This window comes from Arvicola amphibius, chromosome 5 (assembly GCF_903992535.2).
Source record: "Arvicola amphibius chromosome 5, mArvAmp1.2, whole genome shotgun sequence".
Taxonomy (NCBI): domain Eukaryota; kingdom Metazoa; phylum Chordata; class Mammalia; order Rodentia; family Cricetidae; genus Arvicola; species Arvicola amphibius.
The window spans coordinates 80,714,627-81,002,984 of NC_052051.1; the positions used below are offsets into that span (position 1 = coordinate 80,714,627).

General features: G+C 43.6%; 2 protein-coding genes and 1 long non-coding RNA gene across 3 annotated transcripts; all 3 read left to right on the top strand.

Annotated features, from left to right (window-relative positions):
* Window positions 1-59,541: 59,541 nt before the first annotated feature.
* On the top strand, window positions 59,542-77,478 carry Api5 (apoptosis inhibitor 5). Its single transcript, XM_038331029.1, has 12 exons — window positions 59,542-59,755; window positions 67,337-67,498; window positions 69,118-69,211; window positions 69,672-69,737; window positions 70,206-70,357; window positions 71,207-71,413; window positions 72,141-72,245; window positions 73,348-73,437; window positions 74,375-74,556; window positions 75,368-75,461; window positions 75,814-75,870; window positions 77,418-77,478. The coding sequence occupies exons 1-12, from the start codon at window positions 59,687-59,689 to the stop codon at window positions 77,445-77,447; spliced, it is 1,308 nt and encodes a 435-aa protein (XP_038186957.1). The 5' UTR covers window positions 59,542-59,686; the 3' UTR covers window positions 77,448-77,478.
* Window positions 77,479-77,482: 4 nt separating this feature from the next.
* Window positions 77,483-83,201, top strand: LOC119814931. Its single transcript, XR_005285478.2, has 3 exons — window positions 77,483-77,494; window positions 77,932-78,067; window positions 81,122-83,201. It is a non-coding gene; the product is annotated as an uncharacterized LOC119814931 (long non-coding RNA).
* Window positions 83,202-87,913: 4,712 nt separating this feature from the next.
* Window positions 87,914-205,467, top strand: Ttc17 (tetratricopeptide repeat domain 17). The gene is given in 29 exon segments (XM_038329916.2): window positions 87,914-88,030; window positions 88,032-88,073; window positions 106,201-106,290; window positions 112,622-112,791; window positions 113,374-113,485; window positions 113,880-114,011; window positions 115,948-116,057; window positions 116,874-117,018; window positions 117,428-117,567; window positions 121,799-121,959; window positions 124,273-124,385; window positions 127,141-127,287; window positions 132,035-132,150; window positions 132,307-132,472; window positions 134,207-134,284; window positions 134,421-134,645; window positions 136,981-137,167; window positions 159,645-159,815; window positions 169,668-169,688; window positions 169,691-169,926; window positions 172,033-172,059; window positions 172,061-172,126; window positions 172,128-172,188; window positions 175,485-175,605; window positions 177,953-178,112; window positions 178,705-178,788; window positions 199,722-199,841; window positions 201,620-201,763; window positions 204,391-205,467. Coding segments are annotated over 29 exon segments (3,594 nt in total). The 3' UTR covers window positions 204,523-205,467.
* Window positions 205,468-288,358: the final 82,891 nt, after the last annotated feature.

A 288,358-nucleotide genomic window follows, 5' to 3' on the forward strand; every position in this document is an offset into this window, starting at 1 on the left:
CCTCTTGGTGTTTGAAGCAGTATGATTGTTTTTACTTTACAGGGAAGCAGTCTGGGCTAAGAGACATGAAGCAACCTTGATTGTACATCAAGAGGAGTTTGGATGGTGGCCTCTGCTGGGGATGTGCAGGGGTGGTTTCCATAATATCTGTTTTGTTAATAGCCCAACATGAATATCTTCGCAGCTGGTTGAACCAGTCAGACAGGTGTGCATCTTCCTGCCCAGAGGGCCAATTGAAAGCCTTCACCAAGGTGCTCCATACCAACCTGGGTTCCAGACTCCATCACATTGTTTTATAATTATTATTTTTCATGGTCTTTTTCTTCCCTAGTAGATAAGCTCATAAAATCTGAGACTTTTTTCTACTTGGCTCATTTTATATCTGATAGCACCTGATACATAATAGATACTAAATAAGCATGGAATGAATAATTTGTTGAAACTAACTTCCCTGCCTGGAAGGAGTTTCATTGTTGCATATGATTGATCTCTAAATGAGTCAGCATGCAGCAAGCACAATAGGGGTTCAGGTGAAGCTCCAGGCAGTGGATTGGGGATGGGGAAGGTGCCAGAAGAAGGGCTTTGAATTTTACTCCTTATTCGGGGCTCTGAACTCAATTTCCAAAAGTCCTGACCATCCCATTTGATCTCGGGATCTCGTAGCTTTTGGAAAAGTCAGCACCATCTGGGTGAATTTTTTTTAAGTTGGCACCCACACACAGCTGCTAATTTGGACTCCTAAACCACTTTAAAAATTAATGGCTTTATAAAAGGTCTGCAACTCCCTCTTAAGAGTTTAATATCATATTTATAAACTCAGTCGTGTTGAGTTCCAGCATATTGCAAATAATTTACAGTGTTGTCCTGCTCAGAGCATAACTAATGCAGCTCCACAGCTGGGAAGATAACTTTTCCTATCAACAGATGATAAACCATAAGTGGCTCTGTGTGGATGTGGGGAAATGGTCCAGATTTTTAAAACTGAGAAGGAAATTTGACAGCAATGGCTTCCCTTACCTGGAAGTCATTTCACGGGTGATGAATGCAGTCTACCTCTTCTTCTCTGCTCACTCACACCTAGGAAGAAGGGCTGCTCGTGGAGTCTACGACCCTTCCACCTGCTTGCTTCAACACTGTTCCAACCAGCTCCTGGGTAGTTGGAAAGTGGGCCAGCCAGCTTGGAAGCTCTGAAATCAAAAGGAACACAATGGACTAGCTGAACAGCATACTCAGGCCTTAGATTCGAATCACCTGGTCCCTAAGAATAAACTGCAGTTAAGGGTACTACTGCGCTTTTCTATACCATACCTCTTCAGTGATCCCTGGAAAGCAGCTCCTCTCCCCCCCCCTTCATCTCTCTCTTTCCCTCTCTCCCTCCCTTCCCTTTTCCTCTCTCTTTCTCTCTCTCTCTCTTTCCCTCCCTCTCTCCCTCTCTCTTCCCCTTCTTCCCTCCTCCTCCCCCTCTCCCATTTCAACAAACCAGGTATGAAGTTCTACCTCTAAAGCTGTGGTCCCTGCACAAGACTACAGGATTCAAGCTATTTCTGCATCAAAAGCTCTTGTTCCCTTGACTCCATTGATGTCTTTGGGGGAAAAGACAAAAAGGAAGTTTGTGATTAAACTAGAAATGGCCATGAAAAATTTACCCAGCATTCTGCTTGGCCATGGCACTGTTAAATCTTGTTTTCACTATGATCTTTAAATTAATTTTTTTTATTTCTATTGTATGTGTATATAGCTGTGGTATGTGCATATGTATATGCCAGTGTATGTGTAAACTTATGCATGTGGGTGTGTGCACGCATATGTACATAGGCATAAAGAGGTCAGAGGTCAACATGGGATGTCTCCCTCAATTGATCGCCACCTGTTTCTTTGATGCATTCTCTCACTGAACCAAGAACTTCCAGGTTTGAGAAAGTAGCTGGTCATGGAGCTCCAGCACCTCGCTCCTATGAGTCCAGGCACACAGTGCTGCAGCCAGCTTTTTATGTGAGTGCTGGGGAGGCCCACATGCCTTCACAAGGGACACTTTACTGACAGAGGCCCCTCCTTCATTCACATTTTCAAGCACGAATTAATAAATACGAATCTCTCTCTCTCTCTCTCTCTCTCTCTCTCTCTCTGTGTGTGTGTGTGTGTGTGTGTGTGTGTGTGTGTGTGTGTGTGAACTAAAAATAAAAATCTTTTTAAACAAATTTTTTAACCTAGGATCCCCTCCCCACTGGTACTTTGGCATATCCAGGACAAACACAATCATTAATTTTTATTATAAAAGTATGTCCTTTGGGGCCCTCATTTCTTTAAGTGCCCCCAGAAATCCACAGGAAGCAGACTAAAAAAACTAGGGTGGTTTGTTGCAAGTTTCAACTCAGGCAGCTGCAGTTCTCCTGTCTCATGTGTGGAATCTCTGATTAGGTTATTCAGAAGCCGGTACTCATTCCTGTCCTTCATCCACCTCCATGGGAGAACATTTCCACACACGATGCAAGCTTAGCCGTTGTTTTCCTTTGGTAGTGGAATGTGCACAGATGTGACAAAATTCCATTTTTGACTTTTGACTCTAAAGAGACAATGCTATTTCTACTATTCCTTCTGGGAGCTTCTGAACACAGTCATGAGAAGGATAGGTCATTGCTGATCCTCCAACCTGATCCCCAGAGTGGGTTCCATTGGGCACAGCCAGACACATGCTAAGAAGCACTTGCTGTATCACATGGAAATGCTTGATCCTGTGGAAAGTATACCCATTGGTTGATATGACTTACAGCCAGGGCTCATTTAGAGTGAGATTTTCTCACTCAGTCATTCATAAAACAGCACCTATAATCTCAGCACTTAGAAGCTGAGGCAGGAGGATTGTGATGAGTTTGAGGTCAGCTTGGGCTACAAAGACTTTGTCCCACAACAAGCCAACTATCCACTCAACCAGCCAACAAATCAAATAGTTATCTGCCCTACTGGATAGGGAGAAAGACAGAGTCTTAGACCTTATGCTCTTGACATCTGCTTCTATTGCCCAGACTGGCCCTGAGCTCATAATAGTCCTTCTGCCTCAACCTTCTCAGTTTTCAAATTATAGGTATAAGCCACCATGCCCAGTTATATTTGTTGTAAAGATATTTGTCTTCTTTTACAATATACAGTCTTGTTCTCATGCCTTCTCTTGGGCTCCTTCCCTTTTGCTTGTCTCATTATATTTTATTTTGTTACATTTTATTATTATGTCTTGCAAGCTTGTTTGTTTCCTAATGAGACACAGAAAAGAAGTGGATTCAAATGGGAGGGGAAGGGAGAAGGAGCTGGGAGTAGTCGAAGAGAAAACTGTAATCAGGATATATTGTATAAAAATAGTTTTAATGAAAGAGAAACTTTCTTATGGAAAAGAAGTTAAGATATACAATGCACAAAGGAAAAAATGTACTAAAACATCAATTTGAGCAGTGATGAAGAATTCAGAGTAAATAGCAGATTAATAAGAGTATAAGCAAAGCATATATGCATGGAATTACTTGAAACTCATTTGCAGACAAGATGTCTCAGGATCAGAGGGCTGGATTTCAAGATTTGGGGAAGCCCTGGGAGACTTGGGACAAAGGCAGGCTGTTATGACAAAGCCAGGCTTTCCTTTTTCCTGCATGGCTAGCACCTATTTTTCAGACCTGGGGAAGGTGCCAGGGCTGATCAGAATGTTTTTTAAATGAATCTTCTTAACGAGCTGTCAAGTTCAGTGGAATTGCCAGACGTGGCTTTAAAAACTTCCTGGGTTTTAGTACCTGAGCCTATAAAGATGATATACAAGGCACAGTGGATACGGAGTGGTCAGGGATGGGTAAAAATTCAGAGAGGGGGAAGTTGGGCATGCAATGGAATTGGTGGAACAGGTGAAGCCTTCCATCTGGGTCTCTTGGCTACACACCTGTCATTGCAACTAGAACAAAGGGATGGAGTGGAGAGAGGCAACGCCATGAGGAAAGAAGCTAGGAGCACAGAGCCCCAGCCTTCTACTTTTATAAACCTAGATCCTGCCTCTCTTGCCTTCATCTTAACCTTCCCCCGCCTCTTCTGCATATCTGGTTCCCTTTTCTCAAGAGTCACTGCTCTCCCAATTGCCTTTTAAGTCAGTGTTTTAGGACTCTGTGGAGTCATAAACAGTGCTGAGGCAGCAGCGTTATTTCATGAGAATCTGAGACCTAAAGCAGAACTGACTTCAATATATTGCCCTGCTGGTCAGTGGCAGACCCGACTGAGTGTCGCAACTTCAAATGACATGCTTCCCAGCTCAGGAGGAAATTAATGCTTGCCAAAAGTTTAAAATACCATCATCACCTTGATTATTGAAAAGCAAAACATAATAGATTCCAAATAACATAGATCAACACAACCCAATAAAAATATAATTTGAGCCATATGTGTGACTTAAAGTTTTCTAAGAGTCACATTAGCAATGGCAAAAGCAGACAGGTGAAATTAAATTAATTTTAATAAAACCTTTACTGCAACCTAATATACTCAAGATGTTATGATATTAAATTTAGTTTTTCACTAATTTTAGTAGGAAATTGAAATAGAAATTAAATTAAAAGTAATGCCTCTAGAATATCTGGATATCTGCTTTGTAATTGATGCCAATTCATTCTTACTTCCCTCATCTCTGCAATTTATCTGTAAGCTCTACTTTTTAAGGCATCATTTTCTTTGACCTCCCTAGTTCCAATCTTAGAACACAGATGGCTTTTTTTGTCACCAAATATCTTTCTCTTATAACTTCATGAGAATCACTGAACACAGAGTAGAGATGGTATCCTGCGGATGGAGAGGGTAATAAGCAATTAATCTCATCCACTTACTGTCCTGGACAGCGCAGTAGCCTCATGACCCATGAGTCGGAATTTCCTGAGTGGCCTTCAGACTGATTCCACTTTATATCTAGTAATATTCAGCATCTATTGAGCATATTTCTCAAGCGAGTCAGCCCCCAGATTTCAATACATTCCTTAATCCCTTCAAAGTGAAGAAAATCAGGATTTCACTGAATGTTTACATGTAGTTCCTTTTCTTGACCAAAATGTTCTCATCCCTAAAGAGACGAGTTTCAGTATTGCTAATGTATCCTAAAGAAACCATCAAGACATAAAAAAACAATTTCGGCACAGTTCACCTTCAACTGTAAACCCAGCTCTTCCAGGGCTTTGTGATGGAGGATTCTCATTGGCTAATAAACAAACTGCCTTGGCTCTTTGATAGGGCAGGATTTAGATAGGTGGGGTAGACAGAACAGGAAAAAGGAAGTGAGGTAGACAATTGCCCTGCCTCTCCTCTCTAGGACAGATCACCATGCCTCTCCTCAGGGGGAGAGTCGCCATGAAGCCAGCCACCAGGTCAGATGTGCTGAATCTTTCCCGGTAAGACACCACTCGTGGTGTTACACAGATTATTAGATATGGGTTAATCAAGATGTGTGTAAGAGGCTGAAACTAATGGGCCAGGCAGTGTTTAAAAGAATACAATTTGTGTGTTGTTATTTCGAGGGCATAAGCTAGCCGGGTGGCAGGAAGCAGGGCGGTTGGAACGTGGCCTGCAGCTCATCACTACAGCTTTGGGTTGACTTTTCTCCACTGAAAGGAGAAGAATCACCTGGTTTGTTTATAGAAACCAAGGCTTAATGTTAGAGGATGAGCCAGTTGAGCTTAATAGTTTCTTTGACCCTGGTAAAATTCAGAATTGAATCAATGTACAGATAAGTATACATTACTTCTTAGATATAATATTGAGGGCAATGTAGAAAGTCCTAAAGATAGAAAAAATATTCTTTTAATTTTGAATTGATCCGCCTATTTTGTGTGTGTGTGTGCGTGTGTGTGTGTGTATGTGTGTGTGCACATATCACAATAACATGTGTGGCAGTCAGAAGACAGTTTGTAGGAATCTGTTCTCTCTGCTATGTTGATTCCAGGGACCCAACTCAAGTAATCAGACTTGGAGTAAGTGCTTTTACTTTCCAAGCCATCTCGTTAACCCAAAAATATGGAATAAATACAAATCAGAGTGTCAACTAGTACACTGAACAGGACAGTTAGATATTGACCAGATGCTGTGTTCCATGTCTACTTGTTTATTTAAAATCTTGAAAATACCCAGAATGCATTTGATATCATCTTCAAATTTACTAACAACTCTGTATTTCAGGCAAGTCTCCTTCCTAAGATACATGGGTTTTTTAAGGACTCTGTAGGATCTCTCCTACCTTTGAAGGATCTCTGGTTATCAACAGATTAAGTCTTTTAGAAATGGCCATTCATTCTTCTTGTTGGCTGGTCACCAGGCAAGGGGCTGCTGCAGATGAAACAAAGTTACCTTTCTTTTAGAAACTACCTTTGATACCAGTACTCTTGTGATAAAAGGTCTTTATTGAGTCAGAGGAAGATGGTTGCTCAGCAAAGACGTCTATCCAGCATAGCTCCTGGGATCACACATCACACTCTTACACCTTAGCAGAACATTGCTTTCAGTGGTGGGAATGAAAGGAGGGCACATTGAATGGTCCAATACCCGATTAAGTACTGCAGACCACCCCAAATGCACAGTGCTCCTGCTCTTCCCTCCAAGCCAGCATCGTGCCCCCAACAGAACACACACACACAAGCACACGCACACGCACACACACACACACACTTTTCCAATTTAATGCATAGCTGTGAATACCTGGCATCATTAGCACCTGAAGAAAATGCCTCAGTGTTAAAGCAAGCAAACAATAAAATATTAAGACTTACTTACATCCCTGGAGGAACATCTTTCTTTCTTTTTACTTTTTGACTTTTAAAATGTGTTGCTGTGATGCTAACACAGCTTTCTGAATTCTTTTTTTTTTATTAAAAATTTCCACCTTCTCCCTTCCTCCCATTTCCCTCCCAGTCCCTGCACTCCCCCTCCCCTCTCCCGCTACAGTCCTAAGAGAAGTCAGGGTACCCTGCCCTGTGGGAAGTCCAAGACCCTCCCCCCTCCATCCAGGTCTAGGAAGGTGTGCATCCAAACATACTAGGCTTCCAAAAAGCCAGTACATGTAGTAGAATCAAATCCCAGTGCCATATCATTGGCTTCTCAGTCAGACCCCATTGTCAGCCACATTCAGAGAGTCCGGTTTGATCACATGCTCATTCAGTCACAGTCCAGCTGGCCTTGGTGAGCTCTCATTAGATCAGTCTCACCATCTTAGTGGGTAAATGCACCCCTCTCGGTCCTGACTTTCTTGCTCATCTTCTCCCTCCTTCTGCTCTTCCTTGTGGTGGCGCACACCGGTAGGATTTGCTGAAGGAGGCAGAGGCAGGAGGATCATGAGTTCGAGGCCAGCCTGGGCTACACATTTTTGAGGGTAAGGGTGGGGGAAGGGGAGAAGGGGAGAGAGAAGGGAGAAGGGGAGGATTGCGGAGAGCTTGGCGGAGTGGGACGGTTGAAATGGAGGAAGGGTGGATATGGGAGCAGGGAAGAAGATATCTTAATTAAGGGAGCCATTTTAAGGTTGGCAAGAGACTTGGCTCTAGAGGGGTTCCCAGGTGTCCAAGGGGATGTCCCCACCTAGGACCCTGGGCAGTGGAAGAGAGGGTGCCTGATCTGGCCTTCTCCCATAGCCACACTGATGAATATCTTGAATATCACCGTAGAACCTTCATCCAGCGACGGATGGAGATAGAGACAGAGACCCACGTTGGAGCACAGGGAGAATGAGCAGCTGTGGAAGAATGGGTGGTCCTCCCTTGGATGGGCCCTTGTTTGCCCCTTTCATGGAGCTGAAAGTGAAGCTTGTACAGTGTTATTACTCACAAATGGAGAAAATGATAAAATGCAGATTAAAATGTGATCTTCTGATTTTACAGTCACCCTATTTCCAGTGGACTAGGGCAAATGGCTCTTAGGTCTGTCCTTCACTAATGAATGCACATTTGTGCGCAAAAAAAGAGAAAAGGAGGCCATTTTAATTTAACCTGAAATGCAGGGTATAAATGACACGGGATACTCACGCAGGAAGAAGTCAGAGTGCTCTCCCGGCTTCCTATTGTTCTCCTTTCCTCACGTGACTGCCAGGCCCAGAGCCCAGACCATGGTTGAATTTGGAAGAGTAGGGGGATGCAAACCAGATGATCAAGGCAGAGATGGTTTCCAGCTCCATCAGAGCTCACCTAAAAGCACATTACAACCTTCGACAGAATCGAGGATCAAGTGAAAGGCAGTTGTCAGGCCCTTTGCTTGTTTCTTGAAAGCCAGTGTCCCATGAGGGAAGGAATGCGGGTGCTTCTTTTACAATTACAGATGCTGCTGAGGAAGATTCCTGAGCTACAATCTGTGACCACAGATGTCTCCTTCTAAACACTTTGTCTGGGGTCTGGAGAGATGGCTCAGTTAAGAGAGTGCCTGTGGCACAAGAATAAGAACTGGCGTTGAGATCCCTAGCCTGTTGACTGGTTTTATGTGTCAACTTGACACACTAAAGTCCTCAGAGAGGAAGGAGCCTCAGTTGAGGAAATGCCTCCATGGAATCCAGCTGTAAGGCATTTTCTTAATTAGTCATCAATGGGGGAGGTGGTGCCTATGGGGGAGTGCCACCCCTGGTCTGCTGGTCCTGGATTCTAAGGAAGCAGGCTGAGCAAGCCATGGGAAGCATTCCAGTAATTAACACCCTCCAAGGCCTCTGAATGAGCTCTGTCTCCAGTTTCCTGCCCAACTTGAATTCCTGCCCTGACTTTCTTTGATGATGAACACCAATGTGGAAGTGTATCCTGAATAAACCCTCTATTCCCCAGCTTACTTTTTGGCCACATGGTATTTTTGCTGCAGCAATAGAAACCATAAGACACACCAACTGTTGTGGTATTTGGGAGGGAAACAAGAAGATCCTGGGGCTCACTGATCAGTCAGTCTAGCTGATCCATGAACTCTGGATTCAGTGGAAAAAACCCTGTCTCAAAAAGCAAAGTGGAGAGCAATAGAGGAAGCCCATCTACACATACACACACACACACACACACACACACACACACACTAAACTTTGGAAGCTGCCAAATACATTCTTTCCTTCCATCTCAATTCAAATTTAGCTGTGGGATTAAATGATCACTTAATTTAATAAACAATAATTATCTCAGGAAAGAACTTCAAAAGTTAATTTGAGACCTGACAATCATCCCGATGGCTCCTACAGGAGTGACTGATAGATATTTAATCATCCATTTGTTGTCTTGTTTTTTAATGGTCAAACCTGTGCCCTTGGCAATGAGGTACTAGGTCAGTGTCTCCAAAAAGTTGTTACTCTACCTCTGTGACAGCTGAGGGTTTGACCGATGTACTACCTAAGTCTGGGGGTTGACTGTACCGATCATATACAAATTTTCCCTGTTACTATTTCCTAAACAACACAACCAGCTACATAACATTTACATTGTATTGGGTACAACCAATAAGAGTTGGGTCAGGTATGAAGGGAGGGAGCATACAAGCCATATGTGAACACTGGATTGTCATGAAGTGGCACTGAGAGTTTTGGGGTTTGGGTATGGTGTTGGTATCATGGGACAAGAAGCAAGGCCCTGTGCGTGCTACTTCAGTCTCTGTGCGTTATAGCAGCATTGCTTAGATGACTTACAGAGTGAGGGCCTTGTTTTCTTGGTGTCCTCCTTTCCTATGGCTCTTACACTCTTCCTGCCTCCTCTTCTTCCTCCCGCACTCTGAAAGGAGGGAATTTGATGGAGACATCCGATTTAGGGCTGAGTGTCCCAAGATCTTTTACTCTCTACATAGTGCCTGGCTATGGGTCTTTATATTTGCTCCCATCTGCTGTAAGAGGAAGCTTCTCTGATGGTAGCTGAACAAGGCACTGACCAATGAGTATAGCAAAATATCATTAGAGGCCATTTTATCACTACTTTAATTTTCCTTTTTGGGTTTCATTTTTTTCTGCTTTGGTTTTGGTTTTGGTTTGGTTTTATCTGACAGTTTCTTTGCATATATGTTATATCTGCCATTTTTGTGTTTTGGGAAATCCTGGGTGTGCCAACAAGTGGATCTCTGCATCTGTATCTGATTCTTGTGCCTTTTCCTGGACTCTTTTCTTCTGTTGGTTTGTTTGTTTGGTTTAGTCCTATTCCGATGTGTTTGTTTTTGTTTTATCTTATTATATTATTATCCTTTAGAAATCTCTTTATTTTCTAATGAGCAACAGAAAGAGGGTGAATCTAGATGAGAGGGGAGATACGAAGAAACTGGGAGAGTAGAGGGAGGGGAACTATGATAAGGAATATTATATGGGAAAATCTATTGTCTATAAAAGAAAATAATAGAGATGAGATTAAGCTATATCAAAAACTTCTAAGATGGATTGTGAAGGGCCACTGTCAAGGACAGGCCTTGCCAAAAATACCTCTAGTTGGAGTAGGGGCATAGAAATTCAGAAATATTAGTAAAGAATATGAAGACACATGAAAAATGACAGAACAGAACTCTGTCTAGCTGGAGGAAGAAGAATACTAAGGAAGTAGTTTGAAGGGTGCTTTGTATTTGTTTTTCTGGGTTTTGTTTGTTTGTTCTCACCAGACAGGGTCCAATCAGTCCTTCCTACAGGGGTATTGACTTCCTACAGGGGTATATCTTGTGCAGGTAACCACAGTTTCCGTGAGTTCAGAAGTACTGTGATCATGTCCAGAAGACAGCATTTCCCAGCACGCCTCCATATCCTCTGGCTCACTCTCCCTTTCTACCCCTCTTCTGTGACATTCCCTGAGTGTTGGCATGGGGTAGGGGTTAATACAAATGTCCCATTTAGGTCTGAGCACTCAGCGGCCACTTATTCTAAGCACTTCAACCAGTTCCGAGTCCCTATATTGGCTGACACTCACTGCAGGAAGAAGCCTCTCTGAGCAAGGCTGAGAGCAGCACTAATCTACGGCTGTGAACGACATTTTGAAAGCTGTTTGACAGCATAACATCCCGCTGCTAGGGCCTATGACCTATTGAATCATGGGCTTCTGAGTGAGTTTATGATACCAGGCATGAACTCCCACCTCACAGTCAATCGGTAGGACTCAAATCCAATCAGAAAGCAATTTATTACCCTCATAACCTCCATGCCAATATTGCACCATGTCTTCTGGGAGAGAAACTGACTTATGTCTAAACTCTTAAAGTCTGTCTTTACTTCCTGTCTCCTTTCTGCTTTCTGGCCACTATGACATAAGCAACTTTTCTCCCACACACCCCAGTGTTCCACTGTGATAATCTGACTTACCACAACCCAGAAATGATGGTTCTGGTTCTCCATAAACTAAAACCATGAGCCAAAAGTAACCTTGCCTCCTCCTAAATTGTTTCTCTAGATTAATAACAAAAAACATAAGATGAAATCTTTATCTCATTACCTCAATATAATGACCTTTTATCTTTGTACCATTTTCTTTAAATTTTCTTTCTAGATTTTATATGTGCATGTGTGTATTAAATATATATTTAACGACATATATATATATATTTAACAACTTTGTTGAATCTTTGGGACTTTCATATCATGCACCCATTTCTGTCCACCTCCCAAGTCCCCCATATTCCCCCTCATCCCTGATCTGCACACCCTCAAAAGAAAGCAAAATGAAGTAAGCAAGGAAGCAAACAAAAGCAAGAACAATAACAAAAAACAAAACACTCGGGAGGCAGAGGCAGGTGGATCTCTGTGAGTTCGAGGCCAACCTGGGCTACAAGAGCTAGTTCCGGGACAGTCTCCAAAAGCTACAGAAGAAACCCTGTCTCAAAAAAACAAACAAAAAAAAAAAAACAATAAACCAAGACAGAACAAAAACCACACCAGGATCAGAAAATTCTCTGATATCTTTATTTTAATTAAAATATAAGTATTCTTTTACCCTTCCCTTTCTGTCTTCCAGGCCTTCCCAAATTCACAAATCAACTGAGATATTCCTTTGATCTCAACTGAACATAATGGAGTGTGGGCATTTATGAAAGGGTCCACATCTCTATGAATCTTTGCTTGGTATTCTCCTGGGTTTGGGAGTCAACCAGCTATCAACCCTGGTCTAGGTTGACCTCAGTTTGAACAACTAGACAGTTTTCCACTGATCTATCACCTTCTAGATCCTGACTTGGGTCTAAGATGGTACACAAATCCTATTAAGGCCTAGATGGGCACATTGCCACATCTACCAGATAGTATTGATTATTCAAAAGAAGAACCAAACCTGAATTCAAGGGAAGGAAAGCAGACTCCAATTCCTGCTCTAAGGAGCCTCAGCATCACATTTTAAGTGTGGACACATGGAGATATGAAGAACTGTGATCTTTGTGCAACTGACACTGGATCTAGAAAATTCTAGCCTTCCATTGAAACCCATTCTCTCTTCTTCCTCAGTGGCACAACTGCAACCACTCATATTGATTATAGTTCAGTCTATTTTGCAACAAGTGTGATCACGAGTAAGAAAGTCACCACCATGGATTGAGTTTTCCTCGGTGAAGTCAGGGCAGAAGTGATATGTGCCAACTGAGATCTCTAGAAATGTCTTAGGTGAAGCTCTATTCTGCCCTCTCACTAACCAGGATCTCAGTGGCGCAAACACACGGGGTTTATTAGGAAGCAGATGGTGATATCCAGAGGGCTTGAGGCATAGGAAATTGCAAGGAATTCCGATTGTCCAGTATGAAAGAGTAGAATTTTCTCTTTGATCTGAAATGTTCCCATAAAGAATATTGCATGAAAAAGAGTTTTCATTTCTTCAACTGCTCTGTTGGGTTCCAATTGTCTACCTTCACCTAACCCATATCCTAAAGCAAACAAAGATAGAGTCCCCATTCATTGAGAAAACTAGGTCAATAGGTACCACACTTTGGTGATTTGAGGCCATAAGACCTCTCCCCCAACACACTTCAAATCTCATTGGGCAGGGGGAAATAAAGCAATGATCCGGGTACTATTTGTTAAGTGGATTTGGGTTAGAAAGGTGAGGGGGGATTTTCACTCCCCAGCAACACTTTCAAATAGGTTCATTCATGTGGAAACTGTTCCATTTTTTTCCTGTCAGATGAATCTGTCAGAAATTCTTGACCTTTTCCTAAAGTACTTCTGATTATGTTTCTATGGCTTCATAGCTTAGGAACACTGAAGCTCTGGCACTGCAAGTCACTAGGGAAGATGGGCCGCAAGCTTCATGTCCCTCCCAGGGGAGACCTCTGTGGGCTCTGAGACACAGTGGAAGCTGGCTTAAAGAATAATCAAACTGAACTTCTGAGGCCCACAAATAAACTTTACAGGATCCTGGCAACTAAAGCACAGGATTGTGTCATGCCACTGTTGTAAATCTTCAGAGAATTCCTTGTGGATTTTTTTTTTTTTTGGTGGGAGGGCGGGGTTGAGACAGTGCTTCTCTGTAGCTTTGAAAACTGTCCTGGAACTAGCTCTTGTAGAGCAGGCTAGCCTTGAACTCACAGAGATCCACCTGGCTCTGTCTCCTGAACACTGGAATTAAAGTTGTGTGCCACCATCGCCTGGCCTTTGTGGATTTTTAAATCAAATCTAAAACCTTGAACAAGGTCTACCAGATGGCCTCTGATGCTTCTATTCTTTCCTCTTTCCTCATAGTTACTCTTCAGTATTTTTTTGTAGCTAGTACTGCTTCCTTACAGCTCCCTCCCCCCCTCTCTCCCTCTTTCCCTTCCTCCCTACCTCCCTCCCTCTCTAACCAGTTTTCTCCAAATTCTTTGCTTCCCTCTATTTATGTTTCTGATTAAAGCTACACTGTCAGTAACACCAGGAAGCTATTATTGAACCTCCGCAACTAGAATAGAACCCTTGTTTGCTCTCTCAGGAGACCCTTGGTGGCACTACAACAATTAGAATTAAATGTGTGGTTCCTGTCCCACAGTAGCAGCAGTAGTGAATGCTCACTTACTGCTCTATACCAGCACCTGACAAGGTGTAGCATATTCTCAGTGAAAATGCAATGAATACAAACATGGGTAAATGAATGAGGAGTGTTAGGGAAAATGGGGAGGAAACATAAGCAAACACAGAAAGGGTAAGGGCAGAGAGGACCAGCTTGCTACCTGACAGTATAATTCACAGGTCAGTGACATGCTAAAGGCACACTGTCCACTCCTGATCCCAGAAGACCTATGCATCTCTTTTTTTATTTCTATCTAGTTATTTCAGAGTTAACCAACTCCTTCTATTCTCTACCGAAAACAGAACTGCCTGTACTTTACCCCACAATCCCTGATGATAGCAAACACTACAAATTGAATCAACAGCCTGGGCTTAGGGACAAATTGCATTTGGAAATTGTATTTATGTATCAAAAACCTAATTACTACAAAGTTCCACCTCAGTAGTGCTTGATGATTTCATTATTGGATCTAATTGCACTTCTATTCAGGATAAGGGTTTACTGTCTTTTAATTGATCATGGAAATTGAAGATACATAGGTGTGAACTATAAGGGGCATCTTTTTTTAGCTGATTTCCGGCCTCATGGAAAACAAAATAACCTTTTGCCACTTTCAGACCAAAATAGAAATACTTGCTTTTGTTTACCCGAGTTGAGTGAGTCTCTGGGGGTGTGTTGGACACAAAAGAGTGGACATGCTAGATTGTAGCCACTTTTAGTGGCATACATGAGCGACATGAGCTTCTGAGTAAGGTTCTCACTCTCACGCAACCTGCAAGCGTGAACCGTTCTTTATCTAAAGAAGAGAAGGGCACATGAAAGGGAGAACATCGACTCAGGACCCCAGACTGCCTCTGGATAGAGAGGAGATAGACATGTCATATAGGAAAATGGCAGTTTATAAAGGTACAAGGGGAAAACCCTGTGTTAGGATGAAGTGTTTAATTTTAATTGGGCGTGTTAATTAGATGAGCCAAAGGGGACTTTGACTGCTAAACTTTAATATTTTGATAGCTGGACCTTAGTAGTCAGCCTCAGGAGGAAGAAATAGCCAAATAAGGAAACAGACCTTGAGGGCTAGCTTTAGGAACGTATTCTAACTGTTTTTAGCAAGTCAGAGGGAATTGGGGAGAAGGGCAAGGCCTGCTCAAGCCACAAGCTCAAGTGGGCTAGTGTCCCTTCAGGAGGGCAGTCAGTGCCATGGCTAAAGCAGAAAGAAAAAACAAAAACTGAACCCTGAGGGTCTAGAAGAAAGAACCCAACCACACCCTGAAAGACAGTATATCGGTCTGCCTTAATAATAACTTTTAGTTAAAAAAAAAAAATAGAACGTCTCAGAGAAAAGAAATGTCACCAAGGGCTTCAGGGCATTTTCAAAGTGATGGCCTTCCTGACATCTCCATAAAGGAAGAAAGGTTTTCTGGCTGACTGACATCTTGTGTGCTTCCCCTCTTATGATCAAACCCATGGCTCCCTGGCTTCTCACATCTTTGCCTCCTTTGAGCATCTCTATTTGGCTGTGTCTCTGCGGTCCAGGTCTATGCAGCCAGTCAGCTGGAGAGAGTATGTAACCAAGATGTGCTGAGATCTGAAAGCCAACATGTTCCTTTTTAGGAGAGGATGCTTTGGAAAGATCCACCCTTGAGTTAGACTTCTGTCTTAGTTAGGGTTTCCATGGCTGTGAAAAGACACCATAACCCCAGCAACTCTTATAAAGGGAAACATTTAATTAGGACTAGCTTATAGTTTCCAAGGTTGAGTCCATTATTATCATGGCAGGTGGCAATCAAGCAGACATGGTGCTGGAGAAGGAGCTGAGGGTTCTACATTTTGATCTGCAAGCAGCAGAAGAAACCACATCCCACACTAAACAAAGTTTGAGCATAGGAGACCTCAAAGCCCACCCCCACAATGATACCCTTCCCCAACAAGGCCATACCTACTCCAACAAGACCACACCTCCTAATAGTGCCACACCCCTTGGGGGCCACTTTCTTTCAGATTACCACAGTTTCTTAACAGGCTTTATTTCCTGGCTACATCCCAGCTTTCTTTCATCAGAGTTGCTGAGGTGGACACCGACTCTCTGAGTCTTTTTGTCCCACTCTTGGTAGTTTTTCTCTTCCTGATCATTCTTCTCCTCTTACTCCTCCTCCTTTCTTCTTTCCTTCTCCTTCCCCTCTTTCTCCTCCTCTTCCTTCTCTTCTCTCTCCTCTTCTGTCTTCCCCTCCTTTTCTCTCTGTATCTCATTCTTCCTGTCCTCCCTACTCCTCTCTTTCCCTCTTCACCTTTCTCTCTCTTTCTGTATCTACCTCCTGTAACATGTGGGCCTGCTTGTTGGGGTTTCTGTTCTGCCCAGTTCCCACAGACAGTAAATCCCAAAGAAAATCACACAGAGGTCTATATAAGTTATAAACTGATTGGCCCATTAGCTCAGGCTTCTTATTAACTCTTATAACTTACATTAGCCCATTATTCTAGTATATGTTAGTCACATGGCTCGGTACCTTTTTCAGTAGGGTAGGTCACATCTTCCTTCTTCAGTGTCTGGACAGGACTGTGAAGGAATGGGCTTCCTCCTTCCCAGAATTCTCCTGTTCTCATTGTCCCACCTCTACTTCCTGTCTGGTTGTTCCACCTATATTTCCTGCCTGATTTCTGGCCAATCAGCATTTTATTTAAAACATAATTGACAGAATACAGAATTGTCCCACACCAACCTCCCTTTCTCTCTTTTCATCTATGGATCTTTCATCTGTCTTTCTTCCCCTTCTGTCCCTTTTATGTGTCTATGTAACTGTCTTTGCCTCTCCCACTTCTCTTTCTTATTGTAAAAGCAAAGCTCAAACCTTGCTTCCTGTTTTGGCTAATCACCTTTCCACCAACCCATAATACCCCATAAGCTCTGGATCCCACTTTTCCCTTTCCCAGACCTGGATCCTGTCTTTCTTCCTGGTACTGACATCAACTCTATTCCATGCCTTTGTTCCTGTTCCAAAGCTAGAATGGTGCCTGGCTTGGTCCTTCAGTCTTGATCTGTGCTGAGAGTTTACAAGGGACCATTATGTTCAGCCCCCCCCCCCACTTCTAGCATTTACAGTCTTTTCTACTCAGCCCCTCCCCCAAGATGGTCCCTAAGCCTTGGGGCAGGAATGCTATAAATTCCCATTTGTGACTGAGCTCTCCACTGACAATCCTTCTCTGTGGTTTGATCAGTTGTGAGTTTCTTCCGCTGCACAGACCCTTCTCTGATGAGGTCTGAAAGCTTCATTAATCAACGGACCTGGATATATAGATTTCGAGGATGGTTTAACAGTAGGTTCATTTAGCCAAATAAGTTAATACTACATTCACCCTATGGCATTAAGTCAGCAAGCCATGTCCACAGAAGCGTGTATCTGGGACTCCTCAGGTAACATCTTGGCAGAACTGAGAACATGAAGTGGACAGGAAGTGAGGCTAGACTGTGCCATCTCCAGTCAGAACCCCAGTGATACACTTCCTCCAACGAGGTTCCCTCTCCTAAAGAATCAACAACCTTCTGAAAACTGTGCCACCAGCAGGGGACCAAGGATTCAAATACATGAGCCTATTGGAAGACATTCCAGGAAGACATTTCACTGGGGAACCACACTGAGCCCTTTATCAGCAATCATTCTGTCTCCTACATGTTAGGTATGTGCATCACGTGTGTGCCTGGCGTCTATAGAGGTCAGAGAGGGGACTGAATCCCCGAAAACTGGAATTAACAGGCAGTTGTGAACTGAACCTGGGTCCTCCTAAGCACTGAGACTTTCCTCCTCCTGGGCTGGTATCACAGGCCTGGCCCACCAGACCCAGTCCAGAACTGTGACAGAATGTGTAGCACTGAGAAGGCTGAATTTCTTTGTCACACCTGTTTCCTCACCAGCAAGAAAGGGGACTGAACTCGCTGGGCCATGGCTTAATCTCAGGTTGTCAGGACTGGCGGCAAGCTCCCTTATCCACTGAGCTGTGTGACATCCTCACACTTTTTTTTAAACTAATGAGTCGTCCCAGGGTCTGTAGCCTTCTTGAGAATGTTCTCACTGATGATGCTTTCATACGCTGGAGTTTCCCGAAATGTCTCACCCTCGACCTCTCCCCAGGGAAAACTTTACTGAGTTCCTCACTCCTTGAAATAGCTTGAGGGTTTTTCCAAGTCATGCATCTCCTCTAGATTAGAGTTAAGAAGCCTGGGTGCAAGTTAACTTACTATTGCCGGAAACGAACAGAGAAGTCTGACTTTGCCAACTCCGCAGAGATCAATAAAAGCCTCTCAGAGCAAGGCTGGGGAGATGGTTCAGGTGTAGCCTTTGCCCCACAAGCACAAAGGGTCAAGATGCCATGTGACAAGGCAAGAATGCTACCTACCATTGTGATCTCAGCTCTAGAGAGTGAAGAGAGGCAAATTCGGGGTGCATGATGGCCAGCAAGCCTAGTTGGATCAGCAAGCCCCAGGCTCATGGGAGCTGCCTCAAAAATAAGGTGAATGGCACCTGAGGAATGATTCCTGAAGTTGTCCTGTGACCTCCACATTTACATGTACACACACACACACACACACACACACACACACACACAGCCTCCAAAAAGAGACTTAATATGAGTAGTGAAAACTCATTTGGAAAGGTAAGGCCAATCAGTCCTGCCAAAGCCATGAATCCCCCAGCTCATTAATGGTGTCTGTTTCCACCAAGGGTGAGCTAAATTCCACTAGCCAGGGCTTCGAGGTAGAGGTCTGTACTGATGTCTTCAGACATGATTCTTTTCTGTTCCTCATCTATTCCGCTCTAGTTTCTCCATCACATAAATGAGATGCATTTAGGTTACAAGGATATCAGTCAGGAAAGACACATGCACACTGTATGTCTATAAGATACAATGAAATAATCAGAGCTATTATAACCTTACAAATCCATCAGGGTCTCCAAACCACTTGGGAAAAGCATTTTGTATGTGAATATAAATCAGCCATCTGCTGCTCTCTCTTCATTTTTAAATCAGATTACTACCAGAGTCAGAAAGCAAAGATACAACCATTTTCAGCTTTACTGTAACTTTGGGTGTCTTCACCTCACAGCTGCTCAGTTGATAACCCTCAAACACACTTCGTAGGGACAGGAGTAGCTCAGGAGCTCTAAGTATTTGTTGCTTTGCAGAGGATCCAAGTTCGGTTCCCAGAACTCACACTGGTCATTCACAACTGCCTCTAATTCCAACTTCAAGGGATCTAATGACTTCCTATGACTTACACACACGCACGCACACATGCACGCACACACACACACACACACACATCTTAAACTCAGATACATTTCAAAATTGACTGACTTAAAAACCCTCTCTCTCTCTCTCTCTCTCTCTCTCTCTCTCTCTCTCTCTCTTTCCTCACATGCTAAAATTGTCTGAAAATAACATTTGGATTCTCTAGCAGGAAAGTAGGTAAATGTATAGAAATTTAGTTCTGAAGAAACTGGTGAAATTAGCAAGAAAATAAAGGGCTGTCCTTTTGCATAAATATGGGTAGCCATCTCTCTCACCCTTTCTTAGGCTGGTACTGGAAGGCAATGGGAGGCAGTAGAAAGAGGAACTGTAAAGCATAGTGCCCATCTTTGCTACTGTCAAGCTCTATGCCTGCAGGCCAGTGGTTCGTCTCTCTGATCCTTAGCTTCTCATCTGGTAAATGAGATCGTGTCACTTTAGAGAAATGTTCTCCACGATCAATGAAAACATCTGAAAAGTACCTATCCCGGTCTCTGTCATGTGGGTGCACAGGATACGCGTCAGCTCTTCTCACTCTGCCCATGTGTGACAGTGAGAGGAGAAATGGACAGCCTGTCCTCACAGGGCTCCTCACCTGGCAGAGATAGTTCCCTCTCAAGTTTGCTTTAAGGAGCGAGAGCAGGGATATCAGTGCCTTATCTGCTTCCAGATGACAGACACAGCTGAACTGCACAGAACAGAGGATCCGAGGGCTGCCGAGGAAGACGAGGCCAGCCCTGAAACGCAAAATAGCATTACACCAATTATCCCTGCTCCGAGCTGAGGTGCCCGGGTGCAGTGGTAATTAGCGGCTGCCCCAGTCTCCGCACTGACATGACTAGCGCTGTTTAATGTAATTACATTACAGCCAAATGCTGACTTGTCTCCTGATTGGTAGTTACAGCGTAATTATGACTACACAGAATATTAACACCCTAATTGCTGGAACCTTCCAAAAGCGTCAACTAAGGAAATAGTTCCCTTGTCTCTGGTCAGCAGAATGACAAAACCTCTCACCTCTGCCCGTCTTTCAAAGGTTCCACTTTAACTGGAGGACTACCTCTTGTACTTTCCACCTTCTTTTCCTGTTAAAATGTGCTCAGCAAGACAGAAAACATATATTATCATTTCATTTGCAGGTGTTCTAGAGAGGCCTTGCTCTGAGGGAGACGGGCCGAAGCTGAAGTCAGGTTTGCCCCTCCATTTCTAGGTGACTCTGTGAGCTCCTTTTCTATTGCTGTGATAAAGCACCATGAGCAAAGGCAACTAAGAGGAGGAGGAGCTTGTCCGGACCCAGGGTTCCAGAGGGAGAAGAGTCCATCATAGCAGGAAGGCAGGAAAGCCGGCAGGCGTGGTGGCTTAAAGTGGACCGCATCTCTCAACCATGAGCGTGAAGTGTGCACCCCTCAGTGTCACCCATTGGGAACCACATGTCCAAATACCTGAGCCTATGTGAGAGGCTTCTCATCCCAACCCTCCCAGTGACCTTGACCAAGCCGCTGACCTCATCAAAGCTTAGTCTTTTCATCTTTACAGTGATGATTATAGCAGCCACTCCTTGCGTTAATATGCTGCCTAGCATGGCCACGGAAGTAGTGTTAGTTACATTCTAGGAAGAACAAAATTAGGTATCGTCCCCAGGATGATTTTTATTTTTACTGTGCAGATGGAAATTTTGAATTAAGCCAACCAAGGTTATCATTCACCAGGAGGTCAAGTGTTTGAGAAAGAAGGGGCTTATGCAAATACGCTGTCATATTGAAATCCTTGGCTGCTTAGGAGCCAAGGTCTGATGCATCTCATTGGTCACTGGCGCTGTGATAAAGCATCACAAGAGAAAGTGGTGGATGGAGGAATCTGGCTTACAGTTCCAAACGGAGAGTCCATAATGACAGGAGAGGGACGGCAGCTGGCAGCTGGAACAGGAAACTGAAAAGTCACATCTTAACCCAAGCAGGAAGCAGAGAGGGAACTGGAAGGGGATGGAGCTGTAAATCCTCAAAGCCCACCTCAGGTGATACACTTCTTCCAGCAAGGGTGCAACAAGCTCTCCAAACAGTGCCACCAACAGGGGCCAACTGTTCAAGTGCCCAAGCATGTATGGGACATTTATCAGCCAAACCATCACATGTGTACACAGCAAACTCAGACAATCCAGATCCAAATTCCAATTCGGACACTTTCTAGTCACATGACCTCAGGCAAGCAAATGTACTTGTGTGTGTTATGTTCTCCATCTATAAAATGGAATCACAATAAACTGTACTTAAGCTAAATCCTATTAATACAACAGTGGAAGGTGTGTTGAAAGCACCCAGTAAGTGTTGGTGTTATCACAACTATTGTTTCTATCTTCTACTAATCTGTCTTCACAAAAGAAACAGAGGACAAAATCACTGGGTGGAGGTCCATCCCATTGCTTCTGAAAAGCCACAACTGCAAACCTGTAGAAAAAAAATGGAAGGTTTGCCACCTTAGGGAGACAATTTCTAAAAATCATTATGAAAAGAAAAAAAGAATCGCATTCCAAAATCTCAGCAGTGGTATAAAAGTGTTAATAATGTCTGTTTGGGGCCTTGGTAGGATGGACCATTTCCGGTGATGGAAAACCAGGACATAAGCCATAAAGAAGCTCAGCAGGAAGAAAGACGAAACAGTTTTGAAACTCGAGGACTGGAAAAGTAGTTAAACTACGGGGCAGGCTCCTTTGCAGATGGACCAATCCAGCGAAATGCTCCCAACTAGCCTGTGCTGCCTTACGTTTAGGTAAATGGCTAAAACTGGAAAGCCACGTTTCCCTCTTAAGTGGTCTCAGATGTGAGAAGTATCAAGATGAGACAAAATGTGTTCGATGAGAAGGGGCTGGGTCCTCGCAATGTTCCATCATTTTCTTCATCCAGACGCCATTTTTTTGATGAGCATACTACTCCCCCTCCTTCTCTCCACACACGAAGTCCAACCATGGGGTCTATGTGAAGGGAGTTAAGCTTTTGTGCTTACCTCTGGTGATTGACTGGTCCTAGACTGGGTTCCAGAATCAAATAATGCCAATGATAGTATCCCATCCTCCAGACTAAAATGATTGCCTCAGCGGAGGCCGCCTGACTCCTCCCATCATATCTAGGCAACCAGAAAATGCCCAGGGATTGAGGACATGGAGTGATCACAGGACCAAGTCTAACCTGGGATATGTAGCAAGATCCTGTCTCAAACAAAATGGAAAAGGAATGAGGTAGGGAAAAAGAAGAGAAGGGGAAAGGAAGGAAGGGGCTATGGACATTCCAGTAATTGTTCTAGTCCCGATTTGTATGATCCAGTTAGCCAACTTTCCTGAAATCATACAATCAGAAATTCTTCCTAACAAACTGTACTTTTGATTCCTGTAAGCAAAAGAATTATGATTGAGATTTCCCTAAATCCTGAGGATGCCGATATCTTTAAAAGCTGTATGAAGCTGATGTTGGAACAATGGCTCAGTAGTGAAGAACACTGGCTGCTCTTGGAGAGGATTCAGATTGTGTTGCCAGCACCAAAATGGCAGCTCAAAATCAGTAACTCCATTTCCAGGAAATCTGACACCCTCTTCTGGCCTCCACAGGCACAACGTACAGGTGATACACACATGCACACACAGACAAAACACTCCTACACAAAACAAAATTTTTGGTCTTTTTTATTTGTACATACATAAGCACTGATACCACCATCAAAACCCTTCTTGGGGAGGTGACATGATTAAGTCAATAAAGATGCTTGCCTACAAGTCTGATGACCATGAGACCTGCTTGGTAAAAAGGAAAGAGCTGACTCCCACAAAATGTCCTTTGATTTTCACACATTCACCATAGCATACTCATTAAACGTACACACGCACACACACACACACACACACACACACACACCCCAAAATAAATAAATAAATAAATAGAATGTAATTTAAATGTCAGAACTTTTTAACTGCTTTTGCAAGAGAAGAAAGGATTAACTATGCCTGCAGTAAAGCCACTAGGAACCAGAAGAGTCCCGGACTTTCTCTACAGTCCCTGGTTAGTTACTAGAGCAGCCCCTTCAGTCTCTTTAACTCAAACTCTGCCCATTTATAAAAGGATTGGACGACAGTGCTTCAGAGACCTATTCAAACCAGAAAATCCTGCTTTTAAGTTCTGCTTTCACAAAGTCAATTGCTTCTGAGCTTTCGAGATTCACTGGTATTTGTCTGGCGAGAATTGTTTTCCAAACTCCTCTCTTCTAGTCTCTTTCATTTAAGACTGGAAGCTGACAGACACTGCACTGGCTGCGGAGTCTGGGCTGCTCTCAACCTTTCTTCAATTAAACCAGCACTTCCTGGAAACTGGCCTAGGAGGCAAAGAGAGGATTAGCAAGTGTTGCTCAAGGCCTTGAGAAGACTAATGAAGGAACAGTAGGCACAGGTGGCTTCTCTAGTAGAGAGGAGTTTAATGCGGGGGGGGGGGGGGGGGAGTAAGATATTCACCAAGATGGCTGGACGTGATGCCTATGGGAAGGGGTGCAGAAACTAGCCTGGGGTTCACACTCACTGACAGAGAGTCTTTGGTAAAGGCACTTGGAATGTGCTCATACCAATCTGTGGGGAGCAGATGTCACCAGGAGCTTGGAGCTGGGATATGATCCAAGGTTGAAGAAAGAGTCAGGAAAAACCTTAGTGACAAATCATTGGAGCCAGCAGCCCTGTCAGCGCTAAGACGGCATGCCTGAATCCTGCCTTTGCAGCCAGCTTTGCCATGTTTGAAACGAGTTGGAAGGGAGGAGAAAGGTTGAAGGTGCCAAGCGAGGACACGGCGGCTGGCCCACTGTGGTGGAGGGAAGTGCCTAATAAAGTCACTGCTCTACTGACTGAATTCTTGATTTCCTGGTCCCAGGTTTGTCAATGTGCCTCCCTGAGTCCCCTGTTTACTGAAGCCGCACAGTGGAGACTGACTACCCAAGGTGAATGGGCTGTGGTTATATGAACCCCAGGCTAGAGAGAGCATTCATACATTAAAAGAAAAAAAGTCAGGCGGTGGTGGCACACGCCTTAATCCCAGCACTCAGGAGGCATAGGCATAGTTCGAGGCCAGCCTGGTCTACAAGAGCTAGTTCCAAGACAGGCTCCAAAGCTACAGAAAAACCTTGTCTCGAAAAACCAAAACCAGCAACAAAAACGACAAAACAATGGTGACCACACAAGAGTGAAGAAGATGAGAGCTGTCTAGAGCAGGAAAGAAAGTAGCAACAGGTGGATGAAGCCACTCGTGTCCCAACCCACAGCCTATGTCACCCCACATTCAATGTCACACCCCATCCTGGTCCTTCTTACCTTCAGACCCACTCCCATCACAAATCACAAACATAAAGTTACACTTCGTAGGTTCACCCTGTGGTGCAGCTACAGTCATGGGGTCCCAGAATGCCTTGCTTCCTGTCACTCACAGAGGTCAGGGAGACCAGGTGGGAACTGAAAATGGTTTATTCCAAGGGCTGGCAATCTGAGCAAACACTGGATTAAGAGCCTGAAAAATCTGTCTTCCATCTCATCTACAGCTGACAGACTATATAGGGAGTGAGATTAGAGAGGGACAAGGCAGTCACTCATTCCAGAGCTGCCACCCCCGTGTTCTGGTGGTCAGCCATCAATTTGAGACATCTGTGCCTCTCTGGCTATCATCCATCGTGCTTCCCCTTCGCTCTGTGGACGTCTGGACTTGGGCACAGAGTCAACCTTGTCCTCCTCCAGGGGCGTCTGGGCTGGGAGGGGGAAACGCAGAACAAACAGACCACCAGCAGTGTATGCACTGAGCTAGTGTGACTTATGTACAAAAGTGTGTCTTTACGAGCACGCCCATCAATACTGTGATCAAATATGTTAGAGAAATGTGCTGTTTGGTTTTCTTTTTCCAGAAGTGTTTTTGAAGAACAGATAGTCCCTAGGCAGACAAGCTGGCCTGTGTACTCAGAGTCATGGTTCCACCCCACTTCCAGAAGCTTCAGCTGCTGCCATCGGCGGCATCTGAGTCAGTTGGAGAATTACGGGCTTCAGGCAGTGAGGGAGCCTCTGCTGCCAAATTACAGAGCTAGGAGTGCTTTAGGGCGGAGGGAGTGGGGAGCGAGGAGAAAGCTAACTAATAGCTCACGAGTGCGCCTTCAAAAGAGTATGTTAACCAAACAAGCTGCCGCCTCCTAAGCCCTCCCACTCCTGCCTGAATGTACACTAATTGAAAATTAAGTTTTCAATTTGAAACCATTTTCTAATTCTGTCTCATTCAGGAGCAGTTAGAGCCCCGGTGTTCTGTTGAATTCCCAACATGCTTTTCCTGAACTCCCTCAGGAAACCAAGAAAAGAGACTTGTCAACACCTAACTGAGAGTAGCAGTAGCGGGTGGGGTGGCAAGAGTCATGGGTGAAAGCCACAGACAAGAGGCCTGACCCTCCTCAGGGTTTCGCTGACCTGGACTGAACAAGGATGTGCTTCCCTGTCCTCAATCCACCCAGCTCACCAGAGTTGCAATACAGGAAATGGAATTCTCCCACCACCACCCTGTGTCCCATAAGCTCAGACAGCCCCAGGGCAATAAGAAGAATTTCCTTGTGGGCAGATTAATGATGGAGCCCTGACCTCTAAGGCTCACTAGCTCTGGTGAATGACCTAGTTAAAAACAAAAGTAAAATATCTTAATGGGCAATAGGAAGTAAGCTTTTTTTGGATTTTGATATTTAAAACGGTGGGGGGGATTTCTGAGTTATTTTTGTCATTGCTATGACCAGATGCTTCATTCAAGGCACCTCCATGGAGGAAAAGTGTGCTTTGGTTTACAGTTCCAGAAAGGCTATGGTCCATCATGGCAGGGAAGCCACAGTAGCAAGAGCCTGCGATGACATTACAGCTAAAGTCGGAGAGCAGAAACAGAGCTTATTTGGGAACCTGGGCTAAGTAGAAGACTTTAAGGCTCCACAGTGGCCCCATTACTCCAGTGAAGCTCCGCCTCCAAAGGGTTTACTGACCACCAGGGTAGTAAGGAGGCCACTTGTTGGCTCATCCATTCTGTCCATTACAAGGCAATGCATCAGGACTGTGGCAATGGCAGAGGCTACTCAGTCTATTGAGTAGGGAAGAAAGAGGAAGAAAAGCAGGAGGGCCTGGGACAGCACCCATCCCTCTCCCCAGGTAAGACCCCCAGTGGAAAGGTCTGTGACAAAGCACATCCCTCCCCCAGGCAAGCCCCCCAGGGACCCCCATCAAGGCCTCATCTCCTAAAATGTTCAGAGCCTCATCTCCTAAAACATTGCTATCATATTCCACACACAACTGTGGGAATCCCACCCCAAAACCACAGCAAAACCTCAGCCCACATCTTTCTCAGTGAGAGTAAACAAGAGATTTATTTCAGGTGCTATTTAAGGGTTCTTTGGTGTCCCCAAAGGCCTCCCTCCAGCATCTGATAGTTGCATCATTATCTCAGGCCTCCGCCTCCTCGTCTACCCCTCCAGTTCCCAGTTGCTTTCTCAAGGACCCACAGTCCTCCAACATCCACTGACTTTAATCCTACTCCCCTTTGGTCTTTCCTGTTTCTCTTTGCCTTGAGTTTGCCTTGCATGGTTAGATTGTTCACTCCTCGTGAGCTTTCCAAAGCCTGGTACTTACACACAAGGTCACTGGACACAGGACTGACATCAGAACTGTTGAAAGTGACAAGTGGGTGTTTCCATTTGCAAAGCTTTTCATACAAAATGTCATAGCTCCCCCCGCCCCCAAATTTGTTCTTATTAATTCCAGTATCGACCACAGGTTGCTAGCAAGTGGTGATTTCCAAATACTCAATTCTAATCAGTGGGCGGGCTACTGGGAAGGGGAAGGAAGGAGGCTGTTTGGGCAGCTTAATTAATGAAGTCTTCCCAAGCATCACTGTAAATAAGCTGTGATAAATAACACAACCACCCCTTTCTCAGTATCTGGGACAAACAAGAATCGTGCATGCCTTAATTTAAATGTAGGCCTGAAGATGCAAATTTTGTAATGAATCAGAACTTGAGTGGCAGAAACTTGAATGAAACTGGAGAAGCTGCCATCACTGTGTCAGAAGGAAATGATGAATCCTTCCTGTGAGCCCGCCTGGGGCTTGAAGAGTTGGAGGAGGAGCAGAGGCACAGAAATTAAGTAAAGCCCACTTCAGGTGGCAGGTAGAAGGGAAAAGATCTGAGGAAATCTTAGGCCTTGTGGGACAGGACAGACTCAAGAGGTCAGTTCATCTTGCTGGGAAAAGCCAAGGATGCCTGCTAGGAATGGCATTATTTACCAGTGGAAATCAATGTTCCTTGGTTTGAGTGCTTAGACAGAATTCAGTTGCACACAAAACATGGCTGGTTACTTTTGGTCACCTTCTTCCTCCAGATAACTCTAGTTCCTTTAGTTCAATTCGGCCTCAACTACTGCATGACCACAGTAAGGGACCTTGTTTCTCTGACCTCTTGATCTTTATTAACAACAACAACAAAAGTCCCTCTCTATCTCTTGAGTTTTGGCATTTTGAGGTTTGCACTAAGTATTATGTTAATATATATACTGTTAGTACCTGGCACCTAGTAGTCAATTGTTAATTGGCAGTGGATGGAGGAAGAAAAAGGGAGTATGAATGAGGCTAAGGTAGAACTCAACAGAGCTGGAATCAGACAGGGTGGGAATGTCAGCTGATTTAACAGTAATTCCTCGGCCCAGATCCTGCTACTAAACAGGTTCCTATACAAAAAACTGTGAGGGGTTCACTAAGAAGCCAGATGTCTAAAGAAGCAGGTGAAGAAGGGCAGCATGGTCAGGAGAGGGCTACTCCAGCTCTCATCACACCTATCAGAGGTGGCCAGCTTCCTATGGCAGAGCCTAGCTGACCTTGCCCAGAGACCATTGATGTGTATGGAGAAACCTTTACAGTTATTGACGTTAGAGGGCACATAAAGGAACGCTGAAACGTAACGCAAACGGCGGTAACGCAAGTTTGGAGGCAGAGGGTTAGAGAGGCAAACCACCAGACAACTGAGAATGTCAACAATCCGAACCATCACCTGGGGCCTTCTCTCAGGTCAGGTCCCCTGGAAGCAGGACCACAGGCCAGAACTCAGACATACGCTGCTTATTGATGCTGGGCTTCCAGGAGAGTGCTCTAAGGAAAAGAGATGAGGAGACAGTGCTCAGCAAGAACTTGGTCTTGGATCAAGCTGGACAATGGTCTCTACACTGGGAAGGGGAAATCCTGTTTCTTTTACAGGTAACTCGCCTTGGCCAAGGTGACAGCCATTGTGAGCTGTCAGCCATGTGGTGAGCCAGAAGGTCAGGGGGTCAGGGAACAAGCAGCTTCTACTACAAAACTCCTTTGGGTGTTCTATGCACATCAAAACAATCCACCCAGGTATAGCATGAGAAGCGGAGGCAGGGAGATCACAAGTACAAGGCCAGCAGGGCCCACATCAGTGTGGTAATGTGAGCTTCAGGTCAGCAGGGGTGCAGCAAAATCTTGGGTCCCTTGCCCTGAGTCACTAGATGGCAGAGCCAGGGCTCCAACCCTGGCATATGGGCTCTCTCACCATGTATTTAGCCTATGTACTGCCTTTTGATTGATAGGATAATGGATGCCCCCCCACAGCCACACACACACACACACACACACACACACACACAGAGAGAGAGAGAGAGAGATACATGCACACACATAAGAAAAACATATAGTGGAGTCCTAAACCCCCACTATGAGACTGTGATGGTGTGTAAAAATCACTCATAATTAGCAAAGTTAGAGGGGTCATAGTGAGGTATGAACCCTTAATCAATGCAACTGGTAACAGTACTGAGAAAATGGGACACAAGAGAAAACCCCATATGAAGACAGAAGCTGAGTCTGGGAACTGCTGCTCTGAGGCGAGGACATGAAAGATGGCCAGCATCCCCAGGATCCAGAAGGAGGCTGGAGAAGATGTAGATACCTACTTATGTCTGTTTGCCATGACTCTGCTGTTTTCTGCAACCCAGTCCATGGCAATCCGTTATAGCTATTCAGGAAATTAGACACGTACTCGGAGAAGGGACTAAGTGTTGAGCATCACTATTAACTTAATGCTGAAAATACTTACTCAAAAGTAAAAAAAAAAAAAAAAAAAGTAAAAAAAGTAAAAGTATGTTCCAAAACGCATGTGTGAGGAGTTGACCTGACCTTTCAGGGTTAACATGGGTCATAATTCTAGGTCAGTCCATGTGGCCCTGACCAAGCAACCTGATGTCTCTATCCTTCCATTTCTTCACTTTTTAGGTTTGTTTATTTTATACGTATGAATGTTCTGCTTGCACATATGTGTGTGCATCATGTGTGTCTGGGGGTGTCAGATCCTCTTGAAATGGAGTTACAGATGGCTGTGAGCCACCATGTGGATGCTAGGGAATGAGCCACCAGTTCCCAGCAAGGAAAGCAAGGCCCTTTAAACCACAGAGTCTCTCTCCAGCTCCAGTTTTCTCATTTTTGAGAACAATGATGCTCCATCCTCCAAAAGAATTAGATAAAATACAATATAGTCCATGACTTCTAGAGCTCCTGACATGAGTGGCTGTTGACGTGACACACGGTACACACTGAGTGACTGTTGACCTGACACACGGTACACACTGAGTGGCTGTTGACCTGGTACACTGTAAGCACTGAGTGGCTGTTGACCTGACACACAGTCAGCACTGAGTGGCTGTTGGCCTGACACACAGTCAGCACTGAGTGGCTGTTGGCCTGACACACAGTCAGCACTGAGTGGCTGTTGGCCTGACACACAGTCAGCACTGAGTGACAGTTGGCCTGACACAGAGTCAGCACTGAGTGGCTGTTGGCCGTTGCTCACATGACTGCCTTGAAGTCTGATCTCCGTGGCCCCAAAAACCTGAGCTCACTTTTCAGCTCTGCCCTTGGACACTTGTGTCCCTGTGAGTCCCACTTCTTCAGCTGCACACGGCTGTATGCTAAAGGGCTGTCGGAAGGGTAACCAACAAATCAGGCGATAGAGTAAGAATACCCATGACACGCGACGTCAAACCTAGCGTAACCGCCACTGACTTGGAGAATTAAAAGCAGCTTGGAGGGAAGCATAGACCTCCTTGATTCCAAAGACCAACGTTATCAAATTTTGATGAGAGCGGCGGTCACCTGTGGAGACAGCTGGCAGTGCAGGTTCTTCCTCATCTGGTCCAGGAGAGGCCCTGACTGTCTGTTTCTAAGGGCTCACGGGTGAGGCTCACACAGTGGATTCAGTGTTTATAGAGGCATACAGCAAGCACCATGAGGTACCCACCATAGTGAGGCTCACTTCCTAGTCATTAGGGCTCTGCCCCCTTTGGGGGATTTAGAAATGATGTATCCTTGTTTGGGGAACAAAAAATGAAGGTTTTTATTATAAATGTAAATTCTGAGTTGTGCATCACAGACAGCACCGCTGGTAGGACCGGAGGATATCCCTCGTGGGTGCTAATGGATGACTATTTGTGCCCTGGGGGGATTCTTAGTGCTCTCCCAAAGAGTCCCCTCAGTCTGAATAGCTTAAATGGCTCCCAGTGGTCCAGTCACAACACTGCTAGCGCTAGAGCTGAAGAGTAATGACTGATAAACAGTAATGGTGGAGAGTTGTCGCCACCTAGTGGAATAAGAAAGAAACGCATAGGGATGCCTGCAATAAAAAACAGCCCTCTTAAATCTCAGAGGGCCAGAGAGATGGGTTGTGGAACTATAAAGGACGCAGGAGGACAATATACTCCATTCTCTGGACCCACAGTTCACCTCTGAAGCATAAATCATCTAATTCGTCTCCTGATTTACTGTCTTTGGCAGAAGTCATAATACAGTATTGGTTAAGGTATACAAGGGTATTTATTTCTATAATGCCATTAGATTTTTACAAACTTCAAGTTAAAACTGTCTTTGTGGGAAACTAAGGCCTACAGAATTTAAAGAATTTAAGTTTGTCCAGGTAGTAGATTGAGACTTGAATAGAAACCTGGATCTATTGCTCCCAAGGCCTGGACTTACTTTGTTGAAGGGCCCCTCTCTGTCATGTGCACGAGGGTGTGCATGGTTCATTTGTGTATGCACCATGTAAAGAGGCCAGATACCAAAGCCAGGTAACTTCCTCATGAATACTCTCCGCGGTGTTTGGTCTCTCGCCCAAGCTAAAACACCAATTGCCTACAATGGCTAGACTCCACCCCACTTCTGGTACTGGGAATACAGAAACACCCCCACTGTGCTAAGAATCCCAGCTCAGGTCCTCAGGCTCCAATGGCAAGTACTTTTCCACTGAGTCATCTCCCCAGCCCTCTTGGGTTTTGTTTTGTTTGTTGTTTCTTGTTTTTGAGACAACTCACTATGTAGCCCAGGCTGGTCTTGAATTCGAGTCAATCTCCTTAAGCAGTATCCTAGAGGCAAGTATGGCATGACGTGCTCATTCCCCGCAAACTGACGGGGGCCGTTGGATGGGGGAGGAAATATTTCCTAAAGTGGGGAGTCAGCCCTCTCTTCCCCTTGTTCATCCACCATCATTATGGAACAGCATCCGTCTTGATTTGGGGAGCAATTCCAGTGTTAACTGTGCTAAGCAAGACTAGGAGGCAGTCGTTCTCCTTATTCCCACCCGCTATGGATGCTACTGCCTTCGGGTCAGGGCTGCTATGAACAAGGCAGCATAAAACCGGAAATTACCGTCTCTCAGCTCTGGGGCGGGGCTTAGGCTAAAAGTCGGAGCCAGACTTGATGAGATTCTAATCCTGTCTTCATTGCCTGCTGGTCTGTGGTTACAGGTGGGTTACTGCACCTCTCCAGGTAGTACATACACTTTTGATAAGTAGAAATGCAGTGACCTACTGGTGGGAAGATTATGACGTTTAAGAGTTAGCGCAACCGTTGGTAGGTAATAAATGCTTTTAAAATGTTGCCGAAGATCATCTGCCTCCAAGCTCTTGGGAGGAATTAAATGATGTAATCCTTTCATTCCCTTTGCCTTACCACGAGCTCAATCAATCAAATGTTTATTATCATTATACTACAAGTGCATTTTTATACCAGGCTCGTGGCGGGTTGGGGTGGAAAGAGCCAGTGTTCTTCAAAGAAGCATCTGAAGTCACACCTAGTAACCTAAGTGGGGAGCTCCAGACCGAGCCACCTAGGGCAACATGCATATTCTCCTTCCTCACTCAGAAGCCTATGGACCCCGCATCTTGCTGACACCCATTCAGTCCCCAGAGTCTGTCCCCAGAGGTCTCTGTGTCCCCCAGAATCTGTCCCCGGAGGTCTCTCTGACCCCCAGAATCTGTCCCCAGAGGTCTCTGTGTCCCCCAGAGTCTGTCCCCAGAGGTCTCTCTGTTCCCCAGAATCTGTCCGCGGAGGTCTCTGTGTCCCCCAGAATCTGTCCCCGGAGGTCTCTGTGTCCCCCAGAATCTGTCCCCGGAGGTCTCTCTGACCCCCAGAGTCTGTCCCCAGAGGTCTCTCTGTCCCCCAGAGTCTGTCCCCAGAGGTCTCTCTGTCCCCCAGAGTCTGTCCCCAGAGTCGGCCCTGGGAGGTTTCTCCATACCCCGAGACTCTACTTTGAGGAAGTTGACTATCTCCGCAGAGCCCCTTCCTTTCAGACCCTCCTCTTGAAGACTTGAAACTGATCGCTGTGAGGAATATAAAACATGGGCGAGTGAGACGGTTCCACAGAGAAAAGCATTTGTCTCCAAGTCAGGTGATTTGAGTTCAATCCCTGGGTCATACATGGTAGCAACTCCTGAGAGTCATCCCTTGACCTCCCCTTGTGTTCTCTGGCAGGCACACACACAAGCAAACAACAGATAACCGGGGGAGGTGGCTGGTGTGACTTAGGTACTAGCACTTATCCTAGGCTCATTTGTGGTCTGTTGTTTGGGTTCCCTGCTTCTGGGATGCCCAAAAGTGTAATGTGGTCCTTCCTCTTTTTCTCTCTGAAACGCTGTGTGCTGACTGAGTCTGGCTGCCCCAAACCACGAGCCTCCCTCCAAGCACACACAGCTTCCTGCATAGGCATTGAACAGAAGACACACATGAGTAACTGACATCTGCTCATTCAGCCTAGAGAGTGAAAAAATGTCAGGACTGAGAGACGGGGAGGGAAAGGCTGTCTCTCACATGCTGTTCCCTGCCTGGTATCTGGACTTACAGCAACAGGACAAGATTAAAAGCACAGACATGCCAGACTCTGAGGCTGAAGCCTTGCTGTCCCTGAGCTGTGCCATGGGAGCAGACAGCCACTACATTTGAATTTATAGGACCTAAAATCAAATGAAAGCTAAATGTAGTTCCTTGGTTACACTGGCCATATTTCAAGTACTTGACACCTACATGTGAGTCTTGGCCACCACACTGGACAAGACAGATAAAAAGCCCTTCTAGCCTGGCAGAAAGTTCTGTGGTGGGCATAGGCGTAGACACAGACAGAGGTGCCGGCAAGGCTGCAAACGCGCTGATTAGCTGCTTCCCCCAGCACCTCTGAAAGGATGCTGCCAATCTTCAGAGTCCTCTGACCCACTCCGCCAAAGTCTTGCCAGCCTCGAGTTACAGCTGTGAACTTGAGAGAAGGGACAGGAATGTAGTTTCTCAAGGGCTGCTCCCTGCCCGGACCCTGAACTTATACCAACACTTATATGCAACACCATTCTCTGTATTCCTCCAGCCAAGGGAGCAGATGCCCAGAGAAGCCAAGCTGGAGAGAGGCTTAGCTGAAGTTACACTGAGCCAATACGAGTGGAGCCAAATTTGAGTCTGGAGCTGCCCCAAAACCTGGGCTTTCTCCAACAGGCTAAGCTCACTGAGAGCTCTCAAACACAAAGCAGAAGGCACTCACAGAGGATCTTAGAGTGGATCCAGAACCTTCGGGCCCCACCAAGGCTAAGTGGACCAATACTCGTCCTTTTGGTCCTCTCTCGGGAGCTAGGCTATGAAAGTACATAGCTATTATTGGCTTGATGGTGATTTCATCCCTCAGTGCTCTCATTTTTAAAATGGGCAAGAATACTTACCTCGCAGGGTCTTAGAAGTGCTAAATGAAGAATTTATAAACCCTTCACACCAGGCCTACTATGTAACAAGTGGCCAACTGTCTTCTCCATGAAATTGTCTCACTCAGCTTTCTGTTACTATAACCCAACACCACAGACTGGACAGTTTATAAAGAAGGATGGTGCCATGGTTCATGGTTAATTTTCATTGTTGATTTGATGGGTTTTAGAATCACCATGGAAACATATCTCTGGGGATGTCCATAAGTGTGTTTCTAGAGCAGAGAAGACCCACCCTGGTAATGGAAGGTACCATCCCACAGGCTAAGCGAGGTCCTGCACTACACTAAAAGAAAAACCTAGCTCATTTTCTCCCCACCCCCTTCATGGCTGTGCATACAATGTGACCAGCTGGCCACCTCATGTTCCTACCGCAATCCTCCCTCACTGTGATGGACAGTACCTTCCGTCTTGCTTACATTCCTTTTGCTCTGACAAAAACCATTGAAGAGGGAATGGTTTCACTGGGGTTCACAGTCTCAGATACAGTTCATCATGGCAGGCAGAGAAGTCCTGGCAGCAGGTGCTTGAGGCAGCTGGTTGCATTACACCCACAGTTTGGAAGGAAAGGGTGATGGGCATCCATGCTCAGTTCCCTTTCCCCCTTTTATTCTGTCTGATGCCCAGGAGCAAGACCCAAGTTTAAGATGGATCCCACCTGAGTTAGCCCAGTCAGGATCATTCCTCACTGGTGATATTAACCATCACACCCCTCCAACTGTCAGCCAAAGCATGCCCCCTCCCCCACTCCTTCCCCCTTCCCTCCTCCACTTATTCCTCCTTCCATTCCCACTCCTTCCCCCCTCCCTCCCCCCTCCCTCCCCCACTCCTTCCCCTTCTATTCCCACTCCTTTCCCCCTCCCTCCCCCACTCCTTCTGGAATCTGCTTGGTCACATATTTGTGACAGGAGTGAGGAAAGTCATTAGAGCAAGCAAGCAGTTTATTTCTCTTGTGCGTCTGGAAGCTGGGAGGTCCAAGAGAGCCTGGTGCTGGCATCCGCTAAGGGCTTTCTTTCTGGATCAAGAAAGTGCTGACCAAACACGGAGCCTATTTTTGTAGCAAAACCCTCCCAGGACAATCCATTGATCCCTTAGCCCATTCAGATAAATGGAATGGCCCATTCGAAGAGAGGCCTCATAACCCAATCACCAACAGAAGGTCTCACCCCCAATGCTGCCTATCGGTTGGCTTTCTGGGGCTAAGTTTCAGAATATGAAAGTTTGAAGACACATTCAAGCCATAGAAATAACAGCAAAGGAAGAGGTCAAAGGCAGACATCAAAAACCCAAAGTCAGGGACTAGAGAGATGGCTCAGAAGTTAAGAGCACTTTCTGCTCGTCCAGAGGATCTGAGTTCAGTTCCCAGCACCCACACGGTGGCTCACAACTATCTGTAACTCCAGTTCCAGGAGATCTGATGCCCCTTCTGACTTTCACCAGTACCAGACACACAGTGATACACAGACATACTTGCAGGTAAAAACATCTACAAACATTTTTTAAAAATCTAAAATAAAATACTTGGAAGGAAGGAAGGAAGAAAGGAAGGAAGGAAGGAAGGAAGGAAGGAAGGAAGGAAGGAAGGAAGGAAGAAACCAAACAACCAGGCTGGAATCCTGATGCATTTCAGCTAATTTAGCTTTGTTAATTCAGGGAATTTACTTAACCTCCTTGTAAATGAAGGAAACAAGAACCTACCTTAAAAGACTGTGGCAAGGATTAAATGAGATAATTTATGTAAAGTGCTTAACGTAGTAATTTACTAAGCAAACAATGACTTCTCAATAACTACTGTATTCGCTATTAATAATATTATTACAGAGCAGAAAGCACCAACAGGACACTCAAGAGTAGATGGTGAGCGCCATCTAGTGTCCGCCAAGAACAGCACATGGCACAGCCCAAGGAACCAGATTTTATTTTTAGATTTTAATATTCCCAAGAAGACTACAGTCATGGCCCCCACAGCCGTTAGAGTTGATCCAAGAGCAAACAAAATTGAAAGGATGGAAAAAAGCAAAACAGAAAAGCAGCTTTCTAAAGACCTTGCTGCATCCTTAGTGAAACGCGAAAGTCGGACAGGCGGCTGCTGTGGGGGATGTGTCTTAAAGCCCCAAAATGCTTCAGGGCCAGAATAACCAAGCTCAGAGACGGTAAGCTCCTACTAAGCTGGCTTCTGCTGGCTCGCCACATCATGGCCTTTCTCGTCTCTCCCGATGTACAGTTTTCCTCATTTCTGCAAAGTAGCATGCTACCTAAGAAGGACTTGCGTTCAAGCCCCCAGCTCTGTCTCCTAGACTTCACCATCAGCCAAGTTCCTTGTTTACAGTCTCACACTCACTGCCCTCCCAGCCCCCTCACTCCCCCACCTCCCACCCTTGGACCCCTGGCGAGGTGGGGAGCAGGAGCTCTGTTGTCCGGATCAGGTCCCAAGGGCTAACTTAGCTTTCTAATCTTCTAGTTTCTCTCAGAAGCCTGCAGAGAGCTTTGTCACCCATCTTCCCTTTGGACCGACATCAGTGTCCATGATGCTTGTTAGTAAAAATAAATTGGTGTGAATAAATAAGACAGAAATATGAGGACAGTTTAGAAAACTAGGAACTGTCATGTACAGGAGGCTGGGACAGGAGCAGCACAAGTTCAAGAACAGCCTAGGCTACCTAGCAAATTTATGGCCATGAGTGAGTTTCAGAGTGGCCCTGTATGGAGGAACCATTTTAACTAATATATTAGGCAACTCTATTGAAATGACTGACAAGGAGTTTATAATTACGATCACCACAATTTAGTGAATATTTGATGTATTTGATCCTGCAATAAATACATGGATATTGTTTGTCACCAAAACACAAACATAAATACCACAAGCATTACTGTTTTATAAAAGCAAAAGCTTAGCCTTGGAGTAGGAAATGATTTGTCTAAGGCCACAGGGTCCCTCAAGGACTTTGGTTAAGGATGCTTGAATCAGGGATAAACACTGTTTACCTAGCCACTACACCAGCAGCTTCCGGCAGCCAAGGTTGGGGCTCCCTCTTCCTGGCCGCCGATTACCTAGTTGCTGTGCACTGGTTCTGTTTTTGTTTTTGTTTTTTAATTTACTCCTGAGAATTCTGAGAGTCTTAGCAGGAAATGTGAGCTATTCGGCAATGAGTGAGCTGGTGGGGTTAGCCACAATTTCACAGGGACAGTTAACGACTTCCAACGATAGAATGGGGCCGGGAAACTTAGTCTTCTGTGTCCTACAGACTCTCTTGGCTCTGGGGCAGGAAAGGAGAGCCTCTACCACAATTTGGAACTTGGGAACTGTTCTATTGCTATGATGAGGCACCAAGAAAACCTTTAACTGAGTGCTTGTTTACAGTTTCAGAAACATGGGCTTTTGAACCACAAAGCCCACCCCCAATGACAGGACACACCTCCTCCAACAAGGCCACACCTCTGCATCCTTTCCAAATGGTGCAATTCAAACATAGGAGCCTATGAGGGCCATTCTCATTCAAACCACCACAAGGACTGGCACCCTCCACTACTGGGAAAGGAGCATAACTTTTTTTTTCCCCTCTAGGAACCTTCTGACAGGCTGGCTAAAAACATCCACTGCTGACTTTTAATTTTCCTGAGGCCAGGCTTGAGAAATGAGGGCATTCCACACCAGGGAGTCATCAGGAATGAAGTCATATCTGTGGAGTGTCCTCTGGATGAGGACACCTTGAATAAATGACGAGGAGAGACGGCAGGTTGTTTCGGTTATCTGTTGGGCAAAGCAAATGTTCCCACATGCTAGTGGCTAAAACAGAGCTGTTCAACCACAGTCTGTGAGCCGAGTTAGGGTTGCCACCTATTTTATGAAAATAAGTTTTCAAAAAAAAGACTGCCACATTTACCTATTTTTATAGCATTCTGCGTGTGTGTTTGCGCACGCACGCATGTGTGTGTGTGTGTTTGTGTGCGCGGCGCGCGTGCACGCGCGTGCTTTCATACAGATATAATAAAGGGAATTGTCTGTGTAGGGGTTGTGTATGTGTGTGCACGTATATGTGTGTATATTCATGCAGCTGTGATAGAGGGGGCTGTCTGTGTAGGGGTGTGTGTACACATGTGTGTGTATGTATATGTGTATTCATGCAGACGTGATAGAGGGGCTTTCTGTGTAGGGGTATGTGTGAACATGTGTGTACGTGTGTGTGTGTGTGTGTGTTCATGCAGTTGTGATAGAGGGGGTGCACATTGCATGCAGGCAGAAGCCAGAGATCAATATCTCCTGTCTTTCTTGATCATTTCTCCACCTTATTTTTTGAGGCAAGGTGGCCAGCAAGCCCCAGGGAACGCACTGTCCCTGCCTCCCTAGCACTGGATTATGAATATGCTCAAGTGTATAGATATACACTTGTTGCTGGTCCCCTGGCCAAAGCCACTCATACGAGAACAGACCCGGGATTCACAGTGGACAGTCATTCACAGACTGTGACTACCAAGAGATATAAGAGACGGGGATCCACCAACAGCAGAATTCAAATTTGTGTTGTGTAAACATGTGACTGGAGCTGACTGGAGAACATTGTCTCCTGTCTCATCCAACAAATATTTAACAAGCTCCAACCATGGGTAAGAACTGATTCCATGTACTCAAATTTTTGTCTACAAAATCGGTAATCTGTTTTTCACAAGAGCCAAAGTTGTGTTGATTCATTTCCCAGGGGATATATTGAACTTTGTGTTTTACATATGTAAGTATTTAATGCTTGTTAAGAATTTTCAGCTCAATGGAGTTGAAACTCTTCTGAAAAGATAAACCTGATATGATTGTGCCTTTACTGTATTCAATTTATTAAATGAAGCCACTCTTGTGTGACCAGAGAGAAATCGTTGACCCTCACTATCATGAGACATACTCTGGGCCCGTGTTGATGTGCCCTTGCTTCATACCTCGGAGTCTTTGCAAGTGTCCGGTTGGTAAACCCTGTGTGTTAGGAGGTTTTCTGTTACTGAGTTAATCAGCTGATAGACAGAAATGTCTACCTGGACCACCTGTCCAGGGCTGACATCACCCACAGTGGGATGAGCCTTTCCACATCAGTCATTAATCAAAAAGATGTCCCCACAGACAGACCTCAGGCCAGTCTGACAAAGGCAATTTCTCAACTGTGTTTCCTCTCCCTAAGTGACTGTAGTTTGTTGATAAAAACTTGATAAAATAAAAAACTAACCAGTGCAGATAAAGACAAAAGTAGTTGGAGAGTCCAGAGATGAAAACAAAACATTTGTTCTAAGAATTAAATGACAGAAAAGGAACCATTTACCTCCCGATGTCTCTGTTTCCTTATCTGTTAAAACAAGATAACAAGAGACCTTACACTGAAGGCAGTCACGTGAGGATTAAAGGGAAAGAGATGGCCAAGGCCATTGGTTGGCACTAGTAACTACTTCACAAGTGGGTCTAGTGGTGGTCAGCAATGTTCTTAATCATCTTTTGACTCCACAACTTCCTCTGCCTCCAGTTCCTGTGACTAGCAGCATGAGCTCCCTCTCTCCTGCACCTCCTCCCCCCTCCCCCTTCCTCCCACCCACATCAGAGCATGCCATTAAACTCCACCCCTTCACTGGCTTCTACCCAATTTAAAAACAAAACCTTTAAGCAAACAAATGAACAATAAACACAAGCGTATTAATAAATGACAGAACAATTATCTTCTTACTAGGTATTCATAAATGTTTCAGGTCTACGCTTCTGGGGACTCACAAGATGGTAATGAGGGATTATATTAGCATACAGACAACCATAGTCTTACTCATTTCCATTTTGCTTTCTTTTCTTGATCTCCCTGTCTGGAGCAATTTGGTTTTTCTCATTTTATACATAAATATATTTAGGTTCCATTTGGTTGGTCAAGCATGTTAGAGAGTCTTGTTCATTGCACCAGAGAGATGCTAGACCTATGCTGGCTTTCCTCACAACATCTCCTAAGGCTTGGAGACTTAAAGCAAGGAAGCTTGGTTTCCTACATGCACAAATGCTCTGGTGGCTGGGAGTGACTTTTGAGGGCAGCCACCCTTCAGATGACAGCTCAGTGTAGTTCTCCTTATTATGTGTCCAGATCATCTCAATAGCTGAGCGACACGGGGAACTAGCAGCAGCCACTACTACTTCCAACAGAAGTGACCAGTCACTTTCTCTCATAATTCACTGGCTAATGCCAGGGCTGAAGAAGAAATGTCCCTGCCCCCGAAGGCATGTGTTTGGAGGGCTTGTTTCTTGGTATTCAGAGGTGCAGTTTGGAGAGGTGATTGGATCATGAGGATGCTGACCTCAGTAGTGGACTAATCCATTGTTGGAGTCATAAGCTGGTGACATCATCGGGAGATGGGATATAGCTGGAGGAAGTCATCACTGAGTATGCCCTTGAAGGGTATGACTTGCCCTGGTTCTTTTTGTCTCTTCATCCCATTCACTATGATGTCCAGCTTTGCCTCAGCCCCAAAGAAATGGCGCCAGCAGAACCTAAACTAAAACCTGCTGTGGGACAATGGTTTTACCCTGTAAAGATCTGTTTCTTGTACTTGTTTAATAAAATGTTGATTGACCAGTAGCCAGGCAGGAAGTAGAGGTGGGGCAACCAGGTAGGAAGTAGAGGAGGGACAATGAATATAGGAAGATTCTGGGAAGAGGAAAGATTCAGCCTGCAGTTGTCACCCAGATGCAGAGGAGTTAAGATGAGAATGCCTCTCTGAAAAAGGTACCAAGCTACATGGCTAACACAGACAAGAATTATTGGATAATATAAGTTATAAGAGTTAATAAGAAGCCTGAGCTAATTAGGCCAATCAGTTTATGATTAATGTAGACCTCTGTGTGTTTCTTTGGGACTGAATGGCTGTGGGACTGGATGGGACAGAAACCTCGGTCAACAAAAACCTCAGAGCCATGAGCCTAAATCCTCCTCTTAATTGTCTCTTTCTGGTATTTTATCACATGTTGAGGAACAAAAAACAGCAAAGGAAGTGATGTGGTGTTGGGGTTGGGGTCTGGAATGTCACCCTGTGTCCCGTGTGTTAAAATCTTGGTGCTGTTTGGAAGTGCTAAGACTTTTAAGAGATGGTGTTGAATGGTGGTAGGTCATCTGATCACTGGGGCACATAACCCTTGAGTGGAACAATGGGGCCCAGTTCCTTTCTCTTCTTCTTTTTCACAGGAGAATGGGATTGGCCCACCATGTGCTTCAGAAATGTTATGCCACCAAAGGCTGATCCACTATGGATGGAGACTTCGAGATCTGTAAAATGTGGATCTTGTACCTGTGTCTTGGCAAGAGAGACTGGGGAAATACAGAGCTAGTATTAACAAAGCTCCTCTTTGTAAAGAAATGGTCCCTGCACCCAGCCAACAGAACATGTAGGAGATGCCTCAGATAAAAATTTAGGCTGTCATTTTTGCTATGGTGGTCTTGCTGGACCAGGTGCTTCTCATATAAATGGTGAAGCAGCAATAAGTTTTATTTAAAGAGGTAGCATACAACCTACAGTATATGGCAGCAGTAGGATACCTGGTTGTTGTTGGGGACTCTCTTTTATGCAGTCTAGGAAGGGTTGGTTGCTGGTGCATATAGCATAGGTAGTTCTCTGACTTGGCAGGCTTGTGCTATATAAGCCTTTCTCTTCACACATGTACTTTCCCGTTGTGAAAGAAAACCCCTGAAGAGAAGCTGTGTCTTCTTAGAATTTTAGTACTGTGGATAAGTTGGGATGTTGCAGGTCCAGGGTCTAGTTACCTTAGCTCTGGCTAGTTCCATGCCCTTCTCTATGTTGGAACTAACATCTTGTGACTTAATCAATAGAAACCTTTACGGAATCTATTAATTTATGAGACCATTTGCTTCTGCCAACCCAAAAGCTAAGAATGTCATCAGATAGCATCTCCAGCCCACACAAAAATCTTCCACCATCTTACTGAGCCACATCTCTGGTGTACCCATATGTAGTAGGAGGCTGATTGTTCTTTTCCCAACAGCCCTGACTTGAAATACTCATTCAGAAACTATATTACTATTTGGCCAATAGCTTAAGTGTTGCTAGCTAGCTCTTACTTCTAGAATTAACCCATTTCCATTATCTTATATGTTACCACAAAATACGTGGCCTACCAGCAAGGTTCCACCTGACTGCTAGCATCTTTCCCCTCTGGTGGCTACATGGCGTCTCATTGACTCCGCCTACTCTCTCTATATATCTTTTTCAGTCTGGCTTTACTCTGTTAAGCCATTGGCTGAAAGAAGCTTCTTTATTCATTAACCAATAAAAGCAACACATACACAGAAGGACCTCCCACATCACCATCAATGTATTTTAAACTTGCTTTGATTTATGACCTTCTTTCTATAAAACTATAAAACTTCATGAAACTACTTCCACATTAGAACATGGGACTTGGGGTAACCTAAATCTGTATTTCAAGGCCATGGTCACACAAAATGGTTCTAGAATAAACTCTCTTGTTCCCTTTAAGATGGGAGCTGTGGTTTTTGTACTGATATGATGGTACATCTGATTTTGTCATATGCATGCCAATCATGTTTCCACTAAAAGTTCAGAAGACACAGTTTGCCTTACTGTGCACACACCCTAAACTGGTTTGGGATTTGGCCCCTTCCTCTGGTTCCCTGATCCTTTCCAGGACATTTTAAAATGGAAACTAACCACAAAGGGGAGTTAACAAAGGGATGCTAAAGAATAATAACACCCCCATGTTTTAAAGTGGGGTACATGTGCAGTTTGACTCAGGAGAGGGATCCCAGGTTGCTGGGTGCATTGTTAGGAAGCGAGGGTCTGGCCCAAGGGAGCAAAGTCCCAACTTGCTAGGATTCCCTACCCTTATCTGTCCAGACTTTGTAGCTGCTCCAGAAACAGTGAACAGATACATAGAGTAGTTACCCCACAACACTGACTAGATGTGTCAGTCATAACTCTGGGAGAAAAGAACCCTTACCTCAGATAAGAAGGTCCTCTTGAAGTCCACGCTGGCAAGAATGTGGAGTAACTGGAATATTCCTCCACTGCTGGTGCAAGTGCAAGCTTGTAAAACCACTTTGGAAATCTATATGGCAGTTTCTCAGAAAATTGGGAATTTATCTCCCTCAAGACCTAGCTATACCACTCCTGGGCATATACCCAAAGGATACTCCATCCTGTCACATGGACACTTGCTCAACTATGTTCACAGCATTTTGTTTATAAAAACCAGAAATTGGAAACAACTTAGATGTCTCTCAACAGAGGAATGGATAAAGAAAATGTGGTACATTTACATGACAGAGTGTTACTCAGCTGTTAAAAACTATGACATCATAAAACTTGCAGACAAATAGATGGAACTAGAAAAAAATCACCCCGAGTGAAGCAACCCAGACCTAGAAAGACAAACATGTTTGCCCTACCTGCAGAGTGTTCTGGGACTAGAACCTAACAGAATCTTCATCAGAGAGACTTCATCCCATAGCTGATGGGAGCAGGTACAGAGTCCACAGCTGTTAAACTAATGTTTAGCAGAGTTCAGTGAGTCCTGGGGTGGAGGGGGAAGAAGGGGAAGAGGGGGAGGAGGAATTTGAGGAACCAGAGAGGTCAGGGACAGACACCAGGAGAACACAGCTCACAGAATCAATTGACCAGGACTCGTGGGGACTTGCAGAGATCAGAGACCCTATAGGAGTCTGACCAAGTCATATATATGTGTGTGTGTGTGTGTGTGTGTGTGTGTGTGTGTGTGTGTGTGTGTGTGTGTTGTGTGTGTGTGTGAGAGAGAGAGAGAGAGACAGAGACAGAGACAGAGAGACAGAGAGACAGACAGAGAGAAAGAGAGAGATGACTGGGTTGCTTGGTGTTCTTGTGGGATTCCTAACAATGCGAGCGGTAGCTGTTGCTGACTCTTTTGCCTGCTTGTATGACCCTCCTCCTACTACTACTGGGTTATCTTTTCCAGCCTCATCTTATTGCAGCATGTTACACCACATTTGGTTGATGTCCCTGGGAGGCCTGCTCTTTTCTGAGGGGAGACAGGGGTGGGGGGGGAAGTGGATCTAGAGGAAGTGGGAGATTGAGGGAGAGACTGGGGAGGAGAAGGAGAAATTTTGGTAAGGATGTAGTATATGAGAAAAGAATAAAATTAAAAGAGGGAAGGTCTCTTTCGAGTACTCTTTCAGCATCACCAGGAAGTATTTCTCTTTTGCAAGGTTCCCTGTCTAGAGGTTATCACCAACTTAGTCAATGTATTTTACACACTCCTAATGAATGCTTAGGAGCATAGGCTGGGTTCCTGAGTTTTATAAATTAGAAGTCTCTGCATTAATGTTTCCAGAATTGGGTGCTGACCTCTGTACCAGCTGATTTTCTGTATCATTTGACTGGGCCACATGGAGTTGCCCAAATATGTGATAGAATACTATTGTAGTTACTAGTCATGTTTAGACTACTATAACAAGTATCTGAGTGTTGTGGGGGTTTTGTTTGTTTGCTTGCTTTCTCCTTTTGTTGTTTTGGTCTTTGAGATGGGGTTTTTCTGTAGTTATGGAACTCACTTTGTAGTGGTGTGGGAGGTCCTTCTGTCTATGTGTTGCTTTTTATTGGTTAATGAGTAGAGAACCTGCCTTGGCCTGTTGATAGGGCAGAACTTAGGCAGGAAAGACAGAACTGAATGCTGGGAAAAAGAAGGGCAGAGTCAGGGGAATGCCATGGATCCAAAGATAGACATGTTGAAACTTTGCTGGTAGGCCATGATCTCGTGATGATACACAGATTAAAGGAGATAGGTTAAATTAATATGTAAGAGTTAGCCAATAAGAAGATAGAGCTAATGGGCCAAGCAATGATTTAACAAATACAGTTTCCTGCAACCAGAAAAGAGGTAGGATGCATGCTCTACACTGGCATAAATAGTATGAGGCCACACCCCAGTGGGCAGGTAACCACTGGCTGTAAGACTTCTCATAGCACCTCCCCCTTTTGCTTAAGTAAGAGAGTTCTAAGCCTAATACAAAATTATATACAATAAGAACAAATATATTCAATAATTATCCTATCCTAACTAGTTTAAGTCTTATATAATAATAACTTGGCTAAGTCATGAGAGGAAAGTAACTGCAACTATCTAGTTTTCAATCCCATTGAAGACCAGAGAAGGGAAATAATATTACTTGAGTAAGCAGGAAGTGCAAACAAGAAACTTCCAAAATGTGCAACAAATGACAGAGACAACTGGCTACCTAGGTAATCACCCAAAGTCTCTTTGCAATGTTGAAGCAACCAACTTTGGCTAAGGCCTAGAATAACTGACAGACAATTTTCAGAGGTAGGAAACTTTTCAAAACTGTCTTACCCTGTCTTGGCAATATTTAACAGTCTTCCTTATCCATTTCAAGATACCATGTACTGTTGATGGAGTGGCGGGGCTGCATCCCACCACCCGGCTAGCTTTCCACCAGAAATAATTACACAGAAACTGTATTCATCTAAACACTGCCTGGCCCATTAGTTTAAGCCTCTTATTGGCTAACTTCTTACATCTTGCTTTAACCCATATTTAGTAATCTATATAGCACCACGAGGTGGTCGCTTACCAGGAGAGATCTTAACCTGCATCTGTCTTGGAGAGGAGAAACATGGCGACTCACTATGGCGACTGCCTGAAGGGTCTGCCTCACTTCCCTTCTTCCCAGCATTCTGTTCTGTCTACTCCACCCACCTAAGGGCTGGCCTATTAAATGGGCCAAGGCAGTTTCTTTATTACGAATTAATGAATCAACACAAACAGAAGACTCTCCCACATCAATGTACCTTGTCAGTGGTTGAAGCATGGGCAGTTCTTGCCCAAAGGCCAGTTTGCCAAGAAGAAAACAAGCTCCAAATGAAGTGTTCTCAATGCTCAACATTCTCTCAGGAATAGATCAGTGCTGCCAGAAGCAATTGTGTCTCTATTCAACAGAACCCTAAGTTACTTAAGTGCCATATTCTACAACCTCTTTGAAGTGGTTGAAGATTACCTATCTATGCAGAATATAATCTCTATGTACTTAAAGAACCTGATTCTAACTATAAGTAGGACAAACATAGATGACTATTGATCTATAATTCTTAATACCTATATAACTTAAAGACTAAGACTTCATATTAGAATATTATACAATAAACTGTGAAAGAAATGAGAAAAATGACCTCAAAATATAAATAATATATAAGTATCTTGATCAGAGGTAGAAATATACATTGGAATATGATAAATATATATCTGTTGTAGGAGGGGGGTCCCTTTGTTTTGTCCCACGCGCCCAGCTAGCTTATACCCAAAATAATCACACAGAAATTGTATTAATTAAATTACTGCCTGGCCCATTATATCTAGCCTCTTCTTGGCCAATTCTCACAACCTGATCTAATCCATTTTCATTCACCAATCTGTGTATCACCACGAGGTTGTGGTTTACCAGGAAAGATTCTAACCAGCGTCAGTCTCAGGCAGGAGATTCATGGTGTCTGCCACTCTGCCCTTCTCCCCAGCATTCAGTTCTGTCTACTCTGCCTACCTAAGTGCTGCCCTATAAAAAGGCCAAGGCAGTTTCTTTATGCAACCAATGAAAGCAACACATAGACAGAAGAAACCTCTACACCATTTCCCCTTTTTCTGTTTAAAAACAAAAGGAAGACTTTAACTTTAACATGGTAAAATTAGAATATAACAAAACAGTTATCAAACAAGAATTATAATTACAATATTTATATCTATTTTATCTTTTATCATAACAAAGGAAAACTATAACTATCTATCTATTCTTCAACTCTATCAAAGACTCCAGAAGGATATAATATTACCTAAGTAAACAGGAAATATATTGTAAGCATCTTCCAAAACTCTAGAAATTACAGAGACATCTCGCTTCCTGGACAGTCACCCAAAGTTTTTCTGTACATTTGGGGCATCCATCTTCAGCCTACAGGCCCATAGTATCCAGCAGACATTTCCATAAAGCAGAAAAATTTAAAGACAGTTCAGTCACTTTTATCTGTGTCCTGTAGAATGTCTCACAGACTCTTTCATGAAACAGGAACCCCAAAAGACCATCTCACATTTAGGCAAGTTCAGCAGTCCTCTCTCTGAGGGTTCTTCATGTCCTGGTTATGCAACAGTCCAGGCAAGAGCAGTTTCTTGCCCAAATGTCTAACCAACTCCATAAGGAGCCTCTTTGCTGCCCATCTTTCTCAGGAAGTAGATTGGTGCTACTAGGAGCAGATGTGTCTCATTGTCATGAAAAATCCTAAGTTATTAAAGCATCTTAAATGCCATATTCTGTAGTCTTTGAAAGATATGAAGAATGCTTTCTGAATATATCTATGCACATCTAGAAATCTAACTAACATGGCTACAAACTTGACTATTATAGATGATTATCCATTAACAACCTACACTTTCTAATTTATATTATATATAATTATATATTACATTTTTAAATGAAATACACAATCACAATACCTTAATTAAATCATAAATATGCATATAACAAAATTGACCTTAAATTAGTATCAATAAAACCAAGATTCATATCAATGCAAATTATTCATATCTATATCATATCCCCCTTAAAATGTAAAAGAAAATTTATAAACAATATTGGGAATATGGGCATAGTTTTTGTCTCCAATGCTATATGGGAGCACTGTTAATCAGGTCTTTAATGGTGTATTCTGTATTCTAGTTCATCTCAGTCAGCAGTTGAGGCAAAGTAAGTTTTTGAGGGTGTTTACGGCACCTTTCAGGAAGGTGTGGGTCTATCATATCATATTGGACTAGAAGCAATCCACAGAGTCTCATCCTCTGTGAAAACAAAAGAGGAAACATCTTTTCCAAAGCATCATATCCTTAGACCCCAAATTCTGAAGTCTAATACCTTTATAATATCCATGCTGGTTAGCTTAGCAGTCCCATACAATGAACATCTTCTCTGTACTTAGCTCTTTCAAAAGTCAAAAATTTAAAGAAAACACGATAATACACAAAATCCAGACTCTCTGGATTTTCCATTTTTACGGTGGCTTATTTTTTTGTTTTTTTATCTGTGACTATCTGTACTAACTCTGTCTCTTTAATACTTTAACCTTTTTTAAAGCAATAACTTGTTTTATGACTTGATGTACTCTTTTTCTTTCTCTCTCTTCCAAGCCTACAACTTTAGTCTAACACTATGACCCATTTAGAGGTCTTTTATGTCTGAATCTGTCCTATTGTATTGTCTTTAATTTTCTACTGTCTTGAAAGAGCTTTTAAAATGCTAAGCAGCTTGGTTGCAGCTGTTCTGGATATTGGCTCCACCTCTCTCCAATTTCAAAATGGTGGATGTATCATTATAGTATCTCTGGGGGCCACCAGGCAGGAGCCATGCTCAGCAGTCAAACCCGGAGAGAGCCTGCAGCACATAAACGCTTTCATCTGAGTTACAGCCCAATCTACCATGCAGAGCACTGCGCAGCCTGGAAACATCTCTGTGTATGGCGGCAGGAGTCCGCCATGCTCTCCTGCCTGTGCACACCTAGTAGAACTGTTCCCGCCACCTGCACAGGCAGGGAGCGTCGAGCCACAGGCATGGTCTCAGGTACTTTGTTCCCATCCCCGAGTGGGCACACAAACATCTGGTCCCACAAAAGCCATTGAAATGTTTCATAGCCAGAATTCACACTGGTGGCACAGCCCAGGAAGCCACATTTTAAAACTGTGCAAGCTTTTTTGTATGGCTACTGAGTCAGGAAATTCTCTCTGTGGCATGCCACCAGCAACAGCAAAAAGCTGTGTTAAACTCTCTCTCTCTCTCTCCTCTCTCTCTCTCTCGCTCTCTCATCTCTCTCCTCCGTCTCTCTCTCCTCTCCCGCATCTCTCTCTCTCTCTCTCCTCTCTCTCTTCCTTCCCTCGCTCTCTCCTTTCTAAAGCCCTCTCAGGTTTTTTAAGTGGATTTAGTCCATCATGTTGGGCACCAATCTGTTGTGTGAGGGCCTGCTTTTGGTCCTAGCCACCCTGCCAGCTTACAACCTGAAATAACCACACAGAAACTGTATTCATTTAAACACTGCCTGGCTTATTATCTCTAGCCTCTTATTGACAAACTCTCACATATTAGTTTAAAACCCATCTCCATTAATGTGTATTGGCACTTGACTGTGGCTTACCAGCATGAGTCTAACTAGCATCCATCTCTGGCAGGAGAGAACCATGGTGTTTGTCACTCTGCCCTTCTTCCCAGCATTCAGTTCTGTCTACTCCACCTACTTAAGTGCTGCCCTATCAAAAAGGCCAAGGCAGTTTCTTTATTCAACCAATGAAAGCATATATTGAAATACATAGACAGAAGAACCTCCTACATCATATATCAATATATAAAAATGTTTTAAAGCAGGGGTAGAAGCAGTCATGTATACAATATTCGATGTAATTGTAACTTTGTATCAATATACAAGAATCTATACCAAGTGTAATTGTCTATAAATAATAACTCACAAGTATTCACTATATTACTCACTATTGTTATTAGTGTGAGTAAACTCACAGTAATCTATTATCCCCATCCAATATTCCCCCGTTTTTTTTTTCAAAGTAGATCCCTGAGCCTATAAAATTTTTCCCCAACCCCCAACCCTATACCAATTATAATCACCCCTAATGATGTCCCTAACCTTGAGGACAAACTTTGTTGGGAGAGGGGACATCATCTCTCGAATTACTTCCAGATGCCATGGGGACAATGTTCTTTCTGTGAAAGTAAAATGATGGTTAAGTTCTCAAGAGTTACTATCTGGTATTACTGTGAATAGTCTCTGAGTATTTGGTAGGTGTTTTTCTGAGGTTTCTATTTGTAAGTGTCTGACCAGAACATTGTAAAAATGTATACCATTTCAGCCTAACCAAGTTGGAACCATCTTGAGCAGTTGTACCCCCAAAACAGGTCTTATAGTAGTGCTATCAACATCATGACGTCATATTAACCAGATGTATGTTGTTGTTGTGGGACCCCCATCTTTTTTCCTGGAAACTTCAAAATATTACTGCAGGAAAATTCATTGTTCATTGTGGAAACTTAAACATTATTTATATAGACATATACAACATATATATCATGAAAGGTACAATAGAGATAAAAATGATATGAAGAAAAGTGAAATTTTTCTTTTTCTTTCTGTCCCATATCATGGCTTCTAATATGAGACAGAAACTCTGAAATTTTATTTTAACAACATGCTTGGATTTAGAGAGGGACAGAGCCAGTGTCCAACTCCAAAGCCATCTCTACATATTCATATATATAGTATATAATATATATATATATCTATAAAGATGTAGATATATAGATATAGATATGAATATGTTTTAAAATGTGTGTGTATCAATTACCTGAACAATCAAAAATTGTGATCCCTTTTCTTTCTCAATGATTCTTAGTGGATAGTTTATTTTCCATCTATCAGCATTCAAACATCCAAGGTCTCTTGAATTTTTGAAAGATGAAGTATTTTCCTTGCCATTGCAAATATAAACAGAACCTTACGCCAACCCTTATGAGGTTTCCTTACCATCTACAATGGTTTCGTAACCATTATGGATGAGCTGTCCTTTCTCTTTTTTCAAGAGTTTTCTCCTTTTCAAACTGAATCTTTACCTACTTTGGAGATGGTAATCCATAGTTTCTTTCCTCTCCTGTGGAAACAAGAAAACAAAACCTCTTCCCAATGCAAGCACATCTCCTAGCTTTCATTGTGAGGTAGCACATTCTTGAAATAAACTGGTTGGTTGGTTTATTTCAAGAAGACTTTCTATTATCCATTGTCTCTCTGCTGCTGGTTGTCCCTTTGTCAGTAGCATTAAGAAATTCAAGAATTAATAAAGCATTATGTAATGTATTTCTCTGGGGGCATTTCCACCCCTTTCTGTTTGTTTAACATATCCCTTATAGTTCAATTTAAGGATCTTTTTATAGCTGTCTGACCTGTAGAATTGTGTGGTATACCTGTAATATGCTTAATATTATAATAAGCAAAAAACTGTTTTATTTTCTGAGAGGCATATAATGGACCATTGTCTGTCTTATTTGTGCAGGGATACCAATGATGGTCATAACTTCTAATAATGTGTGATTACTAAATCAGCCTTTTCTGAGCTTAAAGCAGTTGCCCACTGTAAACCTGAATAAGTGTCAATGGTGTGGTGTACATATTTTAATTTTCCAAATTCTCCAAAGTGGAACACATCCATCTGCCAGATTTCATTCCTTTGAGTACTCTTTGGGTTAGTTCCTGCAGGTAGCGGTGTTTGGTTATAGAAAAAAGCAAGTAGGGCATCTCCTTAGCTTGTTGACATGTAATAGAAAACTCTTTAAAACCTTTGCTATTGACATGATGTTTTTATGAAATTCTGAGGCTTGCAACATGCTTCCATTCAATAATTGATCAATTTCTGCATTACCTTATGCTAGAGGACCTGGTAGACCTGTATGGGATCGGATGTGTGTTATGTATATAGGACAAAGCCTATTCCTGATTATGTCTTGCACTTGGATAAATAATGAAGTCAATTCTGTATCATCTGGTATAAATTCAGCGGTTTCAATATGCAAGACAACTCTTTTCTGCATATTGTGAATGCAGTAACTATATGTAAGAGGTTCTTTAAAATCCCTTAGCACCAGGCAGGGCAGTGGTGGCGCACTCCTTTAATAATCCCAGCACTCGGATGGAGAGGCAGGGCGGATCTCTGAGTTCGAGGCCAGCCTGGTTTACAAGAGCTAGTTCCAGGACAGGGTTCTAGAAACTACAGGGAAACCCTGTCTCGAAAAACCAAAAAAAAAAAATCTTTTAGCACCACATGAGAATAGCATATAATTATAATTCTACCTTCTGGCGAGAATTATAAGGGTTTTGTTTCTCCTTATTTAATTCTTCTGATTTGTATCCTGCCTTCCCTAATTTATTTGTACCAGTATAAAAGATATGGGCTCCAGTTATTGGAGGCATCACAGTACAGTTTGGGGAAGAAATCCAAGAAGTTCTCTTTATAAGTTAAGTCTATCACTTTTGGGATAATTGCTATTAATTTCTCCAAAAAAAATTAGCACAAAGCTCTTTGCTATAGTTCATTGTCTTCTCATAACTTTTTTTATTTCATCAGTAGTGAAGGCACTATAATCTCTGCTGGGTCTATACCTGCTAATTGATGAAGTCTCATTTACCCTTTTATAATTAAGAGACTTTTTACACATAAGTTTTTAATTTTTTACTTGGTTTATGTAGTAAAAATATCCATTCTAATACAATATCATCCTTCTGCATTAAAGTTCTTGTAGGAGAAATCCTTGAAGGCAATATGACTAGAATACAATTGAGATTTAGACTCACCCTATCCACAGAGCCACTTTTGGCTTGGGGACCTGCAAGAAGCCCCTCAAGGATTTCCTGGTGGTATCAGGTTGTCTTGTCTGTCTTTTGTTGATCTGTATTCATTGGTCCAATGTTGGCCGTTGCCATAACCTTCTGCATATACCTGAAGGCTGAGTCCTCCTATTCTTGCCATTCCCAGAGGAGATATTATCCTTATGAATTCCTTGTCTGCAGTCCCTTCTCAGATGTCTTATTCTACCCACAATTAAACATTTTGGCATTTTGATGTCTTCTCATTCCTTTTGAAATTGCTTCTCCTACCCAGATTCAGTACTATAGTCAAATGTCCTCAACTTCATTGTATGCAGGATCCATTTAGCCATAGGTGCTGATTTAACCTTAAAGGCCCAGTATCTTTTTGCATTCTAAGTTGGTATTTTTAAAAAGCCAGAGTTCAATAAGTACTCATCTAGCATCTGGGTCTGTTACTCCTATTTGTATTCAGCCGTAGTTAATCTTTGTAAAAGTCAGTATATGGTTCTCTCTGGCCCTGTTAAATAAAACCCTAGTATATGATTCAATTTGTTTTCCTAGTTCTTGAATCCTGTCCCAAGCATTTAAAAGCTGCTTTGTGGCATAAGGACAAGATTTGTTCATTGTAAAGAGCTTGAACCCGTGGGTCAGCATAGAGGGCCATCACTAAAAGTTGATCTTGGGAGGTCTCAAGGCCTTTGCTTTCCCTATTGTTCCAAAATTTTTGCCTCTTCTCTGGAATAAATGCTAAACATTAATTGAGGCCCATCATGCAGGACTGCTGAAACTAACTGAAGCCAATCTTGTGGCATTTGCTTTCATGCTAGAAGACCATGTCTTTATCATCTCCCTAACAAAATGCAGAATGCAAATCATAAGTTATAACAGCTTGCTTAATTTCTTTTAGATCATTTATTTCTATAGGTATCCATCTATCTTCTTTGGATCCTTTGGGGCATTTAGAACTTGATGCTTTGTCAGAGTAGATTACAGGGTAGGAAGCTAAAACCTTGGGTAAGTCATCTCTGAGCTACTGGCGATGTTGAATCTTGTTCTTATGTCTTCTTTCTCTGTTCATTGGCTCCAATAATTTTCTCAATTATTCCACATCTTTTTACTATTGTGTTTTGTAAAGCTTGAATCGCCTGACCTCTATATATTTCTAGTGATTTCATTGAGGCACCTAGCCTCTGTTCCTCATTCTGCACATGTGATTCCAAGGTCTGAAGTTTCTCCTTTAAAGATAACATCTCATCCTTGGACATTACTTGAATAGTGTGCAGGTTGCCAATCTAGAGAGATACTTTATCTGCTAACTTATCATAAGTTGTTAACAAATTTTGATTTTCAAATTCAACAGTATTAATTCTTTCAAATAACTTTTTAGTACCCTTAGATATAGATTCAATTTTGTCTGTCAAACTAATGTTATTCTTTTTAATAGTATTACTTTTTCAGGTAACTTTTGATTTTCGATGGTATTAATCCTGTCGACTAGCTGTTTGTTATTAGTCTGTAAAGATGGTATCCTTCCTAAAAGTGCCATATTGTTTCTTAATGATAGAATATGGAAAAGAAACTGAGTCCCAATAGCCAATAAATTGAAGTATCACCATAACCATGTAAGCCTCACATGATACAATCCATAGTATTAGCAAAAAAGTTACTAAAAGTTGAAATATTATTGTAGTCTTCCATATTGATTCATTAATTACCTGTTATGTGATCTGGTAAAACTATAATCTCTATTGTTCAGCAGATTCATGGTTGCAGAGTTGTGACTAGAAGCAATGCAAATGGTGGTAACAGGAATGTCCTGGGCTGCTTTAGTTTCCAAGCTGCTTTAGTTTTCTGCCTGGGTACTGGTTAAACACTGAGAAATATGCTTGCTTGACAAATTAAAAAGCAATTAAATCAATTCCATAGATGGAGCAAACAGCCCAGAACTCACAGACAGGGAGCAGAAAACCGGAAGCTGCACAAGTCGCCACACGGTAAGGAGCCACGCCAGGGAATGCAGCTGTCATGTGTGTGCTTGGGAAATTTCCAAGTTGCCACAGCCAGTAAGCTCCTCTGTGGCAGGGGTTCTACAAACAACTGCTTTGGTAAAGCAAGCCAAGCAGGCAGGGTTGGGAGACTGCCTGGGCCATGGACCAGTTAGGCCGTTAGGCCATCCACCCAGTAGGCATGGAGTCCCAATGCGCATGGGGCACTAGATGAAGATGAAGGATGCTTAAAAGAATCCACACTAGCTTAGAATTGAGAAAAATAGAGAGTTATTTATTTAGTGGTAGACTCACAAATCAGGATCATCTGCTGGAACAGTGAACAGAAACCGAATCCTGCCAGCTGGAAAAGAGGCTGGACACATGCTCTACATCAGCATAAATAGTATCAGAGGCCATGCCCCAGTGGTGGGGTAACCACTGGCTGTAAGACTTCCTACAGCATCCTCATAGTCAAAAGCATGAATAAAATAAAACTGGAACCTCCTCTGAGTCATAAAACCTCCTCCAGAAGACTGCCTCGGGTTCCACCTACAACACTGGCTCTCCTTGGTCAAACAATCTAGCTTTCATTGTCTGGGATATAAACTCGCCTTCAGAAACCAACTTGCAATGATCAAGGATCATATATTCATGATATTTAAATTATCTCAGAATGGTAAAAGAAAGACAGCAGACACTTACTGAGTATTGGTGCGAACTGTCTGTCCTGGACACTTCTTACAATTCTACTTAATGTACAATAACTAATTCTATAAGGAGACACCATGAACGTATGTGTGAAGTTCCCCTAACAGGGCCCAGATAAGATTAGGAGGTTGGTAGTGCTTTGATAGGAACTGAAGGACTCTAGCCTGATTTTATCAGAAATAAGCTCACTAACCAAGAGGCAGGAGTTAGGGTTGCCACCACCAGAGTCTGTGTAGACAGAAGTTTCTGTCGCACCTGGTCCCATAGTCATTCAGTCCCCAAAAGAAACACACGAGGCTTGTATAAACTATAAACTGTTTGGCCCTATTAGTTCAAGCTTATTATTAACTAGGTCTTACGACTTAAATTATCCCATAATTCTTATCTATGTTTAGTCATGTAGCTTGGTACCTTTTCTCAGTAAGGCATTCTCATCTTGCTTCCTTTGCATCTGGCTTGCAACTGCATTTCTGCCTTTTCTCTTCCCAGAATTCTCCTAGTCTGGTTGCCCCGCCTATACCTCCTGCCTGACTACTGGTCAACCAAAGATATAAGAGCTAGTTAGTAATACACTTAAGTGATTGGCCAAGCAGTGATTTAAATAATATAGTTTCTGAGTGATTATTTCAGGTCTGAGCATCTGGGAATGAACTATCAGCCTCCTACAACACAAGGCAACTTTTATAAAGGAAAAACATTTAATTGAGGGTGGCTTGCATTTCAGAGGTTCAGTCCATTATCATCATGACATGGTGATGTGCAGGCAGATATGGTGGCTGAAGCAGGAGCTGAGAGTCCCTACATCCCAATCAGAAGGAACCAGGGAGGAAACTGAAATACTGGGCATGGCATGTATGAGACCTCAAAGCCCACCTCCCCGCATGACCACTTCTTCCAATAAGGCCCAACACCTACTCCAACAAAGCCACATCTCCCAGTAATGCAACTCCCTTTGGGGCCACTTTCTTTCAAAATGGCCGCACAGCCCAACCCAGAGGAATGCCCATCACGGACTCAGGCCTTTAGTGCACAGTCCCCAGCTGGTAGAGTCCATTTTAAGAGGAGGAGGGGTGCCTGTGAAGGTTTTACAATGGCTCCCAGTCCCTTCCTCACTCTTTGCTTCCTGGTTGCCCTGAGGTGGAAAAGCTCTCTGCCTCACATTCCCACTGCCACACAACGCTCTGCCGAAAAGCACGGAGCCAGACAAACATGGACTGGAGCCTCTGAAACAGAGACAAACTCTTCCCTCTGTCTAGCTGCTTTATCTGGCATTTTGTCACAGTGGCACTTGGGTGAATAACACAAAGAGCAGGAGACTGTGTGATTCTTGCTGACAGAGGCCAGGGGTCAGTGCAGAACTGTACACAGCAAGAGGCGGGACCTGCATATGTGTGTGTAGATGTTCTCGCTCTCTCTCTCTCTCATCCTCTCTCTCTCTCCTCTCTCTCTCTCTCTCTCTCTCTCTCTCTCTCTCTCTCTCTCTTTCTTCTGCCTATGAAGTCACCAGGTAAAATCTATACCTGGATGGCCTTTGCAAGCCCCAGCCACTCCCAAAAGCCCTACTTCTAAGCAGTCTAACCAACCCAGCTTCCCACTTGTAACTCCTCACAATCGGGTTTCCATCTCAACATAGGAACCTTTCAGAGGACACGCAAGCATCTGTAGTAACCTCTGCACTCCCAGATCCAAAGACAAGGGAAAGAGTCACTGCAAACACACAGAAGCTGCTGAAGAACGTTCAGACTATACTATATTTTTTCTAAATGCAAAAGTTAGAGTTTATGACAATGGAAAATAGCCTAAAAGGAAAGGGATCGACTATAGTGCCTCACCACAGGGCGGTGCAGTCCTGAAAAGGTCTACAGAAAACATCGCCAAGTGAAGGGCAAATCACAGGACACAATGTGCTGCTATTTGTGTATTTTTTGAAACTATATCTCTGTGTAAGGCCTATGAGGTTTATAACCCACACTGCTTGACATACTGGGGAAGGGAGATGTGGGTGAGAAACCTTGCCTTCCGAAAGGCATTGTATTCTTTTTTTTTCATTTATTTTTATTTTTGTATATGTGTACAACATGCATGCCTAGGGCCTGAGGATGTTGGATGCCTGGCACTGGAGCTGCAGTTTGGTTGTGAGCTGCCCCGTGGGTGCTGGAAACCAAGTTCACATCCTCTGCCAGAGCAACAAGTACTCTTTAGCTATTAAAGCCATCTCTTTCAGCACCACGTGTGTCTTTTATTTTTTTCCTCTTTTGAGAATTTCACGTGTTTGCAATGAAAATGGGTTCTATCTACTCCCCTATTTCTCTCCATCTCCCTCATACTCTAACACTTCCCACTCCCAGTGTGCACTGCCCACGTTTGAATGGCTGTGGTGCTATCCACTGCTACCGCATGGGAATCCGCAGTGGCCACATTTGCAAAGCAAGAATGATTCTCCCAACCCCAGCAACTGTCAACGGGCAAGGGCTCCTCCATAAGGGGGCGTGGCCTGGAGCCCGTCCACCCCCATCTATGTATGCTAGGATTGTGGCTGGCTTGACCAAGTGCAAGGTACCACAGCTGCTGGGAGCGCACGGTTGTGATCACCTGGTTGCGTCCAGAAGCCAGCATTGTGCCCTTGAGCTAACTTACTAAAATGAAACAGCTCAAGGCTGTTCAAAAGATACTTGATAAGAAGTAAACTGAGAACCTGGGGTGAGGGAGGTCGGTTCAGTGGCACAGTGTTAACCTAGAATATACAAGGTCCAGGTTTCAATCTCCAAGCAAATACAGAAAAGTCAAGTCTGAGTAAACTAGAAATGGGAGTTTGTGACCATTATATTATTAGTCAGGACTCTCGAGAGCCACAGCGTGCTCTCTCTCTCTCTCTCTCTTTCTCTCTCCCTCCCTCTCTCTCTCTCTCTCTCTCTCTCTCTCTCTCTCTCTCTCTCTCTCTCTCTCTCTCTCTCTCGTAAAGTCCAATATACATATAAATAAATTCAAATAAATCTATATAAAATTTATTGGAACGACTTGCAGACTGCAGTCCAACTACTCCAACAGTGGCTACATATGAATGGAAAGACCAATCTAGTAGTTGTTCAGTCTCTCGAGGCTGGGTACCTCACTCAGCTGGTCTTCTGTATATGCTGGAATCCCCAAAACGTGTGTTCTAATTCCAGTGAAGGAGTGGGTGTGCTGGCAAGGCAAGGGCAGGCAGGCAAAGAGCAAAAGCTTCCTTCTTTTACGTCCCTACGTGGGCTTCCAGCAGAAGGTGTGGCTAAGATTAGAGGTGGATCTTTCTGCCTCAAGGTCTGAATTAAAGGCTTGTGTTTTCCTGCCTCAACGTCTGGATTAAAGGCACGTGTTTTCCTGCTTAAAGGCCTGGATTAAAGGTGTGTCTTTGCCTCAAGATTCGCATCAGAGATGTGTCTTATCCTCCTCCTCCCCCACGCCCCCCAGATCCGAATTACAGGCCAGTGTTTTCCGGTCTCAAGATCCGGATCAATTTCAGTTGGTTCTCTTTTTCCACTGCAGGTTCCAGGGACTGAACTCAGGTTGTCAGGCTTACATGGCAAGCACATTTACCCTGGGAACTATGGCCTCATGACCTTAGTTTTTGAGGTAGGTCTCTTAAAGAATTTGGAATTGCCTGATTTGAGCTAGGCTGGCTCTCCAGCCAGTTCCAACAATCCATCAGTCTGCACCTTGCAGGTGCTGAGATCTCAGACCCACGCGCTGCCCCATGCATCCCATGGGCTCTGGGGATCTAACTCAGGTCCTCTCACAAGCTGAGCCATCTCCCCAGAACCCCTCTCTCTTTTTAATCGCATTTGAATGTTTTCCCTTATTACGGCCCTCCTGGATGAAAAGGAAATGGAGCGTGTGAATTCTCAAACATCGTGTGTTTTCAACTTCGCTCTGTATCTTCCTATTTCTGGTAAAACTTTGCGGAGCAGAAAAGCAATTCCCTCCAACGGGCTCCTTTAGTCCGTGTTTCTTTTCGCACCGCCGAGCGGTAGGGGGCAGTAGATCCCGGGACGAGACTCGGCTTCCGCCGTGGGCCGCTCCCGACGCGTCAGTGTCTGCGTAGACGTTGGGGGCGGGGCCGTGCTGTGCGCGGTGACTGGTGGCGGCCCCGGCGGCAGCTACCGGCGTAATAGTGCGGTCGACGGCTTAGATAAGTTCCGTGGAGGCGCCGGTGGCGCCGACTACGTATTGGGCGGCGGGAGCGGGCCCGGAACTTGGCGCTCAGCATGCCGACGGTGGAGGAGCTGTACCGTAACTACGGCATCCTCGCCGATGCCACGGAGCAAGTGGGCCAGGTAGGTCCGCGGCCTGGAGGGCCCGCCGCTCGGGGAGTTGGGCTCCCGCCGCACTGGGCCGCGTCGCGGGGCGCGCACTCGGACGGGAACGCGGCCTCGGCTTGCTCGGGAGCGCGCGGTCCCGCAGTCCGGCCTTCCCCACGGTCTCCCGGGACCCCGCGACTAGCCGCGCCGCCTTTCGCATTTTCCCGGACTGTGATGAGATGGAAAGTTTTCCTCAAGAGATCAAAATTGTCGGTTCTGGAGGCAGTAGTTGTGAGTGATATAGAAAGAGTAGGATACAGGGCTTGTGCAACGCGTCGGCGGGGCCCTGCCGCCCGGACTTGGATAGGAACTCGCGGTAGCGGCAGCGTTCGTTCCCTGCGCTTTCGGGCGCCTGGCGGGGACCCAGCTGTGGCGGGCGTTGGAGGCGCGGTGGCAGCTTCGTGCTCCCCCGGCGACTAGTGATGCGCGAGGAAAGGACAAGCGTTTTGTGTTGTTTCTCACTGGAAGAATTTTGTGAAGAAAGTCGCAGGGCTGTGGAGAGGGAGGCGATCAAGCCCCAAATAGAATGTTCTAAGAAGTGCTCTCCGCTCATTTTCCCCCAGGCATAGTTTTCAGGACCCTGCTAAATTCCCCGTCTAAGCCTTGAAGCTTTGTTTTGAACTTGAGTTGTTAAGGTTAAGTGCTTGTCCTCTGGGAAAAAGAAGCCAGGCTGGCAAGAGGTTTTAGAAATCCACGTTTTCAGTGCGTAGACGCTTTAGTGATTTCTCAGCGTCCTCAGCCCGTACCATAGAAAGCGAAACGTCCTTGAGCTGAGCGGTGGAGGAGTCCTTCCTGTCCCGTGGCCTGTCTGCAGTTCTAGTAGAACCTTTCAAAGTTTGCGGGGAAGGGGAGCGTGTTAGAACTTAACTCAGTATTGCGAATGTACCAATTTCAAGTGGTTTTGTTATGCCCAAATCCGCGAAGTCCCCACAAAAGCCAACAAAGGAGACCGAGTCCCATGTGTAAAAGCAAAGAGCCTTTATTTTAATCAAGTTTGCAAACTCTCTCTCCGCACGTCCAACGTAATTGGAATATCCGGAGAGCCCCGGGCTCAATTAGAATAGGGTTTTATAGTAGTAGAGGTGGGGGTGAGGGGTTTCTGAGGTTTAGGGCCCCTGATTGGCTGACATTAGTCTAGGGGTGTCCTGTTGAGGTACGCTGGCAGGTGTCTCTATCTACAGCTCTTTGGGTGACCTGCCCAGGCTTAGTTTATCATGGCTGGCCCCCACAGTTTTCCTTCCCTACTTCCATGTCTGTGGGGGCTTTATTGTCAGAATGTGAAGGTTCGCCCTGACAGATGTGTATACGCTGTTAGGCCCCTTGTAAAGCAGGCTTTTTCTGCCTCCTACCATAAGATGGAAAACACAATGGTCAGTCATAGAGGAATTCGTTCCTAGGAAAAGTGACATGGCAGCCTTGGCCAGCGTGCTTTTGTTGGTGTTTGTAACTGAGTTGGGGAGGAGTGTAGTGATACTTCATTTGTATTTTAATAAATAAAGCTTGTATGAAGACCAGAGAGTAAAGCAGCCCCACTGGTCAGCCTCACAGACCAGGCAGTGGTGACACACATCTTTAATCCCAGTAGCCACACTAGTTTGCCATGGAAACTGGTGGGCAGTGCCTTTAATCCCAGCACTAGAAAAGAATATCAAGACGGAGGAGACAGCTCTCAGTCTCATTCTGAGGATTCCTGGAGTCAGGATCTCCATTTTCCGACTGAGGTAGAGGTAAGAACCAGTGGCTGGCTTTTTTGCTTTTCTGACTTTAAGATTGAACCCCAATATCTGTCTCTGAATTTTTATTAATCATGCTACAGAGGCATGTAGCTTGACTGTTCTACCAAAAGTTAAATTTGTCGCACATCAGCAAGAGGGGCCAGGGATGGAGCCTAGAATGGGGATTCGTTTCTGATTCTAGAATGGTGCTCTCCTTTTTTAGGTTTTCAGGGGTTTTGTTGTTGTTGTTGTTTGTCTGTTTTTGGTTTGTTGTTTAGTTGTTCGAGACAGGGTTTATTTCTGTAGTCTTGGTTGTGCTGGAACTTGCTCAGTAGAACAGGCTGGTCTCGAACTCAAAGTGATCCGCCTGCTTCTGCCTCTGTGCTGGGATTAAAGGTGTGTACCACCACTGCTGCGTCCAAGGATGGTACTCTCCTAAAGAGATAAATTGGGAATTTTCCAGGGGAAACTTAGAGACTGTGTACTTGCTGCTGTCTCATTCCCCACTGATTTTTGCTGAAGTAGGGAAAGTATGTTTTGACAACCACCTATTAGAGTACATTAGGGCAGATGGAAGCCACGTTCAATTTGTGTGGAGAGGGGAGGTATCCTTTTCTGAAATGCCTGAAAGCACACATGTGTAAGTTGTTCTTTAACTTTCCATTTGACTTTGGAATACTGTAGACAGTATAGGTTGGTGAAGTGCCAGTTCCCACTGTGACCTGGGTTTGAGAAATGAGAGTTGCATAGATCTCTGTTATCATTTAATTTTTTAATTTCATTTTTGCTGAATGTGTGTGTGTGTAGATATTTGTGTGTTTATAGCTGTGCACACACAATGTGGCAGCCAAGGTTGAGATCAGGTGTGTTCTCCTTATTTACCATCCACCCTATTTTTTGTGACAGATTCTGACTGAATCTGGAGTTTACCCCTTCTGCTAGTCTAGCTATCTAACAAGCCCAGAAACCCTCTTGTTTCTGCCACCCTAGTGCTGGGATTACAGATGCACAGTGGGAGCCAAACTTTTATGTAGGTTCTGGGGTTTGAACTCAGGTCCTCATCATATCGTAAGCATTTTACCTGCTGAGTCACCTCCCCAGCACCCCTGTTTTCTTTATGATTTAAAAAAAAATGTTGAATTGATAACTCACCTCAGGAGAGCAAAAATGGCTTTCTCGAGGCAAAACTACTGCTTGGGAAGAGTGCTTAAGAACCAGAAAGTGAAAAGGAAGAGTTTTTCTGGCTCAGGTGAGTGCTGGCGATTTCAAGGATGCTGTATCGTTTTTGAGCATCTGCCAGGTGCTAAGCGCTGGGCCTTGGGACCCATGAGGGCTTGTAGATGGTGGGTAGTCAGCTCTTCACGACACTGTAGTGACCATAGTTAAGACACTGGCTGCCGCGTAACCAATACAGTGGGTCCTGTCTGTGTGGTATTTATTCCCTTTTAGAGAAGATGCCTGGAAAGGCTCTCCAAAAAACATACTGGGCTTAGGATGTTACTGCAGTTTTAACTAACAAAAGGCAAGTGCTAGCTGAAACACATAAACCATTGCAGAAAGAGAAAATACCTTTGTGTTTAGTAAAATAAAGTTTCATGTTACATTCTCTGCTATGTGGACCGTTCTGAAACCGACTTTGACAGTTTTTGATCTATTGTCTTTAATTTGATTTTTTTCATTTCTGCTACTGCAAACCACTCTTTCCCTCTCTAGGTCTCTCAGGGCAGAACCCCCAAATACAAGGAAACACACAAGTCCTCTCAGGCCTAGAAGGGCACAGTGGGTACATATGTGTGTACATGCATATAGAGGCTAGAGGTCATTTCTGTATTCCTCAGGAGCTGTCCACCTTGTTTGATGAACTAGTCTCGCTGGGATCTGGAGCAGCAAGCTCCAGGGATCCTCCTGTCTCCACTTCCATTGGGATTACAAGCAGTACCATCATGCCTAGCTTCCCCAGACATCCTGGGTTTTGCACTAGAAAGTGGCAGTCACGTTCTAGACAGCAGTCTCCCCCAGATCTTATTAGCTAGTTCCCCTCAAGCAGCAGATCCCCCTCTCCCCCCCCCCTAAGTTTTTTTTCCATGAAATTTTTCTTATTTTGTGCGAGTTTCTCCAGAAGAAGGTATCAGATTCCCTGGAACTGGAACTATAAACAGTTATGAACCGCCACGTGGATGCTAGGAATCCAATCTCCCCTCTGGAAGAGCGGCCGGTGTCTTAACCACTGAGCCAGCTCTCCAGGCCAGATCCTTTCTCACTCTTTCTTCATTTATTAATAGTACTTCATGTTTGCATTTTAGTTCAGGTATAGATTTTTCTTATTCCTTTACTAAATTATAAAGTTGTGGGGATAAGTGTTAAATCCTTGCACTGTATCTTCTAGGAAATAATTTCTTAAGGTTAAATAGATACAAGAAAGGAAAAAAATTTACAAGGTTTGTCTGATAAATGAAGAGAGCTTTACTTTATAGACAGCTGAGAATCTGCATTTCTAATAAGCAGATTGCAGGTGATAAATTCTAAATAACTGTTATTGTCTCAGAATCTATCATTCTCCTGTCACTACCCCTGTCACTACACATGCCTCCCCCATTCCAACTCTACTCCTTCAGGTTCCTCTGGCTCTCCTCACTGCATTCTGGCGCCAGTCTCCAAGTAGCCATGATAGAGCAATGTGTAACCCACCTTTATTTCACATTTTAACTGAATTTTAAAGTGTAAATACTTGTCTAGTGGAAACCTCCATATTCCCAGCACTCTAGAGGGAGAGGGAGAAGGAGGAGCGCTAAGCCAGCCTAGACCGTATAACAAGTTTTGGGCTAGCCTGAACTATGTGTGGTATTCTACCCTATAAAAACTTATTATCTAGCCTGGAGAGATGGCCCATTGGGTAAGTCACCTGCCATCAAGCCTGATGACCCAGAGTATAGTTTCTAATACCTACATGGAAGAAAGAACCAAATACCTCAGGTTTTCTTTTGACCTTCCTAAGCTGCCTTGCCACTTGTCAAGACAGCTGTTAGAGACTGGCAGCAGGCTGATCTGAGGTGTTGTATAATCCCAAAGCTCTGATTTGTGTATTGCCTCTTGGGGTGGAAGAGGCTTGACTTGCTGACTTGTGATTCATGAAATACCACTCTTTTATTAGCTTTATTCTGTATGATTAAACTACAGTCAAGGACCAAGTTCAAATTCTGAAAAGTATATGAAAATACTAGCAACGTAAGTAGTATAAATGTAAACACTCTTGAGTCAAGGAAGAAAGCAGTAATAGGGCTGGGGAGATGGCTCAGAGGTTAAGAGCACTGCCTGCTCTTCCAAAGGTCCTGAGTTCAATTCCTGGCAACTACATGATGGCTCACAACCATCTGTAATGAGGTCTGGTGCCCTCTTCTGGCCTGCAGACAGACTATTGTATACATAATAAATAAATAAATATTTTAAAAAATTTAAAAAAATAAAAGAAAGCAGTAATATAGTTTAGCTGAAACCCTTTTTTTCTCTCAGTGTTCAGTTGTGTTTGAGGTTATTTTGCACTGCTAGGCATGGAACCCAGTGCTTACTGTGTGCTAGGCAAGGGTGGCACCGCTGAGCTGCTTCCCAGCCCCTTCATCCTTTTCTTTACTCAAAAAATATATTTATGTGAAAGTCCCATCCTTCACCTAGTCTCTGACCAGTTAATGCATACTGCCTATGTTTTGAACATCGCTGCTGCAGCTAATTTTGTTTTATTGGTATATTTTACATAGTGGTTTCATTCTATTTTTATATATGTACATAATGTATTTTTATCATACCCTGTTCACTCTCTCTACTGACCCTTCCTTTTTCCAGACAGTCCTACTTTCATGTTTTAATTTTGTTGTTTATGACCCAGGGAGTTTGATCCAGATTACACAGGAGCGTAGATGAGGGGTTATTTACAGAGCATGGGCACTTTGCTAGTGCCTCCACCACTGAAGAAAATGTCTTTCCCTCCCCTGGCAACTAGTAAATACTTAGAGCGGAGTGGGTACGGGGAGGGGTGTGGTCTCATGAGTTCCTCCCACTCTGCCAGGACGTTGGCTGCCCAGTCTTGGGCAGGTATCACAGCTGCTGTAAATTGAGGATGCCGCAACACTGCTCTCCGTCCTCGGGATCTGCTGTTCTTCTGCCTTCCCTTCTGGGTGTTCCCTGAGTTTGGAGGGGATGGCCTATGTCCCACTTTGGCTGTGATTGCAACAGTCACTTATTCTCAGTACTTCGACCTCTTAAGAGTCTCTGCCATTCCTTTCTCCACTGCAGACAAGTTTCTCTGAGCAGTGCTGGCAGCAGCACTAACCTATGAGATAAAGTGTAATTATTTAGTTGGTAGTTTGATGAGCACATGTCCATTTTAGCAAAATAACAGCTGTAGTTTCCCCACTTGCCCTATGACCTTCCTGGCCACAGGCCTTGTGACCAGTTTACAGTTCCAGTTGTGAATTCCTTCATATGGATTGAGCCTCAGTTCCAGTCAGAACGCAGTTGCCTCCTTTCATAACAGAATCACCACTGTTTCTCCATATCTTGCCTCACATGTCAGAGTGCACAGCTGAGTAAGACTGTTGCTGACAAGGCTCCCCTGCAGCCTGCAGAGTACCTCAGACATTCTGGCCATCGGGAATGAAGCTTCCAGCTTATTTTCAGCCTGATTTCTTAAATTAGCTTATCAATGGCCAGGCTTCCTTATGCTTCCCATAAATGTATTCTACGCCCCCCCCCGCCAATGCACACAATTATTTCAGTAGAATACATTGATGAAAATGATTCAAATTGTACCTTATATTTTTCTTGAAGGAACACCTTTAGAGTTCTATTTTATTATTGTTGAAAACATACCAAAACATGATTTTAGAAAAGCATCAAAAATATTTACAGTTGGGCTGGTGAGGTGCCTCCATGACTAAAAGCTCTTGTTGCTCTTGCCAAGTGAGGACCCAGGTTCAATTCCCAACATCCACATGATGGCTCACAACTGTCTTGTTGCTGTAGTTCAGAAGATCTCCTCTTCTGGCCACTGTGGGCACTGAATATACAAAGTACTTACAGTTAATGCTTCTGTTGTTTTGAGACAGTGTCTCTCCGTGGAACTGTCTGGCCTGGAACTCGCCTTGTAGACACCAAGCTGGCCTCGAACTCACGTGAAACCCACAACCATGCTGGGAGAGAGGTGGATAGAACTGTGCACTGTTTGAAATATTTTGTGCTGCTGGCAGTCCAAAGCACCACTAAATAATAAGTCACTGATTCCTGGAGATGCTGTTTTATTTTTTTTCAGAAATATATTTCTTTCAACTTCCTCAAGATGCTAATTAGACTTGGTCCATGTAGGTGGGAGGCAGGGTAAGACAAGGTCTTGCTGTGTAACTTAGGCTGTCTTCAAACGTACCACCTTCTTTCTTCAACCTCCCGAATGCTAGTTAGCATTACTCTATGCCTGGCCATAGGCATCTTTTAGTAAATGTAACACAGCTATGAGACTTCTGTAATATCTTCCTTCATTTTTAAAAGCATGACAGTGTCAAAAGGCCTGGTGATACCTAAATAATGGGATGTTGAGCTATTGAGCAACTTACTTGCTTTTTTTCTACTTAAAATTAGGGTCGTATTTCCCTCTTTCCTAATTGACAAATAAAACAGACTCAGCAGTAGGGAATAGGGAAATAGAGTAAAAAAGGTCATGTCCAATTTAAGCACTAGTTTTGGAACTAGTGTAAAACTCTAGTGTTTCTAAATATTGGAAGCATCTGTGCATGTGTGGTAAATCTTCCTGTAGCTTCTAGTTCTTCAGTGTTGTTTCTTTTTGTCTTTCTTCCAGCATAAAGATGCCTACCAAGTGATCCTGGATGGTGTGAAAGGCGGCACCAAGGAAAAGCGATTAGCAGCTCAGTTTATTCCAAAATTCTTTAAGCATTTCCCAGAACTGGCTGATTCTGCGATCAATGCACAGTTAGACCTCTGTGAGGATGAAGATGTGTCAGTAAGTTTATGATTGACACCAGTAAGCTTTCTGGTATTTGTTTATGTAAAAGTAACATCAAAGTAGTGATCAGTCCATAATCTGCTATCATAATATGGTCACATTATACCAGACCCCCCACAATACTAAGTTTATTATCTTGTATTTATAAAAAATGCATGCAATAACAATTTTTGTTTTGCTTTTTCATTATCCACTGATAAAAATGGAATGTAGCTCACATCTTAAATTGTTACTCATATTTTGTATGATATTAGACTGTTAATGCAATTTTTGTACTGATAGGTATAGTATATGTGTCACAAAACAATAGTTGGTCATTGTAATACTTGTAACTGATTACCAGATTAAGCATTGACCCTCTTCTCGTGGTTCAGAATTTACCATTAGCATTTCTAGTTACTGGTATAGGCTTCTAAAATTTTTTCAGCTATTATTAGCTCTTAACTTTCTAAATGAAATCAATCAATCACTAGCATTTCATGCAGCGAATGACATATAAACTCTGCATCATTTTTGATGGAAGAGCTAGTAAATTGGAATTTTTTTAATTCACATTAAGTAGTCATTATAGAAGGCCCTAAAATAATTCTTGGTGAGGACTCCGTCATGGTTGCTGTTTTAAAGGAACAGTATATTAACATACCTAAAAGTCACAACCCAACAGTTGTATATACAAGTTCCATACAATCATGTTTGTTACCAATGAACTCTCTGCTGCAGTCCAGTATTTAATATCCCTTCCAGCTGCATTTGTCTTATTTATTCTGTGAAACCTGAATAGTAAACTGAGCCAGTGCATGTATCTTAGTCCCAGCTACTCAGGAGGCTGAGACAGGAGGATCCCTTAAGCCAAACAAGAAGTTTATGGCCAGTCTTGGCAACATAGCAGTATCATGTCTCAAAAGCAAACGGGGCAAATTGTTTTTCAAACTAGAAACAGGAAGATGGATCAGCAATTAAGAACACCTGTTGCCCTTCTAAATAACCTATCGCAACACCCGCTGGTGCTCACAATGGCCTCTAACTTCAGTTCCATGGGATCCAGTGTCCTCTTCTGTCATTCTGTCCTTTCTGGGTACTAGCACGCGCGCGCGCACACACACAGAAGTGGGGGGAGATAAAAGTAAAAATCTCCCCCCGCCCCACCAAAAATTTTTTAGCCTGGCAGTGGCAGGCGGATCTCCTTTCGAGGCCAGTCTGGTCTACAGAGTGAGTTCCAGGACAGGCCCCAAAGTTACAGAGAAACCCTGTTTTGAAAAAAAGAAAGGAAGGAAGGTAAAAATCTTTAAATAAAAAAATCATCTTTATGACTGGTGAGCTGGCTGAGCAGGTGAAGATGCTTTATACATAAGCCTAACCTAAGTTCAGGCCTCAGATCAGGACCCATGTAAAGATGGAAAGAATGAACCAACTTCACAAAGTTGTCTTCTGACCTCCATGTGTGCATTTGGACCATGTGTACACAGTAATTAAAGTGTTTTAAGAAAAAGCGTCTTGCATTTTATGATTCATGTGCTTCTTAATATGGTTTCAGTTGTCTTAAAAGATGAGTTTGTCGTTGCTTTTTTATGATGAAGCCATTTTAATTTTTTTCATTTGTTTGAAATCATGCTCAGATACGACGCCAGGCCATTAAAGAGCTGCCTCAGTTTGCCACAGGAGAGAATCTTCCAAGAGTAGCAGATATACTGACCCAGCTTCTGCAGACAGGTGAGAGGTTCCTTTGTCACCTTTGCATCTCAATATCCTCTCTGGAATACTTGCTGTTCTTGACTCTGCTATGCATGGGCAATGAGCACAGAGGCCCTGCCTCAGCCAGATGATATTGAACTTCTTTTTTCATTCAGTGTTATGAAACTCACTGACTTTTGAGTCTGTGACTTGTTTTGTTTAAAATTCTGTTTATAAAGGCATAATAGTAGGCTTCTCTTCAGACTTGTAACACATTATCATTTCACCTGTTTCCTGTGGTGCTGTCACAGGCATGCCCCGTAATGTTCTCTGCCGCTGTAAAGGACTGATGTATCCCTGATCCTCTGAAAGAGTTGCTTATTGGCCATAGGTTGCTTGTTCCATCACCTGTGTGAAACTTAGTTGAATCTTAACTTTGAAAATGAAGGTGTTATTTTAAGTTTATCCTTTATTCATCATGCTACTGTTCTCTTCCCAGATGACTCTGCAGAATTTAACTTGGTGAACAATGCGCTATTAAGTATATTTAAGATGGATGCAAAAGGTAAAGCCAGTTCTATTTCTGAATCATGCTTGGAGTCTTAGGAAACCAGGAGGCCTGGACTTTACTCGGGTCTTTTTCATAAAAGTGATGACTGTTCTGAAAAGGGGCCTCCCAGCTTAGATAATTGGTACTAATTACTAAGTACTACCTACAATTACTAAGAAGTAATTGCAAAAAAAAATAAAACAGTTCAAGTTTCCCCTCAAAATGTGTTGGAAAAGTTCCTTTGGCAACTTTAAAGAATTTTCCTAAAATACTCGGACTTTATGGATATAGTTGGAACGAAATGCCAGTCCTACTCAAGCTGATGCCCTGGGAGCCAAGCATGTGGCCTTCTGGTTTGAGCTGTAAAAACTGCCGACTGACTGTGGCCAGCATTGATAGTATCGGAGTGTTTATTCCTCGTTTGAACAATGATGAGATAAACGTAAACACTTCACACTCTACAGTTGCTCTTTTGCTTTACAGGAACGTTAGGTGGCTTATTTAGCCAGATTCTTCAAGGAGAAGACATTGTTAGAGAAAGAGCTATTAAATTCCTGTCCACAAAACTTAAGACGCTCCCAGATGAAGTGCTAACTAAGGAAGTGGAAGAGCTCATACTTACTGAATCAAAAAAGGTCTGTTGCAGCCCCCTTGAGAGTCACTGGTAATTGTCAGTGTCACTGCAGAAGTGCTCTGTGCCTGCTTTTACCAAGACTCCTTCTCACACTTTCATGACTCAGACTAATCTAAAGGGTGTAATCATGTTGAAATCCTCGGTGGTGCTATACTAATGGCTCCTTATTCTTCTTTCCCATCTTGAGATGGTAAGAGTATTCTGGAGCATTTTTAAATGAAATAGCATAGTGAAATAATGGAAACAAAATTTTTCCTTGCTGCCTGTAAACTCTTTCTAAAGTATAAAAGCATTTGTATGAGCTGCTTAACTTGTTGCTGTGGCAGTAAACAGACTTCTACCATGTTGGACTGTGTGAAGCAAGTAGGCAGTACCTTATATACCCTAGTGCTGTTGTAGCTTAAGTTTCTAAGATTGCTTAGCATTTTAATGAGCACTCCTGGACAGTAAAGACTTACAAATACACAATAGGACAGATTTCTTAATCATTTCTATCACTCACCACCCTCACCAGGAACATTTTTATGTATTTTTCTTACTCATTTTGGAAATTTTAATCTGAGTTTTACTGTAAATCTGTGAAGTTCTATGTGTTGGTGGTGCTTTATATGTCAAAAAAGAAATTTTTTCTTTAGGATAATTTTGGTCCTCTTAGAGAATACAGCTTTCCCTTCCTCTGAACTTAAAACTTATCCTTTTGTCATACAGAAGCATTAAGATGTAACTGAAATAATGCCACTCTTGCTATTAAGCGTGCTCGCTTTCCCTCCCTCTCTCCATTCCTTCTTCCTTCTCCCTCTGCCCCTCCTACTAATAAAAATGCTGTTCTTCTGAATTACTTTTTTTTCAGGTCCTGGAAGATGTGACTGGTGAAGAATTTGTTCTGTTCATGAAGATACTGTCTGGATTAAAAAGCTTACAGACAGTGAGTGGAAGACAGCAGCTGGTAGAGCTGGTAGCAGAACAGGCTGACCTGGAGCAGACCTTCAGCCCCTCAGATCCTGACTGTGTGGACAGGCTCCTGCAGTGCACCCGGCAGGCCGTGCCTCTCTTCTCTGTGAGCTTTGTTCCACATAGCTGATACTTGGGTTACTCTTTTTTTTTTTTTTTTTTTTCGGTTTTTCGAGACAGGGTTTCCCTGTAGTTTCTAGTGCCTGTCCTGGAACTAGCTCTTGTAGACCAGGCTGGCCTCGAACTCAGAGATCCGCCTGCCTCTGCCTCCCGAGTGCTGGGATTAAAGGCGTGCGCCACCACCGCCCGGCACTTGGGTTACTCTTAACTCTGTCCATATTTACTTGAACATTCCTCAGACTTTCCCACGAAAGCATTCTTAGTGTAGTGGAGCACATAGAAGCAAAGTGACACTGTAGGAACCCAGAGCAGCAAGAAGTAGCTCTGAGGGGTTGCTTAGAAACTTTGAAAGGTGTGAGAACTTACATTATGTCTCCAGCTTTGTTTCCCTTGGATGAGTTTTCTGAGATGTGTATGTCTTATTTTGAAAGCCATAAAGGATCTGTCCTTATTGAGAGACAATAAGGACAGTATGTAATACTGTGCAGTGAGTAAATCCAGCACTAAAGCACTTAAGTGCCACTAAACTAGAGAGTGAAAAGGGAGATCCAAGATGTATCCACGTCCCTGTGTTCCAGGTGACCTTGCAAGGAAGGTCACATAATGGTAGGATATTTAGTTCACACTTTTAAATGGCAGTCTACTTACTATTGTAATCTTTGAAAAAGAGACTTTTTGTTTTGTGACATTTGTTTTTTGCATTGTTTTTACAGAAAAATGTCCATTCTACAAGGTTTGTGACATATTTCTGTGAGCAAGTTCTCCCTAATCTCAGTACCCTGACTACCCCAGTGGAGGGTCTTGATATACAGTTGGAGGTAAGAGAATATTCCTGCTTTCAGCACCAAAAAGCTGTTCCCATATTTCAGTAGAAATGTGAATCACTGGCTTAGCTCTAATTTCCAAGGGGGTAATTGAAATGTCTGGCAGTGGCTAGCCAGTAATCTCCTAGGTCAGAATTAATTGCATAGGAGTGATTTATAGATCCCATTATAGCTGCTGCGGTGGGACAGCACTGAACGGAGTTTATGCCTTTGAAGCCTAAATATTTTTAAATAAGGTACTTAATTCATGACAGTTTGCCAGACAGTTAACTTAGATTGGGCCAATGGGATGGTTCAAGCAGGTAAAGGTTTTTGCCACCAAGCCTGTCCTCCAGTGGAGCGAGCACCCTCCTGCTTTGGATCTCAGTTGTACAGACACAGTTCTGTGGCATCTGTTGTGTTTCGTGTGTTTACTGTGTCACTCCTCCAGCATTTCTTTGTACTCCTGTGTCACACCATGTGGCACAGAGCCAGACTCTGAACAGCCGTAATGGTGGTGAATTGACTGAAACCTGGGAATGCACGCCATTTCCTTCAACATCCCCTAGAACAGGGAATATGGGTATATATTGCTTCAGATGTCCTAGGCTAAGCTGGTCAATCTGAGATTGGAGGGAACAGGATGAGCTTCTAGATACTGGCAGTTACTAGCATTTTCAGATAGTACTAGAGTCTAACTTCAGTAGTTAGTAAGAACCTACCTTAATTAAATTTGAGAGACTGGCTGCTGCTACACATTCTAAGTGATGCTTGGTGGTTTAATGTATTTATCAATTTTCAGTATACTTAACACTGTCACTATGAGCCTATAGTAGAAAGGGTCATGGGTATCCCTCTCCTTGATTCCCACAGATGTATCGGGAATTAGGAGACCTGGGTTTGCTCAGAAACGGACCTCATGACTGTACTAAAGGCCTTCATTTTCTTGAATGTTTAATTGTAACATTTCATCTCTAGGGAATTTTCCAGTTCTAACATGATTCTGAAAAGCATAATTGAAAATAAGCACAATCTTTTAAAGGTGTATAGAATTACTCTCATTTTATAGCCCTTGCTCATTTACAAATAGTTCTAATGGTAAATTTGTATGTTTTAGGTATTAAAATTGTTAGCCGAGATGAGTTCGTTTTGTGGTGACATGGAAAAACTAGAAACAAATTTAAGAAAACTATTTGATAAGTTACTGGTAAGAGCTTTCTTCTTTCCTTGTGGGGTGGTCCGTTTATAACCGTAAAGACTTCATTTACTGTTCATTTCGACATGGTGAGAACTTGCTTTTGAAATGTACCTTGAACACTAATTCTAGTGAGTGCTCAGGCCTCATGTTTCCTCCTGTAAGGAAGTCTCTTTGGATCTTGGCATTTCCTGATGCTGATGCTTTGCGTAAAGATCACCCATGATTTAGAAACTAGATCATCCCCTTGCTCCCAAATCAAAGTGATATGTCCATGAAAAAGAGTCACTGATTCTTCTGATTGTGCTAAATAGTCTACAAACTGTAGCTGGCATGGGAAGGTCATTTGTTCCAGGCCACCAACTTGGTGGCTGCCTTAGGCCAAGCAGCTTTAGCAACCAGGAAATAGTCTGTCAGTTAAGTTGTAATTGTGGAGAAAATAGGCCATCTGATAAAAATCATTGTCAGCATCATTGAGTGACTCTTGTATTTGATGTGGGTAGTTACATAAATGACCAGAGGTAAGCCTTAGGCCCTTGGCATATATGGAGACATTGAACATTTGCTGTTTCCAGAATTTGCGGGGTAGACCGGTTGCTGCAAGGCTGATAGGAATGTCTGTGTCACACTCTCAGTGTAAAGAGTATGGACTTCAGGATTTTTTTAATTTATTAAGATTATAAAGTCTTGGTGTACGTTGAATCTTATCTCTGAACTTTGGTGCCTAGTGCCTAAAGTTAACTATTTCCACTTTTGTTATTAATAGTAGCAGCTGTAACATAGGTTAATAATGATAGCTAATGTGCCAGAGCATTGGTCCAATAGGTCCTAGCTCATTTCTAGTCTGTTTTAGTGCTCCGTGTCTTACATCCATGCCTTAGGATTACATGGGTATTGATAACAAGAGGCTTTAGAACATACTGCAAACATCTGGTCTCTCCTGTCTTAGGAGTATATGCCTCTTCCTCCAGAAGAAGCAGAAAATGGAGAGAATGCTGGCAATGAAGAACCCAAGCTGCAGTTCAGTTATGTGGAATGTTTATTATACAGTTTTCACCAGTTGGGCCGAAAACTTCCAGATTTCTTAACAGCCAAACTGAATGCAGAAAAGCTCAAAGATTTCAAAATCAGGTAATATATGATAGAAGTGGTTTAGTCCTTGACAAAGATGAAAAAATCTTCAAGCTCCTTTAGTTTTGATTGTGTTTTATAATATCTGATTCTCCCCATTCTTCTTTATAAAGTGGAATAGGATGAGAGTCCAGAAGACACATGTTTTGTAGCATTAACAGATGTGACATCTATCAGATGTCTGGTTGGAAGGGAACTTTCAAACAAATGAACTCTGATTCTTCTCACTTGCCCCCATTACCTTGGGCAACCACTCTGCTCCTTAGATTTTTCTCATCTGTTATATTTGAATGACTGTAGCGATATGAGTAAGCAAGGAGGTATTGGATACCTGTATCTCAGTCGATGATGGTCAGCAGTGGTGTAGCAGCAGTGCTGGGAAAGTCAATGACTGATTTTCATAGGATACTTTCAATAGACTCATGCATTAACAAACCTACATCTTACATTTTACAGTACTTGCGCCTCACTGTCACCTGCTAACTAGCCTCTGATTTTCCACTGGGAGTGATTTACTATGATCATACAGGCATCATGGCTCACAGACTCTATAGTCAAGAAGCTAAGGTTCAATAATCACCTGGGCATAGTAGAGGCCAGCCTGGGCAGCATAGCAAGTATCCATCTCAGCATCAAATGCTTGATGAGATACTTGACCAGAAACAAACTACTTAAGAGAGTGCCTTTTTTGTTTGTTTGTTTCATGTAGCCTTTTTTTTTTTTTTTTGCACTATGGATTGTTCTGCCACAGTAGATTATTTAAGAACAAAATTGAAGTTATGAATTACTGATTAAATACTTTGTCATTTAGGTTGCAATACTTTGCTCGGGGCCTTCAGGTTTATATCAGACAACTTCGATTGGCTCTCCAGGGTAAAACAGGCGAGGCCTTAAAAACCGAGGAGGTAAGAATGCTGGCTGATGACACAAAAGTTGTCAGTCATAGGACAGACTTTGTGGGTCCTTTCTGGGATTTGGGTCTCCCTGATCTTCATAATAAAAGCCAGCTTCATTGCACTCCTAATGACACTTTCCAGTTTTCATTAAACTTCCTATAGTTTATACTGGTTTCCTTTAAGATGATTCTTAGAAAACTATATGCCCTGTGTGACTTTTTCAGATGAATTGCAGGTCGTCCTTTCTCTAGCCTGCCAAAGCAACATGGTTGAAATTCTCTACCTAGCAGTGTGAATCTGGTTGCATGCAGAATCACACAGAACTTACTGATTTTTAATTTTCTGCTCCCTTTACATACAGAACAAGATAAAAGTCGTTGCCTTGAAAATAACAAATAATATCAATGTTTTAATCAAGGTGAGTCCCTTTCTCCCTGACCTGCCAGCTAACTAGAGTCGGTGCAAAGGGTTTTCTGTGTGTCTGCAATGGGAAGATGTCATTTCCTTCCTAATATTTGCCTTCCGAATTTAAAAACTTTATACTTCTTTGTAATACTACGTGATATTTCTTGAGCTAACCTGAATTTAAAAGGTTGGAAAATAGAGAGAGAGCCATGCAAGCAGTCAGCAAATAGAGATAGACTTAGAAATTTCGGTAGCTTAACGTTCTGGTGTGTTATTTTGTTTTGTTTTGAAGACTTGACTTTTTTTTTTAAAGAATGGTGTATTCATATTTTGTGCGCATTGGCTTTTTTTGCCTACATGGTGTCTGGGTGAGGGTGTTTGCATCATCTGGAACTGGATGTTACAGACAGTTGTGAGCTGCCATGTGGGTGCTGGGAATTGAACCCAGTATACCCATCTGGCAAAGTAACCGGTGCTTTTTATCAGTGAACCATCTCTGCAGCCCCCCAGTTTGGTGGTCTTAATGTTATCGGGTCCTTTTGAATAGTCAGTGAAACTTTGCATTGCCTATTATTAATAATGGGCCAGTGCTGTGCCGCACATGAATGTTTTTCTGTGGCTTTCTTATCTGTGTTAATTTCACTTGACTTTTCTGTGCTGCAGGCTAGTGGTATCCTTGCCTTTAAGGTATAATTACCCTCTTGTTCTTTTTCATAAATAAAGCCAGAGCATAAAGCCGGACAGTGAGGACAAGTATGCCGTCAACTAATGTAGAAGAAATGCTATGGAGAAAGTGCTTTTTATCCAGGAGAACACCGCATTCCCGAGAAAACGATAGTGTCATTAGACATGGAGGATGAGTGTCACGTTACTAGGATAAGAATGAAAAGGCATTCAGAGCAGAGTCAGTGAATGTCGTGGTGTGCTTTATAATTCTACCACTCAAAAGGTAGAGGTCAGGAGAATGGCTACAAGTTCAAGATAGACCCTGCTCAACAAAGTGAAACCATCCCTGCTCAACACCCAGCCCTAACGTACAACTCTTTTCAAAGCTTTATTATATTTATTATATATTTTATATATATAATATACATTATGTATAGCTATTATTTATTACCTGGGTTCAATCAGTGCCCATGTAAAAAGTCAAGCAAAGTGTATGCATGTAATGCCAGCACTGGGGAGGCAGAGACAGGAACCCCTGGAACTTGTTGGCCAACCAGTCTGGTAGATTCTCTGAGCCCCACCCGGCTCACATTTTCTTTTCATTGTTATAGTATTATACCCAGGGCCTCACACAAACCAATATTTAAGATGTAATATGTCTTCCTAGCCAGGAGGTGGTGACACACACTTTAATCCTAGCACTTAGAAGCGAGGCATGCAGATCTCTAAGTTTGAGGCTAGCCTGGTCTCTAAAGTGAGTTCCAGGACAGCCCTGGCTACCACAGAGGAGTCTCAAAAAACCAAAATCTTCCTGCTCCTTCCTCGCCCAGTATTTTCTAACATTTAGCCCATCCATTAGAAGTCTTGACTGATTCTTGTTTGTTGTCTCTCCAGGATCTCTTCCACACATTCCTCCTCTTATAAGAGCACAAGTAACATTGTCCTGGAAACTGTACAGAAGTTGAGATTGGGTAAAGAAACGGGTTTTAAGAGATTCAAGAGTAAACAAATCCTGAGTACATTGATAGTTGAAATGATCTCAGAAATTGTTACAAATATGTGATGTTCAAAAGAGGAGTACGAGTCTTATGCCAGGGCTTTACAAGCGAGGGTGGTAGTGACAGCCTGGATGAGTGCTTGTTTCCTGTCCACATACTAGACTTTGTTGGTAGGTTTGCAAAGTCGCACTGCATTATGTCTTTGAAACCACACGTTTCAGTAATATGAATTGCCCTTTGGTAATTGCCGTATAACTGTATATAACCCAACAGATACTCTGATGGTATGGAACTTTGTTTACTTTCTTCTGTGACTGTCCTCTTTAGCTCACAGGATAATTTAGGACTATGTTGTAGCTTTGGCATAATACAGTACTTTTTTAACTATTGGTTTTTCCCACTGTCAACAGGCAAAAGAGAGCCAGTGAAGGACACAAGTTCAGGTTCACCACCCAAGAAATCTCCAGGCGGACCAAAAGGGATGCCAGACAGATTTATAATCCTCCCAGTGGAAAGTACAGCAGCAATTTGGGCAACTTTATTATGGTGAGCGTTTTCGTTTTGGGTACAAGCAAGTCCAAGGATTATGGTAGAAAGTGGTATGTGCTTTTAATTGTGAATTATATATAGTATCATAGTTCTGTTAGGTTGCTGAGTTAGCTGGAAAAGGGGGCCACTGGGGAAATAATTATATCCATTTCTCTATAACTCTGTGGGCTCACTGAACCAACATTTGACACCTAAAGCACTTGAAAAGGAAAATATGCCTGCCTGTAGTTATAGGAACCAGAAGTTTGTCATGAACCTCATGTCCCACTCTCCATGAATGGAAAGATACAACTCTGGCAAATGTGGAGAGGGTCTCTGGGACTTGTCAGCCTGTTTGCTGAAAATACTCAGGTTTTCTATAGCTAGTTGGAAGAGAAGCCATAGAAACGGAGGCAGGGGGTAGAGCATTGTGTGGCTGTGAGGCTGCTGTTATACTGCCTTCTTTTGCCCCAAATGCAAACTTCCTGCCACTACTTTCTACTCCCTCTGGCTAGGAGAACTTCCTACCTGTCCGTTCTCTCTGAAGGCTCATAGAATCAGTAAATGAAGTCTGTCTCTTCACTGGCTTTTCCCCATATTAAGTTCCTTTTTGAAAGAATGAAGAAACAGCTGCGGTGGTGGTGGGTGCACACCTTAATCCTAGCACTTGGGAGGCAGAGGCAGGTGGATCTCTGAGTTCGAGGCCAAACCTGGTCTACAAGAGCTAATTCCAGGACAGCCAGGACTGTAAACAGAGAAACTCTCATCTTGAAAAAACCAAGAAAAGAAAAAAGAAAAAACAGAATGAAGAACACATGGGGCATAATGACACATACCTATAATCCCAGTGCTCAGGAGGTTAAGATAGAATGATCCTAAGTTCAAAGGCAAGCCAGAGTCAGAATGAGCAGAAGTAGCCCACCCAGCCCCTTTTTTTATTAGGAAAAGCTTATACTAGAACCCCAACTCTAGAGAGGCAGAGACAGGAGGCATCAAGGTCATCATCTGTGTAGAAGGTTGAGGTCAGCCTGAGCCACTAGAGCAGGTCTCAATGATAACAGTATCAGGAACATCATAACAATAGCAACCAAACATTAATGTGATTGATTTTGATTGCTAAATATAATTAATTCTGCAGTATTTTTTAAGTATATTCTGAGCCATATTTTACTTTATATTCGATTTCTGTTTCCAAGTGACATAATGGTGACATTAAGTAAATTCCTCTATTGAAGAAAGCCAGCTTTAGTCTGAGAAAAGAACCCTCCTATGTAAATGAGCTCCTTTTGTTTGGTTGGATTCGTTGGTTGGTTCGTTGGTTGGTTGGTTTTTATTTTCGAGACAGGGTTTCTCTGTGTAACAGCCCTGGCTGGTCCTGGAACTTACTTTGTAGACCAGGCTGGCCTTGAACTTGGAGATCCACCTCGCCTTTGCCTCCAGAGTTTAAAGACTTGCACCCACTACTTCACGGCATAAATGAACTCTAAAGACTTATTTAGGGGCTAATATTGAATGGTATTTATCTAACTGGATATAAATGTGCATCTCTTTGCTTCTTATCTGGAAAAAATAGGGATAGCAGAACTCTTAGGAGCTTTAGATAATATTTTTGAGAGCATTTTGCAACAGAAGAGTCTCCAATTGTTTTATTACATTGGATATTATCTCCTGATAATTTGACTTCATGTGTTATTCTGTCAGAAAATCAGCAGTTAGATGATATGAGGTTGTATATAGCAATGAATGAAAGTAGCCATGAGCTTTTGCACAGTACATTAAAATTCCTCTTCACTTGGCAGTCACGTGCCTACTTTGGGTTTCCACAAAGATTTTGTTCTCATAAACTCTCTGTGTGCCTGATAGAAGTTGGAGAAGAAATGCAGAAAGTGTGACCACCTTAGCTTGTTTGCCAGTAAACCAGGATGTGATTATATTTTAATTTTAAAATCGCAAAAAATAAAATTCGGTCCTCATAAATAAAAGTGGGGCATGGTGGTAAACACCTTTAATTCTAGCACTTAGGAGGGCAGGGACAGACAGACCTCTTGAGTTCAAGACCAGCTTGATCTGTATATATATTACAAGTTCCAGAACATCCAAAGTTGGGAGAAGACAGGACAGACAGAGAGATACAGAGGGAGGGAGGGAGAAAGAGACAGGTATTGACTAGATTGGAGAAGTCTAGTTAGTTTTCTTTCTCAGATTGAATTCTTTTTCCTTCTTGGGAAAAGGAGAGATTTCATCAGAAAACCATCTGATAAGCTATTACTGTCAAAAATTTTAAATGGATTGTAAATATGACCTAAAAGTTACTTTTTAAGACACAAATATTGTGGATCAGAAAGATAAATGCCAGCCTTTTATGCTGCAGTGAAGAAGTTCAACACAGACTGATTTCATTTGCCCACGATGAACAGAGTAGCCTCACTGATAACTTCAGTTTCTTCACTGGAAGAGAGTCTCTTGAGCTAATTTTCATGATCTTGTTTTCCTGTTTGCCTTGACTCCCCAGAACTGTCGAGCTCATAGAGCCCGTGAAGAATGAAAAGGCTCAGCACTGAACCTGCACTTACCGTGAATGCCAGTACTTTGTAGATATTAAGTCACAACGAAGGACCACTGCCTTTGTTGTCACACTACAAAAGGGCAGCCTCATTGTCCCAAATCGATAGTTTAAGACACTTCTCCATATATAAAGATCAGAGATGTTTTTGGTTGCATTGTTAATTCTTTAGTAAGTGCAGGCATTTTAATAGTTTTATCTTTGATAATAATGGGCACCAAAATAAAACCTTACAAGTACAATTATCCTAACATCTGTCGCTTTGCAACAACTTTGCTAATGAGAAGCATTAACCAAACTGTCTGGCACTCAGCTGTTTACCTCTCCTCTCTGTTTCTGTAAATGTTGTCCTGGTTTGATGGACAGAGTGAATTTGAAGATAGTAGGAGAGCACCACTTTAGCTTTTATAAGGCCTGCTGCTATTTTCAGAACTACAAGTTGTATTTTTTCTACTTGCTGAACCATGAAATTCTGAGCAAGACCTAAACCATTGTTCGCTTTTTCGTAGAGCAGAGAGGAGCCTTCAGGGGAAGTAGAGGAGGCCGTGGTTGGGGAACACGAGGAAATCGTAGTCGAGGAAGACTCTACTGAGTGCAACATCACATTCTTCAGCATTGTCATGAGCTTAATATTCTTAAATCTACTACTCATTGGATTGCCGGGGATGTCCCTTTAACAGGACTGCTGCCTTCAGCTGAAAACGTAATGTTCTTTCTACCTTTGTATGTATGATCTACTTTTGTAACAGACCATGGTTGTGTCCAAGGTAAAACCACAACAATATTTTTGGATGCTTTATCTGCAGCCTTGACTTCTTTCCAAAATAGCCTCATTATTAGACTTCATCTTGTGAATCTTGCTTTTAAACATCTTCATAATTTGTTACTAAGAACTGAATCTAATGAAAAATTCAGTCTAGCTCATGATCTGGTAAAGCCAATCACTTTTGAAAGGTTACTTATTTTCCTCCCCATTCTGTTCCAGTTTTTTGCCCAACACATGGAGAAGAGTAATAATCAGTCTTAACCTTTTGCTTTCATTGATTTCTAATGAAACTGCTAGGCAGTGTGTAGCATTCCTACTAGGACTCATAGAAGTTAAACACTTCTTACAGTGTACAAGTGACATTAGGTTTTTAGGAAGCATTAAGTTTTGCATTGCTTCCTTCACTCTTCTCCATTTTTTGGGCTACAGCTTTTGAACACAGGGTCTTATTATTTGAATAGGAGTACATGTGCATAATATACATAAAACATAAGCATATGTCGTGTGTATATGTGCGTGCCATGGAACTTGAGTGTACAACAAATCACTATTTTAAATTCTAGGAATGGGTCATCTGACACAGTGATTATCCTTTTAAGGCTGAAATGAATCCATTACTGACTTGGTATCCAGGTTTTCAATCCAGTAGGGAGGAATTTGAGTCAGTCATACTTACATGATTAAAATTGTTTAAAACTAAAAACATAGGTTGTTTTTTTCAGAGACAAATTTGAAGACCTTGTTGGTGAAATATAGCCAGATCTGGTGTACATACAGGTTCTCACAGGATGGATAGTATTATTTAGGATTTGGAAACTTAACCAGGGCTACCCAGGAAAGTGACTTGATGACATACTATCATTAAATGAGAGATGCTCACTCAGTTTGCTTTTGCCACTTTCAAAATTTAACTTCTCAGGTTATTGATCAGATTATTCTATAAGTTAGCCAGTAGTCTTTAGATTAAAACAACAGATGGGAGGTTTGTGGAGTGCCTCATGTCGTGGGCATTTTTAGTGGCTCAGACCCTTTGTTCTTCATTTGAATGTTTTCATATATTTTTGTTCCAGTTAATCTTCCTCTCTAAATTTGCTATTCAAAATCAGATATTCAGATTCATTGCTAGTAGTTTTGTTGTTGTTTGTTTTTTTTTTTTTTTTTTTTTTTGTTTTTTTTTTTTGAGGTTTCGATTCTTACACAGGTGTCCTCATTACCATTACTTCTACACTGGGAAAAAAGCAAAACCCCTTTGTGAGAATTACTGCATATAATTTATGGAGAAAATGTTTCTAGAAGTCTAGATGATACAAGTGTAGCACAACAAGTTGGTCAGCTGACTATGGAGTGCTGGCAATAATCTCTGAACATTCCACATGATTGAGCTGACCTAGGCCTCCCTTGGAATCTGAACAGACGTAGGAACATGGGATTGCCAGTTGAAAACTGACCATCTAGTATGGACCTCAGATACATGAGCCATGGTCTAACACCATTTTGAGTACAAAAATGAATTGGACTACAGCAATATAATTTTGAACATGGTGTAGTTTTCCTTTCTCTTGTCTGAGTGTATTTGTAAACTCAGCAGAAATAACTTGACCTCATGTCTGATGCAGAGCTCACTGTATTCCTCCCTCTTCCCTTTGTTCCCCTTCCCTTTCCTAGGCAATAGTGCATAACTTACTGTTCTTTTGCTTCAGAGATTTGAATGAAAATCTTCATGCCATAAATATGGTTTTTTTTCTTCAAGACACCTGTTTATCCCCTTGTTTAAATGTAAATGTTCCCTTATGCTTTTGAAATAAATTTTCTTTTGTAATTTTGTTTTGTGTCTTAAAGTGTTATAATTATAATGTAAGATTCTTGGATATTATTAGCATTTATTGACTGCTTATGGTAAACTGGTGGATGTTAAATATAAAGATGAAAAACGTGCTCTGTCGTCAAGGTCAATTTGATTCAGTCTTGCAAGCCATCTGTTTTTATTATATTTTTATAAGTAAATACAATCTTCCGAAAAAAGATTTGGTTCTTTTTGTTGAAACAGTGTCAGCAGAGTTGTAACATGGTCCCATGCCTGTAATCCCATCAGGAGGCTGAGGCATGAGAATCACAAGTTCTAGTGTAGGCTGCATAGTAAGACTCTTCCGGTACTTGAGGATGGAAAAATATCAGCCAGGTTCCAGGACAAACACCTTTAATCCCAGCAAACAGGAGGCTGAAGCAGGAGGATCACAAGTTTGAAGCAAGTCTAAGCCAAAGAGATCTATTCTTTAAAATAAAAACTCGGTCCAGCAAGATGACTCAGCCAATGAGGGAGCTTCCTTCTAAGCTGGACAACCTAAGTTCAATCCCCTAGCTGGTAGAGAGAACCAACTCAATGAAAGTTGTCCTATTACCTACCACAAACTCACACTAAATGTAATAAAATTTTAATAAAAACCCACATCAAATTCTTAAGAAATCATCATAAAATCTCTCCTGACTGCTCTTGCAGAGAACCCCAGTTTAGTTCCCAGCATCCTCATTAGGCAGTTATGCCTGTAACTCTAGTTCTAAGAGATCTGAACAATATTCCTCCTCACAAGACATCTATGTTCATGTGTACATACCCACATGATCAGTGCATAATTTTAAAAGAAAATAAACCTTTAAACAGGTTACTGTTACATACTGACCTAAGAATTGATTCACAGTGTGATGTATTGTCAAGTTTCTCCCATTATAGCACTTTATATTTTCGAAAGGAAAGAAACACATGTAGAATGGAAAAGAAAAAAATAAGTGCATTGACAGGATTTTTAAAAGTAACATGACTACCTGGATATAATAGAAACTCAAAACCATAATTTATAGAGTTCCATGGTTTGAATATGAAGGCTCATCAAAGGCTTGTTGTGTTTGACGGCTTGGTCTCTAATACAGTATTCAGGGGTGGGCTTTAGTGAAGTGGTTGAATCATGAGGGTGCAAGTCTAACAGAATGATGAGTTTGCAATGGAATGAAATTGAAGGTGGAGAAAAACCGCAGGTCTATTGTGTCCCTAGTCAACTTTCTTCTGATTGCTTCTCACCCTCAACTGTCACATTCTCAGCACTGTGGTGCCAGCATGAGCTGAAACCCCTGCAACTGGGAACCAGAATAAGCCCTCCCTTTAAAGTGCTTGTCTCACGTAATTTAGGGAAGAGAAGTAAATAGCACATTTAGGTTGAGATTTATAATTATTTTACTCATTTTAAGTGGGGAAAGCTACTTTTGGGAATTGAAAAACCCAGCCAAAAGTTAAGTATGGCTACTCAAGAAGACTGTATTTATATGTAATATGTGTATATATTAATACATAACATTAACATAAGAAATTCCTCCCATTTTTACCTAGGTTAAATAAGCAAAGAATTTTAGGACAGACCCCTTAGATGGCCTTAGCCCAACTCTTTCCAGTCCTGCTTGTACTTCTCAGAACATACCAAGAATGAACTGATCTAAGTTGGGGACAGTCCTTGTTCTTTCTAGAGAACTGTGTTGTACATGTTTATGCTCAGTGATACCAGTTTTACCTAGAATACAATACCCAAAGTGCTTTGGGATCTTTCAGATGTGGTATTACATAGGATATTGCCATCTGTTCTGGGAAGTTTCCCTGACCTAGGAGAGAAAGTTTATTCCTCTGCTTGTCTTTGCTGACTACCTGTATTGTATTTTCTTTTCCTAGTTTTACTGTGTATTGTGTCTCACTAAACTAAACCTAAGAACCTTTACAGAAATTACTAAAGTGTTTCATTGCTCAAAATATAGAAAGTATATCACAAGGTAGTATGGTGTGTCATTAGTGCTACAAAATTTAGACATGGCAAGAAAGTTGACTTTTTTTTTTTACAAACTAGGATTTGAGCTATACCTTAAATTGCAGAAAAGGAAGCACAAGTAAAGACTGGGAAGAAATAAGCAAACACTCTTCTCTGCATTAAGAATGCCTAAAGCAGGAATGGTGTTCACAGACATCCTTGTACATTGAATATATACAGTTTTTTTACACTTTAAAAAAGACTGGGATTTAAGAAGATCCACCTGGACTATGGAAGACACATGTAGCTATGTGAAATTTGCTGAAATACTATGTTATTTGGCCAAAGGTATTTTTGCAAATGTCATAGTCACAAATAAGCTAATTTGGGGTTAAGTAAAAAGGAAAATTATTCACTTGGAAAATCTTATCAAAAATTCATTAAATCTAGATTAGAGATGTAGTGAGTCAATTTCAAACACTGGAGACATTCTCTTGCTGACCTTAAAAGTAATGGCCATGTTGAGAGCTACACAGCAAGATATAGTGGGTGTTTTGCATATTAATGGCTTGTCAGCATCCAGCAAGAAAACTGACCTCAGTCCTATAACAGCAAAGAACTAAAACCTGCAAGAACTTGAATGAGCTTGAAGAGGACACCTCACTCAACCCTACCACCAAGCTTCAGAGTGTAGCCCTGATACCAGTTGTGTGAGACAGTAGGTTTTTTTTCCCTTAGAAACTACGTTTGTGAAGATTAGTTACACAACAGAAAACCATGGAGAGCTCTCAAAAATCTTGTCTCAAAGCACAAGGATTATTTATGATCTATGAAAAACAAATAGATGATCCATTGAGTTCACAGAAGCTAATTTTGCCTCCTTTCCAAAGGCTAAATGCCAAAGAAATTGCTAATAGTTAAAATGTGATATCAGGGGTTCTGAAGCCAAGTAGGTGTATTTATTAAATGACGGGCTAGAGATACATAACTCATTAATAGTGTGTTTGGCTAGCTATGCAAGGTTCTGGGCTCATTCGTTAGCATTGTAAAGAAAAAAATGATGCCACCTTATTTTATATACAGTAGATGACAATACCTAAAAATAAGGTGTCACTACTTTAAAACTCAGTTATACTCCTTATTGTCTACATTTAAACTCAATGACACACGAGACCCTAACAATTTGACACCAGCATCACCTTTAACACACTTTACCTGAATCATTTGTGCCAATCCTTTTTTCACCTGGTTGTAGCACTCTCTTTTACACACACACCCTTATCACACACCCATTATCTATATTTTAATTAACTCGTCAAACATCCTGACTTATTGCTCAGTGTTCATGTTTCCATGCCCAGTCTCCACTGTCACTGCAAAAGGCAGATATATATGTATGGTGTATGTGTGTTTGTATATGAGAATTGTGCCACATACATAAAGATGGATTCCCCCAGAGCTGGAGTTACAGGTGAGTCCAACATTGGTTTCCCTGGAAGAGGAAGAAATGCTCTTCAGCCCTAAATCATCTCTCCACCCCCAAGTTGCACCTTTTTAGTAAAATGAATGTTACAGTACTTTAAGAAAAGCTTCCCTTGGGGCTGGGCCTGATGGTTCACGACAGCAATACCAGCATCAAGAGGCTGACAAAGGAGGACTTCAAGGCCAGCCTGGGCTATATAATAAATTTCAGACAACTTGGGCTGCATATTGGGGACTCCATTTTAAAAAACAAAACCGACCTGTTTTTCTGCAACATCTATATAGGGAGGTGGCAGGGCACTATTCTTATCCTTTTCCCAACAGAAAAAAGCATAACAGCGACAACACAAAATTATAACATCATACTATTGGCAGTCGTGAAATACCTCTAAGAACATATGCTGGTAGAAGCTGGAACCTAAGCTAGTCCATTACTCTGCTACCTGTTGGTAGTAAGCCTCAAACTTGAATAACAAATCAGTCATCTGAGACTTTCCTTAAAACTCAGCAGGGCATGGGGGAGGGAAGCCACAAGTGCTGAAAACTTCGATATTTAATACAATCCTTGGAGATGCCAATATCTGGGCTCTCCACCTAGGCCTTTAGACTGGAGCTGCCCACCAAGGTCCACTAGACACGTGCTGCTGTTCAGGCCCAGAAGGGAACACTTCTGGGCCTTAGCAGATGTGACTGATTTGTAAGTACACATCGCTTTCTAAATTTCGGAAGAAACTAAGTATCTACACCGATCATATATGCAGATCTTGACTGCTATTTTGTATTTGATACGTTAACCAGAGCGACTTTTTTATTCCTTACGTCACGACGCATTAGGAGTGGGACACGCTGACACTCCATTACGAAACTTGTAAACATAATGCCTCTCTTAGGTAGCTACGAAAGCACATCTTTATTGCACTACCGGGGGGGGAAAAAAAAAAAAAAAACAACTTACTTTTAAAAAGAAACCACCAGCCAGTCTTCTCACTTCGTGCTCAAGCTCCACCTAGTCTACTATTGCACTATCTCCCCTCTGGTTCCCAGGCTTGGAGATCACAGAGCACTACAGGATAACTAAAGGCAGTTTCCAGCTCCGAGAAGTAGCGGGAACGGATTGCCCCAAGCGTCTGCTGAAGGGAACTGGTAGGGAGCCACAGCTACACCCTGCGGGCTCCTCCTCCTGTCTCCAGAGGCGACCCCTCCCAAGATGGCGGACGGCGACGAGTAGCTTCCGCTTCCGGTGTGAGCGACCCGGCTGGGGGGGCAAGATGGCGGCGGCAATAGGGGTCCGCGGCCGGTGCGAGCTGCCGCCTCGCTCTGGCCCAGGTGGGCTTCTCAGCCTTTCTGCTTTGCTGAGCGTGGTGGCTCGAGGGGCATTGGCCAGCCACGCACTGGGTCGTCACGGAGGACGGGAAGATCCAGCAGCAGGTGCGGCCAGGGTACCCCTCTCTCCCCGTCAGGGGCATCCCGAGCCGGGCCCCTGGGGAGGCTCCGCGCGGTTCCGCCCCCAGCTTCGCCTCCCCATGGTCCCCGCGGGCCGCTCAACCCCGCGCCGCCCACTCCCCCGGTCTCCCTGCCCCGGCTCCACCGAGGGAAACCTGTCAGCCTTCCACCTTGGGGCCGCGCGCCGTCCCGGAATCGACCCTGGGGACCTGGACTTGAGCTGGGGGTTTAGGAATCACACAGGCATCGTTTAGTTCTTGCCTTGGGAGCCTGTGGGCCGGGTCCCGCGCGCCACCAGGTCTTCCCGAGGAAGTGGAGAGCAGGTGGCATGCCGGGGTGGCGCGAGTCCCAAGCCGGTTGACAGCAGGGTCGCTTTAGTGAATGATCAATCACTTAAAGCGACTCCTCCAATCTTCTCTCCCACCATGGTGGATTTGTTTAAGGATATGGTTGTTTTAGGCTGTGCCGTTAGCCAGGTCTCGGGCTCATTAAAGACAACCATTCTTGCTCCTTCCGAAGGAGATGCCAGAAGATGCCTCTGGTGGCGTTTGTCTGCATCATTCAGCTCTTAAGTGCCCTCTTTTCATTGCGTCTTTATTTTTCCATTGCTTCTTACCTAGTTCCTGTGGCCCAGCCGCGGCTTGGAGCATATGCAGTTTACTAGATTAATGTATGCTTGAACTGATTTTTAAAAGGACAGACTGCTTTTCTTATGTAACTTTCTGATGCCCGCATTTGCGCTTATACTGCTGATGGCTAGAGTACGTGTGTATGCTCGCGTGCTTACGTTCCACCACAGACTTGTAAACTTAATGACTTTCAGTGCTTGACAACAATCGGAAAACGTCCAGCAGACGTTTAAAAAGTCTGTATTCCATGCAATTGAAGCATGCTAACTAATGTTTTTAACTTAAAGTCACGTGAAATTAACTGACCCTTCGGGTTAACTGTAGAAACACTGAATCTAAACAAATATAATTTTAAAAAGTCGGCCCCTGTCTTTCCATTATACTGGTTTACTCACGTGTATTTATAACTGTCTCCCATTTTAAAAGGTTTCTTTTCCATGAATATTAAGCTCCAGCTTAATTTTCATTGAGCTCCAGCTGAGCCTTCAAAAGGTTCTCAGAAACCCTAGAAGATACAGTAAGGCAGTCTTGTTAGGCATAAGGTTAGAAATCTTGTATCCATTCGTGTTTTCATCTTTTGTTTGCTGTTGCTGGTTTTCTCTGAGGCCCTCATGAAGGGATGACATTGAATGAGTACTTACACTGCAATTTGGGGAGCTCTTCTCCTATTGGCTCTTTTTGCTATATTGTTTCTGGCCACAGCTATTTATACTCTATATGACATTGACTTCTCCTTCCCATTTTGGTTGTCCTGCCACTTGGCTGAAAAAGTAGCCCATCTGAAAAAGTGAAGGCTCATTGATGGATATGGATTGTTGATGTGCTGAATATGCAGTGGAGAAGTTAAATTGATTTGGCTTGTTAACAAATGCCATCCTTGCACACTGGATCTACATTTTAGAAGGAAAATCGAAGATTTTAATAACTTGCCTTCAGAAAAGGCCAAATCTTCTGACTGCCTAGTCATCCCTTCAGTAAGTAGTTAGGCTTAAAGTTTCAAAAGCAAGTCTTTTTATTTGTGTCTTTTTTTAATGACCCCTTTTCACTGACTTTTCCAATTCTTCTCTGCCCATTAAAAGTTGCAGCACTGATTTCTGGCAGCCAGGAAATTTTATTCTATAAAAAGTAAAGTTGCACCAACAGTGTAATGACTGGAAGGGTAGGTATAAGAGAATGGAGTTAATCTAAAGGGAAATCAGTACAAATAAATAAGATCGGAATTGGATTGGTGGGCACTTTTGTTTGGACTCCAAAAATTGCCTAACTCCTGTGTCCTTTCCTGGCAATAAACTTAATTCAGGTAAACCTAATAAACCTAGTTTTAGATTGCAGTCAGTGGTCACATTGGGTATATATTAGTACACAGATTGGGGATACTGTAGATTCGTTCGTAAATTCGAAACATAGTTAGGCCTCGTATATATACTGTACCTAAGCCTGGCATATGTAATTCCACTGCTTGGTTCTTGCTTTTTGTCACTCAGCCGAGACGCAGAAGTATGGTTTCAGTTTTTTAAAATGATCTACTATCAAGAAGGGGCTATGGGCAAACTGAAGTAGAAAATCTTAGTAAATTAGAGTGGCAAATGCCTCTCGGATTATTTGAATTCTTATATTTAAACTTTTTCTAATTATATGTAAGTCAGTATTTTCTACAGTATAGTCATTTTTTCACAGCAAATGTGAACATATTTATAGGAATTAATAATCAGAACTGGAGCCAGCTGTGGTGGCACACAACTTAATCCCAGCACTAGGAGGCAATGGCAGGTGGATCTAAGTTTTGAAGCCAGCCTGGTCTACTTATTTAGCAAGTTCTAGGCCAGCCAGATCTGTATAATGAGATCCTGTCCTCTCCAGGAAAAAAAAAAATCAGACTTACCCAAAGCGTATATTTAATTAGGGGCATTTCCATCATTGTAGTTAGTTTTAAGTACAGCATGGAGTCTTTACCAGGAGAAGTGCATATTCATTGGGTTTATATCTCAAGCTTAGCGCACCGTAAGATCAATACCCACCAGTTCAACACTGCAGGCTTGTGACTGGTGCAAGTGTAGACACCCTCTGTCCTTAGGTGGTTGAATTGGGGCTTCAGTCAGGCAGATCTACATTCCTGCAGTCAGCCTCTTCACAATAAAAAACTGGGTTGCTGCTGGCTACAGCAAGTGTCCAGTGCATGCCATGAAAACCAGTGTTTCTTTTCCACAATCCCTGCATTAGCTAAGAAGCCTACCTTCCTACCACTGAACTCCAGGAACGTACTCTAGGGAAGTCATGGGTTGTGAAGCAAATGCTCCATTTGCTATGTTTCTTCCACCATAGACAGACAAAGATTAAGAAAAGACTGCCCACAACTGCGAGCTTTTCTCAACTTTGGGTTCTGAGATACCTTTTCTTCATTCATTGCCCCTGTGCCTGGAAGAGAGAAAGAAGGTCTCATTGTCCTACCTGCTGCCCTGACCAAATATCCTTACAAAAACACCTAAGGGAGTTCACCACTCCATGTTACAGTCCATCAATAGGAACGTGCGGAGATGTCAGGGTAGCAGGAACTTAAGGCAACCAGTTTGAAGCAGTTACTCACATTACAACCATAGAGAGCAGTGAGTTAACAATATGGGCCAGTGCTCAGCTTACTTTCTCCACCTTTTTACAGTCCAGGCACCAAACCCATGGAATAGTGTTACCCACAGAGGATGGGTCTTCCCATCTTAAATAATAAAACCAAGACAGTTCCCCAGAGATGCCACTGGCTAATCATCTTTAGGTGTTTAAATGGGCTTCATAGTTAGGTTTAGTGGTACACATCTGTAATGCCAGCACTTGGATGTGAAGGCAGGATGGTCAGTAGTTTGTTATCCTTGTCAGTAGGTTATAGCAAGGTTTATGACCAGCCTGGGCTATGTAAGATCGTGTCTCTAACACAGACTTGCGCTCGTGACACACATGCACACACATTCACTTGGAAGAGGGATAGCAAGCATGCTTCAGCTACAGAATGCAGGCAAACTTTCTTCGTATCATAACTGGGGCTGTTGCTGGTTGGTTTTGTGAAGAATATGCTTCTAGACAAAATTTTCAGGTATTTCTTTTTTAATTAAAATATAATTACATCATTTTCCCTTTCGTTCCTTCAACCCCTTCCCATAATCCCTCTGCTCTCTCTTAATTCATGGCCCCTACTTCTTTAATTTCAGTTAAATACTTTTGTTGTTTAATTTTGATGTTCTTTGCTTAACGATAATGTAGCAGTTTTTTCTTTCCCTCCCTTCTTCTCTTCCTTCCTTTTTCTTGTTCTTTGTTTGTTTCTTGAGACAAAGTCTCATGTAGCCTAGGGCTTGCCTCAACATGAAAGTCTCATGTCAAGTAGACTTGCCTCGAAGTAAACTGTGTAACAGAGGCTTGTCTTGAACTCTATGATCATTCTGTTACCACCTTTCAAGTGTTGAGATAAGAATACCCATCAGGCCAAGGTTTTTTTTTCTTTTTTCTTCCCCCCCCCCCAAAAAAATACCTGCTAATAATAAGGAATGTTAAATTAATTTTTGATTAGCCTACAGACCCTCTGCAGTTCTCAGTATCCTATTTCTTTAGTTTTTGTGAGTTGTTTTTGTTTTGTTTTTCATTTGTTTTAGAAAGGTTCTCATGTATCTCAGCTAACTTCAGACCCATCATGTAGGATGACTTTGAGCTTTGAACTTTGTAACTGTAAGGTTTATAGGTGCATACTTCCATGCCTGGCTCATCTCCTATCAAGTGAACTCTTGAAATGTTCTAGCTAAGTCTCTGCCTTTAGGAAGAATCTCTGTTGTTACCCACTATCTCCACAGTGTAGCATTTTTTCTTGACCACTGTTTCCTTCTCCTCTAAAGTTAGAATCATCAAGTTTTTAAATTTAGTGGCAGGGAGTATTTTTCTGTGGGGAAGAATTCTTAAAGAAAACACTTACAAGGGCTAGAAAGATGGCTCAGTGAGGTGGCTCACTGTTAAGAGCACTGAACCGCTCTTCCAGAGGACCCAGGTTCAATTCCCAGCACCCACATGGCAACTAACAACTGTCTGTAACTCGAAATCTGACGCCCTCACAAAAACATACATGCAGGCAAAACATCAATGCAAATAAAATAAAAAATAATTATTTAAGGTAAAAAAACAATACATGTTACACTTAGTAACCTTTTTCATACATCTAATCAGTATCATTTAGTAGTGACAGTAATTATAAGCATATTTATCTACAGTAGCATGCATTTTGTGCTGTTTGAAGTACATACAACATTTTCTTCTACCATATTACCCCAGGAAGTGGAAGAATAGAAAGAAACATAAGAGCAAATGTGGAAATAAATGAATGCTCATCTAATCTGTTTTCTTTCCATTTAGATTATTTCAGCCAAGTATTTCATAGTACATTTAGGCTAGGTGACAATGAGAGAAGAGGGGACTCAATGTATGAGTTATTTGGTGACTATGTGATCATCTGCCTTCAGCCAAGCAGATGTCTAGGAAGCAACAGATGCTTTTCCTGCGCACAGTGAAGTTCCTCATGGTGCTGATGCGTGAAAGCTGATCCTTTTGGAAAGCATACATGCTAAGTGACTCTCAGCAGCTCTTGCCCAAAGAAGAGATACACCACATGGAGTTGACAAAGAGGCCAAAGTCCCTATGGCAACTGCTCTTTCGGTAGGTTAGAATTCGATGGGCTATTTGATTTTGGATCCAGTGGTGATTTAGGCAGATCTGAGAGGAGTTTTCACATGCCACAGTGACTCAGCTGAGTTTGGGTACTTCTTAGAAAGGAGATCACCTGATTATGGTGTACCCGGATATAACCCAAATTCTTCCACAACTTCTAACCTAACCCTTTCTTCTCTCTAGCCTTTATATAATCATCTGTCAGTACCTAACCCATCCTCCAGCATCACACCCACACACACTCACAACACACCCGCAGCCGCACGTTTTGCTCTGTTTGCTACAAGCATCCTAGGTATGTTATGTTCTCCCTTGCTTCTGTCCTCTGCACATGTAGCTCCACAACTTTGGTGTTATTTTTCTTTGTGTTTTCATAGCATGCTGAATTTCTTTCTGAAAGCCTTTACTGGCCCATGTACTGTCCATTTGCTTAATCTTTTTCTTTTTTGGTGGGGAGGTCTTTCAAGTCAGGGTTTTTTCTGTGTAACTGTCCTGGAACTCACTTGTAGACCAGACTGGCCTGGAACTCACAGAGATCCGCTGCTTCTGCCTCCCAAGTGCTGGGATTAAAGGTATGTGCCATTCGCTTGTCTTCGTGTCCTTTGGACACTCACTGCAGTGGTCCCCAAGAGGGTCTGAGTACATCCACCTCCACCACTGCAGTCCCCCTCCCTTGCTGTCAGAGCTACAGGTGTAACCCTTGATCAGCTATTGTGAATAAGCGTATGAGTGGATTCCACTTCTGGACATTTACAGTTGCCCTTTATGAAGCTGGTGTTCACTAGTTTGATTATCATCTGGAAACAGCCTTTTGGAAGTCTCAGACTTGTGGAAATTTTTTGAAAGATACAAGTTGATTCAGTTGATGAGCCCTTCAGCTCTCAGGCCTGTGGAATAAATGAGGACTGTTACCTCAGAGAACCACTCTTGCCTGGCTGCTGTTGATCAGGTTATGCCTCTGTAGGGATAACATCCTCTCTTTCACTAGGGTTACACACAAAGATCAAACTTTATTGCCCAGACATGTAATATGTCAAGAAGCAATAGAAAAACAGTGACAAGAAAAGTAAGAAGAGAATGAGAAAGCCAGGCAGTGTAGACACGGGCTGACAGCTACACTGCTGAGCAGGGGTTACAATCAGCTGTGGGCCCAGCAGCTGTTGTAGTTTGGAAGCAAACAGAAGGCATGCTGACAGTGAGGAATATGAGGTCTTTGCCGAGAGAGCCAAGGTCAAATATTAGCTCAGATTTGCACTCTGGAATATGGAGAACAGTACCTGTGTCTCAGTGATACTCCCTGATAGCAAAAGCTAAAACAAGCAGAGCTCCTGTGTGTGTGGTTCTGCAGCAGATAACTCAAAGATTCATATGTGTACTCTTTTTTTGTTCTCTTAAAGGCCAATCCAGTCAGCAGCCTTTATCCCTACAGCTCTCATAAGGACACCCAGGACTTCCCCTCATTGCCACACTCACTCTGAGTGACCTTTTAGCAGCCCAGTGGCCTCCTCCTACCTTACTGAACTGTTTACGTTCATGATTGCCAAAACACAGACTCTATTTTTCTCTTCTGAGCCCCTTGGCCATGACTTTTGTTCTTTCTGCTTGATCCCCCTTTCCTTGATGACTTTTACTGGCTGGTGTGCTGTCTTGCTCCTACCTGATGGTCTCATGCAGCCTCATGCCATAAAATTTGGCCTGTTTGAAGCCTTCCAGATCTCAATCTGAGCTCCATGTCTCCTGGGGTCTCCACTCAGAATGGCATCACATGTACACATGCCTTAAACCCACCCCACCCCAGATCTCTTCCATTCACCAGATTGCTGAGGACACAAAAAAAACCGAAGACTGGTGTTTCTTGACTCTTTCATTCTTCTACTTCATACCCAGCCTGAAAATAAGCTGCCACTGTTACTATCCAAAGTGCTCCCAGTCCAGCCATGTGTTTCCACTTCACTTCTGTAGCCCTAGTCCAGCCTAGCTCTGCCTCCATCCTGCTCTGCTGACAGTTCTTAGCTGTCTTCCCACTTCTCTTGTGCCCTAGATGGTCTGTCTGTTCCCCCCAGAATCACTGAAAATATTTTGTTTTTTTTTTTTTTTTTTAACACATGTGCCACATCAGTCACTCTCAGATAGGAAGATAGTAGGGAATCAGAGGAACATGAGAGCATTGGTTTTCCACATCACACATGAAGATGAATAGCTAGGTTCTGCTATAGCTTACAAGGCCTGAGAGACCAGAGGCCTGCTCACCTCTCCAGCCTCAGGTCCCACTGTCAATCTTAGGGTGATGTACTGGGTTTCAGCCTTCAAAGCTGAAATAGTCTTTGGGGCTATTCAAACCTAGCAAGTTTCTGGCCTTTGGACCGCCCCTCTACAGGGATGCCATCGTAGCTCAGCTTGCCTCTTTTTCAGGTCTGGCTCAGATGGCATCTCTTACATTACTAAAACATTTCTTCCAACATTGTCTACTTCCTCTGCTTTATTCTTCATAGCACTCACTGCTGGCGCTATATTATAGCATTTATGTTTTATTTCCTGTCCACTCAAGAAGACACCAGCTTTGTCCTTTTCAATGAAGTAACCTCAGAACTGAAAACAGTGCCCGGCACATGGTCTGCACTCACGAGTACTGAATAGGTGAGAAAAGCATGTTTGCATACAGTATTTTTACCTGCAGGTATCACGTGTCAGCACACTCATAGGCCACCGTCATTTTACTGCTCTAGACAGGGAAGGTGTGTTTACTTGAAGTGACAAAGGGTTTCCTTGATTCCTGTTACAAATGAAAAGCTTGGACAAGCTAAATCCTAAGAGCCAGTATTTCTGAATAAGAATTGTACGAGGTTCCCTGGCCACATCACAATGAGTGTTCTTCCTCAAAGTTCTTTGTATTTGCAAACACTTAGAATTTCTCTTGTAAACAGACAACTGGAACATTTTGTCTGATGACTAACTTGCTAGCTTAAAACCACAATAAAGTAAAAGCTTCCTTCTTGGTTAAGACTTGATAGTAACCAGTTGAATGAGTATTCTATAGTATTTATCCAGTGCTCTTGGCAGGCTTTTAGAGTCTTCAGGTTTTTTTTGTTTTTTTTGTTTTGTTTTGTTTTTTTTTTTTTTGTTTTTTTTTTGTTTTTTTTTGTTTTTGTTTTTTTTTCTGTCAAATAATGCTATGGCAAGTGAGTGTGTCCTCTTTGTATCCTGCCTAGAGTATTTGTAAGGTGAATTCTTAGAAATGGAGTTAACTGGTTTAAAGAATGTGTTACTCTAATTTCCCTAGGTATTGGCAAACTTATCATGTTAAGGAGTATGTCAGTATATGAAATGTTTTGATTGTTTTGGCTCTTACTCTTTTGTCGTCTTTTGAGGGTCACACCACCCCAGCTCCCAAGTAAATTATACACAGAGGCTTATCTTAGTTATGAAATGTCCAGCCTCGCTTGGCTTGTTTTCTAGCCAGTTTCCTAATCTAAATTATCCTGACTCTTAAATATTGAATTGTCTATCTTTTTAACCTCTGGACTTTTATCTTTTCTTACTTCTACATATCTTACTTTTCACTCTCCGTGACTGCCTGTATAGCTGGGTGCCTGGCCCCCAATGCCCTCTCTCCTTGTTCTTGCTCCTCCCCTCCCCTTCTCCAGATTTCTCCTTCTATTTATACTTTTCTGCCTGCCAGTCCCACCTATCTTTGCTCCTGCCTCACTATTGGCCATTCAGCTCTTTATTAGGACCATCAGGGTGTTTAGACAGGCAAAGAATCACAGCTTCACAGAGTTAAACAATGCAAGCATAAACAAAAAGTCACAAGCATTAAAATAATATTCCCCAACAGTTGAAAATGCCCAACACTAGTTGGGATGTGCAAAACCTTTGTCATAATTTCACTTCAGGAAAAGACCATGCATTGCTCTGAGTTAAACAGCACTGTAGCATCAGTAAGAGTGACAAGCAAAAAGCCACCTTCAGTTGCATCTTCATGTCTTCCCAGAAAAATTACACTTTTATCATTAATGTGTGTTTCCTACTTGTATGGCAGTAAAAAGAAAGCATCACATTGGTTTCATCCCCTGACCAGTGGGTTAGTAATGATATTAACTAATCCAGTTACTCTCTTAGGATGGTGATTTCCAGCATAAAACTAGCCAAGTTATCCCAGGCCATTTCCGTTCACCTCAGTAACAGTATGGCCAGCATCTCGCCCTGATGTAGTGTCTTTTCTGGGATTTGAGTAACCCAGTTATTGCACTAAGAATTTTAGAGCTCAAACGTGGTAATTATATCTAGCTTAGTGAGTGCTTATATTATTTTCTATTGTTTGCTGTTTAGAAGGAGAAAGAAGGAAGAAGAAGACCACAAACTTAATGGTTTAAAACAACCTAAACTTATTGCCCTCCAGTTAATAAGGCTAGAAGTCAACCTGAGACTCACAGGCATAGTCCAGAGGACAGCAGCCTGTGCATCTTTCTGGAGGCTCTGGGCAATGCCCACCTTTTCGAATGCCTGTGGCTGCCAGTATTCTATGGCTCTTAGCATTGTATCTTCAAAATCAGCAGCAGTGCATGCCTCTGACTTTGTTTTCTTTCCTTGTCTGTCTCTCTGCGGCCTACCGTGTGTGTGTGTGTGCCATGCACATGTGCACACTCTCCCTCTTCTATATAAATTTCGCAGTACCCCACCTGATATCCAAGCTGTGATCTCTGTCCTAATTAAGACAGACTGATTAGCAACAATTCATCTGGTTAACATCTTAATTCTCATTTGCCATACAGCATAATGTATTCACAAGATTAGGGATCTGAGCATGAGTTTGGCTATTATTTTACCTGCTGTATTTGTTCAGTACTTATTTACTGCTTGAATTAAAGTCACATTTGAGTTACATATAAAACAGCTATCTATAAACAGCAATTGAGAGGAAGAGGCAGGGAAAATCAGGGGTTTCACATTTGACTCAGCTACATAGGAGTTTGAGACCAGCCTGTTCTCAAAAGAAGAAAACAGTAACAACAGAATCAGCTACATTGCTTTCATACATGTTGACAAAGAGCTTCTTGACAAATACATGGAGAAATAATGCATGACTCTTGTCATCTCATCCAACATTTTAGTTTCTTTCTTGGAGAGTTACAATAGTCTAGCTGAAAGTATATTGTTTATATATTTTCCCTGTGTCATAAATTCTAATCCCGCTGTTGAAAGGGTGAAGCCTGGAGAAATCCTGGAACTAACCAGCCAGCCTGGCCCTAATCAGTGTCCTTAAGAGAGAGTGTCTCCCCTCTAAAAGGAAAAAAAAGGAGAATGGCTGTCTTGGGGAATAGCCTTCCCACTGTGGCACATGCACACAACATGTACCACACCCACATATGCACAAATGTGTGTAAGTTTTCATGCTTATAGCCAGGAGCCTAAGTAGAGCTGGATTGATATTTCGAACTTGCAGTTCTCTGAACTTGAAAGAAGGTGAAAGTCCATCATGGCTTAACTTGAAGGGTAGTTGGGTGGAGAGTATTGACAGCGGGACCTGCCTGTCTCAGCCCATCCCCTTAAAACTCATCCTGACTGCCATGGTATGACCACAGCTGGCAGCACAGGTGCAAAGGTTCCTTGGCCAGTTCTGTTGAACAATGGCAAGAAATTAGACTTCAGATACGATTTAAGAAAGGAAAGGTTCCAGAAAAGACATTTAGCTGGTATTTTGGAGTCCTTCTCCTTGGACAAGAACTGCCTATATGATACTAAGAGAAAGCTACCCTCCAGACATTGAACTTTACTTGTTATTGCAGTTTAGGGGTTTAAAAATTTAAATAAACAAAATTATTCTCTAGTATGCTCGTTTGATGTTACAAAGATAACATGACGTATAGGTAGACTTTTCATATAAATTTAAGCAATATGCACTCACTGTTGGAAAGACAGGAAACACAAAATTAAGATAATCACCTGCAGTTCATTAACTAGAGCCATAGTTTTAAAATATTGTATATAAACTATCAAATTAAATTGAGGCAGGAGAAATATTTTTAAGTATAAAGAATGGCCAATATAAAGCCCACAAAAGATTGAGATTAAATGTATTCCTGTGTTCCTCAGGCTTATGGAAATTCACTGTTGGTAGAAATTTCAGTTGATTAAACGTTTTGAAAAATGTTAGCAAAAACCATGAAGTGTATTCCCTCTGACTTAGACATTCTCTTCAAAGAGAAGAACTTATCTGGACTGCTGTCCCAAGAACATGTGTGGAAGGATGCTCATCACAGTTTTGTTTTTTTTAAAGAAAAATAATGAATAACCTAAATTTTAGGAATAAAGTAGGCTTGTTAACCCTGAGCTAGGTTAACCTTGAGAGGTTGAGGTAGGGAGAGCATGAGTTCAAAGCTAGTCTGCTCACATGGTAACAACCTGTCCTCAAAACAAAATATTAACCACTAAAATTGATGTTGAACTAGAGATACAGTTGGCAAAATGCTTGTGTTCCATCCCCACACTGCATAATTGTGGTATGATAACCCACCCCTGTAATTCTAGCACTTGGGAGGTGGGTCAGAATTTCAAGGTCATCCTCAGTTTAACAGAGACTCTGTGTCAAAAATAAATTGGCAGATTTGGTTGTGCACGCCTTCAATCCCCCAATTGGGAGGCAGAAGCAGGTGGATCTCTGAGTTGGAGCCAGCCTGGACTGCAAGGGCTAGACACAATGAACCCTGTTTTCAAATAACCGATAAACAAATAAATAAAAATATATCAGAATTTGGAAGAGGGTCTTCATAAATAACATGCTTTCCTTCAGTCCTAGAGCCACAGCAGGAGTACGAGTGCAACGGCACATGAATATAATCCCAACACTGGGAAAGCAGAAATAGAAATCTTGCTGGCTCGTCTATCTAGATGAGTTACTGAGAGACTGACTGTATCAAAACTTCAGGTGGAGAACAGCTGAGCAGGGCACCTCTGGCCTTTGTGCATGTATGAGTACACACACACACACACACACACACAAATAAAAAATAAAAATAAATAAAATACATACATACATACATAACATACATACATACATGATGGGGTGATAGCTTGGTCAGAAGTGCTTACTGTTCAAATATGAGAACCTAATTCAGTCCCCACCACCCACACAAAAAGCCAGTAGTAGCACATGCTTCTCATCCCAGGACTGTAGACATTCCAGAGCAGAAACAGGAGGCTCTCTGCAGCTTGTTGGCTAGCCCGGCTAGCCTAATTTGCAAGTCCCAAGTTCTGCTAAGAGATCCTGTCCTCAAAATACAAGGTGGCTATTACATGAAGAGTGATAGATGAAGCTGGCCTTTGGTCTTCACGTGCACATGAACACAAACACACATGCCTGTATATACACATAATAAGGAGATAAGATTAATGATCCAACTGTATTTACTGGGAGAGACTTTCAATGGAATGGTCAGGAAAGGACTCAGTGCACTAGATATTATTCCCATTTAAAAAATTAGTCAGGCAGTGGTGGCACACGTCTATAATCCCAGCACTCACGGAGGCATGGGCAGGTGGATCTCTGTGATTGCAAGACCAGACCAATCCACAGAGCGAGTTCCAGGACAGCCAGAGCTACATAGAGAAACCCTCTCGAACTCCAGCCCCCTATTCCTATTCACCTAGTTTTTAGACAGGGTCCCTTCCCAGACCTGGTTGTTTGCTGCTGACATGCCCCAAGGATTCACATGTCACCACTCCCAGCTTTCTCCATGTAGGTTCTGGGGCTTGAGTTCAGGCCCACATGCTTACATTGTTCTGATGGAGTCATCTCTTTAGAACCAGAAGAAGCTTTTAGCTGCAACTGTGGAAAACATCCTTGCTCCAAGCAAGTAAAGATTAGATGGGCAAATTGAAAATGTGCCAATCTCATTCATTTTAATAGTAGAATTTTTCACAGACGTATAAGTCAGGCTGATAAAAATGTGTAGAGGTAGTGTTTAAAAGTTGGAAGGACCTAGAAGTCATCTAATTGGGTCTTTTAAGCTGATAGACAGGGAAGTACCTCAGGCAGTTTGATTCAGTTAGTCAAGGACATACAGTCAGGGCATACTTGTTCTGACCTCTGGAGGGCTAGCCACTGTACCTTCAGTGGAACATCGAGCAAGTGTGGCAGTAAGACAGTGTCCTCAAATAGCCAGCATTGTGTTGACTACATACCATACATCTCAACATATTACACACCAACAGTAGAAAGAGAAGTACAAATGGCAGTTAAAGAGTGTAATGCCTGATGATACAGGAGCATGTGTGCCTATAATGCTTGATGATACAGGAGCATGTGTGCATGTAATGCCTGATGATACAGGAGTATGTGTGCATGTAATGCCTGACAGTACAGGAGCATGTGTGCATGTAATGCTTGATGATACAGGAGTATGTGTACCTGTAATGCCTGACGATACAGGAGTATGTGTGAGTGTAATGCCTGATGATACAGGAGCATGTGTGCCTGTAATGCCTGACGATACAGGAGTGTGTACACATGTAATGCTTGATGATAACAGGAGTATACAGTCTAATGTTAATCAAGAGGAGGATGGTTGGCTTCACAAAAAAAAATGGTTTTTGGTTCAGTCATCTAGCCCCTGTCAAGTATGTGCCGGGGGTATAGGAAGCACCATGGTGCAAAATCACAAGAGTCTGGTTTTAGTTGAGATTTCTATGGCTGTGATAGAAACTTGGGGAGGAAACTTGAGGGGAAAGTGTTTATTTCATCTTAAGACTTTGAGCTAACAGTCCATCAGTGAGAGAAGTCAAGGCAGGAATTTAAGCAAGGCAGGAGCTGAAGCAGAAACCATGGAGAATTGCCTATTTGTTGGCTTGGTCCTCATGAATTCTGCAGTCTATTTGTAATAGCATCCAGGACCACCCATGCAGGGACACACCACCCACATTGGACTGGGCCCTCCCACATCAATCACTAATTAGGAAAATGCCCTACAGCCCCATCTTATGACGGCATTTTCTCAGTTGGGGTTCCCTCCTCTCAGATGAAGCTATCTTGAGTCAGGCTGGCCAAAGAAGACAAAAAAAAAAAAAAAAAAAAAAAAAAAAAAAAAAAAGAGCAGGCAGCATAGGACTCTTTAAAGAGCCGGAAGATACCCTGGCAGGGTCTTTTAAAATCAGGTCAAGTTGGACCAGTGAAATGACTTAGTGGCCTGACACTTGAATTCAATCCCCAGCACCCACATAATGGAATGGAAGAACTTTTAACTTCCACTTATGGGGCACATGTGTGCACTCCTCCATCCTTAATTAATTAAAATGTAATAAAGATTAGGGAAATGTTTGATATAACATGTTTCTGGCATATTGGACAAACTGCACGTGCTGCACGTATGGTTTGTCCCAGGGTGTAAATAAAGGTAGGTTTTTGTGCTGCTTCAGCCCCATTGTCAGGCCCCTGGAATGCAAGCTGGCTGGTCCCCAGTGGCTCAGACAGGAGTTCTGGATTAGTCTCTGTAGTCCCACCTGACCTCACCTGGAAAATCCTGTCTCAGAAATAACCGTATGAGTAATAGAAAGAAGGCACTGGCCAGATCTTGCGGTGGAGGAGAGGGAAGCCAGCCATGTAACTGTGATAAAGAAGGAAAGCATGGGTCCTGGCCAGGAAAACCTAGAGGTAGACAGCAGTGGAGCCAGATTAGCTTCATGTGGAGGTGAAATGAGAGTGTCTTAAGAGGTTTCAGTGTGATAGTCTTAATGTAAATAACTTAAAATTCTGAATTAAAAATATTCTGCTTCAAATTATTAACTCAAAGGGAATATTTTTATGAGTGTATCGTTACTGTAGGATATTATTAATCAGTTTTCACACTGCTGCTAGAACACGTCTCCATGTACTTTCATATATTAAAGTGAATACCAGTGAAGAGGTTAGAAAAATCACTATGTATGAATTAACATCACTACAGAAATGTGTCATTTCCTGCTATAAATGACCACTGACAGTTGATTGGCTCAAACTTGCCTTCCTAGAACATCAAACATGTTTGTACCCTAAGTTGGTTATTGTGTTTAAGATGTTCACCCTTATCTAACTTGGCAGTGGATCAATTTCCATCTGTTGCAGTATGGTTTACTGAATCCGCCATCTTAGGGCCCTGATTGGAGATCAGACATTCACAATGTCTGGATTCAGGGCTGAAGAGATGGCTTAGCAGTCTTCCAGATGACCCAGGTTTCAATTCCCAACACCCACGTGGTTCACAGCCATCTGTGTCTCCAGTTCCAGGATATTCAGCATCCTAACTCACATAGACATACATGCAGGCAAAACACCAATGTACATAATAAAAATAAATCATTTATAAAAGTCTTGGTTCATTAGAGAAAGCAACAAGAGAAATCTATAAAAGTACACTTAATAGGAGTAAAACATTTACTACTGTTTTATATTATTGGGTGAATTGCCTGGCATATTTTGTCTTCTTTGGTGAAGTGGAACCTGTAGGCCCAGAGAATGCATCTTTCCCTTTCACAGAATTAAGTCCACAGTTACATTTCAAATGCCAGCTCCGTTTTTCCCTGCAGTATAATTTCTCTAAATATAGTTCATATTTCTTTTCTTAAAAAAGGGCAGATGAAAACGATTCTGCCTTTTCTTTGTGATTCGGGGCCTATGAGCATCTTTTGCACTGTCAGGAAATGGAAATTGGTGGTATTGGTGGTTTCTTTTTTGAGACAGTAAAATGTAGCCCAGACTGGCCTCAAACTCATAATAATCTTGCCTCATGCTCTTGAGTATTATGATTAAACTTCCTCTCTCTGATACCTCTAGGTTTTGATTCTGAAGGTTTTTAAATGCTTTAGATTATGCCATTGTATCATTCCTTTCCCCACTGCACAGAGAGAGCATAGGAGTATATAATTCTAAGTGTTCAGTCAGTGGGCCAGGCCTATAGAGACTTTCTAAGCACATGGGCAAGTGTATGCTCTGGTATTTACAAGACCGGTAAGCAGACACTCGTTTATAATTTTCTGAGGAAAGGTAATCAAAAGGAGAGGTTTCTATGCTTGGCACTATATACCAAGATAATTGCCATAACATTTTAGAATTTAAGACCTTGAAATCACTGCAATAAAAATATGTGTCAGGTCATAAGTCTTCCCTTGCTAAACCTTTATCTGGCAAAGATCCATACCATTTGCTGTCACCTCAAAAAGAGAAACCCAGCTGTCGGCTACCCTTTCTGTCAGCTAATAATTTTATCCTGGTGTCTCTGCATCTTCACCAGACCCTTTACTGCATCTTCACTGCATCCAGGGAAATGCAGCACACTTCCCTCACAGTAAACTGTGAGGAGGAGTCTGGTACAACCGTGTCTGTGCCAGCACTTCTAAGTCTAAAAGTGAGAATATTCTTCCTCTAGCTCTGAAATGTTAAGTCTTCATCTGTCTTATTATTCCTGCAAGTCCTTCAGATAGCGGGTAAACAATGGGCTTGGGTGTTTGAGACAGAAGGACTGTTTCCCCTACTTCCTGTCTCTCTTGGTTCTTGATTTTCTGGAAACTCCATTGAATAGCTGCAGCTTGATGTCCAGGCAAATTGCAAGTAAACAAGCATTCTTTGCTTCCTATGCAAAGCTTTTTATACTCAGGCCGCAGGCTATAGCTTTTACATTTTCTTTTTGTTCCATTCCATAGGACAATGTCCCTCTCTATTGCTTTATAGATAAGATTAGGTATCTGAAATCCGTTCAGCTAAAAATGTGGTGAGTGTCTTGTATATAGGTTCGTCTCCCTGTTTCAGAGTACCTCAGTTTCCTGGGGTTTGTTTTGCTAAGTGAAAGATCATGTAGTAACAGGGAACATGTTGGTGTTTGTTGTAGATAACCCTGAAAAAGTGAGAGCAATCTCTAAGCCTACTGCCAGTATGTGGGGTTCATCTTCCTACATCTGCAACCACATAGTCAGAGAACCCACACTAAGTAATAAATCTTATATCATCTTTGATTTATGACTTCTCCAAATGGCCTTACAAAAATGTATTTTTGATATCTTCTCTTTTTTATCACTTCCACATCTATTCAGATATGAAACGTGCTGTCAAAACTAGGCAGTCTGGTTTTTGTTTTGTTTTGTTTTTGCTATTACAGGTATGAAAAATATTTAGAGGAAATTATTTTATTATTTGATGTGGGATTCCCCTCTGTATGCTGTGAATATGTTTTATTGCTATTGATTAATAATGAAGCTGCTTTCTGCCAATGGCTTAACAGAGTAAAGCAAAGTAGAAAATCCAAACAGATGTAGAGGGAGAGTAGGCAGAGTCAGAGAGATGTGGTCGCCAGAGGAGAAAGACACCCGGAGCTTTACCAATAGACCACAAGCCTCGTGGTAAAATATAAAATAATAGAAATGGGTTAATTTAAGATGTAAGAGCTTAAGCTATTGGCAAAACAGTATTGCAAATAATATAGATTCTGTGTGATTATTGGGTCTGGGCAGCCAGGAAGGAAAGAGCAGTCTCTGCCTACAATTATTTGTTACCAAGTGCTTCTCTTCCTTAGTTTACTCAAGGCGCTGAAAATGAACCCTAAAACTCTGCATGCTGAGCTCACTGAGCAGCCCCTCCCGCCCACATTCAGTCACCTCCACCTACATGCAATCACTGTTGATATGCTCTGTAAAGTTACTGAGCAACTGGCACAAACTAGAATTGTGATAGGACAGAAGTTGAAATCATTAAATGGAACTTTATTAGTCTAAATAGACATTAATGAAATGGGAGTTTAATTTACTTATTTATTGCTTTCTTGTAGGTGGATTCACCAATGAACTTGAAGCATCCCCATGACTTAGTCATATTAATGAGACAAGAAACGACAGTTAACTACCTCAAAGAATTAGAGGTGAGGCAACTGGACATATGATGCATAGCTGAAACGTCTGCCTCTTAAGAGCTGATCATGTTCAAAGAACTAGAACATTTCATTAAGCCCAGTTCCTATGACTTTTATAGGAATACAGTTTAGATCTTGCTTTGAGGTGGGGTCTTCAAAACAATTTCTCAAATTACTTTGTCAAAGTGGAGTGTATGTGTGTCTGTGGTGTGTGTGTGTGTGTGTCTGTGGTGTGTGTGTGTGTGTTACCAATTAATTTGCCCCACACAGTTTTACACATGTATGTAATACATATTGACTACTCCCACACCCCACCTCCCTACTACCTCTGTCTACACTCATTCTCTCCATGAAAGTGATTTGAGTAATGGAGGAACAGAATATCATAGTGGCGGTATCAACCTAATTCTCCACTTTTCCTAGAATAGGGTCTGTATCATTGCTCCCATCCCCACCCCAGTATGTGCTAGGATGCTCTCTGGAGAAGACTGTGCTCTCTGGTATGGTCTGAGAAGAGTTGGGGGGAAATAGGAAACAGAAGAAAGGAGCTGGACATGGTTGCTCACATTTGAATCTCAGCACTCCAAAGACAAAGAAGCAAATAAATGTCTGTGACTTTGAGGTTAGCTTGGTCTATATAGAGTTCCAGGATTATGCAGAAAGACCTTGTCTCAAAAAGAAGAAAGAAAAAGAAGTGGGAGGAAGAAACCAGGCAGGTAGCGCACACCTACTATCCTAGCTCTTGAGTCCCAAGCCATTCCAGTGTGCATGGAGAGTTACTGTATCCAAAACAGAAAAAGTTCTCATGAAATCTAAAAGTTATCATTTCCATTCATTCTGAAGAAGTAAAAACTAGGGTACACATAAAATAAAAATAAATAAATGAAAATCTAGGGTCTCACCTGTGGTCTTTTCTTGTGGTTAAGTCAAAAAGTCTTAACCAGTTTGTACCATGAATGCATGAAAGTTATGAAAAAATAAAATACGAGTTTTGTTTAATGAATAAACCAAGCAGCATTTTAGACACTGATTTTTACCATCTATATCTATGAGCTGGGTTTGCTCAATAGCGTGCAATAATTGGAAAAACTAAATTCCCCCCATAAACTATCTACTTGAAAGTTATAATGTAAATTATATCTCAATCTTAAGGAAACTAAGTTATAGAAAAAGTCACATGCCAAATGAGAGAAAGTATTGGGAGTAAGCAGGAGGAAATTGTGTGGAGTGGAGTGCTGTACAGGAAGGGACCCTAAGAACCGGCTCAGTTTAGCCAGAAGAACTAAAACAAGACCCGCTCGGGTTCTCAAGGCAGACACAGCAGAACTAGAGGCAGAAGACTCGTGACTTGTTCTTTCTTTTTTTGGTTTGGGGAAATTTTGTTATTTTTCTCACTTAGTTTGCTTTCTATTAAAAGCAACATGACTTCCCCTCCAAACTTGGGAAGGAAAGGGTTTATTTGGCTTGTGCATCCACATCACAGTCCATCGTGAAAGGAAGTCAGGGTGGGAAGCTGGAGGCAGGAACTGAAGCAGAAACCATGGAAGAACATGGCTTACTGGCTCATGGTCAGTGCCCCCAGAACTGCCTGCCCAGGACTGGCACCTCTCTTAGTGTGCTGGGCTCTCACCAATCATTTTAACAAAGAAAGTGCTCCCACAGACTTGCCTGTGGACCAGTCTGATGGAGGCATTTTCTCAGTTAAGGTTCCCACTCCCAGATAACCTTGTGTCAAGTTGTCAAAAGAGGGGAGAAAAAAACCCACTTCACTAGTACAGTCTTGGCACTGAACCCAGAGTACACGGGCAAACCCCACACTCCTGAGCTGTGTCTGTGCTCCAGTGGCTTACCTCTTAACTTGAAAGTCAGATCCCGTTAAAGGAAGTCAGTAATTCATTGTCACCACACTAAGCCCTGAATTTCATTGAGATAAATTCAGACTGGTACCTCTATTAGCATATACTTGTCTATAGATATTTAATTTGTGTGCAGGAAAAGGGAAAGAAAGGCTTTGGTACCTGTGAACTTTTACCCACAGGTATAGTGTTCTTAGAACATAGAGCTCAGTGTTGCAATATTTTAAAATAAATCTCTCACCCTGCTACTACCAGCTTTGTCACTTACAACTTTGGAAACATTGATATTTTTCTACTAATATCAGGAATACAACAGTAGATTTCTTTGTAGGGTTTCATGTTTTGAAGCATGACCTGTTTTTTTCTCATAATGATCAAATAAATGGTCATGGTTCAAAAGTTTTTACTTTTACATGCTAAAGACATTGTGTCTACTTACTGCTGTTACTTTTTTAGTGACATAAATAAAAGAATCGAGTTTAATGATAGATAGGGGAACATGCAATTAATTCATCCAATGAGTGACATACAAAGGAGGCGCACTAGATCCACCCTATTTGGAATAAGTTTAGTGTAGGAATTCATGCTTACTTCATACAGACAGGAGTGACTGATGAGATACAAATACAGATACCAAGTGAATGGTCACGCCGAAAAGCAGTGGAAGCGCCACGTGAAAGCCGAAGGGGACAGAAACACTAGTGGGGACCACAGTCACCAACAGGCTATAGTGTCCGTGTTTCAGCTCTTGGAGCTAAGACACTGACTGTGCTCTGGGTGGGTGAAGGGACAGGAGCAGGCTTACTTCTTCAATATGGGTAGAGTCAAATTCCACTCTTACAGAGGATCTGAGGAGAAAATTGCCTAAAGGTCAGGTAAAGGCTGGCAATACAGAAGAAAACAAGTCGTCGAGCATTTCCCATTCTATCCCTCTCATAGTCCCCCCCAAATTTCTCCCTTCCAACTTCACGTTTGTTTGTTCGTTTTGATAACCTACTAAGTCCAGGTAGGTTATCAGTATGCTCATGGGTGTGAGACTATCCACTGGAAGAGGAAGGAAACCCACCATGGACCATATCCTCAGTAAAGAGTGACTCTCCCTCCCCAGCAACAACCCACTGCCATAGCTCCTCAATATAAGGTAGGAGGACCCTCTCCATGATGGGATTCTGGTGCCTCAATGTGCAGGGATCACAGCTCTCCTCCCCATCCACTGGCTCTTCCATTCTTCCTGCCTGCTCTTCTGCCATGTCCTTGACCCTTGGTGTGGCGAGTATTGATACTGATGTTTCACTTAGGACTGAGCACTGAGGCTGTTTTCTCAGCACCTTGTACGTGTCTCCACTGAGTGCTACCCACTGACCAAGGCTGACAGTAGCCCCGGCCTAACTGCACTGGAAGCTGGGCCAACGGGCCAGTGGGATTCTGATGCAAACAAGGATTTAAAATTGGATTTCAAAAGGAGGGAAGAAAGACACAGTTGGGTTAGGTATTTGATATTAAGAGATTGTTATTTTAAATATATGGCAATGACGTGATAGTTTTATGTTTCTAAGTTATTTTCTTTTAGAAATAAAAATATATACTGATTAAAAAAATTAAAATGGGGGGAGGGGGTAGTCACTGGAGAGATGGCTCAGCAGTAAGAGTATTGCTGCTCTTCCAGAAGACCAGGGTTGAATTTCTGGCATTCACATGGTGGCTCACAACTGTCTGTAACTCCAGGAGGTCCAGTGCCCTTTTCTACCCTCTCTGGGCAGCATGCATGAATGTGGCACACACACACACACACACACACACACACACATGCCCACATAAAATAAAAATAAATGAATCTTTAAAAAAAATCTCAGTGCTATTCTCAGAAAGATAGAAACCCATTGGAGAACAGCCAAGCAATATGAATGAACTGGGCAAGATGGCCCAGTAGGTTGAAGTGCTTGCCACTTGGGCCTGAATTGATACTGGATTTGATTGCCACATACATGCCAGGAAAGGCACTTATGTACACATAATAATAATAATAAATAAAATGCAAAATTTTTAAGTAAAAAAAAAGTTCTGAAAAACAATCACATGTCTACTCATCATTCCATTGACCAAAGAAAATCACATGGCTAAGCTTAGGAAAAGTGGGTTGAAAGGAGCGCATTGGGAACAGATCGTAAGATATAGAACATGCTCTTTTTAATAAGAAAATCTCTTTCTTAAAATACTTATGCTTATGTTTTAATTGTGTGTGTGTGTGTGTGTGTGCGTGCATGTGTGTCTTTATTGGAAGGTATCTTTATGCATGCAGGTGCCCCCGGAGAAAGGAGAGGGTCAGATTCCCAGGAGCTGAAGTACGAGGCTGTTGTGAGCCCCTGATGGGGGTGCTTGAGACTGAACTCAGGTCCTCTAGGAGATCACTATATACTTTTCTTTGCTGGGGCATATTTCCAGCCCCTTTTGCTTTTTGAAGCAAGATTTCATGAAGCCCTGGCTGGACTGAAACTTGCTGTGTAGCTGAAGCTGTCTTTGAGTTTCTAATCCTCTTGCCTTTGCCTCCCAAGTGTTGGGATTACATGTACTCTCTGGCTGAATCATAAAAACTTAATGGCTAATTATTTGGGGCCTGACTTTCTGAGCTACTTACCAAGTCCCTGATCCATAAGTTTGTCAGAGAAGCCACTGCCTGTATAGTAACATTCTCAGTAGCTAAAGTAAAACCTACTGTTAGCTTGCCTACTAGAGGGCCACAGGATTTCGAACATCATGTTGTGTATGCCGGAGTCCACAGAGCAGTGGTGTAAAATTATCTTGTGAGGTGCAGGAGGACACAAAGGAGTATGATGTAGCCAATCATAGTAATGTGATCTCCCATGATAGTTCAAACCTATATGTCATACCCATCAGAACACATCAATAAAAATAAGTTTAAGGATATGGACTGTCGTGTCTACTGGTAGCATTTTTATGATCACCATGAAGAACAGATTTGACGGTGTAAATCAGATGCAGGACTGGTAGGATGGGTCAGTGAGTAAAGACACTGCTCAGCCTAGGGACCGAATTCAGTCTCCAGAACCAACATGATGGCAGGAGAGAACTGACTCTCACATGCTGTCCTCTGACCTCCGCACACTTAGTTGTACTCCCACCAGAACGCTTGCACTGAACATGCACGAGTCTCTTAGAGGAAAGTAAACTGACTCCCTAGTAGCCATCAGTGCCAATAGCTCCCCTGCTAGAGGTGGGGTTTTTGAGTTCTTCCCCAGTACTTGCTGGAGTTTTCCCTTGGCCTTGTGAATGCTTCACAGTGCTCTGAGTTTATGATGCAGCAGCTGTCATGTCTGTGTGACAGTCCTCTGCCATCTCCTGCGACGAGAGCCTTGGAGGAGAGTTTGGTATCTATCGATGTCCCAAATAGGGCTGAGCGCTCCACAGTCTCTTGTTCCCTGCACTTTCATTAGCTGGAGCTCTCTGCATTACTCACCACCCACAACAGAAGGAAGCTCCTCTGATAAAGGTTGTGAGATGCTAATCTATGGGTACAGTATAGTTTAAGCTGAATACTGGTATTGAGTTTTCTTCTAGGACCTGTGACCTGCCTAGATATAAGTTTTTGGTCCAGTTAGCCATTAGTTTAGTTTTAAAGTTTTTTTTAATGAAAAAAAATTTGTGTATGTGGGTCAGGTATATTCAGGTGAGTGGGTGTCCATGGGAACCAGAGGAGGACGTCAGATCCCTTTCAGTTGGAATTATAGGGTGTTGTGAGCCACTTGGTGTGAATGCTGGAAACTGAACTCAGGCGCTCTTAACTACTGAGCCATGTCTCCAGCCCCTAACGTTTTGTTGTTTTTAAAGTAAAGAAAAAGTTTAGAGAAGCAACCTAAGCATTGACCAAAAAAGATATTTTTTATATACATTCATGTAGAAAATGTGAAGCTATAAGAACTGATACAGGCAAATCTGAAAATACAGTGTTAAGTTTAGCACTGTGTACAGCAGTATATCAACATAAGACCATTTATGAAAACAATTGAGTTTTATATTTTGAGTCAGTACATACATTAGCAAAATAGTATTTTAAGAGAATAACAGAGCAAATGAATCCTGCATATGGATACCTTTTAGAGAGACTGGTGTGTGTTAACTAGGGTAATTTAGGGTATTTCAGAACCTTTGTCTTCCTCTAACTAACTAGTTCAGTGCTCATTTGCTTGCATGGTCAATTGTCTCTGTCTCTCTCTCTCTCTCTCTCTCTCTCCCTCTCTCTCTCTCTCTGTGTGTGTGTGTGTGTGTGTGTACACACGCGCGCATGTGCTGAAGCACACGTAGGTACATGCAAAAAAAAAAAAGCATGACAATTAGAAAGCAACTTGCAGGAAGTTCTTCTGTCCTGTCATGTAAAATCTGGAAATGGTCAGATCCTCAGGCCTGGTAGCAAGTACCTTTACCTGCTGAATCTCACTGGTCCCCTTGTGTTCTTATTTTCTTACTAGAAGCAATTAGTTGCTCAAAAAATTCACATAGAGGAGAATGAGGACAGAGACACAGGACTAGAACAGAGACACAATAAAGAAGACCCTGACTGCATCAAGGCTAAAGTTCCCCTGGGAGACCTGGATCTGTACGATGGCACATACATAACTCTGGAGAGCAAGGACATCAGGTAAAACGCTTCTCTTCCTAAGGGCAGAATCATTAAGAAGTTCCTGAAAGTTAAGATTCATCACTGATGAGTTGATTGAAAGTTCAAAGTGCAAAATCTAGCAAGCCAGTTAAGATGTATTTCTCCACAATATAAAACGGAGCTATTTACAGCAAAAAGTAAAAGACAAGTGCCCAGAAAACACGTGGAAATACTTCTCTGAGTTTATCATATGAGTGTAAGTTAAAACAGTTTCATCTACCACACTGCAAAAATCGCCCTTAAAGATCAGTATCTATAAGAACATGAAAGACTGTCGTGGCTCTCTCACTTGGTCTGACATTTCTAGAAAGCACTTAGTCATTATTTACCAGTCTTCAAAAGACCACCATCTTAGCCACTACTGTTCTCTGATTCTTGCTGTGTCTCTTTCAACTTGAATCCCCAAATATTTGACTTTTTATTGCAGCTGTGTGGAAAGGTGCAAATGTTGGCTGAGTATTGTTGCTTACAAGGTCAAGGTGCAGGGAGAATGTGAGCGAATTAGAGTTCCTCAAAGCAATGTTTTACCTCTTTCATTCATTCATTGCTTCTTGATTTTAGCCCTGAGGATTTCATAGACACAGAATCTCCTGTCCCTCCAGATCCGGAACAACCTGATTGCACTAAAGTTCTAGAACTTCCATATAGTATACATGCTTTTCAGCACTTACGAGTAAGTGGAGAACTTTAGAGTTTGGGGGGACATGCTTTTTTTTTTTTTGGTCTTATGTTTATAACAAGTTTTTGTTTGTTTGTTTGTTTGTTTGCTTGCTTGCTTTCTTGCTTGGGGTTTTTTGGTTTGGTTTGGTTTGGTTTGGAGTTTTTTAGATTTTCAAGACAAGTTTTCTATGTGTAGCTTTGAAACCTGTCCTGGAACTCGCTCTGTAGAGTAGGCTGGTCTTGAACTCATAGAGATCTCCTGAGAGCTGGGATTAAAGGCATGTGCCACCATTGCCGGGCCACCTACAAGTCTTATATCTTTAAAATAAATGCTACAGGGTACTGAGTTTCTTACATCTTACATTCTCTACTATTACTATGTTTTTTCGAATTGCCTCCTCCTTTAGGGTGTGCAAGAAAGAATTAATCTATCTGCCCCTCTTTTACCTAAAGAAGATCCAATCTTCACATATTTATCTAAACGCTTAGGAAGGAGTATCGACGACATAGGTCACCTCATTCATGAAGGCCTGCAGAAGGTGAGTCACCCAGTGACTGACTGAGCCAGGAGGCTGTGTGCACACATGGATGTGTTCCTCTCAGGATACTTGGTTTGCTTCTTCCTCTGGAGGAGGATCCAGAGTTATGATTACATTGGTGCAAAAATACAGCATTCTACAGGAGAGGGCCATAGGTAGGGTCATTTCCTTTACCAGGAAGAGATACTGAAAATATTTATTTAAACTAATACAAGAAAGAAAAAAAGAGCACTAGTAGAGCAATGGGGCTTATAAATTACATTCTCTCAGTTAGGTTTGTAGGGAAATTAACATGGCTGCATCTGTACACAGCACACATTACCACCACTCTCTTCCCCAGTTACACTCATGTCTTCTGTCGTTTGTTCACAAGAACTTCCTCCCGAGGCTGAGCTGGGAGACTCTCTTAAACCCACCAGCCCAAGACCAGCATGGGCAACACAGAGTAACCCCAGCTCCAAAAACTAAAGGAAGAAAAAACAAAAAGGAAGTAGGAAATTATGTAAAGTGAGCCAAGAATGTGTGGGGATTCCAAAGACACTTGTTGCCTTTTTCTTCCCTGTTCTAAGGAGCACCAGGCTGGGTGTATAGCTCATTGGTACACTGCTTGCCCAGCCCTCATAGGGCCCTGACTTCCAGCTTCAACATTACATAAACCAGATGTGGCAGGTATGTGTTTGTCATTCAGTACTCTAGAGACAGACAGAAGCATCAGAAGTTCATGGTCATCCTTACACTGCATAGCAAATTTGAGGCCAGCTAGAACTAACTACATGAGGCCTCATTCTCAAGTGATGTGGGAGAGTCTTCTGTTTGAGTTGATTTCATTGGCTAATAAAGAAACTGCCTGGCCCATTTGATAGACCGCTCCTTAGGTAGGTGGAGTAGACAGAACAGCAAGAGGAAGTGAGGTAGAAGGATCAGTAAGATGCTATGCCTCTCCTAAGTTAGACAGACCTCCGTGCCTCTCCTGAGAGAGATGCCAGACGCAATGAAGCTCCAGCCCAAGATGGATGTATGCTAGAAACTTCCCGGTAAGGCACCACTTTGTGGTGCTACACAGATTATTAGATATGGGTTAATCAAGATGTGAGTAAGAGGCAGAAAATAATGGGCCAGGCAGTATTTAAAAGAATACAATTTGTGTGTTGTTATTTCGGGGTATAAGCTAGCCGTGCGGGAGCCGGGCGGCGGGAAGCCAGCCCGCAGCTCCACACTACACTCAAGAAGAAAATACAGTTCTGTATTAAGATGTATTATTATACATTTATGTATTGTTTATTCAGATATATGGCTCTATTGAGAGAAATTTTTAAATAAAAGTAAGAAAAGTTTTTTTTTTTTTTTTTTTTGGTTTTTCGAGACAGGGTTTCTCTGTGGCTTTGGAGCCTGTCCTGGAACTAGCTCTTGTAGACCAGGCTGGTCTCGAACTCACAGAGATCCGCCTGCCTCTGCCTCCCGAGTGCTGGGATTAAAGGCGTGCGCCACCACCGCCCGGCGAAAAGTTTTATTTTCTAATTCATTTCTAATTTTTATAGAAATTAGCCTCTTTGTCTTTCCAAAGACAAGTTTGCATTCTTAGAACTTGAGGAATCAAGAAAATTGGGGTGGATGCGCCCTCACTAACAGTGACAGGACTTTGTTGCTTGTTCATTTGTGTGTTTACTTGCTTGTGGTCTGCCCTGGAACTCATTCTGTAGTCCCTAACAGCCTCCAAGTCTTAACATTCCTGCCTCAGCTCCCACGGTGACTACATGAGGATCTTTGGACGGGTTGGTGTTCTGTGCTGTACCCTGTGTTCTTATCAATGTAGCTCGCCTTACTTCCTTCATCTTGAGTTCTAGAAGAGCCAGTGTTTGAGTTGTGCTCATTTTGAACATCCTCAGTCAAATATACTGTCTTCTCTTGTATGTGCTGTTGTTTTGTTTCCTCCTAGAACTCTTCCTCATGGGTGCTGTATAACCTGGCTTCATTTTACTGGAGAATAAAAAATGAACCGTATCAGGTAGTGGAATGTGCCATGCGAGCACTTCACTTCTCCTCCAGGTAAGATTCCTCCTTTTCAGGACCTCCTGAGTAACCGCATCACTGCAGACTGTTAAAGAGTGACACATAGGGAACAATAGAAGCATTGTTGTGTTATAACTACACACTTCTCCATCTCTTAAAGAAATTAGTCTCATCTCAAAAAGAGAAAAATCACAGATGTCAATAAGTTCAAAGTGAAAAGATATGTAATATACTTTTCATTAAGTTTATAAGGTAAGTAGGCTGTGGCTCACATGAGATATTAGCGCCAGGACATACACTGGAGGAATTAGCATGAGTTGAACTGCCTTTTTTAATTATTTGTAGACATATGCACATGGGTGCCTGTACCCACACACTGCATGTATAGAGGCCAGAAAGCGACATCAGGTGTCTTCCTCTATCCCTCTCTACCTTATTTTTAAGATACAGTCTCTCACTGAACCTGAAGTTTGATATTTTTGCCAGATTAGCTGATTGGTCAGCAGGCTACTGGGATTCTCCTATGCATAAAAAAATGTGAGCGCTGAAGGTCCAAGCCCTGAGCCATTTCTCTAGCACCTAAAATGGGCATCTCTTAAAGCCAATATAAGCCACAAATGAATTTTTCAATCATAAAATGTCTGTGAGATCTTAGTTTTGTGGCAACATGTATAGCTATGAAGTTGAGGAAGAATCATCAATAATGTAAACCTGAGATGTGAAACATGCAACATGTATAGCTATGAAGTTGAGGAAGGATCATCAATAATGTAAACCTGAGATGTGAAACATGAGTAGATACACAGTCATGTCAGTGGCACCCTGACCTACAGCTGCACTCTTCTCTTGTAGGCACAATAAAGACATTGCTCTGGTCAATCTGGCCAATGTTCTGCACAGAGCACATTTCTCTGCTGATGCTGCTGTCGTGGTGCATGCAGCTCTGGACGACAGCGACTTCTTCACCAGCTACTACACACTGGGGAATATATACGCAGTAAATACTACTTTTCTGTGTGTTGAACTAGGACAGTTGCTAGAGGGGAGTGAGCTTTGTTCATTTATTTCATCTTGTTTTCTCTCAGAAGACTGCTTTTTCGTTTCCACTTTTGTCTGAACAGTGGAAATAAAATAATTAGTGGGAGGGGGAAAAACACCTCAATATTGTGTCATAATGTTCTTAGCTTTGGACAGAAATATAATTGAACTGAAATTCTAAACTGCAGGATAAACCTCTTAAAAATAGCAGGTCTTTCCAGCTATGGTATGCCATGCTGTTGTGGGATTCATTAAAGCAGTTTTCACTGCATAAAAGCTGATCATGAGGGCTTTAGACTGATGCAACCAGCATGGTTAACATTTCTTCCACTGTGTTATGTATGTGTGTGTTTGTTTTGTCTCCCCAGATGCTCGGGGAATATAACCACTCGGTACTCTGTTATGACCATGCTCTGCAGGCCAAACCTGGGTTTGAGCAAGCGATAAAGAGGAAGCATGCTGTCCTCTGTCAGCAAAAGCTGGAGCAGAAGCTAGAGGCTCAGCATAGGTAACTAGAAGCAAAAATGTACTGAAGCACCAGCACCACAGACCCTTGGGTTAAAACCATCCCACGTGGCATCACCTTAACATGGTCAGAAAAACTGAGGAGAAAACCTCTTCATACTGCAGGGCCATCCCTGTTCACTACATCCAAGTGACTTAGCACTGTTCAGTGACTGGTCAGCTGATTCTCCAGCATCATCAGTGCCAGGAATAGAGAACATTTGTAATGAAAAGCTCCCAGTTTAGATCTTTATAAGTTGTTTGTTTTGGGGCACAGTTTCATTCTATAGCCCAGAGTCTTAGTTACTTTTCTATTGCTGCAAAGAGACAGCATGTCCACAGAGACTTATGAAAGAAGAGAGTTTGATTTACAGTTTCAGAGGGTTAGTTCATAACCATCATGACAGAGAACATGGCAGCAGTCAGACAGGCAGTCATGGCTCTGGAGCAGTAGCTGAGAGCTTACATCTCATCCACAAGGAGCAGGCAGAAAAAGAGAGAGACTGAGCCTTTGGAAACCTCAAAACCCACACCCAGTGACATACCTCCACCAACCAGACCACACCTCCTAATCCTTCCCAAAATGTCTCCACAAACTTCAGACCAAGCTTCAAATATGAGATACATTCTTGTTCAAACTACCCCACTCAGACTAACCTAGAACTCACTGTGTAGCTCAGACTGCTATGAGCTCTCAGCAGGTCTCCTGTCTTAGCCTCCCAAGTGCTAGGATCACAAGTGTGAGGCACCATCCCCAGCGTCTTGACCTCCTGGGGAGGTTCTGGGTATGCAGGACTTCTGCTGATAATAGTTTTATTTGAACAGAATATAGTGTGTAAAAGTAAAAGTAAAAGCACATGTGCACATAGTATTTGCTCTTTTTTTAAGCTTTTAGCTCCTAGGGTCAGACACTGCTTTTGACCACATTTTCACTGGGTATATGTTAGGTTGAGCAGCAATGGAACTTTTTTCTACATGATCCTATCAGGATTCCTGGCAAAATATGTTTGCTTTCATAGATAATAAGGCCCGCTAAGAAACTTGATATGATTCAGAAGAGAAGTTTTTTATTCCTCAAAATTAGCCCTCATGTTTTGGGTCTATTTTGGTTATTAAAGAATTAAAGTGGAATTTAGGACCCATTAAATGTGTGTACTTGCTCGTTTCCTAGTTTGTTTAAGGTATTATGTGGTGAGACAAAATGGTAGCTTGCTTCCTTGTAACAGACTTCTATTCCGCTGGATCAGAATATGCATATGTCCTGGCTGAAGATCTTCCAGCATAATTCTTAGTACCCAAACTCAGTACCCTTACAGTATTTATAGTCTAAGTTCTCCATGTTATAATGCAGTGTATATTAAAGTTCCAGTATTTAAATGTAATCAGGCAGCTGACTCACTGAAATCAGATGACGATGAATATTTCTAAACAATATTTCTCTGTAGTGTGAAGCGGCGGGCTGTGTCCCGCCACCCCATCTGTAGAAGGAGCAGCGGGCTGTGTCCCGCCACCCGGCTAGCTTTGTCCAAAATAATTACACGGAAACTGTATTTTTTTAAATACTGTCTGGCCCATAGTTTTAGCCTCTTATTGGCTAATTTTTACATCTTTTTTTAACCCATATTTAGTAATCTGGGTAGCACCACGAGGTGTGGCTTACCAGGAGAGATCTTAACCTGCGTCCATCTCGGAGAGGAGCAGCATGGAGACTCACTATGGCGACTGCCTGAAGCGTCTCCCCCTCTCTACTTCCTTGTTCCCACAATTCTGTTCTGTCTACTCCACCTACCTAATTTTCTGTCTCTTAAAGGGCCAAGGCAGTTTTCTTTATTAATTAACCAATGAAAGAAACATAGACAGATAACTCTCCTCCATCATTTCCCCTTTTTCTGTTTAAACAAAAAAGAAAGGCTTTAACTTTAACATAGCAAAATTATATATAACAAAACAGTTATCAAGCAAGTATTACAGTTACAATATTTAAATCTATTTTATCTTTTATCATAACTAAGGAAATCTATAACTATCTATTTATTTTTTAACTCCATCAAAGACTCCAGAAGGATATAATATTACCTAAGTAAACAAGAAATAAGTAACTTATAAAACTCTAGAAATGACAGAGACAACTCGCTGCCTGGACAGTCACCCAAAGTTTCTCTGTACCGTTGGGGCATCCATCTTCAGCCTTCAGGCCCATAGTGTCCAGCAGACTTTTTTATGAAGCAGGAAATTCCAAAGACAGTTCAGTCACTTTTTGCTGTGTCCTGTAGAACATCTCGCAGACTCTTTCATGAATCAGGAACCCCGAAAGACCATCTCACCTTTAGGCAAGTTTAGCAGTCCTCTCTCTGTGGGTTCTTTGTGTCCAGTTTATGGAACAGTCCAGCCAAGAGCAGTTTCTTGCCCAAATGGCTAACAAACTCCATAAGTAGCCTCTTTGATGCCCATCTTTCTCTCGAAGTAGATTGGTGCTGCTAGGAGCAGACGTGTCTCATTGTCATGAAAAACCCTAAGTTATTAAAACATTAAATGCCATATTTTGCAGTCTTTAAAAGATATGAAGAATGTCTATCTAACTGAAATATATCTCTACATATCTAGAAAATCTAATAACATGACTACAAGCTTAACTATTATCAATGATTATCCATTAACAACCTATATTTTCTAATTATACATTATAGTTTTTAAAATGAACTACACAATCACAATAGCTTAATCAAGATCAGAAATACATATACATATAACAAATTGACCTTAAAATCCATACCAATGTAAATTATTTATATCTATATCATCTCCCCCTTTAAATGTAAAAGAACATTTATAAGCAATATTTGGGAAAATGGGCGCAGTTTTTTCTCTCCAAACTGCTTCCTGCTGAATGGGGGCGCTGTTATTTAGGTCTTTCATGGTGTAACCTGTGTGCTAGGTTCCTCTCAGTTGGCAGTTGAGTGAAGTAATTTTTTGAAGATGTTCACAGCAACCTTTTAGGAGGGCGTGGTCTATCATACCATATTGGGATAGAAGCAATCCACAGAGTCTCGTCCTCTGTGAAAACAAAAGAAGAAACATAACTCTCCTCCATCATTTCTCTATTTTAAGGAACTAGAATATGAGACCAGGACACCATGGCCAATAAATATGAACATGAGAAAAGAATTCTAAAGTGATTTTGACTGTCAGTGGAATTTACATTGCTATGATAAAACTTCATGACCAAAAGGAACTTGGGGAGGAAAGAGTTCATTCCATTTTCAAGCTTACAGTCCATCATTGAGTGAAGTCAGGGCAGGAACCTAGAAGCAGGACCATAGAGGATGCTTGCTCAGCCTGGTTTCCTATAGCACCTAGGACCATCAGTCCATGAGTGGCACTGTCCCCTATGGGGTGGGCCCTCATACGATCAATACATCAATCATTAAAAAAGAAAATGCCCACAGGCTTGCCTGAAGCCCAGTGAAGCATTTTCTCAGTTGTAGTTCCGTTTCTTAGATAACTCTAGTTTGTGCCAAGTTAACATAAAACTAGCCAACACAGGTACAGCTTTTAATTAACTTTTATATTTGTGAATCATCTGTCTATGATGCAAAGGAGTAAATGTAGGACTTGTACATGCTAGGCAAGTTCTCTGACATAGCCTCAACCCTAAATTCATTTTAGCTGATTTATAGAGAGAGAGCTGTGTGCTGTACTCTGTGAAATTTCAATGCATGAATCTATTGTCAAGAGCTATCTCTTGCCTGTTCGCCATAATGATGTGTAAATATTTGAGGAGATAGTGTTTTCAGCTCAGGCAGCTGGGTGGTGCGGGTGGCATTGCGATTTTACTGTGGAGACAGGAAACTTAAGGGGAGAGCACATCTTACAGGTAGTCCAGTTCACTTGGGGCTCGCTGCAGCTCCCCTCTGCTCCACCTCAGTTAGAAGTCATGGGAAAACAAGGCAGATGATTCTGTTTCTTATGACATCTGAAAAGCCCAGCACGTCCTTTGATTTTAAAAAGGCCTTTGCATTTATGTTTTTTCCTAAATAATAATTTAAATTTTAATGTTTCTCAAGTATCAAGTTTAAAATAGCATTTATATAGCATTGTTTTTCTCCAACTTGTAGTATAGACTTTTTATTAATAACAATTATTGCTGGTAACCATAAAGTTTATGTATTTAAGCAAGTTTTTAAAATTCATGACTTTTCAAGTTCTGGCTTTTTCTGATATTAAAAATTGTTAAGGTCCCTCCAGAGAACACTGAATGAATTGAAAGAGTACCAGAAGCAGCATGACCACTACCTGCGGCAACAGGAGATCCTGGAGAAACACAAACTGATTCAGGAGGAGCAGATCTTGCGCAACATCATCCATGAGACTCAGATGGCGAAAGAGGCACAGTTAGGTGAGTAGGGTCCTGAGTGCAGCTGGTAGGAAGTTCACTTCCACTATGTTTGACTGGGAGACTTTCTGGTTAGCCTTAAAACAGTTAAGAAGTTATATTTATGATTTTTCTGGATCTTTTTTAAAATGTGTGTGTGTGTGTGTGTGTGTGTGTGTGTGTGTGTGTGTGTGTATACAAGAGTGTGCCACAATGTATGAGTGGAAGTCAGAGGATAAACCAGAGGAGGGGAAGTTTTCTCCTTCCATCATGTGGGATCCAGGTATCAAACTCACATTATCAGGCTTAGCAGCAAGCATTGAGCTATCTCCCAGCCTGACTTTCTTAAATCTTTTTGCTTGTTTATTTTAATTCTTGTGTGTGTGTGTGTGTGTGTGTGTGTGTGTGAGCATGTGCGCTCATCTACCTGCTTGTAGGTACCTGCAGAAATAGGCATGGGATCTCCTGGAGCCAGTGCTAGGCAGTTGTGAGATTCCTGGTGTGGGCGCTAGGAACCGCTCCTGTGTCCTGCAAGAGCAGCAAGTACTTTCAACAACTGAGCCATCTTTAATGTGCTTATCATTCTCCTTGAGATCTTGATACAGCCCAGTTTCTGACTCAGGATGTACGAGATGGAGCTGAGCTCCTGCCCTTATAACAAACACTGTACTGCAGGCATCAAAAGCAATGGTTCTCAACCTTCCTAATGCTGTGACCCTTTAACACAGTTCATGTTGTGGTGACCCCAACCATAAAATTATTTTCATTGCTACTTCATAACTAATTTTGTAACTGTTATGAATCGCAATGTAAATATCTGATATGCAATTCCTATGAAAAGGTTGCTCAAAGGGTCATGACCCATGGGTTGAGAACCACTGCTCTAAGCAAACACAGAGAAATGCTAGAAACAATGTGTGCATACTCTACCAAAGCAAATGTTGGTTTTCCCTTACTTCCCTAAAAACAAACACTATTTTAGAAATAGGAATTTAGACTAGAATTAGTAGGAAATCCTAGCCTAGGTCAGTAGGTAAGCTGCAAGAGAGTTCCAAAGTCATTTCCATAGTTGTCCATAGGATCACACATGTGTGGTCTGTCTGTTTCCACAGTTGTCCATAGAATCACATGTGTGTGGTCTGTTTCCACAGTTTCCATAGAATCACTTGTATGTGGTCTGTTTCCACACTTGTCTGTAGACTCACACATGTGTGGTCTGTCTGTCTGTCTTTAGGAGAAGGGAATGCATCATTTTGTTAGCCTCTCTTGAAGTCTGTTTCCCCCAGAACAGACCCACTAGTCTAGAAGAACTTAGGTTGGAAAGAGATGGATGATTTGATTATATCTAGAATATTTTGTTCATGATTAAACCCCAAGGGAACAGATCTGACAGCTCAGCAGCAGAGAATAAAGGCATAGACTGCCCTCACTTGTTCCCTCCTCTCTTATGAGTGTGTTCATCTCGAAGGACTCAAGCCTTGGACCTTAGCTGTGACCATTTGTCATCCATTTCACAGTCCCTCTCATGGCTTCTCTTTCCCATTTTGAGAGTAAAGAAGTGGCGCACGCCTTTAATCCCAGCACTCGGGAGGCAGAGGCAGGCGGATCTCTGTGAGTTCGAGACCAGCCTGGTCTACAAGAGCTAGTTCCAGGACAGGCTCCAAAGCCACAGAGAAACCCTGTCTCGAAAAACCAAAAAAAAAAAAAAAAAAAAAAAAAAAAAGAATATATTCAGGTTTTAGGATTATTTAGTGATCAATCTATACTAAATGGAACCTGAGCTCTCAGATAGGCATTTGAAACAAAATTAGGAACTATATACAGCAAATTCTCTCTGTACAGATAGATGGTCTCTTCAAACCATGTAATCAACATGGACAGAATGTAATTGCTATGATAACTAATGGGGTTAATTTCTCCTTGTTTTCTATAGAGAGAAATGAGATTTAAAGATTTGTTTATAATTATGTGTATGTGGGGGGCAGTATGTGCATTACATGAATACAGGTGTTTTAATCAGCCAAGGTGTGTGTCAGATCTACCTGGAGCTGGAGTGCCAGTTATTGAAAAACACTTGGCATGAGTGGAGAGGACCACTTGGGCCATCTAGAAAAGCCATATGTACTCATAACTGCTTGGCCATCTCTCCAACCCTGACCTGGGACTTCTTTAATTATTTTATTTAATTACCTATTAATGAGTGTTTCTCTGTGTAGATAGCCTGAATACTCCTAAGGCTAAGAAAGAGGCACAATAGTAAAACTCAGAGACTTGCACTAAGAAAAAGCTGTCACTGCATGACCTTGCTCATCATTTGTGTAACTTCTTCTTGCCCAGGAAATCATCAGATATGCCGTCTGGTCAACCAGCAGCATAGTTTGCACTGCCAATGGGACCAACCTGTGCGCTACCATCGAGGAGATATCTTTGAGAATGTGGACTATGTTCAGGTCCTTTTCTTCATCTCTTCTAGTTCTTACTGACTCACTTATGTATAAATATATCATGTTTTATTCCTTTGACTTTTTGTAAATTTACTTGCTAAAATATGTGGCTATCTTTTAAAGCTTTTAAGATTTTTATTGCTTATTAAGTGTATGAAGGCAGATTTTGTTGTGAATTATCAGATGCATGGATAACATTCCATTTCTATAGTACTAGCACTGTGTCTCCATTCATGTGCATTTGATTCTTTTCCTCTTTGTTATGGGAGTTAGACTTGACTGTTACTACTGTTTGACTCAGTTTTAATTTATCCTCTGAGCCAGTGATTTTCAACCTTCATAATGCTATGACCTTTTAATACACTTTTTCATGTTAAAGTGACCCCAACTATAAAATTATTTCATTATAACTTTGTAATTAATTTTGCTACTGTCATAAATCATAATGTAAATATCTGATGTACAACCTTGTGGGGGGGCACGACCCACAGGTTGAGAATCACTGTTTTTTTGTTTGGTTGGTTTTTTTGGTTTTTTTTTTTTCTTTTCTTTTATGGGGGAGAGGGGGTTTGAGACAAGGTTTCTCTCTGTAGCTTTTGGAGCCTGTTCTGGAACTCGCTCTGTAGACCATGCTGACTTTGGACTCACAGAGATCCATTTGTGTCTGCCTCCTGAGTGAGAATCACAGTTCTAAGGCATGAGTACATAAAATGTGGGAGAGAAAACCATCTCTTTCCTAAAATTCCATTGTATTGCCCATCCAGAAATACCAACGAAATTATATTGCCACTAAAAAAAATTACTTATTAAGTACCTTGGAGTATGCTTTCTCTAACCATCTCTGTATGTATATATACACAACACACACATACTCATCCACACTCATGTGAACATTCTAGCCTGTTTATTTTGCAAGAGAGAGTATGTAAATACAGTGATACTGAGTAGAATGAAACTATTGCTGGGAGAATAATAGAGGGCACATGCACAACCAGAGTAATGATCATAGAAAAGCTATAAAAACAAAGCCAGCATTTATCCTGTCCTTCGTAAGACTCATTGTGCACTGTTCTAAAGAAATTTCCAGAGACAAACTGTTAAAATAAGAGTCAGGAAAACATTCTAGGGGGCAAATCATAAGCAAATTTGAGCCCTTTAATTTGAAAAGCCCCAGACAACATTAATAGGAATAGTGTCTTAGTTAGGCTTTCTATTGCTGTGAAGAGACACCATGACCACAGTAACGCTTATAAAGAAAAAGATTTCATCGGGTGGCTTACAGTTCAGAGATTCAATCCATTATGATCATGGTGGGACATGACAGCATTCAGGTAGACATGGTGTTGGAGAAGCTGAGAGTTCTATATCTTGATCCACAGGCAACAGAAAGTGAACTGAGATACTGGGCATCACTTGAGCATATGTGAGACCCGAAAGCCCACCTCCATAGTGACACACATCCTCCAACAAGGCCACACCTCCTAATAGTGCCACTCCCTATGAGCTCATGGGGGCCAATTACATTCAAACTGCCACAGGTAGTAAGAAACTAAGATATATAGGCCTTTCAGGAAGGGCAGCAGCATTGTGGAGCAAATGCTCCTCTGATTTCCACAGATCAGTCACTAGCACCCCTCCATGTTTGACAGTGAGTAAAGACTCATACCATCCTAGAGTGTATCTCACTGTTGTCAACCCAAGCATTCTAAAGAGGAAAGAAGGTTTGGAAATATGACTGAAGTCCAGTATGACCTTTGGATACGCCAGTAGATTCAGTACTGCCCTGGAGCAGTGTCCTTTCAGGTATATCACTTCTGTATAGCAGAAGAGTATGTTTCTATTCATAAGACCTAGAAGTACACAGTTAGCATGCTTGCTCCTTTCTCTCATGTCTTCCCTATTCTTCCCTCCGATGCTCTTTTCCTCATTCGCTATATGACACCAGTAGAACCAGGGTGTCTTACAAGTGTAGTAAATAATTTATCTTTGTTTGGAGGAAAACTGTGTGTGTGTGGTCCTTCAGTTTTAGTTTCCCCTCTTTAGCTCTACAGATTGTATAGAATTGGCAGCAGTCTATAATCTCTAAATGACAGCTACGTAAAACCCCTAAGAACACTTTTAAAAATTGTATTATTAGTTTTCATGTGTATGAGTGTTTTGCCTGCATGTAGATAATGTACATCATATGTGTGCCTGGTGCCTGCATAGACCAGAAGAGGGTGTCAGATTCCCTGAAGTTGGAGTTAACAAAGGGTTGTGAGCCACCATGTGTGTGCTGAGAACCTAACCAGGTCCTCTGCAAGAGCAGTAAGTGCTCTTAATCTCTGACTTGTCTCTCCAGCTCCTAAGAATACTTCCTTCACCTTCCTTGATTCTAACTGTAGAACTAGCTTTATAGAATAATAACCATTTTAGTTTTGGCAAGGGAGAGAAATAAATTGCCTAATTAGTTAATTAGTTAACCATCGAATCTAAACTAGGAAAACCTTTAAAATGGAAGTGAAAGGATGGGAAGACAATTCGTGCTTTTTCTCACCTTCTATGGCAAAGTTGCATTAAAGTTGTTAACTGCAGTGCACATCCATGAGAATACTGTCGGGATGTAGTTCTAAGGAATAAATGAACCTATTGCTTATTGCTGACCTGCTTTCTGAATTTCTGTTAGACTGCTGATGAATGTTCAGTAGGTTTTTGGTTTAAGTAAAACTTCCCTCATAATTCCTCTTCCACTCAGAATTGATTGAAACTTTTCATTTTCTAGTTTGGTGATGACTCATCAACCTCCAGTATGATGTCCGTGAACTTTGATGTCCCCACAAATCAGAGTGATGTCAGTGAGGCTACCAAGCCTCCCCCTGTAGCCCATTCTGTCCTCTGGGTCTGGGGCCGTGACTCTGATGCATACAGGGTAAGTGTGTAGAGAATGATAAAGGTATTTGCTCCAGCAGACATGGTCTCTTAAGCTGTGGCTGCAGTGATTGGTGTGGCCCCGACACTGTCCAGCCTCATGCAGCGCACATTGAGTAAACTTACTATTGAATGGAAGGCATTCTGTTAGGGAATTGAATCAGGAAGATCTTCTCTGAGTTCCTCATCATCCACTGGGGCAGATAAAAACTCTGATTCCAGTTTTATATGCTGGGTATAATTTCTAGCTTGTGTCTTCTTTATTTATTCAGTCAGTACTGAATGCTAGGCTGATACTAGGACATAGTAGATAACTTCTTGCCCTCTTGAATCTTTTATGCTAATGCAAGATGTGTACAGTGAATGCATTGGTAAATACATTTCTAGGCTGCCATGAAGAAATTGTATGTTAGCCACAACATGAGGACAAAAATGTGTACTTTTTAATTTACCATTCAAATCTCAGAATTTAATTGGTTACTTTTTATTCTAACAATTCAGTCATTAGATATAATCATTATATAATATACAAAATCCTCAAAGTTTGGATTAGTAGGCCTTTAGTACAGTTATTTATATGTAGAAAAATGAACATTTTACAAATTTCTAAAGGAATTGTTGGGAAACTGAAACAGGATTCTTGAGCATTGGAGTTGCCTTACTAAAGGGATTATTAAGTTTTTCACATTTGATCAAAGATTTTTGGTTGGGATTTGCTTGTTTTGCAATATTAGGAGCTTATATATGCTTGCAGGTGCAAGTTACAAGCTGCACCTCCAAAGGAGGTACCATTATTATACAGAGTCCGGAGATAGATAGGCTAAACTTCAGGCTCGGGTGACCGTAAGTGACCAGTGACTTTCCCAGTGATGTATTTCCTTTCTTATGGTGCCAAGAACGTTATTGGTTTTATTTGAAAATTTGATGGGATCCATCAGCAACTGGAACAGCAAGACTTTCTGTTCATATGAGGCTGGGAGTTGCTCTTCTTTCTAGTAATGCCTCCAGTCTGTCCTTGTGTTTCAGTGCCCTAGCTGACATAGGCCTCCTGAATACAGTCAGTCTGTGGGAAAGCAAATAGAATAAGTCAGACTAAGAATCTGGTAGAAGGCCTATTGTAAAATCAGCCAGAGTGCCCACATTTATCTGAAAATATTACTTTTCTGTTCAGCCATTCTTGTATACTGTCTTTGTTGCTCTGCTACTGCTGTGAAGAGACACCATGACCAAAGCAACTCTTACAAAAGAAGACATTTAAGTAGGGCTTGCTTACAGTTTCAGAGATTTAGTCCATTACCATCCTAGGAGAGAGCATGGCAGCAGGCAGGCATGGTGCTGGAGAAATAGTTAAGAGTTAACATCCTGATCCTCAAGCAGAGAGAAAGACACTGGGCTTGGCATGGACTTTTTTTATGGTTTATTTTTTTTATATTTAAAAATTTCCATCTTCTCCCCCTTCCCTCCCCTCCCCTCCACCCATACCTCCCCTCCCTCCCTCTCCAGGCCAAGGAGCCATCTGGGTTCCCTACTCTATGTTTAGACCAAGGTCCTCCCAACTCCCCCCAGGTCCAGGAAGGTGATCAACCAAGCTGAGAAGGCTCCCACAGAGCCCGTCCATGCAGAAGAATCAAAGCCCAGCGCCATTGTCCTTGGCTTCTCTGTCAGCCCCCACCGTCGGCCACATTCAGAGAGTCCAGTTTGGTCGCACGTTCCATCAGACCCATTCCAACTGGAGTTGGTGATCTCCCGTTAGTTCTGTCCCACCGTCTCCATGGGTGAACGCACCCCTCACGGTCCTGACTTTCTTTCTCATGTTCTCTCTCCTTCTGCTCCTCATCAGGACCTTGGGCGCTCAGTCCAGTGCTCCAATGTGGGGCTCAGTCATTTTCTTCATCTATCGCCAGGTGGAGGTTCTATGGTGATATGTAAGAAATTCATCAGTATGGCTATAGAAACTGGCCTTTTCGGGCTCCCTCTCCTCAGCTGCCCAAGGAACTAGCTGGGGGCATCTCCCTGGAAACCCGGGAACCCCTCTAGAGTCAAGTCTCTTGACAACCCTTAGATGGCTCCCTTAATTAAGATATATGCTTCCCTGCTCCCATATCCACCCTTCCTGTATCCCAAGCATCCCATTCCTCCTAGCTCCCCCCATTCTCCCCTTCACGCTTTTCTCTCCCCATCTTCCCTTGGCCCCGTCTCGCCCCACCCTCAAGTTCCCAATTTTTGCCCGGCGATCGTTTCTACTTCCAATATCCAGGAGGATTACTATATGTTTTTCTTTGGGTTCACCTTCTTAATATCTTCTCAAGGATCCCGAATTATAGGCTCGATGTCCCTTAATTATGGCTAGAAACCGATTATGAGTGAGTACATCCCATGTTCATCTTTTTGGGTCTGGGTTACCTCACTCAGAATAGTGTTTTCTATTTCCATCCATTTGCATGCAAAATTCAAGATGTCATTGTTTTTTATCGCTGAGTAGTATTCGAACATGTATATATTCCACAGTTTCTTCATCCATTCTTCCACTGAATGGCATCTAGGTTGTTTCCAGGTTCTGGCTATTACAAATAATGCTGCTATGAACATAGTTGAGCAAATGCTTTGGAGTATGATTGGGCATCTCTTGGGTAAATTCCCAAGAGTGGAATTACTGGGTCCTGGGGTAGGTTGATCCCGAATTTCCTGAGAAACCGCCACACTGCTTTCCAAAGTGGTTGCACAAGTGTGCATTCCCACCTGCAATGGATAAGTATACCCCTTACCCCACAACCTTTCCAGCAAAGGCTATCATTGGTGTTTTGGATTTTAGCCAATCTGACAGGTGTAAGATGGTATCTCAAAGTTGTTTTGATTTGCATTTCCCTGATAGCTAAGGAGGTTGATCATGACCTTAAGTGTCTTTTGGCCATTTGAACTTCTTCTGTTGAGAATTCTCCGTTCAGTTCAGCGCCCCATTTTTTAATTGGGTTAATTAGCATTTTAAAGTCTAGTCTCTTGAGTTCCTTATATATTTTAGAGATCAGACCTTTGTCAGTTGCAGGGTTGGTGAAGATCTTTTCCCAGTCAGTAGGTTGCCTTTGTGTCTTAGTGACAGTGTCCTTTGCTTTACAGAAGCTGCTCAGCTTCAGGAGGTCCCATTTATTCAATGTTGCCCTTAATGTCTGTGCTGCTGGGGTTATACGTAGGAAACGGTTCCCTGTGCCCATTTGTTGTAGAGTGCTTCCCACTTTCTCCTCTATCAAGCTCAGTGTGTTCAGATTAATATTAAGGTCTTTAATCCATTTGGACTTGAGTTTTGTGCATGGTGATAGATATGATCTACTTTCATTCTTCTACAGGTTGACATCCAGTTATGCCAGCACCATTTGTTGAAGATGCCCTCTTTCTTCCATTGTGTACTTTTGGCTCCTTTATCAAAAATCAGGTGTTCATAGGTTTGTGGTTTAAGATCCAGGTCTTCTATACAATTCCATTGGTCAACTTCTCTGTTTTTATGCCAATACCAAGCTGTTTTCAATACTGTAGCTCTGTAATAGAGTTTGAAGTCAGGGATGGTAATGCCTCCAGAAGTACCTTTATTGTATAAGATTGTTTTGGCTATCCTGGGTTTCTTGTTTTTCCATATAAAGTTGATAATTGTCCTCTCAATATCTGTGAAGAATTTTGTTGGGACCTTGATGGGGATTGCATTGAATCTATAGATTGCTTTTGGTAGAATTGCCATTTTTACTATGTTGATCATCCCAATCCACGAGCAAGGGAGATCCTTCCATTTTCTGGTATCCTCTTCAATTTCTTTCTTCAAAGACTTGAAGTTCTTGTCAAATAAATCCTTCACTTCCTTGGTTAGAGTTACTCCCAGATATCTTATGCTATTTGTGGCTATTGTGAAAGGTGATACTTCTCTGATTTCCCTCTCTGCTTCCTTATCCTTTGTGTATAGGAGGGCAACTGATTTTTTTGGAGTTGATCTTGTATCCTGCCACATTACTGAAGGAGTTTATCAGCTGTAGGAGTTCTTTGGTGGAGTTTTTGGGGTTGCTTATGTACACTATCATATCATCATATCATACTGTCTTCGTTGCTATGCTACTGCTGTGAAGAGACACCATGACCAAAGCAACTCTTACAAAAGAAGACATTTAAGTAGGGCTTGCTCACAGTTTCAGAGATTGAGTCCATTACCATCCTAGGAGAGAGCATGGCAGCAGGCAGGCATGGTGCTGGAGAAATAGTTAAGAGTTAACATCCTGATCCTCAAGCAGAGAGAAGGACACTGGGCTTGGCATGGACTTTTAAAGCCTCAAAATGATATACGTCCTCCAAATAGACCGTTAGTCCTAATTCTTCTAGTCCTTTCAAATAATGTCACTCCCTGGTGACTAAGCATTCAAATAGATGACTCTGTGGAGTCATTCTTATTCAAACCACCACATATACCTAAATTATTTTTTTTAATATTTTTAGATTTTTTCTTACTTTTATGTATATGAATGTTTTGTCTGCTTGCATATATGTGCATTACATGTGTGAAGTGGCCTATGTAGATCAAAAGAGGGCTTCAGATTCCCTTGAACTGGAGTTAGAAATAGTTGTGAGAAGCCATGTGGACGCTGGGAATGAAACGTGGGTCCTCTGAAACATTGTTCCAGCCCCTTAGAATGTCTAGTTCTTTTGACAGTTCATTTACCATGTTGAAATGGTGAGTCTAAAGTAATCTATGACAAGATTTGTTTCTTTCATAGGATAAACAACATATTCTTTGGCCTAAAAGAGCAGATTGTAGAGACAGCTATCCCAGAGTCCCTCTTGGTGGGGAATTGCCAACATACTTTCTGCCTCCAGAAAACAAAGGACTCAGGCAAGTGCTGGTGGATTTGGCAAAGCACCTGATTCTGCATGATTGTCTCCTGGCGGTTCTTTGAGAGCACCAGCCTTGGACTTGAAAGGTTAAGTCTTTGTCTTGAACTCACCCAAACTTTGAAAATATGAATCTTGTTCCTTTTTCTTATGCCAGGATCCACGAACTGACCAGTGATGATTATTCTTCAAAAGAAGAGGCCCAAACCCCTGACTGTTCCATAACTGACTCCAGTAAAAGCCACACTCTGTCCTACTTAGTCAAAGAATTAGAGGTCCGCATGGATCTGAAAGCCAAAATACCCGATGACCATGCACGCAAAGTAAGGCTCACTTAGGCTGCTGTTTCTTGCCGTCCACTCTGGGTGACTTTGGAAGCCTCTTAGATGGAACAGAAACTTGAAGGAAGGTGTTTAGTTTTCAGTCTGAGAAACTAAAGTAGCATTAAGAATTGATGAGATGACTGAGATGTCAGCCGTGCTTCTTAACAACAGAGCAGCAAGAAATGCTCCCTGGGGCTTCAATGTATGGAGTCCGGCTGAGCACCCTCAGTGCCTCTAACCAGAGAGCTCTGAAGACGTGAGACATAGAACTCTGTCTAATGGAGGCCGTCCTGACTAATTCAGCTTAGCTTTGTACTCTCTCAGCTGCCTCGGGAATTGAAAGCTTGAAAGTTCTCCTGCTCTCTGACGTTGTCACTTGCCTCGGACCTACGTGAGGTCCTTGGGAATCTATTAATTTGATAGCCATCTAGCAAAATTATGAATAAATTTTCTTAATACTATTTCCTTTAGATCTTATTAGTTGTGTATGACTAAGAGTACTTTATTAACGTAGATAGATGTGTTCTCCAGAGATAATATGTAGATTATCATATTTTAACAAATGTAACTACTCTAAAACTACAAATCAAAGCATTATCTTTTTGTGGAAAAATCAGACCGTGGCAACTAATTTGGTAGCGTCGTTTTAAACTGAGTATAGTGACTTCTTAAATTTGGTACACATTCATTAAAGCATAAAAACGATCATTTACCAGGTACTGTTGTTGGTTCTCAGAACACAAAACATGTTTTAAAGCACGACGTTCTTTAGAGTGGCTCACAAGTACACAAACACTGCAGAAGATAAAGTTGCTGGGTGGAGGTCTGGTCCTTTCCAGCTTGGGATGAGTGCAGAATTTAGTATACCCAGTGTGCATGCTGTTGATTCTGCAGAGTTTTAGTATACCCAGTGTGCATGTTGTTGATTCTGCAGAGTTTTAGTATACCCAGTAGTGCATGCTGTTGATTCTGCAGCGTTTAGTATACCCAGTAGTGCATGCTGTTGATTCTGCAGAGTTTAGTATACCCAGTAGTGCATGCTGTTGATTCTGCAGAGTTTTAGTATACCCAGTAGTGCATGTGTTGATTCTGCAGAACTGCTCATTAAATTCTATGCACATAGGTCACCTTCAGTGTGAGAGGGTATATTACTAGAAAGACAGACAGACAGAAACAGAGAATGTATGTACATCTTTTAACTTTCATAATTGAAGGACACTAGAGCATATATGTGAGCTGATGATTACTTGTTAGTATGTTAATAAACTCTTGTATATATGATTATACATGAGTAATATTCTTGGGGAGACGCCACAGTGGGTTTAGTGTTTGCTGCACAAGCATGGGGACCTAAGTTTAGACCCCTGGACCTCCATAAAAAGCTGAGGATGGGTGAAGGCAAGAGAACTCCTGGCATTTACTGGTCAGCTAGTCTAGCAAATCAGTGAGTTCCAAGTTCAGTAAGACTGTGTCTCATAAAATAGAGAGTGACAGAGGAGAGGAAGATGCTCTGCATCAACCTCTCACCTCTACATGTCATGCATACACATATATGCACAGGAACACACACAAAACACACATTCATGCACAATGAATAAATAAAATATTATATAAATAAATTTATTTATAAATAAAATTTTGAGACACTCATTTAAAGACTGCCATCATAGAGATTCTTCCAAATGCCTTCCCTGTTATTTTCAATTGAGTCAGTCTTTCTTTTGATAATTTCAGATTTTGCTTTCCCGTATTAAAAACTATACTGTCCCAGAAGAAGAAATTGGGTCTTTTTTATTTCATGCTATTAACAAGGTAAGTCATTTGTTTGCAGCATCTAAAGCTTAAATACTTACTAAATGTAATTAAAGTTTTTAATGTACTTGTTAAAGATTCTATTTAGAATGAGTACTGCACTTTTTACTTAACGGAAGTACTTTGACATTCTCAGCCAAATGCTCCGATCTGGCTCATTCTGAATGAAGCAGGATTGTACTGGAGAGCTGTGGGAAACAGCACTTTCGCTATCCTCTGCCTTCAGAGAGCTTTGAATTTAGCTCCGTTTCAGTACCAGGATATTCCTCTTGTCAACCTGGCCAACCTTTTGATTCATTACGGCCTTCATCTTGATGCTACTAAGCTGCTCCTGCAAGCACTGGTTGTCAACAGCTCCGAGGTGAGACACTCCTCCCTTACCACCTTACAGCCGCGAGCTGTGAGAACAGCTTGGTTGCAGAGTGCACTTTGTGTCTAGGAGGGGTATAAAAACTGTCAAGTCTGCTTGTCAGGGTAGACTTTGCATAGTTCAAGAAAAATATATTTTACTTTGATATTTATTTATTTTGAGACAGGGTCAGACTTTAGCCAGAGCTCTCCTCAGTTCACAATTCTCCTGCCTCATGCTCCTGACCCAAGATTATAGGCATGTACCATCATGCTAGCCTTTTTCTTTAAATGAATGAAATTAACAATTCTCAGTTGGCTTTTTTTAAAACTTGCATGTAAATAAAAATTCTGCAGCTATGAAAATATACTGTCACTTTCTACATCAGTCTGCAACACCTGCTCTTATTTTATCCCCTCATCTCTGAATGTACCTTGCTCAGTACTGTGCATTTTACAGATGGAGTTTTTGATTTATAAATATAGTTATATCATCTGAGACAAAGCACAGTTAAACAGTTGTTTTGGTAAGAAATAATAGGCAGGGGACTGGAACTGTAACTCAGTGGTAGAGCATGCCCAACATGACTGCTTTGTTATTTTTAGTTCTTATTTTTAAGGTGCCACATCATAATTCATCTTATTGATTTATCACAGTTTTTAATGAAATGCCATGGCTATTATACATACAAATAGTTAAGTTGCTCTTTCCTAACACCTACATGATTATATATTTTATCTCCAGAGAATCCTTTAGAAGACAGGGGTGTAAATAGCTCAGGTTTCTTTAAGGTATCCTAAAACTAAATATTTAAATATAGAATGTTACCTATTGAGAGTTCATAAATTTACAACCGAATTTTAAGCATAATTTTTTTTAATTTCTATACTTTCCAGCAGGTCAGGTTGCTAGTAAGTCCATCAGATATTATCCAATGCTTGCTTTGTAGCAGACAAGGTACAGTGAGAATAAATGATACCCATGTGCCAGGGTGTGATGAAGAAGGCATCCCCATGGAAGGCCCTGTGCTGCTGTGGTCCATAATTCTTCCTGTGTTCACTTGCTGCTGCTGCCAGCTAAAGCAGCTACGGGACATTTTTCTGAAGAAGAAAAAACATTTGTCTTTCTGTATTTAAAATTATAAGTACATTTTAGTTTTGAAGTGCTATGGTACTTCTACAAGATAAAGAGAGAATCAGTGAATCAGAATAAGTGTAGCAAAAATATACCTTACCAACACTCCCCTACCCAGCGTCAGCATTTGGGAATACTCACCTAGAACCAGGAATTGCAAGTACTTAGCACTGAAATTAATAAGTCAGTGAAAGAGAAAATATCTTGATAACTGTGGTAATCAGTTACACAGCCAGAGAGTCCAGCAAAAAGATTGGGCCAATACATATGATCGTAAGCAAGGGCTACAAATCCTCATTGTGCCTGTGTCTTCACCTGAACTGGGCACATCATTTTTTTTCCCCTAGAGCTAGGCACCCTCCAGGTATTTTACATAGAACAGTCCATTTTATCAGCAGAACAGCCTTAGGAGGTAGATTTCTCCCTTAGTAGATGATTTAATGTTCTCAGATTTGAGCATGGGGACGCTGACTATGGCGCTCACAATTTACTAACAGTATATTGCCTCGGAACCACCATTTATAAAACTGGTTACCTTATTTTAAAATGCCATTTCCTTGTCTTAGCATTTTTTAGGCTCTTAATAAAAATGTTTTGTTTTCTAAGATGATCTCATTGTGATAGTCCAAACTGGCCTCAAAGCTCACAATGCCTTCGACCTCTGCCTTTCAATTGCTGGGATAGCAGGCATGTACTCTGTGCCCAGTTTAGGAACATGAACTAATCCTAGATCAAGCAGAAGAAGCTGCTATGAGCAGTATGTTTTGTATGTACATGTTAGAGAACTCACTGTTTGATTCCATTCCTGTGAACTTCTCGAAGGGCAAAGTTGATGTGTGGTGATAGAAGTCACAATATCTCAACAATGGTTGCTTTAGGTAGAGAACCTCTGGGATACTAGAGACATTCTATTTGTTTTATATATTGGGTTGAGTAGCAGTTACCAGGATATATTAGTGTGTAATATGAAATTCACTAAGTTACATTTAAGACTAGTTACAACTTTTAGTAGTTTTTGATCTTTGTTAAGGGTCCAGTTATACATGTTGCACAGTTTAGAGTGGGCTGGTGTGAATGACATGGACAGGTTAGCAGTAACCTTTACAGAGCAGCCCAAGAAAAGCTCAAAGAAGTGCACTGTGAAGGTTTTCTGCTTCTCAAAACACAGTAGTTCATTTACATTCTGCTGATTTCTTTTTTCTTCTCTTCTCAGCCCCTGACCTTTTTGAGCCTGGGAAATGCTTACCTTGCTCTAAAGAATGTCAGCGGGGCACTTGAAGCCTTCAGGCGGGCCTTGAAGTTAACTACCAAATGCCCAGAGTGTGAAAGCAGCTTGAAGCTGATCCGCTGCATGCAGTTTTACCCTTTTCTGTACAACATCACCTCTTCTGTCTGTAGTGGTAAGCACCTGAACAATTAGGAGCTCAACCAGTGCTGTTGTCATGATTGCAAGAATGGAGATGGTTTAGAAACTTCCTCGAGATTCTAGAAAGCTATTTCTGGGTTACGAAATGCTGGCTAAAATATACAGTAAAATTGAGGTTATGTGTTTTCTCTTTGTTTAACCATAAAATTTGTTTAACCATAACTGATAAAGGAAACTCATGAAGTCAGCATATGTCGTGAGCACAGTTCTACATACTTAGTCCCTGAAAACAGCTCCTTACATTTTAGAGTAGGCTCAGTTTTCCTGCACTTTCACAGTAACACTTAATAGTACATCACAGTGTCCTTTCTCCTTAAGGCTATCTTCCGTAGAACTAGCGTGAAACCTTTCTAAAAGTCAAATGAAATCCAGTAACCTTCATTACAAGGAGAAGATTGTTTATTTCACATTCAGCCTTTGAACTTTGACAGAAACAGTTTACATGTATGTGGATCTGCAGCACCTAGCAGGTGCTGGGTAGAGCAACAATGGACGTTCCATTGATGTCCATATAGTGTAATGCTTAGGCAGAGGGCTTCCGTTCTAGTTCCTTCAATTTGGATATTAAAAATTGAGCAAATCTGACATCCAGTTTATGTGACCTGACTAAGATGATTTATAATAGACTTAAGACATAAACTGATATCCCTGATTCGCTTTACCAGACTGCCTCAGGATGGTAATGGAATTGGGAATAAATGTCCTTGCATTATTAAATACCAAACTCTGTCAGCAGCATAATAACATAGGTCAGATGGGTATTAGTGTTGGGCATGGTATGAATTAGAGTTCTCATGAATACGGAAGGCCTAGATAGTATTTTAGTAAGGAATAGTCATGTGGCCAGCACTAGAATTACACAGATTCATGCCTGGGCCATACTCTGCCCTACAAAAATACCCATATCATTACCTTTGCAATGAAAGACAATAAAAACTGTCACATACTTGCTGAGAGAATTAAGTGAGATACTTATGTTATAATAGATAACTGGGTAAAAGTAAGCTTTTAGAAATTCATAGTAAGACCATTGAGATGGCTCAGCAGGGAAAGGCACATGCTGCCAATCCCAAAGACCTGATTTCAGTGCCTGTGACCCACATGGTGGAAGAAGAGAACCAGCTCCCACCAGTTATCCTCCAGCCTTCACATGTATAACCACACACACACACACACACACACACACACACACACACACATGCGTGCATAAAATAAAAATGTAATTTTAAAGAAATTTGTAGTAAATACCAGGTATTCAGAGCTTTCTAAGGGAAAGTTTGGTTCTTACTTCATCATTTACCCAAGAAGAAACTTGTTCTCCTTACTAAGGGTCTTTTATTAGGAGAAACTCATGTCCTTGCCTTCTCAACACTTTGGTTCCTGGAAGTTTATACATATTAGTGGCCTTCCTCTGAAAATTGTTTCCCTTTGTGTCAATGGTACACACTTGTGTTCAGTTTTTTGTTTGTTTTGTTTTTGTTTCTTGCACTTTATTCCTATGTCACTCATGTAAACAGAGGTATTTAGTTGTGATGGGCTCGTCCCCAAGAGCCTAACTTGTCTAGGAACAAGTAATGTGAGGCACATCTTTATCAGATATGGAGCATCTGCTAGTCTAGATTATCTCCATGATATCCTTGGGTCCAATACAACTATGAAAGAAAACAATTTAGCTTGAAAGATGAACTGCTATTGTTCTTTCAGAGAGAACTCATGAGCAAAAACTGGACAAGATTAATCCTTCTCCACTAAGTAACTAACTGTGTAAGTCATGAGGCCTTTACCCTGATTATTAGAACAGGCTCTCTCAGTTAGTCAGTATTGAGATGGTGAGCATGTGAACAGGAAAATGTCTAACCATGGCATTACCCTAGTATCCCTAGGTGTGAATCTAAGTGATCACACTGAGTGAATTTTACTACTGAATTTTTCTTTATGTATTATTTTAACAAACTCATTTCAGGGTTTTTTTTTTATAAAGGAAGACTTAAAAGGTTGGATTTTTAAAGGTTTTTATTATTTCTTTGAGAATTTTGTAAAATGTGTTATGATCATATTCACCCTCCCTCCTCCAACTCTTCTCAGAGCCACTCTTTCTTCCCTTTGTACCCCATTCCACATCAAAGCCAATTTATGCTGTCCACATATTCTTGGGTTTGTGTCCTTCCACTAGAGCATGGCCAACTTTTCAGGGGCTATACTCTTAGAAAGAACTGACCCTTTTTCTCTGAGCAGCTCTTTGACTAGGAAGTAGAACTTGATGCCCAACTCCTGTCCTTATGCTGCTATTTGATCTGGTTTAGGTTTGCACAGATTTTGTGAATGCTGTCACAACCACTGTTAGTTCAGATTGTAGCTGCCCTGCTACATCCAGAAGACACTGTTTCCTTGTATCTGTCTACTCTATTTGACTCGTACTCTTTCCACTCTTCTTCCACAATGATCCCTGAGTCTTTGAAGCAGGGAGTATAGTATATGTGTTCTACTTAGGGCTGAAGATTCTGGAATCTCTTGTTCTTTATTCCTTGGCCAGTTGTAGTTCTCTGTCATCATTACCTACTGTATATAGAAGTTTCTCTAATGAAGGTTAAGAGATGCCTTCGTCTATGGATACAATGATAAATCTTTAGGGGAGGTTTGATAATGTGTCCATTTAGCAGAATAATAGTACTAAATTCTCTCCTAGGGCCTATGATCTACTTAGTCATAGGGTTTTGGCCCAATAATGGTGCCAGGTATGGGTTTCATTGGATCAGGCCTTAAATCTAATCAGAAAGTCGTTGGTTACCCACAACATTCCTGGCACCATTGCACTAGCAGGCGTATCTTACCAGGCCAGTCATTGTAGTGCACAAGGTTCACAGCTTACGAAGACTGAAGAGTACTTTTCTCCTCTGGAGCATGCATAGCACCTTCCAGAATTATTTAAACTAGCCAGCAGTGTTGATGCTTCCAGGTCAGTACTGTTCTTTGACCCAAGTATGTGGTGTCTTCAACAATGGCTTACCACCAGTGCACCAAGACCTGTGTTTACCTAAAACATTACACTAGATATTTAGAAGTTGTGAATAGATATTCTACAGAATAAGTCATACATAAAATCATCATATCTTAAAATTTTAGACAAGTTTCTTTATAATACATGTTCAGTAGTTGTTGACAGAAGGTTTCTGCCTGGGCCCACAGCCGTTCAGTCCCACACAGAGGTCTACATTAATAATAAAGTAGTTGGCCTATTAGCTCAGGCTTCTTATTAGCTCTTATAATTTATATTAGCCCATAATTCTTGTCTGTGTTAGCCACGTGGCTTGGTACCTTTTATCAGCCAGGCAGTCTCATCTTGCTTTCTCTGTGTCAACTGCAGACTGACTCTTCCTCTTCCTAGAATTCTCCTGTTCTGGTCATCCCACCTATACTTCCTGTATGGCTACTGGCCAATCAGCATTTTATTAAACCAGTACAACTTACAAAAATTTAAAGGGTATAAGATCATTGTCTCACAGCACCCCTGCCCCTTTTTTTCAAAATAAGAACTCTGAGTCAAATCTCCTTTGTTTAGCTTTTTTCCTGATCATTATCCATAACAACTTGCAACCAACATTCTAAACAAAGACAAACATCCATAATCCATTTTTTGAGAATGTGGGCATAGTTTTCTAGGCTACTCCCTGATGATTGTGGGTGCTGATAATCTTATAGGGACCTAAAGAAAATTGAGAGTTATGATCAAGTCCTGACTGGAGTATTCTGTGAGGCTTGATCGTCTCCGCCAGCAGTCTTGAAACTGTTCTGGAAGTAGAACTTAGACATCTGGGCCATCTGCTCCTATCAAAAATTTCTTCAGGGGGTCTTCCTTGATCAAACCTGATTCTTCTTAACCCAGAATGAATCCACAGCCTCTCATTTCCCGTGGAAACAAAAGCAAAACCTCTTCTCCAAAGTAACATATATTTTGACTTAAATTTTGAAGTCAAAGCATTTTCAAAATATATATGCTGTATTAATCCAGCAGCATTTGTAATCAAATGTCTTTTAGCAGCTGTTGTTCCTTCCTCAACCATCAAACCATTCAAAGACAACACAATAACAAACAGTATCTAGACTCTCTTTGTATTTTCCATCTTTTCATGGCTTTATTTTAAACTCTATTTCTTTTGTTTTTATTTTTAATTTTTGGTTTTTTAAGACAAGGTTTCTCTGTGTATCTTTGGCTGTCCTGGAACTCACTCTGTAGACCAGTCTGTCCTTGAACTCAGAGAGATCTGCCTGTCTCTGCTTCCCAAATTCTGGGATTAAAAGTGTGTGCCACCACACCCAACTTCTCTCTCTCTTTCTCTCTCTTTTTAAGAACTTCATCTATTTTTCTTTTCTCTCCCAAGCATATATATATATATATATATATATATATATATATATATATATATATATATAATATTGTAAACCATTTAGAGATTTTTTTTCTTGTCTGAATCTATCTTTACTGTATATTTCTCTTTTTCTGACCACATGAGTCTTTAATTTGCTAGGTGATATGGAAAGAATTAAAGTCGTCAGTTTGGCTGCTGGATCCACCCCATCCCTTAGCTTTCTGAGAGTCTAGCCTCATGGCGGAGGTACTGGCCATGTTTATTGCCAGAACTCTATGGAGTTTCAAGGTTTATGCCACCACCAAGAAGCATGCTATTGGCTACTCATCAACACCATTTAAGTGTTTGCTGGTGGGTCATCTTAAAAGGAAGTCAGGAAGTCTCCCTTAAATGAGACACACTTGCCTCTTGCAAACAGAGCCCATGTGAGAAAATGCTGCTACCAAGGTTTCTGCCTGGGCCCACAGCCGTTCAGTCCCACACAGAGGTCTACATTAATAATAAAGTAGTTGGCCTATTAGCTCAGGCTTCTTATTAGCTCTTATAATTTATGTTAGCCCATAATTCTTGTCTGTGTTAGCCACCAAGAAACTGTGCTTAACTCTGTTCTTTTTTGTCTAGAATTACTTCCCAAACTCTCTCAGGTTTTAAGTGGATTTAGCTGTCCACGTTGGTGCCATTTTGTTGACGGAAGGTTTCTGTCCCTCCCGAGCCCATAGCCGTTCAGTCCCAAAGAAACACACAGAGATCTACATTAATAATAAAGTAGTTGGCCTATCAGCTCAGGCTTCTTATTAACTCTTATAATTTTTATTAGCCCATAATTCTTATCTGTGTTAGCCACGTGGCTTGGTACCTTTTATCAGCCAGGCAATCTCATCTTGCTTCCTCTATGTCTAGCTTCCTCTGTAATGACTACAGACTGACTCTTTCCTCTTCCCAGAATTCTCCTATTCTGGTTGCCCCGCCTGTATTTCCTGTCTGGCTACTGGTCAATCAGCATTTTATTAAACCAGTACAAATTAAAAAAGCTTTACAGTAAATCAGACCATTGTTCCACAGCAAGTAGCCTTTTCAACAATTTCTAAATTGTGTATATGAACTTTAGTAGCTTGCAATGTATAGGTAGATGACTTTGTATTCTTTTTACAGCATTTCTGCATTTATCACATGCATTTACATAAATATCTCTTTTATAACAGTTCATTCTATAAGATTTTAGTCTTTTCTACAGCCAGAATTTCTGTAGATTTATGGCTTGCTGTACACAGTGTTCTATAATTTAGATTTTAAAGAAAGCAATGTTGCAAGTTGCTGCCTCCTGCAGACTCTGCAGCAAATGCCACCTACAGTTGAGAACCTCTGCTTCACCATCTCTTCACAAGGATGGCTGGAAGTGTGTGTGTGTGTGTGTGTGTGTGTGTGTGTGTGTGTGTGTGTGTGTGTGTGTGTGTTTGTCTTTAAGATAGTTTTATAGATCCAGTTTGGGGAGAACTTCAATATATATTTAGGCCACCTCCATTTGTTTCCACAAAATAATTTTAAAAATTTAAGGACTCTAGTTATAGTTACCAGATAATTGTTTTGACATGCATCCATGTGATAAGGAAGAATAAGAAAAAGTCTGTGAGTTTATGGGTCTAGAAACAAAGGTTTTGATTTGCCCAGGTCAAAGATCCGTCAGGAGAACTGAAACTAACCCAAGTCGCTGCCTTCCTGCCAGTCTGACTCATTCTTTAATTTTCGTGCTTTTAAACACACAATAAAACACCAGTACATCCATGGTAGTACAATTCATGTTTGTTGACTCTTGGGATGTTTAATAAAAGTAGTATAATCCCTGCATTTTTGTTGCCATCCCTTAAAAGAAGTGTGTGTAAACAGAAAAGTATGAATTTCAGTAGATTATGAAGATTATGGAGAACAGCTATAACCTCCCCCCTACAAGCATACACAAGATGCATGCTTTTCAAGACTTGTGCATTAGTTTGCTGCATGTGAATTGCTTTGGGTTTTGCACAGAAACTAGTAACTGTACTTGTGTTAAGTCAACAAGCAGTGCTTTTCTTTGAATGTTCCTAGTACTTAGATTTTATGAACAAAATTTTTATCTCTAGGGCCGGCAAGGTGGCTCAGTGGGTAAAGGCAGTCAAACATGATGCTCTGAATTGAATTACCCAAGACCCACATGGTGGAAGGAGAGAGCCAACTCCCAAAGTTGTCCTGACCTACACACACACACACACACACAGAGAGAGAGAGAGAGAGAGAGAGAGAGAGAGAGAGAGAGAGAGAGAGAGAATTCAATTAAATCTTTTAACATATTTTTGTCTTTTAGGACACTGTATAATTATATTTCATGGTGTTAAAACAGTGAAGATATGTGACCCAACTAGGTTTATGTCAGTTTGACACAAACTAGAGTCATTTGGGAAGAGGGACTCTCAGTTGAGAAAATGTCTCCTTAAAAATCCAGCTGTAGGCAAGTCTGTAGGGGCATTTTCTTAATTAGTGATTGATATGGAGAGGGCCAAACCCATTGTGGGCGTTGCCACCCGTGGACTAGTAGTGCAAGTGCAGTAGGAAAGCAGTCTGAGAAAGCCATGTGGAGCAAGCCAGTAAGCATCATTCTTCCGTGGCCCTTGCATCAGCTCCTGCCTCCAGGATTCTACCTTGAGTTCCTGTCCTGATATCCCAGCATGATGAACTACAAACTGTGAGATTAAATAAGCTCCTTCCTCCTGAACTTGCTTTTGATCCTGGTTTTCATCACAGAAAAGTAACCCTAAGACAATGTGGAAATACCTCCTGACTGTTTAGTCTTAGGCAGGGCCTTGCAGTATAGCTCAGCCTGCACTTAAACTTGTGATCCCCTGGCCTTATCCTCCTGAAGGCTGGGCTTACAGGAATGCACCACCATTCCAAGCCTTCTTAAATTATAATGAAAACCTTTTGCCCTACATGTAAAAATATTTTTATTTCTTTTGAGAAAGGAGCCTACTGACCCTTATACAAGTTCTTTCCACAACCATCCATCCTATCAGTATAGATTACTAACCTGGGCTGGGAGTGTAGAATGTCAAAGGGCCTCTGTAGGATGTGCAAGGCCCTGGAGTAAGTCCCCAGCAAAAGGAAGTGAAGAAACAGAGTCCTAGCCAAATAATACCTAAGAAAAATTGAACATGATAAATGATCTGTGGTGGATATGTCTGTAATCTATTGCTCCTCTTAACCCCACACAGTGCTGGGAGTAGAACCCAGGCTGTCATGTGTGCTCAGCAAATGCTCCACAACAGCTGGTTCCACAGCAGTGATGGCAAACATGCTCTTTTTTTTCTTCAAAATTTCATTTATTTATTTGCTATTGTGTGTGTATAATATGGTGGGTTGGGGCACATGTCCCATGACACCCATGCGGAGCTCAGATAACAACTTTGTGGTTCTCCTTCCACCATTGTGTGAGTTCTCAGGATCAAACCTAAGTCACTATGGTTGCATGTCAAGCATCTCTACCCATGAGCCATCTCACCAGCCTGTGAATATAATCTTTAAGCAACAGAGTAGCATTTGATTTCTTTCATTTAAAGAACTTGCATGTGGTTTATTTATTCATTCAGCCAATACTTTGTGCCAGGAAATAGTCTAGGACCTGGAAAGCAAGCACCAAAGCTTTATCTCTTATGGACTTGTATTCTAGTTGTAAGAAATGGAGAGTGGATGGCAAGTGTAACTATTTAGGATAAGAGTGCTGCTGTGGGGGAACAGCGCAAGCGTGTCAGGGGATCCCACCCAAGAAATGGCATGGTAGCAAAGACTTAATGCAGTGCCCATACACAGCATGAGAAGACTTCAGACAGAGAGACTAGTCTTTGCAAAGGCTTGGCCAAGGAAAACACAGTTTATAAGCAGATTTCTTTGCAGTAGAAATGAAGGGAAGATAAGAGCCTTATGTTTATTGTGTGGCAAGTTGTTTTAATAACTGGAGGATTCATTTCAAAAGCAAGATGTTTGGAAGGTTTTGAACAGTGATAAAGTGACTGAATTTACATTTTAATGAGATTCTTCTGCTAAGAATAGATTGTGGTGGGGTGAGGGTAGAGACTTGAAGACCAGTTAAGATGATACTTCCAAAGAATCCATGAGAGAGGCTGGGAGATGGCTCAGAGAGTAACTGCTTACTTCATAAGCCTGAAGCCCTGAGTTCAGATCCCTACCTCCCATATAAAAGCCAGGTGTTGTGGTGTACATCTGTTAACTCTGGCACTGGTTGGGGGGGAGGTGTTGGAGCAAAGATAGCAGGATCCCAGAGGCTCACTGGCTAGCCAAGCTAGTAACCAGTGGGCTCCAGATTCAATGAGAGACCCTTTCTCAAAAAATAAGATGAAGGGGAGAGAGGAAGTCTCCCGTTGTTAACCTCTGTTTTCCACTTCTACCTGCACAAGTTCAGGGTGCACATATGCACGTACACACAGAGACACACATACACATGCATGCACATGTATACACGCATGTCCATAAAAGTAATATTGGCCTGAGTCAGACATGGGAGAAAGGGGCAGAAATGATCATGTTGAGGATAAAAGAACATCCGTAAAAAGAGATTATGGAGAGTGACAGAGAAGGAAAGGAAGTCAGCTCCCAAACAGCTAGTGTGAGTTCATAGAGGCATGAAGATGAGTGAGCAGGCTGAGGGAGCAGAGCTGTGTGTCTAGACAGACTATGCTTGCATTGCCTCAGGAAATACCACGTGGAGATGTTGACAGTTGGCTATGTGAATATTATAATGGTGAGTGAAGGACAGGCTAGAAACTATGATTGTTGAGCCATAGGCACCTGGGTTTTTTGCATCACAAGCTTGTATGGAAGTGCCTGAGTAACTGATATAGAATGGAGAAGGTATAAACAATTGCTAATAGGGCATTTTAGCTTACATTAGGCACTGGGAGGATGCAGGAGAATTGGAAAAAAGTAGACAGTACAGTAGGGAAGAGTAAAGGTGAGTATTTACCCACAAGTCAGGAGTATTCAGAAGAGCAATCAAGACACCCAGTAGGTGCATCCTGGGGTGCTGAGTCAGGTGAAGGCAGGATAAATCCAGCATTGGAGGTTGTTGGCAATCTTTTAAAACCTTCTATGAAATGGGGTTTGAAAAAAGTGAGAAAATGGAATGGCAAGCTTTATGAGAGTGCAAAAAAATAGGGTATAATTAGAGGAGATTGTGAGATTGAGGATGTTTGTGTTGGTTGTATGTTTACAAAAAAAGAATATATTGCAACATATTTGCCTAAGGAAAATCACATAAAAGGGGAGAAATGAAAGATGCAGGAAAGAGCTCACTGTATCAGAATAGAAGAGGGGAGGGAGTGTGGGAAGGAGCGCAGGAAAGTAAACGGACCCAAGACGTCCCTAGATGGGACAGGGACAGTATACAAGTAAACATCCAAGGATGCTTGCTCAAAGATTTAGTGGGGTAACAGTGGGGTAATTTAGTGGGGTAACAGCTTCTCAGCACAATAAAGAGTTGAATTGTCAGAGGAGAGTGGCAGAGATGCCATGGGGAGAGGGACTGAACATTGTTGTTCAGAATGTGAGTTGACAGGAGAGGTTTCTAACTTTTCAAGGTAGATAAATGTTAGTGTCACTAATCAAAAAAGGAAACTCAGAGGAGAAATGAGCCAGCATTCACCAATGTACTGGAGTAACAAGTTCGCTCCATATTCATTTACTGCCTCAGGTTCCCTGGGAGAGGGGGAGAGGAATTCAGGGTGTTAAATGCCAAGAACAGAATCTCCAAAATGCTAACATTTAAAAATAGACACTGGCAGGCTGTGGTGGTGCATGCCTTTAATACTAGAACCTGGGAGGCAGAGATAGGAGGATCTGTGAGTTAGAGACCAGCCTCATCTACAGAGTGAATTATAGGACATTCAGAGCTGCACAGAGAAACCCTGTCTTTAACACCCCCCCCCAAAAAAAAAAGAGAGAAAGAAAAGAAAAATGAAAATTGAGTTGTCAAAGTGTCACAATAGCCAAGGAGTGGATACTGCAGTTCTGAGGAACAGTTTGAGAAGAAAGATCAATAGTAGTGTAGCCTGTATTGTTTCCCATAGTACAGTATGGAACAGATGTTTAAATAAAAAAGGAAGGTTTTAACCTTAACATAGTAAATTACATATAACAAAACAGGTATCAGTCAAGAATTACAGTTACAATATTTATATCTACTTTATCTTTTATCATAGCTAAGGAAAACTATACCTAAACATCTTCAACTCCATCAAAGACTCCAAAAGGATATAATATTACCTAAGTAAAAAAGAAATGCATTGTAAGTAACTTCCAAAACTCTAGAATTGACAGAGACATCTTGCTGCCTGGCAGTCACCCAAAGTTCTGTACCATTGGGGCATCCATGTTCAGCCCACAGGCCCATAGTATCCAGCAGACTTTTCTGTGAAGCAGGAACCCCAAAGGATCGTCTCACCTTTAGGAAAGTTCAGCAGTCATTTCTCTGTGGGTCCTACATGTCCAGTTCATCAAGCAGTTCAGACAAGAGCAGTTTCTTGCCCAAATGGCTAACCAACTCCATAAGGAGCCTCTTTGATGCCCATCTTTCTCTTGAAGTAGCTTGATGATGACAGAAGCAGATGCGTCTCATTGTCATGAAAAATCCTAAATTTTTAAACATTTTAAATGTCATATTCTGTAGTCTTTGAAAGGGTTGAAGAATACCTATCTATCTGAAATATATCTCTGTACATCTGGAAAATCTAACTAACATGGTTACAAGCTTGATATTATAGAGGACTCTATATTTAAATGTATTTCTTGATTATACATTGTATTTTTAAATGAGCTGCACAATCACAATACCTTAATCAAGAGTATAACAAAATTGACCTTAAATTTGTATCAGTAAACCAGGATCCATGCCAATGCAAATGTCTATAGCATATCCCCCTTTAAATGTAAACAAATATTTATAAACAATATTTGGGAATATGGGTGTAGTTTTTCTCCAAACTGCTGTTATTGAGCAAAATAATTTTTGAGGGGTGTTCAAGGTGACCTTTCAGGGGGTCTTAGTCCATCAAACCATGTTAGTCTGGAAGCAATTCACAGGTTCTCATCCTCTGTGGAAACAAAAGAAGAACCTCTTTTCCAAAGCAACATATGTTTAGATCCATATTTTGAAATCAAGATACCTAATTCAGCCTCTCTGTGTATATTTCATCTTTACATGACTTATTTTTTCACTTCTTTTAATCTATGACTGTCTGTATTCTGTATCTTTAAAGACTTTTTATTTTTTAAAAAACCATTTACTTCCTTTTAAAACTCTCTATACTCTTTTTATTTTCTCTACCAAGCCTACATACATTTTTTAAACACACTGTGTCTTATTTAAAGGTCTTTTTCATCTGAATTTGTCTTTATTGTGTATCTTTAATTCTTTACTGTCCAGGAACACTTCTTAAAATGTGCTTCTTAAAAATCTGTGGCATAGCTAGGTCAAATACAGCACTGCCTGCTTGCCCCACCCAGTCCAGCATGGCAGAGTGGAACTGTTCACTGCCTCCAAGAGCCATGTACATTGCCCCATTTTCAGGCACACAGCTGGTCTGTGTTGCCATTAAGCAAATTACTGTACTCTGTTCACAAAACACATTTAGATGCTCATTTCCCAGACCTCCCAAAAGAGCCAGAGCAGTTTGTGCTACTGAACCAGGAAGCCGCCACTTTTTTTTAAAAGAAGTCTCACAGTTTTTACTGTGCCCCGCAGTGCCTTGCTTGCTGCAAGCCCATCTAGGAAAAAAATTGTGGCTACCAAAAGCCATGCTTAACTCTGTTCTTTTGTGTCTAGAATTCCTTTTTAAGCTTTCTTGGGTTTTTAATGTGGATGTAGTGCCCCACATTGGGTGCCAGTTTGTTGGAGGAAGCCCCTTATTGGTTCCCAGTCACTCAGCCTCAAAATAAACACACAGAAACTATATTATTCAAATCACTGCTTAGCCCATTAGCTCTTGCTTCTTATTGGTTAACTTATATTTTAATTTAACCCATTTCTATTCATCTGTGTATCGCCACATGGCTGTGGCTTACCAGCTAAAGTTCCAGCATCTGTCTACAGCAGGGCTACATGGCTTCTCTCTGACTCCGCCCTTCTTTCTCCCAGCATTCCGTTTAGTTTTCAGCCTAGCTAAGTTCTGCCCTGTTATAGGTCCAAAGCAGTTTCTTTATTCTTTAATGGTAATCACAGCATACAGAGGGGAATCCCACATCAGCTGTTTAAAATTTAGTGGGGACAGAGAGGTGACCTAGTAGTAAAGGCACATGCTATCAAACCATATGACCTGAGTTTTTTTCATCAGAATCTGTATGGTGGAAGGAAAAAAATAGACTCCCAAAAGTCTAACCCCCACACAAGCTCTAAGCATGCACAAACACACATGTACATTCTAAAAATATATAACTAAAGATTAAAATTAATTCTATTAAACTTTGGTTTCGATACACTTCACTATGCATAGCAAAGCTAAGAATTCCTGGTGCTCACATCTGAATCCTATGAGAAGTCACTAGACCCAAGGCCTTAGCAGTTAGAGAATTCCTAAGTCTCTGGTTCTTGTTTGAGATGCTGTCCTTACAATTTACTAAACTCAAGAAATTCAAGACAGTTTATTAAACACAGATAAGTAAAGCTCATTTAGCTTTAAATCTGAAAGTCTTGTCCTAGCATCACGGCCTCACTCTAAGAGAAAGGGCAAGCCTGCTCCCAGCAGATACTTGTGATAGTGAGTCCCTTCCCTGTTCCATTTCAAGAGTCTATGCTGGCTCTTCTCCGTTCTTCTTCCTTCTCCCAACCCCCGCTACCCTAAACTTCCTCCAACTCAGGAGCTTCCCTACCCCCAGCTTCTCATTCTCCTTATAACCCTGCTATTTCAGCTATGCACTCCCTTGGTCTTTCTTTTACCTACTCTCTTTTGTCTTTATCTCCCTCCTCCCCACACTCTCCTCTGCTTCTTCTGTGGCCAGGCCACATCCAGTCTACTTCTTTTTATCTCTGTCCTGGACTCTTCCAGATGCCTCTAGCTAGTCTCTCCCTCAGATCTATACTAAAAACCTTCCCCTTAACCACACCACGGAGCAATCATGTTACCAGTTTATATATTTTCATGTCTGCTTTTTTACAAAGTTTACAAATTGTATCAAATTCTGGCATATAATGAATACATTGTATGTACTCTACTTTGTTTAACATGTGTATGCACGCATATATGTCCACACTGACTTCCCAGTTTTGTGTGTCTACACCTGTTTTCACTAACTTCTCCCCACAACTTTGCATCCTCATCCCACAAATCAACATATCCAGTTGTGAAGGCCCCACTCTGCCTTCTGATGTATATGGTCCCCTATTTTGTTTGGTTTGGTTTTATTATTTTCTGAGATAGTGCCTCACTATGTAGCCCTGACTGACCTGGAATTTGCTTTGTAGACCAGGCTGACTTTGATCTCGCAGAGATTTACCTACCTCTCTCTTCCAAGTGCTGGGATTAAAAGTATGCACCATTGTGCCTGGGTCCTGGTCTACTAATTGTAAGTCATATTATAACTAATCACTGTGCTGCAATTTCCTAACCTTCTCAAGAGCAAGAACTAAGCTTTTTCACCTTCATGCCCATATTTCTTCTGTTCCTCCTGTGTTGGTGTCCTTACTAGAGTGCTGTAGTAGCTGATGATCCTTGGGGTTTCAGTATTCAGAACGCCTATATAAAACAATGGTAACAAGTAACTGAATTGTTTGGTCCATATTTACCCAGAATGCTCTGTAGAAAACATCTCTCATATGCATGTGTCAGCATAGAGCTTTTTTTATTATTATTAAAAATTTCTGCCTCCTCCCCACTTCCCATTTCCCTCCCTATCCCTTAACTCCCCTCCCCCTCCCTTTCCAGTCCAAGGAGCAGTCAGGGTTCCCTGCCCCGCTGCAAGTCCAAGGTCCAACCCACTCCATCTAGGTCCAGGAAGGTGCGCATCTAAACAGACTAGGTTCCCCAAAAAGCCAGTACATGAGGTAGGATCAAAACCCAGTGCCATTGTTCTTGGCTTCTCAGTCGGCCTTCATTGTCTGCCATGTTCAGAGAATCCAGTTTGATCCCATGCTTTTTCAGTCCCTGTCGAGCTGGCCTTGGTGAGCTCCCATTAGACCAGCCCCGCAGTCTCAGTGGGTGGGCCCACTCCTCGAGGTCCTGACTTCCTTGTTCATGTTCTCCCTCCTTCAGCTCCTCATTTGGGCCTTGGGAGCTCAGTTCTGCACTCCAGTATGGGTGTCTCTCTCTATCTCCATCCATCGCCAGATGAAGCTTCTATGGTGACAATGCAAGATATTCATCAGTATGGCTATAGGAAAGGGCCATTTCAGGCTCCCTCTCCTTAGCTGCCCAAGGAACTAGCTGGGGACATCTCCATGGATACCTGGGACCCTCTCTAGTGTGAAGTCTCTTGTTAACCCTAAAATGACTCCCTTAATTAAGATATCTTCTTCCCTGCACCCCTATCCACCCTTCCTCTATCCCAACCATCCCATTCCCCCAAGGTCTCCCCATCCTCCCCTCCTCCCTTTTCTCTCCACATCTCCCCCTCCCCCCCTTCCCCCCCCCCCCCCCCCCCCCCCCAAATCCCCAATTTTTGCCTGGCAATCTAGTCTACTTCCAATATCCAGGAGGATAAACTATATGTTTTCCTTTGGGTTCACCTTCTTATTTAGCTTCTCTATGATCAGGAATTATAGGCTCACTGACCTTTATTTATGTCTAGAATCCACTGATGAGTGAGTACATACCAAATTCATCCTTTTGGGTTTGGGTTACCTCACTCAGAAGTGTTTTCTATTTCCATCCATTTGCATGCAAAGTTCAAGATGTCATTGTTTTTTACCGCTGAGTAGTACTCTAATGTGTATATATTCCACACTTTCTATATCCGTTCTTCCATTGAAGGGCATCTAGGTTGTCTCCAGGTTCTGGCTATTACAAATAATGCTGCTATGAACATAGTTGAACAAATGCTTTTGTAGTATGATAGGGCATCTCTTGGGTATATTCCCAAGAGTGGTATTGCTGGATCCTGGGGTAGGTTGATTCCGAATTTCCTGAGAAACCACCTCACTGATTTCCTAAGTGGTTGCACAAGTTTGCATTCCCACCAGCAGTGGATGAGTGTACCCCTTACTCACATCCTCTCCAGCAAAGGCTATCATTAGTGTTTTTGATTTTAGCCATTTTGACAGGCGTAAGATGGTATCTCAAAGTTGTTTTGATTTGTATTTCCCTGATCGCTAAGGAGGTTGATCATGACCTTAAGTGTCTTTTGGCCATTTGAACTTCTTCTGTTGAGAATTCTCTGTTCAGTTCAGTGCCCCATTTTTTAATTGGGTTAATTAGCATTTTAAAGTCTAGTTTCTTGAGTTCTTTATATATTTTGGAGATCAGACCTTTGTCTGTTGCAGGGTTGGTGAAGATCTTCTCCTAGTCAGTAGGTAGCCCTTCTGTCTTAATGACAGTGTCCTTTGCTTTACAGAAGCTTCTCAGTTTCAGGAGGTCTTAACGCCTGTGCTGCTGGGGTTGTACATAGGAAGTAGTCTCCTGTGCCCATGTGTTGTAGAGTACTTCCCACTTTCTCTTCTATCAGGTCAGTGTGTTCAGATTGATATTGAGGTCTTTAACCCATTTGAACTTCAGTTTTGTGCATGGTGATAGATATGGATCTATTTTCATTCTTCTACAGGTTGACATCCAGTTATGCCAGCACCATTTGTTGAAGATGCTTTCTTTCTTCCATTGTATACTTTTAGCTCCTTTGTCAAAAATCAGGTGTTCATAGGTTTGTGGGTTAATATCCGGGTCTTCTATTCAATTCCATTGGTTGACTTCTCTGTTTTTATGCCAATACCAAGCTGTTTTCAATACTGTAGCTCTCTAATAGAGTTTGAAGCCAGGGATGGTAATACCTCCAGAAGTTCCTTTATTGTATAAGATTGTTTTGGCTATCCTGGGTTTTTTGTTTTTCCATATAAAGTTGATAATTGTTCTCTAAAGGTCTGTGAAGAATTTTGAAGGGATTTTAATGGGGATTGCATTGAACCTAAAGATTGCTTTTGGTAGAATTGCCATTTTTACTATGTTGATCCTCCCAATCCAAGAGCATAGAGCTTTTTAAAGTCTGCAGCTCCTGCTGCGGGAGGAAGATAGATAAAGAAGGGTCTTGTCTCACTGTCCACGATAAGCTAACAGATATTCTCCCAACCTTGTAATATACATTACAAGCAAATACCTCTTTTGACTCAGATTCGTTATTAGTATCGGGTGAATTAGTTAGGAATCCTGAGGAATTCAGTTGAGCTTAGTTCCTCACTATCCTAACTTGAAGAAATTTCTCCAAGTTAAAGTATGCCACATTAAAATTAAAAATGGTAATGGCTATGGATAGTGGTTAACTTTTCCTCATAGTTTCTGAATGTAAATCCTCTCATAGTAAACTGCTTTAAGATTCTAATAAATGAATGCTGCTGGGTATGGTCTGGTCCTTCACGTTTCTAAAGGCAAAGCCTGGATTTCTCACTGAAGTAGTTTCCAAAGCTGTGTTGTGATTCTGTCTCCACTGAACCTGACTTTGCTTCCTAGCTTGGTCATCTCAGGAAAGGCCATGTGGCAGGATCAGTAAGCCAAATTTACATCCAGTTTCTTGTTTTCTTACTCTGACAATAGAGATCAGTTCAACACCAAACAGATAAACCCTCCCCTACTTCCCTTGGGATAGAATTCAACTCCAGAATTTATAATATGAGGGACAACACACACAGTCATGTACTTTACTTCTTTTTTCTTTCTTTCTTCCCTCCTATCTTCTGACTCATTCCCCTTACCAGGAGGGAATCCCAGTGTACACCAGTGATTGCCGATTTTCAAGTGTTAAGATAGCTTCTTTCTCCCTGGCAATGCACTTATAAGGTCAGTCTGCATATAGCCATTATTTTAAACTTCCTGCAAAGAATTTCATTGGGCCTTAATTGCTGAATGAGAAATATAAGGAAGCATTCCTGCTGATAAAATCATTTCTTTGGTTTTCCCCAAATAGAAGACAGCATAGGGCAAAGGAGGTGAAGTGCCTTCATCAGTCTCTCAGCTCCAGTCCTTAACAACCACTTCATGTTACCCCAGATTCAAGGTGTTCTAAATTCTTACTTCAGCAGTGGTCTCATTAATTGTTGTTTCCCCAAGAGTCTCTGCACACAAGGGCTATCGTTCAAATAAAGAAAGAAACTTGACAAAAATAGATTGTTGATTTGCTCGCTAAGACTTTGACTAAGGGTGGAATTTGATTTCCCTGGCATGCAGTGTCTATCTTGATCTTTAAAAAGAAGGCAAACACAGGACTGTCATTCCTGACACAAAGCTCTCTGTTGCCAGTAAGGGTTCTTCTGCGGGGCTACTGTGAGGCTAACTTCTGTCAGTGCCTTGGTGCTCAGAAATGATGGCAGTTGGAGCTGAATTGGTTACTGTTTCTCTTCGAAGATTGATAGGATCTCTGCTTCCAGAATCCCATAAACACAGGCATGCATGCATATACATGCATGCAAACAGATGCACGCACACACATGCACAGAAATGCACACATACATGTGAGCATATACACACTCTCTGAAGTTATGCCTGTACCTCAGTAACTTCCAGTGGGTCATCTCTTAAGATTATTCAATGGCTAAAACTAGAAGGCCTTGTTTTAATAATGGTCATACCAGAGAACTTCTTTTTCCTTTGTGACTTTTCAAGGGAACAACACTAATACCAACAGCAGCTTATCCCATGCTCACAATGGTCTCACTCTTTGTATTTAATTCACAATGAATGAATGAAGGCATACTATTTTTAAAATCAATTTACAGTTGAGAGATCTGATCCATAAAGATAATGAAAGTAACCCTCTGCTTTAGAATACTAATGATCCTAGAGTCAGAATTTGTACTCAGGAAGTCTGGTTCTTGCTGTGCTCCTGACTACAATCATGCCCAAAGTACCAAACCATCTTCTCTGTGACACCAGCTAGAGTTACTTGGCTGAGAGTTCCAGAATCTTGCTCCATAGCTTTGCTGGCCTCAGTGTTGGTGCTCATGCCTCAGCCTTTCTGATGCTGGAGTTATGTGTGTGGAATACCATACTCCCTAAGATTTATCTCAGCATGTAAGTGATAACTCTTGTTAGGAAGTGGAAAGTAATCTAGGAACTTGGTAACAGAATTAATGAGAAGAAAAAAGGTTTACCTAACTTGAGAAATGACAGGAGCTCCCAAGATCTGAATTTACTCTGAAAAATCTATCCACAAATCAGTCTATCTTTTTCCCTCAAATTACTTACACTTTGACAAAGAGTATTAGCTAGTTCTTTTTTCCACAACACCCTCATAACCTAGGTCAGTATTAGTAACCCTGCTGTACAGCAGACACTGCACACGGAAAAGTATTAGTAACCCTGGTGTACAGCAGACACTGCACACGAAGAAGTATTAGTAACCCTGGTGTACAGCAGACACTGCACACGAAGAAGTATTAGTAACCCTGGTGTACAGCAGACACTGCACACGGAGAAGTATTAGTAACCCTGGTTGTACAGCAGACACTGCACACGGAGAAGTATTAGTAACCCTGGTATAAGCAGACACTGCACACGGAGAAGTATTAGTAACCCTGGTGTACAGCAGACACTGCACATGGAGAAGAAGGGTTGAATTGCTGAAGCTCCTACAGCAGTTTCCTGCTTAGCTGGGATTGCAACAAGAGGAGATAGAATTGATTTAGATGAAAATGCTTTGTAAGCAAATCCAGAGTGTTATGCATAGAATGCTTGTCTTTCACTTGGGACCTTGTTGGCTAAAGTATTTCATTTAAATCATGAGGGTCCTTGTTAAAAACTATGGCATACGTCTCAAGGGCAGCCTAAGCCATAGATAGAGTATCTTCCCTTCTACATCAGTTCAAAGTAGATGGTGTGTATAGAAAATGCTGTTGTTACTTTTCATTCTTGCAAGCTTGTCTGTCTGTCTGTTTGTCTGTCTGTCTCATCAGAGTCTAATTATGTATCTCATGCTGGCTTCAAATCATCCTGCTTCAGCGTACCCATCTATTTTGGGTGTTGTTTTCTGGTATAGATCCAATACTTTCTTATCTTTAATGAGAATATAATCTACCAGGAAATTAAGTAACATGTTTCAAGGCTTGTCAGTTCTGCTCTTAGTTGGAGCAAACGTGTACTGTGGTCTAGAGAACACAGATTTTAGCTCTTTCTAAAGTATTTCACTAACACTCTCCCTTCTTACCACACACGGATGACTGGGGATATAGTTTTAAAGTTAGGCAACTTAACTTACAGTAACCCAGCTACTTAGTCAGATCACAGTGACTCAAAACCAGTCTGTTTTTAACTTTTGATGTAAAAAAGTAAGCATTAATAGTTCTTGTTTTTAAAGATTTATTTTTTTAAATTATGCATATGTTGTATCTCTGTGTGGGTAGTGCTGGTACCTCTTAGAAGCCAGAGACCTTAATTCCCCTGGAGCTGGAGTTACGGGTGGTTGTGAAGCCGCTTGACATGGGTGCTGGGAAATGAACTCAGATTCTACGCAAGATAAGTATGTATTCCTAAGCACTGAGCCGTCTCTTCATTCATTTTTTTAATATTTAAAGCATTTAGTTTTCACTGGGCTGTTCCGATGCTTTGTATTGCTAAGAAATGCCTCATACAGAATAGCTGCCTGTTCTTCCTTCCCTCCCCTTTTCTGTTTCCCTCTGAGAGCTACTGGCCTGGGTTTGTGATTTGGAGGACAAGACATTTGTCAGCTTCACAGATGTTGCTTCCCGCGAGGGTCCAGGTCTGAGGCTATTCAGGAAGACCAATTTTAGCTTTGAGGTCTCTTGAAGATCATACCTTACAGGTTCCTCTGAGATACTTTTTTATTGCAGACATTTTAAATGATGAAATATTTTTGCAGTAGGAAAAGGGAAAGAGAAGAGAAGCAAGGTGATGTGACAGATCGCATCAGAAAACTGCATTGGCCTATGCTTGACACTATTACAGTTTACACAACCTGCATCAGGGAAAAAGTGATGTAATCAGTCCTTAGCATCAGTATTTCCTCTCTGCTTTTAACAGCCATTCTTATTTATATACCAATCAAGAATTGTCTGTGGAAAGTGTGAAGTTCTTCATAATACATTCAAGTCAGTGTGTTTTATTTCAGCGTTGTTGTTGTTGTTGTTGTGCTTAGTTCTCTGTATTTAGTTGTTCACACCAGCTGGTGAAGCACAGGCGGACACAGATCAGGACCCTCCATCCCCCAGTGGAATGTAGGGGGAGACTGCAGCTCTCATTGCTCGTGGCTTCCGTCCATCAGCCCTCTGTGGACACTTGCATGCACACTGTGTCTGTCAGTTTGTGTTCCCCATCACCTCCTATACACACGTCTGCTTCTCTTTACCTATGGTGCCGGCAGGCTTCCATCCTCTCTGTTCGGAGGACTTCTGAGTAAAGGGTGACAGGGCCCACTCAAACATTTAACTTAGTTTGGATTATTATTATTATTTTCACTAAGAATCTGTCTCCTTGTGTCTAAAACAGAGTTATTTAACAATTTTTATAAGGGTTAAGTGGAAGGATTTAAAAAAAAAACACAAAGCACTCCATAAATATTGGCACCTTTCCTTGCAGTTCCCTTCTGTGGGTTTATCGGATGCTTCAGAGTTGAGTTACAGCCCTAGAGTGCTTTCTCGGAAGGACTTCCTTGGCATGCGTGCCGCCTCAAGCATTGTCTGCTTTGTATTTGCTGTCTTCCCAAGCTGCTGTAATTTCTGAATCCTCAGCTTTGGCAGTGTCTTTGCTGTATGTGTGAAGCATTTCTTGGAAAGTGACTTTCTCAGTCTGCAGTCACACTTAAATTTCTTTCTTGGTAAAGGAAAGAAATTACTTACATATTCTTAACCAAATGGTTGTCTCTACTAAGAAATCTGTGGCCTTCCAGTAATTGCATCTTAAGTGACAGTATACAGAGAGCAGAAAGGAGGAGAAAAGATCCCGTTCAATGAGCCAGACCATCTGAGACAAACAGTGGCAAAGGAGAAACGTCACAGGCTGGGTTATTGCCACAGCGGACAGTATTCTCTGGCCCAGACCATCAGGCGGAACTCAGCAGATATTCCTGATAGGGCCCAAATCCTTTGACTCCCGGCACAACTGTAGTGAGATCAGTCCCACTGTGTGAATAATGAAGGTAGCCAAAAGTGCCAGGATCTCATTCAAGATTTAACATTTTGTTCTTAGAACATCTTTACCCAGGCAGCCGGAACATGCTGTCTGAAAGGAAGTCAGGTGACCTTTTCATACTGCAGTCTTAATGTGGGGGTTGCTGCTGTCATTCATTCTCCTTTATTCCTTGGGTTTTTAATGCATATAATTTAAGTTATCCCTCACCTTTTGGTATGACTCATATGAGCTATATGAAAGACTAGTATATTTTTCTGTAATCCATTATTCTCAGACATATCCAGGCTCTACATTTCTCACTTTTTTTTTTTTTTTTTTTTTTTTTTTTTTGGTTTTTCAAGACAGGGTTTCTCTGTAGCTTTGGAGCCTGTCCTGGAACTAGCTCTTGTAGACCAGGCTGGCCTTGAAACTCACAGAGATCGCCTGCCTCTGCCTCCCTAGTGCTGGGATTAAAGGCGTGCGCCACCACCGCTTTTTATAGTATCTTTAGCTTCAAGGGGATATTTTACAGTGATGAATAAAAACAAGATCTTGAGGCTTGAACTTTGTTGCCTGCCAGCTTTTCACCAAATACTTGATTTTTACAATACTATATAGCAGCCAAAACTTGAATTTTCAGTAAAAATCATGGGTCACGCACTACACCTATGTACTGCTTTCTGTACTGTCTGCGTTGTCACCTTTTGCTCTTGATGTTTCGGAACCTTGCATTATTAGGCAACGTGAGAGATGTTTTCTAATGTGTGTATCTGTATCTCTTGTCATTGAGGTCATTGTCATGAGAAAACCCTGGACAACAGCCATGACAAACAGAAATATTTTGGCAACCCACAGTCACTGGATGCTGCTGAAGAAGAGCCCTCTGAGCAAGGAGCAGAGGAGGACCCTGTGCTTTCTGTTGAGAACTCAGGGAGGGGCTCAGATGCCCTTAGACTTGAAAGTAAGTTGATTTGACCTGAGCTATGCTTCTTTGGGAAAATCAACTCCCAGACATCAGGCTTACATTCCTCTCCCTCTCAAGAGTTTGTTTCCTTCTTGTGACACTCATAGAGTCAGGAAAGTGACTCCAAATGACGGGGAAGCGCTCTTCACACGCTTTCTTCCTTTTCTGTCCCTCTTTTGCTAGAACAGACTTGATTCATGCATGTGCCTCTTTCTTGTCAATGCTCTCAGTCTGTGTAGTGAGTCACTGCTGAGAGGAACGTCTCCGGCTTCTGGCATCCTTTGCTCCTGACCCTGGCCTGTCCGCAGATGCTCTCCCCACTTTCCTCACTTACTCTGTCCTGTGTCAGCAGCACACCTGTGTCCTGGCCTTGCTCTTCTTCCTGCCCATGCAGTGTCTGCCTTCGGTGGTACAGATTCCTATGAGTACACCAGTGACTCCACAGGCTGTGCTTGGCTTAAGGCTTCTCCACAGCTCCAGCTGATTTTTGTAGGCTCTTTTATCTTGATGAATAGAGTCGACCTTTGAACTGAGGTGTTTAATTCCGATATCCCATCCTGTAATTGCAGCTCAACCCACCCAGGTCCCCTTTATCTCCTCAGTCTCTAAGACCTATTGAAGCTCTCATTTCTTCATCTACTCTCTCTGCTACTAACTGACTCAGGCTATCTTCACTTCTGCCCTTCCTCTTAATCTGTTTTCCTGGACTATAGCCTTTTACCTTTTACTTTGTATATGCACTATCTCTCTATGTGTGCATACATATAAGTCTATATAGAATTAGAAATATATAGTGTGTGTGTGTGTGTGTGTGTGTGTGTGTGTGTGTGTGTGTGTGTGTAGAGAGGGAGAAGAGCAACAAAGTCCATTGTTATGGATTCATGGTGGGCCCCAAGAGTTGTTTCTTAAATATACTTCTAATCAGGTAAGTTTCCTAAGCCTAAATTTCTCAGGAACTCTCTATTATGATCAGAAGAATCTAAACTCGTGTGGGCCACTAGGCAGCTGGCCTCCATTCCTTTTGTAACTATACCTTAGCAGGAAGTACAATGCCCACTCCTCTCTCAGGCCAGGTTCTTTTGAGCCTCCATATCTTCACACAGACTGATAATGACCTCTGCCAATGCTTTGCTGACCCGGGCATGCAGCTCAAAATGGTAATGCTTTCCTGGCAAGTTAAAGTCATGGTTTGTTCCCAGTACTGCATGAACTGGGCATGGAGGGTCAATATCAGCTTACATAAGGAATCAAGGCCAGCCTGGTATATGTGAGGACTATCTCAAAAGGAGGGAGGGTGGGAAGAAGAAAGATAGATCCTGTGCATTTCCAGTGTCACCTCCTCTGTGAAACATTCACAAAGGTTTTCAACATTTAAGGAACTCCATCTGCTATCTTTTTCCTACATTTTTACAAAACACATTTTATATATTGAAATTTGTTTGTGTGTCTTGGCTTTCATCAGATTATGAGCTTTCATTAACTCTTTTTGTTTTAGATTTACTTATTTTATGTGTGTCGGTGTTTTGCCTACATGTATGTCTGTTTTGCACCACATGCATGCAATGCCTGTGGAAGCCTGAAGAGGTCATCAGAACCCCCTGGGTTTACAGAGGCTTGTTAGTTAGCTGCCATGGAAGTGAGGAAGCAACTCAGATGCTCTAGAGGAGCCCAAGTTGTCCTTAACTGCGAGGCCATCGCCCAAGCTGTGTTAATATTTATTTTTACTTATTTCATGTATTAAGTGTTTGGCCTGCATGAATTTATGAGCATTGCATGCATGCCTGGTGCCCCTGGCAGGTCAGAGAAAAGTACTTTGAATCTCCTTAAACTGGAGTACAGAAGATTGTGGGCCACGTGGGTGCTAGGAACTGAACCTAGGTCCCCCTGCAAAAGCACCAAGTACTCTCAACAGCTGCTCTAACTCTCCGGCCCCCATCGTTCTTGTTTGTTTTTCCTGAGTCAGGGCTTTCACTCCGTAGCCCTAACTCTGTCCTTGAACTCTCTATGTAGATCCAGACTGGACTTGAACTCATAGAGATTCACCAGACTGGACTTGAACTCATAGAGATTCACCTGTATGCTAACCAAGTGCTGGAATTAAAGGTCTGCCCCACAATGCCCAGCATACAGTTGGGTAATAAAAATAAATATATTTGGGGATAAAAAAATAAATATGTTTTTACTATTTTTTAAATTACTTGTGTGTGGATATGTGCACATACATGCAAATGCCCACAGAAGCCAGAAGGGATATCAGATACTCTGGAGCCGGTGTGACAGATGGTTGTCATCCACCGGACATGCGTCTTGGAGCTGAACTGAAATTTTCTGCATGAGCACTCTACCAGGCCTTCTCTTCAGTGCCCAGTTTTGAACCTTTTACATGTCATGTCCTGTGAAACCTACATTTGTTAATTGAACATGGTATTTGTCTTATGTGGCTTGTATTAAAATATTTAGCAAGCAGGGTTGGTACGGTGGTAGGTATGTGTGATGGTCTGAGTCTGTTCCCAGAACCTGCATGGTTACACTGAGAGTACTGACTCCCACATGTTATTGTTGCACCTCCAGACACAGACATGCGCACATGTGCACACCTACACGAAGAGAAATAAAATGTCCTAAGTAGACACCTAATACAAAATCTTTTCTCCTACTGTTAAACATTTAAAAGCTCCTGTATAAAAGAAGCAAGTAAGTCCTCAGGGAGACCACCACTGGTGGGAACAATTGTGTCTTTTCTGCCCACTGTGACCTTCACCCTTATCAATTTAGAGAAATAATCAGTTCTATTAGAAAGTATTAGACTTTAAGGAAACTAAATGTCACTTACCAACTCACAGGAATTAATCCTTAAACTGGACAGTGGGTTTGCTCATTTAGTCAGGATGACTCCTCTCTGGCACCTGGCCATCTCGTGTCTTTCTTGGCACCATTACACCCACACAGTCACCCTGAACATCCTGAGGTCCTTGGGCTGACAGTCATCAGAAAGGACACTGAGTCATGCTAGGGTATTTCACCCATTTATAGAAATGGTCCCTATTCCATTACAACTCTCTAGTATCTAGGATATTTATGACCTGCTACATTAATCACTGTTTTTCTCTAGGACAATTTAGAGTAAAACCGAACCACAATTTTGCCCCATCCTCTTTTGTATAACACATCATTGCCTGAGACAGCAAGCACCTGCTAAGCATGTTTGTATCTTCAATTCCATATTCTCCATATGTTTCTATTCAGGTCCCCATGCTTAGGATGAGCATACTTACCCTGACTGGGACAGGGAATTTCTCAAGCCCCTTCAGCATCATGCAGACTACTCAGGCGGATTCCTTTTGTCTCTGATGATTCTGCCCAGAGTGAGGATGTGAACGCTTTTAGGCACTCACTTTTCTTGGCCATCTGTCAATCACCTGGAGTTCTTTGTCTTATCTCTTGGGTACCAATAACATGTCCACAAGAGAACAGTCCACATGTTTTTTTTTTTTTTTAGATTTATTTATTTATTGTGTACACAATGTTCAGGCCTCCTTGTATGCCTGCAGGCCAGAAGAGGGCACCAGATCTCATTACAGATGGTTGTGAGCCACCATGTGGTTGCTAGGAATTGAACTCAGGACCTCCGGAAGATCAGCCAGTGTTCTAAACCTCTGAGCCATCTCTCCAGCCCCAGTCCACATGTTTTTATCAGTAGGCTTTCTTTGCTGTGATTATCAGTTGTAACAAGTCCTGCTTTTTACTGCAAACATAATGATAGTGTGTTTTCATGGACACAGCTAAGCATAGACATTAAAGACATTTGAGAAGTCTAGTTTTGGGGAAAATTTAAAAAATGCAAATAGTAGGTCCTCTCTGGTGACTGTTAACGTGATGGTAATTCCTGCCTTTGGGTGGCATTTTATAACTTACAACGGGATTGTGCATCACTAACTTGTGGAAACAGATATCTTTAAGCCCACTTTATAGATAGCCAGTTAAGGCCTCAGGAAAGATAACTCCCTCAAATGTCAGATGGTGGCATATCTAAAATTATATTTAGCCTTATGATGCATGTGGTCTCATTATTAGTGGACTTCAGAAATAGAGGTTTGATGGGTGAGGAACATCATTTTTAGTTGGTAAGTCAGTCCTGATCAAAAATGTACATCCAGCCACCTTATCCACCAACACATTTCCCTAGAGAAGAAAGAACTTTACTCATGTGTCCTTTCTTAAAAATTTCACTTTGCTGAGAGTGAAGATGATGCCGCTGATTGACATTTTCAGATCACTGCTCAGTACCTGTTTCCCTGGTCCACAGGTCCTCAGTGGCAAGCCACCACTAGAGAAGGGAGATGTAGATGCTGTACAGAGACAGTGGTATCATGACCTACTTCCACCACCACTGGATGTTAAAAGCTTGAGCAGGTCACCTCCCTGAGCCAAGTCCTTAACACACAGGAGCACCTGTTAGTTGAGGGATCCCTAATATTGGTACCAGAGCCCCCTAGGGAAGATTCCCATTGGCTTTCCTAGATTGCCCTCTGAGTTGTTTGCTTCCTGCTTTACTGACCTCACACAGAAGAAGAAAGAGCACCACTGCTTTGCTTTTTGTTTTGTTTGTCTGCTCAGAACACATCATACCTCCCTGCCCACCTTGGTGTGAGTGCTTAACTCTAGGCCCTGCTTTCTGATTAGCATCCTGATGGTTTACACCAGTGCTTGTGACATAAGTCCCCAGCAGACCTTCAGCTTTGCAATCTGACTTACAATCAAGGAGGCTACTGCAGAACCAGACAGTATTGCCCAGGGCCCTACTGGTTGGCATCCTAATTTGGAACCAAAGTTAGTCTGTGTCCTGTGTTTGGTATCATTAAAAGTGAGTATACTCAGCTGCCTGCAAAAGGATCAATGAGCTTGAGGCCAGTTCAGGATTTGTTAAAGCAAGCTCAAGACCAGATGCCGGTGGCATGACAGAGCCTGGCTTCAAACAGACCAGTTCAGTTCTGGTGCTCCATTGGCTTCTTATTACCAGACCATAGAGGGGGTGTATTTAAGTCAGACCTGAAGGTCTGCCTTTAGGCTGTTTACTGTGCCTGTACTTTTTGTGAATCTCTTCACACCTTTCTAAGCTTTTGTTCCTTAAAATTGCTCTCAAAGCTGCTCTTTTGAAACTATAAGGCATTTTCTTACCCCCCACCCCCTCCAAAAAAAGATAATCATGTGCTTTTTATTCCCATTCTGATGTTCCTTTCCCTCCCAATACTGCCCCTCTAACAGCAAGTCATCCACTGGTTCCGCGGCTACCCTGAGCATCTGGACCTCGCATCTCTTCTTTGATGATTCATTCCATTGTTCATTGATTAAACCTTTCTTACACTGAGCTGGAACACGGGCCTCCTCTTAGGAGGCCAGTGGTCTGTTTCCTGTACTGTCCTGCCCTCCTGGCGGAAGGGCTGCCTGCTCTCCCACTCACTCTCCGCATCAGTCCAGTGTGCTCATTTCCTTCCACAGTTCTTTGCTCAAGGTCTTACCGTCCTTAAATGCTCTCACTGAGGACTTTTCACAGCTTTCCTAGCAAAGGTATTTGTTCAGCTGATTGTTTCTGAGTTGTGTGTCAGCTACCCATTCTCAGCATTGTGTCACCCTAGACTCCCTCTATTAGCAGTCTCCTTTGGAATCTCTTACTCTAAAGGCCTCAGACTTAAGCATGAATGTCCATGTGTTTTTTTGAAACATTGAGAAATCACACTGAGCTGTTTTCATTTAAATTGGGGCACATATAATAGTCTGCATTCTCAGCACCCCTACTCTCTGTGACTCTTGACAGAATCCCTATCATAACTGAAAACCCGCTGTGAACCCATGTGACCCTCACTGTGGGTACTCGTGTTCTCTCAAGCGTCACAATATTTATCCTCCATTTCCCATATGAAAATAGTGCCTGCTAAAGGAGATTGAAGGGAAACTGGAGGCGTGGGTGTCAGTCTCTGTTTCAGTTTATATCACACCATCTGCCCCATGGGCTGCAAGCCTAGAGGTTACTCCTGCTGCTTCCAGCGTTATTTGAAATCTGAGATTCCTCCACAATCCAGAACTGTCACCATACGGAAGGCTGTATTTCCAGCTATATGGGACATTGTGCACGACAGTGCTCTACCTGGGCAGTGTCTGCAGATAACTGCTTCTTTCATTCTAGTCTAGTCTCTAAGCTGCATGGGTATGATACCCCAGCCCTCGTCACGCTGCTCTGCACCAGCAGAAATGTTTATATGAGCTATCTGATAACTGCATTAAATTCTAACTCTCTCCTAACTCCACTTCTGTAGACAGTATTCCGTTTTCATACTCAGGTTGGAAGCTAACATCCACTCATCGATGCCTACTATTTCACATGAGACTTCAAAACCATCTTTAAGCTCACCCCTGTTTTTTCTTCCAACGTTCTCTTCGCAGTCCCAAAGTAAACCTCCTCTGTTTCATGAAATGCCTTTCTAGTCCCCATTTCTGTCCTTTCTTGTCCCTTGCCACCCATACCTTCACCACTGACTCAGTACTCCTAGACCTGGGCTGTCATCATCCTCGTGGCTCTTCACATACTTTATTATTATTCTACCTAAAGAAACAGGGGTCCCTTTTGTAGGAATCCCTTTTCCCAGACTCCACCAGAAAGTATTAATGGTCACAGCTTCCCTCTAATTGCCTTTGCTGATTGGCCTATCCGCAGCTTTGTTCTAATCAACTTGCAAGTAGTAGCACTTTCGAATGTCTTCAGACTGCTTCTCTGTCTAAACCCTGCTGTAACTATGCCTTTCTCTGGGAAGCACTGGTGTGATTGCATTCAGATAATCTTGACTTATAAAATGTTTTAATTGTTTCAAACATTTATAGCTTTGTGTTTCAAAGTTTGTTATCGATTGGTTATATTTAATTTTCCAGAGTCAAATCTTCATGTGCTTTTTGCCTCCCATCAAGATAGTTATGGCAGAGATAGATACATACATAGGAAAAGCTAAATAAATAAAACACTGGTTTCCCTCACCCACAACGTATAGCCCATTTGTGAACCACTCATCACAGAGGGTAAATATAAACAGTGTATATGTTTAGTGTCCCTAAGAACTGGCTGTCACCCTGGCTCAAACACCCTTTGGAATGGCTCCACTGAAGCAATTCCAGGGCCTTCTTCACTTGAATACTGGCTTCCATTATGAAATGCTCTCTCTCTCTCTCTCTCTCCTCTCTCTCTCTCTCTCTCTCTCTCCTCGTCTCTCTCACTCTCTGTCGTCTCACTCTCTCTGTCTCCTCTCTGATAAGTTTAAGTTATGTATTTGTATAATACTAAGTGTGTCCATATACACATGACTGAAGCAGTGGGAAGTAATAACCTTGAAAACTTAGACATTTTGCAGATAAACAGCATGGATGCTTTCACCATAATAGCCGTAATGGAGGAAAGTTAGAGTTCCTAGCCACAGCATGTGTCCTAGTTGGAGTTTCCATTTGCTGTGAAAAGCACTGGAACCAAAGCAAAGCTTATTTTTACATTACAGTTCACAGTCCATCCTGAAGGGAAGTCAACACTGGAACCTGGTACCAGAACTGAAGTAGAAGCCATGGAGAAGATCTGCCTACTGGCTTGCTCTCCATGGCTTGCCCAGCCTGCCTTCTTAGGGGTGGGCACCAACCCACACTGAGTTAGCTGGGGCCCTTCCACATCAATTACTAATCAAGAAAATATCCCACACACTTGCCTTCAGGCTAATCTGATAGATGCATTTTCTTAACCAGGGTTCCTAGAAAACTTTAGCTTTTGTTAAGTTTACCAAAATAAAAAATAAAAAAAAACCAACTAACAGCTTCCTTATGCAATCAGACTAAAGGTTGAAAAAGTAGTCGGTAGCCTCCCTTTGGCTAAAGCCACATTTGTAAACCCATATGTTTTCGTGGATGAAATTTATCAAAGACTCTGTCTTGTTTCAGAAATGGGGAAAAGGAATCATTGGGAACCATAGGAGGAGAAATAAAAAGAACCTGAAAATCAGAAAAGGAACAAGTTAGCAACAACTCTGACAACTTAGTCAGAGCCAGACAGCTCTTCCATGGACATTTGCTTGGAAGATTCCCAGTGGCAACTCTCTGCAGCTGTTTTCCTGGCTAATATGAAGCTTAATTTTATGTTGCTTGCCATTCAGCTGGGTTGAGCTGCAGGCTTTTGTTATGTGACCACCTGCCAAAGTAGACCATGAGTTTGAAGTCTCCAGCTGTCTGTAGGCATGACAAGACAGAGATGACAGATCCTCAAGCACGTCAGAGATGAGATTGCTCTGCGCTCCTGTCTCTTCCACAGTGACTGGGGTCTTTTTTTGTGGCGGGCCCAGGGTTGAACATTAGGAATATATAACAAGCTAGACCCTAAACTTAATCTTTGTTGGCTTGCAGTTATACCCCTGGCCATGAGCTAGACAACCAGCTGCTTTTCTTTCAGTGTCCCTGAAGAATGGGCTTTGGAAACCCACATCCTTTTTCCCAGAGTACTGTCCATAATCATAAACTGTAGAAAGGAGCAGCTAACGTAGGAAACCTAAGAGGAACTTCCTTGAAGTGACAGCAGTAAGGTTTGTAGTCACGTGGTCATAAATAGACCCTCCAGATTTCTCAAGAAGAAGCACAGCTTGACCTCAGGCTCGCCCATGTTGCACACTAGAAACTAGAAGGAGGGCAGAGGTGCCAGCAAAACAGAAGGTGACACCACTGGCCTTGTGCAAAGTTGCTGTCAGTTGTCATCACTGTAGCTCATCCCCACCCCGGAGATTACTAACATGCGTGCTGTGGCTAAAGATCTGGTCATACACATATGAGAGTCCTGACACTGGCCTGTTTAACATGATGGCTTTCATCTCTGGAAAAGCTAGGATCGCCAGCTGAAGGAATAATAGAACTGGAATAGGCTGTCAAGCCAATATTCTCAGGCTAACCAATGGGAACATGTATAAAAGGAAGCATTTTGCTCTTTGTTTTTGTACCTTATCCACTTCTGGAAGGATAAGACATGACATTTATGAAAACACAATATAAGGTCTGGTGATTAATTCAAAATAAATAGCAAAGATTGAGTAATCAGCAATTTAGCAAAGGAAAATATGCTAAGAAACTCAGAATAATCATTTCTGATCATCCTCATAGTCTAAGCATGTGGATGGAACTTAAAGGTTATATAAGTTTCTTAGGAAAATAAGACGAACATGCCAGATTCTTGAGAGAAAATTTTTGCTAGCACATTCCACTGTAAGCCACTGTGGGAACCCTTAAATACTTGAGCAACATAAGTACCCCGTTTTAAAGAAATTAAGCTAGCATATGGCTATTTTTATAATAACCATTACTGAAAATGGCCTTCGTGTAGAATTAGAGTAGTTTTCTACTAAATCATTGTTCAGACAAATAAGCATGCAATGTGGATTGAACACTAAACTGTTTTATGGTAACTGGATAAAATTTAAAAGGACTACATGTTTAATAAATAACAGTATACATCATCTTGCCATCTATGTGTTATATAGAGATCAAGTGATCTTTCAAAACAAATCAAGTGAACCACAGCTGTCCTGTCAGTAGTGACACCATCCCTGCCTGCCTGTCTGCCTGCGGTTTCTGCCATTGCTTCCGGCAGGGTTGGCAAAGGCTAAATGGCAGAGATGGTGCTCTGATATGATGTTTGAAGATGCTGAGCGGTAGTCTATAAGAGGGGCATTATAGCTAAACTGCTAAGCAGAGCCAAGATGTCCGTAGAAACAAAGTTTGAGTCACTGGAACTAAGTAAGCACTATGAAATTATTGACAATATGAACCCTTGAATTGCAGGCACAGTGGTTGAGGAGAGCAATGTTCTGACGAGGTGGAGAAGTCAGATGAAACAAAGATGTCAGAAGAGATACTGGCCTTGGTGGATGAGTTTCAGCAGACCTGGCCCCTAGAAGGCTTTGGGGGAACACTGGAAATGAAGGGTCGGCGTCTGGACCTGCAGGGCATACGGGTACTGAAGAAAGGCCCCCAGGATGGAGTAGCCAAGAGCTCTTGTTACGGTGACTGCAGAAGTGAAGATGATGAAGCAACAGAATGGGTAAGAATTTGCCAGCTCGGAGCCGAGAAGGCCCAGTTCAGGCAAGAGCAATAACCCTAGGTTCAGTCCCCAAAGGCCACATTATAAAACCACGCATAGTGCCATGTGCTTGTCGTGCTAGCACTGGGGAGGCAAAGGCAGGAGAATCTCTGTGGCTTGCTGGCCAGCCAGCCTAGCCCGATCAGGAGCCCCAAGGAAGACCCCATCTCAAAAACAAAAATAAACAGCTCCTGAAAGTGTATACTTCAAGTTGTCCTCTGACCTCCATACCCATGCATGCCATTGTGTTCATAAACACACACATACGTGTACATGAAGAGTTCACCCTCTCAGTCCCTCATGAAATAGACCAGCTCTTTGGGGAACTCCTAATGGACAAGTGTGAAGGTCTTGGGTACATGCTCTTACTGGACTCCACATTCCAGGACGCTGTTCACACCAGACTTTTCCAGGAAGCGTTTCATCTGTATAAGCATTGCTGATGTCCAGGAAGGGAGAGGAAAGGGAAGGGTATAAAGCCCCTCAAATCCACAGACTTGGGGCAGATGCTGTGCTTTCTTAGTGTTTATGTGCTCGTCAGGACTAGGTTACTTTGTACATTTCACTACCAAGTTTTCATTAGATCTTTAAAATTAGCCAGATGCAGTACACACCTGTAATTCGGTACTCGGTAAGCTGAAGCAGGAGGATGACATAAGCCCAAGAATTCAAAATAACCTGGGCAACATAGCGAGATTGTTCAGGACTAATACTACTACTAATAATAATAAGCTTAAGGGAAACTGACAGGACTGGCTTTTGGAAAGTATTTTTCCTTTTTCAAATTACATATGTAAATGTTTTTAATTCAAAGCTAGGGGCATGTGTCAGTGTATAGAAGCACATGTCTATCCCAGTGCACTTATGAAAACCTTCCCTCATCTGGAGTGCTCACAGCCGCTGTAGCACAAATGTGTTCTCCCAGCATTCCTGCAGGGAGAAGGAAGCAGAGGCAGGAGCATCACTGAAGCTCTCATGCCAGCTAGCCTGTGAAGAGACCCACACAAACACAAATGAGCACACGCATGTTCTCATATCTCACACACAGAGATTTTTAATTGATCCATAATAATTATACAAATTTCTGGTAAAATGTATATATAAACATTTATTTTTATCTCCAATGGCTGTTTCCACACGTATACACAGTGTGAATGTGCAGCAACCAAATTGGGTAATTAGTGTATGCATCCAGGTTATTTTTTGAGTATAATATTCTTTGAAAATTTCATAGGCATATATTTTTTATTGTATTTACCCCCTCTAACTCCTCTAAGACCCAGAACTCTCAACCTCTTTTTTCCCCCTAGTAACCTACCCAGTCCCATTTGAGTACACGTTAGAATAATAAGTATGAGACCATCCACTGGAGCGTTCAGCCTACGTGGTGCCTTACCCTTACCCTTACCCTTACCCCTGGCTCTTAGTCTTGCTGCGCTCTCTTCCTCAGCTGTCCTGGGCCTGTGAGGAGGGGGTAAGATATAGCTGCCCCATAGTGGACGAACACTCTGTGTCTTGGCCAGTTCTGAGTTAACCACCATTCACTACACAAAGAAACTTCTCTGCTGCGGTCTCAGAACTACACTATCAATGAGTATACAAGTACAGATTTCAAGGCATGTTGATACTATGTCCATTTAGTAATGGATTCAGCCCACCCTACCCCCAGGAACCAAGCATTCATTCCCTCCTGTGGAGCAGATCTTAAACCCAATAAGGTAGCAATCAGTTACATCATCGTATCCATGACAATATTACACCCATGAACATATCTTGCCATGCAGGTTGTTACTCTTCACAGCTGAATAAAGTCATCAGTGACTTTTTTTCCTCTAATAGCCTGCATTGTTCTTTTTGGTGCTAGGAAAGGTAGCCAGTGAGGAGGGAGCTTTCCAGTCAGTATCAACTTGATTTTCCATGTCCTCTGCCCAAAGTGTGTGGTGTCTCAGAAGTAGAGTCTTATCAAGTTCTGGTGGACTGGGGTATCCTTAAAACCACTGAAATATATAGTGAGAGACAGATTCACTCTTTGGTCTCAGTTTTTTCTAACATATTTTTGATTTCCAGATTACATTCCAGGTCAAACGTGTAAAGAAAACCCAAAGGGGATCATAAAAAACCTCCTGGGAAAAAAGTAGAGTCCAATCAAGCGGAAAGTGGACCAGCGTTACCAAGCAAACTTAGAGATCACTGGCCCAAAGGTGGCATCTCCGGGACCTCAAGGTAAGTGAGGATGTATGTGTCAGAATCTCATTTCTTCTTTCAGGCCACTGTCTCTCTCATAAGGAATGTGTTCTGTGACTTAGAGCAGTTCAGATGAGATGATAAAAGGACCACATCAGAAATTCTTTTCAGACTTTGATTTTTAGCATCAACTAATTTGGGTTAAAAGCCACTGTCATACACTCAGGGTGACTCTTTTCTTCCCCAGTAGTTAAATCGTGGTGATAGAATTTCTCTTTAAAAAATCATATCCCCTTTTAAAGGAATATATTTACTATCTTAGACTGAAATTCAATTCATTAAAATTTCTCTTAACATTGGTTAAATGTGCTGACTAAAGCAGAGGGCAATAATAGAATATGTAGAATAGAATATATTGTCCAAACCCAGGGTGCACCTAGTAAGATCTGTCCAGTCAGTAGCAACTATGGTAGAGTAAATGTAGACAACTGAGACTTGTGCTTACCACATTGTCTCTAACTGTGCAGTACACAGTGAAAATTAGCAGAGCAACCCTGGGGTTAGTTTGGCTAGATGAGTCAGAAGGAATTTAGAATGTAACCAATTACTCTTCTTTGTTAACACACTCTAGGAAAGTTGCCTTGTAGTCACCAAAGACATGTAGACAGAGATGTTGATTACAGGGGGCTTCCTTATAGTAACAGCTGATAAGCAGGCCTAAATATTGCATGTCTGTGGCATCTGCTATACACCAGAGAAACAACACAGCAAATGAGTAAAGACAGTTTATGAATGGCCATAAGGATGTTTCCAATTTGAGAGCTAAACACACTGTGTTTTGTCAACTGTATTTTTCATATTTCAATGTCTCTGATACATGAGATGCTTGTCACAATATATATACTTGTATGTGTATGTCACTGACTATATGTAATAGTTGGTAGGATTTTTCTGTCATAAATTTGTCTGAAGTAGCCCATCCCGTGGAGTTGATGGCCTCTTAGATCAGCTGCCACTTGGCCTATCAAGCAAGTGTGTTGACACGCATGTAGAAGCAGGTGACCAGAAACTGCAGATGCTCTCTGGAGGTCCTGAGAAAACTGTAGATCATTTGTAGTTTCTTCTCTGTGGCCTGTTTATTTTGCAGACATTTTCTAATGATCCTGTATTACTTTAAAGAACCTTCTTACAAAGGGAATTTTAAAAGCTGATATGGCTGAGATTATATGAGAGCATCTGGGCAGGTGTGTGCTTGCTTGCTTGTTTGTGGTGCTTGGGATTGAAGTGAGGACCTTGCTCATATTAGATAGCTCCACTACTTCGGAGCCATGCCATGGTCCCACTTAAGCAGTTTCAAATGATCTCAGCTTGGTAGGTCCTAGTTGGAACATTGAAGGTACTTGCAAATCATGAAGGTACGTACTGTTCTTAAAGAGAATGCTCAGAATGGAGAAGGTGCAAAATACTACCCAGTTTAAATCAGTATGGATTCTGTCCTCTGCCAGCTAATAGCCTTCCAGTAAATCATGTCCAAGTTCTAAAGCAAATTATTGAGCAAATGTCTGTAAATGTGTGGGGAGGAGTGGAGATCATTGTGAGCCATAGTAGATACACCTAACTGCTTAATAATAACATTTTGAAACTCATTTCATTTCCTTTTTGGCTAGGGCTTCTAAACTGGAAGACCAGGGAAGTGCCATAGACATAATGTAACTGGATTCAGCAAGGCATTTAACATCCTCTTATGATATCCTTGTGAACAAGATGGAGAGATGTGGGCTCGAAGTTTCCCACTGCCTGCAAGATAAAGTGCAGACTAGGGTGGCATCCAAGACCCTTTATAGACTAGCCTCTCCCCACCACCCTTCATCGCCACCTATGCAACAGCTGTGCTCTTATTTTATCCGTGCCTTTGTGCATGCTGTGCCTCTGCCTACATTGCCCTTATACCCTCTCTGTGGCGCTAGTATTGCTCACCCTTAACTTTAAAGTCAAGTGCCATTCCTCCTCCTTGCTACACCTTCAGACACAATTAAGTTAGCTGTTTCATTTGTCACAACTCTTGGGTTCCATCTCAGGCACTGCACTGTACGGTGTAACAGTTTGCTCATGTTTGCCTTCCCTTGGCTAGCCTGTGAAGCTACAGAGCAGGCTGCCTCTTTACGTGTATACCCCAGTGTGTTACACAGTTCCAGACCCTTATAATAGGTGCTCAATAAATATTTTCAAGTGAATTTCTTAAATACAAAAAGAAACATGAGTTTTATTGTGGAGTGTATGATTTTAAAGTTAATTTGAAATTCTTCCAAACTGTTCTTTTTTGCTTTATTAAAATCTGAATCTAACTCCCTGCCTGACTTCAAAGGTTTTCTCTTGCTAGGTAAACACCTACAGTGTAAAAGTGCTAAGTAGAATTAAGGTTTTCTATCCTGCCGCCCCCATCAGAAGCCCATCAGATAAGACTTGGTTTTGCTCTTCTCAGGGCATGATGTGAAGTGAATGACTCAGGCTGGAAAGGTGGTGACTTTACTAGCACAGGAACTGGACTTGTCTGTGTTGGAGTCGAGTAACCTGTGTCTAGGTTCCAGCTCTATGCCCCACAGCCAGAGAACTGTGGCTGCTTCCTCCTCTGAGTTGTAAGGACCAAAGTCTAGTGAGGTTAAGAGTTGTAAACATAGAATTCAGCTTCTGAGCACACACGAGAAACACTCGTGGAATAAATTATGACCTTGTACTGTCGTAGATCCCATCCTGACACTTTTCTTTGTAGCAGTGATTCTATCAGAGGCAATTTTGCACCCATAGAACATTGGCAGTGTGTGACGCTATTTCCTGGGAGGCTGTGCTACTGAAGTCTCGTGTGTTTGATATGTCCTGCTAAAATGTCCTGCAGTGCACCACAGCATCCTTACAACACAGCCTCCAGCCCACACTGCCACAGGGCCAGGGCAGACGCCAACTCGAGAGATATCTGTTTCCATTAAGTCAAAGTTATCCTCGTAAAAATCCAAACCCAGAAGGGTAAACATTAAACGTGATAAGATTGTTAGAGTCTAAGAGGATCCTAATTCGTACTTCATGTTGACCGACTTCAAGTACAACAAAGGAGACAACTTTTATTTCATTATGTTTGAGACGACCTATTTTCAGAGAGGATTTTTATTTCCATTGCCACGAATAACAAAATTTTAATTAGATCTGTTTGTCAATGGTGCCCATTCTAAAGACAAGAACTAAAACTGGCACCACCTAACATGCCAGTTTGGGTTATGTCATCAATAGGGAAAACAGCATTCCTTTGTACTGTGTCCATTCATGACATACTTTCCTTCCAGGAAAAAAGCGTGACTACCAGAGTTTGGGATGGCCCAGTCCAGATGAATGCCTCAAACTTCGCTGGGTAGAGCTAACTGCCATTGTGAGCACCTGGCTGGCAGTTTCTTCAAAAAACATTGAGTGAGTATCTTTGATGTTCATGGAATTTCCTTACCCACAAACCACAGCCGTGAACCACAGGGGCCTTAGCTGACTGTGGTGATGTCGTCTGTGTCACTGGTCACTGGCAGAGCCATCTTCCCGGCACTGTGGTCAACAGAGAATGGCCATCACTACCCACCCACAGCCTAGATGGGCTCAGTCCATGCATGGAGCGGCGGGTGAGCCACAGACTGCCTTCATCCGCACTTTGCAAGCTATCAGAAGTCTCGTGTAGAACAGGTCACGCTGAAGACCAGATCCTTCTCTCTAGGAGTACAGAGCCCACTGCACAGATTGTGGTGCATATTCAGGGGAAGTGGGGCACGTGGAGGTGTCCCAGCACCTGTGAAGAGAGCAAACAAGGGGACTTATGCAGACTTCCTGTCCTGAAGTGTTGCTCTGCCCCTAGATCTGCTCCCCTTCTTGTTTCTCAGTCAGAGTGACTGCTCCTAGAACTTACTTCACCACAGATGGCAATGAGCCCTCCCAAATTTGTATCTCCAGGCAGGACCACTCTTCAAAGCCCCAGACTTATTTATAGCCACCATCTCAAGAAAACACTTTTCTTGCCCAGCATCCATCGTTTTCTTTAAAAAAATTGATTTTGTTTCTCCATTTCACATGTTTTTAAAGATTCATTTTTATTTCTTAATAATGTGTATGTGTGGATCTGTACATGTGTCAATGAAGGTGGCCGTGCAGTTCAGACAACAGCATAGAGTCCCGTGGAGTAGAGGTTTCAGGAGCTTGTGAGCCACTTGGTGTGGGCAGCTGATGTGTGCTCCTAATCAGTGAGTGCTGGTGAAGGGTGCTGGAGGTCACTTGTCCTTCCCAGCCACCCGGCTGCTTAGACCCGAAATAACCACACAGAAACTGTATTCATTAAATCACTGCTTGACCCATTAACTCTAGCTTCTTATTGGCTAACTCTTGTACATTAATTTAACCCATTTCTGTTAATCTGTGTATCACCACGAGGCTATGGCTTACCGAGCAAAATTCCCAGCATCTGTCTCCAGTGGCTCCATGGCTTCTCACTGCTCCTGCCTCCTTTCTCCCAGCATTCATTTTAGTTTTCCCTGCCTAGCTCTGTTCTTTTACCCTATCACAGGCCAAGACAGTTTCTTTATTCCATTAACCAATAAAGCAACATATAAACAGAAGGCCCTTCCACACCAAGTGAGCCCTCTCTCCAGCTCCTCCATTTCATATTCTTCAGAAATATATTCAGCCATGTGCAGGCCAGAAACCTGGATATCATCCTTACAATTCTTTCCCTTCATCCCTCAAGCCTTGTCTATTACCAGTTCTTACTATTTTTACTCCCCAATAACTTTTCAAAATTGCTTTTATGCCTCCACACTGCTCTTCCAGAGTGTCTCTGCTGCCACACAGGTGCATGCAGTCACCTCATTAGGCCTCTTGCCTGGTGCCTAGCCTCTCTGTCCCTACTATGAGAGTTCTTCTTGCTCTGCCCCTGCCCCTCAGTCATAGCCTTCACACCAAGGCTTTTGAGCTCTGCTGTCTCAGGAAAGCTGTTGTAGCCACGGTCCTCATGGTACAGAGGAGAGAAATACCCTCTCGGGCACATTTTCATTATTGCATGTCTTATAACTTACCATACCTGTAATCCTACCCCTTCTAAGACATGAGTAACATAACAACTGGGACTGCTTATGTTTGCTTAATTACTCTACTCTTGGTATCTAATATACAATAGGTTTGATATAAATAATCATGGAGAAATAAATGTTTCCCAAATGTAAGTTAAAATTTTTAAATTTAAGTTGCAAAGTAAAATTTGTTAGTGCCAAATTATCATATGTAGAGCATATGATTGTATATTCAAGAGCATGTACTTCTTTTGTAGAAGGCCAGAGTTCAGTTTCCAGCATCCATAATGATGGTTTACAACCACCTGTAACTCCAACTCCAGGGATATCCGTGCCCTCTGGTCACCTGCACGTGTGCACATACCCCTCCCCCATGTATATGTACATAATTTAAAATTATAATTTAAAAAATAACGAGGTCATGAAGTGAAATACTTATATTTGATGCCGAATACAACGAGTGTCCAGCTGGGTCTGCATAAAATTTACTGTCTCATAGATGACTTTTTCTTTGAGCACAAGTGTGCTTATGTGTGTTAAGGAAAAGCAGTCTGGAGGAACCATTGTGTGTCTTACTCTGTTTCCTAAAAGGAACACCCACTAATTCCAAACCCTCCCTGGTGAGGGAGTACCATATGGAAGTTAGATCCGCTGATTGTTAGAGCTGTCTCTACCTACTTGGATTTTCTGATGTGGTCATCTCCATTTTTCAGCATCACAGAGCACATAGACTTTGCCACACCTATACAGCAGCCAGCAATGGAACCACTGTGCAATGGCAATCTCCCCACAAGCATGCACACCCTCGACCACTTACATGGAGTGTCCAACAGAGCCAGCCTGCACTACACGGGTGAGAGCCAGCTAACAGAGGTGAGTATTCAGCCTTGTTCGGACTGTTGAAATGTTGGCACAGTTTTGATGTGGCCAGGGCTCTTTTTGCTCACTTGCTCTCTCTTTCTTTCTGTCTTTCTTTCTGTCTGTCTTCTGTCTTTCTTTCTTTCTTTATTTATTTATTTCTGTCTGTCTGTCTGTCTTTCTGTCTGTCTGTCTTTCTGTCTTTCTTTCTTTCTTTTTTTCTGTCTTTCTTTCTGTATGTCTGTCTGTCTTTCTGTCTGTCTTTCTGTTTTTCTTTCTTTCTTTCTTTCTGTCTGTCTGTCTGTCTTTCTTTCTTTCTTTCTTGGCCCTGAATTGTGTGGCTTTTGGCTGAGCCCAATTCTTTTCAGTCCCTAGGACAGAGCTGTGATGACTGCTTTATGTGTCTATAACTTTTATTACATGGGAGAGGGCCATGGGCTGTCAGTCACCTGAAGAGTATCTTTCATAGATTGGCTCCAAGCAGATGCACAGCAGGGTCCCAGGAAAGTATTCTGATGTATGCTCCACCACCCATCTCAGAAGCACCAGCAGCATCCACATCCGGCCTCATTTTAGCCCTGTCACCTGCCATCTCCTTCTGTTCCAGGTACTGCAGAATCTCGGCAAAGACCAGTATCCACAGCAGTCACTTGAACAGATCGGCACCCGAATCGCCAAGGTGTTGGAAAAAGTAAGTCTCCCAAGTGACTAGTAGATTGTTGGACTACTAAGACTTCTTAGTTGGTTCCCACATGTGTCTTGCGCCTTCTACCTATGACTAGCAAGACCAGAGGCCCAGGGTGAAGTACCCCACTCAGGCTATCTCGGTCACTTTCATAGCTTCTCCATCACCACTTTCCCTCTCTTCCACCCGTCTTTGCCTTCTGGGATGAGGCATGCCCATCAGCAGTGTCTTCCTTTCCTTCCTCTGCCTGGGGTGGAGAGGTGCTGTTGGGAGCTCTGGGAACCTGGCCCAGGAAGTGAGGCCGAGCAACACTGCTGGCAGGAAATACCTTGTAAAGTAGCTTTTCTCCTGCAGTCCTGAAGCACATTTGCAGTGCTGCTTCCCAACAGCTTCAGGGACAGGGGCTCAAAAATCTCTCCTCTGAGAGATGACTTTCTTTTCTCCCTTAAGAAGGAGGGTACATTTTAATTTGATTATTTTGTAGCTAAGAATCTCTCTGGTGCTGTCTGATATTGAAGAGGTTATTTTATAACAGTGATTAAGAAAAGCAAGTCACTTGAGTGGTGGATATGACAGATGGTAGCAACAGCTGCCTTCCTTTGAGTATCACACGTGGAATTGTCCCATTCGTAGTGAAAGTGGGCACGGATGTGATCTACAGACCCAAATGTGAAGAGTAAGAAGTAAAGAATTGCAAAACGTGCTTGAGATCAACATAGAAGACATGGGAAGTAGAGGCAGAGGCGGCTCAGATAGCCATGTCCCGGTATGTGCACAGAAGTAAGTCCTCCACCTGACAGGAAGGCAGACAGACTCGGGCCGCCACAACAGGGGCCGCAGTGACCCAGACTCGAGGCCGCCACACAGGGGCAGCAAGGCCCAGCAGAAACCACGCAGCAGAGCGGTCCTGCAGGGGTCAAAAACATGGTTTAGTCTAGCCTTCTTGGCATGAATTTAAAAAATAACATGAAACAACTGACTTTATGAATCAAGGTCACAGAGCAAAAGTAAAAATGCAGGAAGAGGTTAGCACAGGGTGAGAACAGGACTCTCACCCTGAACGTCAGCGAACAGAGGAGACAGTGATAGACTGGGGAAAAAGGGAGGTACAGGAAGGAAAAAAATGAAAGAGATAACCAAAAAGAATAGAAGAAAACATGACAGGATAAAATTAAATAAGACTTAGCAAGTTCTCATTTTTCTGTAAAACATGTCTAATTAAAATGGCATGTTGTATGACAAAGAACTGATTCAAAAGAGGTTAGCAATGATGCTTATCTAAGCAAATTAATTCTGTTTTAATAAACAAGAGAGAATCTTGTGACTTATCTCCTGGCACAGCAGTTCAGTCTCCAGGAGAGATCACCCCACTTCAGAACAACTCCATCCTGCACAGGAGAAGATGCTTCTGAATTACTATTGGTCCTACATAAAGCAGGTGTCCACAGATCTTTGTATTCATTTAGAGACACAAACAGACCACAGTGTGAGTGTTGAGCTCACTGAGAACAGGGCTAGAGCCCAGAGATCTGCTGGTCTAGAGGACGACGAGGAGCCCAGGCCTGATGGCTGACAGGAGGACAATGAGGAGCCAGAGCTCATGGTGGGGTCTGGAGGGCAATAAGGAGCCCACAGCTGGTAGAACTGAGCCTTGACCCCCACTGTGAGCAGCAAGTCTGGAAGAACAGGTTAGCTAGGCTTGGGCGAGCTAGAGAATGAGATTGTTGCAAAGTAGGGGGGGATTTGAAGGAGAAGCAATGGCATATCCAAAAAGAATCCCAAGTGAAAAGAAATTATTTCCAGATGAAGACAATAGAAGACACAAGCAAGCGTGCTGGATAATAACCAAGGAAGACAGAACACAAACAGGATCATTCTTTTCATCAAAAGGAGGCAGAGCTACATGTGGAGAACCACAGGCTTGCAAGCATTCTGGGCTACATAGTGAGTTTCAAGGCCAACGTGAACTAGACAGTAAGTCCTTGTTTCAAAAATACAAACCAGAAGCACCACCCCCAATACAGAAAATGCCAAAAAAAAAAAAAAAAATTTAAATAAGAAATAAAGTAAAAGTTAAAAAGCTAGCTATAAAAGAAAGAAAAAGACCCATTACCCATTTAATAGGAGTCCTAAAAAAAGAATCAAAGCAAATATTAAATTTATAATTTATAAAAACATTCCTCAAGAAAAAAGTTTGAAACTGTATTTTGAAAAGGCAAATCCTCTAGGCCAGCCAGAGCTACGTAGAAAGATCCTATCTCAGTAAGTAAATAAACTACATAAAGAGAGCCTGTCTAATAAATAATATAATTAATAGAATAAAATAATTTAAAAAGCTAAAATAAAAAACTTCCATCTACTTTTGGAGTTTAAGATAGCCAATTCTAAAATATATTCTGTTAGCATATATTTTTAATTACTAGCTAGTTTCTCTACCTCTCTCTTGTGTGTTTGTGTGTGTGTGTATTTTGAGTGCAGACATGTACACCATACCTGTGTAGATGTTAGCAGCAACTTTCTTCAGGAATTGACTTCTGCTACCTTGTGGGGTCTTGGGGTCAAACTTAGGTATTCAGTTCTGTGCACAGTGCCTCTTCCTACTGAGCCATCTCACCTATCTCTAAAAGTATTCAGAATAGAATCATGTTGCTGGATTTGCAACAAAGACTCAATTCCAAAAGTGAAAAAAATAAAATTTTTAGGAAAAAAAAAACTATGAGCCTTGAGCTACCTAGTTGAGGATGAATATAAACTCCACATGCAAATGGTGATGAGCTTGCAGAGACTGTTGCTGCCATACACCCCGTCTGATAGATTGTGTTCTGGACAACCTCGATGACGATAGCAGCATTGGTAAGAAGGGACTAGTGTCAAGCATGGTGTCTGCCTGCACAGCTAAGATGCTCAATGGAAACCCTGCCATCCTCTGAAAATACAGGTATTGCCACAGCTGGTCAAAAAATAGACTGGGTAGGGGATATATAAAAGGTAAGAACAGTGTACTGATTAATTAATTTGAAGATCTTATGCTTATGTAGAAGAAGGAAGGAATGTGAAGAAAAATAAGAAGCCATCACATTGCTTGCAAAAGAAAGTGGCAAGCCCGGAATTCTGTACCAGTGTAAGCACCCTTCAGAAGCTAAAGAAAAATGAAGATGTGTTCAGTTGATCAAAAAACTGAGGGACTTCTCCACTAGTATATCTAAACTGAAATAAAATGTAAAGGGAGATCTGTAGAAAAATATCTTAGGTAGAAATATGATATGCAAGAAATGAACACCAACAGTTAAGATGGAAATGCACAATGAATATTCAAAAACAATGACTGTGGTACCTGAGCAACTCACTCTTGTAACCATATAATACACAACAGCAGTTCCCTAGGGACTGAATGGGGGTTTAGAGTACCACAGCTTTACTGGTGTCAATCAGAGTGTAAGAGTTAATGATTTACATGTTTTTAAAATGTATGTTTTAAGTCAATAGGCTAACTACTAAAATTATTTTAAGATACATTTTAGTAGAAAGAAAATGCAATAGCGTAAAAGTATCTGATTAAATTCAAGGAAGTCAAGAAAGGTAAGCGCACAGAAAGCATCAAACATAATAATACAGACACAGATGAGTCGGGAGGTGACAGATGCATCGGGAAGTGGGTTCAAAGACAGACATGTAAGTCACATGTGCATTGGCTTTTAAACCCAGCCATGTGCTACTTAGAAGAGACACTTAAATATTTGAATATGGAAAAGTTGAAAGTACAGATAGGAAAAATGACATCATGCAAAGGGACAAAAAGAATTACTTATCACTGAGTACTTATATCAAGGAGACATTGAGATAAAAAAGCGTTAATGGAGTTAAAGTGGTATTTTATAAAAATAAAGGAATCTACAGTAAACTGGGACCATAACCCTCAAAAGATGTCTATGTCTGAATTCCCAGAGTCTATGAAAGTTACCTTAGATTAGAGGGGGTATTAGCAGGTAAGATTTTCAGAATTGAGAGATGGAAAGGTTTTCCTAGTTTATATAGGAAGACTTCATGCACCCACAGGTAGTCTTCCATGAGGGAGATAGAGGAGCCTGTGCTACCATGACCACAGGGACATAGGTAGAAGTGATGTGATCCCAAAGAGTGCTGACCACCACCAGAGGCCACAGGAGGCAGGAGATAATCCTCCTCTCAGTCCTGTGTGGGGAGCTCAGCCCTGCTGATCACAGATTTGTGGTAATACTGATCTAGGATTCTTGTCCCCAGTACTGTACAAATAACACATTTCTGTTTCATTAAATTACTAACTTGAGGTCATTTGGTACAGCCATAGGGAATCTAACCAATTCAATGTAGATGAGCCCTATTAACTGTATCTAATTCACATAGCTCCGAAATATATACCGTGACTTACCTTTAAAAAAAAATTAGTAGCCATACTTCCCATCTAGGTAGATGTTAATACACACTACATAATAACTGTAAAATGAGCAGAAAATGAACATTGTAGCACTTGACCCATGTGACCGAGGTGAAACAGCATCATGTCTAGCAGCGACAGGGCCATGTTCTCAAGTGCTTAAGAAAAAGGGGGGTCATGTATTGATTGACCGAAAAACAAAAAAAAGAACTTCAACATCAACAGCATTCCGAAGTTTGGATCACTTAGATATTAGGGTTAACTAAGTAGTAAAAATATTTAAAATGGGGGGGCTTTTCATTTAGATATGAAGAAATTTTAAACTTATAAAAAATTTCTAAAACTGAGGGAAAATATAAAACAATGTTGAAAGATATAACAAATGGAAAAATACAGCCATATTCCCGAATGTAAAGTCCCTAAAGCCTAAGAACGTTCGTTCTTCCTAAGTTTAATTCATGATTTTAGCACTAACGATAAAAGTGCTGTGTTTTTCCCCAGCAGCAGACAGGCTAATTGTAAGTTTATCCATAAGAGTGAACAATGAAGAATTACCAGGCAGACTGTGAAAAAGAACAGTTGGAGAAGAGGAGGATTTAACCTCATATTAAACATACATGAAGTCCTTAATTAAAACTGTTTAATAGTGGTGCATGAATACGCAGACTGATGAGAAAGGACAGAAAGCTAATTGCATGTGGCAGCTTAACATATAAAGGCACCCCCTCCCCAGTGCAGAGAAATACATGTTTTATACTGGGTAGGAAAAATGTAAAATTAAATCCATTCCTTACACATACACGAAGATAAATATTAAGTGGATCAGAGACTTAAACTCATCTAAAAGCAGATCTCATGTAAGTACAAATAGAATGTAGGGTCTTTGTGTGACCGGATGTTTTGTGTGGCAAACATTTCCAGATTGACTGGGAATTCACATGCAGTAATGGGAAGAGGTTAACAAATTACATAAGCATTAAAAGCTAACATTCACATGACACTATAATAGAGTGGATGGGCAGATGCGCACCTAGGAGCTATGGTTTCAAATGCACAAGAGGGAAAGCGTTTTTAAACTTCGTTTCTAAGGGCGCTCCTAAAAGGAAGAAAAAGTTGGTATCTCTTGGCTTAGCATAAATGTAACAGAAGAAAGGGTTAATGAAGGAGCAGGGAAAAATGATGGAAATATTCAGAAGGGTCAGAAACTATAAAGTATTCCATTTAAACGACTGTACGGAGGGGTGGTGAGTCAGACAAACCCACAGGCTCGGGAGCCGTCTGGCCAGAGAGAGAAACTGATGCTCTCTGGGAGAAGAGAGGGTTCCTGGTCTCAGCACTCTCAGCAGTTCTCTGGCAAACTCGAACAACAAAGCACAAGGACAGGAAGCTAAGACAGAAGCCATGGGAAAGTTTGAGATGATCTTGCCAACTATGGAGGCAAGAATTTGAGCTCTCAATCACCATTGAAGTCAGGGGCTTCTGATAAATATCCCAGGATTTCATTTGGACCATTTGAAGATTTGTGCCTTTAAGAAGGACCCAATCAGAGAGGAGCCTTTGCACCTGTGGTGTAGAAGCCAAAACTCAGCTCCTGGTCATTGAATTAAGCAGGCCAGCTCTTACACACCATGTGAGAAGACAGAAGTTCTCATAAAAAAGAAGATAACCTTGGGTCCAGCACATACCACCAAGCCTGATGGCCTGAGTTTGCCCCCCAGGTCCCACATGGTAGGCGGAGAGAACCAAGGCCTTCAAGCTGCTCTCCGACTCCCACATGAGTGGTGCAAGCATATGTGGCATGCATATGACACATTAATTAAATCGTGAACAAATGAATGGATGAATAAATGCGAAGAAAATTGAGGACCCCAGTATCAAGTGGAATATTTTCAAGTATGAATATTAAATCTTATAATAAAATTTGTCATTTGAAAAAACGAAGATCAACTCATCTTGAGCTTCTGTGGTACTGTAGACAAAGGTCAGCCCCTCCACTAAATCATAGTAGGTATCCATGGGAAAGGAGAGACTGTGGACGTAGACCTGCAGATGATCTAGGCTCTGGAGTTAAGACAAGGATTTTAAAAAATCTCAGTAATCAGTATACTCAAGAAGACAGAAGGAAAGTAGAATATGATTGGAAAAATTTCTCTAGAGAATTGGAATCTGTGAGAAAAAATTAAATGGACTTTGGGGGACTGAGAATCATAAAAACTGAAACTAAGAACTTACTGCATAGTCTTAAAATGAGACCAAACAATGGAAGCCCAGAAGTCAGGTGATGTTTCACCAGCACCAAGACTGTTCTCTGTGACAAATGGCATTAAGGAGATGGTATATCCACATGGGGAAAGCTGAAGCTCAACTCTTAAATATAGCTGGACTCAGAATGGTTCAAAGGTCAAAACTACGTGATTCTTGGGAGAATCCATGGAACACTGATGCTGGGCTTGGCAAGGGTTCTTGGTTGTGACACTAGGAGCACAGGAGTCAGAACAATAAAAGAGAGACTAGGCTCCACCATGACTAAAAGATTTTGGTGTGTCACTGACACAGGAAGCAGGCTGTGAAATGAGAGGCAATACTGTCAAATCATCCATCTGATAACGTAATATCCAAAGCATATCAAAAAGTTCTACCATTCTGATGTGGGAAGTCCTTCTGTGTATGTGTTGTTTTTATTGGTTAATGAATAAAGAAGCTGCTTTCGGCCAATGGCTTAACAGAATATAGCCAGGCTGGAAGATATATATATAGAGAGAGAGAGTAGGCGGAGTCAAGGAGAAGCTTTGTAGCCCCTTCAGAGACAGATGCTGGAGGGAACCTTGCCAGTAAGCCACAGCCATGTGGTGATCAGAGATTAATAGAAATGTGTTGAATTAAGATGTAAGAGTGATCCAATAAGAAGTTAACACTAATAGGCCAAGCAATGATTTAATTAACACAGTTTTTGTGTGGTTATTTCAGAGCTGAGCAGCCAGGAACAAACAAGCGGCCTTCCTACAACACCATTCAATAATAAATACTGAAAATTTAACCTAAAAATGTGCACAGGGTTTAAGTAACCATTTCTGCAGTGTTAAGATGCAATGGATAAAATCATGAGAAAAGTGTTGTGCATTACTAGTCAGAGAAAGGCAAACTCTAACCAAAGTGTGTAGTTGATTTTTTTTTCCTCTTTGGTGACCCACCACCCAGCTTCCAAATAAATGCAGACTTAATCGTACTTATGAATGCCTGGCCTTTACTTGGCTTGTTTTTAACCAGCTTTTCCAACTTAAATTATCCTGTTTCTCTTTAACTATGCTTTGCCTCTGGGCTTTTGCCTTCTTTATTCTATATATATTTCTTTCCTTCTTACTTCATGGTTGGCTGGGTGGCTGGGTGGCTGGGTGGCTGGTGGCTGGGTGGATGGTGGCTGGTAGCTGGCTCCTGGGTCCTCTCCTTCTTTTCTCACTTCTCTTTGTTCTTTTGAGTCTAGAGTTCTCCTTCTATTTATTCCCTCTGCCTGGCAGCCCTGCCTGTCCCTCTCCTGCCTAGATATTGGCTGTTCAGCTCTTCATTAGACCAATCATGTTTTAATCAAGCAAAGTAACACAACTTTACAGAATTAAATGAACATAAAAAATGCAACAATTTTTGCATCAGATATTTCAAAGCACAAACAAATGCAATACATCTTAAACTAATATTCCACAATAGAAGTGGCCTCACTTCCTTTAGGAAAGATGATAAAATGAAATGTTAGTAAGGATGAAGAAGAATTGTAAACCTTGTATGCTGTTGGTATGAACAAAATCTTACTGTTGCTGTGGAGGGGGGGAGTATCATAGGTCTTCTTAAAGATAGACGTGCCTAGGGAATCAGCAACTTCACTTCTTGGTACATACTAGAATCAATTGAAAGCATCATTTCAAGGAAATACTTGTACACTCATGTTTGACTGTTCTCTATGTAGCCAAATAGTAGGATCAGTATAAATGCCTGTCTAAAGATGAGTGGACAAAGGAAATGTATATAAATACAATGACTCAGCCGTTAAAAAGGAAGGGATTTCTGCCACATTCTATGATGTATGTAAATCACAAGAAGTTTTGCTACCTAAGCCTGTTATAAAAAGTCAAATCCAGAATGTTTCCACTTAAGTATCAGAACACTCACACTCATATGCAGACAGTGTAGTACAGTGATGGTTGCCTGCCAGAGACCAGGAGGAAGGAGCTGCTGTTTAACACAGTTTGGGTGTGCAGATGAAACAGTCCTGAAGATTGATTGTGCACAGTGTGAGTGCTTTAGCACTGCCAAACTGTACATTGAGAAATAATGTTCATCCTAAATTTTAGGAAGTCAGAATAGACAGTGGAACATGAGATTAGTTGTAGGAGTGGAAATGAGTCACATTAAGATGGGTAATTAGAAAATATTCAACCTGAAGAATAAAGAGGTGAAGGAATTTAAAGGGAGTTCACATAAGGACTTAAAAGACAAGAGACACATCTAACAAAAGAACAAACAACAGCAAAGAGTTCAGCATAATCCAGGAAAAAGAGAGGACAGTGCAGAAGCAACATTCGAGAAAGAAGTAAGAGCTAAGCATTTTCTAACAATGATGAAGGATATTATTCTATAGAATCAAGAAAGTTTGAGGCCCAAAGAATTGTTTGTTATGTTATCATCGTAATGACTATAGACAAAAGACTAAATAAAATCTTCGAAGTCAGAGAAAAGGGTGTCACTTTCAAATAAACCACAGCCAACTTCTTCACAGGAAAGTCACACTAGAATGCAAAGGAATCTCAGCTACTAAAGGAAAACCCTAGACTTCCATCTTCTGCAGATACCTCACGCAATGAAGGCCCTTCAGTGTGTGCAGGGTGAGCAAAGATGGGTAAATGGAGGCACAAAAACAGAAGAGGCCCCAGATGACCATAGTACTCAGTGTGAAAGTGTGTTGTGAGTAGATGACCATTAAAGTTAAGGAGCCCACTGTACCTCATGTAGTCCCTGAAGGGCAACTCGAGGTGAGTTATGAATGTCGCTGTCAAAGCTGAAAACAGTACAACTATCCGGATAGCATAGGTAATCTTGATATCCTTAGAGTAGGATAGTGAAGATGTTCAGAACACAAAAGCATGAACTGCACAGGAAGAAATTTAAAAACTAGACTTAAACAAAAATTAAAACCTCTCTTCAATACATATTTCAGAAAAGAGACTAGCCACTGTAGAGCCAGATAATCACAACTCCTGTATCTGGCACAGGACTGAACTCAGCAATTATAAAGAATACAAATGCAAACCAAAACCCAAAGGAATCACATTTATAAATGTAGGTTTAAAAGGAAAAAGATGAATGGCAAATGTTGGAGAGGGTGTAGCCAGCTGCCAGTGACGTAATCACTTTGTCAGTAGGGTGGCAGCTTGTTATAACTTAAATCTCCACGGCTCAGTAATCTTACTGCTATACATTTATCAAAAAGATATGAAAACATATATCCACAGAAGTACTCATTAAGAATGTGCACAGAAGCTTTATCCACATTCACCAATGAAATTGGAACAGTGGAGGAATGGGCAACAGACACTGTTGTGTTCGTGACTAGATACTATTCAGCACAGCAGAGCCAACATCCACAAAATTCAAAAGTATGCTAATGAAGTTGGAGGTGGGGAAATAGCTCATCTAATAAAGTGTTTGCCATCCATATTAGTCAGGGTTCTCTAGAGGAACAGAATTGATAGAATGTGTGCCTCTGTATTGGGGGTGGGGAGAGAATTAAAGAAGAATCTTTTAGATTGGCTTTCAGGCTATGACCGAGGTCACCCAAGTATGCTGTCTCATACATTCCCAGAGACATTGTCTGTTCACAAGCCTGAATGTCTCAGAAATCCCTATCTAGCACTAGGGCCTGCAGAGTTTCTGGAGAACTGCTGGTCATGAATCTGTATCAGAAGCCCAGAGACGCTGTTTCTAATGTCTAAAGAAATGCTGCTGCAGTAGGGTAGATGGGCGTGCCAGCAAGACTGGAGGAAATCAGGGAAAAGGCAGGTTTCTTCTTCTGTGTTTGTTTATGTGGGCTGCCAACAGAAGGTGCTGCTCTCATTTGGCATAGTTCTTCCTTCTTCAAATAATCTAATCAAGCCGGGCGGTGGTGGCGCACGCCTTTAATCCCAGCACTCGGGAGGCAGAGGCAGGCGGATCTCTGAGTTCGAGGCCAGCCTGGTCTACAAGAGCTAGTTCCAGGACAGGCTCTAGAAACTACAGGGAAACCCTGTCTTGAAAAAAAAAAAGAAAAAAAACAAATAATCTAATCAAGAAAGTTCTTTGCAAAAGTAGTCAGAAGCTAGCATTTTAGTTGGTTCTAGAGCCAGTCATCAGCCATCACACCATGAAAACATGAGACATGAGTTTGGTCCCCAGAACTTATATTTAAAAAGCCAGGCGTGGCAGCACATGTTTGTAATCCAGTGCTGGGGCGAGGTTGGGGAGGGCAGAGACAAGCTCCATGGGACTCATAGGCTGCCTGATAGCCTGCTTGATGAGATACATGTCAGAGAGAAACTGTCTTAGATAAACAAGGCGGGTACCTGAGAAATGACACCAGTTAACCTCTGGTCTCCATGCACATCACGTGTGTATCTCCTCCTTGAATGTACATACACCACCCACCTGAACTCTCTCTCTCTCCCTCCCTCCCTCCCTCCTTCTCTCCCTCCCTCCCTCCCTCCCTCCCTCCTTCTCTCCCCCCTCCCTCCCTCCCTCCTTCTCTCTCTCTCTCCTTCTCTCATCTCTCGCGCTCTCATCTCTCCTTCTCTCATCTCTCGCGCTCTCATCTCTCCTTCTCTCTCTCTCTCTCTCTCACACACACACACACACACACATGGGTTGGGGCAATTCATAATGTGTGGTTCCAGCTCTGTGAGATTCTAGAAGATGCAAGCTAGAGTCTGTGGGATTCTAGACACATCATAAACTAGGTTTATCATGACTGTTATGATAGAAGCTAGGCTGCTTCCTGGGGACAGTGTAGAAAGGGAAGCAGCATGAAAGCACTTTCTGGATTGTTGGGTATTTAAGTAATTGTCAAGGCTGAACATTACACTTAAGATCCATATTTTTCTCTATGTGAATTATGCTTTGATTCTTTAAAAATAAAGTTTAGATAAACCACCAAAAGATGTGTAGACTATCAAAGATGGAAGGATTGGATATATGTTACCCGCAGACTCCAACTAAAAGTCTCTAGCAGGGTCTTTTCAGGCCAAAGGGAAATAAACGGTCAAGAGTGAGAGCGCAAATATGCACGAAACAGCAAAGAGCACCTAACCAAATCAGTACTGGGTGTAAATAGAAATAAGGCTATATGGATGAATAGACAAACCCCTCTGAAGTAATTTAGCTCATGACTATAGGAGTGTACAGGCAAGAGATAGTTACGTCTCTTGACCACCTAAACTGGTCAGTCCAGTTCAACACTTCTTTCACATAGCTTGGGTGGCTTTGTGGCCTCACCAGAAGGGTGTGGTACAGGAAAGGCAGTGAGCTGCAACACAGCAGCAGGTGTGTATAAGTGAGCTCCACAGAAGATCATCTTCTGCCTGTTCCCTTCTCTACCAATGTCCAAAAGAACAAACAAATCACATGATCCATTGTAACTTAGGTCTCAAGTCCCATTTAAGGCATTTTCATGTTTTATTATAGTTACCTAATCCAGGTACAGTTCACCAACCAGGGTCATTTTCACTATAAGCTCTGTTGCCTGTTACCACCCGTTATTAGGTTTTCATGGATGAAGAGCTAAAACATTAATCCAACATTGCTTTCATTGTAGGTTCACAGACTAAAGTCCTGAGCTCTGAATTGGTAGCCTTCTGTAGTACTCAGACTTCAGGGTACACCAGAGTCATAATCTTGTTAAAACATAATGATGGATCCATGTGGTCCTTCCCCATATTCCATAAGTCTGGGATCAAGCTTGAGATTTTTGTTGCTACTATATTCTCAGATAATACTACTGGTCTAAGGACCCCACTCGGAAGCCAGTACCTTAGCATAGGGCTGAGAGAAGAGCAGGTGTGGTGTGCTTCCTTTCTGATGACCATTACAAAGCATAACAAAGACCTCTCTGTGTTCTCTTGCCTTCAACTTTTAGGATAGTTATTACCCATTAGTATTCTTCAAGTGCCCATCAGTAATTATCTCCTTGGGGAATTATTGAGTTTGCATTGCCATTAATTATCACCAATTGCCAACAGATGACATTAATTAGACTCCACTCTAGGTTCAGATCAATAAGCATCATCAGACCCTCAACACTCAGCTGAGCTTTCCACACAGTGCTCAGATGCCTCAGCACAGGCCCCCTCTGTGCCACCACGCGTGCACCACGCTGCCGCCGTCACCCTGCATCATGTACTAGGTTGCCACGTGGTCCTGTTGGACCTTGTGAGATGGTACAGGGGAGTTCTCTCTCCATGTGCCCCATTTCACAGGTGCAGAGTCCATGCCATCTGGTCAGCCAGCAACCCCACTTGGTGATGGTGTGTCCCTTCACAGTGACTGTTTCCTCTGTCATACAGAAACAGTTGAGTTCGGCATAATCTCAGGCACCTGGCTTCCCCCGTCACCTGTGCTTTGACGTTCTCACTCTGTAACAGTTATTGTCAGTGTCAAGAGCTGTCTGTGTTCTGCTTCTTCTGATGCTCTTACAGATTTGGGACTTGCAATCATTGATAACAGAGGTTTTGTATGAAAAGGGCTGCTAAATGTCCTGAGTTGGAACTATAAGTGAGGGCTTCTGCTATAGTGTATCATTTGTAAAATAAGCATTGCTGACACTGGAGGCTGCAGCAGTGCCTGGCCTGTGCTGAGGAGCACCTCAGTGTCTCAGCTGTGGTGTCCAGGCTCCCTGTTGCACTGCAGGGAGTGTATTCCTTGGACAAACTGCTTTCTTAAAAGGACTCATTTGTTCTATGTGTACGTATGGATTCCTGAGTGAATGTGAATGCAGGTACCCAGAGAGGCCAGAGAGGGCAGAGGATTCCCTGCAGCTAAAGTTACAGGTGGTCGTGAGCTGCCCTGTGGGTGCTGGGAACAGAACTCAGATCCTCTGCACGTGTAGTACATGCTGTTGACTACTGAGCATCTCTCCAGCCCCTGGAAATAGCTTCTACCAAGTCTGACAACACAAGGAATCACCCAAAGACAGGAACTAAGTCATGTCAGAAGAACTCAGAGCCAGTGTAAATAAGCTCCCATCGTCTAAGAACAGGGTAAGGTGAGTGACAACGTTAGTGACCGCAGTGATTTGAACTATCACTTGTATTTAATAAATCTGCTGTAGTAATTTTTATCTAGGGTGCATGAGAACAGCTTGTTTATAGAAAAATGTAAATAGAAAATCACATGCATTTTTCCTACTAAATTCACTGTATCTTGATATAACAAATAATTGATGTGGAAACTATATAGGATGTTCCAACTAAGACACTAGGAATGATATCCCTGGTGTATTAATGGGTGTAGCCATGCCCACAAGTATATGGCAGCCCCTGGGGTCCAGTGGCTTCATAAACAGATAGTGGCACTGTATGTGAAGTGTTGAAAGCTCACATCACTATTTAAAAATAATCCTGCTCTCACTCTCCCTATGAAGTAAAATCTGAGTCCAATCCAGTCCCTGGTAGCTGTTGACAGACAGCGTTGGGGACAGAAGAGCATGCTGGGAGGAGTTATTGGGAAGCAAGCAAGAGTTCAGGGATGGCTACATGTTGTGTAGCCCTGCTTCTTCACAGAAATAATTGCCAAAGAAAGAACTAGGTAGACTCCAGAGACTGAATGAAGCATAAGGAATGTGCCAACCAATTGCAGTGTATGGACCTCACTTAAATTATTATTCAACCTGTAAAAGCAAAACAGAACTTTCATAATCCAATTGGGGGAAATATGCCAACTAAATAATGGATGGTATTACAGAATAAGTTGCAGTATTTTAGACATAATATATTAATCATGGGCTTTAATATGAGTTTTTTGCTCAGCAGTACTCTGAAAAATTTATTGGCACAACTACGTAAAGACTGGGATTTGCTTCGGCTTAATGTAATTGAGGGTGTAGACAAGATGGAACTAGACTGATCAGCAAAGCCAGTAATGAACACGAGGGGGTGTTACACTGCTTTCCTATTCCATGTGTGCACTGTGTTTTTTTAATTACAAAATTGTAATTGTAATTAATGTATGCACATGCAGGGATTAGCTGACAACGTGGTGGTTGTTTTCTTCTATCATGTGGGTTCCAGAGACCAAACTCAGGAGGTCAAACTTAGCAGCAAGTGCCTTTACCTGCTGTCCATCTCTCTGGCCCATGTTTGTACTTCCTAGACACCCATTATAATATATTTTAAGCAAATTTAAACATGATAAAGTAAAAGAAAAACAGTTTAATAGCAACAGTGAAGATCAAATGAAATGAGAAAGGAATGAATACAGGCTAATTAGGAGGAAGGGTTTGTGTTTTTTTTTTCCTGCTCAGACTACATAGAAGTGTGTGCATTCTATCCATCTTAGCCACCGTTTAATATGCATTGAGGTTGTTTTAGTTTTTCCTCTGCTTCCTCTTAAAAATCAGCTTACTTATTACCTGTATTTTGCATATATGCACAGGGACACACATATCTGTGTGTGCATAAAGAGTACAAAGAGGGCATCAGGTATCCTCCTCTGTCCTTCTCCACCTGTTTCTTTTAGGGTTTCTCCCTGATCCTGGGGCTCACATTTTCTTACCTAGTCTGGAGATGAACAACCCTAGCAGCTCCCCTCTCCACCTAACTGTCCTGTCTCCACCTGACACTCCTGTCTTCCCTTGCCTTGGAGCTAGCGTTATAGATGTGCACAGCTGCTGGGATCCAAACTCCTTGACTGTTGAGCTACCTCTCCTGACCCCTGCTTCCATGACCACCTGCCCTTTATAATTTCTCCTACTTAATTAAAATTAAATGGGAAGTTTGTAATATGGATTTTTCCCTTTATTCTAAAGCTAAGTAGTCTCATTAAATTTAGAGCAAATTTCATTTATCACATTTTCATGTGATTGTTTAAGTTGATTTACAGCTTCCTGTGGTTTCTTTTTTTGCTAATTTAAAGGTGGTACCTGATTCAAATAGGTGAGCATTCTCCATCTCCATGCACATATTGTTTATTGTGTAGTAGTAAACAAACATGTCAAATGTACTCAGATTATTTTATGCTCTAGAAGATGGCCTTGGGAAATATTTCATGCACTAGAAAGAAACAGCATCTGTTGTTAGGCAGACTAATCTAGAAATGCTGGCATACATTGATTGATAGTATTGTTCATATTTTCTCTAGCTTCAATAATTTTTAATGAATTACCAAGAAGCATATTAAGCATCCATCTATAATTATGAGTTTGTTTATATCTTAGTTGTGTATATTCTATTATTAGATGCAGAGAGCAGTGCAAGTGAGAGCAAAATCTACTCATCTAAGAATGTAGTACAGTCAACACTGTACAACTTAGATTGTGTTAACATTTAGAAAAACCTCTAACAAAATTAACTTTAAAAAATTATAAGTAATATCAGTAGAAAAGAGAAAATAAAACTGCAGCTGTGTTTGATTAAAAAGGTTTTAAAAAGCTACAGCTGGAGCTGGGAACGTGGCTCAGAGGAAAGGGCATTTGTGGCAGAACATAAGGACCCGGGTTCAAATCCCCAGCACAAACATAAAAAGCCAGCTGTGGCCAAGCCCACCTATAAGCTATGTGCTGTGGGGAGAGAGAAAGGCCGAATTGCTGAGGCTATTACCTGCCATCCTAACTTCAGGTTCCGTGAGAGAACTTTCTCAGGGGAATGAGGTTGAAAATAATGCCTCAGAACACCTGGCCTCAGTGCACAGGTGTGTATACATGTACTTACATAAACATTTATGCCACACTTACACTACACACACACACACACACACACACACACACACACTAATAATAAATAAAGACATACTTACATCTTTATATCAATCAATTTAAAAATACCTAACTTTAAATTCCTAAAAAAGAAAAAAATCCTGTAATTTATCTAATCTGATTCAAGAACAAAAACAAAATCTGAAAAGTCTTGAGCAGTAAGTTAAAAAAAAATACGTTTTCAGCAAGAAATACGACACAGCTGGGTAGGGGAATTCTACCAGACTTTTGGTAAATACTTCAATCCCAACAAATAGATTCTGTAGCAAGAAAAGAGAACATTTATCCAGTTACTTCCTTGAGTCAAAAGTAATCTTGAAAACAAGACTACAGTATATAATGTATTATATATAAAATTTAAATTAAAAACTTAATCTTATGAACACAGCAATATAATAGTCAAACTATTGAAAGACTGGATCCAACAATGTATTTTTAAGATTTATATTGACCAGTGTGGATTGTCCAAGAAATTTAGAAAGGAGTAGAACCTTAGGAAAATTCAGAGTTTCATTTACCACACTGAAAGAAAATTCTGAAAAGTAGAGCACATTTGAGAAATTTAGTCACAGCCTGATATGAACTAATGCAGAATGAGCAGTCTGGGACCACCACGGTCTGCACAGCAGGACTTGGGAGCTAACTCCCAATGGGAAAAGATGAAAAGAATTCTCTGGCTTCAGGGAAAACAATGCCAACTCTACACTTCTTCTCAGCCTGCGAGTGTCCGAGTTCCTGTCTGCAGCTGTGGTCCAACACTGTGACCGGGAGTGCCTTGCAGAAAGAAGGTTGTGTGAGCTCAGTTCCAGGAAGTAGAGTCCTAATGGCAGGGAGGCGTGGCAGCCGGCCTCTGGAGCAGGAAGCCCCCAAGGTCACTTCCTCCTCCACACACAGGAAGAAACAGAGCAAACTAGAGTAGGCGGTGGCTTTGCTCGGAGCCCACCCCCAGCCATATTCTTCCTCCATCAAGGTTGCGTTGTCTCCCCAAATAGCACCAACAACTGGGGACCAAGAACTCTAATACTTGAGCCTGTGGAGAACATGCCTCATACTGGAAACAAGCAAATAAAAAGAATTAATAGTGCTGTTTGGCAAAAATCAGTGTTTCTCAGAAAGAATACTGCTACCTACGTAGTACTCAGAAAGTATACAGTCAGATTTTTAGGAGCATTTTTATTCGGTGGGCTGCATGTAAGGGCAGTAAACAAAGATAAGTTGCATTTCCATTGTTGCAAAAATGTGTTCATAGCATTTGTTATAACAACAAATGAAGCTGAACCTATGAACAGAAAGGGATAAAAATTGAAAGATATTTTAAAAGACCTAAATGAGGTCAATGCTCTTGGTATATTTCTGTTTGTAAATATTTCTGTATTTACGTACACCCTGCTTGCCGATCCGAAAACGCATATACTATCAGCCTATCAGCCTGACCGTGGCAGCACTGTGACAGAGTAAAATGCCTGCAGAGCTTTGAAATGAAAAATGGAACTTCTGGGCTGCTTGCAAACTTTCTGCACAGCCCTTAGAGGTGGCTTGGTGTAAGCCTGAGTTCCATCCCCAGATCCCACATGGAGACGAGGGAGAAACAGTTCTCTAAAGTTACCCTCTGACTGCAATCCTCGGCCATGACACACGTGGTGTACCATGTCATTTGTTAATATAATTTTTTATCCTAAAAAAAATTTGAGAAAAGCAGAACTTTGGATTTCTAAGGAAAGATAAGGATTAAAGAGTAGTTATGGCCCTTTAAAGGGAGAAGTGGCTATTGGTTAGCAATTTAATTTGTATATCTTAAAAAATACTTGATTCCAGGTAAATTAAGGGCCAAGTATCAAAAACATTACTTTGGGAACTAGAGTGAAATGTAGGAGGTGGATTTCCAAGTGGGGAAGGTTTGAGGAAGGTGCAGAAGTTCTAACTATAAAGCCTGGAAAGCTAGGAGATGGTTGGAACACAGGTGGATGACGGGATCACGATCATTGTGCACCCGCCCACAGAAAGCTGGAGCACAGCTCAGTAGTAGAGAGCCTGGCCAGCATGAGCCTCAGTGCTTCCAAAAGCAGAGAAAAACCAGGAAGAAGAAGTGTTTGACAAACATGAAGTAATTCTTAGTTCTACTAATGGTCAAGAAATGAAAACTAAGACCCCACTTAAGTACCCTTTACAGCCATGATAGACTCAGAACTAGGTCGTGTACCTCCCTCAAAGAGCCCTTTTGATCCATGGTAATTTTAAGTTGGTAAGTGTGTAGGAAACAATAGAGATTTCTCTTGGGGTTTGACCATCTGCCTGTCCTGCCGCCCAGCACATTGGCAAATATCTGCTCTTGATCACAGAAACTCTGTGTTGTATAAAGTTTTACTCTTTTAGCTTTTACTTACTGTTACTCTTTTGGGGGCCTGCCACACAGCTCCCAAATTAACCACACACACAGGCTTATTCTTCGTTATGAATGTTCGGCCTTAGCTTGACTTGTTTCTTGCCAGCTGTTCTTAAATTATCCCGACTACCTTTTGCCTCTGGGCTTTTATCTTGCTCTATTTCTGTATACCTTTCTTTACTCCTGACTCCATGACTGACTGGACAGCTGGCCCCTAGAGTCCTCCTCTCCTGTTCTCCTTCTGTTTATCCTCTCTGCCTGCCAGCCTGCCTGTCCTTGCTTTTGCCTTGCTATTGGCCATTCAGCTCTTCATTAGACCATCAGGTGTTTTAGACAGGCAAAGAGTCACAGCTTCTCAGAGTTCAGCAAATGCAACATAAACAAAAGCAACACACCTTAAAATAATATTCCCACACAACTCTGCACATGTTTGTGCATAGGGCATTAGAGCAGGAAGCCATTCCAGTGCCCATCTGTATAAAAGGGCACATGCACTGGTAAATTCTTAGTGTCATTTAATCGTCCAGTGAAGACAGTAAATGAGACAGAAATACATAGCGCCGCATGGAAGAATTGGATTCTGTGTGTGGCAGAGGCAACAATTGGAAGAGGTGACTTTTTCCTTTAAAGCTGTTGAAACAACTGAGTGGCCATCTGGAAAGATAGTAAGTTGGATAAACATTTTATGTCTGGTTAGATTTTGAATGAATCAAAGATTTCCATGTGAAAATGAAATTTAAAATTTTCTTGGGGAGAAAAACACAGTAAAATTTCTTTTTTTAAATATTTATTTTATTATGTATACAATATTCTGTCTGTGTATATGCCTGCAGGCCAGAAGAGGGCACCAGACCCCTTTACAGATGGTTGTGAGCCACCATGGGGTTGCTGGGAATTGAACTCAAGACCTTTGGAAGAACAGGCAATGCTCTTAACCTCTGAACCATCTCTCCAGCCCCCCACAGTAAAATTTCTTGATCATCTTGGAGTAAAGGTAGCCTTCCTAACTATAGCCAGAAACCCAGAAGTCATTGTAGATAAATGAAAAACCCAAATTCTGCAGAAATAAGAACCTGTGTCATATGAGGCACTGGGACTCCAAAGGTAGCCTTCATGCTGAGTTACCTGTCTGTGAAGTCTCACTCATGAAGTACTTTTTGCAGAAAACATGACAAAGACCTCAGGAAAGTTAACAGAATGAGACAACTAAATGTCTGAAGGAAAAAAAAAAAACAAAAGAATTCAAAATGCTACAGATATACAACAGTAGTCAGTGCTGTTCCTAAGTGGGAAGTGCAGACAGAAGCTGGTGTTCAGCTCTCCCATCGATACAGGGCCCTAGGGCTCTGCCGCCCAGCTGCTAGGATATAGGAGTTGTTCATGTCTCCGGCAGAATGTCACCACAGTCCTGTGAAAAGCAGCGTGGAAGTATCTACCAAGTGAAAAGAACATACATCCCTTGCGTACCTTGTCCACCTCTGGAACTGTGCACATATGCTCACACAGTAAGGTCACACCTGTGCACAGCTTTTGATCCCATTTAGGCAATAAAAGCATTAAAATATTGGGAAGAGGTATTCATTAATAAGAGTTCTGTGAAGAAGAGGACAGACAGCCACACCAGGAAACACTGTGTGGCTGTTGACAAGATGACAAGGATGCTTTCCTCCGGCCAACAGAGAAAGTCTTCAAGGCACACTGTTTCCTATAGTGACGCAAACGCTGATTCATATAAAGTCTTATTTTAAAGATGATAGTATAATTCCATATCGATAGTCACTTATATAAAGCATAAAGATATGATAAAAAAAAAAACTATATAGGAAACCAAAAGTAGTGTTTACTTATAGAGAGGAGGGTGGGAAGGTAACTTTTCTCTTTTAAGTATGCATATTGGTTCAAAGAAGTTAACTAGAACAAAATAAGGACACAAGTGCCACTCTGCTTGTACTCCAGTGACCTTGGACAAGGACACAGGCTCTCGGAACCAAAGTGTTCTTATGGGTAGAAAGTTGTATTTAGTAGAACCCAGCTTGTGGAACTGTCTCAAGAATCCACAAGAACACTGAGTGGCTAGCTGAGCACCAGCACCTCTAACTCAATGGCAGCATTGAGTGTGTGGTCCAGGGGACTCTGCTTAGCCCACTGGTGTTTTGCAGAATCAGACATCGTGGGTCCTTTCCAGCATGGCAGCCCTCTACTGGAGAGTGAAAGGCCAGGGGAAGAAAGCCATCGACTGCCTGCGCCAGGCCCTACACTACGCCCCCCACCAGATGAAGGTGAGCGAGGGGGTGAGGGAGTATCTGTGTGTGCTCCTCTCGGATGGCCAGTGGCTTTCTGCTGTTTCAGTTAGGCGTCCACATGCTCAGAAGGTGGCGCACAGAGGTCACGGTGGGAGAGGTGGCCTGTGGCTATCCCCACCTCACAGAGTTGGAGTATAAAGGAAGGTCTGAGATCGTGGTGACAGTCTGTCACCTCACACCTCTCCTGTACTGGAGGGCCACTCCTCATACAAGGTATATTATGGCTTGGAGTCTCTCTGGGGTTAGCTCATCCCCTGTGGGTTGACCAGCTCCTAAGTGCTTGACTTTCAATCCCTTTGTGCATGTTAGTAAACGCCCTTCTCCTCCTCCGTGCACCGCATGCTGCTGTAGCTCTTTCCGTAGCCCCGTGTTGTCACGGGCCGAGAGTATGGCGGGTGATAATGCGCACTCCCAGTTCACACCAGTCTAGGTGCCCTGCCTTGTACAGACCCAGTGTGTGTGTGTCACGTGGTGCACAGGCTGGCAGAGGAGAACCACTTCACCAAGGGCAGCTCTGGGTTCCAAACACAGCTGTGCTTTGCACTGACATTCTGACCTGGGGTCAGACCTTGAACACTGCTCTCATCTGCCCATTGAGGACAGAGATGTGTCCCTTTTTGTTGTTTGTCCATGTCTCCCATAGGACCGAGCTCAGTGTGTGACAGCCATGCTCAGACGGCATGTTTAAAGGGAAGAGATCTGTGGGAATTGGTTAGTGTTCTGTTCTTATGTGCTTCACACTATGGGCCGCAGACAAGGCAGACAGTAAGGCATTGTGCTGTGCCTGCCAGAGAGCCTCTGCACACCCGCTGGTCTTGCCTGTGGTCTCAAGACTGCCACAACAGTTAGGGGGAAGTTCCTTCCAGTCACCACAGAAACAAGTGACTGGACCTGGCCTGTGGGCACATCTGCCAGCTGCTACAAGTGACACACTCGCCTTGTACAGAATCGAGGCTGTAGCTCAGAAGAGCGCGTACAAGCACACTCTGGAGCACACTCTCGTGTCACTGCTCAGCACGGGCTGTGCTGTGCCCAGGTGTCTGGCTGTGGACTTTCCATTCACCATCTGCAGTGACAGAGAGCACGCTCCCGTGGAAGTCACACAGAGCTCACTTTGCTGTTAGTTGTCTTCGCTTTCAGAAGTAGGCCTGTAGATCAATATTATTATTATCATTATTAATATTAAATCTTTTCATGGAAGGCTTTCTCAGTGACAGGGTTTTGTTGGGTTTTCTTCTGGTGCAAGCTCCTATTTTGCTCTTCACTTAGAGACCAGTAGCAAACAGCAGCCTGGCTCTGTGTACCTCCTTGTCACACTCTGTCATCTCCCAGGAGCAGGGCTCTATTCTGTAGCACAAATCACAAAAACCCAGAGGCAGATATTGGGGTCCAACCTGAAGATCAGAAAAGCAAAGCAGCCAAGCCACTAGAGAGCTCTTACCTCTATGAAATCTTCAGACTGAAAAAGAGCGAGTTCCTGTCTAATCCCACTGTATATTCCTCTCTAGTGCTGGGATTAAAGGCATGCACCACCACTACCCAGCTTCTGTGACTAAATAGTGTGGCTGCTGGGATTAAAGGTGTCCGCCACCATTGCCTGGCCTGTATGGCTGACTAGCATGGCTAGCTTTGCGTTCTGATCTTCGGGCAACCTTAATCTATTAGATCATAAACAAAATATCGCTGTAGTATTCTTCGTGTTCACAAAGTCAGGAGAGAAGCTCAGTTGCCCTCTCTTTCTCCTCCTTCCCCAGGATGTGCCCCTCATCAGCCTGGCCAACATCCTGCACAATGCCAAGCTCTGGAATGATGCTGTCATAGTGGCCACCATGGCTGTGGAGATCGCACCACACTTTGCCGTGAACCACTTCACTCTGGGCAATGTCTACGTGGCAATGGTGAGACTGGGGTGTAAGCCAGTTCAGGTCTGATACAGAGGATACCTTGACTCCAGAGCTGTTGTAGAATATGTCACTGTGCTCCAGCTTCCCAGAAGTTTTATGTCCAAAATTACCAGCTACATCAAAATAAAGTTTATCCACAGGGCTTTGAGGGGTTGGGTTGGGTTCTTGTTTTTTGCGGGGGAGGGGGGATTGGATTTTTTACAATTTTATTTTAGATTGTATTTTATGTGTGTGACCATTTTGCCTGCATGTGTGTATATGTACCATGTGCTTGCCTAGTTCACTTGGAGATCAGTAGAGGGCATCAGATCCCTGGGGACAGACAGTTGTGAGCCATCAGATGGGTGCTACGAAACAAACCCAGTCCTCTGGAAGAGAAGCCAGTGTTCTTTTTTTTTTTTTTTAAAGGATTAACTTAAATTTATTAATGCCAAGGGGAAGGAAGGTAACAGTTCCTGACCCTCCAGCTGTATCCACAGTTTGGCCAGGAACAGGCTCTGCCAGAGGCTAGGGCCAGCGCTACATAGTCTGTGGTTAATGGAGGTGTCTGAGGAGGGGCGAGCACACCAGCTGCTCTAGGCTCCTTTGCTTCCCCAGAAATGAGGAAGTGGTCATTTATTATTTTTTAGGAGTTCCCCTGCCCACCCAATCCTCTCAAAATCGGGAGCAATCGGGTACAAGTTTTTTTTTTTCTTTTCCTTTTCACCTCCTGAAGTCTTGGGTTTCCCCATATTGTTCCCTGCCCCTCCCACATTTCCAAAGTCCAAGGGCCAGAGGAAGAGAATCCAGCAGCCACCAGCAGTGAGGATGCTGGGGTTCAGTCATCAGCATCATCACTGGAGTCGAAGCCAGTGTTCTTAATTGTGCATCTATCTCTCTGACCCTATGGGTTGCACATGTTATATAGAATCTAAGCATTTACAACAACATGTTCTTCACCATTGGTTTTTTTTAGCACAGTGGCGTTAGCCTGGCAATCTAAAACACTTGAAATGACTGAAGTGTTCATCTCTCCCTCTGAGCCCCTTGGGACAGAGTTGCTCTTTTTCATGTACAGAAGCAGATTTGGTACCCAGCAAATAAACACTCGCTGATGAATTCCAGTAGCTTTGCAGCTACTTTTCACCAGGGAGAACGACAGTGCCGCCCTCCAGTTTCCTCTCCTAGTCAGAAAAAGGTCTGACTTCACGAGTGTGCGTGCGCGTGTGCACGTGTGTGATGTTGGGGAACAAACCCAGAGTCCTCGCACATGCTAAGCAAGTAGTTTCTCATTGAGCTCTGCAACCCCAGCCTTGACTTCAAAATTTAAAATGTCAAACATTCTACCAAACCCATCATAACCATATATAACATGGGAACCAGGCCATCTGCTTTCGGTTGAAGGAGAGGGCGAGGGGGCAGTTCCATGCTGCTCTCCTCACAGATAATAGAATGAGCAGCTCTGGACTGTAAGCCGTGTGTGCGTCATCCCTGACTTCTGATGTATTAGTGTGTCTGTCCAGGATGGTTCCATCCCTGAGTGAGGTGTTGCCTGCCTCTGGCCAGGCTGGTGTCATCTCTCTGACTTCTGAGGTATTACGTCTCTGACCAGGCTGGCATTGCCAAATGTGTAACCTTGTAGCAGGAGGGGCTGCTTGTTGGGGTTTCTGTCCTGCCCTGTTCCCACAGCCGGCAAGTCCCAAAGAAAATCACACAGAGGTCTCCATAAGTTTATAAACGATTTGGCCCATTAGCTCAGGCTTATTAGTTGTAGCTTATATTAACCCATTATTATCTGTGTTAGCCACATGGCTCTGTACCTTTTTCAGCGGGACAGGTCACATCTTGCTTCTTCAGTGGTCTGGGCAGGACTGGGAACAATGGGCTTCCTCCTTCCTAGAATTCTCCTGTTCTCATTGCCCCACCTCTACTTCCTGTCTGGTTGACCCACCTATACTTCCTGCCTGGCCAGTCAGCGTGTATTTAAAACATGATTGACAGAATACAGACCATTCTCCCACACCATAACCTTCTTCTTGCTTCTTAAACTGGAGGCTGTTTTTATGGCAGTCAATGTGAAGTTGCTGCAGTGAGTGAGTGATGTGGGAGAGTTCAGCAAGTGTGTCTCACTGAGCGAGACAGCCAGTGAGGCCTCCTGGTCCCACCGTGGAGAACTGGTGCTCAGTTTAACAGTGCTCACTTCTAGACATTTTAAGTGTTTAGGAAAATACAAAGTTTTAATATTATACAGTGGCAAGAGATGCCCAAGTTCAAGTCCATCTTGCCAGGCATGCTAGAAAAAAATCAAAGCAGATGCACAGTGAGCATTTGCCAGGCCTCAGTCCCGAGGCTTGGGAGCCTAAGTAAGGAACGTCATAAGGCACTAGCACCATGCCAGGCACATCTCAGGGCTTAGTGGTGGTGGCTCTTAGGGGCCACTGCCACTCCAGACCAATACAGGCCAGTTTTCTGCTTTCTGTTTGGTCTGTGGGCACAGCCACTGCTTGCGTTGTGGTTGTGCCTTACAGGCCACTGTCTCCTCCCACACCTCAGCTCTCTTTAGACTTAAGTCCACTGCAAAGTCATGGTGGGCTGTCACTGGTCACAATGTGTGTAGTCACATGTGTTCCTTGTCCTCACAGGAGGAGTTTGAGAAGGCCCTAGTGTGGTATGAGTCGACACTGAAGCTACAGCCAGAGTTCGTGCCTGCCAAGAACCGGATCCAGACCATCCAGTGCCACCTAATGTTGAAGAAGGGCCGGCGCTCCCCCTAGAGCATGCTTCCCTTCCCCAGCTCTCCCAGCCACAGTCAGAGCAGAGCCCCGTTACTGCCGGTACCCACATGAATGGTGTGTGTGAATAACAGGACTTGGCCTGCAGAGCTGGCTTTGCTTGGTTCTTAAGTTCCTCCTCCCCAGCTACCCTCAGAAGAGGCATCTTCAGAAACAGGGTTTCCCAGACACTGTAAATACTGAGCCAAGACAGCCGGAGCTCTGCTCTGTCTTCAAACCTCCATGCCTTCAAGGCTCCTCTGTGGTCCAGCCTCTTCCCTGGAGAGGCTCAAGCCACACTGCCCATTCTCTGCTTCCTGTGTAGCCTCTGTTGTCCCTGGAACCGCAATGCCACCTGGGGCCGGTCAGTGAGAATCAGGGATTCCTGTTGTCCCACCAGCTCTGGGCCCTGCCCCAGTCTCGTCCATTCCACGCTGCTATGTTACTAGCACTCAGAGACCATTTGCAGGGGAGGAAGGGGAAACAATTTTACAAACAAAATATTAACAACAGCAGAAACTCTTAGGGTCATCTGACCTTTGTAAGTTATTTATGTTGGGGTGGGAGGGGGGCTGAGCAGGGGAGTCAGCCGTGTGCAACATCTTTATCATTTGTATTTTAATTGCAGATCACAAGGATACCAATACATTGAAATCCTATATAACAGGTTTATATATATAGAATATGTGTATTTGAAGCCCTCTACAGACTGACTCTGCGTTACTAACTCCTTGTTCGCTGTGTTCCCCGTCTTGGACTAGGCATAACTGTCAGCCCTCTCCCTGACGCCGGCACGCAGCTCCTCAGAGGAGAGCCGGGAGCCAGGGTTGGGTGTCCCATACAGTGCCCCTATCTTTGGTCCCTGGAGAATCAGAAACTCCAACATTTTGGAATATTTAAGGGCACATACCGAGAACAAAAATAAAAAAAAATTGTTTATGAGCAAAATTGCTCCGTGGTGTAGTTTTCCTTCAGATGTGGGCTAATCTGGACTCTCTGGTGACTGTGCCTCTGGTTGCCTGGGTTCTGGGCCATCTCACAGCATCAAGATGAGGAAGGAAACCATCTAGCGCTGCTGAACAAACTCAGAGCTTGAAACTTTGACCAGAAAGCTGCATCATCAGCAGAGCTCGCCGTGTGACCTTGACTTCCTGGAAAGGAAGCATCGTTTGTTAAGCCAGAGTCACGACTCCTCGACTCGTCAGATGAGCCCTGAGCCTCTTGTCTGCCCAGAAAACACACCCCAGAACAAAGTGGGGCCAGGATGGACTGGGGCCCACCGAGGGCAGCAGTCTAACGAGTTTTCCAGACCATGTCAGGCCATCGCTAACACTGGCTCGCTGCAGGCAGTCCAGTGAGTGGCATTTGGAGAGCCGCAGGCTCTTTCGTGACTGGATGTGGCAAGGCTGTGCTCAGGAGGATCCTCCGGTATGTGTTGAACTGAGGTCCTGCCTCCCCACCTCACCACAGTCTGACAGTTTTCCAGAAACCTTCAGCAAATGCTTGTTGGCTTTTGAAACTTACAACAAAGTTTCTGGTGTATACTCAATGAAGTTGAGTTCCCACAAGGGTGTAGAGTTCTGCAGCCATGATAGCAGTCAGAATATAAAACTTCCACCATGGGCTGGGGGTTGTGGGCTCTGTGGCAGTGCTTGCCTTGCGTGTGTGAGGCCCTGGGTTTGATCCCTCGTATCACAAAAAAAAGTAACATTGAATTTCCTACCATGCACAAAGGCCTCTCCCACTGATGCTCTTTAACCCAACCACCTCCACCATTACCCCTTGACAGCTGCTGGCCTCCCGTCTGTCCCTGCAGCTGCACGTTCCCATAGTGTCAGAAACAGAATCACACAGTGTGTGCATCTCATTCTGATGCTAGCTTGCCAGCTCCTCAAGGTCTTCTCTTTTGTGCCCACTTAATTCTACTGGTTTTCTAGGGCACTCTTCACTAGATGTCATCCTGTGGGGACAGTCACTGAAGTGTCCCCTGCCAGGTGCCCAGCTCCTTAGTCTAATCAATATCTGTGCCCTCTATTCTCACAACAGGCCCAGAACTTAGTTGCTCAAAACTACTGAATTAGTGTTGAAAAGACCAAACAATAAAACTGCAGAAAACTATAGTATACCAGGCTTTTTCTTTTAGGCCACCAACCAGCTCCCAAATCATGACGCAGAGACTTGTTATTAGTTATGAATGCTTGGCCTTAGCTTAGGCTTGTTTCTTACTAGCTCTTATAACTTAACCTGTTTCTCTTCGTCTATGTTTTGCCTCAGGGCTTTTTACCTTTTTTTCTTCTGTATTATCTTACTGTCACTGCTTCTCCTGTCTGGTTGGCTGGTGGGTGCCTGTTCTGTCCCCAAGCTTGGCCCTCTCTTTCTCCCTTGTTCTCTCCTCCTCTCTTCTCTCAAGCCTAGATTTTACCTACTTATTCTCTCTGCCCACTAGCCCTACCTATCCCTCTCTTGCCTAGCTATTGGCCGTTCAGTTTTTATTAGACCAATCGGGTGCCTTAGGCAGGCAAGGTGAAACAGCAGCAAGTCTTTACATACTTAAACAAATGCAGCAGAGACAAATGTAACACATTGTTACATCATTAGCAAAGGCAGCAAGAAGCAAAGGTAACACACCTTCACATAGGTAAAGTAATATCCCGCAACATAAACAAATATAACACATCTTTGCCTATTTAAAATAATATTCTACAACACTGTAATGACATCAGGGAGATGAGAAACCAGGGAACAGGAACTAGAAAGGATAGGGGAGTCTAAATCATCAAGAACAGCAAAGTTGTGGGAAAGCTGCTAGCCATGCGCAGCTCCTGACTCCTGTAAGACCTTGGAATAAATATTACCATATATTAAGCTATCAATAGGTGTGAGCTCTTCTTGTTAACACAGGCCTTCACTCTCCAACTAGACTTTTCCCCCAGTTTTGGAAATAATAACATTTGCCTTCCTAGTAATCTTTATTCAGAAGTGTGACTGTTTAACACAGTAACTGCAACATGGAAGGTAGGACATGCTCCAAAAAAAGCCCCCAGTAGAAACTCCTAGGGAAGTGTTTAAGAATTTCAAGTTGATGGATTTCTTCCATTCTATTTTCCAATTTACTAACTCAACTGTATCTAGTCTACCATTTTAACCCACCTGTGATTTTCATTTCACATCACTTTTTGCACTGAAAAGATTTCCAGATAGTTCTTTGTGCTATATCTGCTAGATTGTGTTATATAATCTCTCATTTTGTGGGGCCTAGTCTTCCTTTTGGCCACTTGAACAGTTTCGGCATCCTTATGTTTCAAATTGGCCTGTTTCTTCTTCTCCATTAGGCATGTGTTCTTCTCATGTTTGTTGAATATAGGTTATATAAGATAAAACTCAAAAAAGAAAAGAATCTATCCAAATGGGCTGGAGAGATGGCTCAGAGGTTAAGAGCATTGCCTGCTCTTCTAAAGGTCCTGAGTTCAATTCCCAGCAACCACATGGTGGCTCACAACCATCTGTAATGAGGTCTGGTGCCCTCTTCTGGCCCTCAGTCATACACACAGACAGAATATTGTATACATAATAAATAAATAAATATTTTTTTAAAAAAGAATCTATCCAAATTGGCTTCCTTCCTTGACCCATTACTCTCCCTCTTACTCCTCCCAAGACACACGTCCTGACAGTAGTAAAGCCCCCACTCACGCTTCTGCCTCAGGAACATGTTTTTGCTGTTTCCTTTGTCCACAATACTCATCTAAATAACTACTTGTTTTATTTCTCTGTGATCCCTCTACATCATATATAATTTAGGATAAGGAATTGGTATGTGTGATTGTGGGCATCTAGAAGCCCCATGATCTTTTCTCTGCCAGCTAGAAAGAGCTGGATGCCACTGAGTCCCAGTAGGGTGACTGAAAAGCCAAGGATCAGGAGCACTGAGAGCAGGTAGACCTCCATTCCAGCTCAGTAAGGCAGAAAGAATTCAGCCTCCCTCCACTCTGTTCTGTGCAGTCTTCCACATATAAGATGAGGTCCACCTTCATGGGAGCAGCCACTACTTTAGTGTTACTTGATTCATGTGTAATACCTCAGAGACATAGAAAATATAAGCCATGTATCTGAACAGTCTTGTTCTTTATGATGGTTAGTTAATTGTCAACTGAACACAATCTAGGATATACTGGGAAGAGAGTCTAAATGAAGAGTTGTCTACATTAGGTTGCCTGTTGGCATGACTGAGGGATTTTCTTAGTTATATTTATTGAGGTGAGAAGACCCACTGTGAACGTGGGCAGCACCATTTCAGTCTTGGCCCTGAACTGAATGCCAAGGAGAGAGCGAGACGTGCCCCAGCGTGCATGCATTGCTCTTTGCTCCTGGCTGTGCATGTGATGTGCTGAGCTTCTTGACATTCCTGCTACCTTGGCTTCCCCACAATCATGTATTGAAACTGTGAACACAACCCTTCTCCTTTAAGTTGCTTTTGTAGAGTGTTCATCACAGCAGCAGGAACAAAACTAAGTCCCTGTCAAGATGACCCGTAAAATTATCTATCCTCAAAACCCTGCCGAAATGAAGTCCCAGTGGGACACATGGCACATGCTTGCCTCTTACAAATGGCTGTAAAGAGCTGGAGTGTTGATAGCTAAGTCCTTAAGACTAAGAGTTTCTAGTCCGAGTCTAGAGTCTGTCTCCACAGTCATTCCCACTACAGTCAGGTACACAGAGCAACTTCCATGGAGCTAGGCAATTGGATAGGCTAAGGGATCAATGCACTTCTGCCTGATGTTCTCCAAATCCTGCAGGGCCAACTGGGTGCAAGGCTGCAGATCTGAAAACCAAGCTTTCCATCCTTGGAAACTGTATATTTAGGCACAGTGGTGTTCGTGGTCAGGGGGCCTTAGGTAGGCTTAGGAACCAAAGTGCTCACGGCTGCTAGCTAGCTGCACAGGAGGCATAAGTTCGAAAGGAGACTTTCGAAAGGATAACAATGTTGTCCTGCTAGCCACATCTGCCTGTTGACATTTGCACATAAGTTCATTAAATTTTACTTACAATTCTCCTTTCTCTATACTGGACTCTGCAAGGACTTACAATGGCTGCTGTGTAGGACATGAAGTTTAGAAATCAAAGTCCCTACTACCAAAGGCAATCTATAGATTTAATGCAATCCCCTTAAAGATCCCATCAAAATTCTTCACAGATCTTGAGAGGACAATAATCAACTTTATATGGAAGAACAAGAAACCCAGGATAGCCAAAACAATCTTATACAATAAAGGAACTTCTGGAGGCATTACCATCCCTGACTTCAAACTCTATTACAGAGCTACAGTATTGAAAACAGCTTGGTATTGGCATAAAAATAGAGAAGTCGACCAATGGAATCGAATAGAAGACCCAGATCTCAACCCACAAACCTATGAACACCTGATTTTTGATAAAGGAGCTAAAAGCACACAATGGAAGAAAGAAAGCATCTTCAACAAATGGTGCTGGCATAACTGGATGTCAACCTGTAGAAGAATGAAAGTAGATCCGTGTCTATCACCATGCACAAAACTCAAGTCCAAATGGATTAAAGACCTCAATATCAATCTGAACACACTGAACCTGTTAGAGGAGAAAGTGGGAAGTACTCTACAACATTTGGGCACAGGAGACCGCTTCCTACGTATAGCCCCAGCAGCACAGACATTAAGGGCAACATTGAATAAATGGGACCTCCTGAAGCTGAGCAGCTTCTGTAAAGCAAAGGACACTGTCACTAAGACAAAAAGGCAGCCTACTGACTGGGAAAAGATCTTCACCAACCCCACAACAGACAAAGGTCTGATCTCCAAAATATATAAGGAACTCAAGAGACTAGACTTTAAAATGCTAATGAACCCAATTAAAAAATGGGGCACTGAACTCAACAGAGAATTCTCAACAGAAGAAGTTCGAATGGCCAAAAGAAACTTAAGGGCATGCTCAACCTCCTTAGCAATCAGGGAAATGCAAATCAAAACAACGTTAAGATACCATCTTACACCTGTCAGAATGGCTAAAATCAAAAACACCAATGATAGCCTTTGCTGGAGAGGATGTGGAGTAAGGGGTACACTCATCCATTGCTGGTGGGAATGCAAACTTGTGCAACCGCTTTGGAAAGCAGTGTGGAGGTTTCTCAGGAAATTTGGGATCCACCTACCCCAGGACCCAGCAATCCCACTCTTGGGAATTTACCCAAGAGATGCCCAATCATATTACAAAAGCATCTGTTCAACTATGTTTATAGCAGCATTATTTGTAATAGCCAGAACCTGGAAACAACCTAGATGCCCTTCAGTGGAAGAATGGTTGAAGAAAGTGTGGAATATATACATGCTAGAATACTACTCAGCGGTAAAAAACAATGACATCTTGAATTTTGCATGCAAATGGAGGGAAATAGAAAACACCATCCTGAGTGAGGTAACCCAGACCCAAAAAGATGAACATGGGATGTACTCACTCATTATTGGGTTCTAGCCATAAATAAAGGACATCGAGCCTATAATTCGTAAAAATCCTAGAGAAGCTATATAAGAAGGTGAACCCAAAGAAAAACATATAGTTATCCTCCTGGATACTGGAAGTAGACAAGATTGCCGGACAAAAAATGGGAACATAGGGGTGGGGTGGGATGGGGGGAGGGGGGATGGGGCGAGAAAAGTGTGAAGTGGAGGATGGGAAGAGCTTGGGGGAATAGGATGGTTGGGATATAGGAAGGGTGGATATGGGAACAAGGAATTATATATCTTACTTAAGGGAGCCATTCTAGGGTTGGCAGAGGCTTGACTCTAGAGGGGTTCCCAGGTGTCCAGGAAGACGCCCCCAGCTAGGTCCTTGGGCAGCTGAGGAGAGGGTGCCAGAAATGTCCAGATCCTATTGCCATACTCATGAATATCTTGCATATCACCATAGAACCTTCACCTGGCATTGGATGGAGAAAATGACAGAGCCCCACATAGGAGCACCGGACTGACCTCCCAAGGTCCTGATGAGGAGTGGATGGAGAGAGATCATGAGAAAGAAAGTCAGAACCATGAGGGATGCGTTCACCCACTGAGACGGCAGGACAGAACTAATGGGAGACCACCAAGTCCACTTGGAATGGAACTGATGGAACATGCGACCAAATCGGACTCTCTGAGGGTGGCTGATGGTGGAGGCTGACCGAGGAGCCAAGGACAATGGCGATGGGCTTGGTCTCTACGTGTGAGCCTTGTCAGTTTGGTTGCTCACCTTCCTGGACCTGGGGGGAGTTGGGAGGACCTTGGACTCAACATAGTGTAGAGAACCCTGATGGCTGTTTGGCCTCAAGAGGGAGGGACTGGGGGTGTGGGTGGAGGGGAGGGGAGGGAAGGGAGAGGAGGAGGGGAGGAGATGGCAATTTTTAATAAAAAATAAATAAACTGGAAAAAAAAAGAAATCAAAGTCCCACAGGTTAACATGGTGTTAGACAATGAATTTCACCCACCTCCAAAAGCACTCTGTCTAACACCAGTGGAGGCATACTGGCAGATGCCCACTTAAAAGGCCAGAGCAGAGCCCTTGATGCCAACTACTCTCAACTTCTTAGGAAATAGCCACTGCTCCCCTCTCCAGACTGCAGAAAACTTAAGAGTTCTGGAAGACTGGCTGTGAGATGGAGCAGACTCTGGTCCTTCTGGCTAAGGAAACACGGTCAGGTTGTGTTGAAGGTCATGCCAGGGCCTCCCACAGCTCCCAAAAGAACAGTGCCTCTGAATGTACGTGTGTGTCTCCCCTGTGTGTCCTACCCTTCAAGTCTACTCACCTGCCAGCCATAGGTGCCAAAGATGGCTGCCACATGACCAAGGCTACAGACCACACAAGATCCCCCCAAGGAAGGGATGCAAAAGCTCGTTGGCACAGGAAACCAGTGGCCAGGAGCAGCTCTCCGCCACAACACCTTTGAGATCACTGAGACAGGTGTTTTTCTCTCAGAATCTCTCCCACATGGGAGTTCAGCTTTGCACAGGATTGATAGTTACCCTATCCCTGTTGGGGATGGGCAGGGTTTGCCTGCATGTATGTCTGTGAACCATGTGTGTGCCTGGTGCCCATGGAGGCCAAAGATATCATATCCCCTAAAACTGGAGTCATAGACAGATGCGAGCCCCCATATGGGTCTCTGCAAGAGCAGCAAGGTCTCTTAAGCACCGAGCAGTCTCTCCATCCTTCTGCCCCACAGCAGCATCAGTTCATTTTGAGAGACTTGTTATACATGGAAGACACTTGCTTATATCTTCCCCCCAATGCTAAACCCCAGTTCTACCCCCTTCCCCACCCACCCAACTGTGTATAATTTTATTTTCTACGCCTTTAAGAAAAAGTTGTGCTATCTAAATACTCTTGGATGCATTGGAGCGTGGTCACCTCACCAGAGGCTGTGCTCCTGGAGAAGCTGACTTTTCGTTGCCCAGCAGCTGACAAGTGGCTGCACAGCTGAGGGTGGACTCTCACACCTCACTCTGCCTTTCATGCGGACACTCAGTCTGGCTCGAGCTTGTTCAGGTCCTGTGCATGCTGTCGCAACCACTGTGAGTCCATCTGTGCACCGCCCTGCTGCATCCAGAAGACAGTTTCCCTGTAGTCACGCACAGCCTCTGGCCCTTATCTTTCTGTCCACTCTTCCACAATGATCCCCGAGTCTTGGTGTGGGGGTGCAGTGTGTGTTCACCCCTCAGTCTTCTGCTTTCTGTATCTTCACCAGTTATGGGTCTCTATGTTGGTCACCAACTAATACAATGACATTAGGTGTCAGTTTGGTGCTGTGTTCACTTAACAGCATAAAGGACATGTATGAATTCTTAGTCTTCTTCTGGAACAGCCTAAGCCCACCTGAAAGTCTTACACATGCCAGACACAGTAGCGAGCAGTGTTTGAGAGGACTGTTCCTTCCTTTTTCAAGTGGGGCAGGCTCTGGGTGTAGCTCAGCTGGTAGAGTGCTTGCCTAGCATGCGTGAAGCCAGCCCTGCACGCTGTTGCCTGTACAGCATAAACCAGGTATGGCGGAACACTGCTGTAATCCACGCACACAGGAGGCAGGGCCAGTCTTGCGTGCCTGGGAGACAAGGAGCCTTGTCTGTGGTGATGAAGAAGGAGAAGGAAGATGATGATGGTAATGGTTCTGATAAGATGGCTCAGGGAATGAAAGTATGTGTGGTGCTGGTCCCCAGAACCCAAAGTGGAAGGGGAGAACTGACTCCTGAAGTTTTCCTTTGTCCTTTGCACAGTGGCACATGTCTGAGCACGCTCCCGCTTGCTTGCTCCCTTTCTAAATCAACAGATAAGCAAACAAACTCAGTTCTTCCTGGGTGAGTTTGCAGTGACAGGCAGGCAGAAGGAATGGCCAGAAGACTGGGCTTAGAATCCTGAGAGAGAGCAAGGAAACGTGAGAAGAGTCCAGCCCGGCCTGGGGTGGGAAAAGAGCAGGAGCAGTTCTGGTGGGAGGGGCGCTCATTAACCCAGTGCTGAGAGCGGGGAGGGGCGCATGCTCTAGACAGAGCCCTCTGGCAGACAGCGAAAAGGAGCCACTGCCATCTTCCACCCTCTGGATAATATGATTGCACTGATGCAGGTCTATTAGAGAGTGGACTGAGGGGTCAGATGGGCCCAGGAGACTGGTGCCCAAGTTCTGATAAGGAGAGAACTCTGGGAGGAAGTAGGGCCCCTGCACTGAGGACAGACAGGAGAGAATGCAGAGGAAGAGAGAACCGGATGACCCACGATTCTAAGCTATGGGGCTTGAGCCGGAGGTGAGGCATCAAGAGGATCCTGGGGTTCTGGCTTAGGAAAGCAGGTGGATGATACGGAAATGAAGAAGGGCTGGAGTTGAACTTGATCTTGTGGTCAGCGTGGTTACTGGATCTCAAACGATGGTCCCCAGACCAACAGTGTTCTGCGAACCTGTGAAAGATGCACACTCTCCCATGCTCCAGAATGAGGAGCTCTGGTGGGTCCACTATTGTGAGTGCTAGCAAACCCTCTTGTCCCTGGGTGCTGCTGTCCTGGCTCTGCAGGGGAGGAGGGAAGTCCTTGCTTTAGTGTTTGTCTATGCCAGTGGTGTAGATAACCAACCACACTGTTTCCTATCTTGAGCTGCCAATCTGATTTCACCAGGCAGATCCAAGAAGTCGGAAGACATGTGAACAGTCATTCCTGCAGACAGTTGATGCTGCATGAGCGACCTCATGGGCAGGTAGATGGTAGGGACCCAAGCCTCAAGAGAAACGAACAAAGTAAAAGCCCATGGGCCGGTGATGCAGAAACAAGTACCAGGAAAACACAGAGAACACCAAACAAAGTGAGACTCGAGGTCTGTCCCCAGAAACACCAGTCAGGTGACCAGAAAGACAGGCAAGGGGTCTCAGGAGAAGACATGGTGGTGATATTCAGAAAAAACTGCGGAGAGAGCTGTGGAGATGGCCCCCAGAACCCATGTGGGAGTTTTCACATGGTTGGGCATGGTAGCTGTACTGTGATCCCAATACTAGGGAGGTGGAAACAGAAGTGACTCACTAGCCAGACAAGAGCTCAACTACTGGGTTGGCTCCAAGCCAGTAAGAGAATCTGTCTCAATAAACAAGGTGGACAGCATCTGATGAACGACACCTGAGGTTGACTTCTAGCCTCCACAAACGCATGCTCACTAATGAATGCTCGTGTGCACGCACACACACACACACACACACACACACACGTGGGGGGCAATTTAAACAGAAGTACAAAGAAGGGGAGGGTGTCCTTTCCACCTGAGAAGGTCAGAGGAGCTTCTCAGTGAATAGCAGCTGTGGATCTAAACACAGGAAGGGGCTGGGGAGATGGTTTAGAGCAATTGCTATGTAAGTTTGAGGATCTGAGTTCAAATCTCCAGCACCCATGTAAAAAGCCTAGTGTGGGTGTGCATACTCTGTCACCCCAGCACTATGGGGAAAGGAGGCAAGGGGTTACATGGGATTTGAGAAGCCAATATCTTTCTCCGGCCCCCATGTGCACACACACACACACACACACACACACTCGCACGCACGCACGCACACACACACACACACATATATAACGCACACACAAAGATTAGGGGTGCCACTTGATGATAGTAGAGTGCTTGCCTGATATGTGTGATGCTCTGCGTTCGATCCCCCCAAAATAACAAGATAATAAGCACGGGGTGGGCAGGAATGGAGTTCAACAGAGGAGGAGGGCCACCAGTATCCTGTCAGAAGGAAAGGCTCCGCAGGCGACAGATGACTGGAGCACCACGGTGGCTGTGAGGCCAGGAGACGCAGGTGACGGTGGTACTGGCTCATGGGGAAGCCCTTCTCTTTCATCAGCCTCTCCATCACTGAGCCATCTCTGCACGAGAATGCTTTCTGCTCCTCAGACACTGAGCTGCTTCCCACTCCAGGCCTGTGGGGTCCATCTGTGGGGGGCTCTGTCCTGTTCCCCTCCCTGAGTGATTGCTCATCCTAATACTCCCTAAGTACCACCTCCCTGGGGGAGCCTGCACTGCCCAGGCTCCTCAGCCATCTCTTAGGTGTTCTGTGATGGAGAGACAAGCCAGACATTCAGACTCAGAGAGTGGTAGTGGATGGAAGAGGTGGAGAAGCTAGGTGGACATTCTCTGCCTGGCCTGGTCATCACAGGAAAGACTTCTGCCACTGACTACTGCATACCTTGCCATCACCGCCTGGTTCTGAGTCCTGGCCTCCTTTTCATCCCCAAACTGCTATTTTATTTTCCTGTATGCAAATGACCTTCCCTGCAGTGGGTCTCCCATCTCTTCCTGAGAGCTTTGTTCTGGGAAGTACCTACCTCCTTCCCCATGGCAATGGGCTTCATGGCTCAGCCTTCATGATGGAGGATGGAGGAAAATGGATTATAGCAAGAACACGTATTAGTCAGCTTTGTAGGATTACAACAAAATACCCGAGACCACTCTCTTATGAGGAGGAAAAGGTTTATTTAGATCACCATTTGGGAGGCTCCAAGACTGAGACCAGGAGGTCTGCCTCTGTGCCACACCAAGAGCATATGCAGGAACACGGGATCCCATCATGGCCCAGACAGCAAAGAATGAGAACAGGCAGGGCTATGCTTGACCCTTTATAATAGTACTCTAGAGAGGAACTGAGGAGTTCCATGATCCCAGCACTTAGGAGGCTGAGGCAGGAGGATTCCATGCCAGCCCCGATTACAGAGTGAAATAGCATGAGAACAGCCAAGGGAGTCAAAGACCCCACGACAACGGGAACCTGGGCTAGGACCCTCCCCAGGTACCCACAGTTTCCTCCTATGGGTCAAGATACACGTATGACCCTATACAGGAACTCTGCAGTGAACAGGAGCAGGGAGCACCGGAAGGGTGATTCTTTCACAACTACTCACCTCTATCAGCTGCACCCTGTCTTGCTCACGGATATCAGGATGTCCCCTTCTCCTAGTGGAGAGGCTGGTTGGTGGTCAACAGTCATAAGCAACCCAAATGATGGGAGAAAATTCCTGCAGATCACACATCCGTCAATAGAAGAACACCCAGGGTCAAGTGGGTGATGTGCTTGCTGTGCAAACAGGAGGATATGGGTTCCATTCCTAGAACCACGGAAAACCTGGGCGTGGCCACACACCTGTAATCCCCGCACTGGGAGGCAGAGACAGGAGGATCTCTGGAGCTCACGGGGTTGGGGGAGGCTCACTGACCAGTCATTATAGCAGGTGAGTTCCAGGCTCAATGAGAGCCCCTGTCTCACCCTGTCTCAAAGAGTAAATAAAGCAAAGATTTATTGAGGAAAGCACTTGATGCACAGACAGAGATAGAAAGAGGGGGAGGGACAGAGTCAGAGACTAGACTATATAACAAGCTCCTAAAACTGGGAGTGAACTTTGTACCACTTAGATGAACTTTAAGGGCATCACTGGGTGAGTATGGTCCTGTGTTTATCCATCTGTAACATTCCGCAGTCTGTACCCAGCACTCCTGTCTTACCCAACTCCAGAGCAAGTGTCTACACATCTTGAATACCCACCCCCAACATACCTCATGTGACCCAGGCTGGCCTTGACCTTTGGATGCTGCTGATACTACATCTTGAGTCCTGGGATCAGACACGTATACCACACACTCCATTTATGTGGCAATGGGGATCAAACACAGGGCTTTTCACACACTGCGCAAGCATTGGACCAAGTGAGCTGCATCCACAGCCCTGAGTGTCTCAAGTGTTATATGGCACATCCCTGGCCACCACACCATCTCTGTTCTCTACCTTATACATCTTTTAGCCCTGTGGCTGTCCCTAGGTCAGCTGTTTGATACCTCATCATGATCTAGTTACTGAATCATCAAACTCTATGAAGTAGACTCCCCAGAAAATGGTCCTGTCACGTTCCCTTTCCCCTCTGTATGCTGAGGGAAGACACAGAGCTCCTGCAGCAATGCCACCTGCCCCCCCACAGTCACATTCATCCCAATACTCCTGAGGGTGACACGCTGTACCTTGTTAATGGGAAGGAGATTGTGGAAACGGCTAACACTCTTTGGATCCCAAGCAGATGACTAAGGAGGGCGATCGAGCTGGGTCATTCTGGGGGCAGAAACGAATGCCCTGAGGAAGAAATGAGTCTGAAATTCTTTTGTAGTTTTCAATCCGTCCCCGAGAGCAGCCCAAAGGAGCTCTAGACAGATACAAAGGCAGTGTGTGCCCCTCCCACAGTGACGAGTGTGGAGAGTGTGGGGAGGGACGCACAGGGTGCTGAAGAACATTTCCTTTGCTCTGCTGGAGTCCCTTGAGAAATGACGCTAGCCCTGATGCTCTCTCCAGAAAAGTCTGTGAGTCCATCGTTTGCACGTCATTTCAGAAACCATGGGTTCAGCTGGAGGACCTCAGACTGGAAGGAGCACACAGCCCAGCATGGAGGCACCAGAGAGCAGCCAGTGGTGCCTCAGTTTCTCAGTTTCTGCCCACGGAGACAACGATGGACACAGCCTAGTCGTTGACCTACAGAGATCCCTAACTCATCCATGAGCTTCTCATACAGTCTTAGTTGCTCTCAGACCAGAAAAGATCTCTGGGTAGAGGCTGCTCCTGGCCCTCGGTTCATTCAGAAGCATAGCCGGCAGTCTGCCTTCCGGAGAACAGTAGATTCCAGCAAGGTAGCAAGGTTCTTTCGTTCTTTATTTTTTGAGACAGGGTTTCTCTGTGTAGCTTTGGAGCCTGTCCTGGAACTTGCTCTGTAGAATAGGCTGGCGTCAAACTCACAGAGATCCACCTGCCTCTGCCTCCCAAGTGCTGGGGTTAAATGCATGCGCCACCACCCCTGATTTACCAGCAAGGTTCTTGTTTAGGAGGGAGCAGAAAAGAGTCCTGGGGTTCCAATAAGACTTGAGCTAGGCATGATTTTACTTTGGCTGCACAAGGGTCAGGTCAAGCCAGCTCTCAGAAACCAGCCTGGCCTGGTGTGTCCTTTCCTGGGGAGGAGGATAATTCTGGGCGGCTAGCCTCCAAGGGCATTGGATGGGATGCCAGGCGTCATGAGGCCTGACAGCCACAAGAGGGAGCCACGAGTTCTGTAAGGGGACAGTCTGGCTATGAGCCTGTCTCCCGCCTTCCTCTCCCCCAACACCCACGCAGGCTTCCTAATCGTGATATTGGGTGCTGATTATGGAGGTGGGTAAGCCATGGGATGCAAGGTGTGGGTGGGCCAGTAGCTGAGCAGGTGTTCCCCTGCCACCTGCCTCCTGGGAAGTATCATGTGCACAAAGCCTGGGGCACCTTTGGGACAAGATGCCCACCCCCAGTGCCTCTGAGTCTGCAGGCCTTTCTCAAGGAGCACCTCATCCTTTCTTAATCCTTCATTTTCCTGGTGAAATCAACTGAGATTCAAAAGGGGAGTGGGGAAGGCAAGTAGGGAAGGGGAACCTGCAACTGCCCCTTCTCAGAACCAGCCGTTGCCAAGACAGAGCGATGTCCTTCCTAAACACCGCTCCTCAGAAGGTTAATAAGCACCGAGGTGAGGGGCTTTCAGGAAGAACGAGGGTCACTGCAGATGGGTGTCTGGGCAGTTTGTGTAATGCCAAGAAGCACCTGAGCTGCAGTATTCTGACGGGAGAAACAAGTGAGCCTCCTGTGTCCCGGAGACTAGGGGCGTCTGCCTTGTTCAATGCCAATGTGCCACCCTGGTGAGGCCTGCTTTACAGCAGGGGAGACCTGATGCTGAGGACTGGAATGACTTCCTGGGACCTGGCAGCTCAATCCGAAGCTGAACTGTCTCGCCCAAGAAGAAAGCACTTCAGAAACCCCCAGGGTCCCTAGAAGGGTCTGTTAGCTTTCAGGCTCAGAGAGCAGAGGACCTGGCCCTGACCTGCCTGTATCAGCACCTCATTCCAATCTGTGTCCTCCGCAGCCACAGACAGTCGAGTTCTCAGAATGTCCCCAGAGTTACAGCTGTCAATCAGTCAGCCCCGTGTGTCAACTTCACCATCACTGACCCTGACCGGCTTTCAGAAGCTGTGAGAGCTGAGGGTTGGGGGGTGAGTCCTTACTCAGACAGCTAGACTGTTTGCTGTTATTCTCCCTTCCTGGGGGACTCCACGGCAATGCCTCCAACAGTGGTCCTGGAGAATGGGCCAACAGGGCTCCGATCATCTTCTCTGGGAAGAGCTGGGCTCCAGTCCTTAGCGACGTCCTTCTCCCAGCTCTGAGAACAACCCAGACCCCTCTCTTCCCACCTCCTGTTCTTAAGACACCTATTCCCAGACTCAGCCTTGAGGCCCGGGGAGAGGCCACTCTCTGTTGCCAGGGCAACAGCTTCATTGTTCCCGGGCAGTAGTGGAGCTGTAGGCCCCCTCAGTTCCTGGACTGGGCTCTCCCTGCCAGTCGGAGCCAGTGGAGCTAGCAGGGCCCCCATTCTACTCCTCAAGATGCGCTGGTCACCATGCCAACATCGCACTGCCCACATTCCTGAGGGAGGGAGCGGCAGGGTCTCCGCAGTCTAGAGAGCGAGTGTTTAGTTCCTTAGGTCACCTGCCCAAAGGGCCGCTGCTGCTGGCCCAGCCACCAGCCTGCAGGCTCACAGCGGGAGAGAGTTTTCCTAGCATAGGTATTTTTGTCCATTTTGCTCCATGTTTGCATGTTTAAGCAAAGCTTGGGGCTAAGGACTTCCCTTGGCCGACCTGAATCTTCAGCCAGCCGGCAAGCCCATCGCTAGCTAAGGCAAAGGAGCCAGAGCAAGGCTCCCTGAGTTGGAGCGTGTTGCTTCATCATTTGCTTTCTCCTTCCCTACTGCAGTCACTCACGACATTCACCAAGGTGACTCAGGACCATCTTGTTCATTAATTTATACCTGGGGGAGACGCTTCAAACTTGAAATGGTCGAAAGTGTCCCAGACACCAAGCTTTCGGAGGAGGAAGGAGGCTGGGTCTGCCTGGCTCCAGCATCCCCAGCATCTTCATTCCCGCTGTGCACAACAAGTAAACTGATCATTGACTAAAAATGAAGCTGGCTCAAGGAAGTTAGGGGCAGGGCGTCTAGCACGGTTGCAGCTGCTTCGTATTGCAATGAATTTGTAAGTAGATGTGCAGAGTTAGGGCAATAATGAGATGACAGCTGTTTGCTTATTCATTCTCTCATGCTCTCAGCTAATAAGTCCTAATGGATCCTGTGTGCTATGAGGATAGGACAGACACTGTAGTGAGACGGACAGATGTGCAAACCGCCCTTTGCCCTCCAGCAGGAAATGCAGGAACTAGGGGCATCCCCACTCATAGTGTCTGCAACTGAGGTCTGCAGGGCCGGGAGCCACTCAGTCTGAGTTCAATGGAGTTTCCCCGGTGGAAAGCCATGAGTCACACATGGACTGGGCTGACAATGACTCTGACACTCCTCTAGCTCCGTTTTCATCCAGTCACCACCGTCTTTGTCATATCTGTGCACCACCTACTGTTATTCAAGTAATAATTTTCTTTACACTGACTAAGGTCTAAAAATAGAGACTGGAGAGGTAACTCAGCCAGCACAGCGCATGCACAGAGCCAGCCTCATGCACTGACTGCATAAACAGGACTTGGTGGGCTCATGCCACCAGGAAAATTTTCTCTCTTTGACTTAGAAGGCAAGGGAAAGAATTTCAAAAGCGAGGGTTGTCCTTGCTAGGCATTTTAATTCTGTCATGGGACTGCCACGCCAGAGACCCCAACTCCATCTCTCTGCCCCTCGGTGATACCCACACTAAAAACACAGGTGCCTCTTGGATGCTCCTTTGCATACGTTTCTGTGCAGAGAAGACAGGCCACAGCCCTCCCAGTGACCTCTCTACACAGTCTTCGGTGTGGTTCTCGTCGCCACCCATTCAATATTTCCATTGTGGCGATCTGCTGTGGGCCACTCTCATCTTCCTCTCCAATCCACCTGTCCTCCCCCCAGATCAGTGCGGTTTGGTCTCTTCTCCCTGTGCCTTCACTCCATCAGCTGGTCCTCCCTCCAGAGGGGAGCCCCAAGGGCGGAGATTTCCCAGCCTTGCTTTGCACAGCAGGCCTGAGCCACTGAGTGACTCACTGGCAACCTCCTGGATTCTGTTTTCTGTTGGCTTTTGGCATTTTCCCTTCTAAGCACGTTGCAAAAGAGAAAAAAAAAACAGGCAGGGGATTATTACACTCCAAGGATGTGAAATCTGAGCCTGCAAATCCTGCTCCTTCACCAGCACACACACACGCACACACAAGCAAACATGTGTACACACGCACACTGTACACATGTGTACACCTGTTACTATTGTCTGATAGTCTACCACTGGTGCTCTGTCGTGCTGAAGGATTCTTCCAGCTGAAATAAAAGGCCATTTCAGAAAGCAGGCTGGCTAGTATGCATTTTTACCTCATTTATATGAAACAGCCAAAGCAGGCTAACCTGGAAACATAGACATAGGAAATAGATTAGTGGGTTCCTCGATTTGGGGTGATGGGAATTTGGGGGTGATGACTGAAGAAGACAGAGTTGTCAATGGAGCACATGTATTAGGCAAGTGCTCTTCCACCAAGCTGCACCCCACCCCCCAACGTTTGTTTTGGTTTTGAGCTGATGAAAATGTCCTATAGTCATTTGTAATGAAGACTATACCATTGTGGGAATATAGTTAAGAACATTTTGAGCTGTATGATTTAAACGGGTATGGAATGTGAATTGTACCCTGTAGCTGTTACCAACAGACAACATTAGAGGAGGGCAAGGAGGAAAAGGGGAAGGGAGGGCAGGACCCTTCATCAGCTTCTACCACTGCCCTTCCTGCATTTTTATTGCAATTGTCAGACCTGCCCACTCTTCACCCAGCCAGTTCCTTCCATCCACCACTCACTAGTGATAATTAGAACTAGCACTTGCTGAGCACTGATTCTGAGTTTGGCAAGAGTTCGTTGTTTAATTCCTTTCTTTCTTTTTTTACTCTTTTTTTTAAATTGATTTTATTGAGCTCTACATTTTTCTCTGCTCCTCTCCCTTCCTCTCCCCTCCCCTTCAACCCTCTCCCATGGTCCCCATGCTCCCAATTTACTCAGGAGCTCTACTTCCCATGTAGATTAGATCCATGTATGTCTCTCTTAGGGTCCTCATTGTTGTCTAGGTTCTCTAGGATAGTGATTTGTAGGTGTTTAATTCCTCGGTGAGGCTGGTTATGCACAAAGCTTACTGATACAGCTCACCTGTTTACTCCATGCAGATGGTTAGGGGAAGGGCAGCATCTTTTGGTTTCCTGTGCTACTCCCAGCCCCTTCTGCTAGCATAGCCTTCTTATAAAACTGGGCCATCTATTGACATCACCAGTCTGCCAGCCTGCAGACTCCCCTCCACCCTAACCTCCCCAGACTGTGCCCGCCTGACCATGAGCAGGAACTGTGGCCACGAGGAAAGCCCCGACTGTGGTGCAGATATCAGTAGCATCCTAACAAACTCAAAGCGTTCAATTCAGGACTCAAAATACAGCCAGGGAGCCAGGGGCTTTCTGTGGCTGTCCTAAGAGTGTCCTGGGTTGCCTCAAACCAGCATCATCACCTTCAGAGTTCAGTGCGTGAACAGAGCCCAAGTTCAGAGAGAGATTTTTCTCCACAGGTGTTGACTTGCAGTGCTGGTTGAACTCACAGCCTCACCAGATTCCTTACATGAAAGCTGGGTCACTGGTTAGTTAAGATCACAGACCCCCAAATCAGAGTGGCTCACCTATAAAGCTCTCCCACAGCAGAGACCACCTCTCCCATCCTCCCCGAGGCGACTGACCCTGCTTGCTGAGACTGTCTTTTGCCCTCAACACTTGACTCAGCCTCCAGATTCCCGTTAAAGACAATCTCTGTGTTCTGGGAGCCAGTTAGAAAGTTCGTAATTTGTATGTCAGTGAAACGAAAGTGGAGAAGAGATAGGACGGAAACTGGGGAGAGAGCAGAAGGGAAGGGGAAGGGAAAAAGAAGGACAGAAGGCAGATCTGCGTGTGCATGTGTCTGTGTGCACAAGCATGAGTGTGTGTGTTCAGATGCACGCATATGTGGGGGTGCATGTGTGGGAAGGGGTATGAGCACATGTTCTGTATGTGTGTGAGGAAGCCAGAGGTGGGTATCTGCTTTCTCTGGCACTCTCATTTTTAGACAGTGGTCTCTCGATGTTGGGGACCAGCCTCGACAAAAATACCACTTGCCAGGGTCGGGGCATGGGGATCAGAAATATAAGAAAAGAATACAAAGACATGTGTAAAAACAATAACACAGAAAGCATAGAATAGAACCAGGAGGGAGTTCCAGTGAATACTGAAATCACTCATGTTTAATTTCCAATTGCTTAAAATACCCCGACCCCAAGAGGTAGGAGTAAGATTTAAAAAAAAAAAAAAAAACTGAATTAACATGATACAAGGAAATAAACAGACCAGTTGGAGGTCGTGGGCTACATTCATAGTTAAACAATCTGTTGCTAGAACAAAACAAGTCATGCTCACACCCCAGACCAAAACATTCTGTAGGCAAACCATTCCCTGGGTGGAATCCAATGTTATCTCCTTAAGGGAAGTGGAGCATTAGTTGGATCCTTGGACTTTTGTTTGAGGTAGAAACAGATCTCCTTCTCTATTCCTGAAATACAAGGGCTGGATATTAGCCACACCTGTTGACAATAACCTTGAGACAGCAGAATTCTCTGATCTAAATCTAGGTGGAACCTTTGTTTGAGGTAGAAACACAGTAAGCTTGAAGAATAGAGATAAGTTCCAACTCTCTGACCTTTGGTCAAGGTGGAAATAGGCTCACACTTTTGGGCCTTCACATCTCAATAATCCTGTGCTCACCAGTTGGGGTAGGCTGGCCGGCCAGTGAGATCATCGGATCTTCCTGTCTCCACACCCCAGTGTTGGAACTGTATGTGTTCATGGCTCTTATTTTATGGGTATGAGTGTTTGGGTTGTATGTACGCATGCTCACCATGTACAACCCTGGTGCCGGTGGAGGTCAGATCCCCGAGAACCAGAGTTACAGGTGGTTGGAGCATGTGTGTGCTGGGAGCCAAACCCAGGTCCTCCACAAAAGAAACAAGGGCCCTTAAGTTCTGTGCAGGCTCTCGGGCGAGAGCTTGTCTTTGTATGTGAGTTCTGGGGTGGAACTAAGTTCCTTATGGTACAGTGGGCACTTTAGTGTCTGAGCTATCTCCACGACCCTGTTCCTGTGTAAAGAGATCCAGCCTCAGTTATGTTGTCAAGCCACAAAAAACATTGGCTATACAATAAACACAGGTGCAGTAGACACAGACGGCAACAGAGCCAGAGAAAGGCAGTTGCTGAACAATTGTGGACAGCAAGGACTAAAATATGTGGGAAATGGCATCATCAAGATCTTATATGAATAGTTAAGAAAGAGAGGGAAAGGAGAGACAGGAAGGAACGAGAAAAGGAAGGGGGAGGAAGGGAGAGAGAGAGAGAGAGAGAGAGAGAGAGAGAGAGAGAGAGAGAGAGAGAGAGAAGAGAAACAGACAAATTGTTTGAGGATATCAAAGCGGGCATACATCTTCGCTAAATTCCCAGACCACATCAGGCTAGGAGAAAAACAGTGTACTCTGTCGCATATGACATTGCAAGCTGATGCTGTAACTCTTCTTCCCAAACTCCTCCCAAGGGAATTGTGGTCATTTAGTGTAGTGACCGTGCGCGGACAAGAGAGAGGCACCAGCACTTTCAGGGCTTCTCACAGCTCTGTCAATGAGAATCCCTGATCAGGGGCTGAGAAAGGAATAAGATCCTGGAAACTCATGGAGTTGGGACCAAATGAGGGTGGGACAAACAGATTTGTTTCTGCCCTGTGAGTGTTCCTACATTCTACCTGCATGTGGAGCTGAAAAACACATTCAGATGTAGGCCAGCCTGACCTGTGGGATATGGAAAGTCAAGACAGGAATGACCAAGAGAAACTGTCTGAGAACACCAGTCCCCTACAAAGAAGTCAAAGTCAGTCCTCTGCGGTGGAGCTAATTCAGAAATCAGTGCCACCAAAGAGGACTGAGGCAGGGATGGCAAGCTGGAGCCAACCGACATGGACTCCTGAGAACTGTTCTCATGAGGTATGTCTGTCTGTCTTTCTGTGGCTGTGTGTTCTGTGTGTGTGCACATCTTATATAGAGAGCCAGGGACTCTTAGTGAATCCAGAGCTCACTGATTCAGTTAGTCTACCCAGCCAGCTTTCCTTGGGGATCTGCTGTCTCCCCTCTGAAGCACAGGATTCACAAGCAGGTAGTCACACCTACCTAGCAGTTACATGGATGTTGACTTCCAAATTCATTTCCTCACGTTAGCAAGGCAGCTGCTTTACCAATACCATCGCCTCATCTCCCGTAACCTCAGGTGTCTTCAGGGGCAGCACTCTGGATGTTCGCAGTCTGACTTGGTTTCCTGGTCGTTAAACCAAGGAAATAGGAAACGTGCATCAAGTCGAGCCCTTGCTCTCCTTTCTGAGAGCCAGTTTACCCACAAGCCACTGGTGACGCCTGCCACATTCTCATTTACTGCACATTGGTGCATATCTATCCTGCACTTGGAGAATGATGGCAGTGTGTAAGGGTAATTAGATTGCGAATTTAATTAGAGCTGAGGTTCCAGATGTGGTCTACTGAACCCTACCGACACAGACTCTGACACCCGCTGTGGTTAGATGAATGGACACAGCACGGGTGCATCATTGCAGGGGGCTGTTCGTACAGAGGGACAGTTGTGTCGGGAGCACATTGCTATTGCTGCTGTTTTATGGGAGTTTAAATACGGGACTGAAGATGGGTATTCCTATAGTGTTGAACAAACAGGCTCCACTGTCTTACAGTTGGAGAGTGACTCGGGTTCTTCTGACAAACAACTCTCAGGGAGACTTGAATTTGAAATCTTGATTCTGTATCCAAAAGCAGAGTCATGGCTTCCTGACTCCTGTGTCACAGTCAAGGGAGTGGTCCCTGGATTCAGCATTTGTCTCTATGGGTTCCAAGCTCACCCCCTACCCCCGTGCACCCATTTCTTGATGGTGGTTGAGGTGGTGAGCAACTCTTTAAAGAAATCAGCGATGAGATGCTCTTGGATTCATCCCAGGGCCTTCCAACCCCGCAATGGCTTTGTGAGCATCCAATGCCTGAATACTTCCTGCATTGCATTTTGTTATCTGCAACCAAAGTCTAATACATTCCTCTTTCTCAAGCTTTTCTTTCTTCACTTTACAAATCTATTAGATCTTATTAATCTCCATTTAATCCCCAAAGAAGAGCATTTCATTTGGGGGGCAGGGTATGTGTCACATTGTATGGGACCTTCCTAGGCCCCCGCCTCTCTGAGGCCTCTGGGGCTAGCACCACCATCATCAGCTTTGTTGTATCCTTCCTCCGAGTTAAATCATCTTAGCTCTGGAGCCCACCCTTTTTTGGAAGCACACATCTCCCCCCCCCCCATCTTGAGTGATGCTGCTCTTTTGGTATTGTGTGTCCCTTAGAGAAACACCACCACAACAACTTCAAGTTCTTTGCATCCTTCTACTTAGAGACACTACCAAGCCTTCTGAAGGAATCATCCACACTTCCTTCCTTTCATTTGACTCCTCTCTCCAAGCAATTTTGCCTTTCTCATCTTCATCCCATTGATGCTGACCTCACCTTTGTCCACCTTATGGACATTTTGAGATCCTTTCCTTACCTCATCCCTCTGAGGCAGCAGACAGCACCATCACCACCGTGACAGCACATTTCCAGGCCTTGCACAGGAACTTCTGCTTGGTCTTTATCTCCTTTGGAGGCTCCATGTTCTTCTGCAGAATGCTTATTTATTTAACGTTCTCTCCCTCAGCCCTCCTTTTTCCCCTACTTTAGTGGTTCACCCTAAATAATCTTATCCAAGCCCTTTGCTTCAACTCCTGGCAAGCACCAGATATGTACCCAGGCCACCCCCAACTTCCACACTGTCTATTGACTTCCCACTCCTTCTGTTACTTCCTGCTTACATCCAAAAATTTTGGGCATCTATTCTTACTGGAACTTCTCACAGGCAAGTCGTTCCCAATATGCCTAGCACAGAACTGATCTCCCAAAATACATGCTTCCTTTTTAAATCCTTGTCCTGTGGATGACACCACCATTCACACAGACACTCCAAGAACCATCTTAATTCCTTTTCCCTTATTGCACCCACTAGACTGTCACCCAGGCTTCAGTTCTACCACAAACACTAGCGGTTTCTCTCTTCGTTCTTTCTGTCTTGGTGGAGGTCCCCGGAGGACTTTCTCCTCTCCCTCTTCTTCCCACTCCCTTCTTCTCTCCTCCGCCCTCCCCTCCTCTTCTTCCCAGGCCTCTCCGCTCTCCCACCATAGCATTTGCCCACTCCCTACTCTTTTCTCAACCATGTCAGTGCATTCCCCACAAGGAACGCGAGCCTCATCACACCACTCTCTTCCTAGATCCCGAGGATCCCAGATGACAAGGATGAAGTCCATATTCCTAGACAGGAAGCCCTTTGCTATCTGGCTTCTCCAACCTCAGCTACCGCCACTGACCGTAGACTGCCGTGCTGCCGTGAGCCCATCGGAGCACAGGTCACTCCACAGACTTCCTTTGCGCGCACGCTCTTCCTCCAGTTCTTCAGCAGTACCCTTGGGAACCGTCTCCCTCACCTCCTCTAAGACGCCATCAGGTTCTCTCAAGCAGAGAAGGACCACTTTCCTTTGTGCCACCACAATTCCTTCTGTACCCTGAACCTAGCTCAGGTTTTATACTGACCTCTCAGCACTAGCCTGTCTAGAGACGAACACCACTACTGCTGCATTCATTTACCTGAACTCCATGCTTTGATTTCTTTCTTGTTTTCTTTTGTTTGGTTTTGAACCTGTTTGCACCACGCGTTCCTAACGGCCCATGCCACATGTCGTGGTATGCTTCAGACTAACGACACTTTATATGGAATATGTTGGCCCTGGACATTTTCCTACCATAAGACCAATGATTCCTTTATTGAATTTTTTATATGGATGTGTATATGAAGTGTGAGTGTGTTTGTTCATGTGTGTGTGCATGCATGTGTGCGTGCATGTGTGTGTGAGTGGAAGCAGTCATTACGTACCACACTTGATTTCACATGTGGAAGTCAAGGAACAATCTCAAGTGCTGTCACCTTCTATCTTGTTCGAGAAAGTATCTGTATTGGGTTTTGCCGTTGTGTACACCAGGCTAGCTGGCTGGGGTGGAGGGGGGGCTTCTAGGGAATTCTCTTGTCCTTGTCTCCCATCTCTCTACAGGAAGCTGGGATTTCAGAGACATGCTACTGCTCGAACAGTGTTCTGGTAACTGTGAGTGGCTAGGGTTTTGCCTCTCTGCCCACTAAGTTATCTCCCTAGCACTTAAAGTATAGAAGACCCCTCTCTAATTGTCACTGGGTACCCAGGCAACTTCCACCCCCATTTCTCTAACCTGAGCCCTCATCTTCTTCTGGGACACACACTTTCTGGGAACCAGAGTCTGTCTCTCCTAACTACACCATTTCTCACGGGGACAGTAAAGGAGGAAAGGAGGCAAAGAAGGTAGGCTCTGCCTGTCCCAGAGCCAGTGGGGTTCACAAGGCTGTTCAGCAGGGAGCTGTGCATCACAGGAGCAACCGCAGCCTTCAGTTCCTCATGAATGACAGTTATCCTCTTAGTGGACTAGCAAACAAAGGTCCTCCTAGCAGTGGTCAGGGGTCAGGGGTGAGGGGGATCGAGGCAAGGAGGAATCAGGAAATGTGGCTACAATGATCTTGAGCTGAATCAGAGACTCAGAGAGCTTTCAAATCCCCGAACATCAAGCCCTCAGTTTGTCTCCATGACACCGTCTCTACCTTTGAGGGGAATTGTTTTCATCCCCAATAAATATTTCAAAAGTTAAAAAGGAAGTGCCAAATCCTGAAAATTAAAACACAATCAATAAAAATCCTGAAAATAAAAACACAATAATGCAAGCTCCAGATAAGAACTGGATTTGGCAAGCTTGGGTATCACGGGCTCAACCCTAACCCTCCCTAACCCTGACCCTAGCCCTGACCCTGACCCTGACTCTAACCCTAACCCTAATACCACCTCCCTACTCTGCCTGGGTCTCCCCCTCGGCCTTGCTCACTTTAGAAGGACAGAGGGAAGGTCAGTAACCTTCAGTCTGTCTGTCTGTAGGTGGGTTTTCTTCTGGTTCCTGCTAAGCCTAAAACCCCTACCACCTCTGCTGGTCTTCTATCTCTCTGTTCCCCTCTTCCTGTACCACTTAGCCTTTCCCCTGAGAGCTGAACAGCTGGGGGCAGATGAAACAGAAGCCTGGGTATGATCCTACTAACTGTTTTTCCTTACATGGATTCTCCCCAGGAGCAGACAGTGGCTGTCCTCCTGTGTGAGGCCTTCACGCCATTGATACAAGGTCTATTGTTAATCACAAACAGTTGACAGAAGACCTCAGTGATTAAACTACAGCCTCACTGGGTCCTCTAAGTGCAGAAAACAGCTCTGACAAGAGTAGGGCAATCGTCTTAGAGCCCCCAATTCCTAAACCAAGGACTAAGTGTGGTTTACGAAGGGCAGCCTTCTCGACACCCAATGAGATTACTTTTGGCTCTTTTAAAAACAGGAAAAGGAATCTGGGTTGAGGTTCCCAACTTCCTCCCCAGGACTGTGGAATGGGGAACATAGTCAGGCACACTGCAATGCTTTTCTAACCAAACTGTTGAGGAATTTGGATCCCCCTCTTCTCCACCAGTAGCCCCAGGGTGCTTCTCCTGCAAGCCAGAGCCAGCTGCTCCCTGAAGAGAAGTCAGCATGCTGGAGGTGACCAGGGATGGAGGGAAAGGCTTGACTAAGCTGGAATTGTTCTTACTGAGATAAGGACCAGGCCCAGGCCCATGTCATGGGGGCACTCAAAGGAGAGGAGGAATTGAGAAAGGAAAGACGAGCAGGTACAAGTTCACTCAAAAGCTTACACTCTGCTTATTCTTTGAAAACACAGCATATTCCAGTCGCTTGTCCCCTCAAGATGTGCCAGCCACATCAAGAGGGGAAAGCGTTGCTCCTAGGGAGGTGACAGCCATGCACGGAAGCCCGTGCACAGGAGCACCTACCTGGCTCTGGCTCCAGCTTCTGTCCAAGAGCCGCTGCTACAGGGACATCTGGAAAGTACCAGGGGCACCTCACCACCATGGAGCAGAACTGCAGGTTGGTTATTCAAGGGAAAATGTGATGGGAAAATATACCCAAAAGAACAGAAAGTGGAACTCCAAGGAACCTGAATGTCCCTGTCATGGCGGCATTAGTCACACAGGCCAAAGTTAGAAACAACTCAGGTGACTAAGTTGTTTCTGCATCCATTGGAGGCAATGGATGCAGAAAGAATATGTATGTTCACATTGTAAAATGTTCAGCCTTAAAAGGGACGGCATTCTGACACACGCTACAACATGGACAACTCTGGAAGACACTGCTAAATGAAGTCAGTCAGACATGAAAGGACACATAGTGTAGGATTCTTCCTATGTGAGGCTCCTAGAATAGGCAAAGCCACAGACCAAGAAGGAAGACTGAGACTTGTGAGTGACTGGTGGGACACCCAGGAGATGGACGGTGCTGAAGGACACAGAGCACTGGGAGCATGCTCACTGCAACTGGATTGTACACTTAGATCTGGGGCCAGCAAGGTGGCTCAGTGTAAGGGAACTTGCTGCCAAGCCTGATGAGCAGGGTTCAGTATCGAGAATCTACATGATGGAAAGAGAGACTCCTCCCTCCAGCTATCCTCTAACCTCCACAAATGTGCTATGGCGTGTCCAAGCCCCACAAAGACAGACACACAAATTAAATTACATATATTTACCACACACACTGTCTGTATATGGATTCGTGTGTACATGCGTGTGCACATGTGTTTGTGTACATACACAAACATATGGTATGTCTTGAAGCTCAGCTCGATGGAGATCCCAGCATGCACCCCAAGCTCAGCCAGGAACAGGTGTGTGGGACTTGCCTGGGTCCAGGAATGGGCAGTGCTGCAGAACACAAGCACAGACTCTCGGAATAAGGAGCAGATCTTGGATCAGGTCACTGGGGCGATCCCATCTTCTCCAGTCCTCCATTGTCTTCAAGTCTCCTGCTGCAGACTCAAAACCAGAAGGGCCAGGGTGGGCACCTTGAGTGAGAGACACGAACCCTAAAAAGAGTGGGGAACACGGCTAGATTTCAAACGCCCTCTATCTTTCTTAAGTTTCCAGCGTGTTTATTTGATGTATAGTACACTAATCACTTCATCTCCCTCTTGATCCTCTTGCAAACCCATTTCATTTCTGAGCTTGAACGTGGATCTTTATTCCATCAGTAATACAGTTTTCTGTTGTGGCACATTCTGAAGTTCTTGTTAAGAAAACTGAACCCAGTCCGAGCCTCTGTGAGCCGGTGTCTCTGTCAAAATGTACGGTGTGCTTCCTTACATGGCCGAACTCAGCAGAGTGTCCTCTCAGCTCACTCATTCCAAGGAACTTCTCTGATAAAAACGATAGGCTGACCAGCAGCCCCTCACAGTCAGGACTACCATGTTAAAACTGAAAGACCCTGAGACCTGGCCTCTATCTTAAGGAACACCTCCATGAAAGACAAGTAGGACAGTGGGCCCTGAGATGCTGAGTCTTCCAATTCAGCAGAAATCAAACAAATTGAAGATGCCCAAAGTCTAGACAAAAACCCTAAGCAGTCTAGTCTGCTGGTGACTTGCTTCTTTTGTTTGTTTTTAAATATGTTGTGGAAACAAAATACCTTATGGGTAAAATCCGGATGGAGATATTCATTTGCTCTGTACTTCCAGTTCTAGGCCTGAGTGCTACCCTGGGAACCCACAGAAAAGCTGGGTGCAGTGGCCTATGCCCAGAATCCCAGGATGAGGGCACCGAGACAGGAGGATGTCTGGAGCTTCACAGGCCAGCCAGTCTAGTGGAATCAGTGAGCTCCAGACTCAGTGATAGTTCCTGTTCAAAACATCGACCTCTGCCCTCCTTGTGCAGGTGCACAGAAACAAACACACACACAGACACACACAGACACACACACACGGAGACACAGACAGAGCATGGAGGGTACTTATTATCATTACCAAAGCACAGAGCACACAGCCTTCATTCCTTCTCAACACGGTGAGCAGTCATGAGTCCCTGCACCCTCTGCCCTTCACTGCAAAGACAGCCTTCTCTGGTTGAGGCTGAGTGTGTGGCATTTGTCACCAGCATCTTCAAGAGCAGATGCTTGGGCCAGGTCCCTCTTTATGCGCACTTTATGGTGCTACAAAGCCATACCTGAAGTCGCTTCTGCTCTGTCGATGTTTTACTTACATGAATTTAAAAGACAAAATCCTTGGGTGGTGGCGCACACCTTTAATCCCAGCACTTGGGAAGCAGAGGTAGATGGATCTCTGTGAGGCTGAGGTTAGTCTGGTCTACAGAGTGAGTTCCAGGACAGCCAGGGCCACACAAAGAAACTCTGTCTCTAAAAACCAAAGAAAGAGAGATGGGGGTGTGGGGAGGCACACATAAGAACCCCAGCACTTAAGCCAGTGAGCTGGATTTTCAGTCACATGCGAATTCCCACCCAGAACTGTCACATTAACCAGTCTTCCTGGGGCACCTGGAGCACCTGAGAAACCAGAGGAGGAGGAGGGAGGGAGGACATTACACCCCGCCCCTGAGGAAATCGTGAAGCTCAGCTCAGCACAGCATCTAGGAGCTCAGGGCTTAACAGTACGAATCTGCTGCTGCTCTGTGGCATCTGTAAGGAAAGCAGAAAGTTAAAATGGAGAGGAGGGTGACACCAAGGGACTCTGTAGCCCTCATCTGCTCCAAGCAGGTGGGACACCTGCTGGGGTCACTCACAGGTGACCCACATACAGCAATCCAGCCCCAGCACAGGCTAGGCTGCAAGGCTTCTGGGTTTAAATACTGTGGCATCCAGGTGATCACTGCCTCCTAAAGATGACTCTCTGCCAGGGATATTCCAGGGCACTTAAGGACATCAGTTAGAAAGCCTTCTACCCAGCACCTGTAAAGCCAGTGTTGGGGAGGTGGATAATGAATTCAAGGCCATACTCAGCTCTGTGAGTGAGTTTGAGAGCGATATGAGACCCTGTCTTTAAAAGGGAGGAGAAACTAAACACAGTGACCAAGGGCAGACAAGATGAAGTTAAGAGCAAAGACTTTTCAGTGGGTAGGGAATGGGCCAAGTCCCTTACGACTGTGGCTAACAAGACTCCCTCTGCAGGAATTCCTTCACTTTTAGTCTGAGTGTGAAATTAGCCTAATCATGACCTCCGCCAAGGAGATGTGGTTGCTTGAGTAACTAGTCAAGATAGTTGCCAGCCCCCCACCCCCACCCCACCAGAGCTGCTGATCATGTGGAAGGATTGTTTTCCTGCTCCATTTACTGTGGATTTAAACCAGCTGACTGACTTTGGCCAATAAAATGTGCATGCGAGTGACATAGGGAACCTTGGGAAGTCATCCCGTGGTTCCACCACCTCTTATGTCCTCCTGCTCATTCCTTTCCCTTCCAGATGGAAGATATGTGAAATTGAGCCACAGAGCTAGGGGAAATTAATGGTGTGTGTGTGTGTGTGTGTGTGTGTGTAAAATCTTGTTTTTCACCACTGATGCTGAGCTCATTTGTTACCGCAGCACATGCAGCTCAAGCTGATTGATGCACTCCCTGAGGCAAGCTATCTGCAGCCTCTTCAATATGTTCTCATTCTGCCTCTTGAACAATCCGGTTCTCTGAGTTCACTGTGATGTAATTGGGTTTTTGGTTTGTTTCTTCCTTGTGTATCCAAAACTCAAAGCCCACGTCGTTTTGACTTTTCACTTGGTGCCTACCTCAAGTCATGAAACAAGAAAACAAATGAATGGCCAAAGAAGAAAATGCTCTGTCCTGTCTTTGCAATGGTCTGTCCTGTCTAAGAGACAAGCCACGCCCACTCCCACTCCCTACCCCATCCGCTGATGCAGGCAGATCTTCCTTCCTTCTTGCAGCCTGAGTCTCTTCCCTTTTTCTGTCTCCCTCTGAAAGAGGCAGCTTCTGTCTCTCCCTTCTGTCTTCTCTCTCTCTCTCTCTCTCTCTCTCTCTCTCTCTCTCTCTCTCTCCTCCCTTTTCCCTTCCATAACCCACTAATTAAATATCCAACCTTACTCTGCAAGGTGTGCCTATCTGTCTGCTTTGTCCACCACATGGTTCCCTGCCCATGACCAACCACCTTCAGAGACCTGTGGCGTGGTCTCTGGACATGCCCATCTGTCTGTCTCTCCTCATGGCCTGCTGCAACCACTCGGGGATCTGTGCCATCCCTGCCTGGGACTGGCTGCTCTCTGCTCAGCACGCCTTGCCCATGGCCTGTCCCCCTTGGGGACCTGCTACCCACTGCCGCTTCTTGACCTGCAGTGTTTCTGCTGCTGCAGCCACTTGGGTATCTGCAGAATTTTTATTAATCCATTACAGTCTCAACAAAGGAGGCCAACCCACTACAGATTGTGCATAAATCCCTGTCTTTGAGGTGACATCAGGTATCAGGTGACAAGAATTAACAGAAGTCCAAAGCAAACAAACAAACAAACAAACAAAAACCCAGAAAGCTCAAGTTGGTGCTAAACTGCATCAAATAGCAGGAACTCCGAGCAGCCAGTGCTGTGCAGGGGCTTTCTAAATGAGTCTAAGTCCCCGTTAGCGACAACTAGATTCAACAGATTCGTTACGACTGTGCTGGAAGGCAAGAAGCCCTGAGAGAAGAACTCTGGCTTGAAGCTGCCAAGCTTGTGTGCAAGGCTGGTCAAGCTCAAATAGCTTCTACTGGAACCCAGAACTCAGAAGCTTGGGCCTGGCTTGCCTGTCTTCTAGGAAGATTTCAACCTGGCCACTACACCTTCCTTGGACAGAAACGTGCGTCTCTGTCAAGGCACACCCCTATTCTGCCTCAGGCTAGCTAAAAGCTGTTGGCACTCCCTAAGGCAGAGCACTGACACCGGTGTGATTTCTGAGGCTCTCCGACTTTTCAACTTAATTCTCTTACCTATTGTGTGTTCGCAGATACTGGATAAGCCTATATCAGCATCTGCCTTCCCTCACTGCATCCCTAAGAAGAAAGCCCCCAGGTCAAGGTTTCTGCCCAGGTACCAAGGGCACTGCGTGCATCTTCTGGGTTTCAGCAGAACCAAACCATAATGTTTCCCGCAGGGTGGAGCATGTGTCATGAAATCAACAGAGAGGGATGAAAGACCTAGGGCTGGGTCTGACCAGGCTCACTCCTGTTTGATTTTCCATTGTCCTGTCCAAGGTGTTCACTGAAGTGGCCCTGGTGTACAAGTCTGGGCACAGTCCCAAGACCCCACCAGGCCCCTCTGCTGTTAGCACAAACACGGCCTCGGAAGAGGTGGAAGAGATGATCAGGACGCCCAAGAAGGAGATGAGCATTTTTTTTTCTCTTAAAACAAAGTCTCAGGGATCCAATTCTGGCTTCCAACAAAGACGACCTTGAACTCATGAACTTCAACTTCCTGTCTCTGCCTCTCAACTGCTGGGATTACCTTACCAGTCACGACCTGCTTATACTGCGCTGAGGATCAAACCCAAATCTTTGTGAATGCTAGACAAGCAAAGAAACTACACATCCAGCCCTGAAACTGATCTTTCAATGCCTGGGAGGCAGCTGGAGGAAGGATAGAGACCCAGGACTGGAGTCTCAAGGAGTGGACCACGACTAGGGGAGTTAGAAGGGTGAAGACACAATGTCCTTTGGGAAGTCAAAGTAGGATGGGGCAGGGAAGTGGGGTGGATAGCAGCTAAGTAGACTAGGGTCACCCCTATAAGCCATCGCTGCTCCCCCTCGTCCAGTGCACGCTGCGCTGCGGAATTCTGCCAGCAAGAAGCAGAGTCACGAGCCGAGCTGGAGCGAGGACATCGTCAGCGCCGGGAGAGCACGCGCGCGTGGGCGGACGGGGGCAGGGGCCTCATATCCAGCCGCCCACTCCCTGTGCCTCCCGAGGCTAGTATTTCCATTCCGCATCTCCCCCTCCTGCTTCCACTCGCCTGGGAAGGATTTGGAGAGGCGGGGAGGAAGTCTGAAGCAATTTGGAGTCCCCATCCCCCTCCCCTGCATCCCCCCCTCCACCCGGCGTCCCGCCCCCGCCTCCCCCGCCTGGGCTCCGGGGCTCCGCACCGCCCCCGCACCCGCGCAGGGCTCTAGGGGAGGGAGAGGCAGCCGGGCGGGTGGGGCAGGGCGGACTCCGGGCTGCTACGTCAGCGGCCGCGAGAGGGGGATCCTGGACGCGGCCCCGCCCCCTCACGTGTGCGCGGCGCAGGGCCGCGTGCCTCCCTCGTGACCGCCGCCCCCACTGCATCTCCGCTTCCACGCGTGGGAGGGAGGCCGCTGCGGCTGGAGAAAAGTCTTCCATCTGCAGCAGTACCGTCTCCGGGTTAGGGACCCTCCCCTCTGCCCAGTGGTTGCGGGGCGACAGGTACTAGGTACAGGTACAGACACCAGGCCTGTCTACTGGCCTAGGTTTGGGGAACAGATTTGGTCTCCCTTCCCCATACGTCATTGGCCTTGCTGTGTCCCGCTAGTGGTAGGAGGAGACTGGAAAGGAGACTCTTATCCCAAGGGAAGACTTAATTTCACATTTAAGCTGAAGCTTGGGAAGGGACTGCGGGAGGTGAGCTTTTGATAGGAAGTTGGGGATGGTGTCCCCAGCACGCTTCAGCCTCCATTACTGTGAGATTGACATGATATCACCACCAGTATTAGACTTGGCCCACCAAGGTCTGTGCTCCTTTGGACCTGGTATCACGAGGTACCAGAACCTAGGTGCAGCACTGCACTCAATGCATGAGCAAGAGTCCAGCATCTTCATCTTTCCTGTGTCTTTGGCTTCACTGATACCTCTTGTTCCCCAACCCCAAAATGGCAAGTGGAGGTTGGAAAGAACCAATTAGGAATGAAGACAGTAACAGGCCAAGCACAAATGGGTAGCCACAGCAACGGAGTAGATGGAAACCCATCTGTGCCTTGGCGATGTGTCCTTAAGTGACCCATTTTCTGAGGTATCAGGTATCAAGGTAGACCGTACAGCCCTGTTGCTATCCTGAGACCTCTGTCTTCTGGTTGCTGTTTTCACTGGCCAGTTAAATAGAGGAAGTGGGGCTCAATAGGATCAGGAATCTGGAGCTGAACCTCCTAAAGTTAAAGAAAGCCATATTTGGTGAAGCACGGAGCCTGGAATTGGGGAAGAAGGGATGCCATTTGTAGATCAAATAACCAAGCTCTGGAGAAGAGCAGGGGATGGGGAGTATCCAGACCTAAGCAGGCCCAGTTTCCGGTCTCTAAGAATCCCAGCCTCAGTGTGCTTGCCTGCGTGAGCCTTTTGTCCCCAGGACAAGCAGCTCCAGGCAAGGCTTCATTGTGTCCAGATCGTAGTACGTCTCTTTCCAGTATGGCCAGGGAATGAAGAAAGGGGTGGGACGGTGTCCAGAGTCCCATTTGGCTATGCCTTTGGATACCAGTGTGTCTGAGCAGTTGCATTCTATTCTTGACTCCTGAGAAGGCTGCTCAGCTCTGCATACTCAGACATGGAAGTGGTCAATGTAATGGAGCGGTGATCAAATGCCAGCCACTACCTGGAGAACAAAGGGAGTGCCAAGCAAGCCCCACCCACCCATCCAAAGGAACTTCTCTATTACAGGAGAAGTCTTACATGCGGTATGTGATGCTAAGAACCAACACCTTGGGGGCTGGAGAGATGGTTCAGAGAGCACTGGCTGCTCTCTCGGAGGACCTGGGTTCAATCCCCAGGGCCCACATGGCAGCTCACAATTGTTTGTAACTCCAGTAACAGGGTCTCTGACACCCTCACGTAGACACCATATAGGCAAAAACAACAATGCACATAAAATACAAACAAATCAGAGAGAGAGAGAGAGAGAGAGAGAGAGAGAGAGAGAGAGAGAGAGAGAGAGAGAGAGAGAGAGAGGCAGGCAGACACATCCAACAGCAGGCACCTGAAAGGAAGGGGCGGTGATGACCAGCTAGCTCATTGGCCAGGCATATTAGGCTGGTTTGTCTGGAACAAAGGAAAGAATTCATGACCAGGGAGAGGCAAAGATCTGGCTAACAAATGAGTGTACTGAGGGTAAGTCATACGCTTCTAGGTTCCCCAGCCCCAGGGTGCCCAGCGTACCTTAAAGCTCAGCTATAGTCACAGAAAACCCTTGCCAGATAGACGGCAGTGGCTGTCCTTGCCCGTATCTGTTGTGGTACCAGAAGGCCCTTCCTGGTTTTCACAGACCTCCCTCTCCAGTTTTATCTTCCCAGGCATCTTTTCGCGCGTACCATATCTACTGGGTGACCTCCAGATGGGAGCATGGCCTGTGAATCCCTGCTTGTATGTCTTCCCCCACATGCTTCCCTTTTTCTTAGGAGGATCCACTCCTCCGCCACCGTTTCTGCCCACTCATGCTTGAAAACACAGCTCACTCGAGTGCCAGCTCATCTCCTGGCCACATGCAACCTGAGTTCCCACAACACTGCGTTCTCTGGCTTGGCATCTCACATAATGTGCTGTGTTATAGGGGTGCAGAGGACATGGTCCTTCTGAGTAAGGATCTCTTGATCAGATGGCTGCTCACCTCTATCAGTGAACCCATAGGCTCCCGGCTGCCACACACCGTGCTCCAACCATCATCATCCCATGTTTTGACTGTTGTGACAGCATCTTAAACAGATCCATCCCTTCCCTCTTGCTCTCTTTGGTCACCTCTACAGCAGCTAGAAGGATCCTCTTAAAGTAGTCATTAGATCAGGCACTCCCCTCCTCATGATCTTGTAATCACCTTTAGACATGACTCAAGATTTAGTAAGCTAGTCAAACTGGCTGCATCTGGGCCGGCGAGATGGCTGAGGCAGTAAAGACACTGGCTGCCAAATCTGTGACCTGAGTCGAAAAAGGGGAACTGAGTCCCACAATTATCCTCTGACCTCTATTTAACATATGCCATGGAACACACACACAGAAAGAGAGAGAGAGAGAGAGAGAGAGAGAGAGAGAGAGAGAGAGAGAGAGAGAGAGAGAGAGAAGAATTTTGGAGGAGAGAGAAATGATTCACAGCATCTGGCCCTGACTGATATAGGCCACTCTGCCTTCTTTGGCCACCCTGGCTTCCTTCCTGTTTTTGGAATATTGCAATATAAAAGTCTTCCTCGGAGACTCTGGGCTTGCTGACCCTGGTAATGGAGTACTTGTGTTTTAAATTTGATGTGGCTCTCTCCTTTACTTCGTGCGGTTCCTTTGGTTCAAATGACTTCCCTGAGACTCGTTCCTGGCAGCCTCATGTGGAATAAGCCTTTCCGCCAGTCACTCTCTTTTCCCTTCCTTTTTCTTCATGGCCTTGACCACTCTCCAAACGAGAGTGCTTATTGGTTACCAGTTAGTTATTATCTGTCACTACCATAGAAGGCAAGCCCCGCAAGGTCAGGGACTCTCGGCTTGTTTTTGGGTAGAGAGATTTCAACTCTGGGAGTAAGCCATAAACTCCCTGAGGACAAGCACATGTTTCAGACATTTGAATTCCCTTCTCCATCCCTTGTTATTTATAGGCAAGTCTACTCAACTGTTCTCAGGATCTGAAGAGAATTTCTCTCTGGCAAATATCCCCACATTTACATAATTGAAGTAGTCCCTCCTCCTCTGTGGGAGGTAAATTCCAAGACACCCAGTGGATACTTGAAGCTATGTGGACAGTACTAAATTCCAAGATCCACTGTAACTTTCAATACTTACACACCCATAACAACATTTAATTTGTAGATTGACTCAGATTAAGAACAACGATGGGGCTGGAGAGATGGCTCAGAGGTTAAGGTCCTGAGTTCAATTCCCAGCAACCACATGGTGGCTCACTACCATCTACAATGAGATCTGGTGCCCTCTTCTCGTGTGCAGACATACATGCAGGCAGAACACTGTATACATAACAAATAAATAAAATTCTTTAAAAAAGGCAACAATGATAAAAATAGAGCAATATACCATACAATAAAGTGGATGTGTTCCTTCTCAAAATCTCACCCTTCTTATGACGTCAATCATAAGAAGAGCCAATGTCTGTGTGATGAGAGAAGCAGAGTGGATGGCGTCGATGTTATGATGCAGCTTGGGTAGCACAGTACGGAGCCACTACTGACTAGTTACAGGGTGGGTAGCATCAATAGTATGGACGCACGGACAAAGTATGATTCATATCTAGAGCACAAATTCCTCATGCTGCCCAGAATGAATGGCTACAAATTAAAAGCTTCATCTTTTATTTATTTACTATGCATGGGGTGTGGGTGTCAGTATGCACCCATGACATAGCATGTGTATAGAGGTCAGAGGCAACTTTAAGAAGTCAGTTCTCGCCTTCTAACATGTGAGTCCTAGAAACTGAACTCAAGTTATTAGACTTGGTGGCAAATGTCTTTCTTTACCCATTGAGTCATGAATTATTTTGGGAAACTTTTCATTTAATATTTTCAGACCAAAGTTGACTGTGGGTAACTGAAGCCAAAGAAAGCAAACTACAGCTAAGGGGAGCAGGCTATTTAGAAAACACCAGGAAATGATGTTAACCTATATCCTCCATTCCCAAAGATGATCCACGTTTTATCATAGGCTCGCGGAAGGTCTACCAGATCTCTGTTTCTCCAGCGGTGTATCTCAGTTGGTTAATATGTTTTGAACCATAGATTTTGATGGACAAGAATGGTTGAGGAAATTCAGGGTGGAGAGCAGATTTTAAAGCTAAGCATTACTTTCAGCTGCGTGTATATTTTCGTATCATGATATAAATATTGTTGGTCATGGTTCCGAAGCTTTTTAAGCTCTACATGCTTCATAGATGGCCATTTTCAGAATGAATGGATGCTCTTCACAGGTAAGTAGCATGTACTATGGGGTTCCTGTGTGCCAGTCACTATGTTACACAGCCTTCCATGCATTGTCTCATGCAGACCTCACTGTGGGTCTAAGATCAGGGTGCTCTTGTTCTAATTAGTATCTCTTGCCGTGAACACAAAGCTAGCAAACAGCTAAACAGATGGCCTACTTCTAGAGTCCTGCTAACCATTACTCTGTCATACATTACAGTGCCATCTAGTCACTGAAAACGCTCTCCTTGGTTCCTGTTTAAAAATAAAACACTACTTACCTGGCATTGTAATGGGAGAATTATTTTAGGTATCCAGTAGTTGTCAATGAGATGGATGGATTTTTGTCCTGCTTAAAAGTTCCAGAGATGGCCTGGCATGGTGGCACATTCCTTTAATCCCAGCAATTGGGAGGCAAAGCCAGACAGATCTGAGTTCAAGGTCAGCCTGGTCGACACAGTGAATTTCAGGACAGCCAGAGCTACACAGAGGAATCCTGTCTCGAAAAATCAAAACGACAGCAACAACAAAAAAGAGTTCCACAGACAGAGAGAGCTTGAGAATTACTTGTCTAGATGTGCACAGGGGGCAGGGACTCCACACACACATAAACACACTTTCACACGCACACACTCACTCATTTTAGAAGCACCCATAATTAACTTTCAAGAGGGCAACTTGTCAGAAGCTTTGGTTTTAGCAGAGAGGGAAGACGAGCCCTAGCTTGGCAAGGAGAAAGGTGGGGCACACGTGTGAATATCTTCTCCATGCTCTCCTGAAGTCTCAACTCTCCCTCAGAGAGCTCCCCACGTCCACCAGCTCAGTCAGGGATCAGGGGGGTCTGCTGATGCATTCCTTAGAAGTCAATCTCCTAGGGCACAGAACAGGTGAGGTGAAGAATGCAGAGTCCGCAGCTTCCCTTCCAAGCACCAACAAAAGCTAACAAGAAGTATCCAGGGATGGCCTGGGATACAGTCTTGGCTCTTGCAGGACTTGACAGCTCACCACAGCCTCACCTCTACCAAAAGGACAAGTGGGGCACTGTGCTGTCATGGGCCACACATGAGCCCCTTCCTCGGCCTTGTCTTTGTCACTGGACTCCCAGGGAGAAACATCAGGCCAGGAAAATAGCTGCATCCCCACCCCCCACCCCCAACCTAGGTATCAGCAGCTCTGCCAGCACTCTGGCATCGTGTCCATGATCTAATCATGGCCAGGGGTCAGTGAGTCTTTTTACAGGCTGGGGATTTGATTGTCTGGATGGCAGAAATTTATTCCTGCCAGGATTTCATATGCCTCAGACTTGAACCCCCTCGAGGAAAAAGAAGCAGGGCAAAGAATGGGGGATGGGGTAATAAAAAAAAGAGGAATACACTGCAGCCTTCCAGAGGCATTCCTGCTGTGTACACTTTCAGACTTTGCAGGCAAAATTGTGGCTAAAGTATGAATGAATGTGGTTGTGTGCAGGTGCATGAATGACTGTAGTTTCTATGAATGAATGCGTTTGTGATGAAGGGTGTATGGTAACCCTTGCAAGCTGGGGTAGTAGCATGCAGGTGCCTGGCTGGCTGAAAGCATCCACCAATAATGTATCCTTATTGAAGTCTGTGAGGTTAGGTTGGGGATATGTTGGGGGAGTATATGGTTTTCTCATAGCATCTGCCTTTTGTGCTGTTGTTGCTGCTGCTGCTGCTAAAACATGAACCATTAGCAACTGTAGGATCCTCCCAGAAGTCCCAGAGAAGGGGAAACAGGCAGTCTGTCATCAGTTGAAGGCTCCTCTGGTCACTAGGAATTGTCCAAAAAAAAAAAAAAAAAACTCTAGCCCCATAGCCTCCTGTATAGCCCCTGATACTCTTCCTTAGCTTAGGGGCTTAGCAAGGGACAGGTGAGTAGTGGCTAAATAGGGATTTCTCTGACCTGTGTCCCGCCCCTCCCCCCCCCAGCCTGGCAAGGCAGGGAAGAATTATGCATATCGGGTCCTTGTCTGATATAGTGGGATTTACATCTGATGCCCTTCTCTTTCCCCAAAAGCTTTCAAGGAAGGAGGAACTTCCTCATTTGGGGATATAGAGATAAGCAGAAATGATTGAGGGGAGGTGAGAATTGCAAATCAGACCTGATGAATGTGTTTAAAAATTAAGGAAGGTCCACATAATTTTAAGTCATATGATTTAAATATATTTTGGGTTCTTCTCCTCCACCCAAAGCCTCATACATCCTTTGTCATCCAAGTGGTCACTGTGAGTGCCCCTGTACACAACAGTCCTAATTAGTCCCCTCTTTAACCGTCTGGCAGATGCTAAGGACTGAATGGGACAGGGAAGCCAAATCTCTCATCATCTAGAGACAAGTGTAGCCCCTTTGAGGAGGGTGATTCGGGGGAGGGGCTGAGGAGCAAGAAATGTAATGCTTACCACGTCCCTCTTCTAAAAACAAAACAAACAACAAAATCACATCCCCTTTCCAAGATCCGAAAGTGATGTATGCTATCTATGTGTCTGGTGGAGGCAGTAAGTGTTCCCATGAAGAAGTCACAGGTACATGTGAAAATGCCTGGATGTATACAGACCTTTGGAAATTACACTATTTAGCTGTGGAAAGGATATAATCGTCCCCGGTAACAAGCACATGTTTAATAAATGCAGATTTTAATTATGCAATTTTGGCATCAGGTTACGTATTTAAGTTCCCCTCAGATGAAGCCTCTTTCTATTTTGAGGCATGAATTTTGTACCTTTTCTGCCAAGCAACCACAAGGGGAAGGATATCCCAGAGTCCTTGTCTGTGAATGTACTGCCTCCACGAAGCATGAATGCACCGGCACTTTGTGTCTGCATGAATGGGGGTTGTATGTGCTGGTCAGAGGCCACGTGAGACACGTGGGGTGGGAATTGTGTCTTTGGAAAAAACTGAATTGGAAGAAATGAAACAGAGAATCTATGAATGGCATAAGTCTCTCCCGTGGTGCTCCTCCACCACAATGCCCCTCACCATCATAAGGCACACCTGTTTTATCAAAATGAATTCCCGGCTTTGCATATATCAGTAGTGTATGCTTGTGTGCCACTGTTCACAGGGTCCAGACTGAAGAGAAAAAAAAAAAAAAAACCCAAGGCTGCAACACAAAAGATACCGCAGTCGGCTCAGGCAGGGAGTTATTTTTAGATCAGGAAAAAAAAAAGGAGAGAGAGAGAGAGAGAGAGAGAGAGAGAGAGAGAGAGAGAGAGAGAGAGAGAGAGAGAGAGAGAGAGAGAGAGAGAGAAGCAGCACTTCTGGGTTTTGCAATCTAATTTGGTCCCCTTTCTTAAGAAAACAAAATCCTATCGATGGCAATTTCCATACAATCTGATTCTATTTGGCTCCTAGCAAAGAAGAAGAGATCTAGGGCTGAAAATTCTGGAGTTTTATGGCTGATTCTAGCTAGTAGCCTTTCTTCACCAGGCTCCAGCTGAATTAATTTGATACTATTTTTGAAAGTCAGTGTTTCTAAGGGAGACCTAATGACGCACTGACGTCAATGCAGGTCAATAGCACACGCTGCTGGAACTGGGCGTGCTACACGGAGCCAGGGCTGGAGCCTTTCCAAACAGCCCCAACTCTGCAAATATCCCAGCTTTGCAGGAGGTGGGGGGAAAGCCGGGGTTTTGTAAACATCAAGACCCCCCAACATTTTTCCAGAGCCTCTTCAAAATCGATGCATCTTTTCCAGACTCAAAGAAAGGCTAAATAGATAGAAGCAGGCGCACTGCAGCACTAAAAAATAAATAAATAAAAATAAATAAATAAATAAATAAATAAATAAATAAATAAAATCATACCTGTCAAAGGAATCATATGTAATTCGGGCAGCGTGCACACACATTTACACTTAGAATGCAAGACATATCATTAGGGGTGTGTCTATAAATAGACCCCAGTGTGTATGCATTGGGAGTTAGTCCCTGGTTGGGGTTTTCGAACGTGGGTGGTGAATTCTGGGTTCTGATCAGTTAGTTACTCGGGAGGTGCCTGAATGTGAGGGGGTAGGCGTATGGGAGGGGGCTGCTTCCTCTCTTCTCTTTCCTTCTGGCTGCTTTTCTCTCCTCCCCCCTCTCTTCCCCCTCCCTCTCTCCCTCTCCTCTTTCAGCATCTCCCCTATCCTCTTTCTTTCTGTTCTCTCCCTCGCTCCCCTCCCTCGCTCCCCCTCCCGCTCTCTTCTCCCTCTCCCTACAAGTCTGGCACTGAAAGAGAACTGTTTTGCTTTGCTCCGGGAAGAGTGCAGACACGACGTGAAATCCGGAGCTCTTTGCGTGGTGCATTTCAAATGCTTCCTTATTTATATTACCCTCATCCCCTCCCCTGTCCCACCCCCTCACCAGCCCTTCCAAATTTCCCTAGAAATCTGTGTAGAGCGTGGAGGGGAAAACATTTGCATAAAAAGTGAAGGAGCTCGCCAAGGTAGGTTATACCATGCACTGCCTTGTGTTTGCCTTTTGCAAAGTTTATGATGTCAATTGGTGAATGTTCGGAAGAGTATTTCTTTATGACTGTCCATGATCACTGTCTTTTTTCATTGAACAATATCTGTACAAATTGCCTAGACTTCTTTAGCAGGCTTTGCTAGGGTCATGTGTGTATGATTCTTGTAGGAGGCATGCCTATAAGGAGTCAGTTGTAATGCTGACCTGGGAAAGAGATGCTGTTGTGGGGTGGGGGGATGGCCGGGTGCAGGGAGCTTCTCTAGGGGGCAACTGCTCCTTCCAGTTTGCCAGATTTGGGACTGATTCTCATTCACTACATGTCTTCATTATCCTGGTAATGATTTTGCACATGAAAATCTAGTTCCAAAAAGGTTTCATGAAGTCAGAACAAAGTGAGGGGGAGTATAGGGTGATAAAGAGAGTTGGGGCATGCTGGTGGTGGCTGTGGCAATGTTTCCATCATAGAGAATTTATTCTCTCTTCACAGTATCTGGCAAAAGATGCTATGTCTTTAGTGAGTGTAAGCAAATATGATTTAAAAAAAACTTATTAGTTGGTAAAATAGAAAAAAAATGTTTCCATTGGAAGAGCAAAAAACCTGCTCCAGCTCACAACCACCTGTAGAGGGAAATCTTTATGCACATTTTCGTAGGGCCGGTTGTGTGGAGGAAAACCGCCCGGAAAGGCGGCTGGCAAACTTTGCTGCAGGAAGAGAGGCTGGCCCCCACAGGGTGAAGGGCGAAATCGCGGGGGCGGGCAGCGAGGGAGGGAAAGCTCACTGGAGTCATCTATGAAGCTGCAAAGTTGGCCTCCCATGCTTTGGGGTGGGGGTAGGGGTGGGGGATGGGTGGGGGCGGGAGGAGCGTTGAGATGGGCAAGCCTGGGCTCAGGGGTTTGCAGGGTATGTGGCTGGGCGGGGAACATCCTGGGAGGTTTTGTTGATGGGTTGTCAAGTATCTTGTTGCAATGTGGAGGTCTGAGTCCGGGGTTTCCCTCCCGCCTTGGTCTCTCCTGCCTCCTACCCCTGCACAAAGCCAGGCGGTAATCAACAAGTGTCTCTCCCAAGATTAGTTCTGAAAGGACTTGGAGGGTTTTCTAATCGAGGTAAATACACCGTCTGTATCGAATGTTGTAGAGGGACCATTGTTAGGTAGGAGCTTTTAAGAGTGGAGGAGTTGAGTAGGGGGCTTTAACGTCAGTCATTTGACCTTGGGAAACAGGGTCCAAATCCTCCGGAGTGTTGAAAAGGCAGAACAAGGGTCATGATCCTCATCTTTTATCCCGAGCTTTGACAGGTACCCAGAGAAAAATCTAACGCCTGCTTTTGGCCACACCTCATCAATGGGGATTCCATGTGTCTGAAAGCAGGATTTTTTTTTTTTTTTTTAATCTAGGGAAGCAGGCAGCACTGTCAGCTCAAGGGCTGTGTTTTCTCTCCCCTGCATAGGGATCTTCTAGGAAACCTGGATTGCCTGTTCTCTGAACAGCAGCCTGTTCTGGGAGATGTAGCACGACCGTGCCTGGGGAAGGGGATGCCTGCTGTCTTTAAACAGAGATAGGAGCTTGCCGTTTGGCTGTCTGGTTAAACAGAACTTGAAATAGGGAAAAGACAATGAAGCCTTGCACTGGGATGATGGAAGAGGGGATCAGCTGGGTGACATGCGAAAGGAAAGTGATGGTTTGGGGGGTTTTCCGCTTCTAAGGGGGGGGAGGGGGGAGAGGAGAGTGGCTGAGTCACCAAGGGAATTGTAGGGAGGGAAGCTGGAAGTTAAAATCAGCATTGCCTCACCCTGTGGAACCAGAAAACCCAAAATGCAGGGAAGCACGGGGAGCGGGGGGGGGGGGGGGGGGGGGGGGGGGGGGGGGGGGGGGGGGGGGAAGGGGGGCAGTGGGAGGGTGCATAGAAATAGGTGAGTGCTGGGCTTGGAGAGACATGGATGCAATCCCTGTGCTCAGAAGGCAGAGCCAGGGGAATGGCCACAGGCTTGAGGCCAGACTGGTCTACATAGTGAGTTTGAGGCCAGGCTGGACTATAGGATGGGAGCCTATCTTTAAAAAAAGGGGGCTGGAGAGATGGTTCAGCAGTACAAGCACTGATTGATCTTCCAAAGGACCTGAGTTCAATTCCCAGCACCTACATGGTAGGTCACAATTGTTTGTAACTCCTGTTCCAGGGGATCCAACACCCTCACACAGGCATACATGTGGGTAAAACGCCAATGTACTTAAAATACAAATAAATTATTAAAAGAAAGAAGGGAAGAGATAGAGATGATACAGGCTGTAGTTAATGTGAGCACTTTCTGGCTGGGGAGAGCAGACGGATGGAGACTCCACCCTGGAGTAAAGCCAGGCCAGCATGTCTGATATGCACCCCAGCATCACTTAGGGTCCTGGTTAAGAAACTGCTCCAGATACTTTCTGGCCACTGGAAGAACAACAATGTCTTTCACAGCCTATAAGTTAAGGTCATTTGGGTTAGTCTTCTCGCAAGAAAATTGCCCTATTCTTTCCTTAGGCTAACAAATGTTTCTCTTAGATGTAGAGAGGAGAGAAACTGGTCTGGTCTTGAAATCCAGCCATGTGGCCTCCATCATCCCCTGAACCTATAAATCTTTCTCTACTCTCAGCTGTGGTCTCCCAAGGACCAAATTTCAGAAGGACAATAGACCAATATATACTCCTTGACACTTCTTTCTCGCCAAAGGCATTCCATGTCCATTAGCCGTCCCACCCAGGATCCATCTTAATCAGGTTTGAACATGCCAAGGCATTTGTCAAGTGCAGACATGTATGCAAAGTATATATGCATCTGTATGTGTCAAGACGACATGAACACATGCGAGTATGCCCAGGATTCTCACCATGAGCAGCATACAATCTTCTTTCTTCTTCCACTAAGTCCAGAGATGCCAGTGAAGAAACGCTCCAGCTGGTTTAGGGGTGGATCTGACATCCCTGAGTGTATGTGGTGAACCTGAATTTGCCCTGGGTTTCCTCATATTCATTCAGGAGTGCCAGCTGCCTCTTCGCTCGACGTTGGAGAGAGTTACCTCAAGCAAAGAGCCATTCAATGAAAAGAATGAAGTTGCAACTTTTTCTTCAGTGCCTTGGATAACCCTGGTGTTTATCTTCTTTTTCTCAAAAATAGGGGAATAAGGAGGGGCAACTATATAATTTGGGGTGCCCAATACAAAATGAAAATGTAAGACCCCTTGTTCAGAAAGCACAAAGATAATGCCATTAAAGATACTGAGATAAAAGGTTTTTCCTTTTTTTCCTCGGCCTCTCTAGACTCATTTCTCTAGACTCATTATGGAGCTGATTGCATGCCATTCAGTGTTGTGGTAAATAAACATTATTTTATTTTTGTCAGCGTGAATTTTACTATTCCTCTTTATTCTCTGTAATGTTGGCTTTAAATACAGACAAAAGAACATCTAACTCATTCTCACAATCCCAGAAAGTACACACATCATGCCTTGTAGTTCATGCATGCCCAGGCATTTCATTCATAGCAGAATGATGGTCTATCAAGCAAAGTGAATTTTCCTCACTCCCTGGTTAGGGTACCCAGTGCCAGTGCTTTCTGGCTTGCTCTTGACCCTGTGGGTCACGTTCTCTCCACCCCTCCTATGTTAAGGTTTTCAGCATTCCACACGTGGGCACTAACTACAGGGAAGGGCTGTGCTGCCTACTTTTGTCAGTCTGACATAAGTAATAGTCATCTGAGAGGAGGGACCCTTGATTGAGAAAATGCCTTCAGAAGATCTGGCTGTAGACCAGCCTGTAGGGCGTCTTCTCAATTGGTGATTGATGGAGGAGGATCCAGCCCATTGTGGATGGTGCCATACCTGGCTAGTGGCCCTGGATTCTATAAGAAAGCAGGCTGAGCAAACCCTGATGAGCAAGCCAGTAAGCAGCACCCCTCTATGGCCTCTTCATCAGCTCCTGCCTCCATGTTGCTGCCCCGAATGAGTTTCTGACCTGGCATCTTTCAAATGTTGTGGAAGTGTCAGCCAAACAACCCCTTTCCTTCTCAACTCTCTTTTGGTCATGGTGTCTCATCACAGCATTAGTAACCCTGACTAGGACAAGAGTTATGAGTGACAAGCTCTATGCTAGGGTTCCGTAGTCATTGGTGATGTTTAGAGCTCTGTGGCTTGTCTCTTATATTTGAAGCAGCTTTACGACAACAAAGTGACCTCTCAAAACTGTAGGACCCTGTTCCCTCCATCCTAGACTTACAGCTCACCTACCTTGAGTCTGCCTGAACACTCACTGGCATTCTGAACAGGGTGTTGCCACCAGAAAACAGAGTGGGAACACATCCTACCTGTCTTCTCCATTCACTTCATACTCCATTGACCTACAGACTTTCAGAATACGACTTCCAAAGATGAGATGATTGACACCTCCAGGTCACAAATTTTAGGTTCTTCTAAAAAGCACTCAGTTCTCCTGAGCACAGGACCCGACGTGATAACTCTACAGGTCACAAACATTTGAAGATATCCTCGGCGGGAATGAATGAAAATTGACCCAGCTCCAGCTCCTGGACCAAGAGCTCAGTTGTTCACCTTCCTCCATTAAGCGAGTAATTCCATCTATAGCAGAAAACTTCGGCATTCTCCATTACTAATTGACTGGAGGACTCATCTTCTCTAAGTTCCACCTTGAAAAACCCACTACTTTGTGTTGATTGGTGTCTCAGTTTTGAAGACAGAGCCCTCCTGTTGATGTCTCCCAGACCTACTGATGCCTTGCCCTAGAGACCAGGCCTGAAAATGAAGCATCCACTCTGGTTCATACCTGTCATACCCAAGCTTGACTAGATTAGTCAGATACCCCACCCAGGCATACCTTTAGATTTAATGCTTATTAATCATTGATTCCGCCATCACTCTAAAGTCTATTGAGAGATTTCCTTCCTGGCTTGGGATGACAGGTTTTCAGAAATTACTTTGGCAGCATAGTCAACTCATGTTGACATGAAGAAGTAAGAGGATTTGAGACTTAAAGGGTCCAAGGGAAGATGGTCCTGTATTCCTAATGGATCCCAATAAGAAAGGAATTTGTCCTTCCTCCATCAAACGCCTTACTGTTTGTAGCACTCCAAGGAGCAAGGCAAAAGTGATATATATGGTGGGCCAGGGCGGGACTAAGACAGCATCAAAAGTGCCTCCAACCTGGAGAATGAATACACCGTTGAACCTGCAGCATTGGCTTGGGGTAGCTGAGGGTTGTGTGTTTCAGCCTTAATCTGACTTTTCTGTCAGGCCCCTTTAGGTGACAGGAATGCCCTTTTGTGAAATACTTAGTTTAGTCTATACTACTGAGACTGTGTGGGAAAAAGAAAAAGGACTTATTCTTTTTTGTTCTTTCCTGTAACTTTTGTAAGGTTTGGGGTAGCTTCAGTGATAGTTCAGTTAATAGACTGGAAGACTAATCAGTGAATTATTATTTACTGTTTATGAATTAGCCTAGTACTGAGTTTGAGCCGTCATGAGGACTTAGTGATGGACAGCTCTGAGTATGTGTCATCACTGTTCTAATGATACCAAAATGGACTTGGCACACACTACATAGGTTATTTTTTTTTAATATTATTTATTTATTTATTATGTATACAGTATCCTACCTGCATATTTCCCTGCTGGCCAGAAGAGGGCACCAGATCTCGTTACAGATTTGGTTGCCAGGAATTGAATTTAGGATCTCTGGAAGAGCACCCAGTACTCTTAACTGCTGAGTCCTCTCTCCAGCCCCACTACATAGGTTTTAAGTAGCCATGTGGATGTGTTTTAAGCAAATTATTTATCTGCATTGCTCACTTGACCTGAACGGTGGGAGTATTCACCTTATAATCCATACCCAAGAGCAGTCGTCCTCAACCTTCCTAATGCTGTGACTTTTTATTACAGTTCCTCATGTTGTGACCTCCCCCCACCATAAAACTATCTCATTTCTACTTCATAACTGTAAGTTTGCTACTATTGTGAATCATAATGTAAATATCTGATAGGCGAACCCCAAAGGGGTCGAGACCCACAGGTTGAGAACCATTGCCCTGGGTGGTTATCATGGGGACTAGAATGAGATGGCTCATGCGACATCACTCTAGCACATGTGATGTGACACCACAATGTCTTTAAATCTGGCCTTCCTCTTTTTCCTAAGTCACTCAATAAGTTGATGTAGGACCCTGATAGACAGTGTCTTGCGTGCAGTATAATGATGGGCAGTCAGGCTGTGCGGTCAAATATTGACTCCTATACTTTAGTATGTGGCTTTTGATGGATTATTTCAACTCTCGAAGCTTCCATTTCTTGGCCGTTAACCTAGGTACGTATTTCAAATAGCAACTATAATAATTCATTAACTTGTTATTTGCATGTGATTTGTCACAGGGCCTAAAGATTACTGAGTATCTGATATGTTATTTTCAAAGTTTTAACTGTTACGTCTGTGGCCACTGGTGAACCTGCAACCATTGGAGAAGTGAGTTAGGAACAGTGTCTCTTGAGGTGCACTGTGTGTTGGGTAGCAGTTCTACTGCTGACTTTTCTTAGTCAATCCCTCCCTTTTCTGAAGCTACCATTTCCCTTCCTTTGTGGACTCTGGTCTTGAGAGAACTAGGTAAAGTGTGTCTTCCCAACTTCCTACTAAAAGGAATTGCTCTTTACTGACATAGCCTGAGCGACTGTCATGGAGCCTTCACCGCAACCCAGAGTCCATGCGCTCTTTTTATCCCAGCAGCCTCCACTTTGAAAGGAGAAACATCTAGGTGAGGGAAGCTTAGCCCTGGGTTTCACGAATCCATGTCACCATGGCACCTGTAGTCAAGAGAAGGAAGATCCTTTCAATGGTCTTCATTCTTCTTCAGGCAAGCCCCTTACTGACTCTGCATCCCTAGACAATTAGAGAGCCCTTGTGTGGACTGTAAACCATCAAAGGCCTCTGTTTCTATTCCAAATTCATCTTCCCTATGACTATCCTGCTGTCAGAACTCCTGTCATTCCTAAGCTAATTGATGTGAGCACGTGGATGGTGTGCTGGTGCCAGTTCAGAGCGAAGAGCAAGGGCCATTCACTAAGACCACAAAGTCTTGGCAATACCCTTGGTGAAGAGGCAGAAGAACAAGGGCCATGCCGTAGGACCACAGAGTCTTGGCACTACTTTTGATGAAAAGGTTAGACTTACTAGAAACCCATATTCTCATTATGCCAGGGATCCCAGGAATATAGGATTTACTCTGACCCTACATCTTGGTATTAAAAACCACAGAGCCAGAGGTTCATTAGTTTCTTGCTTTGCAAGCATAAGAACCTGAATTTGGTCTTCCTAGCACTCTTGTAACAACAACAGCAAACAGACAACAGCAGACAGACAACAGCAAACAGACAATAGCTGAATGTGGTGGTGGCATGTACTAATAACTGCAGAACAGGGAAGGAGAAGACAGGGATCCCGGGGCTCACTGACTAGACAGTCTAGCCTGTTTGTCAAGCGCCAGGCCAGTGAGAGACTGTCTCAAAAAGAACAACGTAGCCAGCTGCTGAGGAACAATAGCTGATGTTGTGCTGTGACCTCCATGTGCACACATGCACATACTCCTACAATTTTCAATTAAAATAGAACTGTAGAGTCAGAAGTTGCCACAACATCTGCAGAGAGTGGCCTCAACCTTGCCTCTGGCTGCAGCACTTTGGATCCTGGTGTAGGGCAAGGGCTATCTGCTCCTACCTGTTATTTTCCATACTCTCTTTGCACACATTTGCAGAAAGAGAAATGATGGAGAGGTGATATACAGGGAAGAGAGGATCAAAGCAGTTACTATCCTTTCTCACCATCTCCCTAGACATGGTCACCAAACCAAGAGTTTCTCCTACTATGCATTAGTTTTCTGGCTTCTAAGTTTTTAGAGTTTAAAAAGGGTGTCTCTCTCTCTCTCTCTCTCTCTCTCTCTCTCTCTCTCTCTCTCTCTCTGTGTGTGTGTGTGTGTGTGTGTGTGTGTGTGTGTGTGTTAGTGTAACTGTATGCTAGATATGTGTAGGTACCCTAAGAGGTTAACAGAGGGCATTGGATCCCTTGGAACTGGAGTCATAGACAGTCGTGGGTTACCCAGTGTGGGCTGGGAACAGAACAGTGTTCCTAAACACTAGCCCATTTCTCCAGCCTCAAGTTTTCATATTTTTTTTAAATGTTAAGCATCTCTACTTTAAAAATTGTGGCATCATAAAAGCTGATCCTCACTAAAGACATGCTACATTCTTGAAGAAGCCAGAAGTTCGCTGCCCTACAAGTCCCTCAGCAGAGCAAATCTCATATCCCATCAGAACACTGATTCTCCTGAGTCAGTGGTTCTCAGCCTGTGGGTTGTGACCCCTTTGTCAAACCTTATCTACAAAAATATTTACAAGCCGGGCGGTGGTGGCGCACGCCTTTAATCCCAGCACTCGGGAGGCAGAGGCAGGCAGATCTCTGAGTTCGAGGCCAGCCTGGTCTACAAGAGCTAGTTCCAGGACAGGCTCTAGAAACTACAGGGAAACCCTGTCTCGAAAAAAAGAAAAAACAAAAAACAAAAAAATATTTACAGTATGATTCAAAATAACAATTATGATGTGGCAGCAAAAATAGTTTTATGGTTGAGGGTCGCCACAGCATGAGGAACTATATGAAAGGTTGAGAACCTCTGTCCTAAGTTATAATCCAAACCAAAGTTGTGGTTTGTTTGGTCACCTAACCACTCTTTGAATCTGATGGGGTCCCACATAGCCACTGACAGCGGTGAGCTAGAGTAACAAATTATCCCATGAAGTAGAATATCTGATACTTGTGCTAGTGTGAGCTGTACATGTCCTGTAAAAGTGATCAGCACGAATTCTGTATGAGGCTGGAATGCCGTTTGGTGCTAACTTTGTAGATGAGGGCTTGAGTCTGGGTCCTGATCTTCCTGTAGTCAGTGGTCCTCAGGCGCTTGGAGTTCCTTTCTTTTCCTCCACACTTTCAGAAACTCACCATCTTACTGGACAGCTCCCTTCTGTTGACTTCAGGAAGTAGAGGATGAGTAGCAGCCAAGCTCATTGGTGGTTGAAAACAGACTCTTTGTCATCTGTGATCAAGGAGTTGTGCCTCTTGTGATGTTAGCTATACAACCTCTGCTTTGCCTGAGTGACCCAACCCCCATACCAAAGACGTCCACACTGCCCTTGACAAGAAGTGGGCAAGCAGACCCCAGTAAAGACACAGAGAAGGATAAGGGTACGTGGAGTAACAGGGATGGTGGTAGATGATCATCCATGATCTATCTGCTCCCATTTTCTTCGTGATGGAACTTCTAAAGAGCACCTTTTCTTTTAAGGCCCAGTTGTCAGTTTTCCAGTTCATTCCAAAACTATGAAAATACAAAGCATTTTCCAAAACCAAACCTGTAGTCTGTGTGCCTTGGTCAGGTATCTCAGAGACCACCAGAGGGAAAGGGGGAGAAAACACTTCACCCTACTGAGACATATCCCTCTGCGGTAGGCTTCATTTGCTCTGTTAGAGCAGACATGACGTCACATGCTGCCATCAGTCTTGGTTTGACCTTAAGCCAGTGAGTGTGTCCTCACCTGCACAGCCTCTGCTGGGCCCTTAGAAACCTTTCCTGACCCTGAAGCATATCTCATTATTGTCTGTTTTACAGAGCCCAGCCAGTGCTCAAATTTCCGAATACTAGTACTATGCATGACAGTTGTTTGGATTTTTTTAAAATATTTATTTATTTATTATGTATACAATATTCTGTCTGTGTGTATATCTGCAGGCCAGAAGAAGGCACCAGACCCCTTTACAGATGGTTGTGAGCCACCATGTGGTTGCTGGGAATTGAACTCAGGACCTTTGGAAGAGCAGGCAATGCTCTTAACCTCTGAGCCATCTCTCCAGCTCCAGTTGTTTGGATTTACACAAGTATTTTAACCTCCCTGTACCTTGTTTTGTTTTTTTTTTTCAACTGAAAAAGTACATTGTATTAAGAGCTGTTTGTCAGTATTGGCTAAGGTTTTAGTGGGATGACATACATGGTCTAGTACAAGTCCTGAAATCCGTAGGTGCTTGGTGCCTATCACTACTTTTGATATGCCAGCAGAAAAGAAAGAATGCTCATCTCACACTTTGAACCTTTGTGAACGGCAAGTCTATGTCTCTTTCTGAGTCCCTTCCAAGCTCTGGATCATCCTGTAAGTAGGTAAGGAGCCGAGTCTCTCGGGTACCCTAAAGGAAATGAGGCCACTGTTAATCAAACTCAGGTGGTGAGCAGATATTACTTGTAAGAGAGACAGAAATATCTCTCCTCATCTCTTGGGCTACTACTAGTGAGCCGATTAACTGTGAGTTAAAAAATACATGTGGAAAAATAGCTGTGCCTGGGGAAGCCAACCAACTGATTGATGAGGAATCTCAGAAAGGAAACAAGTGTGGGAAAGCTTGGCTCAGAAGCCGGGGGACAGTTCATCCTGCTTTGGGCGGCCATTTTAGGTCTCTTGTCTGAAAGGGATCTGCATCCTTGCTTTAAAGGCTCCCCAAAGTAGGAATGATCGTTTCCTTCACTTTGCTGCTCTTCTCTGAGCTACAAAACCGCCTTGGTGTAAATCTTCTGGGGAGCAGAGGAATGTTTAGACTTTAGGATACCTTTGTCGCAAGTTGTTTCTAAATTGTCAATACCCTCTGCAGCTGTGATCTAGCTGTTTGTGGAATGAGGTTGAGTAGAAAATGAGAACATCCTCAACACTCCAAGGGCCAGAGATGTGTTAGCTCCCAGTCTCAGTCCAGAATCTCTGGGGACGAGCCCTAGGGAAGCCATATTTTTTATTCCATTCAACATAAAAGTAGAACCTTGACAGGGGACCAAACCAAAGCTCAAGACCCACATGTTCTCTGAAAATAGACCCGGGTCAGATCCCTAAAGTCTCTAATTTTCTCTAAACAAAAGAAGATTTCTGATGGAGAAAAAGCCTCTTAGCAGAGATTTGTTTTATGAAGAACTGAAGAAAATGTAGACAAAATCCATTTTACTCAGGAGTGCCCTCTACTGGTCCTGTGGTAAAACTCCATAGCAGCCATACCTGCCCTGCCCCGTGGCTATTAACTTGAAGCCTCTGAGCATTTTGGTCTGATTTCTTCTACATCCTTCATGATTTATTCTGCTGTTTACTGGGCACCAATACAGTGTTAAGTGTTTTGCTTACATAAGTCTATTTAATGCTTACCAAACTCCAAGACTGAGTTTTACATATTAGGTGACTGAGATCCAACACTGTATAAAACAAGCCCCTGGCATTTCCATCTTTGAGATGATCTTAGAGGTGAAAACTCAAGAGAAGCAAGAACCAAGGAAGAAGGTAAAGTGGGAAGTGGAGTGAGTTTGCCCTCAGCACCTAATATAAGTAGGTAGACTTGGGCTCTGAGATTGCTCCATCACCATTCTGGGTACCAGAGCCTTTCAGCCCCACTTTTGAAAACATATCAGCCCAATAGGCAATTGATTAGATGTCTGTGTTCATCTAGTCTGTCCTCTATTATACCACCTTAAAGAAGGCAGAACAGACATTAGGAAGAAAGAATTTCCAGGACAGAGACGAGGATTTTTCCAACCTACAGACCATGTTCGCACCAGTGTTTTTGCAGGCGAAGGCCTGTGAAGGAAAGACTGGCAGGTTGCACAGTACATGTACAAATTGAGAAACTAAACAACCGAGGGAATTCTGGGTCTTGTTTTAGGAGTCAACATTAGCTTAAGCCCTGACTTTCTGCTTGGTGTTGATTGGGACTGAGGTCTAAGACTCGTTTTTGGGGGGAAGAATATTGCAGGGGGTGGGTTATTTCTACTGCTGTTTGGATATGGGTACCCATGGTGGCCAGAAGTAGGCTTTGTAGCCCTTAGAGTTGGAGTTAGAGACGCCATAGCCACAAAAGTGTGGGTGTGGGATCCGAGATTTTGTCCTTTCAGCAAGCAACCACCAAGCCCCAGTAAACTGAGCATTTCAATCTCAGAAAATAAAGACAGTAAAAATGTTCTTGTTATACAGGTAGACCCTTTCCTGAATTTCCCCTTTCTCATATTAGTTCTTCATCTACCTACCTCCCTTGGCATTAAGCATTTGAACTAGAAATTTCACTGGGCACTTGTCTTTGGGGGGCAGATCTTGTACCAGTCCAGCTTTTAGAGTTACCTAAGATCCTGGGAAAAACACAAGTATTACTTCAGCGCTCCTGGCTGCATGAGTGTGAAGAAGATGTGTACATTTTCAGCCTATCCAGGAGACTCTCAGAGCATGTCCACACTAATTCTTCCCAGACATTTGAGATATGGGTAAGTAATAGGGTTCTCATTTCTGCCCTGGCTGGGATGCTGGCTTCTAGTCTCATTGGCTCTGTCACAAATATACAAGGAGATCATGCCTCCAAATCACACTCAGATCTCCTTCCTCCAACCCAAGACCACCCATTAACCACCCTTTCCCAAAGGCCATGATGTCATAATAGGGTCAGAATGATGCCAACTGAGAATATAGAGCTGACAGGTAGTACCTTCTCCGTGACTGGTTTGGTATCATTGGCCCAAACAGTGTCCAAACTAAAACTATTTGTCCATGATGGAACTACCCCAGCCTTTGGCGGCTGTGGGAAAAACAGCTGTTTCAATTTGACTTGCCTAAAACCACGAACTCCACTTTGCCAGAAATGGGGTTTCCTGATGAATAGTTCCAGATTTTGCCAGCAGGGAGTGAACACGTATTTGACCACCTGCTGGTAAGGTTGCCCGTCCCTTTGCCCAACAGTCGGTAGCGTTCCCCCCTTGGATTTCTTCTGTCTCTAGGAAAGTCTAACCAATGCCAGGCAGGGAAGGAGGGAAAGAGGCTGCCCTAGCCCTGAATACCTGCAGGGGATTGCGAGCGATGGATTGCTGATTGCTGATGCCATGTCCCTTTCCTCTCACTTGTTGTAGGAGCACCAACGACCAAGAGGAGACCAGATGAGTGTTCAGAGCAGTGCTCAGACACCCAGGACGCATGTCATCCTTTGCCTCACGCTTTCTGCAATGCTGCTGCTCACCTTCATCTTCCTCTTAACCCTTGCCATAATTATCTCCTCCTGACTGCCTTTTCTCCATTTGTCATCCACTCAGCTCTTTTTCTGAGGTGTCCCTCCCATGGGACACGGCTTTGTCTCTGGCGAGCTCCCCTTTGAATCATATCCAGGTGGCTACCATTAGTTCCCCTTTCTTCTGTCTCCTACTCACACCAGACTCAACTAACACTTAGTCCCTTGATCAGGAAAACCCGAGAAAAACCTCCCTCTTCTTAAATGAAGTCACAAGATGCTCTGCCAGAGCCATCACACTCAGGGAAGAGACCCAAAGTATAGCTGAGTGTGATGTCATTGAAACCAGATGGAAAGACCAGAAATCCCTTAATCCCATTGAGACCTAGTGAAGGAGCTTTATTCATGACTGTTGGGATTGATTAAGGATACGGGGGCAGGGAGGAGGAGAGGGAGAAAGATATTCTGAATTGGATTGCCCCTTAATATAGAATGGAATCCCCTAGATTTTTTTTCTCCAATTAAATGTGCATTTCATTCTACCACATTGTGATGGCTTCACTATAGAGGTTTCCCCTGGAGACCCAAACCACGGGCTACCAGACGATGAGGTAAGTGACATTGTTTAGAGTGGTTTGTAGTGATCTCAGAAACCCAGTGCTGATGAAGACCCACCTGATGAGACAGCAAGGTTTGTTCTGTGGTGAGTCCTTCTTGGCTTGATCCTGCCAGGGAGCCTAGAACAGCTGTAAATGTTAGTGGGGCTCCACAGTATTCTGGAAAGCAGAGCAGACCCTGAAGACTGACTAAATCAGGAGTTGGGAATATCATTCTACTCGTTAAAAAAAAAGTCAAGCCAAGCCTTAGTGGCATATGTCTATAAGCCCAGCCACATGGGAAACTAAGGTACAAAGACTTTCAGTTTAAGGTCTACCTGGCCCACAGAATGAGTTCAAGGCCAGCCCATGTAACTTAGTAAGACATGTTTTAGAAAAACAAAAAAATCAGAGCTTATAGTTGAATGGTAAAGAATTTATGTAGTATGTATGAGGCCCTGGGTTCTATCCCCAGTACCGAAATAAAACATAAATGTATTTCATCCCTTTTCTTTCCACATTTAGGAGTAACAGAATTGCTAGGAGATGCTAGGTTTTCATATGTAAACTGACTCTCCCTTAATGACACAATTCAAAACAATCAATAGATGCTTGCCAACAAGTGCAAGAGTTCAGCAGGTATTTTTGTTTTTTTGGCCAGTTCTTCCTCTCTGTTCCACAGCCTAGATCTTTTGGGGGTGGTAACTACAGAAGTACAGCCCCAATTTATTATTACTGGCCTATCAGACCTTAGTAGATCAACAGCTGATGGCAAAGCTGACTTACTGCTACAATGTTCTACTACTAACTCTGACCCACTTAGAGCCCCATGAATTTGCAGTGGTGCTGACTCTGCCTGCTGAATTCTGGGAGATAGACCACTGTTCATCATAAGCTAGATTCTCACAGGTGTCTCTAAGCTTCCCTCAGGTCATTCTTTTCTTCCTGTGGTCTGTGCTTCTGAAGCTCTGATACCTTGCTGTTTGGCCTCTAAAATATGCTGGCTTCCTGAGCTCCACCCCGCCCCCTCAGCTTCTGTTCTGTATCATATGCTTGCTCTGGCTTAATCCTTGCTCAGATCCTTACCATGAAACCTACTCTAGATATTTCTGGGTGACCCTCTCCTCATTCTGTAACAAGTGCCTTTCAGTGCCAAAGCATGGAAACCCTACCATCTGGTTCTCCACGGTGCCTTGCAGTTAGAATTAGGGTGGGGAGGGGCTTGCCTCTTGACAGTGAAGTTGTGTGCAGAGACTGTCATAACTGTTCCTGAGTTGGATAATGTTAAATACTTTCTTGTGACCAGAGAACTGGGAATCTTTTACCACTGATGGCAACAACGAAAAGGTGGTTAGGGGTGTGGAATCTCAATCACTCCCCTCAAACCTCCAAATACAGTGGCTTCTTAGAAATGTTTCCCATGGCTTGAACACACCTCTTAATCGGGTTAAGTGGTGAAAATATGTGTTTAACAGAGGAAGGGGATCATGGAATAACATATTATGCATGGTGTGACTTATTCCCCCTCACTTTCCTCCCTGCTAATGGCTCAGTCTTTAAAGTTTTCAGAGTCAGGAAAGTGATTAGGGCACCATTTTCTAAAGGAGAGCTGGGATGGCTGGTCAACTCAAGGCTTTCATCCAAGACAGCTGTCTTGGAAGACTCTTCCCACTTTACCCCGGCATTACCCAAGGGGCTTGTTTCTTTCCCTGTAGAGACGTAAGTGAGGTATCCTGAATGGAATGGAACGGTTGGTGTGTCTCCATCCCTTCTCTCTGGTTTCAGACAAACCCCTCCTGTTTGGAATGAGGCTGAGCTTGCTGGAGCCTCCTTTGCTATTGGGGTAGTTCTTTTCCCCAGAAGAGCATCTCTCAGACTCCAGGGAAATAAGTTCCAAAGATCTCCCTAGAAGGAGTGAAACAGTTTTATGAATCAAGTTATGGCTGAGGAAAGCTTCACACACATCTACCTCCGAATAATGGAGTCTAGAACTTGAATACTGAGGATTAGAGTTGGAATTGAGCAAGCATGCTGAGTGGCATGGGCACTACACATTGCAGCCATACAGATGGGAATCGGATCTGATTACTGGTTTTTGCAGATTCAAGCTCTAAAGGATTTTGGACATGTCATTTAAACTTTTGACCTCTATTTCATTGGCTTTAAAATAAGTAATAATAGCCAATGGTTTGAAAGTGATTTCTTTACGTCATGGTCCTATGAGGTAGGTGTCAATATTCGAACACCCATAGTGTTTTTGTAAGGATTAAATAACATCTTTTCTGTGTAAGCGCCCATTACAATGTCTGGTGTATAGTTGGTATTTAAAACTGTCATTCTTCCCTTGGTTTTCTGAGACCCTCATATTTCTCTCCTGTTCCATACACAGTATTTTACCTACTGTCATTTTCCTTGGTGTTTGGAAAGGAGAGAAGAGACCTAGGCAAACTATTTCTTGGCTTTACTGATCCTGAAAGAGGAGAATCAGTTCTTCTCAAGGGCTGCATGATAAACAGCTTACTCTTACATGGTCTCTGAGGGGAGCATCAGGGGAATGGAGTCCAATTTGTGCCCATGATCCCAGGGATGGGTTGAAAGTGCGGAGTGGTTTTCATCTTGGACAGGCTCCATGTCAGCCTATTAATTCCCTGAGTCTTTAGTTTGAGTGCTTAGACAGGAGTTGGGCACCAGAGCCCTTAACAAAGAATGATGAGGCAGCTGGGAAAGCCAAGGTCACCTACTCCAACCCAGGCGTGCACCGAAGAACCTGACCAGGGAAAAGAGAGCGGAGAAGTGGGATGGTAGAGAACCAGCTTTCTGCAGTGGTGGCTTCTGTGTTTCCTCGCCCTACTCAGGCAATCTAGTCCGTCCTGTGACTGCAGCCCTGCAGAACCAGGCAGTCACTCTCTTCTGGGAGACTCCACCAGGTGGCCCCAGTTAGATTATATTTTTTAGCTGCTGCCCTCAAAGCTGCAATGGTCCTGGCCTAAGGACCACCCCCACCTCTTTGTTATTCAGGGTTTCCTGAAAACTATTAGGAATTATGAATGAATTTTCTGTGATCTCAAATCAAACATGGCAGCATACCACCACCACATAGAGCATAGAGAGCACAAGGCTGGATGCATCTCTATGGTTTGTCATCTATGTAGAAACCTATAGTTTCTGTGAATGACCTCACATCTGTGCTCACATCTTATGTCTTAAAACATACCTCTGTGCCTTTAAACACACACTGAGCTGACATTTTTATCAATCCAGTACTACTTCATTGAAACACTGCCTGCGTTTCATGTCTGCCTGGTCACATCTGACAGCCCCATGTGATAAGCCACCCCCAGCACAAGAACCACTGTCTCCCTTTCATTGATGCTGTTCTGGTTGCACACCAGCCCGCTGCAGCAACATTCTCACATGCATTCATACATGCGTGCATTCAGAGAGCTAAAAATAACAGCTGCTGATGGACCGCTGGAGGGTGTCCTCCGCATGGAGCAGAAGTCCTCTGGCCCACTCCAGCAGGCAAGTGTAAGGCACAGATAGAAATGGAAGGCACTGCAGGGGCTTAAATGGAAATGTGAGGCAAGTTACAAAGATTAGGAGGGCCCGGGAATGGCAATAATAGCCCGTGTCTCAACAGCCTTCTTTTCCAGACCTTATGACTCAAATCCTCTTGGTGACCTCTAGATAATTGTTCATTGGCATTCAGCAAAGGACTGTAAAGGAAAGTTGATAATTATGGTTAAGAAAGGAGATGGTTCAGTCTCTGTGTAGCTTCTGGCTTCCTAGTTTTTCCCATTCTCAGAGCAGAGACCCATTCAGGTAGATCCAGTGCTGTATGCATCTGAGGAGGGGAGTGTGTGCAATTTTATGCGACCTTCCAATGTTTAAGAATTCTCCCCACTTCCATCGATCAAGAAACACTTTGTCATGTTGAGGTGTGGCATTTCTTCGGAGCACCTCCCAATCGGGCACACACACTGAGACACACAGAGACTGTCCTGAAACAAGGGCCATTTAGACTGGTTTGCAAAGAATGCTCATCCATTGAGGCATTTTTGGGGTCATTATTTTAAGAAGGGAAAATATGCTAGTATTTAAGAATAAAGCTTCTCCTGGCCTTCAAAGGGCCTGATAATGTGGCTAGAGACAGCATCTGGAGCCTTTGTTGAATTATTCTGCCACCTCGTATGGAAAGAAAAGTTGCATATTCACCAATATCCCGCTGTATCTATTTTGTAGGGGTGGATTCCCTCCTTAGTGGTGAAGAGAAAAAGACTGTCTGGCCCTCCCCTCTAGGCGTTGCCACCACCAGCACTAGTCATTGGCAAAAGGCTACCTGTGCTGGGGTGCGTGTGTGTGTGTGTGTGTGTGTGTGTGTGTGTGTGTGTGTTGTGCACGCTCGAGGTCAATTTCAGGCTTATCCGTCCCTGCACTGTGTGTCTGTAGGTCTCTCTGTAACTCAGGTCATTGCTCTCTGGGAAGCTGTAGCTGGCTGATTCCGTGGGAGACCAAGCAGGATGCGTAGGCGCAGTAAAAAGAAGAGGAGAAAGAAAGAGGAGGGGGGAAGGGATCGAGAGCTGGAAAGAGGCGGGGGTAGCCATAGAATCTGTTATTTGCGTCACTCGAGGAGCCGGGGCTATCTGGCCAACAAACAGAGAATTAATCCGAGTTATAGCCATAGCCTGCTCTGTTACTGTGGCCAGCTGCGAAAGGGCGGGGAAAGCACGCGCGCGCCAGAGTCTGTGCACCGCCGAGTTTGCAATGGGCGGCGGGATGTTTGGGGAGGGGGCAGTCTGGGTAGGCACGCCCCTCGGGGGCCCTCGGCATGCCCAGTGCCTCTTCTGCTGATGGTCAGCCCAAGTCTTGAGTTGGTGCCCACCTCGGCCGCTTCGCCTGCTCAGTGGCTGCGAGGAACACAAAACGCTGTCTCTGAGCAGAAGCCTCTTCTAGGTTGAAGCAGACCCACCAAAGAGGAGAATCTGCACGTGACGTCAGCAGCTGATGACTGACGCAGGCTGGCAAAGGAGACTCGAGGCGGCTGCTCCGCGCTGTCTTCATGAGTCTATTTTCTCCATCCCCCCTCTCGTAGTGAATTACTAGAACTCAACACACACACACACGCACACACACACACTTGCAGCTTTTAAAATTTACATTTCCAAAGGCGATGTGTTGCAAACACCACGCGATTTTGCAAAGCGTGTGTGGGGAATGTGGGAAGGGTATGAATGATCGCCCCCTCCACCTATTTGGGGATGTCCATCGTGGATAGTGTTAGACTCTAGAGCTTTCCAGGGACGCTCTTCTGGGGAAAGGGGCTAAGTGTCTCCCGTTTCCCCAACATGTTGGAGATCTGGTCAATGGAGACCCGAAGCTCTAAGAATACAACCACTCCAACGCCTTCTGCTTGGGAGACTGTGAGGAGCTTGCAACAGGCAGAGGCATACGGGAGTTAATGTGAGGGAGAATATAAGAAATATTTGGGCATTTTTCTGTTTTGAAAACATCTACAGCAACACAAGAGGGTCTGGTGGTGCAGAAACAAGTGAGGAGGGGGCACTTGGTGCACCTTTAATGTTTTGGACTCAACGTTCCAGCGAAATGCCTTTGTGTGTGCAGGTTTTTTCAGTACTTGCTAAAAATAGCATCTGGGTTTGATCGTGTTCCAGAAATAGACCAAGGGCTGTACTGGAATAAAAAGCCAGCGAGGGTGGAAGAAAACCTGAACACCACCGCATCCCCCCCCCATGTCTGGAAATTAATTGTTGGATTTTTCCTCCCTCTCTCCTTTCTTTACCCAATCCCCCTCCCGTGTTTCTTTCTCTCTCTTAAGGAGTTCCAGCTTGGGTAAGTAATATTATGTCATGTGCATGCCGCAGACTGTAAGTACAAGCTGATGCTTACTTCGTGCATGCTCGGGATGCATTCTTGGCTGCCTTTTTGCCCCTTCCTAAGTGGAAGAATGAGATTGAGCAGGGGTGAGGGTGTAGCGCTCTCTGTGTGTATGTATGTCTGTATATAATGAATTGGGGGTCGCATGCAAAGGAACCGAGAAGGAATTCTTGCAGAGTTGGGAATCACCCTGACAAATTTGAATCAATAGCAGCTGCAACGCGCGCTCTCGTTATGGGTTGGCGCTGTTGAGCTGGGTTCTCTCTACTGCTCTCTCCCCCTCCCTATTTTCTCCGTCTTAAAGGGTGGCCAGACACGATTTAATGTGCCATTTCGATGCGAGATTGATGAAGTCTGTGGAATATAGACTATAACTGCATGGGGTAAAGGAAATAGAGGGGAGCGATCCCCATTCGGGGGACAAACCTCTCTACTTGCTTGAGTTGGGAAATCAGCACCTAGACGCTGGTCCCGGCTGGTCCTGGCAGATCCAGCCCTTGGTAGCTGTCCACGAATGTAGGTGCTGAAAATTCCTTGGTCCACAGCAAGTTCAGTTCTGAGCGCCAGGGGGCAGGATTGACTCCAGCTGAAGCTAACCCCTCCCTGAATGCAAAGCAGCGATCCGGAATGGAGGGGGTTAAGGATGTTCAAAGGGGATAGTCGTGACTTCGGTGAGAGCTTTGGGAAAAGGAGGGGTGAGTGGGAAGGAAAAGGAAAAAAATTAAAGGAGAGGGAGCGAAGTGTTAGATTCAAGGATGAGCTAAGGCCGAGTGCTCCAGGAACCCACGACCGAAGCCAGAGGCTCACCATCTTTTCCTGCAGAGGCTGGGTCTCCAGTCTCTTTGGCTCCAACACCTTCCCGCCAGCGGTTTTGAAATATTTCTCTCTGATGATGATGATTCTCAAAATAAGAGGCTATAGGTTGCTTATTTTGACCCTGTTCCCCTCCCACTCGTGTCTCCTCACATACCCACATTCTGCAGTTCCTGGGAGGGGTGTAAAGATGGGTGTTATGTCACTTACTACTCCCGCGTCCTTTGCATCCTAGTCACAGGAGCTCTAAATGACTTTCTGGAATCGGGAGTATTAGAAGCCAAAGGACTGGAGTTGCTGGCACTATGCACAGAGAATCCAGGCTTCAGAACATCGCCTGGCGCCTGTAAGGCAGCATTGCAAACCACTAACAGGAGAAATTAGGGAGGATTGTTCTAAAGGTTGACAAATGTTACTGGGGAAACCATCAGCTTCCCTGGGGGAGAGTTGTGAGATTCATTGCAATCAGCTCCAGGTACTTGGGCAGAACTTGTGAGGAAGACCCGTGAAGAAGGAGAAAAGTTATTGGGAGAGGGGATCACTTGCACACAAGGACATCCATACTGATTAACTCTTTGGAGCAGGGTAATAATGCTTCCTCAAACTGACCCATAAGAGTGAACTGTAGAATGGGAAAAACAAAGCATTCTCGCAGTCTGCCATAAGCTTATATGCATATATATATATATATATAATTATATTTCTTAAAGCTCTGGTCAATGAGGTTGTCTGTGAGGAGGGGTCACAGGATAGAGAGGTAGTCTCTGATCCACCTGGCAACAGTCCTGCCAAGAGTGACCGACCTATCCGCTATGGAGGGCAACTGGATTGCAGCCCCTGGAGGGAAAAGAGGTTGAGCTAAGTTAATTTTAGCTCCGAAGAGGTCCCTTTCTGGACAGGTTTCACTGCTGATGCTGAGTCTTCATCAGCTCCTAATAGTAACAAGGGCTGTTACTAAGGTGCAGAATAACCAAATAACACTGCAATACACACTTTGTCTTGACAATCCAAGCTTGATACAAAGCTGCTGCTGGCAATCTCTTGGCCCACCCGGCCTCCTCGTCATTACAAAGGGGAGATACTAGTTCCCGTTTCCAAGCCTCACCCCTCTCAGTCCCACCAGTTCCCTGTGTTTACAAATTCTGCCTCATTTGCAAAGGAAATTGCGGGGCGGGGCGGGGCGGAGCAGGGGGCAATAAAGCACCTGCAGCACAGGAAGCAATGGAGGTGGGTTTTCCAAGATTTATGAAGTGGGAGGGGGGATACCCCATGTCCTTATGTCACTTCAGCCCTCTCTCCCTTGCCCTTCTTCACTGCCTGGCACAATGCACAAGTTTACCCCCAAACTGGAGTCTATTAAATAATTCAATGGTAGTGGTGCAATTTTGGTTGGAACCAGCACGGATTCCCAAGTCGTGACTGCAAAAAGTGAGTAATGCGCGCTGGCTGCGTCATGGCTCTAGTCACAGTTCATTCCGAACTGAGAAGGAATCGTGACTTCGCCTGGAGACGTCCCCTACATGGGAGCTCGGGGGGGGGGGGGGGGGAGCCAAACCAGGGGTGAACGGGGGTGGGGGGAAGACCTATCCAATGAAAACCTCAGTCAGGGGGTGTTGCATTTGAACTCCACTGCACGCCGTGCCGCTGTCCCCTCTCTGCCCGCTGCGCAAACACACCCCCAGGGCCAGCGCTCTCCGCCGCGCTGGCTTACCTCTCCCGCTCCCCGGACGAGTCCTCAACAAGTTGGAGGCAGGCAGGAGCGCAGGGGTTAAGCTCGGGGATCTGCAATTACCAAGATCGTGACCCTCCCACACAGTACAGTAACTTATATACTTACCTGGAAGCGCCCGCTTTGCCGCTGGGCAGACACCCATGGGGGGAGGGGAGGGGCACGAGGGGAGCGAGTTGGCCAGAGAGGGCCGCTTCCAGACGGCTGAAGCACATACGAACCATTGCACTCCCAGGACTTCCGGACTCAGGTAAGAAGAAAGGATTTGGTGCTCTGGCCGCCTGGTGATCTGTAGGCTCAATGGTCGGCCGAGCAGAACTTTTTTCCCCCCAACTGCCCAGCGCCACGCCAGCGGCAGGCGCAGACTATAGAGCCCCCTCTGGCGTGGCGCGCAGACGCCTGGAGGGTGTGTGCTTGCGTCTTTCAGTAGCTGAACCAAGCAAAGGGGATGCAGTGGGAGGGTGGGTGGGTCGCAGAAATGTAGGAGGGTGATGGATGGGCGGAGGGGGTAGGCTGACAGGACCTCAGGGGACCAAGACTGAGGGTATGATGGGCCAAGGGCGTGTGTGTGTGTGTGTGTGTGTGTGTGTGTGTGTGTGTGTACACGCGCGCAAACACGTCGATTCCCGGGTGGCAAAAAGAAAACAAAAAAAAAAAAAAAACTTTTGCACCCAAGTTCTTGCAATGTTTGCAGTAACTACCCAGACTTAGGTTTTCCCCAATGGGAGGGAGTCAGGCATTCTTCCTTTGACATTTCTGGGGCTAGGCAAGAGGGGACTGGCACTTCACTGTCAAAAAAGAGCATCCGCTCAAAGTTAGGATAGATGGAATGGGGGAGGGGCCTAGAGGGAAGGAAGGAAAGGGGGAAGAGGAGAGACTATGCCCCCTCCTTCCTCTTCAATCTTTCTTCCCCTCCCTCTTGCAGAAGCTAGAATCTCCTGTCACTGTGGCAGTTAATGTCCAGCTTACCCCTTCTTATTCCCCCAACATTTTGCAGAATGGGGGGGGGGGATGCAGCAGTGAAAGGGCACCTGAGGCAAATGGGCCATTACATACCATAATCCGGATGGGTTGTGGGGGGGGGGGGGGGGGCGCGCGGAAGGAAGAGCTTCACTCTTAGTGAACATTCAGAACTTTTGAGGGGCAGAGTAGGGTAGGGGGACTCGAGAAAGTCTCATTTTCTAGAAATAGGCCAACCAGAGTGGGATTTGAGCTTATTTTATGTTCATCTTTGCCAGTCATTTTCCGTCTGGTTCTTCTGGCTTAAGTCCCAATGGAAGAGGTCGCTCTCTTGAATCCCTCTTTCCCAATATACACTGCCACCCCCTCACCTGGGCTAGAATGGGAGGGAGTCATGGACAGTTTTTGGAACAACAATATTTTAATGTGTTCTAGTCTAGGTTTTGTTGAATAATTAGAGATGGAAATATTTTTCTCCCTCCCCCTTCTGGAAAAAAAAAAAGAAATGTGAGCTCTCTTCTGATTGGTGGGTGACGATTTTAGTCTACACCAATGAGCTGGCAGCCTTGTCTGTATTTATTTAGTGCTCTGGGGGAGTTTTTCTCTTTACGCAGCGCCTGTAGTCACGGCTGGAACCTCTGCTGGGGGACTAGGAAGGATAGGAGGGGATTCGGGGGAAATCTGGACCGTACCTGTTCAGGGATCCACGACCTTGCAGCCAGGGCTGGCAGAACGCTGATGTGGAAATTGGGTGTTAGACTAGATAGGGTCGGAGGCTCGGGGTGTTGGAGCGAGAAAGGTGGAGGCTGGGCTCAGGGATCTGGGGTCCCCCTCCGAGCCACCCTTCTCGCCCTCTTTGAGGTTGTGCAGGGTTGAGTCGGAGGATCTCGGACTGTCTGGAGAGAGAGAGAGGGATGGGTCTGGGGACTAGAGGAGGGGAGCGCGGCGCGAAGGGTGGGGAGGCTGAGCCGCGGAGGAGCGCGCCGGTGACATCCAGCCTCATCGGCTTCGGGGTTCGGAGACGTGCTGGGCTGAAGGCGGCGGCGGCGGACCGAAGAAGCGGGTAGACTGCCCTTCGCGAATCTTTTTGCGGTCTGGGCTTGCTGTACATAACTCAAAAGCCGGAAGCCCTTACCCCAAAAAGCATTCGCGGAGGGCGCGCTCGGCGACATGACTGCAGCTACCAGAGACCGCCGAAGCCGGCACCTTCCCGAAGCGGCTCCATCCGAGAGTTCCCCAGTCTTTCTCCCCGTTTTCCACGGAAGAATCAGCTCTTTCCTTCCTGTCCTTTCCGCGCTCCGCGAGGCTTTGGTCACTCGCCTTCCCGCGGCTTGTCCCCCGCCCCCAACTTTTTAATCGACTTTGTATCACAGGGGAAATAGGAACGGGTGGCGTGCGTGTGTTTTCGAAGAAGTGAGAAGAAGCTAAAATGTAATAAAAGTTTACAGAAGTTGTGTCGTTCCCCCACACCCCACATCCCAAATATTCCCACTCACATAATAAAAGGTGGGGGGAGGCATGGTTATAGGGCCAAGTCAGTACGTGGAATATGAATCAGTTTAGGACATTTTGCGGTCATTTTTGACCCTAAGGATAGGAGTCTGCAAAATGGTAGGGAGGGGAAGCCATTGAGGGAGGGGCAGTAGGCCCAAAGCTTCCTCGGTTAGGAAGCGCGGAACCTGGAGGAGGTGAGATGAACCTCCGTGAATCCGGTAGCTCCGAAAAAGAGGGGAAAACACCCAGGCACCGCCCGCTCCGCGGAGCCTTCCTCCTGAACCTTCTTCCAACATAATTTCAGGCACGTTGCAGGCTCCAGTATCCACCCATTTCCTCTTTTTCAAAACTAAGTAGCTCAAAAGAGGATAAAACAGGCGGAACCTAGGGAAAACCCCGTGGGGAAAACGCTTCTGGGAGCTGCGGTTGTTTAGCAGTGGCGGCCGTAGCAGCCCCATGCTGGTCTCTCGAAGCGCCCGGACCTGGGGAGGGAGGCAAGCTGCAGAGGGGAGAGCCCGTGGGCCCCCTCCCCCCCTCCACTCTTTGCAGTCGTGACCACTTCGGTTACAAGTGGCACAAATCAGGCCTTCAACACGTTTTGTGCCCCGTGCCCTTCGCTAGCTAGGAACACTGCTAGACGCCCTTGCCCTTAGGGACTGGGCCAGAAGGACACACAGACACACGCGAGTGCCCATGGAGATGAAAGTACATAGAGAATGGGTCTAGGGGTGTGATAGACCATGACCCCAGGGCTGCGAAACTACCTATTTTCAGGGAGGGCCTGAATTCCCCCTCCCCCCGCATCCTAACCTTTCTGCTTCAACAAACTCTGTGCACCATCATTTCTGGGTCCCATAGTTAGCCTCCTTGACTCTACCCTCCCTACCCTCTCCTGAAAAGGGGGGAATGGCACAGGGATGCTGAGAATGCTGGACAGAGGCAGTCGGTAAATAGCTCAGTACGTGAGAAGGCACTGAACGTGAGGACGCCAGGCTCCAGGACTAAATCAGGCTTTCCCTCCCCAGATAAAAGACGTTTTCCTTCCCCCAATGCATTTTCTGAAAGAGTAAAAGGGTCTCAAAGATCTGGACAGGCAGAGGAGAGGAAGCAAAAGCTGGGGGGGATTTTCCTCCTGCCTCTCACTTGGGGCCGTCTGTGGAGCGATAGCTCTTCGGAGAGAGAAGCGGAACAGCCACGTTAGATTAAAAATAGCTTCACACTGTGTCCTTTCACCTACTCTTTTGTCTTTTGCTTACCGTATCCCACCTCCTCCTCTCAGCCAGGAAGCCCTTCCCTCTCCAAAAGCCTGACCATCACCAGATTTGGGAGCAAGGTGACCTTAGAGAAGTGAACTTGCATAAAAAAGCTGGAATAATCTGAGCACAGGCTGATCAGAGTTCCTGTGTCCCCGGTCTCCCCATCTCTCCCACCCGGGCTACACTTAGGACCGGAGTTCCAGGGCCCCAGAGCACCGGCGGAAGGCGTCGTGCGGCAGCGAGTCCTCGCCTCGCCTCAGCCAGACAACTGTTGCTGTCTGAAAGCCGCCGCCAGTGCTGCTGTTGCGGCTGCTCCCAGGCAGCTGCAGCCCACAGCGGAGGCTGCTCACTTTGGGTCCTGCTGGGGGGCTCTGTGAAAGGGGGGTGTCTCTCATTCCAGAGAGGGAAGGTGGAAAGATTCCCTCCCCTCCTCCTTTCTCCTCAATAAGTGAAAATCAGAGGCTTTTTGCATCTTTCCTCTCCTGCGTATGGAGATTACATCAGCTCCAGCCCATTTTCCCTTCTGAACTCAGTTTGTCATTGCTGAGGGAGGTGGGCAAAGGGAGGGGCATGGTCACTTTAGTCATTAAAGTTCTAATGCGTAACCCCTCACCTAGTGAGTCACGGGCCTGATGGAAACTTCTAGGCACTTGCATCTGACGCTAACCCCCCCGTGAAGGGGCCTGTAGAAGAGCCGGCAGCCTCAGGCCCCCAGTCTGCTTTTCCCTGGAAGCGAGGTAGTACGACGCTGTGTTAAGTAGTAGGGAAACTACCTTCCGGACCTAGTCCCTCAAGCAAGCTCACTACCGGAGCTTGTTCCCGTCTTAAAAATCAGGACCAGTGATTGTCTCTGAAGGTAAAAATAGGGTAAAGGAGTCAGAGTCCCCTCCACGGCCCCTGTCTACAATGAGAAGAAGCAAGAGACCCAAGCCAGGCTTAGTTGTCTCATGTCAGGCCCAGTTTACTACTGTAGTCGTCACTGTTCTGCCTCTCAAGCCACCTCATTTCAAAAGTCTCCCCCCAACACCCACACCTTGTATTCTCTCCTTCAGTCTTCTGTTGAGGGTGCATGTTTGCTATAAGTTGCTCTGCTTTGCCTGTCTCAGACTAGAGGCAAAGACAGAGCTCGACTCCAAGTAGACTTCTGCCGGGTAAGATTATCTCAGGGACCTCCCAGCAGCAAGACTTAGTGGTTACCTCTGCAAAGCTTTCCTCCTGAACCAGCACCAACCCCTGTCTTGACTGCTGGCTCCCTTTCTCCCAGCCACCCATACCCTGACTGCCTGCATTATACCCCAGTGAACAGCCTCACACTTTCTTCCCAGGCAGCCACGTAACTTTGGCCATCTTGTTACCTTTTAGGTGGTCAAGCCTGTCCTGATACTGATGGCGGTGCATGAAGGGTGACCACCCAAGGGAGTCAGTCTCAGAGGTTACGGATGTTGAAAAGCCTGACAGGGATCTCAAGAGTCCCAGGTGAGTGAAGAGATGCCATCCCATGCGAGGCCTTCTCTGGGAGCCTCAAGGCTTCCACATTTCCTTCCATGGTGAGAAGGCAGCAACTAAGGGTCCAGCATTTGGAAACAGTTCTCAGATGAATGCATCCATCATAGAAGGTAAACCGAAAGACAGTACCAAAGAGGCAAACCTGTTTCTGATCCCAGAAGCAGGATTTCGGTGTATTTGGAAGCTCCCACAACAACCAGGTCTGAGGGACAATGGCCTTATTCAGTGAGACCTAAGAGTCTCTCATTTCTTCCATCTCCTAAGCTGTTTCAGGCCATCTAAGGGAAAAGGGAGTTAAGGAGTGTTTTGCTGTGGTCAAAGATATCAATAAACTAAGTGACATCTCTGTGGAGCTCAGTTTAGGATGGATAGAAAAACTTTTAGGCTAATGATTCCTCGGTGGTAAGGAGGGGAAAAGCAACCAGAAAATCGCCTTGCTTCTGAGTTTTCGCTTAGCTGGCTTTTCAGGCTTTGAAGTCATACTTTCATTCTTACTGGAGAATTCAGTTCAAAGCTTGAAAGAGTCTGGAAATTGGGGCTGGTAGAATTGAGAGGAAGGGAGAAATGGACCTACTAGGCTAATCCTTGGGTGTCACATGAGCCCAGCTAGGAAGCTGCCTTAAATCTTAGAGGGAGACTGAAAGAACATAGGAGGCTGAAGAAAACCTGTAGGCTGTTAAGTCATGGATTTACTTGCTATATTAACTCAATGGTGGTCTTAGGGGTTTTAATTTTTTTATATAATTTGAGGTTGAGGTTAAAGCTGTCAGATTGCTGGGTAGGCCTACCTTCTTTTGAATCACCCTTTTTACATATAAGGATCTGAGGTTTTCGGAATCTACCATTGGGAAATAGGTTATGTTAATTCTAAGAAGTTAAGATCAATCCACTTCCCCCTTAACTGATATTCCAGCTGCCCTGTGAGGACAGCTAAAAATGCAGTACTAGGGAGATATGGCTTTCTTGCATTAATCTGCTTTGATGATGTTGGAAGAATCTTTTAATAGGTTAAACTTCAAACTTAGATATAGCATTTGGTACGTAAAAGATGGAAAGTCTCATATAATATAAACATACATGCCAGTCTCTCCATTTTAAAAATTAAGAAACAAGTGGCTTATGTAATTTTAGCTAGATCTCTTAGCTGGGACTCCAACCCAAATAGTCTACTCTGGTTTCATTTATCAGCCACTAAATAATACCTATCACTACCAAATCATAGAAATTATTCATAAATATAGGATGTCATAACGGATTCCTTTCCCCAGCAAATGGCTTGCATTTAGGGTGCAAGGTTTCAAGGGAGTATTTATAGCAAGTCTCTGTAGCTCGGAACATCCTGAAGGCATTGATAGAAGGTTAGGCATCAACCTAACCTTCTTTTCTGAGACACTACTTTGAGGTTCTGAACAAGTCTTAGCACAAGAAAGTCACTGTGTCATGGAATCCCAGTGTTGATCATTTTCAAAGCCTTTGCCAGCAGGAAAGAACCTGATGAGGCAAATATCCCTTTTTCCCACGCTTCTCTCTTTAGGAGCAGAGTAGCTTAGTTAGCAGTCTTATCTGATGGCTACATTGTGATCTGGTAAATAGCATCGTAGGCCTCGTTTGAATTTCCCTAGGCACCTTCTCACCAATGGGAGATCTATTTGATTCTTGTTCCTCTGTTTTGTTCTTCCTTATTCTTGTGTTCTCTTTTTATGTTTACTTATTTTATGCATGTGTGTGTGGCTACAATTGTTACAGCTCATGTGCACAGGAATCAGAAGTTCTCTTCTTCCACCATTGGGTTTCATGACTCACACTCAACTCCTTCATCTGCCGAGCCATCTCATAGACCTTTCTTTTCTCTTTTCTCTCCCCGTTTCTTCTTCTTCCAGTCAGTTCTAAAGACCACCTGCTAATGGGGTAGCTATTTGCCATGGTCAGTTTGAAACTTAAATTTTAGCACTTCTCCCAGATCTGTTTTCGCTGTGTTCACTTCATGCACTTTCACCAATAACAGCCATTCTGATGCCGTGTTATTTCTATCCTCAGCATGTGGGACCAGCAGTCATGTGGGCTCTCTCAGACCCATGGATGCTGGGCATTCTCCATGCACTGCTTCTGCTGGTATGGAGTATAAAGTTGACAAAGACTTTCTGAGTCCCTATAATGTGTATCAGGTCTTCTAAAGCACTGGAGACATAAAGAAAGTATTCTCCCTTTAATAATCTGATGAAAGCAATAGACTCTAAGTTCCTGAAAAGAAAAGTATAAACACTTTATAAATGTTTCAGGGAAACATGGGTCCCATGTTTCTCTGGTCTTCATAGACCTTCATTTTATGTTAGAAAGCTTTGAGTTTAGGGTTCATGATTAAATCTTAATTTTAATTCTTCCCTCTTCTCCTTCTTCCCTTTCTCCTTTTTTTCCCTAACTTAGCCACACTATTTCTCTCTCTCTCTCTCTCTCTCTCTCTCTCTCTCTCTCTCTCTCTCTCTCTCTGTCTCTCTCTCTCTCTCTCTCTCTCTCTGTCTCTCCTCTCTCCTCTCTCTCTCTCTCTCTCTCTCTCTCTCTCTGTGTGTGTGTGTGTGTGTGTGTGTGTGTGTTGTGATGTTTGGTCCTTTCTCTTTTGAGAACAAGCATTTGGAACTTACTAGTGCACATGTTTAGATCAAATATGGGCCTCGCCTGACATCCAATAACTGAGAAACAAAGAAGATGTGGAAGGAGAGGGAAGCTGATGTCCAAACCAGCTGAGTTCTGGGGATCTTAAAGAGATAATCCACCTTTTAGGCAGTGTTTTTGGCAGAGTTGGAGGGTTGGTGAAGAGAAGACAAGTTTATATGATGCTGTGCAGTGAACCACAGCCTTATGGTTTGCAACCAAGACAGATTTCCTTGAGTGCTTTTGACCACTAGGAAAAGTCACAGCTAGCCAGAGCCTCTCAAAGGGTCCCTTGAAAGAAGAGCACAGCCCTGTGAGGTTAGGGAACTGACAGCTTGAGATTTTATGGATTGTTACTATCTCGAAGAAGAAGAAAATGATGTTATGAAGAGGGTTGTTCGCTCATTTGTCTGTGGTGCTGAAGATGAAGGCCTAGCCCTTCTGTTCGATGGTTAAGTGCTCTACCACTAAGCTGCACCCAGCTTGAAATCAGGCCTGCTAAAGGCTCAGCTTAACATGGAAAGGTCAGAGGGCAAAGGTTTCATACTAGTTCTGGTCTTTAAGAGATTTTTTTTCATCTCTCTTTTAGGGCCCTCAGAATTCTGCCTTTTAGAGAGGAGACCAGGTCATTTTCTGACTCTAGTATTGATCAGATGTTGACATATCTGCTCTTGGGTGGTAGGGGGTATTAGATACTCTTATTCGACGTTAGTCCTTGAACTTAAACAAGAAAGCAGTGAGTTGGTGCTGTGAAGTTAAACTGTAAGAATTCATAGAAGATAAACTGCTTGTTTTTATTTTCTCAATTTTCTCATCTGTAAAATGGGGATTATAATAACACCAATTATCATATTCTGGCAAAAATTAGATTGTGCACATAGAGCACTTTCTATGTAGTACTCAGTATACGATAACTATTTCTGTTCTTTTTTTTTTGGTTTTTCGAGACACGGTTTCTCTGCAGCTTTGGAGCCTGTCCTGGAACTAGCTCTTGTAGACCAGGCTGGTCTCGAACTCACAGAGATCTGCCTGCCTCTGCCTCCCGAGTGCTGGGATTAAAAGTGTGCGCCACCACTGCCCGGCGCTATTCCTGTTCTTATTGCTATTATTATGGTTTGGTTTTTCTTCCCTCCCAACTGATACATGTAGAAATGTCATGAAGGCTTAGTCCATAGATTCAGAAGCTATGGGACCAGAGATATTCTTAGAGTGACAGAGAAAAAATAATCTTTTTTTAGAAGCATCTGTTCATTTGCTACATAGCCTGACAGTGCCCAGGACTCTCCAGGCCAGGAACAAGTCAGAGGGGCTGGTAGGAAACCCGCTGCCCATCTGTATGCTTTTGTGTAGACAGCTGCTTTCCAGTTTCATCCCACTTAATGCTCTGACTTCCTGTTATTATTTTTAATGACTGAATTTAATCACAGTTGTTTTTGAAAACCCCTCTTTCACCTTAAAAAACAAAACAAACAAACAAAAACCACCCTTTGGTCGGAACAAAAGCCAGTCTAAGGCTCTTGCTCTTCATCCTCAGAGTCAAGTGCTAGGGCTAAATGATTAGAGTCTGAATGATTTCCACCACAGAATAACAGAAGTCATGCTTTTGTGAGTGCAATTTCTCCTTCCCTCCCCAAAATGGTTTCTCTTCAGTGTTTTCCTCTTCTAAATTCACTTCTCAGAGTCTCAGAAACCTTTGTGACTTCTATGATCTTTTGGTTTTCCCCTTGAACCTTTGTTTTCTTCATATTGGTCCACATTATTTGTCCTCCTTGCTTTTATTTTGCATATTGGCTATAAACATTAGTGTTGATTACAGGAAGAATAGAATGTAGACTCTACATTTTCTGGATAATTCTAGAAAACTAAGGGCCAAGGCCTCCATTTGTACCTCAAACCTGTCAAGTACAGCTAAAACATTCCAAAGACAAGAAAAAAAATACTCAGGGGTTTGGTTTGGAGCCTCGAGGACTATTTTCTTCTTCATTTTAGTTTGCATACCTATTGGCATCTTCTCTCACAGACCTTGCCATATTATCGCTTTTTTATATTTAAAACAGAGTCCATCCTCACTGCTTCTGCTCAGTCATTTTTCTTTCTGCACAGTGTAAACAGAAGCTCAGGGATGTGTCAATCACAGCCTAAGGAGTGGTCCTGTTGTCTCTGCATCCTTTGGAGGATGAGGCAGTAGGTAGTAGCTGGGAGAAACAGGGTTTTATGGTCTAGAGCAATGAACTTGGAAGATCAATGATTAGTTTTCCTGCCAAAGACTGCCCTGATCCACTGCATGGCTGGAACTTACATCTCTGATCCTAAGGTCCTCACCTGTAAAACACAGACATTGAAAGTACCTAGTTAATGAGATTGCTGGAAAGATGAAATGAGATGTCGGTCCAGACCTTCAGCCTGCACTATGGTGTTAACCAATATGGACTGTTAATATTGGTGAGACTGGTCCCTCCAGACTCAGATCTACAGAAGGGAGGTACTAGATGAGGAATGAACAAGCAGAAAAGTCATTAGATGTCATGAGGGAAGAGAATACTCTAGAAATTGTGGTCTCTATCAGTGTTTGAACTAGACCAAGCTTTCTCAAATGTTGTTCATTGGGTTATGCTGCCTGGAGCTTCCTGGCCTCTATGTCATAGACTCTGGTTAGTTAAATAACAGTGACTTATTCCTCACTGAATGCTTAACGTCTCATCTGGCAGATTGTCTAAGCTAATCCTTTAAGGGAGTTGTAATCTCCAAGGGTAATTCATCTTTAAGATCCAGATTTGAGGATTGTTTTAAAAAATTAAAAAAAGAAATAAAAGCCAAGATGAGAGCTTGCCTAGTCTGTGCAAGGCCTGGGTTCAATCCTCATAAATACACACACACACACACACACACACACACACACACTTACACACACACGGGGGGGGGGGAGACTTCTCTGGCCTTAAGTGAACTAATTAAATGCCCCGTAATTCTAGCATTTGAAGTAGGCTTATGAATTAGAGGCTAGTCTTAACTATATAGTAGCACCTTGGTTTTTATTGTTATTATTTTCTTTGTTTGTTTGCTTTTTGTTTTTGTTTTTGTTTTTTTTCAACTGAGGGGAATGGTATTTTTTCATTAAAAAGATTTCTTTCCTCTTTGATGGGAGCTAACCAGAGCAACTGGGCCAGGGGTAAAAATAAAAGCAAAGCAGAAAGCCTGTGGAATACAGGGAGAGTCTAGGAACCCGAATAAAATCTGAAGACCCTGTCTTTGTCAGTCGATGGAAGGCCAGGAAGTAAATTAGCCTCCTGTACCTTTAAGCTTGATTCCTTTATTTCTGCCTTATCTGAGCAGTAACACTGCAGTTAATGAGGCAATGTTTAATGAAAAAAGGAAAATAATTTCCAATCAGTAAATGTCTTTATGTCTAGTTTATAAATTAAAAGGAAAATGTATATATAGGCAACAGAGAACAGAAACTATCATTTGTAATAAAACTCTGAAAAAAAAAGAAAACAATTGTATGGATGGTTGTCTAAATTTAAATCTGTTGTAAGCTGTTTATAAAACAGAAGTTTAAGAAAGCATTTAAAGCTGTCATGGAAATGAATACCCAAGCTTGTTTCTTTCTTTATTTTCAAAGATAAAAATCCTTTCAAATCGTAGATGCTTCTTCCCAAAGTTACCCCTCAGGTAGCTAGTAGGAAGGAGAAAACCTGTCTCTGCTAGTTTCACACAAAGCATAGCTGCGTGGAAATGTGGAGGAGTCGGGAAAACAATAACTGTCAAATAACAAGCAAATAATATTCAAAGAAAAAGTAAACAAACAGGCTCAGTGCTTCTTTAAGGATTAGCTGTTGGCATTGTAGCTTTTCTCTTTTTGTGATGGTTTAAAATTCTGGTAGTAAGGGAAGCATTTTTGAAAGAAAGAAGCCCTCAAAATTGAACTATATTATTGATTTTTATTTTCAGTTTAAAATTGTGTTTCTCGGTGAGATACCTCTTAGCTAATCTGTGATTTAAAAGGGAATCTTATTTATTTGCTTTTTTCTTTTTCTTCTTTTTTGTATGTTTGTTTTCTGCATTGTCAACTTGTTTAATACTAAAGATAATTTAGTAAAATTATTTTTCTATCAGAGCTCAAATATTTCATAAGGTATTTTATTTGTTACTATAAAATATTAACTTTTCACCTGATCCAAAGGAAACACAGCTTTCTACAGAGTTACATGCTCGTTCACTTATGTTCTTGTCTGAGGGAAATGTGCCATTTTCTGATGCTTATATTCATTCTTTAATTTGAAGTTAATATTTCTGTTTTATTTAAAAATTGGGGGTTAAAAACAAAATAATAATAATAATAAAAACCAAAATTGGGGAGTTAGAAAAATAGAGACCGATCAAATATTTTTTCTAAATAAAATCTTAAACTGAGAATATATTTTAACACCATAGTTTTTAAATTTATATTTTCACTCTGAATTTATTTCTTATGTTTATAAATTATAAGTCTATAGGCCTTAGCATGACACATTCAAATTCTTTTATGCATGATGTTTGTACTTATAAATGACACTTAACAGTAACTCCGGTTTTGCTTCTAGAGGATGTTTATATTCTCTCTAAATGCAAGAAAGTCTTGTAATAAATTAAATTGCCAAATTCTGAAAGTTACTTAGAAATAACACTCCATAATTAATGAAGTTTAAAGAAAATTTCCATAAATGATTATAAATTTAAAAATCTATTAAAAAAAACAAAATAAAAATCTAAATCTCAGATTTTTTTTCCAACTAAGTTTTCCCAAAATTTCACAAATTGTTCATTGTTTTCTTCCTTGAATGTGCTCAGCACTTGTTGCACTTAAATGTGTTTTCTGCTGTGGCAGAGAGAAAATGGAAGGAAGGGAATCAGGAGATGGAGGTCATCGTAGACTTGCTGAATCCTTTGGTCTGCCGTTTCTGAGCAGACAGCACGAGCAGGGGCACTGCCTTTCTTTACCCGAGTCTTTCCCATCGCCTGTCGGTCGGTCGTTCACAAGTCTGGGGAAATCGTGTCTTAGAAAGAGGATTTCTTTCCAAGTGAAAGTGTTGTGATAGAGAGGGCAGTCGACTCCGGCTTACTTTTTCTCTTTAAGGGGCTGGGACTTTTTTTTTATGTTATGTGCTCTTGAAAACTAATGTACATTTACTGAGAATAGAATAGATTAAGGAGAATGAGGTCTCATAAAATTCTGCAAGGATGAGAGAAAAGTACATCACCAGCCAGGAGCTACATCAGAAAGGACAAAGGCAGGTATAGGCAGCTGACTTCAACCGCTCAGCTTAGCTCAATTGCATGGCGGAATCCCTGAAACTGTGCAAGCAGGATGGGTCTACATGTTGTTAATTTCATAATGGCTATTTTGTGTATGCACAAGTATACAACTCTGCAGATGCTTATGCCCTTCGCTCTCTTTCACACACAGAGAGACAAAGATCCAAGCTCATATTTCTCATCTAGGAGATGGGAATTTAACCTCGTGCCTGGGAAAATTCATTGTGAGCATGGGGCTACATGCCAACCCAGAGTGAATTAGAAGAGAGAAACTCTAAAATTCACTTAAATCAGAGTAGAGATCCTTCACATAACTAAATATCAGCCGTATTTCTGACATGAGGTAGTCTTTTATTCAAAAGTAAGTTGCCCTCAAATCTGATGTAATCGTGAGAACCCTTTTGATTCTTTAAAAACCTTCATTATAGAGTATTACACAGTTATAGCTAACAATGGTAAACCAAAATACCTTCGAATAAAATTTTTAGTCTCTAACCTTAATACAGGAGACACCAAAGTATGGCCTAGGAGAAGCCCTTTGTAGAATATCCTGCTTTAAAAAAATACAAATGTCAAATTTCTAAATCTTGTAAAAAGAAAAAGAAATTGATTTTATCTTTGTAGAGTACCTTGAGATCAATGGGAGAGCAGTTGGTGATATAATTGTATATTTGTAGCCTTCAATTATTATTTACTGATAATTTTGTTATTCAAGTGAGGAAAAAAAGAATGAGAAATGCCAGAAATGCCAATTTTCAAAACTAAAATTCTGAATGAAAAAGGAAAGGAAAATTGCCTGACCACAGCACTAAGACTTAGAGGGCCATCTGAGATAGATTTAAACATGCAGTCTCTCTCGATGCCATCTGAGGTAGATTTAAACAAACATGCAGTCTCTCTTTATGCCATCTGAGAGAGGGTTAAACATGCAGTCTGTATGCCATGTCAAATGACATTTTATGCCACTGTTTTCTTGAAGGAACATATGTGCCACAGTCAAGCACTATGCACAAAAACATTAGAGCTGATATATTAAGTTTATTTTGAAACGCCGCTATTGTTAAATCTGTTACCCCCTTTTTTGTAAACATCCAAGCTGATACTCTCTGGAGTACATGACCCATTCATGCCACCTCCTTTCTAACCTAGGGACAAGTATAAGAAAACTCAGTGCACTCTGCCTGATAATTAAAAACATTCTGAGAGCTATAAAGACAGCTAACTTTTTAGAATTTTTTTTGTTTTGTTTTTTGAGACAGGATTTCTCTAGTTTAGGAGCCTGTCCTGGAACTAGCTCTTGTACACCGGGCTGGTCTCGAACTCACAGAAATGTACCTGCCTCTGCCTCCCAAGTGCTGGGATTACAGGCGTGCGCCACCACCGCCCGGCACTTTTTAGAATCTTAATAACTCTATAACCACTCAATTCTTGAGGAAGTAGTAATCATTTTTAATGTTATGAATTTTAAAATCTACATCTTTAGGAAAGGTTCTCTCAGGAAACAAAATGCTAGAAATTTCTACCAAAAAATAATCTAAGAAATCAATAGAAAAATATGTATTTGGTTTTAGGAGAGGCATTTAATAGAGCAAAAACAAAATTCCTGAGAAAAGAGTCTTCAAAATATTGCATTGAAATTTTTGAGCAAAAAAATGTATTAAACATTTGGTTTTCTTTGTTTTTTTAAAAAATTGTATTGTTATAATGGCATTGAACTCAAAGCTTGCTGTTGTGTGACCTCTTTTGAGCGAGTACTGCTCATGTTTTGCTAGGTGGTCCTCACTGTCAAACAAAAGATTCACCCTGCTCTTTGTGTGAGCATCCTGAGTAGCAGCTCAACTGCACTCATCAGTCACTTGTTCTTCTTTCCAAACACTTCCTGTTCTTCACAACTCCATCTTGTTCCCTACACTGCCCAAATCAATGCCTTTTCTCCCTTTTTTCTAATTTCACAATTCTCTTTGTCCAAGGCACATACTTTTCCTTTGAGCAAACTGACAGTCCTTTGGAGTCAGAGCTGTTTTTTTTGTTGTTTTTTTTTTTTGTTTGTTTGTTTGTTTTTCGAGACAGGGTTTCCCTGTAGTTTCTAGAGCCTGTCCTGGAACTAGCTCTTGTAGACCAGGCTGGCCTCGAACTCAGAGATCCGCCTGCCTCTGCCTCCCGAGTGCTGGGATTAAAGGCGTGCGCCACCACTGCCCGGCTCGTCAGAGCTGTTTTTGTGGGGTCTACTGGAGCAGTTCTAATTTGCTGCCATTGTGATATGGCTTTGGTTGAGATGGCCTTGGTGGACTCCCAGGACTCAGTCAGCATCTTGTTTGTGTAAATGAGTGTGAGTGTGAGCCTGATGTTCGCTGACCCTCGCTGACCCCAGCCGTGCAGAGACCCTGAGATTCTTTTCAGTTCCCTAATCCAGCGCAAGAGTCACAGGGTTTTCTGCATCTGAGGTTTGCGGGGTGCGGGTGGTCATCTGTAATGGGTTCTACCAACGTCAAGCTGAAGGCTCACGCCTGTTTATGAAGGCCCCTGACGTGGAGTTTATGTGACAGATCACAGTGTGCCTATACAGATGCTGCATTGACTCACACACACTTGTCTAAGGGAAGGTCCAATTGATAGTTTTGAAAAAAATAGCTGAATTTAGACCAACTGGCTAGTAGCAAGCCTCCATTGATTATCTAACCCAAATCAGCTGTCATGCGCTTCTTCTCGCTGCAGCCATCCCGGCAGCCCTGTTGATTCGATCATTCATTTTTCCGACAGGATGTTCTTGAGGGTGTTGTTAGATGTATATGAAGGCAAGTTACTTCTTGATGTTGATTGCTGGATTCTGTAGGACTGTGGATTTTTCAAGTGATCTTTTACCATAAGATTAATTTATTTAAAATTAGTCTTCACTAGTTCTCATTAACACTGACAAAAAAAAACCACATGGTAATTCTAAGTGTGGAGTAACCAAGAAATGTTTATTTGCATGTAGGTATTCGATCGAACAAATGAAAGACAATGATGTGCTCTCATATATTTGTGGCTTTCTATCTCTCCTCCCTTTTCTCAAACAAGAAGACACACACAGAGCATTAGTTAACACATAAACAAGTGGGGGACAGTGGAGAGGGACAGGAAGAGAGAGTCCCCACTGCTCTGTCACAGGATCCTCAAGTTAATCTGAAGAATGAATTCATTCTTTATTCATTTTGCATATGCTCATTCGTCATAAACCATTAAGTACTTTCTAGAAATGATAGAGGCCCCAAGACTGTGCAGTTCGTAGTCCTTCTTTTGTGCCAGGAAAAACTGAGCAAGCACACACAGCCCATCTTGCCTCAAATATTCACAGAATATCAGTGAATTCATAACTGGTCTGGAATAAGAACCTACTGGCTTAGTGAGAACTCACTCTAAGCAGCCTGGAGATATGGTGTTGAGTTCCTGGATGGAGTGTTCTGGAGTCGGGGTGTTGAGTTCCTGATGGAGTATTCTGGAGTCGGGGTGTTGAGTTCCTGATGGAGTGTTCTGGAGTCGGGGTGTTGAGTTCCTGGATGAATAATACTGGAGTCGGGATGTTGAGCTCCTGATGGAGTGTTCTGGAGTCGGGGTGTTGAGATCCTGGATGGAGTAAACAAGAAGAAGCAGCATCAAGGGACCAGGGGGAAAGAAATAAATGAGGAGGGAAAGCAGATGATGCCATTTCCTCGCTACGGCATTTTCCTAAAACAGGTTTATCGGGGACTTGCTTTCTGTCCGTCTTGTCTCTAGGCTATCCAATTGGATTAATCTAGCTAACTCGTTCTTATGCTGCCACCAAGTCCCTCAAAGGATAACCATTTTGGGGATCAGAAGTTCAAGTTTCAAACAGACCCCTTCTCTTTTCAGTATAACACAAGCATTCATATGTATTTGTATCTGCGTGTCGTGTGTGGGTGCTCATGTCACTGCACACATGTAAATGTCAGAGGATAACCAACGGCAGCCAGTTAACTCCTTCCACCCAGTTGGTTCTGAGGGGATGTGTGGAACTAAAACAGTTAGGCCTGGAGACAGGTGCTTTTTCCCACCGAGTCACCTCTCTGGCAACGCAGCAACACAGGATACATTAGATACTGACTGTGAAAGTCTCACAGTGGGTCTACAAATATTCGCTCACTTGCCACTTATAGGGGCAGGTTTAAATCAAAACAGATTTAAATTGCTGTTAATTCAAGGCAAAATGAATGGGGTAATAACTCGAGGTCAAAGTCTACAGAAGCTGATACTGTAGGGAGCTCAAGGGGTGGGGAGCATTGGGAGCTCGGGCTTGTGCTATGAATGGAATCTGGATAGAAAGATAAAGAGCGCAGGCGTGCCTGGCTGTTGGACTTCACAGTAACCTGCAGTGGTGGGTGCACACTGTATGCTGCAAATGGTGAGGGCTTTGTTACTGGAACATGGGGTGACGAGAAACAGGGAACGAAGGGAGACCAAAAAGTGCCAGATAGTAGAGGAAGCTGAATGCGGAGCAAAGGACTTGGTATCAACTCTGAGGGGCCATGGAGAGCCACCAAAGAACTCTGATCAGAGGACTAGATCTCTGGTGACAGGATTGAAGGGGTGTTTCCAGACTGGGTCTCATGCGGTCGGAGCTGTACTCAAACTCACTGCATACTCAAGGATGATCCAATGCTGCTTGCTGCCTTATCCTGGGTACTGGGGTTACAAGCATGTCCCTGTAACCATGCCTGTTTTATGCAGTTCCATGTGTCTAAGTCATGGCTTCATGCATGCTGGGCATACATGACCAATTAAACTACAGCTCCATCACTGAAGAGTGATTGGCAGGACAAGCAAAAGGAGCAGAGAGCCTGCAGGTGACTCAATTGGTCCTGATCATCAAGGGAAGTCGTTATTGTCCTCCTTCCCCTCCCATCCTTTCCTTTCTTCATTTCCTCCTCACTTCCTGGTTCTTCTTTCCTCTTCCTTCTCATGGCTTCAAGTCCAGTCAGGAGAGTGGCAATGCTTTACAATCTCTTGAAGATTGCATTCCTGTGAGGAGGTGTGTTAGGCAGTAATTAGGCATCCTGTGGAACTCGTGGGGACACCAACAACTAGTCAAAACTCCTGACTCAGGGAGGGGACAGGACAAAAACAAAAACCAAGTAAACAAAACAAAATAAAACAGCACTGAAAAGCAGCAACGTTCCTGGGTCCTGTGTCCTGGGTCCCCTGCTGTCGTATGCACTGTGTCCTGGGTCCCCTGCTGTCGTATGCACTGTGTCCTGGGTCCCCTGCTGTCGTATGCACTGTGTCCTGGGTCCCCTGCTGTCGTATGCACTGTGCCCTGGGTCCCCTGCTGTCATATGCACTGTGTCCTGGGTCCCCTGCTGTCATATGCATTGTGTCCTGGGTCCCCTGCTGTCATATGCATTGTGTCCTGGGTCCCCTGCTGTCATATGCACTGTGTCCTGGGTCCCCTGCTATCATATGCACTGTGTCCTGGGTCCCCTGCTGTCATATGCACTGTGTCCTGGGTCCCCTGCTGTCGTATGCACTGTGTCCTGGGTCCCCTGCTGTCGTATGCACTGTGTCCTGGGTCCCCTGCTGTCGTATGCACTGTGTGTCCCTCCTGTTACAAAAAATGTTCACAGCTTGGGGAGAAAATGGCCTTTAAATATCTGATGTCTTCACAATTACATGTCTTATGCCTTCGGTGAGCTACTCTCAAGGCCTTTGAACTGTATCCCCAGATGAAATAGGAAATCTTTTCATTTGGCCACCTGGACCTTGCCAAGTGTCCTCGTCACAGGTGTATTAGGTGTAGGCCTCTTTGTGTGTGTGTGTGTGTGTGTTCATGTGTGTGTGTGTATGTGTGTGTGTGATGTGTTTGGGTTTTCATGAGTGCACATGTGTGTGGGGAGCGGGGGGTTGTTGGTCCTTGGAAGTCATCTTGTTTCTCTGAGATACGTTCTCTAACCTTGGACCAGGGGCTCATGTCTGACCCAGCTGGCCTACAGGTGAGACCCAGCGTTCCTCCTGTCTCTGATGATGCAGCAGTGGGGTTGCAACCATGTACCATCACACCCTGTTTAAACACTGCTTTTCAGTCTTGTTTTGGGCCCTTTCACTATGAATAGATTGAAGGGAGGTTGACTCACCCCTCTAGCACCACCGATTCTGTTCACAACGGTTTATGTCAAAGCATTTGGAGAGCAGATCCTGCTATGATTGGAGAGCAGATCCTGCTATGATTCCATCCCAGCCTACAGTCCTCTGCTCTTCGAGCTTTGTTTTCTTGTGAGGACGCGTCTGTCTGTTTGCCACTTCTGCCCACACACTGCCCACATCGCTGCACCTAAGCCCTCTTCCTCTCTTAATCCTCTCGACTCCATCGACACTTCCTTTGCTCTGACAACCCTGTATTAGGCCTTCCACATCAGAGTGGCGCAGCTCCCTTCTCTGGGTGCAGATAAAGACTGTATGAGTAGCTACACCAGGTGGCTCAGCCATGCACATGGACCTGGAAGTAGAACTTATATATACATACCAAACCAGCAGAGGTGGCATTCAAGAAAGCAATTAAATGTCAGCATGTAGATGCTAAAGAATATATTTCAAAGG

Bases quoted from the DNA above. Each gene is read 5' to 3' on its own strand.
- Api5 (XM_038331029.1), top strand. From the start codon at position 59,687: ATGCCGACGGTGGAGGAGCTGTACCGTAACTACGGCATCCTCGCCGAT. The intron at 74,557-75,367 runs GTAATATATGAT...TTTGTCATTTAG, and splicing joins CTCAAAGATTTCAAAATCAG to GTTGCAATACTTTGCTCGGG. The intron at 75,462-75,813 runs GTAAGAATGCTG...CTTTACATACAG, and splicing joins AGGCCTTAAAAACCGAGGAG to AACAAGATAAAAGTCGTTGC.